General features: G+C 45.1%; 1 protein-coding gene across 1 annotated transcript; it reads left to right on the plus strand.

Annotated features, from left to right (window-relative positions):
* Positions 1 to 6,604: 6,604 nt before the first annotated feature.
* Positions 6,605 to 237,291, plus strand: CCBE1 (collagen and calcium binding EGF domains 1). Its single transcript, XM_072133333.1, has 11 exons — positions 6,605 to 7,629; positions 8,787 to 8,867; positions 199,493 to 199,545; positions 203,940 to 204,074; positions 222,064 to 222,201; positions 225,948 to 226,051; positions 232,123 to 232,243; positions 232,725 to 232,864; positions 233,611 to 233,646; positions 234,578 to 234,613; positions 235,192 to 237,291. Exons 1-11 carry the CDS (start codon positions 7,523 to 7,525, stop codon positions 235,423 to 235,425), a joined length of 1,185 nt encoding a protein of 394 aa, XP_071989434.1. The 5' UTR covers positions 6,605 to 7,522; the 3' UTR covers positions 235,426 to 237,291.
* Positions 237,292 to 288,358: the final 51,067 nt, after the last annotated feature.

Below are 288,358 nucleotides of genomic sequence, written 5' to 3' on the forward strand. Positions count from 1 at the left end.
GCCAACACTTTGCATATCTGGGCAAGTGCCGGGGCCCAGAGCTGCTGGGGGCCTAATTAGACTGTACATAATGAAACCACGGGGGTGAGGGGAGCTGTATATAATGAATCCATAGGGGGTGAGGGGATTTATCTAATGAATCCATAGGGGGTGAGGGGACTTTATATAAAACAACCATGAAAAACTAGGAAATATTTTAGGGAACAGGAGATTTTAGCTTCTGAATTTTTAATGCCAGCCTGTGAGTTCACTGCAAAGGGGCCCACTGAGGCTCTGTCGCCCAGGGGCCTCCTGAAACCTGGAGCCGACCCTGGCTAAGAGGTTTTCAGCTAGTGGTTTAGAGGTTTGATTTGCATGATTTATTGTTATCTGAAGTGATATGAATTATGAGTACACCAGTATAGTGACCCTGACCGCCACTGGTCTCTAATGGGTTAATATAAATGCCCAATACAGAAGTATGAGGTTGTACGGATTTGAGGGGCAAAGGTTATTTTACAAAGTTTATTAAAGTTCATTGCAATTTACTTATAGAGAGGAGCCGGCTAATGGCACATGTCAGTGTATTGGAATGAGCTTTTCCCAGACACTGGGCCACAAGCAGAACAGTCGGATAATCTCCACACTGGAACAGCAAAGACACGGCGTGGAGCGCTGCCATTCAGTAGATTTAACAAAAATATGTCTTGTTTCATTCCAGATGCTAAAAATGGATCCTCTGGAACGTGGAGCCCAGATCCAGCGTCTTCAATCTCCGCATGTAACTCCACCACATTGGCCGGGAATGATTGTGGACTGGAAGGGAGATGTAAATTCTGTGTTTTAAGTTGGTCCAAGTGGAGAAGTCCTGGCTATAGAGAGATGAGCCTGGATTATAGGGAATATTGGCGTAACCATTATTACCAGCAGGCGCGCGGTACTTACAGTAATCTACATGACTCATCTGCTTTGTTATTTATCTCATTGTATTAATATCTGGGAATTCTGGGAAAGCGGGAAACAAAAAACAAGTGTATCTGCCAATGTAAGACAAGGACACTAAATTTTTTGGGTCATGTCCCCCGTGCATCATATCACTTGTCCCCAACTTTCCGAATAATGGGGCACATTTACTTACCTGGTCCTGTCACGATCCCCGATTCGGATGGTCCGAGGAAGATGAAGTCCGGCGCGATTCACGTAGCTCATGTGCCCAAGTTCCTGCATCCGTCGCTTCCCCGTCGAGGTCCGCCGGAGTTCACCTTCTTCCCGGTGCTTATAAGTGCTTGTGTTGAGACACAATTCGAAATGTAAAATCCTGCGCGTAGTCCGAATCCGTTGGGTTGTTTAACGGCCACGCCCCCGATTTGTGTACTTCACATTAATGCTATATTTATGTTTAATTATATTGTGCACTTATTTTGCACTTATTAAAAAATGGAAATTTGGTGAAAATTTTAAAAAATGTTCCTATTTTTCTGATTTCTAAATGTTATACTCATCATACAGTTAGTGTTTCCGCCCTAATTTGTTGCTAACTAACATTAACCATATGTCTGCTTTATATTTATAAAGCAAATTTTTTTATATCTTAATTTATTTTATTAGGACGTTTGGCGGCTCACAGTTCAAACAGCGATTTTCCTAACCAAAGGCCCCTCGCATGAAATGTCCGCAGCAGAGCCCCCTCACATTAATTGTACACAGCAGAGCCCTCTCGCATGAAATGTCCACAGCAGAGCCCCCCTTTACATAAATGTCAACAGCGGAGCCCCCTAGCATGAAATGTCCACAGCAGAGCCCATATTACAGAAATGTTTGCAGCTGAACCCGCCAATAGGGAAATGTCCACAGCAGAGCCCTCCTTTACAGAAATGTCCACAGCGGAGCCCCCCTTTACAGAAATGTCCACAGCGGAGATGCCCCCGCATTAATAAAATGTCCACATTGTAGCCCCAATGAAAAAAACCCCTCTATGTGCACACACTATGATGTCACGCAGCTACGACTCCTCCGCGTCATAGTGTATGCACGAGGGCAGGAAGAAAAGAAGCCGGAGGTAAGTATAGCCTTTTGTTTTTTTGAATTGAAGCGGCCCGGTCACTGGCTCCTGGCTGATGGCCATCTTTATATAGGACCCTGGGTTGGGAGGGGTGTGGGCCCCTTGGATCTGGAAGGCCCCCGGCGCTGCCCATACTGCCTATATGAAGATCCGCCATTGAACAGCATACAGTTATATCTGAACAGGAATGCCAAGTATGTGCACATTAGTTTCTGAGATATTTTGTGTATATTTCTCCCTTTTATTTTATTTTTTCTGCTCTAGTTTATACATTTTTTAAAAATGTTAAGCACCCGGTTTATAGAGGTTGCAAAAATATTTGTGTGATTTTACCGAACTCACATGCAAATAAGATGAAATAAAAACTACAAAAAATGAGAAGGCATCGTAAGGGGGGAGGTAACTCGAAACATATGTGGTCATAGAAAGCAAAAATCTACTTCAAAGGCTTCAGTGTGTTTATAGGACGACCCATGTCCACGTGCCCGGATCAAAAAGATGGAGGCCCAGGTGGTTGGCCATTATTTTATGCTGTGGCTTCAGAGCTCTGTTCGCATGTGCAGTTTTTACATCTTGGTTTTATTTTTATTATTTTTTAATGTATTTAATTGTAGCAACGCTTCTCTGTAATTTTCCCAAAAATTTTTAAAAATTAAGCGCAATTAAAAAAAAATTTTTTTTGCATTTCCATTTTTATTTAACTCCTTCCACAAATCGAATCTTTTTCAGTTTTCTGTTTACAAAGCTATATGAGGCTTTGTTATATATGCAATACAAGTTGCACTTTCAGGGAGAAATCCGAAAAGGAATCCAGCATCCAGGCAAAAAATGAAAGCATAAAATCCGTCGTTTTATTGAAAAAAGGTTAAAAAGATAGGGGCTCATTTACTAAGGGCCTGAAAATTACCGGTTTGCGGCGAATTGCCCCAGGTTTTTGCACAGGTGATCAGATTGTGTCGCATCGGCGCCTGGTTGCATGCAACGGAAATTGGTGGGTGTGGCCGTCGGAAAACCCGACAGATTTGGAAAAAACGCGGTATTGAAAAAAAAAAAAGTGTCGCTTGACAAGCACTTACATGCACCAGGAACTCCGGCGGACCTCGGCGCAGCAGCGACACCTGCTGGATATCGGGCGCACGACCTTAGTGAATCCTGGCAGAACCACGAATCCTCGTCGGAGAACGCACCTCGGGATTGAGACAGGACCGGGTAAGTAAATGAGCTCCATAATACTCAGAAAACACATAAACTGACGCGTTTCGGACCTTACATGGTCCTTAGTCGTAGCCAATGCAAGTTGTACTTTGTAGTTGCTCCATTTGATATTCTGTAACATGTACTGGGAAGCTGGTAAAAAATCCCAAATGTGGTGAAATTAGAAAGAAACACGCAGTTGCACCATATTCTGAAGGGCTTTGTTTTTACAACTTTCAATGTGTGGTTGAGGTGACATCTCTCCTTTATTCTTTGGCTCAGTACGATCACAGAGATAATGGGGCTTATTTACTAAGGGTCCGCGGACGCACTTTCGTTGTTTTTTCTGACGTTTTCGGAATTTGAGCCGCTGTGACAGGTATTTAACTGGGGATTGTGTCGCACGCGACAACTCTATGAGCTTTTGATCACTTTTTATTCAATTTTTTTATTGAATGCAAAATGGCGAAAAAAATTTAGATTTTGATAGATGGGACATTTTGGGATGCAGCGATACCTAACATGTTTGAATTATCTGATTTTTTTAAATTTCTTTTATTTTTTATATACTTTTTTTAAACTGCAGTATTATTTCAGGCCCCCTAGGGTACTAAAACCAACATACTGGTACCCATACTCAGCACTGTTAGGTGCTATGGTTGGGTTTGACAGCAGCACCTAACAGGTTAACTTCGGTGATTGGTGCTAGCGCCTGCCGACCATAAAGCCCTCTCCGTACTCCGTTTCACGACCAGCTGATGTATATTTACTGTGGCAGGTCCTGAAAGGGTTAAGATTTTTTTTTTCCCTGCAACCTACTAAAGCATTGTAAATTTTTTGATATCATTACATTTGATCTTCTCTTTCTCATTATTTTGGCATTTGCCAAATAGAAATCATTTTGGTTCCCAATTTTCCTAAAATGAGAAAGACATGTAACATATAAATATATAATATAATTACCGGTATATACATTATTATTTGTGTGTCTTTTTATTTTTTTTAGTATTTATATTATTATTAGTTTTTTATATAGTATACAGAAGGACAGTAAAGTTGCAGATGATCTCTACTTCTATGGCTTTTGGTAAAAAAATGTAACAAAAAGGGAGTGCGGTTTGTGGATTTGAGCATCCTGTAGAATTTTGGGGGCATTTTGGGACTAGGTCTGATCTGATGATTTAGGATTTAAATGTTGATGCGTAAAGAGTTAAGTTGAACACTCAAGCACTAGTGGATTATAATCCGGCCCTGATTATAATATAGGTGGCTTGGGCAGTAGCCCGGAAACCCAAACCTTCTAGACGGCCCATGGCCACCCAAACCACCCACCAAATTATATACTGAGAAGGACCTTCACCCATGAATCCTTGTACATCTGTTCTTGCTCTCAATACACAAGAGCCATTTCAGGACCTTTCAAGGTCTTCCAAAGGTGCTGAAACCGCAGATTGAAAGCGGCAGAAGGGACACATCCTCCATTCCCCAAGAAGCTGATTCTATACCAGATGTAGGAAGTGATTCCAGACTTGCAGGGTCCATAATATTCATACAGCCCAGGGCCCATGGTGGTCCTAATCCTCCTCTGCACTCAAGTAGTTACCACATTGTTACTAGACACGGGCAGTGTATGCAAAACGCCTCTTACTGATTGGCTGGGAGGAACCACCTGACAAGTTTTGCTGCTTGTGTCTAATAAAATAATTTTGTGCTGACAACGTGGGAGGGCAGGGGTGCCGATTTGCGTTGCATAAAAGTCATTGCGATTGCGCCAAAATCCAATCACGTGCGTCAAAAAAACCCCAGTTAATTGCAGCGCAAAACGGAAAACGTTGGGAAACCCGACGAAAATGCGGTCCGCAGACCTTTAGTAAATGAGCCCCATTGTGTTGCACTCCCTATGTTAAAGGTGCACCACTAAAAAGATGGTGGACTCCGTGGGAACTGAGAGGGGAAGCAACACATTCATGATTTCTGGTGCACCTTCTTAGTGAATCGGTCGCACGCAGGATAATAGACGGACAATGCACTTTTATTGAAGTTTCCGACATTGTAAGTAAATGTGTAATAATAACTCACTATGGACCAGGAAACATTTTAGAGTTGCGTTCACATTGCACCTTGCCAATGGCACTTGTATTCCTGGTGTTCTGCACTTCCGCATATTGCTTTTGTTAGTACAGTCACATAACCATAAACTGATCACTGCAATCAGATGTGATCCATGAAGAAAGTGCTTTTAATTTACCTGCTTCACCACCACAGGGGGAATAAAGTATTACATTGTTCTTATTTTAAGGAATCATCTGGATATGTAATGCAGAAGTATTTCAGATTCTATGGAAAGAGACTTGGTAAACGCTCATTATTCTAGGTAATAGATGGAGGGAATCCAACTATAGTCTCCCTTAAAGGGTATATGACAATAACAACCCCTTTACTATATTGAGAGAGAGATAGATATGAAATAGATAGATATGAGATAGATAGATATGAGATAGATAGATAGATAGATAGATATGAGATAGATAGATAGATAGATAGATAGATAGATAGATATATAGATAGATATGAGATAGATAGATAGATAAATAGATATGAGATAGATAGATATATATATATGAGATAGATAGATATGAGATAGATATGAGATAGATAGATAGATAGATAGATAGATATGAGATAGATAGATAGATAAATAGATATGAGATAGATAGATAGATATATATGAGATAGATAGATAGGAGATAGATATGAGATAGATAGATAGATAGATAGATAGATATGATAGATATGATAGATAGATAGATAGATAGATAGATAGATAGATAGATACTTTGCCATGATATCTCTGAGTCTTAAATCTGTTTGTGGGAAAGATGGGAGACAATTTACTTACCAGAGCACGGAGAGAGTAGTCACCCAGCTTTCCCTGAGTCCAGAATGGTAAAGCTATTCCAGGCACGAGTATGGGTAATGTACTTCTTCCTAGACTAATCTGATGTTCAGGACTATTGGAAAGCTGGGAGTTAGCTCCATGTGGATTGTGAATTTCTTTAGAGGGAATGTGCTTAGATACATTGTTGCCTGGAATATATAAAGTACTGGCAGCGATATATCAGACATGTTTTCTATGTACATATATTCTCTATTCTATACTTATTATATTGCTTGGGTTGTGCAGTAGATCTGGGGTAAGATGAAAGTTTTACAAACGCTTTGTGTTATAGGAGCTAGCGACAGATAATGATTAGTATATTACTGTCCAGATGCAGGAGCCATGCACCCCCCTGTGAGGAGGTTAGTAGATGACATACCAAGCTCAGCCCCCTCCCTCTCTGATCACTCAACCTCTGTGCACAAAAAAAAGAGGAAAGAAAAACATCCCACAAGGTCTACAATCCAAACCTGTCACATGAAAGCATGAAATCAATCCCACCTTGAGGAGCACCATAGGGGAAAGGAGAAGCAGCATGTCAGGGGGACACATATAGGAGTAACAAGGAGTCAGGGAAGCAAAAACCACTACATGGGGTCTACAGCAGACCTGGGACATCAGAGCAGAGAAGATCCTTACAACTCACAGCAGAAGCTCCAGAGATACATCCAGTAGACTTCAAGACCCAGGAGATCTACAAGAAGAAGACATCAAGCTGCTCCAAAGGAATCTGCAAGGGGGAGAGAGCAAGCTCCAAACTGGATCTGTAAGGAGAAGAGGGAAAGCTCCAAAGGCGATCAATAAGTAGAAGACATAACGTTTCAGAGAACTGTATGTAGAAAAAGGTCAAATAAACCTAAACATAAGAGGTTGAACCTGCAACAAAAAAAGAGATCGTGATCTGGTACAAGAAGAGATCTGAAAACTTGCTATAAAAAAGAACCCATCTGCGTCAAGAGAGTTTGCAAGTAGAGAGCGGACTAGAAAGAGAACAGCTCTCCTGCAGTCCCAACAAGATCTGCAGCGCTGGGGCTGTGTGTGAGACTTCCAGTGTCCTTCACTTGTCTTCCAGTGGTCTGGGATCTGCATTTAGGGCTCCACCTCCAATATTATACAGCAGGCAGAGCAGCTTCAGCTATAGTCTGACTTGTGCTCCCTCTTCGCTGAACCTCACCAGTTCTTCTGCAGGTTCCACTCTCACAGTCTCCTGAGCGCCCCCTGCAGCCTTTCTCTGGTTGAATCCTGGTCGTTCAGCTCATGTTAGCAGATCAGAAAGCCTGAAGATCTGAAGAAGTTTTTTGGGGGGTGAGAGAGCAGAAGACTTTACCCAGCAGGGCAAGGAGGGGGCAATGTGTGAGAGAGGTGCCAGGAGGATCTGCCTGTGCCTGGGCTGCCTCTTGTTGCTTGTTTCCTTAGGACTGGCTTGGACCTACAGGGAGGAGGTGGAAGGAGACAGGTGGGTGACTTCAGGTTACTGATATATTCTTATTAACCCTTGTGAGACCTTGATGGATTAAGTTTCCTCCAGGTGAGAGTCCCCTGTGGGCATTGCATGTCCTACTGAAGTAGGTGTTACCTGGGGTTATCAGGTTATTGCATCAGTTTATGGGATTTTACAAAAATTTGGGTTTAATTACCAAATAATAATAATAATAATTATTATTATTATTATATATTAATTCTAATTTTTAAGTGGTTCTAAATGTTTCCTAATCAAAATTTTTTTTAAAAAAATAGCAGTTTACTGGAAAATTTTAAAAAAAATTCTTAAGTTGATAACTATATGGTATGTTGCTAGAGCAGCATATAGTTTTTATATTATCTAAAAATAATAATTATTATGACTTTTATTTATTATTATTATGATTATTGTTATTATATATATATATAAAATTTTTTATGAACACTTGTACTCAATAAACTAGTCAGCTGATGGCTGGCAGCTCCCACATGACCTCAATTGTTGGTCAATCTCCGGATCGTTGCGTTTTACTTCCGATCGAAACCATGTGACGTGCATGGAGGTAGCCCCAAAAATTTCACTTTGCTGGTTTTGTGGAGCCCCCCCCCTGTATGCCTGCATTACAATCAGATATTCAAGGTGCTGCAGGGATTCATGGGTTATTGCCTTTGTATTCATTGATGAGACTGTATCATTGTAGTAAATATTCACTTGTATTGTCAATATTTATTGTACTAACAATCAAATAATTGAAAAAATGTAGCAAATTACTGTAACATCATTTTTTTAAAAACGTATATCGCTGGGAGCAGTGCTGTACGATCAGTATGCAGTGTTTTTTTGTTTGTGTAGTACATACACTAATCTCTATATGGAAACCGTTATACACATATATATATATATATATATATATATATATGTAGTTCTGGTACTGCAGCTAATCCCCCAAAGAATAATACAGGAAACTACATAAAATGTAATGAACTCATCGCTACCAAGTCCTAGTGTCCCAGTACATTACATATGAGTGCAATTGCTCACAGTGCAATTCCCTAATCGACCAATCTTTACATAAATGATGCCAATAGGCTGCCTGAAAGCAATGCAAAATCCTGACTGTACCCCTGACATTCACTCCTTTTCATCTTTAGGGAAGTCTGTTCAGAAAACAAAGTCACCACCACCAAGTACCCCTGTCTGAAATCTACGGGAGAGCTGACGACCTGCTTCAGGTAAGTTCTCCGGTTCATGTACAGTCAATGCTTGTGGATATTCCCATGTGTTTGATGATATGATGTTGGAGATAAGCGGCGTGTCCTGACAACAGGGGCTGTCAGCGCCGCACATCTGTGGGATTAACCCTTCGGCTGCCCTGTGGTGTGGACTTCTGCAGCCGTCTCATGGATTTTGATGTTTTTACTGTGCAAAGAGCTAAATTATTATTATGTGATGGGTTAAAGAGTCTTTTTGTTGCCAGAGTTTGACTTTTTTTTTATGTGCGGGTGCAGTAAAAGTTTCGGTGCAGTCCTACAGTCCATGGGGGGCCGGCGGCTATAGGGGGCTATAGGGGGGCATGTACTGTACCAGGTGAAGAATGCAAAAAATTATGTCTGTTTTCTATTGTTTCTTTAGCGGGCACCTAATTTATGACTGATTTGTGCAATATCTGGCCGGAGCCTCATCATTTCAATCCTCCGTGTAGTTTATTCCCTGCACCATTATTACATGGATTTATCACCTGCACCTTTTTAATATACTGAGAAAATGTTTAGCAAAGAGGGTGTAAAAAAAAACCTAAAACATGTGAAAGGCGACTTTTTGTATGAATGTGTCATTCCCCATGCACCTATTTTATAAATAACACAAGACAAAGATCTGAGCAAGAAAAAAGGAAGAAAGACATCTAAATGATACATGTCCTGTGCTGTATAATGCGAAACCGATCAGTCCTGTACAAGGGAAATGAAACCAGTATTGCACCCTCCTTGTGTAAAAAGTTCAAATAAATTTGGATATCAGATAGATATGAGAGGCAGATACATAGATAGATAATAGAAACATATTAAAGGAAATCTAGTACAAAAAGAAAAAAAAAAACGCTACGCTACTCACCGGTCCTCCTCTTGATGTTGATCCTGGCGCTTGTCTTCTCTAAGCTTGACGCACCGTGATCACCTAGAGAAAAAACTTATATAAAGCAGCCTGGAGCGCGGGGATGCAATGTCTGGTGCTCCGGGCCGCTAATTATTCACGCCCTTCCATGCTGGGAGAGGGCGGTGCTGTGAGAGAAGACAAGTGTCGGGATCAACATTAAGAAGAGCGCAGGTGAGTAGATGTAGATGCTTTAGTGTTAGATTTCCTTTAAATAGATATTAGATAGATATGAAATAGATAGATATGAGATACAAATGGAGAGTCCAGAGCAGCACAGCTGACAATGAGTGCAGTAGTCGATGATTCCTTGGCACGAATCCCAATTATAGAAAGTGAAGAGGCAGCACTCCAAGGTGTGTTGAAAGGGGTGAACCTTTATTCCATCAACCGCGACTTGACAAAGTTGTAGATCTACACCAAAACGTCGCGGTTTATGGAATAAAGGTTCACCCCTTTCAACACACCTTGGAGTGCTGCCTCTTCACTTTTTAGATATAAGATAGATATGAGATAGATAGGAGATAGATAAATAGATAGATATGAGATAGATAGATAGATAGATAGATAGGAGACAGATAAATAGATAGGAGATAGATAGATATGAGATAGATAGATATGAGATAGATAGATAGATAAATAGGAGATAGATAGATATGAGATAGATAAATAGGAGATAGATAGATATGATATAGATAGATAGATAGATTGGAGATAGATGGATATTAGATGGATGGATAGAGATGGATAGATAATAGATACATATTAGATATAGATAGATATGAGATAGATAAATAGGAGATAGATATGATATAGATAGATATGAGATAGATAGATAGATAGATTGGAGATAGATGGATATTAGATGGATAGAGATGGATAGATAATAGATACATATTAGATATAGATAGATATGAGATAGATAGATAGATAGATAGATGGATATTAGATGGATGGATAGAGATGGATAGATAATAGATACATATTAGATATAGATAGATATGAGATAGATAGATAGATATTTTGGATATATACGTGCGGACCATTGCCAGGCGACCTACGGCTCCTGCACCCATATTGACCTGTGCTGCTTTGGACTTTACCTTTTGTAGATAGATATATATGAGATAGATAGATATGTATGAGATAGATATGAGATAGATAGATAGATAGATAGATATGAGATAGATAGATAGATAGATAGATAGATATGAGATAGATAGATATGAGATAGATAGATAGATAGATATGAGATAGATAGATAGATAGATAGATAGATAGATAGATAGATAGATAGGAGATAGATAGATAGATATGAGATAGATAGATAGATAGATATGAGATAGATAGATATGAGATAGATAGATATGAGATAGATAGATAGATAGGACATAGATAGATAGATAGATAGATAGATAGATAGATAGGACATAGATAGATAGATAGATAGATATGAGATAGATAGATAGATAGGACATAGATAGATAGATAGATAGATAGATAGGACATAGATAGATAGATAGATAGATATGAGATAGATAGATAGATAGATAGATAGATGGATAGATAGATAGATGGATAGATAGATAGATAGATAGATAGATAGATAGATAATAGATACATATTAGATAGATACTACACAGAACTATGGGTCTCTATGGTAACAGGCTACAAACAAACTCAGTGTAGTCTGACCCTCCCGCTATTTCTTCATCTTTCAATCTGTTCCTTATTCTATTGTCTCTACATGAAGCTGAGAAGGAGAGGAGTGACACATGGGTGCAGGGTGCGCCTTTAGCTTCTTATAGTCTGTTTCCATAGATTCTACATTGGAGCTTTATACCTATAATATAGCAGATGTTTTAGATATAGATACATGGAAATATCCATTGTATGTAAAGTTTCTGAGATTAAAGTTATTGCTGTTCCTCGGATTTGGTTTGTTGTGGGATTTTTCTGGCGCACTGATGTCACGTCTTGGTTGGCTGCAGACTTCCCGTGTTAGAGTTTCGTCTATTGTGCGATTATTGCGCTTGTCTGTCTGGAGGGGATTACATGAGGAGTCGTCTCTCTGCACATTGTGACTTTCACTCATTACGGGTCGGATTCTTTGTACTTTTATGGCTGCAGCAGATCATCTGTTTATTAGGGGATCACGGGTCGCCCCTGCACCTCGGCGGCACATTGAGGATGAGCCCCGCCGGCCGCTCACTTTTTATTAGGTGATATATAAGTCGGATCATGTGACACTTCTATGGAAATTGCTGCTCACTTGTGCACATTTCTGGAGTGTTTGTGTAAAATGACCAGAAAACCCAATATCAGATTACACGAAAATGTACTTTTCTGATACATGATATCCACTTACCTTACATTACATACAGCCATTCATTATCCTACTGTCAGCGATTGTACAGAGTCCATGTCCAAGGGGAAAGAAGGGAATTCTGTGGGGAATTTACCTATAAAACTCTTATACTTGTACTTTAGACAATATTGCATGACCAGCAATTACACAATATGGAGGCAGTCACTCAAAGTTAATTTGAGAGCTTCAGCTACTAAAATCCATGATCATGTGATGTCACACAGGTGCACTGCTGATTATATCCCTGGTCATGTGATGTCACGCAGGTGAATGTCTCGTTATATATCCCTGGTCATGTGATGTCACACAGGTGCGCTGCTCGTTATATCCCAGGTCATGTGATGCCACACAGGTGCACGGCTCGTTATATCCCTGGTCATGTGATGTCACACAGGTTCAGGGCTCGTTATATCCCTGGTCATGTGATGTCACACAGGTGCGCTGTTCGTTATATCCCTGATCATGTGATGTCATACAGGTGCACGACTCGTTATATAGCTGGTCATGTGATGTCACACAGGTGCCTGGCTCTTTATATCCCTGGTCATGTGATGTCACACAGCTGCCAGCTCGTTATATCCCTGGCCATGTGATGTCACACAGGTGCACAGCACGTTATATCCCTGGTCATGTGATGTCATACAGGTGCACGGATCGTTATATAGCTGGTCATGTGATGTCACACAGGTGCCTGGCTCGTTATATCCCTGGTCATGTGATGTCACACAGGTGCCTGGCTCGTTATATCCCTGGTCATGTGATGTCACACAGGTGCACGGCTCGTTATATACCTGGTCATGTGATGTCACACAGGTGCGCTGTTCGTTATATCCCTGGTCATGTGATGTCACACAGGTGCGCTGCTCGTTATATCCCTGGTCAGATCTTAGGTCAGGTCATAGGGCCATCTAAGCATCTTGATGGTGCACAGTCCCTGCTTTGTCGTCTTTGTTGTTCCTCTGTTAAGCAATGCCTGATCATTTACAGCCAGGGTCGCCATCATGGGGGGTCTAGTGGGACTGTGTTCAAGGACCCCCCCATTGTCCTATCAGAAGGGGGGCCTGAGGGGCTATCTATATACTGAGTGGGCACGTGCAGGGGCTATCTATATACAGAGTGAACACGTGCAGGGGCTATCTATATACTGAGTGGCCACGTGCAGGGGCTATCTATATACTGAGTGGCCACGTGCAGGGGCTATCTATATACAGAGTGAACACGTGCAGGGGCTATCTATATACTGAGTGGGCATGTGCAGGGGCTATCTATATACTGAGTGGCCACGTGCAGGGGCTATCTATATACAGAGTGAACACGTGCAGGGGCTATCTATATACTGAGTGGGCATGTGCAGGGGCTATCTATATACTGAGTGGCCACGTGCAGGGGCTATCTATATACTGAGTGGGCATGTGCAGGGGCTATCTATATACAGAGTGAACACGTGCAGGGGCTATCTATATACTGAGTGGCCACGTGCAGGGGCTATCTATATACTGAGTGGCCACGTGCAGGGGCTATCTATATACAGAGTGAACACGTGCAGGGGCTATCTATATACTGAGTGGGCATGTGCAGGGGCTATCTATATACTGAGTGGCCACGTGCAGGGGCTATCTATATACAGAGTGAACACGTGCAGGGGCTATCTATATACTGAGTGGGCATGTGCAGGGGCTATCTATATACTGAGTGGCCACGTGCAGGGGCTATCTATATACTGAGTGGGCATGTGCAGGGGCTATCTATATACAGAGTGGCCACGTGCAGGGGCTATCTATATACAGAGTGAACACGTGCAGGGGCTATCTATATACTGAGTGGGCACGTGCATGGGGCTATCTATATACTGAGTGGCCACGTGCAGGGGCTATCTATATACTGAGTGGGCATGTGCAGGGGCTATCTATATACTGAGTGGCCACGTGCAGGGGCTATCTATATACTGAGTGGGCATGTGCAGGGGCTATCTATATACTGAGTGGCCACGTGCAGGGGCTATCTATATACAGAGTGAACACGTGCAGGGGCTATCTATATACTGAGTGGGCATGTGCAGGGGCTATCTATATACAGAGTGGCCACGTGCAGGGGCTATCTATATACTGAGTGGGCATGTGCAGGGGCTATCTATATACTGAGTGGGCATGTGCAGGGGCTATCTATATACTGAGTGGCCACGTGCAGGGGCTATCTATATACTGAGTGGCCACGTGCAGGGGCTATCTATATACTGAGTGGGCATGTGCAGGGGCTATCTATATACTGCGGGGGCGCGTGCAGTAGAGTAGGGTCCTGTCAAGCTTGCCATAGCTCAAAAATGTTTTGGTCAAAAAAAATTGTGTATAATGTTAAGTATCAATGTGGGATGAACACAGGAGGGGGGCACAAAAATCTTCCAGTCAGAGGCCCCAAAATTCCTAGTGGCGGCCCTGTTAAAATTTATTTGTTTTCCTTCCATATACAGCAGCGCTCTGCAATACAGTGAAATTACAGATTGATCCAGTTTTGTCTCCAAACTTTATCTGTGAAATTCCAATCAATCCAAAAAACAAGCGCAGCACAGGTTTTTTTTGCAAAATATAAGTGTGGCTAAACCTTCTGAAATACCTTCTAATTTACTCAGAATCTCTCAGAACAGTTAAAGGGACATTCCTCCCAGGAAGAAAAGAATCTTACATATTCTCAGGATAAACTAGCATATTCTCTAATTTACTGTTATTAATAAAAATCCAACCTGTCTCTCTCAGTCCTGATATACACAATTTTGGTTGCACTGGGATCCGACCGTAAATCTTCTATGGTTGGGCCGGGCAGATTCTTTTAATGAATAGCTTCTCCTGTCTGCACAATGCAGTGTGATCTCTGCCCACCCCCCAAGACGAGCTCACACATAGACACTTCCTGCCCGCAAGACTTACTCTACAAGCTGCATTCAAGATCAGGTCTATATAGCAGAGTAAGGAGGCATGTAGCAGAGCTGACAGTCAGGGGTGTAACTTTAGGGGGTGCAGAGGTTGTGATCGCACCCGGGGCCCATAAGGCGTCACTTTGCCATATGAGAAGACTAGTACTATAAACCATACATTATAGTCGGGGGCCTGGCACAGACTTTGCACCAGGGCCCATCAGCTTCAAGTTACACCACTGTTGACTGTGTGTGTGTTATAGGTGAGTTATCAGAGTGTCATTGTGTGTTATATCCATCTCATGGATCTCATCATCTCTGATCTGTCTCATCTCTCCTTCTCTATGTCAGACACTAGTGAATGTTCAGAAGCTAAATAAAAGTGTAGATAAACCCTATACCCTGATACTCTAAGCACATTGTCATTACACAGCACCTCACAGCACAGAGGGATCATGAAGTGTCTGCTCAGAGAGTCCCCGCCCACACTCTAGAATCTTACACCGACCATCACTGAGTGATAGGAGCTTAAACAGCAATAAAACTGAGCAAAATTTTAAAATAGGGGGTTAAAATAATCTTTATTGTGTAAACATCACTAGGGGGTTATAAATTAAGAACTTTCTTTCATGGGCAAACCCCTTTAAATGACAGGGTTGCCTCTGCTACATCTGCTCTATAATATCCATGTGTTCTGAATACTGAGTTGCTCTTTATACTCTCTGCAGGACCCTTAATATTAGTAAGTGTCCTTCAGGCGGCTCTTGAGATGCATTCCTCACATTGCGCAGTCAGCTCTCCTGACAGTCAGCTCGCCTGACATTACTTTGTTTGAAAACCAGAAGTGGTGAAGAAATTGTATAAAGTGTCAAACCCGGAGCTGTGTGCATGACGCTGTGTTTAGGCTGATACTATCTGTATAAATATACACGTATGGCGGAGGTGACAGAGCTGGGACGCTTCCAGCACTTGTATTATCTTCCTGTGAGTAACACGTGGCCATATCCTCCCTGCACGGGGTGTACATACATGCGCTGGGGATGATGTATAAAGATGATGGGCCAGATGTAGCACTCGTTTTTCTGTTGTTTTTGCGCCTTTTTATATTGTCGCACTGTTTTTGCGACTAAACACCAAACTAGCCGCGCAGCAAAAATAACCAGGTTTTCCCTCATTTATCCGACCAATCCAGATGTTTTGCTGTGTCTAATGATATTCATCACTTGCGATTTTACATTCAGGCGCAAAAATGGGCCCAGAAACCGTCCAGCTTAAAGGTGGTGTAAACTGAGAAGCAACACTGAGCCCCTGTGCAAAGCAGCTCATCCCCACAGCATAGCTCAGCAGACACTAACGACCCTACAGACACTACACACACTACAGATACTACAGACACCACAGACACTACAGATACTACAGACACCACAGACACTACAGACACCACAGATACTACACACACTGCAGACACTACACACACTACAGATACTACACACACAACAGACACTGCAGACACTACACACACTACAGACACTGCAGATACTACAGATACTACAAACACTGCACACACTACAGATACTACAGACACTACAGACACTGCAGACACTACATACACTACATACACCACAGACACTACACACACTACAGACACTACACACACTACAGACACTCCAGACACCACATATACTACAGACACTAGGGATACTACACACACTACTAACACTACAGACACTGAAGAAACTGCAGACACTACACACACTGCAGACACTACACACACTGCAGACACTACACACACTACAGACACTACACACACTACAGACACTACACACACTGCAGACACTACACACACTACAGACACTACACACACTGCAGACACTACACACACTACAGACACTACACACACTACAGACACTACACACACTTCAGACACTACACACACTACACACACTGCAGATATTACAGACACTACAGACACTACACACACTACAGACACCACAGACACTACAGATACTACAGACACTGCAGACACCACAGACACTACAGACACTACAGACACCACAGACACTACACACACTACAGACACCACAGACACTACAGACACTACAGACACTACACACACTACAGACACTACACACACTACAGACACTACACACACTTCAGACACTACACACACTACACACACTACACACACTGCAGATATTACAGACACTACAGACACTACACACACTACAGACACCACAGACACTACAGATACTACAGACACTGCAGACACCACAGACACTACACACACTACAGACACCACAGACACTACACACACTACAGACACCACAGACACTACAGATACTACAGACACTGCAGACACCACAGACACTACAGATACTACAGACACTGCAGACACCACAGACACTACACACACTACAGACACCACAGACACTGCAGACAACACAGACACTACACACACTACAGACACCACAGACACTACAGATACTACAGACACTGCAGACACCACAGACACGACTACACACACTGCAGACACCACAGACACTACAGATACTACAGACACTGCAGACACCACAGACACTACACACACTGCAGACACCACAGACACTAAAGACACTGCAAACACCACAGACACTACACACACTGCAGACACCACAGACATTACGTGGAGCCTCTGTTTACAGTTCATGACCTTCTATTTAAGAAACAATCTACAAAAGCAGCAGCTCAAAGCAGGAGAGAATAGAAGTTTGTAGGGTTTTGCAGATAGTACAGAGAAGTGTCCTGTGTAGCAGGATGACCACACTGAGGAGGACACTGATCAGAATTACAGGGGTGCAGCAGGAGACCAGCACTGGTGGATCCCCTGCAGGAGAAGCCCCTGCTGAGGAGGTCACTGGGTGCAGGGTGTCACACACTTGGGTGCTGCTGTGGGGGTCATTCTCATGCTGGGGTGCGGGAGAGAAGCAGAGAGGAGCTTGTAGGGGGATCACATGTTAGAGCCCGAATCTAACATTGCGCCTAAACTGCGCCTAAAGTAAAGTGATTAATAAGAGGCAGGAACTCAACACATCACAGATTATTGTAATGTGTGATAATTCTGGCACAGCAACTACACTTAGTAGTTGGCCCGATGTATGTAGGGAAGTCTTAATAAATGGCGTACAAGCTGCACAACAAGACGGAATTACTGTGAAGTTCCGACCTCTTAGTAATTCCATTCTGGAATGGAAATCTAGATCAGTTCCAACCTGGTGTAAATTTCAGCTATAACCTGCGCCAGTTTATTGCGCCACATGCAAAATTGCATGTTTTAGCTTTCCAACTACAACAAATTCTAAAATGAAGGACTATGGACCCCACAGAACATTGAGGTTATATTCCCTTCACCTGTTGTTCTGTACGGGTAGATGGATCATATCTGCAGGTCCAGAAGTCAATCAAGAGATTATGGGGGTCATTTCTCTTATTTACCACTTCCCTGAGCTTTTTTTGAGCCTTTTGTGAGTCTATTTTTTTGCACCTGATTTGGCTCTTTGTCAAATAAAGATTTTTTTTGAGCCTTATTAGGTGCAAATTTTAAAAAAGGAGCAATTTTGTTGCGCAAATCACACCCTTGCCTTTCCTAAGCCTGGTCAGGACTGGTGTTTTATTGCACCCATATAGGCGCGAATCAATGTTAAATAAGGCGCAAACATCTGGAAGCAGGAGAAATACAAAGACAAATTAGGCGCAAACCAGGAAACTGCTACACGGCGAACTCCGGCGAACTGCTGGAAAAAGGCGCAAAAAATTAGGCAAATACCCCAATGTACCCAAAAAGTCACTAGAATCCAAGCAAAAAAGGCGCAACAGTCTAAGATAAATGACTGTGGTTTTCCTACAACCGTGGGCCTCCTTGTAGTCTGGTACCGTGGAGACACAAGTGGGCAAAGGAACTGCAAACACAAAGCAACAGGAAATGTACTTTTAGATTATTTGAAAAGTTGATTGATTTTTCAAAAAGAACCGTCACGTAAGGGTTACAGATGAGCACAAAGATAAAGTATGTGACTTGTTAAACTCTTAACAGAGAATTTGGAGTAATTTAATGCAGTTTGATTTCACAATATGAATTCTCTTGAAAGTTGTATTGGTGAAATAGTGATCCCTTCACCATGATCAAGATGTTCTCCAGCAAAGCGAGAGGAAATGACTGAGGAACACGTCATAGTTACTCTTACTAAGTGTTGAAATCTCTATCAGTTAGTTGGGTGAATGTACAGAGGCCTAAAGTGCTCCCTTATATATATATACACATTGGTGATTCCCTATCTCTTGGTATTATAAGATAGATAGATGATAGATATGTTTAAAGGGCACCCACCACCCCGATTCTACCTATAAAGGTAGAAGGGGTGGTAGGTGGATGAATGGGACGTTAGGATAGCCCTTTTTTGGGCTAATCCTCACGTCTCGGGTGTCTTTTAGAAAACTTTAATGCAGGCATATGTAAATTTTTTTATGCGGCTACTGGGGCGTGGAGTAGGTGGACATGAGGCTACTAGTCGCGGCTACTCCACGCCCCAGTAGCCACGTTACTCCGCCTACCATTTAATCTTCGGCGCACAGCTTTTCGTAGCTGCGCGCCCTCGTCCGAGTCCCCCAGCATCTGCGGCCTTCTGCGCATGCGCAGTAGCTCCGGCCCCGGATCTGCGGCCGCGCAGCCGAAGGCCTGCGTTCTGCGCATGCGCAGAATGCCGGACACTAGGACGAGGGTGCGCAGCTACGAGGAGCTGCGCGCCGAAGATTAAATGGTAGGCGGAGTAACGTGGCTACTGGGGCGTGGAGTAGCCGCGACTAGTAGCCTCATGTCCGCCTACTCCACGCCCCAGTAGCCGCATAAAAAAATTGACATATACCTGCAATAAAGTTTTCTAAAAGACACCCTGGACGTGAGGATTAGCCCAAAAAAGAGCTATCCTCAAGTCCTATTCATCCACCTACCACCCCTTCTACCTTTATAGGTAGAATCGGGGTGGTAGGTGCCTTTTAAAGGAAATCAACCAGTTGAAAAAACACAAAAAACACTTAGAAATACTTACCTCTGCTCCTCTTGATGATGATCCCGGTGCTCTCCTCCGCTAAGCTTGACACCTAGATAAGAAACTTAGATATCCAGAATTATTAAATGACAGACTAGGGCAGAGGCAGGAGGGATCGGTCATGACGGGTTAATGGTGTTAGGATCTCCTTAATTTTCTGTGTTGTGTTTGTGGCTTATGTTGGTGTCCAGGCCATTACACAATGATCCAGTACAGGTCCCAGTTTTAGGACCTTCCATCCTAACTCTACAAGCCGACAACATTCCCATACTCCATCTAGAAACTTCTGTTTTACGTCATTATAAAGTGCGTAGGGTTGAAGCTGCCCAGAGCGGTGTCGTGTACGTCCAGATAGCCAACAATGTGTTTACATACGGAGCATTGACTTCGGGAAGCCTCAGTGTAATCTGTGCTTCATGTTTACAAGTTCACTTGATATTCCCAGTGATGGAAGCTTCTTCTGCTTTTCCATAAACATCTGTATCTTCATCATTGTCTATATTTGGATGATTTTTACCCTGTTTCCCCCAAAATAAGACATCCCCCGAAAGTAAGACCTAGCACAATTTTGTCCAGGCTTAGAAATATAAGGCCTCCCCTGAAAATAAGACCTAGCAGCCGCCATAGCAGCAGCTCCCCCCGCGCCATACATTAGTACTAGTAAATCTTTTAGATGCTGCAGAAGGATGTGACATGGAGAAGAATTCATGGAAGTAAATCACTGGTTGTTGTGCTGCAAACGTGATACCAGCAGCTTCCAGGATAAGAAGGGTCATTTATGGAAAGTGCTTTTACTAAACATGAGAGATCGGGGTCAATGATTCTAATAGAAATGGAGTCACAAGAAATACAGCATGAAATTCAGAGTTTGGAGAGTCATAAGGATGTTAGAGAAGTTGATTTTTTGTTCAACGCTAAATGTAAATTCTTGTTCATGGAAAAATAAGAATCCCCTGAAAATAAGACCTAGTGCCTCTTTAGGATCAAAAATTAATATAAGACACTGTCTTATTTTCGGGGAAACAGGGTAGCAATGTTCATCATGTAAAGAGTTCACGTCCTATCGGACAACACAGCAGGACAGTACAGTACTAGTCAAGGAATCACACTCAACGACCCGAAATTGATGATGTTCTCCGGAGATGGCTGTTTCCATGTGTTTTAAGCTTCTTCAAGACCAGTTCCCTATACACTTACTTCCAAACCAGAGGTACAGGTCAATATATGATCATACCTTGGGTCTCATTGAAGACCCCCCTCGAGAAAATCTCAGGCTGTCTCCAAATCTTGGTGCAAGAAACAAATACGATATCTTGAGTTTTTGGTGTTGATGGACAAGCTGACTACTCAAGCTGACTAGTTATGACTTGTGTTGGTCAATCTAATTAGGTCATTGGATATATGTAGCAAGGTCAGAAGACAGGTCAGGTTAAGGAACCGGTAATCTTCTTCAAAACTGGTGGTAGAGGTCTACATATAATTCATAGGTCCTTGGGATACAGTAAAGATACTTCTTCATTACGTTTTTAGATGCTCATTTTATCTTGACTTCGGAAGCCAAAACGGTATCTTGACATTTTGTTGGTGGTGGACAAGCCGACTACTTGACCAAGTTATGACTTGAATGATCTGATTATATCATGGGAATGGGAGACCGCTCTGAAGAAATCTAAGAAGCCTGTAACTTAATACCAAACTGGAAGAACTTATCATCATTGGTCCTGACTCCTTGGGATACAGAAAAGTAGTTTCTCAATGAAATCTCAGGCGGCCAAGATACAGTGGGGCACATTTACTTACCCGGTCCAGTCGCGATCCAGCGGCGGGTTCTCCGACGCTGATTCGGGTTCTGCCGGGATTCACTAAGGTCCGTGCGTCGATATTCACCAGGTGTCGCTGCTGCGCTGAGGTCCGCCGGAGTTCACCTGCTTTTTTCTGGTGTATGTGAGTGCTTGATCTTGCGACACAAATGGCTTTTTAAATTCTGCGGTTTTTCCGAATCCTTCGGGTTGTCCGGTGGCCACGCCCCCCGATTTCTGTCGCGCGAAAGTCGGCGCGATTGTGGCAAAAATCAATCGCGTGCGCCACAATTCCATGAAATACAGCGCAGAGCGGAAATATTCGGGAAAAACCCGACAGATTCGCGGCTGCGGACCCTTAGTAAATGTGCCCCAGTATCTTGACGGTTTGTGTTGGTGGATAACTTGACCAAGTTAAGATTTGTGTTGAATGATCTAATTGGGGTGAGTAAATATTTGCAGACAGCTAATAAGCCTGTTATTTTCTTCTTAACTGGAAGGACAGGTCCAGAAATGACCATAGGTTCTTGGGTTACAATAAAGGTCTTGACTCTAGAAGTAGATATTGTATTATTAATTGTGCTGGTGATTTGAACAAGTTCTTGTTAGGGCAAAGAATATATATATATATATATATTTATAGAAAAAAGTCTGGACATACCAAAGGGGCCTTTTGTTTGCTCCCAATTTAAAGATACAGGTCCTCATCTGATTATAGGTCGTTTGGCCACAGCAAAGAAGCTCCTTGACTAAATCTAAGGTGCTAAGTAAAGCGGAACTCTAGAAGCATAAACAGTATCTTGATTTTTTTTTGTTTTGATGGTCCAGAAGACCAAGTTGACCAAGTAAGGTAATGGGGCAGATTTACTTACCCGGTCCATTCGTGATCCAGCGGCGCATTCTCTGCGGTGGATTTGGGTCCGGCTGGGATTTATTAAGACAGTTCCTCCGCCGTCCACCAGGTGGCGCTGCTGCGCTGAAGAGCATCGGAACGCACTGGAATACACCGAGCCGGGCTGAGTGAAGGTAAGTGCAATTTTTTTTTAAATGCGGCGGTTTTTCCGAATCCATCGGGTTTTCGTTCGGCCACGCCCCCCAATTTCCGTTGCGTGCATGCCGGCGCCAATGCGCCACAATCAGATCTCATGCGCCAAAAACCCGGGGCAATTCAGGGGAAATCGGAGCAAATCATAAATATTCGGGTAACACGTCGGGAAAATGTGGATCGGGCCCTTAGTAAATGACCCCCAATATGTTTGATACAAATTGATCAAGAGGACATGTGTGTAGACAGCTCTGGACAAATCTCAGGAGCCTGATAGCAAATGCATTAAGATCTCTGCTCCTCTGGACAATTAACTTTTTGGATTTTTTGTCTCTAAAGGTTTATCAAAGTTATTACTGCCTGGATATAATTTTGATTAGATCCAGATTGTCTTCTAGATTGGCCTAAAAGACCCCAAATGCCTAATATTTCCAGTAGTGTAGCACGGGTAGTTACCGGGAGTTATATAAGTACTAAGAAAGTATCTAGTAGGCTACGACTTGGTATGCAAGACATATAGTTCAGGAACTGAAAAACATGGCCCCTTTCTACCAGAAGCAGTGCCACATTTGCCTGCAGGTCGCGTGTGGTATTACAGCCCAAACTATTCACTGCAATGCTAAACATTATTCATGGATAGATGGGATACTGTTTTAGGAAAACATCTGTGATGTTTCTATTTTTCTAGACCATCTTTTAAGTGTTCAGTTGCTGAAAGTGTTACTTTAGCATGGATCCAGTGTACAGTACTTATGGTACTAAAGGAACCATCTAGTTGACTTTTATGACTCTGCTAACTCTGTCCCAGTCTATACATCAAAGCTGAAAGTGATGCAATAAGCAGTAAATATCAGCTTATTGGGGCACATTTACTAAGGGTCCGAAACGCTCTTTTTCGTCCGGTTTCCCGAAAAATTACCGGTTTGTGCCGAATTGCCCCGGGTTTTTGGTGCACGAGATCGGATTGCACGTGACGGAAGTGGGGGGCGTGGCTGTCGGAAAACCCCACAGATTCGGAAAAACACGGTATTTAAAAAAAAATTGTGTTGCTTGACACGCACTTACATGCATCAGGAATAGGTTGGTGAATTCCAGCAGACCTCGGCACAGCAGCGACACCTGGTGGACGTCGGGCACATGACCTTAGTGAATCGGCAGAAGACCCGAATCCTCACCGGAGAACGAGCCGCTGGATCGCGACAGGACCAGTAAGTGAATATGCCCCGACGGCCACGCCCCAATTTCTGTCGAATGTAACCTTGCGCCGATGCGCCACAATCCGATCACATACGCCAAAAACCCGGGGCAATTCGGCGCAAACCCGTAATTTTCGAGAAACCCGGCAAAAAAGAGTGATTCGGACCCTTAGTAAATGTGTCATCCGAAAATGTCCGGATTCAAGTTTTTAAAAATGCCCAAAATATGTTAAATGATGGAACATTCTCTTTCTATGTAACATTCTGATTTATCATGAGGTTCTCCGCTGCCTGTTCCCGTACATCTGCATCTTGTACAGTGTCGGGGGCTGTATAACGGATAGGCTTTGTAATGACCATATCTGACTGCTGATGGTAATGATGATGATGTCTCATACTGTAGACTGACAGGCGGAGTAATGAGCCCCAGTAATTGTACTCTGTGGTTTTGTAAATGGCTGACAGGACTTTGCGCTGATTTTGGGTCTCGCTTCCTCTGTCATATTATCTCAATCAGTCTGTCTGGATTAAATAACATTGTTTTAGCCTTTAACAGCTCGTATGTCTATATTACTGTCACATCATCTTTAATTTTCCCGTTTTTAGGAGGTAGACATCGTATTACGAGAACTTCTTCAGGATGCAATTCTAGACTAACCATGTTAGACCATGGGACCACCCAGGTCGGCCATACACATGTACACTGAGGTCCACCTAAGTATATACAGTCTGTCCATAAACGGACCACTAGTTAAATGGGTTTTCTGGTACCTATAATAGGACATCAATGTTTGACAAGTGTCTTCTAGCACCACTGCCAATCCAAGTTCTTGAGGTCACGACACAGCATTTCTTTTGGGTTTGGGTCTGGACCATGACTGTGACTTGATTTTCTGTTGAAGATTTGCTGATGCGCTTGGGATCATTGTCTTGACCCGGACTCAACCAAACTTTAGTTGTTGGAAAGATGGTCTCACATGTGACTCCAGAACGCAGAGTAGATCATGGTCATCTCAATGAATGCAAGGTGCCATTTGGCTGCGAAACGAGCCCAAACCAAGCGTGGCATTGTCCATCATGCCCAAACTTCTCCATTCCAGGATCCAATGGACATTGTTCCAGAAGTTCCTGTGGATTGTTCACATGTTACTAATCATGTTAATTAGTCTCCAGCCTCCAGATCTGATACAATGGAGAATTACGTACAGAGGCTGCAGAGGGGAAAACTGCTGAACACTGCAGAATACATGTTATGCAATGGGAAGAAATTGTGCTACTCTCTAATGCTGAATTTGGTGAATGGTTGGTTATGCTTGAATATATGTATGGTATATGTAGCGTTATGATATACTATATATATCTCCCTCCTCCAATGATTCATTAAACCTTCAGAAGGGAGAGGACATGAATATGTAATCTGCACCAGGTCCATTACATATAACATGAAGGGATTTATTACACCTGCTGAGTGTAATACTCTGGTATATACCTGATAATACAGCAATGTTACTAATTCCATCCATGGAAACAATGTATCATCTTTAGTGATGAAATTCTTCTTCTTACAAAAAACATGCAAGAGCAGCAACACCCCGCTGAACCCTAATTTATATTTATCTAGTTGTCTCGTCCTCCCCAATGAGAAATGAGCTGTATGCTGAGCTGTACACACAACACAGAGATAGATATATCCAGGGATGATCTCACTAAATGCTCCCATCATTACACATAGTCATAAGATAAAAAAAAAACTTTTGCACATCCTCAATTAGCCAGTAGTCATAGTGATGTCCCCATTAGCCAGTAATCCTAGTAATGCTCCTAGTATCCAGTAGACACAGTGATGCCCCTAGTAGCCAGTAAACACAGTAATGCCACCGGTAGCCAGTAGTCACAGTGAAGCCCCCAGTATCGAGTAGTCACAGTGATGCCCCTAGTGGCTAGTAGTCATAGTGATGCCCCCAGTATCAAGTAGACACAGTGATGCCTCTAGTGGCTAGTAGTCATAGTGATGCCCCCAGTATCAAGTAGACACAGTGATGCCCCTAGTGGCTAGTAGTCATAGTGATGCCCCCAGTAGCCAGCAGTCACAGTGATGCCTCTAGTGTGTAAAAAAATAAATTAAAACATACTTACAGTGTTCCTCTCAGCACTTTCTCTCTGCTCTTGCCGTCTTATACACTCCAATGATGGAACTGTGTCCCAGGCGGGACGTGATGACATCATTCGTCTATGTGAGACGGATGGAGCTGCCACACGTGGGAGGTGGGAGCCGGCACTCTGCCCTGCAGTGTCTCGTTTCCTAAGACCATCGGAAAACACAAATCTCTGATGGTCTGAGGCATCCTCCCACAGGTTGAGAACCGCTGTTATAGGACATTATAGAGAAGCACTTTTCTACTCATGTGAATAAAGCACTTTGGGTTAGATAAAACTTACTATTAGCTCCAGCAGTCTCTGTTGTTGTGTCTCCTTCATCTCACTCAGCATCAGCAGGGTCATATAGGACATTATAAAGAAGTCCTGACCTCTACTCATGTGGATAAAGCACTTGGGGTGAGATAAAACTTACTATTAGCTCCAGCAGCCTCTGTAGCTGTGTCTCCTTCATCTCACTCAGCATCAGCAGGGTCATATGGGATATTATAGAGAAGTACTGACCCGTACTGATGTGGATAAAACACTTTGAAAACTTACTATTATCTCCAGCAGCCTGTTTCTCTCGCTCAGCAGTTACTCGCTCCTCTCTCGTCTCTCTTCATAGACGTCTCTAATATGTGTGCATAGGGGTGTCCTTATATGATGCATAAGTGTACGAATATACGTTCTGGGAGCCATCCCCTATGACATGTAGAGCGCTATGGAATATGTTGGCGCTATATTATTATTTTGATGGTTGGCACCCAGCTTTCCAAGCGTCAGATGTAACTTAGAATTGGCTGAACACATTTGGTAACATTATTGCGTGTATGTTACATGATGTAACCGGCTGTGATCAGCTGTTTGGGGCTCAGTCACTACACATCTGCCTGCGGTTGGGGTGGTGGGGGGGCGGTAATATTTGGACATTCCTTTGGTTTTGGTTACAGTAAGTAATGATAATGGATGGCTGGTGTATGCCGGGAGCGTGACCCCTGTAATACGCTGCGCTAATTATTAGGTATCAGGTTCTAGACACTTGTGGACGGCCCGGGGCAGGGGGGGGGGGGGCGTCCTATGGAATCCGCTCAATTTCTCTAGGAATCCCCCGGAGCTTGTTCTTCACTCTGGAATCTTTTCATTTTCTTGTATCTTATTCATCCGTCTGTCAGATGAAGCAGAACGGACTTTGCTCATTCCCATCACACATCAAACACCTTGTACTATATGTGGGACGGGTGAAGTGTCCATGCAGCAGTGAGTTTGTTACAATGTATCAGTGCAGGTAAACCCATCATTCTAGACTGTTCATCTATTTCTTGTCTATAGTCATACAGTGGTATCTAATTAACAACTTTAGAGAATGACGAGGTCTGCGCAGGTTTTTTGCCTCTGGATGTAAAAAAAAAAAAAAAAGTTTGTTTCTATTCCATGTCAGCAAGCAGAGATCTGTAAAATGACCAAGAACTGGAAGTATTTTGGAAAGGTTGATAATCTTTTAATTCGCTGATTAATTCTGTAAGAAGTTCTGTCCATTTTAAATGAGTTGAACTGAGCTGCAGTTCCAAGCACGGCCACTATACAGTATATGGCGCTGCGCTTGGTATTGAGGGAAGAGACTGCAGAACTTTCCCAAACTCTGCCGTCTCTTTACAAAGCTGCTCCAGGGGGTGGCAGATGTGACTAACATGAGATTGATGGCCTCTCCTCCCGCAAGTAGAACATTAGTGCCCTCGTATTCACCCCATTCATCATGTGTCCTGTCTGCAGATCCGGTCCAGTTAAATAATTGGGTCTGAACAGCAATATTAAACATAGGCCCTTTACAATCTATGAGAAATGAGACTACAGCAATGATCTGAAAGATAAAGACTACAATCTACCATAATATTCCTCCCTTACTTCTAAAATCAACGGTTTAAATTATGCTAATGAGCCAGAAGGGCTCTGAGGGGCGTTACAAAAGCCCTTCCGTGCTGTAGGTTCACAGGATGTTACACTTTGAAGGAACATTCCCCCCTTTCCACTGTGTGAGATTACAACAGGCAGAGGAGGGGGGAAATGCTGAAGGAGCAGAGGGAGGCGGAGACAGTGTAACAGTCTGTGAAACCAGAGCAGGGAGGGGCTCCGGTAAAGATCCCCAGAGCACTTCTGGATCATTAGCATAATTTTAAAAGTTGTTATTAGAAGGAGGCCATGGATAACAAATATAAGAAGATACCACATTCATAGGGTCTGGATCTATGGGTAATGTCCCTGGTTTATCATGGTGGATTCTGACAGTTATAAGTTTTACCAACTCCAATCCACAGGATAAGGGTGAAGGTTGACTGCTGGGACCCCCACAATCATGAGAGCAGGACCCCCACCAATCATGAGAGCGGGACCCCCACTAATCATGAGAGCAGGACCCCCACCAATCATGAGAGCGGGACCCCCACTAATCATGAGAGCAGGACCTCCACCAGTCATGAGAGCGGGACCCCCACTAATCTTGAGAGCGGGACCTCCACCAATCATGAGAGCAGGACCTCCAGCAATATGTAGAACAGGGTCCTGTGTCACTCACTAGTGTGTGAAGTGTCAGGTTGAGTCCTTCCACCCATAAATTTCTATGGGAGCAGTTGGAGATCACAGAGCGCTGTGCTTGGCAATTTTTGACACTCCTATAGTATTGATGCGTCCTGCCGCTCCACCCCCTTATCGCTGAGGGGGTCTTATTATAGTGATAGGTGGGGGTTCTACCATCACCTCTTTATACCCAATCTTGTGGCCAGGTGAGAACTTCCTAAGTTGATAAAACCCCTTAATTTTTTTAGGAATCATCTACTGTGAACAATCATGAAAATATGTCCCTATCAAAAAGCTGAGCCCATTGTTTGGCCCCTCAATTTCCCTGCAGCACCTCCCTTGGAGACATTTGGTATTACACAATCCTGTAATACCATACATTGGGCAGGTCCTCCAGTGCGAGCTCTTAGCTGTTCTTTACTCTCCATCTATCTGATAGATGTATAAGTGATTGCGTGGGTTTCCTCCGGGTCCTCCGGTTTCCTCCCACACTCAACAACATACTGGTAGGATGATTAGATTGTGAGCCCCATTGGGGACAGGGACTGATTTGCCATGCTTTGTGCAGCGCTGCGTAATCTATCTATATAAATGAAGAATTATTATTATTAGATTATTATTAAAAGTGCCCCCCAGGGTTACTTATTGGCTATTTAAAGCCAGAAGACCCCTGAAATCACTACTTTTCCTCCTGCGTGTATTCCATGGCCTGGATTTCCCACTATCATCACAGTTTACTTTACCCTTAATCCAGAAGGACCTGTCAGATAGACGGCAGCGCTGGGAGAGGGGGGATATCAAAGCCCCCCGGCTGTCCACATAGTGATTTATGTCCAACACTTTAAAACCTTTTAAACCCCTTAATAGCCAATTGATAAGTGCTGCCCCTTTAAAGTGACAGCTCAGCAGTAATGTGGGAATCAGGGGGCGCCCATGATGGATGAGGGTCCTGCGCTCACTAATACACAGGTCCAGGCTTGTCACAGGGGCACAGACTCCATCCTGACAAAGTACTGACACCGCCGCCCTTATCTACAAGCCCGACGGCCCACAATGCACTGGGAAAATCACCTTTATCTGCTAGTTTTTTCCCCAAGAATCTTTTTCTTCTCAAGTTGGATTTTACAGTCTCTGTAGGTTCGCCGGCAAAAATGTTTTTCCAAAAATTTTTTATTTTTCATATCATCCATCTGAAATATATGGGGGACATTAATCATAGGGGGTCTCAGCTTCGCCTGTTTTTGCGCCTGGTTTGTTCTCTTTTTGGCTCCTGATCTATGATGGATCTGGTTCTGCCTTAGTAAATGCACTTTGGAATTGTCTCATGTCCCATTCATTTGCGCCTAAATTCGCACCAAATTTGTCTCAAATTGTTAGATCTCATTTGTGAGCAATAATGAAAGGAGACTGAGAAAATGTGACAGAACGTTCAGGGCTTCATCTCTGCACATAAACTATCATTGTGATGTAATGGAGACTGATAATATTCTCAGATCTGGACAATAAGACAATAATCACTCCCAGAGATGATCCTATAGACAATGATGAAGTCGTCACTGGAGAAATTTTACATTTTAAAACTGCTCCAAAGTATTTTCCATGTTGCATAGAGGGCATTCTTCATTTGGGAACCTAAAGTGATTTTTTTTTTGGAAGTGCCGCTGCTCAGAGTAGATGCATTTTTGCAGATCTATTTTATATATACATCCCCTATGCAAAGTTAACGCTCTCCATGGATACAGGATACACATTACAGACTATCCCTGTATATTCTAATGCTACAATCTTATTGAATTATATCTATCCTTTACCTAACACACATTCACTAAACTACTGTAAGGTTCATTTATTCTGTACTGATCCCGAGTTACATCCTGTATTATACTCCAGAGCTGCACTCACTATTCTGCTGCTGGTGCAGTCACTGTGTACATACATGACATTACTTATCCTGTACTGATCCTGAGTTACATCCTGTATTATACCCTAGAGCTGCACTCACTATTCTGCTGCTGGTGCAGTCACTGTGTACATGCATGACATTACTTATCCTGTACTGATCCTGAGTTACATCCTGTAAATCTTTTATTTTATATATAAAAATGAAAAACATTACAACAATAAACATAAATAAAGCCATAACTTCTGGCAAAACAAAACAATAATACAAACTAAAAGAGACTTACGAAAATCTCCTGGCCCAGCCACACACACACCACACAATCAGCATTATAAAACAAAACCTTCACCCAATCCCACCACCTAATTTTTTTTTTTTTTATACAATTTTTTTTTTTTTTTTTTCCCTTTTTTCCCCATAAATAACTAAAGAATACACAGCAAAAAAAAAAAAAAAGACAAACAGGAAATAAAAACATTAAATATAACTAAACTAAATCCCACGCCCATCACCCTCCCACCCAGACACTGGTCTAACGTCCAAAGTTCGCGCTATATAGTCCAGACCAGTGCCCAGGATCGTACAGTCCAAGTCCCGTCCACCCCCCTCCCAACCTAACACCCTAACACCAACACCCCAAAACCAACCAAGCTATATACACATTAACTATAACTACATATATACACACTGTACACAAAATACAAACACATTAAACATATCAACATAACAAACCAACCACATAAAGCCCAGGTTCGGCGCCTGCAAGCCGCTACATCACTATAACCTCAGATACAAAACAAAAATCTACAGTGTCAGCTTCAGCCCAACACCAGGAGAGGAGATGACAGACTAAGGGACACTAAAGGAGAAGCCCCTCCAAAGGAGAGAGGCCCTCCCCGTGCCCCGCCTCTCATACTCCAGAGAGCGCACCTTCACCAGGTCACCCAGAATGTTCCTAACCACCTCATCCACCGGGAGGATTTTACGCTGCGTCGATACTAAACACCGTGCGTTCCACGTGTGGTACCTGACCACTAGGCTAACTAGAAATAACGTGCAGCGGTCCCGGCCACCCAGGCCTCTGAATGCTCCATAGGCCCACTCCGCATAGGAGAGACCGGCCAACCCGGGCCAATGGATGGAAGCGCCCACCCGGTTGTACACCTCTGTGTTAAAGGGGCACTGAAGCAGGAAGTGGTCCATGCTCTCCAGCAGGCCACCGCACTCCTCCCGGGGACAACCCCTTTCCTCAGAGCTCCTACACTTCAGATTGTCCCTCACACACAGCTTTCCATGGAAGCAGCGCCAAGTCAAGTCCCAAAACTTCAGGGGGATCCTGATGGAATTCAAAAGACCTAAACCCACCCCCAGATCCCGACTTGGGCAATCCCTGAGGGCCAGAGGCTTCTGGAAATGGGTCAACAGAACCCTTTTGTCAAGGAGTTTCCTCGACATGGTCCTGATCTCCCACATTCCCAGACCCCACCGGCGAATCACCTTCAGAACCGGGGTAGCGTAAGCCGGAAGATGCCCATGTGGTGTACGGAGATCCTTCACTCGCCCTCCTGTCTCCCATTCCTGGAAGAAAGGCCGAAACCATCCCCTGCAGGAGTATACCCACGGAGGAGCCCTCTCTTTCCAGAGGTTTGCTACATTGATCTTAAGAAAGGTATTCACTAGGAACACCACAGGGTTGACCATACACAACCCTCCTTGTCTCCTCGTGCGGTAAGTAACCTCCCTCTTGATTAGGTTCAGCCTATTCCCCCATAACAGCTGGAAGAACAGACTGTAGACCCGAGTCCAGAGGGGTTCTGGCAACATGCACACACTGCCCAGATATATCAGCAATGGGAGCAGGTAAGTTTTAATCAAGTTCACCCTTTCCCTGAGGGTCAAAGACCAACCCTTCCACTGGTCCACCCTCTGAGCGGCAATCTTAAGCCTGCCATCCCAGTTTTGCATGGGGTAATCCCCCTGGCCAAATTCGATGCCGAGAACTTTGGCAGAGTCTTGGGGCCCTGGAAGAGTGTCCGGGAGATCAAAGCCTGGATCCCCCTCTCCCAGCCAGAGACTCTCACACTTATCCCGGTTGATCTTGGACCCAGAAGCCTCTGAGTAGCGGTCAACCTCTGACATCACCCATTGCGCCTCCCCTCTCGAGGACACAAAAATGGTGACATCATCAGCGTACGCTACCACCCTTAGAGTGGCTTCCGGTGCCGCCTGGTCCATCCCGACTCCCACCAACGGCCCACGATCAACCCTCCTAAGGAATGGGTCAATCGCGAACACGTATAAAAGTGGGCTCAGAGGACAACCCTGGCGAACACCAGACCCGACCTCAAAAGAGCGGCCAATCCAACCGTTCACAAGCGGGAAACTCTCTGCCCCTGCGTACAAAACCTTAAGCCAATTGACAAACTCCCCCGGCAGGCCATACCTCAGAAGGACAGACCAGAGGTACTCGTGGTCAACCCGATCAAACGCTTTTGCCTGATCCAAGGACAGCAAGTACCCCTTCCAGTTACCAGCCCTGCCCTGCTCCACTGCCTCCCGGACACAAAGCACAGCACTAAATGTACTGCGGCCTGGAACAGAGCAGTGCTGGGTCCCCGAAAGGAGCCGGGGTGCAAACTGCACCAGCCGATTAAACAGCACCTTTGCCAAAACCTTTCTGTCCGTATTGAGAAGCGCTATGGGACGCCAGTTCTCAATACGAGATCGGTCCTTACCCTTTGACAGAATGATCAGGGCAGACCTCCTCATTGACTTCGGCAGAGCGCCCGAGGAAAGACACTCATTGAATACCTCAGTCAAGAGGGGAACCAAGGCGTCCTTAAAGGTCTTATAGAACTCAGATGTTAAGCCATCCGGACCTGGCGATTTCTTGAGGGCGAGCCCTTCAATCGCCAGGCTGACTTCCTCTTCCCTGATCATCTCTGTCAAAACATCAAGAGAGGGGTCTACTCCTGGCTCAGGGACAGTTTCAGCCAGGAAAGCCGACATCACATCCCGATCTAGATCCTTCCTGCCCAAGAGGTGCGAGTAGAAGGATCTGACGACCTCCAGAATCCCTGATCTGGACCTTTTCAGGGATCCCGTACTGTCAACCAGTCCCGTGACAACTTTACCATTCACTGACATCTTGCAGTTTCTGTAAGGGTCGGGCGAGCGGTATTTCCCGTAATCCCTCTCAAAAACCAAAGATGCGTGTCTATTGTACTGACACCTCTTCAGCAAGGATTTCACTCTGGAGATGTCCTCACGACTACCTCCAGTCGAGACGAGATGCTCGAGTTTCCTCCTCAGGCCCTGATACAGGCGGTACCTGTCCAGGCTCCTGAGGCTCGAGAGCTGGCGGAAGAATCTCGCCACCCTTTTCTTGAGCATCTCCCACCACTCTGACTTACTGCTACAAAGGCCCAGCAATGGTACCTGGCTCTGAAGAAAGTCCTCAAAGGATTGTCTTATCTCTGCTTCTTCCAGGAGAGACGAATTGAGCTTCCAGTAGCCTCTTCCCATCCGGGGGGTCTCTGTAACATTCAGAGAAAACAAAATTAGACAGTGGTCGGAGAACTCCACCTCAACAACGGACACTGCTGAAGAAATGGCTTCCTCCTTTAAATAAAACCTGTCTATTCTAGACCTGCAGCTACCCCTATAATAGGTGAACCCCGCGTGGCCTGGGGTGTGCCGGATGTGGACATCCACCAGGCGAGCCTCACTAGCTATGCTATTAAGAGCGACGCTATCATAAGTCAGCTTGTCTCTGGAACCTCCCCTATCCTGGGACCTCGTGACAGCATTGAAGTCCCCTCCAAAGACCACCTGCCGACTTGTAAAAAGGTAGGGCTTGATCCTCATAAAGAGACACTTCCTGTCCCACTTGGACTGGGGACCATAGATGTTAATTAGGCGAAGTTGAGGACATCCAGGATCAGGCACCTCCCCATTTCTAACTCAATAACTCGTCGGCATTCTACCGGCGCGGTAAAAAGGACCGCCACTCCGCTATACGGCTCGGCCGCAAGAGACCAATAGGAAGGCCCGTGTCTCCATTCCCTCTTAGCTTTAAACACGGCCGCAAAATCTGGCAGCCTGGTCTCCTGCAAAAATAAAATGTCGGCTTCAACACGGTCGAGAAAATCAAAGGCCGCAAATCTAGCCGCATCAGACTTAATGCTGGCGACATTAATGGACGCCAGCGTCAACGGAGTGGGTGCCGCCATCATGAGTGATTAAGTTAGACGGCTTTTTTCTTACTATTTCCCTTCCCCCGACTCTCCTCTGAAGATGATGCCTTTTCCCTTTCCCTTCCTTAGGTACCTTAGATACGCCGCGTTTTTTCTTTTTCTGCTTGCGCTTATTTTCTAGCCAAATCCTGTTATCCTCATCCATACTCTCATAATGGGAGGACGTGGAGGACATGGCACCTTTCTCGCGCTCCATCCTCCTGACCTCCTCATCCAACTCATCATCCCTCAGGGCCTCAGTAGCATGACCAGCCTCTGAGGAAGGACCAAGGGTCACCCCAGCAACCTGAGGCTTCCCCAGTTCTCTCCCTTTTTGTCTGGCTTCAAGCCGCCTCAACTGAGAAGGTGACTTATTCTTACTTTTCTTCACAGGCCCCTCAGCTCCTCCACCTCTGCTGGTACCTTCCCCAGCAGAAGCAACCTCATGGCTCTCCTCCACTGGGGTCACAACCGCATTGGCAAAGGAGCGAGGACAACGGCTGAAAGGGTGACCGAGCTCACCACACAGGTTACACCTAATGTCCTTACAGGATGCAGCGAGATGACCTAGCCCACCACACAAAGCGCACTTCTGCACTTGGCAGCTGGCGCTAAAGTGTGTGGGGTCACCGCACCTGTGACAGACCTTCGGCTGCCCCTGGTAGAAAATCAGGATTCTGTCCCGCCCAAGAAAGGCTGAAGAGGGAATGTGGGCGACTGTGCCGCCTGAACACTTCAACTTCATCATGAAGGTCCAGGCCCCAGACCAAATGCCAAATTCATCGCGGTTTTTCTGCGGTACCTGTACAACCTCACCATAACGACTGAGCCAAGTCATGATGTCCATGCAAGAAAGTGACTCGTTACGGGTCAAAACGGTCACTTTCTTGACTGTGTTTTGGCGAGACACTGCTTGCACAGCAAAGTCTCGCCATGCGGGCTCGTTCTTTGCCAGCTCATAATTCGACCAGAAGAGCTCTAAGCCCTCCGGCCGAACAAAGCTGACATCGAACTCCGGAGTACCATAAGGATGTATCAGGGCAAAGATGTCACTAGCCCTGAAGTTCATCTTCAGAAGGAGCTCCACCACCCTTGACCTGGGTGGGCATGCGTCACTGCCCCTCCAGCGAAGACGAACCACATTCCTACGGGAAGCTCCGGGCCCGGTTGTGGGTAAAGACCATACAGTCTCTCCCCCCCTTTTCTCTTGGAAGGCTGCCAGGCCATGCCTGTCTGTCCAGAAGGACAGATCAACATCTCTCCCCTCTACATTGATTGACTTTTCCCCTCTCCTGAGAGCCTCCAGAAGACGCCTTTGCAAAACGCTGTTCCCAGAGCCAGGAGACAAGGAGTTAACCCCACTTGCCCCAGCGGTGACACTCGCATAGCTCCTTATGGGAGCGGCCACCACTGGGGGTGCAGATGGATCAGCACAAACCACATGATTAACCCCCTCAGCACCATCCACCACTCCCACACTCACCACACTATGTACATTACTGTCTCGCTTCCCTCGCTTCCTTGCATCACTCACACCAGCTGGGCCAGGAGGACCTGGGGTTGCCTCGGCGTCACTGGGCACTGGGGGTAGAGCCACCTCCATAGCTGTTTCAGCCTGAGAAGAGGCAGCTCCAACCCCGATCTTACTTGTGCCCTCTGCCTCATTGGCATTAACCCCTTGTTGTCCCGCAGTTTTTATAAGGTTGGAGCATCGCTGCTCGCTGGATGAAAGAGGCCTCCTGTCTTTATTTACTCCGGACAGTCTCTTTGTGCCATCTCCAGGGTCAGATGAGCCAATACAAAATAAAACCTTTCCTGCGCCCTTTCCCGCAGGCTGCACAGGACGCTTGGGAGGCGCCGCACCACAAGCCCCAGCAGCCCCATCACACTGCCGCTGCTCACCGGACCTAGCAGCAGCCACAGTGCTAGGGACTACAGGAGCCACCGCCACTGCCCCTGGCACCGGGCCACCCCCCCCTCCCACTAGGGGGCAGCGCACAGTACCAGGACCTGCCGGATCGCCCTCACTGTCCGGCCTTTCGGCCGATGCCTTCCCTGCACCATCCTTGCTACTACAAACAAGGCTGGTGCTCTGCGCCATGATAGAACGTGGCTTTGCAATCTCCCCGCACCCTGGCACCGAGTCCACTGCAGGATTCGTGCTGGGCTGGGTAACGGGGCCTACACGACAGGCTGGCACTGCTGCCCGCCCGGAGGGAACAGGGAGGGGACGAAACACCAGATTCACCTCCTGAGACGCCTTGGTCTTCCTGGCTCTCTTCTTTCTCTTTAGGTCGTCATCTGGCATATCATCGCCGAAGGAAAAGTTCTGGAGGTGAACTGGGGACTCGAGCTGACGGATCTGAGCCATTAGCGCCCCCCCCCCTGGCCGCTGTCATCACTTTCCTCCTCCAGGTTGGCAGAGCCGCAGCCTGATGGTAATGGCGCTTGCTCTGCAGGCAGCCTGTCGTGCGAGGCCTGCTGGTGTTGGTGCAGGCCACCAGACGGACACGGCTGATCTTCCTCATCCTCCTCATCATCGCCATCATCCGCCTGGATCTCAAGCCCCTTTTGCTTTCTTAACTGCTCCTGGCGCATTTCCTCAAACCGGGCGTCGTTTTCTAACTTTTCGCGGAACGGACCGCTGTGCTCGCGGATTAGATGTCGCTTCTCCTGCAGAGCGGTGACCTCGGCTTTTAGTCTGTCTATGGTGGTAAGAAGATCAGACTTTTTCTTCTTAGTGGCCACCCCCGCTAGGGCCAAGGTCTCCCTTATCTCCTCCTGGAGCCTCCTCAGCGCTTTTCCGGCTTCCTCGTACTCACGGAGGTGCTCAGCAATCCGGGAGCCATAGATGGTAGCAGACTCCCGGGCCTTAAGATCACCCCATGCCTTTTGCACACCTCCGTGAGCACCCAGCTTTTCAGCTGAACCACCCAGCTTTCCCGCACAGTCACTCAGCTTTCCAGGAGGAGCACTCAGGCTGATGTTACTTGCCTTGATCTTCTGTGATCTGGAGACCTTGCAGCTTCCCTGGGTCTTGGGGGTGGCAGCCGAGGTCACATCGCTGCGTCCTTGGCTCCGGGCAGATCTTCTTACCCCCTCCGCTTTGGCCAGCAACTGGCTTCTCCTGCCCCCCGCCGGCCTGGTCCGGGAGGCAGAAGCCTGGGATTTTCCTGGCTCACTCATCCCAGAAACCTACTCCCTCCCTGGGGAGGAGAGAGCAGGCCTGGGTGGATTGGTCTTCCACCAGGTGGTGCAGGAGCTCAGTCACAGACAACCACACCCGTCAGCAGTTCACAGCAGAATGATCCAGCACTCACTATTCTGCTGCTGGTGCAGTCACTGTGTACATACATGACATTACTTATCCTGTACTGATCCTGAGTTACATCCTGTATTATACCCCAGAGCTACACTCACTATTCTGCTGGTGCAGTCACTGTGCACATACATGACATTACTTATCCTGTACTGATCCTGAGTTACATCCTGTATTATACTCCAGAGCTGCACTCACTATTCTGCTGGTGCAGTCACTGTGTACATACATGACATTACTTATCCTGTACTGATCCTGAGTTACATCCTGTATTATACCCCAGAGCTGCACTCACTATTCTGCTGCTGGTGCAGTCACTGTGTACATACATGACATTACTTATCCTGAGTTACATCCTGTATTATCCCCAGAGCTGCACTCACTATTCTGCTGCTGGTGCAGTCACTGTGTACATACATGACATTACTTATCCTGTACTGATCCTGAGTTACATCCTGTATTATACCCTAGAGCTGCACTCACTATTCTGCTGCTGGTGCAGTCACTGTGTACATACATGACATTACTTATCCTGTACTGATCCTGAGTTACATCCTGTATTATACCCCAGAGCTGCACTCACTATTCTGCTGCTGGTGCAGTCACTGTGTACATACATGACATTACTTATCCTGTACTGATCCTGAGTTACATCCTGTATTATACTCCAGAGCTGCACTCACTATTCTGCTGCTGGTGCAGTCACTGTGTACATACATGACATTACTTATCCTGTACTGATCCTGAGTTACATCCTGTATTATACCCCAGAGCTACACTCACTATTCTGCTGGTGGTGCAGTCACTGTGCACATACATGACATTACTTATCCTGTACTGATCCTGAGTTACATCCTGTATTATACTCCAGAGCTGCACTCACTATTCTGCTGGTGCAGTCACTGTGTACATACATGACATTACTTATCCTGTACTGATCCTGAGTTACATCCTGTATTATACCCCAGAGCTGCACTCACTATTCTGCTGCTGGTGCAGTCACTGTGTACATACATGACATTACTTATCCTGAGTTACATCCTGTATTATCCCCAGAGCTGCACTCACTATTCTGCTGCTGGTGCAGTCACTGTGTACATACATGACATTACTTATCCTGTACTGATCCTGAGTTACATCCTGTATTATACTCCAGAGCTGCACTCACTATTCTGCTGCTGGTGCAGTCACTGTGTACAGACATGACATTACTTATCCTATACTGATCCTGAGTTACATCCTGTATTATACTCCAGAGCTGCACTCACTATTCTGCTGCTGGTGCAGTCACTGTGTACATACATGACATTACTTATCCTATACTAATCCTGAGTTACATCCTGTATTATACTCCAGAGCTGCACTCACTATTCTGCTGCTGGTGCAGTCACTGTGTACAGACATGACATTACTTATCCTATACTGATCCTGAGTTACATCCTGTATTATACCCCAGAGCTGCACTCACTATTCTGCTGGTGGAGCAGTCACTGTGTACATACATGACATTACTTATCCTATACTGATCCTGAGTTACATCCTGTATTATACTCCAGAGCTGCACTCACTATTCTGCTGCTGGTGCAGTCACTGTGTACAGACATGACATTACTTATCCTGTACTGATCCTGAGTTACATTATTCTTTAGATATCATTTCCTCACTATTCTGTTGGAAGAGTAAAATTTTGAAGTTATTCAGATTCTGCTATATCTACAGTATATAAAATTGCGTTAAATTGGTCTACAAAGTCTCCACCTATATAGGAGGCGGGGCTTGTTTTTTTATTTGTTCCACTGTAATTCACCTAATAGAATCTGGGGAGACTTGTGTGTGATGTACAATACCGGACCTAGTCTTCAGTGTCTTACAGAACATGTTGAAGGCTTAACCCATCTCTTTTAGCAAACACAGTTTCCTTTGATGCTTGGTGTCTGATGAGAGACTCTGTTTCCTTAAATAATCCACCGGCCTATAACCAGAGGTTACACGCCTGAGCGCTTTTTGCGTTATTGCAAATCCATTATAAATTGCAAAGTGGTTCTAGGGATTTACGAGGTCTCCGCTATGCGAAATCACACAGGTCCGGTTCCAGGAGCCTGCAGTTCACTCGTGTAATGTGGATACATAATCCCCTTAGCTAATCTGGATTTCAGAAACGATTGGTTTTTGGTTTCATCAGAAGTCACTTACTCATTGCCATATTTCATAACTTGCCTGTCAGATTTTGTGTACCCCAAACCAAAAGATTTTAGGGTAAGTGAAGCCCATAAAGTTGTAAGATCATGTTCTTCTCAAGTATTTGAAAGTCTTGGGTTGACCCGGAGTCCTATCAAATTTTAATCCCCTAAATATTTTCTTTACTGTTACACTGTAACGGCTCAGAGATTGAGTCATTATAAACAGTTGTGCTCCGTAGGGGAGGGGCCAAGAGACAAAATTGTGATATGATTGGTCAAATATTATTTGATTTATAATTTAAATTTATGTATAGAATTCATATTTGTACGGTATTGAGACGTCTAGATCAACCATGTGCAGAATATCGCACATAGTATTTGGATGTGTGTTCAAGAAGTTCTAGAAAAAAATTAAGCTCCGCCCCAGAGGAACTCAGGAAATGCCACATCACCTCCCAAAACAAAAATTTTAATGTACATGTGCAGAAATCAGGCAAAAATTGTTGAAACTGATCTAGTTAGGCTAGCGGAAGTATCAGTTGTCATCTAGAGTTACTTTATTCATACTGTATTTTAGGGTTACTATGTTACTACATCAAACCTGCAGTGAGACTACAAGACTATGGATACAGCTATTGTCTTCTGCTGATCAATATCCATATTGACTAATTTTGTGGATATGCCTGTAATTAGGGCACTAGTTACAGAAAAATTGACAGGAGACTGAGCCTTGATTCTAAACCCACCAATCTTGCCTTATCTACGTGCTCGAAAATCCCCCTAGATCGTGGTCAGTAATTGCTCAGCAGTCCCTCCCTGTGACAAACTGCAAAACACAGAGACACAGACAAAACAGTACAAACAGATAAAGAGTAGTCACCAGAGTTAAGTCACAACAAAAAAGGCAAATGTAGTACAAAATCACAAAAACAGTAGAATAGTCTGAGCAAGAGCCTAAGATAAAGATACCAGGAAAGCAATGAACACAGTTATAAAACAGATGTGGAGCTAATTTAGAACAAACTTTAAAAATAGCCCCCTAGAATGGGCAGAACTCTTATGTGATCTCAGAGCTTAGTCTCAATAGTGTTTGGACCAAAACTCAGAGATCCAGAGCACTCAGGGTGCTGGTGAGTAGTGTGAGAAGCTGAATCATGATGGGTTAACTAAGGATGAACCAGAGCTGATATTACAAGAAAAAGATAGGCAGTGGTGTAACTAGAAGCTGATGGGCCCCAGTGCTAAGTCTGTACCAGGCCCCCGACTATAATGTATGGTTTATAGTACTAGTCACCTTATGGGCCCCCTAAGTCTCTTGGGCCCGGTTGCGACCGCACCCTCTGCACCCCCTCAAGTTACGCCCCTGGCGATAGTTGTGGTACTAATTAATCCAATCATCATGGACATCTAAACCTGCGCTCACACAACAAGGATACAATCGGCGCCTCCTGAGCCACAGACAGAGGATGGCACTGACACATCTGTTACAATGAAATTATTCCTTTTGGCCCAAGAACCTATTTATCTATGGAGAAACTATAGAAAAATCTAGATCAGAACAAAAAAATGCAAACATCTATGTGTAATGTTGCCCTTAGGACAGTGGGTCACTTGGCGCTCCGTGTAATTTGTCAACTTTTTTAAACACCCTTTAAGTGAAACTTTGCTGGTTAATTGGTTTCTAGCGCAGAGTCTAGAATGGGGCCCACTTAGACCTGGGGCCAGATACTGGTTCTCCTGATGTGAGTCCGGCCTGAGCTTGCGGTGACCTCTCCGATGGGAAATGTGGAATGGTACAATGTATCAATCCCCTCATTCATTACCTTAGTGGCACGGATGGGTCATATGGATAATTCTAATGGAAATCGATCTCCCACTGATAAAACCAAAACATCCAGAGCTGTTTATGGCTTTGGGAGGAGGGGGATGGGGACATCTCGGGGGTAGTGGGGAATATGTGCTAACAATATCCTCTCTGTGTCTTTACTGTTGTATAAATACCTGTCAATCTTCTTTAGTGGAAATAAGTGATAATGAAACACAAGCCAGGATTTCAGTCCCTCTAACCCCCTCCTTGAAAAATTCCATCCATTTTGAGCTACAAAGAGGCACGAGTAGAGTAGGGTGGTACTACATATTATCCGTATTTAATCTCCTTTTTATTACTATGGTATTAGTACCAGATGAGTTCAGCCCTTTCCTGGTTGGGAAAACATCAATGAGCATTGAGCTTTATCACTGCCAGATGGCAGATCTGCCTTGGGTCAGTCGTTCATCGCAGGCTCATCCTTTTTGATGAATAGGCACCTCCAGGACGATGCAAACACGAAAGCCTCTTTAACGAGATATTAGTGGGAGGATCATGGTTGGCCATTCAGAAAATTACTTTCATCGGGTTGGAGACTGGAAGAAGTCTTCAAGTGTAACCTGGGTGGAGATGGGTCATCGTTTGGATTTGGGCCACACTGGTCACAGCTAAGGTCTACATCCAAAATTGTAATACGTTTTTGTATAGGACAATGGAAGACATAGTGATCTAGATCGGTGTCACCACTAACAAGGTATTAAAGGGAACCTACCACCCCGATTCTATCTCGTAGCTGCGCGCCCTCGTCCTGGTCCCCCGGCATCTGCCAAAGGCCGGTAGCTGCGCGCCGAAGATGAAATGGTAGGCGGAGTAACGTGGCTACTGGGGCGTGGAGTAGCCGCGACTAGTAGCCTCATGTCCGGCTACTCCACGCCCCAGTAGCCGCATAAAAAAATTTACATATGTCTCCAATAAAGTTTTCTAAAAGACACCCGGGATGTGAGGATTGGCCCAAAAATTGGCTATCCTCACGTTCCATTCATCCACCTACCACCCCTTCTACCTTAATAGGTAGAATCGGGGTGGTAGGTTCCCTTTAAAAGTTCTAACCTGAAGGTCCTTGGATGGTGGACCTTATCCTCGGGCCACCGCCTATGATGTCATATGCAGGGTATAACAAAAAGGTCAGGACTGTGGAATAGACGTTGGATGGAAAAACTAAAAATATATGGGGCACACTTACTTATCCGTTCGGAGCCCAAAAGTGCGTTCTCCGACCGGATTGCACTCTGCCACGATTCATTAAGATCGTGCTCCCGATATCCTGCATGTGTCGCTTCCCCGCTCAGGTCCCCGGAGTTCACCATCTTCTTCCTGGTGCATGTAAGGGCATTGTCTTGCGACACAATTTGAAAGTTAAATCTTGCGCTCAGTCCGAATCAGTCGGATCATCCGATGGCCAGCCTCCCCGATTTCTGTCGCATGAAAGCCACAATCTAAACACCTGCGACCCGAGTTAAATACCTGTCAAATCCCGAAAATGCCGAAAAATTCGTCAAAAGCGCGATCCGTGGACACCAAAAATCTATCCAATGATATCCAATGATCCCACCTGGAGGGCAACTTTAAAAACTTAAAAGGGAACCCCCATTTTTTTGCATTCCCTAGGACCAATTACATTGATTGTATCAATAATTCTAGTCTTTTTCATTGACAGATGGCGCTGTAATAGAGAATGAAAATGGATAAAAAAAATTTCCAAAATGGGGAAATCTTGAGAAATAAACATTTGATAGATATCTGGTGACTGGATCAAGCAGCTCTCTTGTGTATAGGGACAGCTCCAGAGTGGTTTGAGTTCATTCAATGGAAACATTTAAGGAATGTTAAAAAAGATTAGGTTTACTGTACCGGTCTAATATTGACCGGGGTCTTCACCTCTAGGTCCATCTCAGACCACGTCGGTACCACATATCAGACAAGGTTCCTTCCTTTTGTTACCCGTGATCTTTGACTTGAAAGTGCATCCCATGGCAGATAACCAGGTCACACCCGACCCTCATATAGGTCGCTATAAGTTTGGTTTTTGTCTTTTGTGCCCGGTGTAAGGGGTAGGGGGTAGTGTTGTCTGGTTTTCATCAGACATTTGGTTTCTTGAAGAGATACATAAGCGATACCACAGATATCTGGAAGCCATTTATCTCACTCCTCTCATTAACATAAGATTTCACCTCTCCAGTGCTCGGATGTGGAACAGATGTGGAAACGTTGGGCACATTCATATTGGGAGGCAGATTGGTGCTACAGAAACCTTCTCCCATTTAAAGGAAATCTACCACTAGGATGAAGGATTGTAAACCAAGCACACTGACATACTGGTGTCTGACCCCTCAGGCAGGATCCGCTCTTCTTTTAGCTTCTTATGCCCTTGTTTTAACAAAAAAAGGCTTTTAAATTATGTAAATGAGTCTGAGGGGCTCCGGGATCCATAGGTGTTAATGGAGTCTGGGACCCCTCGGCTCATTTGCATAATTTGTAAACCCTTTTTTTGTTAAAACAAGGGCATAAGAAGCTATAAGAAGAGCGGATCCTGTCTGAGGGGGCAGACACCAGTATGTCAGTGTGCTTGGTTTACAATCCTTCATCCTGGTGGTAGATTTCCTTCAAGCTCCTAACCATTGGGCCGTCAACAGTCCTTAATGACACCGTGCTTATGGATTAACCATTTGTTTTAGATATTCGCCAAGAAATATCTCGGAAGTAGAATTACTTCTCTCTTCGAAATAAGTATAGATGTTTTTAAATTTAGCTTTCTTTTTTAATTTTTAAAGGAAATCTCCCATCAGAATCCATCCTGATAATCCAAGGACACTTACTCATAGATCCAGGCACCGGGACTGTGGTATCTTCTTGTATTTGTTATCCGTGGCCTCTTCCCTTCTAACATCAACTTTTAAAATCACCAGAGCCCGTGCGTGCTTCAGCTTCATAAACTGTTACAAGGTGCAACACCACAACAACCCCTCTCCCAATGTGTAAGATGGGAGGGAGAAGGGGGAGACTGCCTGTGAAGCTACAACATGGAGGGGCTCTGATAACATCCCTAGAGCCCTTCTGACTCATTAGCATCATTTTAATACTTGATTTTAGAAGGAAGGAGGCCATGGATAACAAATATTAGAGGATTACCACAGTCCCGGAGTCTGGATCTATGAGTAATGTCCCTGGGTTATTATGATGGATGTTGGTGGTAGATTCCCTTTAAAGTGGTTCTGTTGGGTCCAGTATTACTGCCAAACCAAAATAGCACCATATAAAGGGCTTAAATAGTGGTAGAAACATAACTTTGTGTCCATAAACCAATGAAGCTATAAATAGACAATCATCTTTTTATGAATATGGAAATCAACCTGCAAGTGCACTGGGGGAGGGTCCATTTATCCTGATTTGCCTACAGGCAGCTGTAAGTGCTTTGGCTCTGCCATGGACTTACTACCCAAGTCTACCTCTTCAGCTGACATTTTCCACATTACCACTTACCTACATCACGCTTGTCTGTGGGCAAATCTGGAAAATCTGTCCCGCCTCCGGTGCACCGGCAGGTAGATTTGCACTTCCAGAAAAAAAACAGATTGGGGCTCATTTACTAAGGGTCCGCGGAGCGCATTTTCGTCGTGTTTCCGGATGATTTCAGTTTTGCAGCGAATTGTCCCAGGATTTCGGCGCACGCAATCAAATTTTGCATGCAACAGAAATCGGGGGCCGTCTAACAACCCGACGGATTCGGACAACGCGCGGGATTTAACATTTAGAATCGTGTCGCAAGACACGCACTTACATGCCCTGGGAAGAAGAAGGTGAACTCCGGCAGACCTCGGCGGGGAAGCGACGGATGCAGGAACTCGGGTGCACAAGCTTAGTGAATCACGCCGAATCCTCCTCGGACAACGCACTGCGGGATCGCGTCAGGACCGGGTAAGTAAATCTGCCCCAATATCTCAGCATTCCGTCATCTGTTTGGAACCACAAAAGTATATTTCTGCTCGTACTATAGTCCAGTCCATCCCACGGTTATTGGTTTTCGAGGTATTTTGGACCTAACAGACTCCCCTTAAGTGTATGTGCACGGTGGCTGAGTGGGTAGCACTTCTGCCTTGCAGCGCTGGGGTTCTAATCCCACCCAGGGCAACATCTGCAAAGAGTTTGTATGTTCTCTCCGTGTTTGCGTGGGTTTCCTCCGGGTCCTCCAGTTTCCTCCCACACTCCAAAAACATACTGGTAGATTGTGAGCCCCGTTGTGGACAGGGACCAATTTGGCGAGCTTTGTGCAGCGCTGCGTAATCTGTGTGCGCTATATACATAAAGAATTATTATTATTATTATGTGAAGGTTTTTCTGTATTTTATCATATGGCCATGAGTATTCGTCAATGTTCTCACAATAACACATGGAGCGGTTGCATGTTCACAAACAATGCGATGACCAGGAGAAAGTTATTAAATCGCTGGAAATCTCCGCTCCAAAGCTGTTTTCTATCAGCGGAGCGCGGAGCGTTGCGGCGAGCACAATAGTCTCCATGCTGTAATGTGTTTGTTCAAGCTGAGATATTTATTATTGGACATTAGGAGCTGAACCTGCCGTAATCCTCTCGCATGTCACACATTATTGATGTTGAGTTACTCGGCTTCTATTGATTAGACGTGTTGGCATCGCAGGACGCGGTTTCGAGCCTTTGTTGGATTGGAACGCGATGGTCTACCCATGAGTCAGCCCCGAGAGCTTGGCAATGCGCTTTCCAGTTTATGTTTCTTTAGGAAAGTGGAGTAGAAAATGTTTTGATGCTTTGGGCAAGTGGATATTAGCAACCAGATATCTTGGGTTCCTGCCTATGGCTTGGAGGAACACGTAGGATTCGGGTTTAGTATTGATATTGGGAATTCTTAAGGTTTTCTTCTTCCAAACTCTAAGGTGGTGGAACATATTATGGGAAAAGTTAGTTTATTAGAGTAAAAAAAATTGAAAGAAAAATTGTCCATGCTAGAAAGAGTTTGATTCATGCTAATTTAAAGGAACCTATCAAAAGCGTTTACAACACTAAACTACAAGCCTCTTCATGTAGGGTATAAAATATTCTTTCTAGCATTCCCTCTATTATACTAAAGATCAACAAAATCAACCAAAGTTATAAGTAAATGAGCAAAGATGAGTCACTTTTTGCCCGAGATGAGTCACTTTTAGAGGCTGGAAGGGAGCTTCATTTCATATCCCAAATTATTAGACTCGACAGCACTTAGAACCGTACTGGTGTCATATTAAAGATGAGAATGCAAAGTATTACTACCTGAGCAGTTCAGACACACAAAAATAGTGATTAAAAGGAATAAATGTCAATGCTAGATAGAGTTTGCTTATTGGTAACTTAAGGGAACCTGTCAAAAGCTTTTACATTATACTACAAGCAACTTCATGTAGGGTACAAAATATCTTTTCTAGCATTCCATCTGCTAAAGGATGCAAAAAAAAATAAAAAAAATCAACCAAAGTTATATTCAAGTGAGCAAAGAAGGGTCATTTTTTGCATAAGTCACTTTTAGCGGCAGAAGCGTCATTTCAGATGCCAATTTATTGGGCTCTGTAGCACCTAGCACTTTGCTGGTGCCATTTTAAAGATGAGATTCCCAGCATTAAGATTATGGTTTTCTAATGAAAAAACATAGAAAAAAAGATGTAGTCTGGGATTGCATCTTTATCTACAACTCTCAATCCCAACTATGTTGTTAGCTTGCCTGGAGATGTATAGATGTCTAAAATTGTCAATTGTAGGAAGTGAATAAAAACTTTACATTAAAATATAAAATCCTGGAGACTAAACAAAAGCTGAATTTTTCTCGGTGTCGCTTTGGTAATTCTCTCTCCTGCGTGTATGTGCCATTACACGGCTGGTTGATCTCTGCGGAAATACCAAGAGCGGATATAAAGCAACAATCATGGATGAAAGTAACTAAAATATCATATAACATGAGTAATGGAGACCGAGGGAGCGAGAAGAAACATCCAGGAGTCTACAAGATCAAGAAACATCTCAGTCCATTGACCAGTCCATAAATGATTTCCACCAAGAGTCAAATAAAAAATATTGGGTTCTTCTTATATCTTCTTATATTTGTTATCCATTGCCTCCTCCCTTCCAAAATCAACGTTTATAATTATGCTAATGAGTCTGAAGGACTCTGGTTACATTACTCAGTGCTGCAGGTTCACTGCCTGTTACACTGTACAGGAGCACTTCCGCCCCCTCCCTCTGCCTCCTGTAATCTCACACAGTGAGATGGGCAAGAGTGTCCCTGTCCAGTGTAAAGCTACAGCATGGAGGGGCTCTGGTAACACCCCCACAGCCCTTCTAGCTCAGTAGCATAATTATAAAAGTTGATTTTAGAAGGAAGGAGGCCATTGATAAGAAATATAAGAAGATTCCCACAGTCCTGGTGCCTGGATCTATGAGTAATGGATTTTAATGGGAGATTTCTAAGAGTTTATCTTGAGGAGTTTTCTGCTCATGTCTTCATAATAGGAAGAGAAGAAAAGTGCCGTATTGTACGGTTTGGCTTGAAGTTCCAGGTAATACAGGGGGGGGGGAGGGGATACAGGATGAATGGTAATACCTGGGGGACAAGGAGTTAATTCTGTAATTTTACTTTTTTGTTTTCACTGATTACCCATAATCCTAAGAGTGAGGCTTAGAACTACTAATGGTGTTTCAGGAAGATTCCCTTCATTGTAAGGTTGTGGCTTGAGGAATAACCAATTACTTAGAGGAAGGAGGAATTTTAATGGGAAGATAATTCAGTAATTATAGGGTTGTATATTTTGTATATTTAGAGCTTTCCATCAGTTACATACAGGGGGGTGATTTGCCTAATTACATGACGGTAAAAATTTGCATCTACAAAATGCATAATAAACGCAATGTTAACATGTTTCAAAACGCAAATAAAACGCAATCTAAATGCAACGTGTGACCGAACCATCATATGTCGTCATCTCCCTGGGGTGTGACTAGAGGGCTTAAAAATGCAGGACACAGACTCAAATCCGAAATTTACAGTAGTGGCCACTCCTGTATGTAACCCCCTCACGTGGTCTGTGCCCTCTCCTCACCCTTAGAAGTAACCAATACATAAAAAAAAAATGTAAATGCAAAAATTTCTGAATTTTAAAAAATCAGGTCACTGTGCAAAATTTTAAACATTTAAAGCCTGTGAAATAATTCCAATTTACATATTAAAACTGGGTCCATAAAAAAAATGTTTTCCTTTGCATCTTCCCTGGACCAGGTGCAGGTTTGCTCCTGAAAAGTCTCATAAATAAGCAAAAAAGTGATACATAAGTGAAAAGTCGCATGGAACATCTGGAAAACAAAGATACATAAGGCACAAGGTGCAGACCAAGGCGTGCTTGGAAAACAACAGCAAAAGTCGCAGTGAAAAATCGCAAAAACGACAAAAGTTGCAAAAATGAGACAATTTGACTAGCAGAAATAAAGTTACACGTCCCCCATAGAGTTATGTTCAAAGCTCTTTGGCTTTTCCAAAAAAAACCAAACAAACAATGGAGCGCACTCCTTGTTATGTAACCTCGTACATAACGTTATGACACAATTCAGAATTTCTCCAGATTTTTTCTCCTGAAGGTCATCTTTATGGGTCCTTGACAAGTCCAATTTAAAAAATCATTGGCTAAAAGATTAACTGATCATCCTAAACCGTGTTGTCTTCCTTCTCATAGTAATTTGTCCTATGGAGATAGATTTTCTTTTTGGAGAATTCTTCTAATCAGGAACTATGGGAAATATAGGTTACATTGGACAATGGCCCCAAACCTCTAGGGCAGTGGTGGCGAACCTATGGCACGGGTGCCAGAGGTGGCACTCAGAGCCCTTTCCGTGGGCACCCAGGCCTTCACCCCAACACAGAGTTTGCCAGCTGGGACTCAAGGCTTTTTCCTGTGATCCAATACAGCCCAGGACATGCCATGCTCAGAGCTATTTGGATTCTTGGACTACTGGAGAAGCAAAAAGGTGGGGATAGAGATGGATTGTCATTAAAGCTCCTGTTCTGGGTCCCCTGATCCTTCCTGTTCAGGGGACCCTGGAGGGAAGCTACAATCCAAATAGCTTCATCATCTTTATATTGTATTGGTGAACTCAGGACGCCAATACGATTAAACCTGTGATACAGCAGGGATCCATAGGTTACTGCTTAAATTGTCATGTTGGCACTTTGCGACATATAAGTGGGTTTTGGTTGTAGCTTGGGCACTCTGTCTCCAAAAGGTTCGCCATCACTGCTCTAGGGCAATGGTGGGGAATTTATGGCGCGGGTTCTGTAGGACAATCGGAGTCCTCTTTGTGGGCACCCAGCAGGCCATCACCCTAGTACCAAAGTCACCAGGGAGGACTTGAGTCCTCCTCCTGAAGCACATCTTGGGCTTCCTGGAACTACACAGGGAGTGAGAAGGTGTGGATAGAGCCAAATTATTAATGGAACTTCTTCTCTAGGCTCAGCGATTCTTCTCGTTTAGGGAACCCCGGTGGGAATCCATAATAACAATTGGAATTTTGTCTTCTTCACTCTACTGTATTGGCATCTGATTGAAAGTTGTGACAGAGTAGGGACCTGTAAGCCACAGCTTAAATTGCCATGTTGGCAATACATGTGTTTTGGTTGTAGGTTGGGCACTCGGTCTCTAGAAGGTTCGCCATCATTGCTCTAGGGGCTCCAAAGGTCTGGCGGAAAGGTCGTCTATCAGTGTAATGTATTTGAACCTTGCTTACTGAAATGCTTATCTTAAGGGCACTCTGTCATGTCGATGGTAAGAGATTCTTTTCTGCATAATAAGATGTTAATCTTTGGACCCGGTGGCCTTAAGACATGATTACATCATCTGATAGAAGAAGCGATAGCTGGTACACCATAACCAAGGTGTGAAGAAACAGGCTGCTGTTACCTTGTAGGTGTATCCTCGTGATGATAGCCCCATGTTAGATGCTTTGGCTTGAGATGATTGGTAATATTGTAACATCCCAACCTTCGGTGGTACAACGAGTGATCCATCATATGAATAACCATGACTCCCTAAGTGTGAGATGAAGTTTTCGAAGAAAGAGTGGAGACCTCCATCTTTAGCTCTGGTCTGTAGAGAAGTGAGACCTCATAAAACCTTCTCAGATTTCCCATTGCTCCTAAACCTACCATATATACCCGAGTATAAGCCTAGTTTTTCAGCACAAAAAATGTGCTGACAACCCAAACTTTGCTTATACTCGAGTAAAAAAAAAAATCAAAACTCACCTTTCTGGCTTCCCCCACTGCTGGCTATATACTGGGGCAGGGGACTGGCTATATACTAGGGCAGGGGGCTGGCTATATACTGGGGCAGGGGGCTGGCTATATACTGGGGCAGGGGGCTGTCTATATACTGGGGCAGGGGGCTGTCTATATACTGGGGCAGGGGGCTGTCTATATAGTGGGGCAGGGGGCTGTCTATATACTGGGGCAGGGGGCTGTCTATATACTGGGGCAGGGGGCTGTCTATATACTGGGGCAGGGAGCTGGCTATATACTATGGGGCAGGGTTTGGCAGGCTATATACTGGGGAGGCTGTGACCAATGCATTTCCCACCCTCGGCTTATACTCGAGTCAATAGGTTTTCCCAGGTTTTTGTGGTGAAATTAGGGGCCTCAGCTTATACTCGGGTCGGCTTATACTCAAGTATATACAGTATTTTGCCAGGGGTGTCCTCCCCCGACAGGTCCCCCGGCTTTACAGTACAAGAAGTACAAGAAAGTCAAGATCAACCAAGATCTGGGCAGCTTCAGAATAATAGTTACCAAAGCTTGGGCATAATGGAGGAGAACCACTTCTGCTTCTCATAAAAAATATACATAAACCAAAAAGAAAAAAAGGAACATGTTGTCGCTGGACTTATCTGGAATCCTATAAAAGCTAACACTGCTATCTCTGATCCTCAAGATAACCTGGAATCTTTTGTAGAACAGATTGAGGGATAAGACAACCGTCTTCCCACCTCCTGGATGTCTCCTCCGATGTTATCTGGTTACACAATCTGTGCCACGATCCTAGTGGTCAGCAATGTTTGGTCTCTGCCTATAATTGTATTATGGCCTCGTCTTTGTACTTTGATCTTCAAACAAAGTAAAGGAATGAGGCAAAATAAAGCACCGGGAAGTTTTGTCGTTGGTTCTATTGGGTGTTTTACTTTTCTGGAAGTCGCGATCACAGGGAACAAAATATATATATATATACGGCTACACCGTTCGCTCAAGTCTAGTCAATGTAACTCAGTGACTCAGTTGTGTCTTCCTGCACTCATACAATAAACAAAGGGTTAAGAGAAAGAGGTCTTCTTACCCGCTTCAGATGGAGAACATATGCATGCTCAGCCAAATTAATTGCATATGTGTACAAGATATGGAAAGATGGAGGGAAGGGGTAAGAATTGCTGTCAATGGCCAAGTTAAAGGAAATCTACCACCAGGATGAAGGATTGTAAACTAAGCACACTGGCATACTGGTGTGGGCCCCCTCTATAAGGATCTGCTCTTTGTTTAGCTTCTTAAGCCCTTGTTTTTATGAAAAAAAGTTTTTAAAATTATGCAAATGAGCCCAAAGGCTCCAGTCTCCATTGACATCTATTGGGCCTGGAGCCCCTGGGGCTCATTTGCATAATTTTCAATCCCTTTTTCCATGAAGACAAGGGCTTAAGAAGATAAAGGAAGAACAGACCCTGCCAGAGGGATTACATACCAATATGTCAGCGTGCTTGGTTTACAAACCCTAATCCTGGTGGTAGATGTCCTTTAAGCCACTAGAGGCTTTACCTAAAATTTGCCTTCAGGAGAGAGTTGGGAAACCACCAAACACTTAAGAAGGTCAGAGACCAAGAAGCATAAAATAACTTTGAGTTTAGAAAGTTACACCACTATGTTGCACTATATTCCACTATACACCGGCTTATCTTGGATATTGATGGATTTGCTTGCCGAAGTTGACTTGGTTTGGACTTTGAAGGCTCTATGGAAGGGCCACGGCTGGTAGTCGTGTATGTAAGTCCCATCCTTGAATATTGCAAGGGAAAATTGTATTTAGAAGCCCGGTAGATCTTGCTGATGTGCAATTAGATCCTACAGACCTTGTATAGAAGCTGCTGGAAGGCTACAAACACTTGCACTCCCATCATCTAGCATCAGTGCAGGATCATCTGCCTCCAGGTTTATGAGGTTGATGTTACCCCTCTATATAATCCTGTACTTTTATGGTAATAAGATGATTGCTGATCCCTATGTTAACAAAAAATTGCCTATGTTTAAAGGGTTTTCTTAGTAAAGTAAAGGTTTACATATTTCCATGATTCATGGCGATCCCATCATGGGGATCTACTTCTGGCACCATAGCAGATCCTTAGAGTAAAGAGATGGACAATTCCAGTCTTTGGGTACCTTCAGCAATCCATTTTAATAAGGGTATTCCAAGCATTTTCTTACACCGCAGGTGATTGGGAAGCGGGGTCCCAGAGGCAGGAGCCTTCACCAATATGGATGATATTGCAAATCTTAGGAATATGATCAATAAATGACTGATGAGGGTCTAACGTCTAGCACCTTCACTGACCATCTGATAACAAATGTATGAATTTTATAGCTCCATACATAGTTTAGTGGCCACTCTGGGTTACTGCAGCTGAGCTCCCATTTAATTAAATAGATTTACTTACCTGGTCCTGTCGCGATCCCGAGGTGCGTTGTCCGATGAGGATTCACATCCGGCACGATTCACTAAGCTTGTGTGCCCGAGTTCCTGCGTCCGTCGCTTCTGCCCCGAGGTCCGCCGGAGTTTACCTGCTTCTTCCCGGTGCATGTAAGTGCATTGTCTTGAGACACAATTCTAGTTAAATCCTGTAAATCCTGCGCGTTGTCCGAATCCGTCAGGTTGTCCAACCCCCCTCCCCCTTTCTGTCGCGTGCAAGCCGGTGGCAATGCACCGAAATCCGATCACGTGCGCCAAAATCCCAGGGCAATTCGGTGCAAAACGGAAATCACCGGGAAACCCGATGAAAATGCGTCCAACAGACCCTTAGTAAATGAGCCCCAGTAACTTTGCACATCTAAAGTACAGTGGATGGAGCTGTGTACTCATGGCATCAGCTGATCCATGGGGGTATTAGGTTACACACCCTAATTTGGTATTCATAATCTGTCCAATGAATATCTGAAGCAGATCCGACCATAGTAGGTTATACTGCTCTTTCATGATCTTCAATAAAAGCATAAGGTACCATGTGGAGCCGCCCTACTGGTCACTGCTAGAAAATGCACTTTGAGTTACTATCTAATTTATTGCATGTAGTTTCCCTATACTTTATAGAGCAGTAACCGCAGTACTACGTCCTCACCTCCTACCCAGTGGTATATGATTTACATCCGTCTGATGTGGTCCATATTACCTACATATTAAACGTTATGGTTATATGTGGATGTTAATTCGCCGCACAACATCTGTTTTACAGCAATCGAAATGTCGGAACATGATTGCATGTAATCGGACATAGTTGAGATGTCAGCTGCTTTTTTTTTTGCAGGTTAATTTATGCAACCATAAGAATTTAATAAAATGATCGTTGTTTCGGGTTGGATTTTTATTGCTTTTATAGTTGAGAACAGATTTTAAATTTGGCCAAATAAAATCTGTTTCTGTACCAAATAGGAAAAAGGTTGGAGGGCCAGAGACAGTAATTGTTGTATCCACTAAGTATTCACTGCTGACTCCAGATAGGGGGCAGAATGCATTGTATGACCATGTGTAGGGTATATACAGGCGGTCCTGGATGATAAGGTCTTGTACATCCAAAAAGGAAGCAGATGCCCAGTTGGATCCCTATAAAGATGAAACTTGGGTGGTCAACACTTCCACACTGTGGCCAAACTCCGGCCTAGCCATGACATCCAAGGACTGTGTGATTTTGCAGGTAAAGGTGAGTTACTTCATTGCTACTTCAGCTGTTGGGCACCACAATTGGGACCTTGACAAGATGTGGTCACTGGCCATAAACCTCTGAGATTACAGTAGACACCTATTATCTCCGATCTAATGGATGATGGTCGTCTTGTTCAAGTTAAGTTCACCAGAACACATCAGTGATATTCCCTGTAGACAAAATCCCATGACTTAGTTTTGTGAAGGCCTTTACACAAGTTCTCTGATGGCAAAAAGTTGCCCATTTTGGGACATAGTTGCCTCAAACTCTCTTCTAAAACTTTGTGTTGCAGCATGATTTTGTTTCCAGAGCAATCGGAGGGATCTGACATGGGATGATCAGTTTGGAGCCAAGGAACTCAAGTTGCTTGACCTTAACCCCATCCAACACCTTTGGGATGAATTGGAAAAATTGTTGCAAGCTAAACCTTAGGGAACAACATCAGGACCTTAACTAACAGATGTTTGATTTGGCTAAGTGGACACAAATTTCCATAGAACATGCCTAAATCTAAGCTCTTCCTAGAAGAATAGAGCCTGCTGTAGCCTCAAATAGAGGACTAGTAATTTCTGGATCACAGAAGGGGACACACGGTCAAATAATTATTGTTAGTAAGTGTCCACACAACATTAGGTATGGCACAACACTAGCTCACAACCAGTACAGGAGACAGCCAGAAGCTCTCATTTGATATAAACCCGGTCCGTGGCGCGATTATATTGGGTTAGAAGCCAAACTGGCAGCATATATATAACTGAAATACGGACGTGGGAATTCATGGATCGAGATAAAAGAGCAACACAGCTCTAATTTTATATTTAATTGCCTTAAGAGCACACTTGACAGTTCTTCCTGCTTTATCTTGTAAAGCAGAATGGAAACAAGAGGTGCCCTGCTTATATTAGGTGCAGACACACCCATTCACACCATTGGGAGTGCTCTAGGAACCCTCCTACCTTGACTCAGATCCAGGATCTTGGAGGAGTTCTAGCTTCTCAATAGAAAGTCTTGGGTCAAGGTCCTGGTCCAGATGAATCCTTGGATTACATTGAGACGAGACATGACCTATTTCCTATGCTCCTATTGAGAGTTATTTATATTTCTGCTAGAACAAATTGTGTATTTCTTGCTGTATGGATTCCAAATATGCATTTGTCCTTGGGTTGGGATGGATCATAACTCCATAACTGCCCATAAATGACAGATTGGTCATACAAGCACATGGATTTTTATTATCCTTTGTCTAAAAGTGGAGGCGACTTGGCGACTCCAGGGTTTCCTTTAAGATCCACCACTTTGTGTTAGTTCATGGCTACCCCTTACAGACCCAGTGACCCTCTTCAGTCTTCCAGAGATTTCATTAGTGATTCAAGATAAGGCTAGGGGGCAGTGAGGGATATTTGGGATGCCGTGATGAACAAAACATGTGGCATGTGACCCCCCTTGTGAATGTATATTCCTATATTTCATCACACCCATCCTTAGGAATGCAGTGTCCAAAAGCTCATCCTAGTTTGATGGCCCCACATACCTTTGTCAACATTGGGGCACATTTACTTACCCGGTCCAGTCGTGATCCCGCGGTGTGTTGTCAGACGCTGACTAAGGTCCGGGCGCCCGATATCCAGCAGGTGTCGCTGCTGTGCCGAAGTCCGCCGGAGTTCACATTCTTCGGCCCCGTGCATGTAAGTGCTGATCTTGTGACACATGCACCCGATTTCTGTCGCATGAAAGCAGGTGCCGATGCGACACAATCCAGTCGCGTGCGCCAAAATCACGGCACAAAACGGAAATATTCGGGAAACACGACGAAAGTGTGGCGTTCGGACCCTTAATAAATGAGCCCCATTGTATCCATAAGGGTGGTTGTGGATGATTAGCACTTTGCTCAGTCTAGTTATTCATAATCCAATTTGTATGAAGGTAAAGTTAGGACAAACAAAAGATGTTGAGACCTTCATAAGAACGTGATATTCCGCATGGTTTTGGTGGATGGTCCTAGGTCCAAGTTCTACGCGATCTTACCAAAAGTCCACATGTCCCTCGGTCACCACGTCATCTCAGCTATGTAGCCAACAGCAACAAAATACTTACTACATCTGGAGACAGTTGTACCACCAACACGGTGCAAAATCGTGGCCATGACAATTTCTATGCAACATTCCTTGGATTACTTCTCTTCGAAGCCAACGATAAATTGGATGAATTGAATATCCACAATGTGTGACCCAGACCTCACACTTTCCTTGCTCCGTGAATGGTGATTACTCAGAGCTCATTCTTCTGGACTGTCCGCAGAGACTCCATTAGATAGAAAGCTCAGATTTTCTTTAATTGAGTGACCGGTGAAGATTTGGAAGATCTCCAACTAACAGTGGATAGGGAATTGGGGGCCATACACTGGCTGTAGGTGTGTATCAAGATTTACTATGAATATCTGACACTCATCATATACTATAGGGATTTACTAGGAGGACATAAAGAATGGCTTATCTGGAAGGTGACGGCTCCGGGTACAAGTTACGGTCTATTGCGTCCCCTTACGACTCTCCACTGGGTTACGATAACAAACGCATGGAGTCACTTCAGCATCTGTTTCTCTTCTCTCAAATCCCCATTCCTTCATTTCAGAAAATTCCCTTTGAAAAATGGCTCTTACATAACACTCCGACAAAGCCAGGTTTTCTGCCAGGAAAAAAAAATAAAAAAAATTGCTAATTATTTTTTAACTGATTATGGGTCAGTTTGATGAATGACCCAGAAACGTAGAACGTGAGTCCAAAATAAACAGAGACGTGCGGTAACTGCTTTGGGGGAAAACAGACGTCCTTTCTCTATGAGGTTTGGTAGAGGGAGATGTAGGGCTGATTTAATTGGTTTGTGCATTTTTTACTGGTGGGGACTTAGATATAGAAAATTTCCTCTGCAAATCCCCCCCAAATTTCCGAACACTCTTCTAAAGCACACATTTTAATTTACCTAAAAAACGGTGGCAATTAATATGGGCGTCATTGTGGCTCTTACTATATTCCTACAACGGTATGATTTAGGACCATATTGTTACTGGTTTGTACAACCAATTAGAACTTAGGAGATCAGCCCCGCCCCCAGCTACTGCCTTCTAACTTCCCTGTGTCTAGATGTAAGACAACTGGCTGCAACAGGAGTTACTGCAGCTGGTTGTCTTACATCTAGACAGAGGGAAGTTAGAAGGCGGCAGCTGGAGGCGGGGCTGATCTCCTACATTCTAATTGGTTGGACAAAACTAAGCTCCACCTCTTTTTATAAACCAACAGTTTTCTTAAGAATTTTGAACAGATTAGCCACTAATTAAAGGGATAATCCAGGATCTCCTGTATGAAGAGACCCCAAACTTCAGACAAGTGCTGCTCTCTTCACCCCTTCACTATTTACCAGGCACAGCACCATACATGGTAAAGTGGCTTTGCTTAGTATTGCAGTATAACTTTGCTTTTATTTCAATGGGACGGAGCTACAGACAGATCATCGTATGAATGGATGAGACATCATGACCACCATCCAGTAGTTGGTCATGACACCTGTAGGTCTAGGTCGCCAAAATGATATAGAGCGCCTGCCGTGGGGAACAATGTTCATATCCTATTATACCCCTTTAAAGGGGTTGTACCAAATTGAATTGTTATTACAATCTGGTGGGATCCTGACTTCTGGGACCCTACTGATTTTTGTTTACAATAATGTTGGTCCAGCTCTCACTAATTGCTGGAGATACGTAAACAATGTTCTCCCCAATTTCTATCACTTCCATAGTATTGAATGGAGCAGAAGGACGTTCTGCTGCTACATCCATTACTGAGAAGACTACCCTCATGAATGGCAAGGTCTGTTCTTGTGAAGACTAGGGGTCCCAGAACTTGGACCCTCACTCATCCGATTGTTATCCCCTATTCGGCGGATTAGGAATAACAATTCATCTTGGTACAAACCCTTTAACTTATGAGTTTTCTGCTGGAAATTTTCAGGATGACACCTGAAAACATGACCAAAAGTGACCAACCAGTTTCTAGAATTTATTATTTCTAAAGTTCCTTAAAAAGGACCCGTCATCAGAAACAGGCACAATAAAACTTACTCAACTGAGTCTTTGTGCAGAATCTGCTTCTTCCCACCAGTAAAATTGTTCCCCAAACTATTTATGCCTTTGTCTATGTTGACCCCGCCCACTGCTGTGTGGCCCCACCCACCAGCACTTATTTCCATTGTGGGTTGTATGAAATGGTGAGAAGTTCTGCAGTTTCCCACACGGTGCTCACTGATAAATTTATCATGTCGTGAACAGTATTCGGGTATGGACAGGAAGTGAACAGGTAGACGACTTCCTGTCTGCTCAGGCTGATATTTGAAAAGACACTGGAGGCGTGGTTTCCTGGCAGAGAAAACATGACTCTTCCCTTCAGAAGTTGACTCATGTCTGCTCATTTGCATTTATAATTAGGGTACAGGGTCAGAGTGGCAGATAATTTTTTTACAGTGATATGGCGAGGACGTTTAACCCTTTACCAGCAGTAATTACTGGTGTGAGGGGTAAAATGCTGGTGACAGTTCCTCTTGACAGCTAAGTGAGACCCATGCATTGATTCTAAGGCCCAACATACAGAATGTAGACCACCCAAATTTTCAGGATGCAGATAGCACAAAGCCAAAGTAAAAAAAGTGGCACAGTCAACTCCTCCATTTTCCAAACTTTAATAGCAATTTTTACAAATTTTCAGCAAGCGGCAGGACTACAACACTGGGCGGTAGATGATGACGTATTCTCATTTTTTAGGAAGATAAAAGAAAACACTAAATCCCACCATAAAACACGAGACAGTTTGATCTGTGGTTTATCCCATCGTGTCCCAGCAGTCGTTTATTAAGGACACGTTATTCCAAACAAATCATAAATCTGCAGCAAATCTCCGCAAAATATCTGTGGCTTCTAAGACAAAGAGAGCCATGTATTACTTCATCTCACCTGTGGGGGCGCTGCAGGGGAATTCAACACTTTGGGGCTCATTTACTAAGGGCCTTGCGCCAGTTTTATGTCGGACTTTGCACCTTTTATTTTAGGTGCAAACTGCTCGCACAGGTATTTAGGAAGTGTCTGTGCCACATTTGTGTCGCATGTGACCATTTTGTGGTGCGGCTGCACTATTCTTCATGTGACGCGAATTAGGGGGCGTTCCGGTGCTCAGTCAGATCGTGCACCAGGTTTATCGACAGAAGTGTGTCGCACGCCCCATGTTAAAGTTGCACCAAAAAAAAGTTGGTGCACTTTGTCCGGGCAGTATAGGGGATACCAGATTCATGAAGAACCAGCACCAAAAATCCTGAATCTGGCGCCCCCTGTACACTACACAGGGCACTGCACCTAGTACACACTGCACTGTTCTTAGTAAATGTGCCCTATCTTTCCATACAGATTACAGCAATCATGGTTTGGGCAATAGGACCTTCTTCAATCAAGGGTCCCAAATAACCAAAAAGTTTTATTAACTAAAATTTTGACATTTTAGTCTTTGGCTCGTTACCAATAATGTGAGTTGAACCCGGACTTCAACACCGCAGATTGTTAACTATTTATAGTAAGACATTTAGATGCCTCTGGTGGCTTTGGCAATGAACTTTCAGGTTCTGGTTCTGTTCTGAACTTGAACAGGTCCACTCATCCCTACTCAAAATTCGATTAATCTTAGCTATGTTTTTGGGAACAACACCCTTCACCCTCACACTCACCCAAAGATCATCTGTTTTCAATAAATTTAGAGAATGGAACGTGATGCAGACAGCTCAGTTCTCTGCTTAGGTCCTATTCAGAGAGCTGACTGCAGTAACCTGGTCTGACCACTATCCTGAGATTGGAGCTGTCAGCTTCCTGTTCCATTCTCTAAATTTACAGCTGATCTTTTGGTGTAGCAGGTGGTGGACCATAACCAACCTGATATTGAGGACCTATTCTACTGATCACTTATCAATTTTCTTAACCTTGGAAATCCCCTTTAATTTTCTGCTCCTGTCATTGGTCTAAATCTTTGTTTGCAAATGCAGAAATCGTGTTCTCTGCTTCTTTTGGATTTTCTTCTTGGTCAACAAGTATTTTTCCAGGAGTAGTTTCTGAAGCTTTTCTATAAATATGTTATCAATATTTTTTTTGCCTGGAAACCCCCTTTAATTAAATTTCAGTCATTCCATTCTTTGATCATTTACTATATTTTCTGTACAGGATTATGGGGGCTGCCATCTTCCTTGCTCTGCTGTTAACATCATTTAGAGATTTGCTTTAGAGCAGCTTCATGAACCATAAGAACATGTAGTATGTAGCCCATTCAAGAGAACTGGTGTAGCTCTTTAGGAGAATTCTTGAAGATGCAATTGTGAGGTTAAGAAATTAAGATATTGGAGCTTATTTACTAAGGGTCCTGTTGCTGCATTTTCGTTGAATTTCCCAACTATTCGGGGATTGCGCCGGGGATTGTGTCGCACACAATCGGCTTGTGTCGCAATCACGCCGGCTTTCACGGGACACAAATCGGAAGGCGGTGCCGTCGGACGATCTGATAGATTCGGACAATGTGCGGGATTTAACATTTAAAATTGTGTCGCAAGCCAAGCACTTACATGCACCAGGAAGAAGAAGGTGAACTCTGGGGACCTGAGCGGGGAAGCGACACATGCAGGATATGGCGCACGATCTTAGTGACTCCCCGCACAGCGCATTATACATGGACAATGCACTTACATGCACCAGGAAGAAGAAGGTGAACTCCTGGGGACCTGAGCGGGGAAGTGACACATGCAGGATATCGGGCGCACGATCTTAGTGACTCCCCGCACAGCGCATTATACACGGACAATGCACTTACATGCACCAGGAAGAAGAAGGTGAACTCCTGGGGACCTGAGCGGGGAAGTGACACATGCAGGATATCGGGCGCACGATCTTAGTGACTCCCCGCACAGCGCATTATACACGGACAATGCACTTACATGCACCAGGAAGAAGAAGGTGAACTCTGGGGACCTGAGCGGGGAAGCGACACATGCAGGATATGGCGCACGATCTTAGTGACTCCCCGCACAGCGCATTATACATGGACAATGCACTTACATGCACCAGGAAGAAGAAGGTGAACTCCTGGGGACCTGAGCGGGGAAGCGACACATGCAGGATATCGGGCGCACGATCTTAGTGAATCGCGGCATAGTTCATCCTCATCAGACAGTCCGGATCGGGGATCATGCACGAACCGGGTAAGTAAATGTGCCTTATTATATAAATGCAAACAACATAAAAATTTGCAAAATATTTTGGCAAACATTTTCTATTAGAATAATAGGTCATTTTCTGTCCAGAATTATAAAATAAATAAACAAAATTCTTAATTTTATCAAATTAAATCACACATTCTCATTGCTGCAGTCTGTCTTGCACCGTTCATCTTTGTCCATTGTGGGAATCGCACTGCGTTGTCAGGGAACATTGTAGCCATGTTGATTGTGTAAACTCAGTTTAGAAGAAGACAAGAACCTCCTGTTACATTCCAAACGCCATCGGCGCTGGCCATGAGACAATCCCCAGCAGTAGCAGGATGACCCGGGAGTCACCGTGTCACATCGGGGCAAAGGCTAAATTACAATCAAAATAATAATAATAATTAAGAATAACACATGGAAATAACAAAAACGATGAATAATTCATGTCTTTCTGTGATGGTGCAGACATTAAAGCACAAACTTTTAAAGTAAAATTTTTGCATTTAAGTTCACCAACTTATTCCATAATAATAAATATTAAATTTTTTTTTTATTTCCGTTTGTTTATCAAAACAGTAATAAAAATAATATAATTTCATAATCGGTTATTATTGTAATGTTATTCAAAAAAATAGAGTGCAAATTATTTCTAATATCCCAGATAATCGGATAATCCTTTTCTTGTTTCCAGAAAACAGCTGCAAAATGAGGCCACATTTCTTAAAGTGTTTGCGCTAGAAAGGACGTGCAAACTGCTTGTACATGTATTTATAGAGTCTTGCGATCTCTCCACTGGCTGTTTGCGAAATGCCCAATCTCCAATGACGCACTCAGGTTTTTTGGACATGTGCGATGTTGCCAGAAGTGGGGCATTGCGATACTGGTAGTGGGGACGAAAAGCATGCACCATGATTGGCGTCTAGTCTTGTTATCACACATAAAAGCTCTGCACCCCAGGTTGTGTTTCAAGCCCCCTGAGGAAGCGAATGGTGCAAAATGCACGTTGGGGTGTCCAACTGCATCACTATGGGTAAGATTTTATAATCATTGTTGTGCGTGATTTATGCGGGACATGGAGGCTATCCAATGCACTTTATTGGGACTGAATTTTGACTTCAATGTTTTGATTATGACTATTGATGTGTATACAGACCAGATGTCATGTTATCCAGTCAGACTTGGTATTATCCAGTATCATACAGATGAGTGTTGTGTATTTTATTAAAAGAAACTTTTTGGGGGTTTATTATGTTTTTATAAAGTGTCTGCGCCAGTTTTGTGTCGCGGCTGCTCTGTGTCTGACAAGAAAGAAAAAATGTCACCTAAAGGGGCTGTTACTGCTAGGTCGGAGTTTGCGCCACATTTATTACTGATGTTCGCCACAATTCTGCAGCATGAACAGAGGTCACATATATCAGGACTAGAGCAGTCTCTACTATGTGCAGTTGCCTGTGGGGTGTGCACGGGGCCCCAGATTCGTTAAAACTGGTCCCCGATCTTCATGAATTCAGAGCCCCCTGCGCCGTTTGGAGAGTGGGCACCAATTTTTTTGGTGCACTTTGTTCATGCTGCAGAATTGTGTCAAACAAAAGAACTAAAATGCTCCTTTAGGTGACTCCTTGTCACACACAGAGCAAATGAGATGAAAGTCCCAGTGGTCAACAGTGAACAGACAACCTCAATTCTGTGGATAAGTGGAAAAATGTTTTTAAAGGGAATGTTCTCTATATATTTACTAACTAAATGTAACTATGGACACATTTATTGTTAGCGAGGCAGTGTCTACTCTGTGCAGTTTTCCTCACTATCGTGCAGATTGCGCCCGTTTCATGAAGACCGGAGCACAGTCCTGAATCTGGCGCACACTGCGGGTGCCCGAAGTGCATGAAATGAGTGCACTCATCTTTTTTTCTGGTGCACTCAGTTTAACGGACGCAGATCACAATAATGTTGCACTTCCGACATAAATGTGGTGCACGTTGCAAATAGGCGCCAGAACGCAACTTTATGTGCACAATACTGGCGGAAAGACCTAAAGGATTATAAGGGTGCTGGCAGGGATTGTGGGCGTTAGGGGTGCGTTTGATTTTCATCACTAAGCTATTTGCTATGGTTGTTATGGCTGGTAAAATCTCTCGGGTTATGGCAGTGATGGTGAACCCTTTAGAGCCCGAGTGCCCAAACTACCATCAAAACCCACTTATTTATTGTGAAGTGCCAACATGGCATTTTAAGCAGTAACTTATTGCTACCTGTTCTTCCACATCTTTCAATTGTATCGGTCCCCTAAATCCACCAATACAGTTGAAAGAAAGAGGGTCTCTCTTTGAGGAAGAATGGTGGGTCCAGTAGGACGACCTCCAAAGATAATGCAGTGCTGTCAACACCTTCTTACTTTTCCTGCAGTTCCAAACAGCCAAATTGCGCTGAGAGCTGCCTGGGACTACAGGAAGGTTTGGTGGATTTGGTCTTGTTTGGTGAACTCTGTCCTGGGGTTGATGGCCTGGGTGGCCACAGAAAGGGCTCTCAGTGCCACCTCTGGCACCCATTGGGTTATGGGGAAAATATGTTTGTTTAATTCCTAAAGGTTGGACTTTTTTCAACCTTTTATTATTTTATATTATTAATATTATTATCATATTATTCAACCAATGATGTTATGAAGTATAAGTATCCAGCTGGTTCCTGTGTGGCGTCGTGGGGCCCCATTGGTGTGCGCCATAGATAACAGCACCTTCTCTCTGGACCTCATGTCACTGTACCCCAGAAATTGGGGGCATTGATCACCCTCTTCATATTGTTGGTCCCGGGATCCACTAGAGACAGATACATAGATATATTTCCTGTAAGACATTCCTCCAGTATAGACGGCAGAACATGCCCCGCAGTGTTTAGGATCATTCGCACCTCGGGGGCCATCACATCACTGTCTGCACATTGTCAGGATCAAGTGCTTCTCTCCGCTCGCTGCCACTTCCTACCTAAGGAGGAGATAATCTCCTTCACACAAACATCTTCATTGAGAGGTCCTCAGCACATCAGAGGGGGGATTATACTGTCACATCTACAGCTTGTCAAACACCTCCATGTACTCTCCGCCTCGGGGGCTTCACTGCTCGTTCCGCAGTATTTCCATACCAAATTATTTGTATAAAACCCTACCCCAAAAGTAGCCAAATAATTGCATTATGCTCTCGCCTCGCTCCATTACTAATGCCCCTGCAACATTGTATGTATTGTAACAATGTATCTCCATGCTCTCTGGTAACTCCCTAGTCCAGGTGGACCCCGATTTAAGAACACTCGACTTACAGACGACCCCTAGTTACAGAGGGACGTCTCCGGTCAATGTGACCTCTGGTGAACTCTTACAAAATATATCCGTTTTGATTTGCATACAAATTCAACTTAAGAACAAACCAACAGAACCGATCTGGTATGTAACCCAGAGACCACCAAATAGTCTTTTCTCCTTCTAGTCCGGTGCTCGCTGTCCTGTGGGTTTCTTATTGTTTTACTTCCTGAACTGTAGTGTAACATCCGCTTATAGCAGCTGATCGGAGGGAACGCCAAGTATGGAACATCTGATACGACTATCTGAAATCTAAAGGAAATCTACTATCAGAATCCATCCTGATAAACCCGGAACACTTACTCATAGATCCAGGCACCAGGACTGTGGTATCTGCTTATATTCGTTATCCATGGCCTCCTTTCTTCTTAAATCAGCGTTAAGAATTTCGCAAATGAGCTACCAGAGACCCTCCATGCTGTAACTTTACGGGCTGTTACACTGTCTCCCACACCCCCTGCTCCTTCGGCACTTCCCCCCTCCCTCTCCCTGCTGTATTCTCCCACATTCAGAGGACGAAGTGCTACTGCACAGTGTAACAACGTGTGAAGCTACAGCACGGAGGGGCTCTGGTAACACCCTTGGAAGCATTTCTGGCTCATTAGCACTATTTTAAAAGTTGATTTTAGAAAGAAAAATTGACAAATATAAGAAGATTATCATGATGGATTTTGATGGTAGATTTAATTTAATCACCAACGTGATCCATATGCAAAAATTTGGGATACTTGTTTAAAGAAAATTTGTTAAGAAACCCAAATCTCCCAAATTGTATCCATTGCATTATCCATTTGTATCTATTGAACTTTATATGTTGCTTTTTCTCTTTTATGTTTTCTCATGTTCCATTGACTCCTACGTGGAGCTGTTTGTTTATGGACGTCCATCACTTCCATTACACGGTATCCCGCTGCCTGACGGCTCTGCTAGTATAAGGAAATCCTTTAATCCCAGCCCTTAAGGACGGAGGCAGAGATCCTCCACTGTGTTACTTGTAGCTGAGGGAAGAGGTGTAATCCTTCTCGGGGTTGTTATACAAAGTGTTGCATATTCTATTATTACCACATCGCTCACTGGATTTATATGCCCGGCGGACGCCCTACATATGTCATCATTATACAAATCCTACATGTAGGGTAATCATCACCTTCCTTATGTATGATCTGTACCGGCATGTGGTCGTCAGTGGATGGAATAACTCGGGGAGAGGCAGAACACAAATGTTACATATTGTTACTGTTCTGTAGGCCGATTTAAGTAACAAAAAGTATCGACCCCTTTGGTGCTTGAAATGGCGACCAAATTACTTGTCCGACAACTTTTCCAGAACTTATATAAGTTGGTACAAAATTATTTGTCATGTGTAATACAAGTTTTTAACCGGCAGGGGTTTTGTTAATTTTGGTAACTTACCGAACTTACCCTAAGCTGCAATGACTAAGGAAGGCCATTATACAGAGAATAGCGCTGTCTGCTTCCTGTTCCAATCTCTGTTTATTGGCTGTTAAGAACAGCAATGGATGGTGGCCTCTCACCTGATTTAATGTTGGTGACCTCAGGATACATTATAAAAACCCCTTTAACAGTTCAAAGTCCATACCAGAAGCATGAAGACCTTGTCTTTGCAATCTTTGCCTCTCCTTCCTTGACCCATATATTAATTTCCTGTACCACTCTGGGGTAAATTTTTTAGAGCCGTTAGACAGGAGTTCTTAAACTAAAATTAAGGTTGTAACCAAGTTGATTGGGTTCTCTCTCTCCAAGGGCACGTAATCTTCCTTTGCGGGGTCCATGGCCAGATCTTACTGGGACCGGAGTCTAAGTGGCACCCGGTTTTCACCAGAGCCCGCCGCAAAGCAGGTTGGATTTGCTGCGGCGTAGTACCACCAGGTCGTTCCACAGGTGCGACTTTGCCCGCGGTGGCAGCCAAGGCATGGTACAGAAACGTAAGGCAAACTTCTGGTTGTGGACAGGCAGGAGGTCGAGACAGGCAGCACAGGATCAATGTCAGGAACAAAGCAGGAGGTCAGGGCAGGTGGAACATGATCAGAGTCAAATACAGAACCGAGGTCACAAAGGGAATTTGGAAACACCACAGAACGCATAGAAAGCTTTCTCAAATGCTCTAGGTACTAAGATCAGGCAGGGAATGCTCCGAGAGTCCCTCTTTTATGCACTTCCAGGGGACATCCAGCACCAATCAGCAGTGCGCTGGCCCTTTATATCTTTGAGTGCCAGCGCGTCCGTGTCCCCACCTCCTAGGGATGCAGGAGCCCGAACCGGAGCGAGGACGGGTAAATGGCGCAAGCGTGGTGCCGGCAGGCAGCAAGGGGCACAGGTGAGCCATGAGACATTCTCCTTATAATCACCAAAGGGGTTGTGCTATCTATCCAACCAACCCACTGTGCTATCTAACCAATTTGGCTTTAGGGACCTTTTCACTCTTTCACCTCAATACAGGGATCTGGACTTGGCTGCAAAGGGATTACAAGGCCACTACTTCCGATATGGATAGCAGCTGTCCTAGCACAGAGACACTGCTGAGTGTAGGGGTGGCCGGACCCCCTGACACTGCGGGCCCCTTAGCAGCTGCTATCGCTGCTGCCACTGCAGTTAAGCCCCTGAGTTTGCAGTCAGGGCAGTAGGCAAGTAAAGAACTCAATAATATACAGAGAGTTGTTGCAGAGGTTCGGGAATAAGTTTGGGTCGAACGCAGAGATTAACAGATCAGGATTGTGGTCAGAGAGTCAGGGTCAAACACTTGAAATCTACAGACCCATTACCAATCACACCTTCACTAGGAGCCCATAGGAACATTGATGCTCAGGCTACTTAAATTGGGGAAGATGCCTATTTTATCTTTAGGTGTACATGAGAGGTTTGGCATTGAATATAGTGGCAGAAGACACCCACGCCCTATAATCTAAGGGAGTGGCCCACAGACAGGCAGAATTTGCATAGTAAAACAGGGGGCATGGCGACCACCACAAAATATCTCCATTACACACTAGCACCTTGACCCAAATCCAAACCAGTCATATGACTATCACAGGGATTACGCTAAAATTTCATGAGATTTCCAAGGTGGCTCCAGTCAGATGTTGTTCCATGATGTTAAGACCATTCGAGAAGACTTGTTGGATGATGAGGTCTCAATCATGCCCCAAGCCTTGTTCTAAATGTTCCTATGATCTTTACAAAGAGTAGATGTCTTTCTGTGATGGCTTATTAGGAAGACTCTAGAAATAGAGAGCTTGAAGGTAGATTGTTGGGGATGATGGTCCATTCAATGGATTGTAATAACCTGTTGTGCACTGATTCTTCTTGTAGGCTCTCTGATATCTCTCAGGTCTTGTTCTAATCGATCCAACACTCGTATACGGTGGTTGTACGTCTGTAATGCTCTAGAAGGATCCCATGGAAGGATCACTTTTCTCTATGTGGACTTGTTATAGGAAAAAGAATGATCCAACTAGGATGAAGTATCTTCATGTTCCTCGCCTTAATCTTATTCTGCTACATTGTAAGCACGGGTTGTAAGATGATGATGACCCCAGGGAGTTCTCAGGCTGTCATCACAATGTCTGACGATCATCACTACTATAACCAGGAGCAGGATGGAGGGTTATCTCAGGAGTCACAGGCCGGGGCTATCAGCAAACCACGGGGCATTGCACTCCTGCACTTTGGAGAGGATCTTCCTGTTCTGTTCATGTGTCAGGACTTGCATACCACTAACAACTGGAATTCCACCTACTGTAAACATCTGTGCCGAGCAGAACTCCTGTGTGACCACTGGAAATGCTTCAGTGGAAATTATTGTGAAATTATGAAGATGTATGTGTTGTATGTACAGCCTTCTGGCTAAGTATAGAAGAACCTTCACAATGGATGTTCTTCTCGCTTAATTCTTGATGGATCCCAGAGGATTGAGACGTAGGACCGTGAAGCAGGTCAAGATAACAAGAACTTAGATGAAGAAACTTTATTCAGTTATTGGGGGTCATTTACTAAGGGCCCTAATCGCGTTTTCCCGACGTGTTACCCGAATATTTCCGATTTGCGCCGATGTTCCCTGTATTGCCCCGGGATTTTGGCGCACGCGATCGGATTTTGGCACATCGGCGGTGGCATGCACGCGACGGAAATCAGGGGGCGTGGCCGAATGAAAACCCGTCGGATTTGGAAAAACCGCCGCATTTAAAAAACAAAAAGTGTCACGGAACTTGCACTTACCTTCAGCAGGAATAGGCCGGTGAACTTGAGTGCATTTCAGCGGACTTCAGCGCAGCAGCGCCACCTGGTGGACGTTGGAGGAACTGCCTTAATAAATCCCAGCCGGACCCGAATCCAGCGCAGAGAATGCGCCGCTGGATCGCGAATGGACCGGGTAAGTAAATCTGCCCCATTGTCTTTACTCATCATTTGTAGCCAACCTGCGGTTATAAAAACGGATACATTTGGAAAATATGTGTGAAATAAGTAAAAGGTTGACTTATTTTACATGGACAATCGATTTTAGACGGCGGGAGCTCTTACAGTCAGCTGATCCATGGGGTCACCACAGAACAGCCTCCCCCGTTGACCAGATATAGCACCCTACTTTTAGTAGTGGCTGTGACTAGTATTGCAGCTTGTTAGATATTAGTTCCATATACATTAATGGGGCTATTGCATAGTACTACTAGGAACAGCCACTATCAAAAGTGCAGCGCTGTGGAGCTGATTGGCCAAGGAACCGAGAGTCCGTCCATATCTATTCTCATGTTGAATGTGTATCGTTACGTTTTTGAAATTTTTGATGACAGCATTAAATTAAAGGGTTTGAAATATTGATGATCCATGTTTAGGATAGATCAATAATATTAGATTGATGGGCACCAACACCCAGACCCACAGCAATCATCTTCTGAAAGGAGGAGCAGATCTATGGTTTTTCTGCTCCTGCTTCCTTAGTCACATGACCTGGATGCAGTTTAGTCACATTTATGTAAATGAGTCCGAGCTACAATACCAGTAACAGCCACTATACAATATGTGGCACTGTCCCAGTTAAGACTAGGGATGAGTGGACCCTGAGAAGGGTTCAAAATCAGACCCGACCCATAGCCCCAGTAAGACCCGTGATAGGTCGCTGCCACCGATCAATGATGTTAACTGTTTAAATGCTGGCGGCATTAAGGAGTAACTGTCATTTCAGATGATTTTTGGTATAGTGTACAGGGGAGTGAATATTTTTCTAATAAACTTCATTAAGAAATTCTCCTTAGTTTGTAGAAACAGACTGCAATGTGCCCCTTAGTTACAATGTTACTTCTCTGTTGTTATGGTAAATCTGTCCACCAGATCTCTCTTCTCTCCTGTTTGTTACGCTGCTGTGAGCAGTGATTGTTAACCATTTCTCCTCTCTCTCTGGCTGTAGTATGCTATGGGCATTATTTTCAAAGATCAAGTGAAAGTTCTGAAAGCTCCCTTCTCAGAGCTGTGTAACCAAACACAGGGAGATTAGATGTAAGCTCGTGCAGCCTCCATAGACACACACTGTGCAGGCTGGAATACACATCTCTATGGGAGGGAGGAGCTTGTTAATTTACAAACTAAGCAGAATTTGTTAATGAAGTATATTAGAAAAATGTTCACCACATCCCTCCACACTTCATATAAAAATTATCTCAAATGATGACTACACTTTAAATCTATGGGGCACATGCTGTTTGGCACTAACACTCTGGATCAATTTAAATGCCAGCGACAGCTAATGCCCACGATGGGTGCCAGCACCGATTGAGCCTTTTATCAAAGGTGCACTAGACTGAATCCGGACCTGAACATCTGATGAAGTTAAGCGTTGGGTTGGGACCGGGGGAACTTTGTGATTTGGGTCCATTAAATACTAGATAAGGGTATGGTGCTTGTCTGAATGTAGTAGTCTCTTCAGTAAGGGAACCGCATGTTGGACCCCCCACATTTCCTATACAGATTGATTAAATGTAAATGATGAGCGATCAATAACCCGGAATACTCCTTTAAATTCAGATGCCGACTTACCATCTAAAATATAGACTTCATGTCCGAGACTGTAATATGTACCTGTGGTTAATATGGTTTCTACTTTCCTCACCAACCCATTACCCGGACCCCCGCAGCACCAGCCGGCTCCAGGCTCACTGCATTGCCTTGTATAAGATAAGCCCCTCTTGAATTGCTTTATACAGAAGACAGACATGAAGGTTTCCCTATTGTTTGAAATCCCATCTAAACAAATGTGAATGCATTAGCCAGACCCCTTGATAATGTGGAGACAAACCCTACTGGATATGGACACTGCCCTCTCTATGTAATGGGGGGGTAGATCACAATAAATCAACATTTCGCTCCCTTGTAATAAAATAATCACGAGCCGGTGGCACGAGCCAAGAAGACGCGGCTACTCCTAGCAGCTGACCGCCCTCCCGCGTGTCCTGCCCGTAACTCTTATAGAAGGATGGGTTACTCCCCATGAATCTCCTCCTTCTGTGATTTTCTTGGCCTGTAATTCATTGAGTCATGTGAGGTTACAATTAAAAAACTGCAAATGTGTGAGCCTTGGGGAAAAATTCATGGGACAGACAAAAGATATAAACATAATGGGGGTTCATTTACTAAGGTTCCGCGACCGCGATTCCGTCGGGTTTCCCGCATATTTCCATTTTGCACCGAATTGCTCCAGGTTTTTGGCGCACGTGATCGGATTCTGGAGCATCGGCGCCGGCTTGCACGTGACAGAAATCAGGGGGCGTGGCCATTGGACAACCCGACGGATTCCGACAATCCGCGGAATTTAAAAAACGGATTTGTGTCGCAAGATCAAGCACTCACATGCACCGGGAAGAAGAAGGTGAACTCAGGCGGATCTCAGCGTGGAAGCGACACATACTGGAAATTGGACGCACAATTCGCGGCAGACCCGAATCCTCGTCAGACAATGCACCGCGGGATCGCAACAGGACCCGGTAAGTAAATCTGCCCCATTGAGACGCTAGCCTCAATATTAGAACCAGAGGATGGAACAGGAAGGAGGCAGCACTGTTCACTGTGTAGTGGTCAGACCGGGTTACTGCAGATCAGCTTCCATAAGCTTTGATGCAACCTGCACAGCCAAAGAGATGCATCAGAGCGTGATCCTGCGGATACTCCGGAGTGAGATGGAGAATTATGGAGCGGATCCTCCTCTACTCTCTGTGTGCAGTGTAAGGGAGACATCATAGCAGCTGGTCTCCAGCCACCGGCTCTGAGACAACTGAGAATTACAGATAGAGGCTGCTAAATAATATTGGATACATGTCATATAATGGTCAACACTAGTGTTACCCTTCATGTACACATCCAGCATCTTAATACTGTATGAAGCCTCGGATGAAGGTGAGGCTGCCGGTGCCGAGAAGCAGCCATGTCCTCCCGGTCCCCTGTAATAGCGGCCCCTCCGCAGCATCCCGTGTGATCCTCCTCGTGTTTGGATTATGAAGGACTATCCTCTTACACAGAATATAAATAAGTCCTGCGGTTTCAAGTTCAGTCACAATTATAAATAAATGGAGGATACGGGAATTGGACGGCGCTGAAAATTTATTCTGTGTAAATGTCAATGTCCAGTGGAGCCGTCTAAGTGTCACGAAACGTAATAACATAATGAGATAATTGAGCTGCGGCAATAATGTAAGCCAGACACAATGTGGGGGGGGAAACATCTTGAGAAAGTCAAGCCGCAAACATAGATCAGCGCCTGCTGCAAGACTACAACTCCCAGCATCCACTGACAACCACAGTCAACAAACGCAGTAGAACTTCAGTCTGAATGATTCCCTAAAATTAACTATGGGAGCCTGTTCCACACAGGCTATTCTTGAGGGTAAGGAGAAGGCATCATAGTTACTGCTGATGAATAGACAGGCTCCTTTAACACAGTTATAATGAAGAAGATGCAGAGCAGCCTCCCTGACTGTTTACTTATGCTACTTTAATTTCTTTAGACAAATATAATGAGATGGATAATATACACTGTCATCCGAGCAGGCAAAGTATCAGTGTTATCCACACCCAGGGCTTCTCTACTGGAGAAGTCAGTCAGCTACAAGGGCGGCATCCAGGAACAGTCTTAACAACCATTGCTCACTTCACTCAGGGCTGGTTAAACTTTCTCCTCTGATTTATAGTGCCTATATCTATTTGTGTTTTACCGGACCTGTACCCATTCCTGAGACTGATCCAGATCCCCAAACCTGTACCTGAGCCTGAATACAGCCTGATCTGAAACCATGAACTTCTGCCTGATTTGCAATCCTGAGCTCCAGCCAGATATAGAGCCCTGAAACCCAGCCTGTTCTGTAGCTCTGAACCTCAGGCTGATCTGGAACCCTGAATCTCATCCTGATCTAGAACCCTGAACCACAGCCTGATTTGCAACCCTGAACCCCAAACAGATCCAAACCCTGAACCTGTATTTCCGCCTGAATCCTGCCTGATCCAGAACTATGAATACTCAACCTGAGCTGCAATCCAGAACCCATAACTGACCTGAACCCCCATCATTAGCCTGACCCTGAAGCTGTACCCTGATCCTATTCCCTAATTCTGTATACTTGTCTGTATCACTTGCCATTTGTTTCTGTACCTCGCTGCCCTCTTGGTGCTTTTTGGGTTACACTTTCCTCGCTTGTGTCTGTCTATTTATCTGTCTGTCTCTCCGTTCTCTTGCCATTTGTTTCTTGCTCGTACTTTGCAGCCTTCTTGGTTCTGTTCTGTTTATTCTTTGCTTACCTTTGTCTACTTACCTGACTCTCCATTCATTTTACAGAGTCTAGATAGTCTTCAGGTTGACCGTTATTTTAAGCGAGGCAATTAGGAAGGGAATTGGGGTCTGAGTGAGCTCTGGGCCGGCTCCTCTTTCTATCACTTGATACAAGGATTGCATTATTCGAGGTGTCTGTGATGTTGTGCTGAGGCATCATGAGATTAATAATAGCACGGAGATAGAGTAACTGTGAAGGCGGTGTCTGATCAGATTAGACAAGGGGCTACACTCCAAGGGATGAGATTTTTTTTGCTGGAGATAGTATGTTAAGGGTTAATACTTCCACAGCATCCTGACACCCTGTGATATTGTCCTGATCATGGAAAGGCGGGGGGGGGGGGGGGGGGTTGAAGTCTAATTCTAGCATTACAGATTCAGTTTAGGGGGATAAGGTCCAATTCCTGCATAATTATCTGCTATATCAAAGGCTGCGGCAAATTGTATCCGACCAGCGTTCCGCACAATTGCTTAACTGTTTGTATAACGATTCCAGGTATGAAACGTATTGAAAGTGACTGAGAAAATTGGATTTCTTTCCATAATTGTGGATCTGGATACATTTTCCAGGATTTTGTACGGTGTGAGCGGGGACTGGGAATATTATGGGATTATTGTCATTTTTTTTTATGGTGCTGAAATATTACTCATCCAGGGAATTGACATATTCTCGCCAGAGAAGCTTCCAATCTAATTTCCTAAATGTATGAAAAGATGAAAGGAAAATATATAAAGCCCCAAAAATTTCAGATTTATAAGGATTTAGGATTTTGTCCTGTGCTATGTGAACAAATCCTTATTGCCCTATTAGGGTGAATTGACATGTGGTCCAATCATTGCAGACGATTATGGGATGGATCTGGTTTTTAAGTTGATGAAATCTCTGCTATGTGTGAATAGACCCCTTGGGGGATTTTGTACACCATCTGTGTATAAACCTGACCACGGAGAGTCATCAAAGGTGTCAACCAGGAATTGGTATAGATCAGTGGTGGCGAACCTATGGCACTGGTGCCAGAGGGGGCACTCAGAGCCCTTTCTGTGGGCACCCGGGCCATCACCCCAGCACACCAGACAGAACTCAAAGAATCTTCCTGCAGTTCCAAGCAACTTAAAAGATGCTGCTTTCCGTCATATTTTGATACTTACTTTGCTGCTTGGGACTGTAGGAAGAGGGAAAATGAATATACAGGGCCGAATTATCTTTGGAGGACCTCCTGCTGGCTCCTACAGGACTACAGAGGGACACTGGAAAGAAGCTAAAATCATGCAAATTTTCCATCTTTCTACTGTGTTGCTGTCCTCAGGAGGCCAATATGATTGAAAGTTGTTGCAGAACAGGGTGCAATAAGTTAATGCTTTCATTTTTGGTTGGCACCTCGCAATAAATAAGGGGGGTTTTGGGTTGCATTTTGGCACTTGGCTGCTAAAAGCTTCGCCATCACTAGTATAGATCATAATGAGCCAACACCTAAGAAGTTGGCCCCATGTCGTGATCTTTATCTGTATCGCTATCTGTAGACCTCAGTTTTGCCCCAGACTCAGTGTTTGCCCCAGCAAACAATAGTCATTCTTGACCAGCCCCTTTAAAGAAAACCTACCACCATGGATCTACCTATTAAAGTAGATCGGGTGGTAGGTGCCTCTATTGTACGTGAGGAGAGCCCATTTAAGGGCTAATCCTTACGCCCCCTGTATCTTTTTAAAACTTTATTTGTGGTAATATGCTAATTTTCAAAAGAGGCTACTGGGGCGTGGAGTAGCCGGAGCTGAGGCTACACGGAGCAGCTACTCTATGCCCCAGTAGCCTCTTGCGGTTTTCCTACCCTGACATCTTCCGCGCGCAGCTCCTTGTAGGTTCCGTGGTGGTAGGTTTCCTTTAAATGTAACTATCCTATGAGGAAATTTTATATGGTGTGAGGGTGGATGTGGTGAACATTTTTCTAATATATTTTATTAAAAAATTCAGTTTAGGTTGTAAAAAAATTAAGCTCCTCCCACCCAAAGAGAGTATTCCTGCCTGTAGAGTGTTTATCTATGGAGGCTGCATGAGCTCACATCTAATCTCCCTGTGAGAAGATTCTGAGTTGGGATGATTAACTTCTTCACTTTCAGCTTGATCTTTCAAAATAATACAGTCAGGGAGAGAGGAGAAATGATGAACAGTCACTGCTCACAGCTGTGTAACAAACAGAGAGATCTGTTTTCAATCTGGTAGACCGATTTACTATAGCAACAGAGAAGTAATATTGTAACTAAGGGGAACATTGTAGTCCGTTTCTTTACAAACTGAGCAGAGTTTCTTAATGAAGTTTATTAGAAAAATGTTCACAACATTCTCCCCACCACACACACACACACAGAATATCAAAATCATCTGAATTAATGGTTACTCTTTAAGCACAATATAATGGGGATCTACTGGCTTTATTGACTGCTGGTCACCACTCACTGTTGGTCGAAGAAGCAATGTCAGTAGCTATTCATCAGTGGTTACTTCCAGCCTATGTGGACATCCTATTTAAAGGATTTTTCCATAGTAAAAAAAAAATCAAAAGGGAACTAGACAGTATTACATTGTTTTACCGACTGCTCCCAAAGCTCCTGATACTGACTTTAACCGAGCTTCCAGGGTGTCTACCAAAACCACAGGAAATGCTAATAGCTCAGCCAATCAGACGTTAGAGGGAGGACCTGTGTTAGTGGATGATCACTGATTGGCTGAGCAGCCCAATTAGCATTCCAATTGGCACAGGGACACACCCAGGAAGCTCAGGGTATCTGGGACAACCATTGAACATGGATGTACCAGAGCATGGGGAAAGCAGAAATGTAAAGCCCATTTTTCTGTAATTATTTTACCACTTGAAACCTCCTTTAACAATGTCACATTCATAGGTGACCCCTCCTTCAAACTTCTATAGTATTGTGTATTTCTATGGGATATTCCCACCTTAGGCAATTATGTGTACACATGACACGGTTGATCTATTGGAAAAACGGGGTCCTTTGCCCTGATTTCACTTTTTGCTAAGTCAGCAGAATTGAACTTAGCAAAAGGTTTAATCACCGGAGGCGACAGGGCTTTTTTACTATGAGAATTGTCAATCTGTGGAATAGCCTGCCTCAGGTGCTGGTCACAGCAGGGACAGCAGAGAGCTTGGAGAAGGGTCTAGATGCCTTTTTACACCTAAATAACATTGATGGTTATGTTATATAGAATTGTTTCCCCTAAATCCCTTCCTCATCCAATCCCTTCCCTTCCTTGGTTGAACTTGATGGACATGTGTCTTTTTTCAGCCATATAAACTATGAACTTGGAGGGCAACCATGGTCATTTCTCAATTGATTGTAGTGGTCCAGACATGATAATGGGGAGGCAGTCATGTGAAGCTTTTACATGTATATACAGTACAGATCTGTTACTCTTATCATTAATTATACTCATCGCTTGTGCGTGTTCTACATCTGCAAATTCCTTCAGCAGACGTGATATCTATTGTGTCGTAATGGATTGCTGTTAATGTTGAATCCTCCATACCACACACAGACCTACTTAGCCTTCCCTGACCTCTACATTAGCAAATTCTTAAAAGCACCATTACTAAATTACTTCTCCTTTCCTGCGGCATCCTGACACTGTGTAGAGGTCATAGCATCTTATCTTCTCCAACTACTTTTACACTATCCAAATTCAAAGTCCTTAAATGGGTGGGGAACGCCCAAATTCTTCATGTCCTAAATCAACCAACTTGCTGGAGACCAAACCAAGCTTGATACATCTGTTTCCAACCGTTTCTCCTCCATCTTCGAAATTTTAAATACTAACTCTGATTTACTAAGACCTTGAGATGCCGACAAGTCATCCATCAGTGGAGCCTACTCCCTTGAACGCCTTTTTTTGCTCTCTGGTCGTAACCTGTTCCTCTCCCCCTCTTGTAGAACCTTCTCTTACTCCATCAACAATATGTCTGGAATTCCTAATCATGCCAGAGCCGAATGTGGAAGCACAGCTTGTAGGGAGCAAGATCTTGTAGGACACGTTGTTATAGCTAGAGCCTCCTGAACATTGACATGGAAGAATGGAGAGAATTGCTGGTACTTCTAGTTCAACCATGGAACTATTGCTAGTTGGGATGTAGCTATGGTGTCCTAGAGCCCGTTCCCAATAGATCTGACAATGTAATTTCCCTATATTATACAAATACACAACTTCATAGGACTGGGGGGGTAACTGGAGACCACTTGATAGGAATTCATTGATGATTCAATATATGAGGTCCACAAGACTTCTTAAAGCCCTTGAGGGTTTGCAGCAGACCCTTTAGCTTTACAGCCAACCCTCAAGCTCACGGGCTCGCACAGACTGCAGCTGCCCCTCCCCCCCCCCTCTTCTGGGACTCGGCACATTCTTCTGGCAGGGAGCCAGGTAATGTGAATTAACTTATATAAAGTACTGAAATGATTCAGAATGCCCATAAAGATATTTTTAAAATCAGTGTAGCATTGGCTATTGGGAACTAAAAATGACATTCCTTTTATACATTTTAATTCCCCCAATATACAAATTTTCTAAGGAAGCTACTGGGGCATGGAGTAGTCGGAGCTGAGGCTATGCGGCGCGCCTACTCCACGTCTCAGAAAACTCTTGCGTTCTGCCTACCAATGCATCTTCAGCGTGCAGCTTCTGGACACACTCGTCTGCGAAGCCGGTTTCTGCTCAGGTGCAGAGAGCAGGCCGCCAGCTGCACGGTCTCGGCTCTGAAGAAGTAGCTACTGCTCATGCGCAGAACCCGGATTCGCTGATGAGTGCGCGCAGCTCCTCGTAGTTGTGGGTTCAAGATGCATTGGTAGGCGGAACACAAGAGTTTACTGGGGCATGGAGTAGCCACACTGTGTAGCCTCAGATCCGGCTACTCCACGCCCCAGTAGCCTTGCTTAGAGTGCCCATTTCTAAGAAAAAGGTCATTACACCTCCATCTGTATGTTTAATGGAAAGAATGACCATGGTGGAGTAACGAAGACTAAGAACCTCATTGTGTGTCCGAATTTCTGCCTCATTGGTTGTCACCCAAACTTTCTAGAAGCAGATGTAACTAAATGAATCCTGGATGGAATTCCTAAGAACCCAACACAAAAGAACGACTCCAGACCTGATTTTACGTTGGAATTCATTTTATTTTAGAGGGAAATCTTCTTTTATAGGCCAACTATAGAGGAGTGTATGGTATGTGCCGGCAGCGCTCTACGGCTCTGTGTTTCTAATATTGGGAGTGTTCTTCCGTGCTAATGTCCAGGTGAGTAATAGACATTTAAGTGAAATAATATGGCAGAAGGCTTAAAGTTAATAATCCACACAATCCGGCCAATGAATTGTCAGTAATATACAGAGGAAGAAAGATCAGACAAGGGGTCTGGAACTCATCACGATGGGTGTAAATTGTATAGAGCGCAGCCATATTATGATTGAATCTTTGCAGGAACTCAACAGAAGACATCTGGAAAGCATCTCCGTCCCACTGGTATTCATGTGCATTATCTTTATAGGATCCTGATCCCAAATGTGATCTGTGTTACTATAAAGGGATCTCAGGTCTTTGGGATGAATAGAAGCCACCGGCAGAGTCCTGAGTAAGGACATGTATCAGGTTCCACGTGTCTAGAATGTTGGGTTGTCCATGCTCCCGTGGCACAGACGGTGGCATATGACTAGGGTAGAGGTAAGACCAGTGTAGGGAAGGCCACAACTCCCAAAAAATCCAGAAATAAAGACAAGTTATGACCATAGGACTGTAAATGTGTTGGCTAAATACTATGTCTGATTGTCCTATCCAACCCAGTAAGAGTGGTACCACTATGGGGTGTCTTCGAGAAGTTGGAAAGCGATGGCTGTAGCGGAGCTGTAAAGGAGATACTACATAATGGAATGGCTGTGTCTGTGGGGGATCACAAGTATCATATGGATCAAGTCTTCGTTACGAATATCATTGTACATTGTTTACTTCAGGTTTCCCTCCACCCAGTCCAATCTCTCTATCTCAGCATGATGCTGCCACCACCATGCTTCATAATGGAAACGATGGGGCACATTTACTAAGGATCCGCACACCGCATTTCCGTCAGGTTACCCGACTATTTCCGATTTGCGCTGCATTTAACAGAGGTTTTTGGCGCACGTGATCGAGATTTTGGCGCGTGATTGGAGATTTCATGCGACACAAATCGGGGGCCGTGGCCGACGGACAACCCGACTGATTCGGACTGAGCGTGGGATTTAAAATTCAAATTGTGTCGCAAGACAATGCACTTACATGCACCGGGAAGAAGAAGGTGAACTCCGGGGACCTGAGCGGGGAAGCGACACATGCAGGATATCGGGCGCACAATTTTAGTGAATCGCGCTGGACTTCATCCTCGTCGGACAACGCACCTCGGGGATCGCGACAGAACCAGGTAAGTAAATCTGCCCCACTGTCTGATGGTTGACCTGAAAGTTTCCCCCGTCTGCACACAGGATCTTTGGAACTAGAATCAGCATTGGGTTTTGGGCACTATTTATAACTTCTACCACGATGACTTAGTTTGATAGAGATTGGGGCACCTCCAGGAAGAGCTAGCAGTTTTTCCATACCACTTCCATTTAAGAATTATGTCCGAACGCCGCACTTTTGTCGGGTTTCCCCAATATTTCCATTTTGCGCCGAATTACCCCGGGTTATTGGCGCACGCAATCGGATTGTGGCGCATCGGCTTGCACGCCACAGAAATCGGGGGCGTGGCCGTCGGACAACCCGACGGATTCGGAAAGCCTGCAGAATTTACAAAATTCACAAGATCAAGCACACACATGCACCAGGAAGAAAATGGTGAACTCTGGCGGACCTTGGCACAGCAGCGACACATACAGGAATCTTAGTGAATCACGCCAGACCCGAATCCTCATCGGACAACGCACCTATAAGCAGTCATCTCCTCCTCATATCACTGAACAGGCAGTTCTTTCCTCCATATATCTCTGAGCTCCAAAGGCAGTTCTCTCCTCCACATAACTCTGAGCTCTGCAGGCAGTTCTCTCCTCCATATATCTCTGAGCTCTGCAGGCAGTTCTCTCCTCCACATAACTCTGAGCTCTGCAGGCAGTTCTCTCCTCCACATAACTCTGAGCTCTACAGGCAGTTCTCTCCTCCATATATCTCTGAGCTCTACAAGCAGTTCTCTCCTCCGTGTATCTCTCAGCTCTACAAGCAGTTCTCTTCTCATGTTTCTGAACTCTACAGGCAGCTCTCTCCTCCTCATGACTTGGTTTTCCCACTGACATACATTGTCATTAGACAGGGATTTGTCTTCTCAAATCATGTGCCGTCTACTGAATTTCCACAGCTATAGTCCAACCTAGGAGTGGGAACATCTCAAAGATAATGAAGATACATAAGTAGAATGGATAGGAACTTGATGTTTTGTATTTTAGCTTAAAGCCTCAACATAACAAAATATGATAAACGTGAAAGTCTGAAGACTCTAAATACATAAGATTAGTCATTACCTAAATTGTGTTTGTTACTTTTTGTTTTTAATCTACTTCAGATATGACCCCAAAAGTGTCCTCGTACCTCTATAAACCTCTCAGAGGGATAAAAAATAAAAATAAAATCCTTTTTCCACTTATGTCCTGGCGGTCCGGACTGTTTTGGTTAATTTTTTTCATCAACATTTACCCAAAACTAACTCCCCCCTCCCCTCTCCTACCATCTCCTCTGAACCTGCCCTGTAGCACTTGGCTAATGAAGAATATTTTCATTCTGTTCTTCATGCGGCGGCCAAAGAGCCGTCACTTTATCTGGGATTTAGCGCAGCTTTCGCTAAATAGACGTGAGGATGAAATCATCCGGAGACCCTTGACCTGCGCCGTTTGCAGAGTTTGCATCCAATTAGTATTTATGACAGCACTTTGGGTTCTGTGACTCCATTTACATAACTAGTCCTCATACCGGAGTCTCCTGCAGTTTACTAGGACAAAAGTGCATCTCGGAGCAACACATTCCAGCTTAATAGGTCGGAGAGCTGTAAATCAGAATGGAAATGTATGCACAGCTTATACCTGGCAGAAATCTAAAATTAGACATATACACGGCGGCTCCCTAGTTTAAAGGACCCAGCAGAACACACAGGGGCTTATTTACTAAGGGTCCGTGGATCGCACTTTCGTCGGATTTTCGTAATTTTTGGGATTTGCGCCGCTGTGACAGGTATTCAACAGGGGTTTGTGTCACACGCGAACGTATTGTGCCACAGCTGCGCTGGCTTTCATGCGACAGAAATTAAGGGCCGTGCCATCGGATGATCCAAGTGATTTAATATTCAAGTTGTGTCACAAGACAATGCACTTACATGCACCAGGAAGAAGAAGGTGAACTCCGGCGGACCTGAGCGGGGAAGCGACACATGTAGGATATCGGGCGCACGATCTTAGACAATGCACTTTCTGTGAACTCCGCGGACCGGGTAAGGTAATGTGCCCGATAATCTCCAGGAATGGAGTAGATTTTATTGATTTGCATTAAAAAAGTATTCGTTGGCCAATGGATCAGGTGATTGTCACAGGTTGAACTTCAAAAATTGAGCGGCCTCTACAGGGAATATGGAGTATTACATGGTGATCATCCAACCTGCCAATACATGGTTGGTTTGAGTCTACAGAGCAAGATGGCAACACGGTTGCCATGACCTGTCAAGCCCCCAGTTGCATCCAACACCCAGCAGACAGAGTTCACTGAGCACATCCAGGTAGCAGAGGGTGCAGCTGGGAAGGCCTTACTGCATGAGGGTCCTCTCCTGCCCTCTGTTCCTGTGTCCTAACTCCTGATACTGGTTGTAGGGGTTAGGACCCCCAGCTAAGTGGCACCTGGTACGGGAGAGGACCCAGGAGTGGTAAGTACTTGTCAGCTATACTGTACTGCTCCCAGTCCTCTCCTGCTCCTGGTCCAGTTGTGCTCTGGGTCCTGATGCCGGTATATACAACCATTTTTATGTCTTCTCTTGGGGTCACCGGTATTTGTCTGCTCTAGGTGTCTCCAGTATTATTAGTTGTCTGTTCTAGGGTCTCCAGTAATATGTGTCTGCTCTGGGGACTCCAGTATTATTAGTCTGCTCTGGGGTCTCCTTTAGATGGTGATGTCGTTTAAAGGGACGTGTCATGAGACAGTAGAATCTTCTGGTTCACATCTTAACAATATTGATATTATATTTCTATTGTCACAATGGCCGCTAGAGCAAGCACATTACATTAATGCTATAAGATCTCATAAGATCCGTGGTCAGCTTATGTATAGACTGGGACAGAGTCTGCAGAGTCATCTCATTATCATCAGGAAGTTCATTAAAATTTTCTAAAACATAAAATGCAGCCTTTAATCTTTTTCGGATATCTCTTGGTTTCCTGCACAGTTAGCCGATAACTACTAACAACTAAGGCTATCCGACTCTGTAAAGTCATAGGAAGTTATGTGTTTGTTTCCTACTTTTCCGTATATATCAGTCTACACTGTCACTTTGGAATTCTGTTCGTGAGCTGCAGATATCAGGATGCGACAGATCACTTTAAGCAGATATTAATCTGTAGAATGATCTTTAATAAATATGATATTCCGTTCCCGGGTAACCTGGAGATCTCCGCCCTAATATGAATCGGTAAAGTTTCACAGAGCGTGGTGTGCAGCCGCAGGAGAGGAGCGGTAGTGGGAAGGAGTCAGTGTCCATCACTCTTATCATGAGCCATGTCCTCCAGCTGTCAGTACAGACAGGGTGTCTGCTGCCAACTGGACCGCACATTCTTTGGCACCATCTCTCCAGGAGAAGAAAGTCCTGAGCAGAATGATTTATGTGCAAGTGAGTTCTGTATCCAGATAGGCAGATCGCCTGCTCGTGGAAGTGTAACCCGCCTGAAGCATAGCAAATCAGTGACAGCTGTGCTGAGGCTACGGAAAAACCTGCGCTGTCGGTAGCAAATCGGAATGTGAGGTAGTCATAGACATCCTATAATACCAATGATATATCAAATAATACCGCCATATAGGTTTCACATGTGATAACTAGATCGATAGGTAAACAGCCTGTCAAACATACCGACATGTAGTACACTGGCTGTGCCGCCATATAATTACATGAAATACTGTACCGCTCTATAAGTACATGCAGTGCGCTGGCTATACTGTCATATAAGTACATGTAGTGCACTGGCTATACTGTCATATAAGTACATGTAGTGCACTGGCTATACCGCCATATAAGTACATGTAGTGCACTGGCTATACCGCCATATAAGTACATGTAGTGCACTGGCTATACCGCCATATAAGTACATGTAGTGCACTGGCTATACCGCCATATAAGTACATGTAGTGCACTGGCTATACCGCCATATAAGTACATGTAGTGCACTGGCTATACTGTCATATAAGTACATGTAGTGCACTGGCTATACCGCTATATAAGTACATGTAGTGCACTGGCTATACTGTCATATAAGTACATGTAGTGCACTGGCTATACCGCTATATAAGTACATGTAGTGCACTGGCTATACTGTCATATAAGTACATGTAGTGCACTGGCTATACCGCTATATAAGTACATGTAGTGCACTGGCTATACCGCCATATAAGTACATGTAGTGCACTGGCTATACCGCCATATAAGTACATGTAGTGCACTGGCTATACCGCCATATAACTACATGTAGTGCACTGGCTATACCGTCATATAAGTACATGTAGTGCACTGGCTATACCGCCATATAAGTACATGTAGTGCACTGGCTATACCGCCATATAAGTACATGTAGTGCACTGGCTATACCGCCATATAAGTACATGTAGTGCACTGGCTATACTGTCATATAAGTACATGTAGTGCACTGGCTATACCGCCATATAAGTACATGTAGTGCACTGGCTATACTGTCATATAAGTACATGTAGTGCACTGGCTATACCGCCATATAAGTACATGTAGTGCACTGGCTATACTGTCATATAAGTACATGTAGTGCACTGGCTATACCGCCATATAAGTACATGTAGTGCACTGGCTATACCGCTATATAAGTACATGTAGTGCACTGGCTATACCGCCATATAAGTACATGTAGTGCACTGGCTATACCGCCATATAAGTACATGCAGTGCGCTGGCTATACCGCCATATAAGTACATGTAGTGCACTGGCTATACCGCTATATAAGTACATATAGTGCGCTGGCTATACTGTCATATAAATACATGTAGTGCACTGGCTATACCGCCATATAAGTACATGTAGTGCACTGGCTATACCGCTATATAAGTACATGTAGTGCACTGGCTATACCGCTATATAAGTACATGTAGTGCACTGGCTATACCGTCATATAAGTACATGTAGTGCACTGGCTATACCGTCATATAAGTACATGTAGTGCACTGGCTATACCGCCATATAAGTACATGTAGTGCACTGGCTATACTGTCATATAAATACATGTAGTGCACTGGCTATACCGCTATATAAGTACATGTAGTGCACTGGCTATACCGCTATATAAGTACATGTAGTGCACTGGCTATACCGTCATATAAGTACATGTAGTGCACTGGCTATACCGCTCTATAAGTACATGCAGTGCGCTGGCTATACTGTCATATAAATACATGTAGTGCACTGGCTATACCGCCATATAACTACATGTAGTGCACTGGCTATACTGTCATATAAGTACATGTAGTGCACTGGCTATACCGCCAAATATAAGTACATGTAGTGCACTGGCTATACCGCTATATAAGTACATGTAGTGCACTGGCTATACCGCTATATAAGTACATGTAGTGCACTGGCTATACCGCTATATAAGTACATGTAGTGCACTGGCTATACTGTCATATAAGTACATGTAGTGCACTGGCTATACCGCTATATAAGTACATGTAGTGCACTGGCTATACCGCCATATAAGTACATGTAGTGCACTGGCTATACCGCTATATAAGTACATGTAGTGCACTGGCTATACCGCTATATAAGTACATGTAGTGCACTGGCTATACCGTCATATAAGTACATGTAGTGCACTGGCTATACCGCCATATAAGTACATGCAGTGCGCTGGCTATACCGCCATATAAGTACATGTAGTGCACTGGCTATACCGCTATATAAGTACATATAGTGCGCTGGCTATACTGTCATATAAATACATGTAGTGCACTGGCTATACCGCCATATAAGTACATGTAGTGCACTGGCTATACCGCTATATAAGTACATGTAGTGCACTGGCTATACCGCTATATAAGTACATGTAGTGCACTGGCTATACCGTCATATAAGTACATGTAGTGCACTGGCTATACCGTCATATAAGTACATGTAGTGCACTGGCTATACCGCCATATAAGTACATGTAGTGCACTGGCTATACTGTCATATAAATACATGTAGTGCACTGGCTATACCGCTATATAAGTACATGTAGTGCACTGGCTATACCGCTATATAAGTACATGTAGTGCACTGGCTATACCGTCATATAAGTACATGTAGTGCACTGGCTATACCGCTCTATAAGTACATGCAGTGCGCTGGCTATACTGTCATATAAATACATGTAGTGCACTGGCTATACCGCCATATAACTACATGTAGTGCACTGGCTATACTGTCATATAAGTACATGTAGTGCACTGGCTATACCGCCAAATATAAGTACATGTAGTGCACTGGCTATACCGCTATATAAGTACATGTAGTGCACTGGCTATACCGCTATATAAGTACATGTAGTGCACTGGCTATACTGTCATATAAGTACATGTAGTGCACTGGCTATACCGCCATATAAGTACATGCAGTGCGCTGGCTATACCGCTATATAAGTACATGTAGTGCACTGGCTATACCGCCATATAAGTACATGTAGTGCACTGGCTATACCGCTATATAAGTACATGTAGTGCACTGGCTATACCGCTATATAAGTACATGTAGTGCACTGGCTATACTGTCATATAAGTACATGTAGTGCACTGGCTATACCGCTATATAAGTACATGCAGTGCGCTGGCTATACTGTCATATAAGTACATGTAGTGCACTGGCTATACTGTCATATAAGTACATGCAGTGCGCTGGCTATACTGTCATATAAGTACATGTAGTGCACTGGCTATACCGCTATATAAGTACATGTAGTGCGCTGGCTATACCGCCATATAAGTACATGTAGTGCACTGGCTATACCGTCATATAAGTACATGTAGTGCACTGGCTATACCGCCATATAAGTACATGTAGTGCACTGGCTATACCGCCATATAAGTACATGCAGTGCGCTGGCTATACTGTCATATAAGTACATGTAGTGCACTGGCTATACTGTCATATAAGTACATGTAGTGCACTGGCTATACTGTCATATAAGTACATGTAGTGCACTGGCTATACCGCTATATAAGTACATGTAGTGCACTGGCTATACCGCTATATAAGTACATGTAGTGCACTGGCTATACTGTCATATAAGTACATGTAGTGCACTGGCTATACCGCCATATAAGTACATGCAGTGCGCTGGCTATACTGTCATATAAGTACATGCAGTGCGCTGGCTATACTGTCATATAAGTACATGCAGTGCGCTGGCTATACTGTCATATAAGTACATGCAGTGCGCTGGCTATACTGTCATATAAGTACATGTAGTGCACTGGCTATACCGCTATATAAGTACATGTAGTGCACTGGCTATACTGTCATATAAGTACATGTAGTGCACTGGCTATACTGTCATATAAGTACATGTAGTGCACTGGCTATACCGCTATATAAGTACATGTAGTGCACTGGCTATACCGCCATATAAGTACATGTAGTGCACTGGCTATACCGTCATATAAGTACATGTAGTGCACTGGCTATACTGTCATATAAGTACATGCAGTGCGCTGGCTATACTGTCATATAAGTACATGTAGTGCACTGGCTATACCGCTATATAAGTACATGTAGTGCACTGGCTATACTGTCATATAAGTACATGTAGTGCACTGGCTATACTGTCATATAAGTACATGTAGTGCACTGGCTATACCGCTATATAAGTACATGTAGTGCACTGGCTATACCGCCATATAAGTACATGTAGTGCACTGGCTATACCGTCATATAAGTACATATAGTGCACTGGCTATACTGCCATATAAGTACATGTAGTGCACTGGCTATACCGCTATATAAGTACATGTAGTGCACTGGCTATACCGCTATATAACTACATGTAGTGCACTGGCTATACCGCTATATAAGTACATGTAGTGCACTGGCTATACCGCTATATAAGTACATGTAGTGCACTGGCTATACTGTCATATAAGTACACGTAGTGCACTGGCTATACCGCTATATAAGTACATGTAGTGCACTGGCTATACCGCCATATAAGTACATGTAGTGCACTGGCTATACCGCCATATAACTACATGTAGTGCACTGGCTATACCGCTATATAAGTACATGCAGTGTGCTGGTTATACCGCTATATAACTACATGCAGTGCGCTGGCCGTACCGGCATATAATTACATGCAGTGCACTGGCTATACCGCCATATAACTACATGTAGTGCACTGGCTATACCGCTATATAACTACATGCAGTGCGCTGGCCGTACCGGCATATAATTACATGCAGTGCACTGGCTATACCGCCATATAACTACATGTAGTGCACTGGCTATACCACCATATAAGTGCTATGATATAAGTGCATGTGGTGGTATTTTTTAGGCATAGTGGGGTGGATTTACTTGTGCACTATATGGTACTTTTATGTAAAAACCAAATAAACCAGAAAATAAGGAGTGTTTATAAGCACACTGTACGGTTGTATTATTTAGCCATAGTGAGGTGCTATTCCTTACGCACTACATGGCAGTTTTATTTTAAAACTCTTTGGCTGTACTGTGTAGACAATACATAGTAATGTTATGGTTGCACTATATGGTAGTATTATTTAGGCATTGTGAGGTGGTATTACATGGAAACAAATATTTTATTTAGAAACTAAATGATTGTATTGTTTGGGCAATGGGTGAACATTATTGTAGCATTAATAAAGCATCTGGCGGTGGTATTTTTTGGATATTGTGTGGCAGCATTGTGTGGGAAAGACATGATACTGTTCTGAGTGCAGTATTGTGTAGGCATCATGAATATTATAGCATTATGTGGAAATGGTATGGTACTTTTATTTGCGAACAGAATGGCAGTGTTATGTGGACAATACACAGTAATATAATGGGCGTACTGAATGGCAGTATTATTTAGGTTTCACAAAGTGGTATTACTTGGACATGGTATTTTTGTTTGGGAACGGAATGGCAGTATTGTGTGGGCCATACATGATACTGTTTTGAGGGCACTATATGGCAGTATTATGTAGGTGGTATTACTTAGACACTCTATGGAACTTTTATTTCAGAACTGAATGGCAGTATTGTGTGGGCCATACATGATACTGCTGTGAGGGCACTATATGGCAATATTATTTAGTGTTCATATTGTAGTACTACGTAGACACTGTATAGAACTTTTATTTTATTACTGAATGGCAGTGCTGTGTGGACAATCCATGGTAAGGTAATATGTGCACTGAATGGGAGTAATATTTAGGTTTCATGGGGTGGTATTATTTAGGCACTGTATGGTACTTTTATATAAGACAGTCATAATACAGTGGGTAATACATGATAATGTCATTAGTGCACAGTATGGCAGTATTTTTTAAGCATTATGATATGACTTGGACATTGTTTGGTTCTTTTGTTGAGTGACGGATTATTTGAGTAATTCAAGGTGATGTTTTTGGTCATATTATTCACTTACTATATGGCGGTATTATTTAGGTTACCTAAGGTGATATGATTTAGACACTGTATGAATGTACAATATGGTAGTATTTCTTCAGTATAGTGAAGGGGTTTGATTCGGACATTGATTGTTCTTTAGTTTGAGAATGAGAATTATTGTTTGGGCAATGTAAGGTGTTATTATTTGCCTACTATATGGCGGTATTATTTATCCACTGACTGTATTATGCAATCTTCAAAATTTCACGAAACATTTCTAAAAATGGTTTAACAAGACCGTGAAAGTCTCCTGTTCTAGATCTCGCTTCATGCTCGTCCTAGGCCACATTTTCGGTGTTTTCACCTTGTAAATGTCTTCCTTTTTACGACACGAGGTGCTAAGTGGTGCGAGATGGCGGCATTTACTTCCATTAACACTTCCCAGCCAGACACCAAAGCCATGAAAATTCAGAAGCCGGGAACCCGATGGCCACAAATGCGATGGATTTCATCAGGGAGCCGGCCGGGGTGACAGGTCAGACACCTCCAGGGGTTACGGTCACAGCCTAAAGTAAATGTTAGTTGTTTGGTCTTTAAACACTTCCAGATACTTAGGATCCTTCACCTCATAGAAATTCCAGGGTCTGAAGTGAAGGTGAACCTTGAACTGCTGTCATTTCCTCACTGATTTATACTCTGATCACAGGAATGTGGTCATTATCTATCCAATAATCAATAACAGTCATATCTGCGTCTAGGAAAGCTGAGTGACACCCAATATGGCCGCCTTCAAAGTTCTCGTGTCGGTCCTGGAACACTGAATGACTACTCTCCCTATCACGGAAGAGAAATACTTGGTAAAGAGTCTTAAAATTTTAAAATCTGGGTATACAGCTCCTGTGTAGGCCTAAGTGTCTGTCTCCATGGTTACAGACGAAAGATAAACAAAGATGTGACTGTCTAACTATGGCCGCTTCTACTATCCGTAGTATCTCTAGAACAGGGGGTGGAAAGTGTGGAATACAGTATAGAGGTGGGATCAGACCACAGGTAGGTAGGTTTGTAGTCTGTTACCATGGAGACACATAGAAGATATACTCAGCAGTAGGAGTTGTCTCATTTGCGGCCTAGTGCTTTGGAATGTACTCGGCTCCTGTGTTAATAAATCGTCCTAATCTCCCGTAATCCACAGAATGTCCTGATGTCTTATACTGAGGAGGAGGCTCCAGATAGATGGGAAGTGAGGAGAGAAGACGTCCTCAGCCCCGCTCAGGGGGATTTTCCTAAAAGGATTTTCATGTAAACAGAATTTACCATTTTCTATTGAAAAATCAGTGAAGTCAATCTTCTGATTCAACCAAATTCCATAAATTCGGATTCCCTGGCTGAGTTCTCACACTTTACTTAATGTATTTATTACTTTAGGATGGGATGAGACAATATTAATGAGGATACGGGGCAGAAATTGCCAAAGTGAAATATGGAACAGGACCCCCAGGTATCACGTATCATTTGTTATATTGTTTTACTCACATCTATCTATCTATCTATCTATCTATCTATCTATCTATCTATCTATCTATCTATCTATCTATCTATCTTATATCTATCTATCTATCTATCTCCTATCTATCTTATATCTATCTATCAATCTATCTATCTCATATGTATCTATTTATCTCCTATCTATCTATCTATCTATCTATCTCATATCTATCTATCTCATATCTATCTATCTCATATCTATCTATCTCATATCTATCTATCTATCTATCTATCTCATATCTATCTATCTATCTCATATCTATCTTATATCTATCTATCTATCTATCTATCTATCTATCTCATATGTATCTATTTATCTCCTATCTATCTATCTATCTATCTATCTATCTCATATCTATCTATCTCATATCTATCTATCTCATATCTATCTATCTCATATCTATCTATCTATCTATCTATCTATCTCATATCTATCTATCTCATATCTATCTATCTATCTATTTATCTATCTATCTCATATCCATCTATCTCATATCTATCTATCTATCTATTTATCTATCTATCTCATATCTATCTATCTATCTATCTATCTATCTATCTATCTAATATCTATCTATCTCATATCTATCTCATATCTATCTATCTATCTATCTATCTTATATCTATCTATCTCATATCTATCTATCTATCTATCTATCTATCTATCTATCTATCTATCAACAAAAAGTAGAGTTCAAGTCCGCACAACTTTATGGAACCCCTAAGGAGGCCCGAAATTGTAGACCTGCGAGCAGGTGATGAGCAGAGGATTATGGGGGATCGCTGCTCCAGGAGCCTGATGGAGGGGATAGAGGAGTCAGTGGAGCGGCGGTTCTGTGCTGCTTATGAGGTCACTACATACACTTCATATACAGAGAGATGGAGATAGCGCTGACACCTCTGCTCTATGTATCTGCATTACTGAGCCCTGATCCTGCCAACAACTAAGCAGTTACATTCACTGCAGATTCATCAATATTTCACCTTATGAACATGTGTTTAAGGTGAATTCAGAAAATGCATAAAGTAAAACTCTATGATTAATTTTGTAGTGACGTATAGGGCTTCTATAGGCTCCAAAATCTGCTAAGCTCCCCCTCCTCTATAACATGCTGCCCGCAGATAGGACACTATGTACAATCTGCTCAGCTCCTCCTGCTCTATAACATGCTGCCTGCAGATAGGACACTATGTACAATCTGCTCAGCTCCTCCTGCTCTATAACATGCTGCCCGCAGATAGGACACTATGTACAATCTGCTCAGCTCCTCCTGCTCTATAACATGCTGCCTGCAGATAGGACACTATGTACAATCTGCTCAGCTCCTTCTGCTCTATAACATGCTGCCTGCAGATAGGACACTATGTACAATCTGCTCAGCTCCTCCTGCTCTATAACATGCTGCCTGCAGATAGGACACTATGTACAATGTGCTCAGCTCCTCCTGCTCTATACCATGCTGCCTGCAGATAGGACACTATGTACAATCTGCTCAGCTCCTTCTGCTCTATAGCATGCTGCCTGTAGATAGGACACTATGTACAATCTGCTCAGCTCCTTCTGCTCTATAACATGCTGCCTGCAGATAAGACACTATGGGGCACATTTACTAAGGGTCCGAACACCGTATTTCTGTTGGGTTTCCTGACTATTTCCGATTTGTGCCGCATTTAACAGGGGTTTTTGGCGCATGCATCGGGGGGCGTGGCCATCGGACGACCCAACTGATTCAGACTAAGTGCAGTATTTAAAATTCAAATTGTGTTGCAAGACAATGCACTCACATGCACCGGGAAGAAGATGGTGAACTCCGGGGACCTAAGCAGGGAAGCGACTCATGCAGGATATTGGGCGCACAATCTTGGTGAATTGCGCCGGACTTCATACTCGTCAGACAACGCACCTCGGGGATTGCGACAGGACCAGGTAAGTAAATGTGCCCCTATGTACAATCTGCTCAGTGCCTTATGCTCTTTAACATGCTGTCTATAGATAGGACACTTTGGGGCACATTTACTTATCTTGCTTGTGTCGCTCAGGTCCGCCGGAGTTCACCTTCTTCTTCCTGGTGCATGGAAGTGCATTGTCTCGCAACACAATTTGAATCTTAAATCCCGCGCTCAGTCCGAATCAGTCGGATCGTACAACCCACCCCCGATTTGTGTCGCATGGTATCAAGCGCAGCTGCGCCAAAATCTGGTTACGTCCGACACAATCCCAGTGCAGACACCTGTTAAATACCTGTCAAAGCTGCGCAAATCCCCAAAACAGCAAAAAGTCAGACGAAAGTGAAAGTCTGTGATCCTTAGTAAATAAGCCCCTATGTATGATCTGCAAACCTCCTCCTGCTCTATAACATGCTGCTTGCAGATAGGACATTGTATACAATCTGCTAAACTCCACATATCCCTTACTGTCCATCATCTTGTGGAAATCCCTGTTTTTGTGACCTGCTTCTCTAGCCAATGATGATCACAGATGCCATTGTGAGATGATGAGATTTATATCCTGGGGATTCCCTCGTGTGTCTTTCCCGTGTCCATCCATGCTTCCATACTTTGATGCTAATCATATGTGCTCCATAGACGAGACGAGATGATGTCACACTGGAAACTGTATCAATTGCAACTTAACTTTGATTTGTATAGATGAGTAAGTGTGCAATGATCTGCAGCTGTTAACCCTTGCAGTTTCTTAGAAAATTACAAACAATAAGAGATGTCACCCCCAAAGGGCTCATTCTCACATGACATCACTAGATGCAATCTGTTCTAACGTCTCTCTGTACGTGTCCATTATTGTAACTGCAGTTCTTCCATTCCATTAGAAACAAGAGCTTATCCTATGCAGAAGCTTTTTCAAGGACCCGTTGTCCAATAGAAGTCATTGGGGCACATTTTCTAAGATTGTCGGAAACTGCCCGTGTATAATCCTGGGTGTGACCGATTCATTAAGAACGAGTGCCAGAAATCATGAATGTGTTGTTTCCCCGCACTGGTCCGACAGAGTTCACCAACTATTTTATGGTGCACCTTTAAATAGTGTCCAGAAAATTGGATTGCTTTTACAACAATCATATTTTGCTGGAAGCAGGATAAAAGGAGATCACTATATAAGAAAACGCACGCGACATTATTTACAGGCAGTCCCCGGGTTACATACAAGATAGGGTCTGTAGGTTGGTTCTTAAGTTGAATTTGTATGTAAGTCGGAACTGTATATTTTATCATTGTAATCACAGCCAGATCTTTTTTGGTCTCTGTGACAATTGGATTTTAAAAATGTTGGGTTGTCATTAGAACCAGGATTAACAATAAAGCTTCATTACAGACGCCTGTGATAACTGTTACAGCTGATTATTGTAGCCTAGGACTAAAGTACAATAAATTACCAACATCCAGAGGTCCGTTTGTAACTAGGGGTCGTATGTAAGTCAAGTGTTCTTAAGTAGGGGACCGCCTGTATATAACATGGAAATATCATAGAAGCTGGTAGTTATTTATTATTTTTTGACCACTTCATGACCCCTATGTCTTATCCTTTGGCCATTGTTATTTTTCTATACTCAACCCATTCATGGTAACATATCTTTTTGTGAAGACATGTTATAACTGGTATTGCCTTCACAATTCTAGGCCATAGTCATTCGCCAGTTACACATTCACGCTGAGGTAGCTTTAGTATAGACCCATTTTTTAGCCTGTTATTGTGGTGTTAGCTCTTTGATGGTCTCTCCTTATGATATGTCTTTGAAATTTTTGTATTTATATATCCTCTGTATTATTATTATGATCTAATAAAATATTGATTGTTTTTATGGATCATGTACTCGTTGTACTCTCGCCTGTTTTTTGGTACATTGTCATGGCCTTGTGGTCAAGCGAGTGGATGCACCCAGTGGATGCGCAGTTTTGAGGTTGCTCTTTTTGGTTGGATAATATTAGAGAAATGCGTTTTTTCCAAGTATCCAGAAAAAATGATGAAACTCTCTCGTGGGTTCAAGAAGAGGACCCGGCGCGGTACGTTCTCAGAAGGTTTATTAAATCCACAAAATCATTTAAAACAAAACGCGTTTCGGACCCGGAACGGATCCTTCATCAGTTGTATTGTGGTTATACAATTGATGAAGGATCCGTTCTGGGTCCGAAGCGCGTTTTGTTTTACATGATTTTATGGATTTAATAAACCTTCTGAGAACGTACCGCGCCGGGTCCTCTTGAACCCACGGGTACTGGATACTTGGAAAAAATTGCATTTCTCTAGGATTTTTGGTGGGTATTCACACCAAAGAAAAAAATCTCCCGTTACACATCTTTAAACGTATATATGAGTTGTGCCATCAACACAACTCAACAAGGTGAGCGTAATAATTTACACGTCTGCCACTCAACGAGTAGTGAAAGATAACCTGCACATTGAGCGCCCCTTGGCTCTCTCTCGTTTGTTTTCTCTTTCTATATACTGGTTGGATAATATACTACTTGAGCAGACCCAAACCAGCAATGTTCAACTCCCCACCAGAACCTCTATTGTGGATGAGCTTTCGGGTCCAGCATTTGGGCACCCGGGTCCTAACGAACTTTCAAGATCAGGTCAAACCTGAGGGTCCAATCATTCCTAAACACGGGGGAACATTTTATGACGCCTGTGTCTTTCAGCGATGTTCTGCTGACCTAAAAGTGATGGAGTGTTCTGCTTTCAGTGCGTTCACTTTTCAAAATCCAACACAATGGCTGTGTGTGAACACTGCCTGAGACACAAGTTGTGTAGTTGGATTCAGAAGGCAATAAAATTTCCAGATTTTGGTAATTTCTCCCCACATACTGACTGATTTCACTACATACTGACAAGAAGGAACAGATTACTGGGGCCGAGCTGTAAAAATCTTCATGCGTCCAATGAGATTTCCCCCGCAGGAGAAGTTTCGTTTCTATCGCACCAAGTGGTGAAAGGGGAGATATCACCTGGAAGGCAAATTATTTCACAAGCAATTTATTCTGTGTGGTCTAATGTTACACCGTTCGCTTCGTAATAACATGTCGGCTCCATTTAGCTTCTGGACATTGCGATTCAAACAAGGAAACTTACATTATTCATAGGCCAAACAGCTGATACACAACCAGAACTTATTTTCCATAATTGTATGAACCTAAAAATGTCCCACATTTTCAGAAACAATCCTGGCACCTTTACCTAGTCCTGTCCTAAAGAAAAACTATCTCCAAATTTGTCCATTATATTGTTTAGTAAGAAAATCTTTGCTTTCCATTGCACCCAATCAGAGCACTGCTTTCATTTTTCCTAAGCAGCTTGGGAGATGAAAGCTGAGCTGTGATTGGTTGCTGTGAGAAACAAAGATAGTGTTGGGAAATGAGATCCATTTTTTAGGCCCAAAGGCTATAAAATACATATTTTTTGTTCAGATCACATCTTTCAAGTGTAAAATACATAATGTAAGGTACTCTGGTACTGGTTGCAAGCAGGAACAAACACAGTTTCCTAAAATTACCCAGATTTCTGCTTGTTGCCAAAGACTGGAACAGTTATTTGTCCCCATTAAAGGGATATTCCAATTATAGTAAGTTACCTCCTATCTATAGGCTAGAGGTTAACTTGTTGACCACTTGGACTCCCACCAATTAAAGGGAACCTTATAAATGGGGAGGCTGCTTATATATGATGAGCAACCACTCAACTGTTTCTGATACTCTCATATAGACTGAATGAGCCTTGCGTAACTGAGCACTCCATTTATTTTGGGTTACAAAAGACTCCTCATTATCAGACCCCCCACCACCACCACCACCAATCAACTTATATGGTAAACTTGATATCACTGTACCATCCCTTTAAAGGACCACCAGGATGGAGGACTGTAAGCCAAGTACACTGACATACTGGTGTGTACCACATCTGGCAGGATCTGCTCATCTTTTAGCTTCTTATACCCTGTTTATTAAGAAAAAAAAGGCTTTAAAAATTATGCAAATGAGCCTGAGGGGCTCCAGGCTCCATTAACACCTATAGAGCCCAGAGTCTGTCATTTGCATAATTTTAGAAGTCTTTTTAACAAAAAACAAGGAAATAAGAAGCTAAAAGAAGAGCAGATCCCACCAGAGGGGGCACACACCAGTATGTCAGTGTACTTGGTTTACAACCCTTTATCCTGGTGGTAGATTTCCTTTAAGAAACTAAAGACCACAAACTATTATTGCATCTTCTAATTAAAGTGCCCATTTATTAGGATAAAAATCTCCTATTTTAGATAGAACAATAGAAAAGAATGACATTTACCAGCTGACTCATTGTAACAAACCCCCAGCTGTGAGCAAAGTTAAGTTTGGACTGAATTTTTTATATAAAAACCTAAAATTCTTGGCAATGACATATTTAATCTGGTGGGTAATGGAATATCCTGTATTGGAATCAGGGGATATTTGTGTATTGGGGCTGCATCCTGTAGTAGTCAGCTGTTTCCAATGGTTTAATATATAGTCCGGCTATGTGTCCCCTTGTTTATCGCTGTAGTTTTGTTGACTTTGGCCCCTGTGACCTCTATAAAAACCACAATTGTGGTTTCCTGATTTTTGCCAAACGCACGTATCGCTTGGCAGACGTGGAATCACAGCGGAGCGGCCTCTGGTCAGGACGCGGAGAAACTCATCCTGCCAGGACCCATTACATCACCTCAATTTACCTAATGAATCATGGGACCTGGCGGACCCATCGCACTATATCACTGGTGCAATTTATCACGCCGCAAATCTAAACAAACATTTTCACTATGAAATATGGAAGAATGCAGTTTTTTGGCTCGGGGTCAGGAGAATTTCTGTCCTTTCCACCCCAGTACAAACCTCCTTTTGCGAGATGGAGAAAAAGTAGGAAATTGTTGAGGTCCAACCATTGGGACCATATATATAGGGGTCCTTTGCACCCACGTCTGAAAAAACACTGGTCTCAGGTCCATTAGTTTAAAGATAGGTGTTAGAAATAGGCGGTCACTGTATTGGTCGGGTATTTCGGGTCGGGTATTTCAGATGGTCACCATGTTGTCCATGACCTTGTCGCGGAGTAAATATAATTCCATCTGAAGACATGTTTTTATAGTTGAAGGTACATCCAAAAACACCACCTATTCTAGGAGCACCTTTCCAGCATTAGACCTGGGTGGCCTCCGTCATCTGCCTTAATGACCTTACAAGATGTCAGTGTTGTGAGCCTGTATAATATCCGCGTTCTCGGGGTATAATGAAGCTGTAAATCTGTGGTTAAGCCTTTAATTAGATTATGGAGGGTTGGCGGGCACCCCAGGTCCACTCCTAGCTCTCTGGTGTCTTTATCTGGCTGGCACCTCTCTGCTCAGTCCTCCTGTATTATATGCATATAATATTGCGCAGTCACTGTCATTAGGGGCTGCTGCTGCGATCCAGGACTCGCCTTCCGGGATGAATTAGCTAATTGTTATAAATCCCACATCCCATGTTCCGCCGCAGGTGGTCTTCACGTGGTTTGTTGCTTTGCAGCTGTATAAACTGTTGTGTTTTTGTGGTTTGAACCTTTGACTTGTAGCCTGCGGATAAGAAAACTACAACTCCCAGCATGCTTAAAAATCACTGCTGCAAAGTTTGCAGGAACATCAGTGAGGTCTATTAAAAGTGCAACTAATTTTTTAGCAAAAAGGTCCATAAGTGAGTAATTTGCGGCGTGAGTCCAATTGATAATAGTAGTAAAGTCATAAATTCTGGTGTCCTTCTTTTTCCACTGCCCTTCTTCCATTTTTTTTGTAATTTGTCCTGGGTAGTAGGCGCACCCATGTCCCTCTCGGCTGCCCCGGACCCCCGTTCACTCGAACCAGGGCTGACTCCGGCGGTACGGAGCACACGTTCCCGCATATTAGGGCGCACGCGCCGGCTTCCTGCGATTTACAGGGCCAGGGTATCAATGATTGACGCTGGCCGGCCGCACCTTTAAATTCTGGTCCCTTCCTGTGTCCCCTGCCGGATCTTTGTGCCTCACAGCCCTAGAGAAAGCTTGTCTATACCCTTTGCTTGTATTCCGAATTCCCATTGTGACCCCGATTCCGCTATTGACTCTGATCCCGTGCTGCCCGTCCTGACCTACCACTAAGTTCCCGGCTCTGATACTGTGCTGCCTGTCTCGACCTCCTGCCTGTCCCAGACCACGAGTTTGCCACACATTCTGTACTTCGCCTTGGCGACCACAACAAGTGCAACCTGCTTTGTGGCAGGCTCTGCTGAAAACTGGGTCCCAGGTGTCGGGTTACGTCATTGGTGGTCCAGAGGATCCACTACCCCTCATCCTGACACTGATCAGCACTCTGTATCCAAAGACAACTGAATAACAAAGGAACCTGATACAGTGTCTTATATGTTAACTCTTTACACACTGTCCCATGATAGTCTAATCCCTTAAGAGAGATGAATCATCAAGGGCAATAATAGGTATGGAAATACCTAATCTTCAGCCTGTTTTCCTTATCTCTATACAGTTAATGGGACTTCAGATAAACTGCTCACTACAGGAGAAAAAAAGGAGCAAAAAAGACAAACCTGTTTTACTCAGTGACGTATATTAGAATATGTAACTAATATCATCTGTTCTATTAATTTCTACATGAAAAGTTACTATTCACTTACTTACCTTTAAGTGACTGACAGTTCTCTGTATGCACAAACATGCAGTCTGTAGGCAGTTAGCTCCTGCAGAGACCACCCTGACCTGAAAAAATTGCTTCTCTTAAGCAAATAATGCTGGAGGTTCTTGCAAGATTTTTTGGGCATTCCAGAATTCCTGCATGTGGCTCCAGCCCTGGGTACAGATTAACTCTGTATTTGCCAAATTGAACTGAAAGTAAATTTGTTTGCTTCCCCTGCACGGTTATAAAAAGCAGCATAGAGAGTCAATTAACCTTTTTGGCAAGACTATAAAGTGCCGATAGTCCCTATCCAATTCCTCCCCTCCCCCCTACATCCATGTTTATAGGTCGTAAAGTTTGCAAGATTTAACTACACGTTTGGACTGTGTCCGAGGGGAGAAAAAAAAAATCTGATGACTCTTAATTAGGAAAAGCTTGTAAAACAGATTTGTATCAATCTCCAACCTCTACAAATTGTAAACAAATGTTCACATATGGTTGGGATTTGCATCGCGGCAGAACTTTCCATCCCGCTCTTGTTCTATAAATATCCGGACTTCTATACATAAAAATAGTCTTTAATCCCCAATACTTAACATCTCCATAAACTCGCCCGGTAGTGGATATTGCGTTTATTCAACCTTCATAGCGGAGGTCAAATTTATCCATATCATTTATCATCCGTTCTCTCAGGAACAAGGAAATGTGTTCACATGTAATGTCCGTGTTATTAAAGTGTTTGCGTCGGTTTTCTGTATGAGTTTGCAATGAAAGGAACGTGCAAACTGCTTGCACATGTGTTTATAAAGTGTCCCCCACTTCTATAAAGCTGCCCCATTTATTTTGCCCCACTTCCAGTAGATCTCCCTCTTATTGTGTTCCTTCTCTTATTGTGCCCCAAGCAGCTCCCCTTCTTGTTGTGCCAACCCGGCAGCTCCCCTTCTTATTGTGCCACCCCGGCAGCTTCCCTCTTGTTGTTCTGCCTTGGAGTTCCCCCTCCTTTTGTGCACACTGCAGTTCCCTGTCTTATTGTGCCCCTTAGCAGCTCCCTGTCGTATTATGTCCCCTAGTAGCTCCTACTCTTATTGTGCCCCCTAGCAGCTTCCCTCTTGTTGTGCCCCCCTGGAACTCCCCCTCTTATTATGTCCCCCCTGCAGTTCCTCCTCTTATTATGTCCCCCCCAGCAGTTCCTCCTCTTATTGTGCCCCAACAGTAAAACAATAAACAGATACTCACCTTTCCCTATTCCCCTGCAGCAGCTCCTATCTCCTCTCCTTCTGCTGTATGTAGCGCCAGCAGCAGGGAAGCCAGCAGCAGGGAAGATGGCGCCTGTCGGCTCTGCAACACACAGCAGAAGCAGAGGCACAGTGATAGTGCAGGGAGATGCCGGCTCTGTACTAGCACTGTAATCAACTCTGCCAGTGTCCGGAGGATGCCGACAGAGCTGAAGTTCCGGGACATACCTCGCACCATGCAGGACAGCCGGACTGAACACGAAAACTGGATGGGCACGGTTGGGAGGTATGTCTAAGTATTGCAGCTGTTACAGATCCTGATTTTCTCTGTCTTAAGTGGCATTCAGATACACTGCTCACTACAGGAGAAAGTAGCAGAAAATGGCACAGAGAAGTTGCCTTCAATAATAAAGTTTATTACAAAGTTTACTATAATCGCCAAAACCATTTATTTCTGGAATAGTAAAAAACATTAGCTTAGCTACATTTTATTATGTGATCTTCCCACCTGTTGTTATGTATTGTGACCAGATTTCCTTCTTAAGGGGAGTCTCCCAGCTCCCAAATCACCCCACCAAACCAACATCATGTAGGACAATGTATTAGTTTCCCACCATGCCATTTCTATTTCCTAACGAAATATAAAAAAATGTCATCTTTATCTTTACACAGATTAGGTTCTATGTGCACTGGAGGCGGAGCCGTGCCTACTTCTGCACCATCATATTCTTTTTGTGCTGCCTATTACTACTGAATGCCACCACTTTACACAGTGATGGATGGTTTCAAATAAATAGCTTGTAAGAAGAAGAAAACAGGTGCACTACCAGGTTCAGTCCCGCCCCCAGTGCACCTGGAACATCATTTTCATAAAGGTAAAAAAGAAGATTTTCTCTACAGCAATACAGTGTTAAAAAACAGGAAAGATATGTTTAGAAAGCTTCCAAAATTCGCATACGATGCTGGTTTTACTTGTGGAGCGATTTGGGAGCTGGTAGAATCCCTTTAAGTTAAAGGTGAGAAAATCTCAGAGAAATGAAGTGAAGCAGGTCTGTTGTTGGCAGGTAGAACCGTAAGGGGATTATTAGCCGGATCTGTGGATGTCTGTAACTCGGACATAAATTGGTGGCGCCATTGGGGGCTTAAAGGTCATCGATGTAATGTAACGGCGGATGATTAGACTCCTCTATTTCAAAGTCAGAACTTCTGCTCCGTGACTTCATGATGTCTCCCCCGATACGTCCCTTTAACCAGCCCCTCATTCGATGGGATCCACATTCTCTGCTCCCTCCGGCTGCCAGACTAAGTACATGTCCATTTCCTTCAAGCAGACGGCCAAATCGCCGTCGAGTTCAATGAAATTTTTCTGCCTGTGATTTATAATTTTTGGTAATCGGAGTAAGCACGAGCTTTCCAATGTGTATCTTTGGAAATTCTTTCAGCATGAATGATTAAAAAAAAAAACATTTTGTACATTGCCAATTCATTCTGGATAGGAATAGTCTATGTGTATATAGAGATAGGATACTTACATCTGTATTATTGATACCTGGATATACGTACTGGGGACCCTATTATAGTGTGGGGGGGGACTGGCCCACCGGAGTCCCAGATCCTACAGTGGGCCCAGGCTCTAATGCAATAATATGCCCCGGTACTTCAGCCATGGAGGGGATGAGGCAGTCTAATTTTTTTATGTATTTATTGTAATTATTTCTTTACCTTTTTGTATATTTTTTGAGCTGTAGTATTATGTGTATACTATATGGCGCTATTATTATATTTTGAAACAGCCGTAACGGTTCCGTTGTGGGGTATTATTTTTATGCAGCGAGTTACTATTACTGTATATACTTGGGCGATGATAAGGCAGTATTATTTTATTATTTTTCTTTTGTAATTATCACTTTAGTTGTTATTTGTGCATTGGACTGTAGTATTATTTGTGGACCATATGGCCGTTTAATTTTAGTTCAGAATAGCTTTGTGGGCTCTGTCCAGCGGTAACTTTTTAAAAAATCGCATTATAACTTATCAGAGGGCGATAATGCGGTATTATTTTTCTCCTCTATTGTTATTGCTTTATGATTTTTTTTGGTTATGGAGTGACAGTATTAGCGGTATACTATATGGCACTATTATAAAAGTACTTTCTAGTTTCATTGTGTGCACTCTGTATGGTGGTATAATTTCTGTAACTTTTCTTCTGTATTGCATTGTTAGAATTGCGTTGTTGCACTGTATTGTTTTTAGGACTTTATTGTTTTGTAGCCTCTGTATAGTGAAATAATGTTAGTACAGTATGCTACTTATTCGTCTAAGGTGATAATTAGGCATGATATTCTCCAAGGGCTATAAGCTAGTATTATTTGTGCATTGAACAGTAATATTTTTTTGCACTATTATTTTAGCTTCTAAAAGCAATAATACAGATAATACAGGTAATATTATTATTACCATATATACTCGAGTATAAGCCTAGTTTTTCAGCACAAAAAAATGTGCTGAAAACCCAAACTCGGCTTATACTCGAGTATAAAAATATAGGTTTTACCGGGTTTTTGTGGTAAAATCAGGGGCCTCGGCTTATACTTGGGTCGGCTTATACTCGAGTATATACAGGTATATTATTATAGTATAATGTTATAATGTTGCAGTGATCTGAGCATTTATTTGTGCACCGTATGGCAGGCAGCACATGGTGCTATAGGATTGTATACTGTGGGAGCTGTAAGACAGTATTATTTTTCCACTGTAGTGTCCTATAATAGCTTTGTATGGCATTGCTATTTGTGCACTCAATGGCAGTATTATTTGTGCATTGCACTGTTGGTACGTCATAGCCTTTTGCTGGATCGGTAAAGTATGATATTACTATGATGTAGTATATTTTAATTTTGCATTGTATGGCAGTATACAGCGGGGTAGTATTACTTCTCTACTGTTTTCTAATATTATTTATATTTGTGCATTATATAGCAATAGCAATATTCTTCTCCTTATTATTAATTCTGCATTCTATTATATATTGCATTTATTTAGATATTATATTTATACATATACATTATAATAATATGTATATTATTATATATTTATCGTATATAATATGCATAGCATATATACATGTATAATATATAATATTGTAATATACATTATATATATACACTCAGCGGCCACTTTATTAGGTACACCATGCTAGTAACGGGTTGGACCCCCTTTTGCCTTCAGAACTGCCTCAATTCTTCGTGGCATAGATACAACAAGGTGCTGGAAGCTCCTCAGAGATTTTGGTCCATATGACATGATGGCATCACACAGTTGCCGCAGATTTGTCGGCTGCACATCCATGATGCGAATCTCCCGTTCCACCACATCCCAAAGATGCTCTATTGGATTGAGATCTGGTGACTGTGGAGGCCATTTGAGTCCAGTGACCTCATTGTCATGTTCAAGAAACCAGTCTGAGATGATTCCAGCTTTATGACATGGCGCATTATCCTGCTGAAAGTAGCCATCAGATGTTACAGGGTACATTGTGCTCATAAAGGGATGGACATGGTCAGCAACAATACTCAGGTAGGCTGTGGCGTTGTACCAAGGGGCCCAAAGACACCATGACACCACCACCACCAGCCTGACCCGCTGATACAAGGCAGAATGGATCCATGACACCACCACCACCAGCCTGAGCCGCTGATACAAGGCAGGATGGATCCATGACACCACCACCACCAGCCTGAGCCGCTGATACAAGGCAGGATGGACCCATGACACCACCACCACCAGCCTGAGCCACTGATACAAGGCAGGATGGATCCATGACACCACCACCACCAGCCTGACCACTGATACAAGGCAGGATGGATCCATGCTTTCATGTTGTTGAAGCCAAAGTCTGACCCTACCATCCGAATGTCGCAGCAGAAATCGAGACTCATCGGACCAGGCAACGTTTTACCAATCTTCTACTGTCCAATTTCGATGAGCTTGTGCAAATTGTAGCCTCAGTTTCCTGTTCTTAGCTGAAAGGAGTGGCACCCGGTGTGGTCTTCTGCTGCTGTAGCCCATCTGCCTCAAAGTTGGACGTACTGTGCGTTCAGAGATGCTCTTCTGCCTACCTTGGTTGTAACGGGTGGCGATTTGAGTCACTGTTGCCTTTCTATCAGCTCGAACCAGTCTGCCCATTCTCCTCTGACCTCTGGCATCAACAAGGCATTTCCGCCCACAGAACTGCCGCTCACTGGATGTTTTTTCTTTTTCGGACCATTCTCTGTAAACCCTAGAGATGGTTGTGCGTGAAAATCCCAGTAGATCAGCAGTTTCTGAAATGCTCAGACCAGCCCTTCTGGCACCAACAACCATGCCACGTTCAAAGGCATCAAATCACCTTTCTTCCCCATACTGATGCTCGGGAGAACTGCAGGAGATTGTCTTGACCATGTCTACATGCCTAAATGCACTGAGTTGCCGCCATGTGATTGGCTGATTAGAAATTAAGTGTTAACGAGCAGTTGGACAGGTGTACCTAATAAAGTGGCCGGTGAGTGTATAATATACATTATATATATATATATATATGTTGTATGTGCAATATTCCTATATTCTACCATTTTGGAGGAACTACAGGGTGGTGTTTTTACTGTATTGCGCTGTGCTTTGTTATTTTACTATGACATTGTATGACAGTATTATTTGTGCATTGCTTTAGGCCTGTATTGTGATGCTTTTCGTTAGTATTTTTTCCCCCACTGTATGGCATTGCATAATTTGCGCTTTGTATAACACTATTTATTTGGGAACTCTATGGCGGTATTATCCATGTTATTCTTTTTATTTTTAGTGTTAGATTTTTTTCTTTCCACTTGGCTTTCCTATGAATCGTCATAATTCATGTACATGTTTTTGGGGGTTGTTATTGGGAGTTGGCCCCTAAGTATTGCGCTAAATCTCTCTAGGCCCCCGGTGAAGATATTTATAATGTCGCTTTTCAAGGTTTTTTTTTTTTTTTTTTGTGGTTTTTAAACATTTCTCTCCTCTGTGTTTTCTGTACTGTGCGGTAATATAAGCAGAGGCTTGGAAGGAGATGTCCCAATGACAGACAAAATCAAGAACGCAAAAGGCGTGTTCATACATCCAACGCACGGAGAAGAGGGAGAGTGTGGGGCAGATAGAAGAAATCTCTGTGTATAGTCCAAATATCCCGAGGCAAATAGCCCCCAGGGAGACCCTGTCCACAAGTCCTGCTCAGCTTCCATTAACACCTTCACGTTCACCTCTACAGTGAGGACTGAGCCGCCCCCTTCATCACAGACCAAACTCCCCATAATCACTTTAATTGAACTCATTACTTTATGGATTAAGAAAGTTTCTTACAGAAGCTTTACAGTAGTGCAGCCTGGGGCACACAAGGGATTTGTGGGTGCTGTGTCTTTAAGATGTCCATGATCTATCTTCACTTTGTATTGACATTGGTTTAGAGGTAATTCTCAAAAAAATTCAAAAACAAAGTATCTTGTTATTATCAGGCCGACCATACAAGGGTGACCATATAAGGACAATCAGGATGCCCATGTAAGGGCCACAGAGTCGGGGTCCTTTCCATCATGTCATATTTCCATTGATTAAAACATCCCTGATTGTCTGCAGAATTAAAGGGGTTAAAAATAACTCAGGGCATGGAAGAGGTTGAAAGAGTTATCCATCTTCAAAGAAATCTAAAGAAAAACACCCAAAAATGAGATAAAAAAGAGAAATGGTTTGTGGCCATTGCAGACTATAGTGCAGTGATGGCAAAACTTTTAGACGCCGAGTGCCCAAACTACAACCAAAACCCACGTATTTTTCGCAAAGTGACAATGGGTCAATTTAAGCAGTATAACTCCCAGCTCTTTCACGGGTTTAAATTGTATAGGCACCTGAGGACAACAATACAGTAGAAAGAAGGAGAAGAAGTTTGGATTATCATTGTCGCTTCCTTCTAGGGTCCTGGGCTGCCTGGGACTGCAAGAGGTCTTGAGTCCTGTCTGGTGAACCCTGCTCCGGGGTGATGGCATGGGTGCCCATATAGAGGGCTCTGAGTGCCACCCGTGCCATAGGTTCGCCACCACTGCTATAGTGGATTATGTAAGGATTATCCCTTTTATAACAAATTGGTCAATAATAATGTCTCGGGTGGTCTAGTGCAGTAAAGGGGTCAATAATGATATGTATATATAACAAGGGTAATAATAATAAAACCCAGCACGCTGACATACTGGTGTGCACCCCCTCTGGCAGGATCTGCTCTTCTTTAAGATTCCTATGCCCTTGTTTTTAATAAATAAAGGCTTTAAAATTATGCAAATGAACCTGAGGGACTACCAGGACTAGGACACAAGAAGCTAAAAGAAGAGCAGATCCAGCACACACCAGTATGTTAGTGTGCTTGGTTTACAGTCCTTCATCCTGGTGATAGATGTCCTTTACGGCAGTGGCCCCTAACCTTTTTTTGCCTAGGGACCGGGTGTAAACATAAATTTTCTCCAGGGACTGGATGGGTGTCGGGATTTGGTCTAGTGTCATAGTTTCATAGCCAAAAATGTATGTTTGCATGCCCCACCATAACTCCCTTTGTGCCTAGATTATATTGTCCCATTTCCTGAAGAAGCATCCCCACACTTATATTGCCCCCTTTCCTGCAGCATGCTCCCCTCCCATGTCCCCTTTCCTTTAGCTGCCCCTACCCGCTCCTTCGAATGTCCCTTTTCCCTGCCGAACTCTGTCAAGAAAAAAAAATCCAATACTCGCCTCCCTGTTCCCCTGCAGCAGTCTTCTCTTCCTTCACTTCTCTTCCGCATTAGTACATGAAGATTGCTGCAGGGGAACGGGGAAGATGAGTTTTTTGTTTTTACAGAGAACGGCCGGCGGTTGGGGAACTCTGCTTTACGGGATAAAGTGACATTGAAGGGTCGGCCATCGGGGATCTATAGTGCCCCATAGACCCCACCCACTCACAGTATAATGGGGTCTTTTCCTTTAATGAGAAGCATAGTATGGACACAACAGAGATTACAAATGTATATTCTAACGGCAGCGCGATCATAATCTTATTTGACACCTTGGTTGGAACATCTTGTATCTTGTGGCTACTTGAGGAGGCTGAGAAACACTGGGGAAGGGTCTAATGATAACATTTCTGATAGGCAAAGGAAGCAAAGGATATAAAAATGAATGATAATAAAACAAAGGAGTAATAAATAAAGAATAACAATATCCTTGGTGGGATAAGATATAATATCAATAAGAATAATCATAATAATAGTAATACTATCATCGTATAGTTGGTAGTTGAGGGAAGTTAAAGGGAACCTGTCACCAGGAGACCCATTTTTAGCACTCCCCCAGTCCCCACAGAGCATAGTACATACACTGCCAAAGTGTTTTTGTACTAAAAATTGGTTTTACAGAAAAAAAGATATGTTATATTGTACCTTTCATTAGCATCTGCTGTGTGACTAGGCAGTTGCCTACTGGGAGTGACTGAAAAGGATCAGTCCCCCCGCCCTTGGGATTCAGCTACTCCATGTGACCTTTTCAAATATATGAAAACACCCATCACTGGGCTTAGCGACGCCCCCTGCTCCTCTACAGCCAATCCCGAGTGTGGGGAGGTATTCATATATTTGAAAAGGTCACATGTTTCCCAAGGGTGGGGGGGGGGGGCTGCTCCTTTCCAGCCCCTCCCAGAACGCAACTGCTAGTCACACAGCAGATGCTAATGATAGGTACAATATAACATGTCTTTTTTTCTGTAAAAACCTATTTTTTATACAAAAACACTTTGGCAGTGTATGTACTATGCTCTGTGGGGACTGGGAAAGTGCTAAAAATGGGTCTCCTGGTGACAGGTTCCCTTTAAGGACATAATATTAATATGATAACAATGATAATTATTATTAATATCTATGTTGCAATATCGATTGTAATTCCCTTGGTGAGCTAGGGAGGGATATAATAATAGTATTCTCAATGGGTTGGGGAAGTAAAGGACAGGGTAATAATCTGTTGGTCGAGAGCAGCGAAAGGGGTTAATGTTCCTGGTGGTCAAGGGAAGCCAAGAGGCTAATAATGATAGTAAGAATAGCCCTTGTGGGTTAGGGCAGTAAAGGGAATAATAATATTCTTGCTGGACTAGGGCAGCCCTGGTGATCTAGGGCAGTGATTGGACTGAACAGGTCTCTGATTGGTGGATCATAGAAACTTGGTGTAACATCGGGGCCCATTTGGGCGTCAGCATCATCCTCTATCTGTACAGCAGAATTTATCCAAACCTGTGTAAATCCCATTATTACTGATCTGTAATATAGATGGAGCTCTAAGGTCAGGCTGACAATTGTGATGTGGAAAAGGATCTTATCTTATCTGAGGGATTTGTTACAATACAGAGAGGCATAAACAATTCTGGAGGAAGTGGATGAGGATGGTTTGAGGGTTTGTATTTTGGCTTTTTTTTCCCTTTAATGGGTTAGGGACGGGTGAGTGGTTCTGGGTAAAATAGGGGGGGGGGGGATTACAAAAGTATTGGGTAAAAAAAATTTGGTCCAAGACTACATACAGGTCTTCTATAGGAGGAGAAGGAGAGGGAGGGGCAAAAAGAATAGAAAAAAAATTCTCTGATATATATTTGTAAGTTTTTAACTGAATATCCTTTGTATTTATTATGTGGATACATTTATATTGTTGTGATTTGGTGTGTATATTTTGTCCTAATAAAAAAAAGTAAAAAAGTACAGCAGAATATGCACTTTTGCACTCTGTCCTGCACTAGTCTGAACTCTGCCTAATTTCACTCCTGGCTTTCTTAATTGGAATCCACCACACCCTTCTGTATTTCTTGACCTCTGCTTTCCTCTGACCTTCATTTGGCCTCTAGCTCTATACTTAATCTTTCTATAACTAGTTTTTGTCTCTGTGCTTTTCTTTGCACAGGAAGGGAATGTCGACCAGTGGTCACCTACTTTCTGGGTAGGATTGGGAATTAGGTAGATAAATGCTGTATCCATATGGTAAATGAGAGATCGGTGGTGAATTTGTGCAGTGGGCAAGAGAAACAAGAGCAACTTGGCTGTATAAGTGGGGTACAGGCCCGCTGAATTATTTTAGGGTAGCCCTTTGGATATAGGTTTGCAATCCATTCATTGGATTAAAGGAGATTCCAGCAAACAGGCTCCCTTCATTTTACCAATCATAGATCCAGACTTCCAGAATATTTTGACAATTGGATTCTAGAGTGCAGGAATTTTACATCATGGATGACACTTTGTTCCTAGTTTTTTCTTCGTATAGTCAGTCATGCTGAACCCTCGGTGCACACTTGATGTTGCTGACACAATGTTCTTGGTGAAATACTTTCCTTGTCAGTGATGGATGTGGATGTGCACTGATTCCACCGCTGCAGTAAACAGTATTGTACATGGACCTGGAATGTGCCTTGTGCAATAATCATAGACAAAGCAATGAGTAAGACAACTGTGTCCGCAGCAGAATATCTGGCGTCCCGGCTGCTGAGGAATGTTCAGATTCTAGTGTACGAGCCAACCTTATCTTACAATGTTATAGCCATGTACAAACCACTGTCCTTGATCACACACGGCTGTCACTGTCATCTGTGTCTCATCACTGTCATCTGTTACTGTGACTGGTGCCTGTCGCCACTCCTGTCACTGTCATCGGTGTCTCATCACTGTCATCTGTTACTGTGACTGGTGCCTGTCACCACTCCTGTCACTGTCATCGGTGTCTCATCACTGTCATCTGTTACTGTGACTGGTGCCTGTCACCACGCCTGTCACTGTCATCTGTGTCTCTTCACTGTCATCTGTTACTGTGACTGGTGCCTGTCACCACGCCTGTCACTGTCATCGGTGTCTCATCACTGCCATCTGTTACTGTGACTGGTGCCTGTCACCACGCCTGTCACTGTCATCGGTGTCTCATCACTGTCATCTGTTATTGTGACTGGTGCCTGTCACCACGCCTGTCACTGTCATCGGTGTCTCATCACTGTCATCTGTTATTGTGACTGGTGCCTGTCACCACGCCTGTCACTGTCATCGGTGTCTCATCACTGTCATCTGTTATTGTGACTGTTGCCTGTCACCACTCCTGTCACTGTCATCGGTGTCTCATCACTGTCATCTGCTATTGTGACTGTTGCCTGTCACCACTCCTGTCACTGTCATCTGTGTCTCATCACTGTCATCTGCTATTGTGACTGTTGCCTGTCACCACTCCTGTCACTGTCATCGGTGTCTCATCACTGTCATCTGTTACTGTGACTGGTGCCTGTCATCTGTGTCTCATCACTGTCATCTGCTATTGTGACTGGTGCCTGTCACCACTCCTGTCACTGTCATCTGTGTCTCATCACTGTCATCTGTTACTGTCACTGGTGCCTGTCACCACTCCTGTCACTGCCATCTGTGTCTCATCACTGTCATCTGTTACTGTGACTGGTGCCTGTCGCCACTCCTGTCACTGTCATCGGTGTCTCATCACTGTCATCTGTTACTGTGACTGGTGCCTGTCGCCACTCCTGTCACTGTCATCGGTGTCTCATCACTGTCATCTGTTACTGTGACTGGTGCCTGTCACCACGCCTGTCACTGTCATCGGTGTCTCATCACTGTCATCTGTTACTGTGACTGGTGCCTGTCACCACGCCTGTCACTGTCATCGGTGTCTCATCACTGTCATCTGTTATTGTGACTGGTGCTTGTCACCACGCCTGTCACTGTTATCGGTGTCTCATCACTGTCATCTGTTATCATGCCTGTCACTGCCATCTGTGTCAACGTTGTCTTGTCAGAATAATTTCCATCATATCCCACTACAGTCTCTCTGGGCCATACATATCACCATGTAGCATCTGCTGCTCCATGATTCCCAGCACTCTACAAGACACATACAGACAACTCAATGTAATATCAAACACATAAACTGACCTTACAATGATACAAATATTCCGGTTTTTGGCAGCTTGTCATACATCTCAGCAATGCTAATATGTCTGAGGATTGCAATGTACAGACAAACATCTGCTGGGCATTTCGAGGGCAGTAGATTGGGCGTGCAACCATCTGGAGGAAACATATCCGATTCTAAAGTGCTGACAAATAGTAACACAAAAGAATAACTAAAAGAAAGTAATTGAATCATTTCATGTTTAGCAATAATAGAAAAATAGATGGAGGGAAAAGCCACAAAGTGCTCGTCTCAGAACCTTTTTTTTGTTGTTTTCTTCTTAGTTTCTTTGTTGTGTTTAGTTACTCTCTGTACTGGAATAGATTTACATTATGTCTATCCAGGACATGCTGGAAATCACTTACTTTCGAGATCTTTCCAGAAGCTACTACTACTACTTTCTCACGGCAACTAAGCTCCTATTCATACTAATGGGAGCTGATCTGCAGTAACCTGGTCTGACCACTACACAGAGAATGTCGCTGTCTACTGTTCTGTTTATTAGCTGCTGATCTGTGGGGGTGCTGGGTGTTGGACCCCCACTAATCTAATACTGTGGACCAGAGATGAGCGGATCCGAATTTTGGGTTCTGCCTCCTGGAATATTGCTGGATTGAAGGTGGAACAGCCAATACGACAAATTGACGCCCCTAGAAATTGGCCATGGCTATGTTTGGCCAATTGGACAAACCCTGGCCAATAATAACCATGGCTAATTGCTAGAGGCGTCAATTTTCCAGTTTGGGCACCAATCAATGTGTCCGGGTCCTTGTCGGGAAGCGTGCCTGCTTATTTTGCAGTCCTGTTCCATTGGTTCCTCCATAGAAGACCCTAGGTTCATGCCTTGAGATTTGCAACTTGGATCCATGGGAATTACTTTAGAGTGTGTGCACTTGAAATGAAAATTTGGGTTGTAGACAAATAAGGACATTTTTCAGGGTCTTCAAACACAAAATCATGTGCCTTAAGTCAGATTTGGAATCTACCACAGTTTTAAGGAACCCCCACAAACTAAAGTCTTTAAAGTTTATTACTTTTCGATACTTGTGTGTATCCCATGTGTCCTCTGCTGTTGTAATGGTCTCTTAAAGACCTCTGGTCCAACCCATGGTTATTAAGGAGACTCGATGGAAAACTAGAAGAACACTAGAAGTTTCCTAGCTGTTCATATGGTTGACTGGTATTATGGTTCTCCTAAAGTAGGGTTCCAATATGAGTATAAGACGGGGGGAGGTCTTCTTAATACGGTGGAAATTTGGAGAGCTTTTACTATTAAGAGCTTCTTGAAAACTCATCTGGAGTTTGCGTCTTGAAACATGCTCAAAGACCTCCATCCTCCGATGTCTATGACAGACTCCATTAACAACAGGTGGGGAATCAATGACTAAGTATTGGTTCACATGTGATGTAGACTTGGGTAGTGGGCCGTTCAGACAGACTGCAGAACCCATCAGAGCTTCTTAGACGACTTCTCCGTATGTGGCCCAATTCAGATTTACGACCTGCCCACTACCTGGAACATTGGGTGAAGCAGATGTTGGTCTTTCCTGTATATAGGATGTCCACCACCATGGCTGCTGGTTGTGTTCTTGTTTGAGATCTATTTTTATGCCTTCCAATGAGTAGCCGCCATATAAACCTCCGGGAATGTGTAGGCATTAAAGAATAAGCCTGAAGGAAAACAAGTTACTTTGAAGTTAAAATGTGTAAATGTAAGTACAGATTTCCTATAGTCAAGGCCCGGGAGTGAGTCAGTGACCACATCTGCGCCTGCCTGATACTTCCTTCACTCCTTCCTCTGCATCATCCCCTCATCATCTTCTTTTGTAGAAACGTGGTCCTTATGCTAGTAAAAATATATAATCAGAAAGAACCTAATCTAAACCTGCTTTATATTACAGAATATATATTGTAGTATCAACATGAAAAAATTTGGAATAATTACAGTAGACTGTGCTGGATAGAGTGGTGTAGAATGAACAGAGTCATCTCAATATGGATGGATCAGTTGATGTTTAGAAAGTCCTCCTGATCTACCACTATATCACCCACCCACCTCCATGTTACGACCTGTTTCTTTCAATGCTGCCTGTATCTTTCGTCATCTCTATCTGTAATGTGCCCCCATCTAATCTCTGCACACCCCTTGTGATAAAAGGCAGCTTCTCCCACCAGTTGGGTGGTGCCCGACTTTTACAGTTCCTAGCTTTGTAGTCCTTTGCAAAGGCGTTTCTTCTGTTGTCCACTTCCAAAATTGTAGACCTTGGCTCTGCTGTATGATTCAGTTGTCAGATTGACCTGACCCTGATCCGTATCTGCCTGTCCTGTACCGTGTACTCTCTCTGACAGTCCATAGCTGCCCCAACCTTAGACTCTCTCTAAAAAGTCCCTGTCTGACTCCTGGCATCCTCTCATCTCCAGTACCAGGACCTTATGATCCTGTCACATCAAAGCCCAGATCCCAGTACGGGGTAACAGGGTAAATATAAACAGGGTCTCTAGGATAACAGCCATCGGATCAGTTGCTAGTCACACAGTGACTGGTGACACAGTGATTTCTAATACCAGTGTGTATTATGCATATTTGGTATATTTACTTGATTTGCTTGTTTTATGTATATATTGGGGCACATTTACTTACCCGGTTCGGGGAGTTCACAGAAAGTGCATTGTCCGGGTATAATGCCCTGTGCCGCGATTCACTAAGATCGTGCGCCGATATCCTGCATGTGTCACTTCCTCGCTCAGATTCCCGGAGTTCACCTTCTTCTTCCTGGTGCATGTAAGTGCATTGTCCGTGTATAATGCGCTGTGCGGGGAGTCACTAAGATCGCGCACCCCAGTTCCTGCATGTGTCGCTTCCCCACTCAGGTCCCCGGAGTTCACCTTCTTCTTCCTGGTGCATGTAAGTGCTTGATCTTGAGACACAATTTGAATTTTAAATCCTGCGCTCAGTCCAAATCGGATCGTCCAACGACACGCCCTTAATTTGTGTCACATGGAAGCCACCGCAGCTGCACCAAAAAAAACTATCACTTGCGCCAATATCCTAGAGCAAATACCTGTCCAAGCCACACAATCCCCGAAAATGGTGCAAAGTACGACGATAGTGCAGCTCGCGACCCTTAGTAAATGAGCCCCATTGTGGTAGAAGTGGTAGATCAGGAGGACTTTCTACAAACCAACTGACCCACCTTTTAATGATAATGAGATGACTCCCTATTCTATCCCACTCTATCAGGCAACATCTACTCAATAGACAGGTTTTTTTAAGTTGATATAAGTGCAATATAAAAAGGGGCAAATGCAATGAAATGCACTTTTTTTTAGCCCAATGTAACAATGGCACCTGTAGTAACCACAATTTGTCCTGCAGAAACCAAGCCCTCATTATCCTGCGTTTGCACTGCATTGTTATGAAGAGTTGAAAAAATTTTAAAAATGTATGTGGTCCTAATAGACAAAAATACTTGCTCTTTTCGGAGTCCTTGAGGGAATTACAGGAATTGCAAAATCTGACACAATATATAATATAAAAACAAAATTCTGCCCCGTCCAGTATATCCACACCCACTTAGCATGAGATTTGGCAGTACGCCCGCCCTGTAACATTGCTGACAAGAAGAATGAGGGTCCTGTCGTTGCGGATCTGCTATTTGTACAATGGGGAGACAGGACGTGATAGATGCCCTTTTAATGGGCAGCGCCGGGTTCTGTGTGACAGGCCCATACACACGGCTGCTAATGAATGTTCCCCCGGCCACTTTCTCTCCATTAGGAAATGTCAGCGGTAAATTAAGGAGAACAGGCAGCGCTACTGGACGAGGCAGACCTCCGATAAACCTGCTATACGGTTACAGCAATGAAAGCCACAGCGGGGCGTGTGTGTGTACAGCGGACGCTCAGCGTCGACCTAATGTGTCCCCAGAGCCCCGACAGCTGCCGGCTACAATTTAACTTCTCTGCTAAGAACTCGCCATAAGTAAAACAGAATTATAAAGTAATTGATGGAAGTCCCTGTAAACAGCTCCATTTATCATGAGGATTTTGGGGAGGGGGTACATGCACCCGTCTGCTCCACTTTTAGCCTGTTTTAAGGATCCAAGGGTATCAACATATCCCAGTCCCGAGACAGGATTCAGCTGTGTCCTTACACGATACAAGTGTTTAAACAGAAACACTTAAAACCGCAATCGTTTTCCGTCTTTTTCTTGGAAAAGAGCATCGAGAGCCGGAAAATCAATGTTATGACTGTTTACTTGTGACAAAAAAGAACAAATATACTTCAATCTAACTGGTTACAGAGTCAGCCAAGGATTCTGGATGTTAATCCTAAATTTGGATTGGACGGGGGTTGTAGATTTTTTTGCAGCAAATATTGGCTACTTCACTGGCACTAAAATTAAGGGGTCCCTTCTGGTAACTTTAAATGATTAATTCACATAAATTAATTTACTGACTCCACCAAAGGCTCTTGAGGAAGAGGGGGGGGGGGGGGATGGGGAGATTGTAACCCGGACCAGGAGTCGTAGGGGTCTCCTGCCCATATATAGAAATCAATACTATAAAGAACACTTCACATTTGGGGATCTGGTATAGATTTAATATTGGGGAGCAGAAGTGTTCAGTCTCTATGTAGAGTGTATAGCAGTTCAGGTCCAAACCACTGGGGGTAATATGACGATTGTGGTTATATTCAATAATACAAAAGGGAGAGGCTGTCAGAGGAACAGCTGTCACCTACTTTGGTTTAGCTGATTAGAGAAGATCACAGAAATCACTGCAAAAAGCCCCTACGCATCACCGACGGGCTGTTATTCTGTGATATAAAACATTGGTCCACATTCTGTAACGTTCTAGTCTTTTAAGAGGTACGTTACCACGACAGCCTATACTGTCAGTCTCCTTCCCCTCCTGAAAGCTAACAACATATGCATCAGCATATAATTGGCAAAAGCAAGGTATCTAAGCCTAAATATATTACTGGCCCCAACACTATTGGACACCCCATTCCAGTGCCCCCCACAATGTATTATTCCCCCATTTTAGTAGCCCCTTCCTTCTGATCCCCCCTTTTCACCAGCTCCCCCCTTTATAATGTCTGCTAGTTGTAGGCCCTGATTGATGCCCCCTTTTCCTGTAGCACCTCCATTTATAACCCCCTAAATTTTAAATTTCCACATTTTTGTAGCCTCCATTTCTCAATTTTCAGATACTTACCTTTCATGTTTCCCTTGTATAAATCGTCTTCCCTTTCCTGCCTCTGTTGCAGGTGGCTCTGCAGCCAGGAGGCACAACGACACCATCACATCGCACTGACCTCTGGCCACGGAGCAGTGGAGAGGTTTAACGGTGGACTGGGGGGCCATTGGATTTAACTCTAGATAGAATTGAAGCCTGGGATGCCAGAACAGACCCAAAAAATCAGGACAGTCCAGCTCCATCCGGTAAAGTTGGTAGCTATGCTACAGAAGCTTAGCTCCTACCTGGGCAGGAATCCCCCATCTTTACAATGCCCCTTTATCAGATATTTATCTTTCCCGGTTCCCCTGTAGAAGTTATCCTCCCTTTCCTACCTCTGCTATCTGTGGCTCTACAACCAGGAGGCACATGGACACCATCACATCCTACCTGTGGCCAAGGCTTACCGGTAGAGGGGGGAGCCCATAGCTCCCTCTTTATCATTGTATTTAAGTCTACATACAATTAAAGCCTTGGATGCCAGAACAGAACCAAAAATCCAGGACTGTAAAGTCGGGCTATGCTACTACCCTGACAGGTAGCCCCCATCTTTATAATGCTCCTTTTTCACATACTCACCTCTCCAGGTTCCCCTCAGAAGTCGTCTTTCCTTTCCTGCCACTGCTGTGCATGGCTCTGAAGTCAGGAGACACTGGGGTAGCATCACATCCCTCCTGCTGACATATCCACAAGGGGCAGTGGCCGAGGCTTAATGGTGGAGCGGGGAGACGATGGCTCCCTCTTTTCCATTTTATTTAACTCTATATAGAATTGAAGCCTGGGATGCCGTAACAGACCCAAAAATCCAGAACTGTCCTGTTCCATTTGGGAAGGTTGGGTACTATGCTACAGAGGCACTGCCCCTACTCGGACTAAAATCACCAATTTTTATGGGGTTTTTGCAGTACCATACCATACAGAGACTTGGAGATGAAAAATTGGGGATGGCACAAACAGCAGGGGGCTCAATGAATACTTTAAATACTGTTTGGGTCATAATTTTACACAATCCCCACTTTTTCAGATTCACAGGCCACCCCATTCTGCTCTATGTATGTACTTAAAAGGGGAGCCAGAGGGCACAATCTACATCAAAATGAGACACAAAGTCAGCGCTAATCATTATGAATGAGCAATCCATGTAATATTGAAAGACGGGACTAGTTGACGTCCTGCTTGACACATCGCTCTCGCCAGCAACGCGTATCGTTTTTCAGTCTTACGTGTGGGTCACAAGTTTACCGCTATAATTACCCGTCTCTTGTTATCCTGTTACTTTGTTATTGTTGAATATGAATAAAATCCTCCAAGATCGTTGACAGTCGTAGCCAATAGCAGCTGACACTCCCGGCTGAAGCTTTGTCACAGCCGAGGACTCTATGTAACAGATGGCTGCCCCTCTGGACCTAGAATGTCCTTAATCTCACCCCCCCTCACAGTTACATTTAACATTGGCCTTCGAATCTTGCAGGAAATGAGTGTAAATTCATAGCTGTCATGTTTGTAGTATATAGAAGTCATTATAGCAGCTCATGTTCTGTAATCAGGTGTCGGGCACTGGTCTTTGTCACAGCCGACATACGGTACGGGGTAACGTTAGAGTTTATTGGAAAGGCATCTGATACTTGTTTATGCAACTCATTTGTTTATGGAACCACCAAACGACCAACAAACCGTTTTCAGGGATAGGAACGTCGACTTCAGAAGGATATTTAGTTGTAATTATCATCTTGTTGTTAAATAAAGCCCATTCAATCAGCCTAAAAGGGTTGTCATGATCTTCCGGGACCTATAAATAGATCTTTAACAAAAACATATTTTGATTTATCATGGGGACCTCAGTTGTGACCAGTAGACCAAGAAGCATTGGAAAGACGGATGTTCTTCTGTTACTTTCTTGCAGTCTTTGCAGTATTTTTGAGTCCTGAAAAGATGTCTATTAAAGTTTCAATGGAAACCAAGGGTGTCTTCTAAAGTTTCATTGGAAACCAAGATTGTCTTCTAAAGTTTCATTGGAAACCAAGGGTGTCTTCTAAAGTTTCATTGGAAACCAATGGTGTCTTCTAAAGTTTCATTGGAAACCAAGGGTGTCTTCTAAAGTTTCTATGAAAAACACTGGAAGACAACTTCGCGAGCTGCAACCAACTTTAAGAATGAACAGCCCATGGTGCTGATTCATGTCTCCTCCTTTAATCTCTTATGAGCCAAGAAACTTAGGTCCACCAATGGAAATTGTTCTAAGCACCAATGATTTTGTTACATATTATTTGGTCTTAGATCTGTTTATTTGGTTTCAAGACATTGCCAGCATTGTGAGAATGGATTTCTTTATGATATGTACCGTATATACTCGAGTATAAGCCGACCCGAGTATAAGCCGAGACCCCTAATTTTACCACCAAAAACTGGAAAAACCTATTGACTCGAGTATAAGCCGAGGGTGTAGTATACAGCCTGCCCTGCCCCAAGTAGTATACAGCCTGCGCTGCCCCAAGTAGTATACAGCCTGCACTGCCCCAAGTAGTATAAAGCCTGCACTGCCCCAAGTAGTATACAGCCTGCACTGCCCCAAGTAGTATACAGCCTGCACTGCCCCAAGTAGTATAAAGCCTGCCCTGCCCCAAGTAGTATACGGCCTGCCCTGCCCCGAGTGGTATACAGCCTGCCCTGCCCCGAGTGGTATACAACATGCCCTTCCCCGAGTGGTATACAACCTGCCTTGCCCCAAGTGGTATATAGCGTGCCCCCAGTATGCCAAGCTAATAAAAAAAGTAAACTTAATACTCACCCTCCGACGATACTCACCTTTAATACTCGGCACGGCTCCCGGTCCTCGGCGGCGGCTTCCGGATCCTGGGCGGCGGCTTCTCTCTGCATTCTTCACTAGCAGAATCTGTTCACAGGTTGTCTGTGGTTTTATAGCTCAACCAAATTTACATGGTTAAACTATCAGACGTATGTCACCCTCACATGGCCATTTATTCTGTATGTATACTGGCCACAGTCTCTTGTAGGGGCTCATGTATAGCCCATACCGAATAACTCAGAGCAGGTCCTATTTCTATCCAAGTTTTTAATTATTCAGTCTTTTATTTTTTTATATATTATTGTCCACGGTGCTTGAGCCGTGCCCACACAATGAAGACTATTGGGATTGTTGTTTGTGGAGTAAGACCTCCACCAAGACCTCGTGTGACGGTAGCCATAGCAGGTGGACAGGAGGCAAACAAATAGTTTAAATAAATTTCATATAAACCCAATACAAAAAAACTATAGTAATGCAGGAAATCAAAAGAAATCAACCAGTGTAAAAAATTTAAAAAACACTACAGATACTCACCTCTGACGCGCTCCGGTTTGAGGCGCGGAGCATGCATAGTGTCACAGTATGGTGCTGACTCAGTTCCTGCTCCTAACTCACCTCTCCACGCTCCTGCTCCCATCTGACCTGGCACACGTGTGTGTCCCCGCTCCCTAGGGCGCGCACACGCCGGCACTTGGAGATTTAAAGGCCCAGCGCATTGCTGATTGGTGCTAGCACTTCCAGGTTTCCATAAAGGCCGGCTGTTCCCAGGATTCCCTGTCGGATCTTTGAGCTATTCTGCGATAAGAGAAAACTTCCCTACGTGTTCCTGTTCCCTGCGTTTGTTCCTGTCCCGTTCTGCCTTGATCTTCCGTTGCTAACCCTGGACCTGGACTCTGACCTCTGCATCTCTGCCGCCTGCCTTGACAACCTACCTGTACCTGACCACGAGCCTGGACGCCGATTACTTACCACCACCTTGGCTTGGTCACACTTGTGGAACGACCTGGTGGTACCCCGCCGCAGCAAAACCAGCCCGCTTTGCGGCGGGCTCTGGTGACGACCAGGTGCCACTTAGACTCCGGTCCCAGGTGTCGGCTAGTACCATCTCCCGTGGTGGTCCAGAGGATCCACTGACCCTGAACCATGACACATACATAGCAGCCCGGAGCACCGGATGTATTGACCACCCCTCTTCCCCTGTTCTTCGGGCTACTAAATGTAAGTTCGTCTTCTAGGTGATCCTCGTGTGTCAGGACTAGCGAAGGACAGCGCCGGGATCAAGATGAAGAGGAGTGGAGGTGAGTATCTGTGGTGTTATTTTACTTTTTTACACTGGTTGATTTCCTATAAATGACTGTGGCTCTCATCATCCTCCGGTCCATGGAATTGGATATTTTGGCTTACACATTATCAATGTGCATTACATTGGTATATCACTCATAGGAACCATATAGATGTCCAGACTTGATGCGCCAACACTTCATTATCCCAGGCCCAGAAACCATTCGCATTCGTCTTTTCCTTAAAATCAGGACGGAGGTTACGGAGAGATGTGTCCTGAGTCACAGAATGTTCCATATAAATATTTCATTGAATAACTTGTAACCTACCGATGTCTTCGGATCAGAACCGGCGCGGGCTCTGACGGCGCTCGTTGTAAGTAATCCCTACTCCAGGAAATGGAGGGAGCTTTGTCAATCCCCTCTAGTAGTCATCCCTCACACATAATATACATACATATTATTTCATTTCCAAAAAGCTTTTAAGGTTCTCTGTATACACTCCTACCCCTCGCGTCCGTCCGTTCAGTGCCAGGGAGCCAGGAATTTTGGCTTTGGCTTTATGGAGCGTAACAAAGGTCAGGCCTGGACAGGAATGTAATTGTAATCTCCGCTAAGTAACGTAAGATTTTTTAATGCCTTTTAATGTCAAGGAAAGGAAAAATATGACTATGGGGGAAGAAAGGAAAGTTCCATAAAGATTCTTTGTCATCACCAAACTCATTGACAAGTATCTGAAGATTCTGCAGCTGCATTGTGAATGTGCTGCAGCAGCCGACACAGACCCTATCACATGGGAGTCTCCTGGATCCTTAAAGGGGTTATACCAAGGGACCATGGGTCCTGTCGCTCCATTCACTGTAAATAGGAGCCCTGGAGCATCTTGATATAGGAGGAAATTGAGAATTTTAGGGAAAAAAAATCCAGGTTTTTAATGAAGTAAAATCTTCTGTAACTCCCATACAGCAGGTTCTGGGTTTGGGACTCAGCAAAGACGTAATAAGAAAAGTAAGATAAAAGTGCCTCGTGGTCAGGACGACCATTCGATGCTATGAAATTGGAAATTGCCAAACACAGCCGTCGGGCTCTTTCATTTAAGGTCTTCGAGACGCAGGACACATGATTGACCCCCAACCCCATCACCCCTGTTCTCATGACCCTGGGAATCATAGTAATTGGACCACCACTAATCATAGTGTTATCCCCTTTATAGACTAAAGAGTAAGGAAATGTAATGGAATCTTAGCAGGGCTTGGTTTTTGTTTCTTCTCTCCAATTTCTATGAGCTGTTAGCCTCCCCATTGTATGGCAGTAGTTTAATCTTAGGGAGAGAGGGAAGTCTTGCTTATTCTAGGTAGCAAACGGGATGGGACCACCCAGAGTACATCCCTATAACAAAAAGTTCCATAGGCAAGTCAGTGGCAGGTCCTGGGTTTAAGACCAAGGAAAGGCGGAATGGTAAAGGGAGCAGGATAAAAGTGCCCTCCCACAGATTCCCTCCCACATGTTGCCCCCATTCAATGCTATGAAATGGGAAATTACAAAACACAACCCTTGGGCACCATCAGAGAATAAAGAATTAGGGCACATTTTTGACCTACCACTCATCACCCTCGTTCTCATGGCCCTGGAGTCTTGGTTCTCGGACCAATAATCATATTGTTGTCCCCTATGTAGACTAAACCCAGCCATGGGGACAACACGATTCTCTATAGCAGACCAGTGATCAAATACTTATGGCAGAGGAATGTGATGGATCTCCACAGGGCTTGTGTTTTGTTTCTTCACCCCCAATTTCTATAAGCTGTGGCCAGTTCATCTCCCTGTTGCATGACAGTAATTTAAGAAGAGGAAAGCCCTACATATTCTAGGTAGCAAACAGTTAGGTACCACCGGAAGCCAGGCCCCTAAAGGCTCAATAGGCAGGTCCTGGATTAGAAACCCAACAAAGATGTAATAAATAATTCTTAATAATAATAATTCCTTTATTTATATAGTGCACACAGATTCCGCAGTGCTGCACAGAACTTGTCATATCAGTCCCTGTCCCCAACGGGGCTCACAGTCTAATCAACCTACCAGTATGTTTTGGAGTGTGGGAGGAAACCGGAGGACCCAGTGGAACACCACACAAACACAGAGAGAACATACAAACTCTCTGCAGTTGTTGACCTGGATGGGATTTGAACCCAGGTCCCCAGCGCTGCAAGGCAGAAGTGCTACTCACTCAGCCTCTACCAGATTAAAGCAGCAGGATGCACGTTTGACTTACCTCTCCATCACAGCCGTTATCATGAGTCTCAGTGATCGGACCACCACTAATCATAGCGTTTTCCACCTTTATAGACTAATCAAGCCATAGGTACAACACCATTCCCTAGAGCAGAGCTGTGAACAACTGCTTGATGGCAAAGCAAGGTAATGGAATCTAATCAGGGCTTGGTTTTTGTTTCTTCCCTCCAATTTCTATAAGCTGTTGCATGGCAGTAGTTTAATATAAGGTTGGAGGTAATTCCTGCATATTCTAGGTAGCAAACAAGACCCTCCCAAAACCAGGCCCCTATAACAAAAGGCTCCATAGGCACCTGCTTGGTTTGTCTTTTTGCCCTAGATAATAATTCTGAATTCCACTGCCCAACATTTCACATTTTAGGATATTGTTCAATTATGTATAGATGTAAAAAAAAATATAGAATTCTTGAAAGATTTAATCACTTAAGTTAGTTATACACTGCGACAGCCAAAGCCAATAGAAGAATGAAGGATCTCCGTACTAAAAGTTCCGTTTTAACAAGAACAGCGCAGCCCCAGACCTCGCCGTTCCAAGTCCTCCGCGGCTTCTCACACTGTCACCAGATCAGGTTTTCCCTTTTATGAACGTCTCCTTAAAATAAAGAGCTTTATCTGAATGTATTTACTTCTCCAATAATCCTGACTCTGCACATTATTGAAAACAGAAATGTTCCGGGTTTTATAGATCTTAAAGGGCACCTACCGTCTAATTCCAATGCGGCCAATTAGTGGGATATTCAGTGACTGCTGAGTTGTAGATTTGGGGATATTGGGTTGGATGATCACCTATAACATATTGTTTTTCTATGTTTAAAATACATTTTGCATAAGTAATACAATTTTTCATATATTTTTTGATAAAAACTACCGTTTTGTGCTTACAGCTCCTATGCTGACCTATGTGTTGCCATGATTAAAAAAAAAATCAATTTTCAAAATCCATCATGATAAACCATCCAGGCAGGGTGACTGTGGTAATCTTCTTATATTTTGTATCCATGATCTACTTTCTTCTAATATCAGCTTTTTAAATAACGTTAATGAGCTTTAAGGACTTTGGGGTTTTTTACCAGAGCCCCTCCTACCTGCAGATTCACAGGCTGTTACACTGTGCCGGAGCACAGTAAAAGGTTAGTGAGTCCTACTTTGCACCTCCTATTAGTTGGTCTAGTTTGCTGTGCCACAATATTGAATTTTGTGGCGCAGCCATCCCCCTCGCATTGTGTAAGATTAAAGCAGGTAGAGGGAGGGGGAAGTGATGAGGGAGCAGGGGGAGAGGTAGACAATGTGCCAGGGAGGCATTGTCAATCACTATGCTGATCCGATAAATCCACTAAAGAACACTGTGTATGTGCAGTCAAATACGTGTAATTATTTTTTCCTGGGATTATTTTTTTTACAGTGTGATATTTTCCTTACTTTGGAACACAAAGTACTTTGAACTATGAAATCTGTACTGAATTCCTTCTTGCTAGCAATAGGACAGAAACACAGGGAGATGTTTGGCTTCATAGAAGTCTATGCAGAGGGGAGGGGGAAGTCCAAGGGGAGGGGGGGCCATGAGTAACATTGTTTCTAGCCTTTATGTTCAGCTTTCTGATGAGTGCCTATCTAGCTGCTGTGACTCTCTCTTCCCCCTCCCCTCTGCATAGACTTCTATGTAATCAGACATCTCCCTGTGTTTCTGTCCTATTGCTAGCAAGAAGGAATTCAGTAGAGATTGTGCAAATCACATTAGGAAGGGTTATGAGATGATAAATAGGTGGAGAAGGAAGAGCTTTCCGCTGATGAGATGCGCAGGTTCTACTGGTCACTTCTACTGTTCCTTTATGCAAATTCTGTTGAAAAGTTATTGATTATTTACATTTTTATGAAAATTACATAAAATTTTGCAAAACTGCTTTATGCAAACTGAAGATCTGTAGAATGTGGAGCTACACGTGAGGCTCCAGGTGCTGCGGCCTGGGATTATTATGATTGTATTAGGGATAATATAAGGAACACCCCGGGGTCATGTGATATAAATAACTGGATGTACAGCTGTAATAACATTCCACACGTGACGAACGGGACGGATCACATCTACAGACATTGGCTCTGATGATTGTTGCTGATGATCTACCTGCAGGTGACCACTTTCTATCTAGTCTCTACTAGGCAGTGGCTATGGAACAACTACAAGTCCCAGCATCCCTCCTGGATGCTAAGACCTAAACTAAGAGAGCTGCTGTTACTTGGAGTTGATCATTAGCTTGTACTATAATAACTAGAACAGCGCTGTATGATGGCGGCGATCACTGGTGCAGGAGGCCGGGCAGCGAGTAAGACGAGTCCATCACCGGCTCCGGCTTCGGTCTGTATGCGCCGGTGTCAGGACCCCTAGAAAGGTCTTGATGAGTCTGGCAGCCTTTGTGAATACGCCCCAGAACGCCCCTTTAGGTGAACAGTATTGTATCTATACTGGTGGAGACGCTATATAAATACAAGCCGTTTACACACAAATTTATGTTCAATGGACGTCAGATACTGGAGCGGACGGGTAAGAACATGTGGGCCATTGGGGGCACATTTACTTAGGCATTGTGCCGCTTTGCGCCACACTTTTGCCCTATCTTCAATGGTAAAATGGCTTTCACGGGTATTTAAGTAGTGAGTGCGTTGCAATTGTGTTGCACGCAACCCTTTTTTTCGGGGGCAGCTGCGACTGAGATCGGGGGGGGGGGGGCGTGCCACCGGACGATCCGACTGATTCGGACTGAGCGCAGGATTTAACTTTCAAATTGTGTCGCAATGCAATGCACTTACATGCACCAGGAAGAAGAAGGTGAACTCCGGGGACCTGAGCGGGGAAGCGACACATGCAGGATATCGGGCGCAGGATCTTAGCGACTCCCCGCACAGCGCATTATACACGGACAATGCACTTACATGCACCAGGAAGAAGAAGGTGAACTCCGGGGACCTGAGCGGGGAAGCGACACATGCAGGATATCGGGCGCAGGATCTTAGCGACTCCCCGCACAGCGCATTATACACGGACAATGCACTTACATGCACCAGGAAGAAGAAGGTGAACTCCGGGGACCTGAGCGGGGAAGCAACACATGCAGGATATCGGACGCACGATCTTAGTGACTCCCCGCACAGCGCATTATACACGGACAATGCACTTTTGGTGAACTCCGCGGACCAGTAAATAAATGTGCCCCAATGTATATTTTGTATCCCACCCAGGTCAACATCGTATGTATGTTCTCTCCGTGTTTGCTTGGGTTTCCTCCGGGTCCTCCGGTTTCCTCCAAAACATACTGGTAGGTTGATTAGATAGTGAGCCCCATTAGGGACAGGGACCAATTTTGCAAAGTTCTGTTCAGCGCTGCGTAATCTTTGTGCGCTATATAAATAAATAATGGAATTATTATTATCCGGATCTGGATATTATTGTCTGATCTGGAGGTCTCCAGTATTATAGGTCTCCCCTGGGAGGTCTCCAGAACAATGGGGCTTATCTACTAAGGGTCCCGCGGCCGCATTTCCGTTGGGTTTTTCGAAGTTTTCGGGGATCACGCCACTGGGACAGGCATGAAGAAGGGGATTGTGTCGCACATGATCGGATTTTGGCGCAGCGGCTTTCATGGGACAGAAATCGGGGGGTGGTGCCATCGGACAATCCGACGGATTCGGACTGAGCCCAGGATTTAACTTTCAAATTGTGTCGCAAGATGAAGCACTTACATGCACCAGAAGGTGAACTCCGGCGGACCTGAGCGGGGAAGCGACACATGCAGGATTTCGGGCGCACCATCTTAGTGAATCGTGGCGGAGTGTATTTGGAGCCTGCTCTTGGGTCTGTATTAGTATTTGGTTTCTGGGGCATTTGTGTGTGCTGTGGCTTTTGGCTTGTTTAGGGGGCTGGTAATTAGTGCAGCCCCTTGAAGATGACCGCTATGACAATAAGGCCTTTTGGTTGTGCACCCCTGGTCTTGAATGTTCCTCTAAATAAAGTCCCTTCCATGACTAATCCCTTTAACAGCATTTTCCTAATGACCTTAAATAGCACCGGACTCCTCATATAAAATTGTGACACTGAGTTTATAGCTCCTGTTATAGGTTCAGGAGGGGTAAAGGATTTTTCGGAAGCTCTTACTTGTTTCTGTGGTTTCGCCGCTATTTTACAGCTCTGCACGTGACAAGTAAGATCTCTATTAATGTCTTTGTAAAAATAAACTTAAAAAGGTTCAAGAATTCCCCTCCCCACCCCAATTTCTATGGGGAGGGTTTACAAGCCGCGCAGCTACATTACCACAATGTCATTGCTCCGTTTATAATAAACATCTCCACAAAATGATATTATTGTATCAACAAAAGCGGAAAGGGCAAGATAAACCAGGGACATTACAAAACTAGAATTTTGCTAATGGGCCATAAGGGCTCTTGGGGTGTTAGCAGAGCCCCTTGATGCTGCACCTTCACAGGCTGTTACACTGTGCAGGAGCACTTCCTCTTTCCACTGTGTGATATTACATCAGGTGTCGGGGGTGCTCCTGCAACCCATATCGCAGGTCACGGGGACACACGTGCCCCCTCGCTGCCCCCGGCGCCACGCCCACGCCACTTACCTGTCCTCGTTCTGGCTCCGGCTCCAGCATCCCATATAAAGTCACACCTGTGGAGCGACCTGATGGTACCATACCGCAACAAGTCCATCTCGCTTTGCGGCGGGCTCTGGTGAAAATTGGGTGCCACTAAGATTCCCATCCCAGGTGTCAGCTTACGTCATCGTCTGCGGTGGTCCAGTGGTTCCTTTACCCCTGGAGCCTGACATCAGGCAAAGGAATGGGGAAGTGCTTAGGGAGCAGAAGCAGGGTGAGACAGTGTAACAGCCTGTGAAGCTACAACACAAAGGGGCTATGGGCCATGTAACTATTATATATAGAGCTGAAATGCTGTATCTAAGCTGCCAATATATAGGCATCCACCATTCCTAGAGCTAAGCTGCTTTGTTCACGTTTGTGCCCACGGGATAACACTGAACGACTACTACTCACGACCCTCTCAATGCACTGTAACCTTTGCCCAGGTCACAGAGCACGCCCACTATATTCTCAGATAGATAATTCATATACCGGCACATGGGTCAGTGTATGATCTGAACTCTGCCACTCGGCACCAGCTGGACCCATCAGGGGTTGCACCGCCATTGGATCTGGTCCGGCACTGAATTGTGCTATTGGCTGCAGTAGGAAGTGGGCGTGGCAGGGCCGGCCCACCAAGCTGCCAGACACGCCCCCTCCACGCCAGTGAAATTCCTGACCACACGCCAGTAATTGCACCTATTTCAGGGCAGAAAACTGGCGCACGAGCCCTGATAACCCCCCACCCCAATACGTCTTCTCAGACTGAATTTCTTCTAAAGCAAATCTCCAAGGTCCACAGTTCAGATTAGTAAATCCAACACGGCGGCCTGACCCACCATCGAGTAGAGAAAATCTAAGGAAAAAAAAAATACAGATTATCCAAATTTTTTAAGTAAATATTTGTAATTAGTCAAAAACAAATAAAAGTGACTCATTTCCTTTACTCATAACCTGAAACCCCCCCCAATACCCTGCACTCAGTAAAATCCACACCCGTGATTGATGGAGGCCATTAATCCGAGAAACGATTTTTTTTTCTGTGTTTTTTTGAGTTATTGCTACTTAATGGCCTTTCCTCGGCTTCTATGAAACGTGTTCTGTGAGATTAGACGTTGGATGTGATGACAGTAATAGTCGTTACAAGGTGTCAGCAAACAAGACGAGCCTTGTATACCTGCTGTAGGGGAGGCCAAGACTTTGTCACATTTTTTAACGATTTAACGATATGGGGGGCGGGGGGGGGGGCAGTAAGATGCATCGAGTAGATGGAAGGAGCCAAATATTTGGTTGTGGGGGTGGGATGGTGTAAGCATTTCTCGGAGATTGTGAATTTTGCAAGCCCGGAGGCGTATAGCCGTTGGGCTAATGACTGCACAAAGGGGTTTTTTAGTTAGCGGGGTTCTATGTACAGGAATAGGCCCTTCTTTAACTAAGGTGGTTTTTCCCTTTCCTTTCTGTCTCCCTGCGTATTCCAGGGAGGTGGGGGCTACGTGACTAGGGGCGGGCTTGTGTCGTGGGTGGTACAGGAAGTGAGCATGGCTTAAATAGGGGCTGCAGACGTCACTCACCCTCTTTCTGGATTGCGTTTTCTCCTGGCACCATGTCTGATGACGCTGTCCGGCAGAGAATTCGGGCCGAAGGGTCCTCCTGGCTACAGGCCCTCCTGGAGGAGGCTTCTTCTGGGTCTTCTGAGATGCCTGCTCCCTCGCAGCAGCGTCGGTCCGGTAGGCTGTCGCGGCCGCCCAGCCGGCTTTCCCCCTCGGCGTCGGTGGCCACGCGTCCCCGCTCTGCTCCCTCTGTCCCCCGCTCTGCGTTGGGCGCCGCCGCGGCTCCGGCCGTGGTGGCAGTTGTACAAGTGGCCGGTCGGGGGCCCTCCCCCGTGCTGCGGCCGGAGCTGTCGGCGGGCGGGGAGTCGCGGCGCCGGTCAGGCCGGTCGCGCTCCACCGCGTCCCGGGCATCGGCGGGATCGCGGGCTTCGTCGGCCTCTCGGCGTCTCCCTCCCCCTCCACCCCCGCCGCGCGCTGAGCCGGGTCTCTCGGCAGCGCGTGCTGCTGCTCGGCGCCCCCCTCCTACTCCCCCTCCCCCCGCTGTACCTGTGTTGCCTGCAGCAGCGCGCGCTCCCCGTGCGCGCGCTGCCGCTCGCTCCTCTTCCCCCAGCGGTCGGAGCAGGGGTTCGGCTGCAGCTGACGTCATCCTCCAGCCCCCTGCTCCGTTCTCCGCTCCGTCTCGCTCCAGAATGTCGGCGCCGGGCGGGAGTGTGGCTGCAGTACATCATGGCCCCCAGCCTCCCGTCCCGGTGCCTCAGGCCCCTCCCCCTCACACAGTGCCACTGGGCAGGGGTCAGGCTGCTGCTACCTTTGGCCCCCAGCCCCCTGCCCAGCTGGCTAGTGGCGGTGCCTGCGGCACCGCCGAACATGATGCCTCCCCTCCATTGTCCTCCCCCTCGGATTTTGACAGCGGGCCCGATGAGGCACCGCTGGGGGCGGAGCCAGAGCCGCTGTCTTCAGGACAGTTGGTGGTTCCCGCCCCCTTGGTAGGGCCCATGCTCTCCGGGGACTTGGGCCCCGGGTACCTTGTCCCTGATGATGCGTCCCGGGCCTCATCGGTTTTCTCTGGGGCTAGCTCTCGGCGCAGCGGCAGTTCAGGCGTCTCCAGGCGACGCACTGCCTCCCGTTCCCCATCCGTACGGCGCAAGCGGCGTCGCTCCAGGGACAGGCATGGCTCTCTTTCCTCCTTCTATTCTAGGTCCTCTGGCGCTTCGGCTTCCTCCATGGCATCGGTTGAGCCTCGCCGACACAGCAGTCGCCCGGTGCACCGCCATCGCCGCAGCCAGCGCAGTCGCCGCTCTCATCACGGCTCTACGGTTTCGTCTCGGGCGGTTGCTGTGTCGGCGCCTCCTGCCGCTTCTACTCCCCTGGTGACTCCGGTTCCTGCTGTTCCGGTGGCTCCGCCGTCGTCTGCTGCTCCGCCTGGTGAGTCCGCCTGCCTGCAGGCTTGGGGTGGGACGGTGTCCGATTCCGCTTTACTTGCTTCTGTGCGTTCTCTCTTGGGGGCGGCGCCCTCAGCTTCGGCTGGGGTGTTGCCTCCTCCAACAGGGAAGTCAGTGGCCGAGGCCTCCACTTCGACGTTTACTCCCTCTATTCCAGCTTTTAGGGATACCTATTTCTGTGGGGTCTCTCTTCTCGGCACTCGCCTGTCCGAGGATACCAGGGATAAGATTTTGCGGAATGATTATATTGATATTTGGTCCCTGGTGTCCACGGATTCGGTGACTGTGGACAAGGAACGCCGTTTTGAACGGGGGGTGGAGAGGAAACCCAGGGTGGCGAAGACCTTTAACAATTGGGTACAGGCTTTCGCCGTGCTGGGTTGTGTGCTGTCACAGAAGTTCCCTGATAGGTCTCCGCAGTTGTTTGTGTATTTAGACACGATTTTTAGTGCTTTCCGCACTCACGGGGGATCTGCATGGTGGAAGTATGATGAGGAGTTCAGGAGGAGGTTGGCCCAGCGTCCTGATGTTGGTTGGGACACTAAGGCGACCGATGTTTGGCTTAGGCTCATGACAACGCCGAGGCCCTTTCTCGGGGCCGCCTCCTCCTCCTCCTCTTCATCCGCTCCAGGGGCTTCCCTCGGGGCGGGGGCGGCTCGCAGGTCCGGGACATGCTGGATGTTTAACGAGGGCCACTGCCGCTTCTACGGCGCATGTAAATTCCGGCATGAGTGCTCCAATTGTGGGGGTACCCATTCCGCGATCCGCTGTTCCCGTCCGGCGGCAGTCCCGTCGCGATCTCAGGGTGGTAGTCGCGCAGAGGACTCCGGTGCGCGTGCTAGAGATGCTGCCGTGGCTAGACCTGTATCCCAGGAAGGCGGAAGCCGCCCTTCTTAGAACAGGTTTTTCTTTTGGTTTTTTCATCCCCTTCACGCCTCGGGATTTTCCGTCATTTTCCAGGAACCTGAAGTCTGTTCGGGAATTTCCAGATGTGGCTAGGGACAAAGTTAGGAAGGAGGTGGAGCTGGGCCGCATGGCGGGCCCCTTTCACGTCCTCCCTTTTCCCAATTTGCGGGTTTCCCCTTTGGGAGTGGTTCCCAAGAAGGAGGCTGGTAAATTTAGATTGATCCATCATCTGTCTTATCCCGCAGGGTCTTCGGTTAATGACGGAATCTCCAAGGATTTGATATCGGTGTCTTACGTGTCCTTTGACAGAGCTGTTGAGTTGGTTCGCAAGGCCGGCTCTGGGGCCCTTATGGCTAAGTCCGATATTGAATCCGCTTTTCGCTTGCTGCCGGTGCACGCTGATTGCTTCCACTTATTGGGTTGCCAGTTGGATGACGCCTTTTATTACGACATGTGCCTTCCGATGGGGTGCTCTATCTCATGTTATTATTTTGAGGTTTTTAGCACCTTTTTGGAATGGGTTCTTCGTCGTGAAACGTCCTCCTCATTGGTTACCCATTACTTGGACGATTTCTTATTTGTTGGTCCGGGTGGCTCCTCCCAGTGCGATTTTCTGCTTAGCTCTTTTAAGTTTTTGGCGCAGCGCTTTGGGGTTCCCCTCTCGGCAGAAAAGACGGTGGGACCCTGTACGGTTTTGTCCTTTTTGGGTATAGAAATCGATTCGGTGGCTATGGAGTTCCGTCTCCCTGAGGATAAATTACAGAAGCTGCGTAATGCTATTGCGGATTGCCTGGGTGCCAAAAAATTGCGGCTGCGTCAGGTGCAATCATTGTTAGGCCTGTTAGTTTTTGCCTGTCGTATTATGCCCATGGGTCGAGTTTTTTCGAGGAGATTGTCGCTGGCGATGGTGGGGGCCAATTCCCCCCATCGCAGGGTCCGCATCACCAGGCAGATTAAGGACGATATGCGTGTGTGGGAGTTATTCCTTGCTGACTACAACGGGCACACTTGCTGGCGGTCAACTCCGGAATCCAGCTCGGATCTCCAGCTGTTTACGGACGCCTCCGGGGGGCTGGGTTTCGGTGCTATTTTTGGTTCGGCCTGGTGCGCTGACGCGTGGCCTCCTTCCTGGCGCGATCGGGGCTGGTGCGGAAATCTCACCCTTCTCGAACTCTTCCCTATCGCAGTGGCAGTCGAATTGTGGGGGGCTTCCATGTCTGCTAAATCTATCGTGTTCTGGACTGATAATTTGAGTGTTGTGCATGCGATTAACAATCTTTCTTCTTCCTCCCTGCCAGTTTTGGTGCTGCTGCGTAGATTGGTGCTCCGCTGCCTTCAGCACAATATTTCTTTTAGGGCCCGCCATGTCCCCGGGGTTGAGAATACAGCGGCTGATGCTTTATCTCGTTTTCGTTGGCAGGTTTTTCGGGAGTTGTGTCCGTCAGCAGAATTGCAGGGGACCCCTTGTCCGGGTTCTCTTTGGACCGTGATGGAGGCCAGCTGGTCCCGCTCGTAAGGTCGTCGGTGGCCCCTTCTACGTGGACGGCGTATGGTAAAGCATGGCGGGATTGGTGTGGGTTTGCGGGGGAACGGGTGTGTGGCGGTGATCCCGGCCAGATATTGACGGTGACGCTGCAGTATCTGGATAGCTTGCGCTTGCAAGGGGCTTCGGGGTTGGTAGCGCAGCGTCGGCTTACGGGTTTGGCTTTCTTTTTTAAGTTGTTTGGGTGGCAGGACGTGACTAAGTGTTTTTTCGTCCGGCAGGTTTTGAAAGGTTGGAAGAAAGGTTCCAAGCGGTGCGATTCTCGTCGCCCGGTTTCTTTTTCTATTTTGCTTCGCTTGTTAGCCTCCCTTCCCTCGGTGTGTTTGGATGATTTTGAAGTGTTGTTGTTTCGGGCAGCGTTTATACTTGCGTTTTTTGGTGCCTTGCGTGTATCGGAGTTGGTGGCGCCGAGCGCTACGCGTCCTGGTGGTTTGCTTATGGAGGATGTGGTTCTGTCGAATACTGGTTTGCGCTTTAGGCTTCGTCGCTCTAAAACGGATATATGGGGGCGGGGTTGTTGGGTATCATTGCGTCCCTTTGACGGCGAGGCCTGCCCTGTGTCCGCTGTATCTGCGTATCTAGCTAGACGTGTTGGGGGTGAACAGTTCCTGGTTCACAGGGATTCTTCTCCTTTGACTCGGTTTCAATTTGCTTCGGTGTTTAAGAAAGCCCTGGAGGCGGTGGGGCTTCCCTCAGTTGAGTATGGGACCCATTCCTTTCGTATTGGGGCGGCGACCACGGCTAGTGAGTTGGGTTTGTCCGACGGGGATGTGCAGCGCATTGGGAGATGGCGTTCCAACTGTTTTGCGGGATATGTTCGTCCTGATTTGCTTTTGTGTTAACGTTTTCTCTCTTCCAGGTCCTCGTCCGGCAGTGTGGCTGATCGGCCATTCATACGTGTTTTGGGCTGAGCATCGGGCCCAGGTTCGCCCGGGTGGAAGAGCGTTGGGTTTCTATGACGTCGACGTCTTCTGGCGTGGTCTCCGCGGCCTGCGCTGGTTGCAGGCTCTCCCAGAGGTCGTGGAGATCAGCCGTCGTCCTCCGGTCCCGACGGTTTTGGTCATTCACCTCGGGGGCAACGATCTCGGCCACGTCCGTTTGAGTGAGCTGATAGCCCTCATCCAATCTGACCTGGAGCGGTTTGCTTCGTATTTTGGGCAGCTGGTGCTGGTATGGTCGGAAATTATTCCGAGGGCTGTGTGGGAAGGTGCCCGGGATGTGGCGGCTATTGAAAGAGGGCGGAGGTTGCTGAATACCCGGGTGTCCAGGTTTGTTCGGGCCAGAGGTGGCGTTGTTATTCGCCACAGGCAATTGGAGGGGGATAACAGCTGTTTGCTGTTGGCCGACGGGGTCCATCTTACGGACATCGGCCTGGATATATTTTTGTCCGGGTTGCAGGATGGAATTGAGAGGGCTCTGTTTTGGTTGGCTGGGGGTCGGAGGGTCGTGTAGGTGGTACACGACCTCCTTCTTGGCGGTTAGTTGGGTTATTTGGCCTACATGCCCATTGGCTGGCAGGCATACAGGTGGGAGGGGTTTGGTTGCTCTTTGTTTGTTTAAATTTGTTACCTGTTAAGTTATGTTTTAAATAATACAAAAATAATATAAAAAAAATACAAGATGTTTATTATAATAATAATATATAAAGCTGTGGCCGACCCTCACGTCAACCCACATATGTTTAACGTTAATACAAGTCTCTGTGTGTTTATTTATCGGCGAATATTGGTTTAAGGTTAAAGGGGCCTGAGCTCCCGGTGGTTCATAGTTTTATTTTATTTGGGCAGTCTTGCAAGCCCGGAGGCGTATAGCCGTTGGGCTAATGACTGCACAAAGGGGTTTTTTAGTTAGCGGGGTTCTATGTACAGGAATAGGCCCTTCTTTAACTAAGGTGGTTTTTCCCTTTCCTTTCTGTCTCCCTGCGTATTCCAGGGAGGTGGGGGCTACGTGACTAGGGGCGGGCTTGTGTCGTGGGTGGTACAGGAAGTGAGCATGGCTTAAATAGGGGCTGCAGACGTCACTCACCCTCTTTCTGGATTGCGTTTCCCACCCACCCTCCCCTTTGTTTACGGTATTTTCGGCGTTGCTTTTGTCACAGCTGGCGGTTAGTTGGGTTATTTGGCCTACATGCCCATTGGCTGGCAGGCATACAGGTGGGAGGGGTTTGGTTGCTCTTTGTTTGTTTAAATTTGTTACCTGTTAAGTTATGTTTTAAATAATACAAAAATAATATAAAAAAAATACAAGATGTTTATTATAATAATAATATATAAAGCTGTGGCCGACCCTCACGTCAACCCACATATGTTTAACGTTAATACAAGTCTCTGTGTGTTTATTTATCGGCGAATATTGGTTTAAGGTTAAAGGGGCCTGAGCTCCCGGTGGTTCATAGTTTTATTTTATTTGGGCAGTCACGGTTACTAGGAGACGATAGTTAACACGATTTTAAATAGAAACATTGTAGCACTCCCCTGACTATGTGTAATAATAGCGCTGTTTGGATAGCCGCGCTCTCCCGCTTTGTCTTATTTATGTCACTCCCACGTGGGACGCTACGAGGCTCTTTGTGTTCATTCGAGGCATTTCTGTCTTTCTGCACTTTTATTTTTTGTAAAAAAGTTGGGAAATTTTGCTATTTTACAACTTTGGAAGGGATCCACCATGTAGCTGGACGGGAGGGGGGTCTTGGGTTGTACCACTAGTAAGACGTCTTAGGTAGGAGGTTTAGTATTTGCTCTTATGTTCTTAGGTTAGGTATGAAATGTATACAGCGAGATGGGGAATGATCCTGAGGTCACTTTGGCATATTGTACACGGATCTTTTTGGAAGCCGAGTCTGGGGTCATACAATGAGCTGATGGAGATTTTATGAGCGGAGATTTCGGGTTTGAGATGAGCCAGTGTTCCCACTCGCTGGATTGTTTGTGGAATTTGCTAATCTGGCAGAATATGAAATCCCTGCAAGAAAACAAAAATAGAATGTGCTCTTTTTTTTCTGCTTCTCTTGTGTTTTGCAAGTTAGACTTGGATACGCTTTTAGATATGAGAGACATGAGATAGATCAGTGTTCCCCAACCACCGGTCCACAGCCCAAGACCGGGCTGTGGAAAACCTGGTACCGGGCCGTGTCCGACTTTTATAAAAAAACAAAAAAAAACTCACCTAATGATGTACTGCTCTATTGATGGCGACGGCTATAATGTCATCACATCGGGGCACATTTACTAACCCGTCCGCAGAGTTCACCGAAAGTGCATTGTCCAACGATCATTGGGATTCACTAGGATTGTGCGCCCGATATCCTGCATGTGTCGCTTCCCCGCTCAGGTCCCCGGAGTTCACCTTCTTCTTCCTGGTGCATGGAAGTGCTTGGGCTTGCACCACAATTTGAATCTTAAATCGGATCGTCCAACAGCCACGCCCCCCGATTTCTTTAGCACGGAAGCGGCGCAGCTGCGCCACAATCCGATTGTGTGCGACACAATCCTAGCGCAGACACCTGTAAAATACCTGTCCAAGCCGTGTAATCCCTGAAAAAGGCGAACAGTCCGACGAAAGTGCCGCACGCGACCCTTAGTACATAAGACCCATCGTGTCTAACGACAATGGAACCATGAATTACCGCAGAGGAGAAGTGAAGGAAGAGAAGTCTGCTGCAGGGGAATGAGGGAGGTGAGTATTTTTTTCGGCTGTGAAAGGGAACATGGGAGGGGGCAGCTTAAGGATAGGGGACATGGGAGGGGGCATGCAGAAAAGGGGACAATGTAATGTGGGCACGCAAATATACATTTTTTGCTATGAAACTATGACACCAGATCAAATCCCACCACCTATCCGATCCCTGGAGAAAATTTATGTTTACAGCCAGTCCCTGGGGAAAAAAAGGTGGGGGACCACAGAGATAGCTAGGTGGAGAGTAAATACTGCAGATAGATATGAAACAGATAAATATATATGATATAAATGTAATTTTCGGAGAGCTGCTTTTTTTTTTCTTGTTATAGATTAGGCGGGTGTGCAGTGGCCTGTTGTGGGGCGCTCCAGCCCGGCGCCTGCTCCCTGCCTATAGCCTGAGCCTGTTGAGGCGTAGGCTATGGCGCAATTCTATGCCAGGTCAGAGCGGGTGCTAGGCGTCTCAGTGCAACATTGCATTGCTGCCCACTGGCACTTATCCGGAGGGCGGAAACTCCTGATTCTTTTGATCAAAACATCTTTATTGTGGTTTTTTAACATTTTTACAGACTTTAGTATCTAAGTCCACAGAAGAAGCAGCACTCAAAAATATAGGAGCAGATAATAATAATCTTTATTTATATAGCGCTTAACAAATCATAGGGGACATATACACATAAAATACTACATTACAAAGTACAAACAGTCATTTGTTTTTATTTTTTTCCTTTTTTTGCATTTGCACAATTTGTGCAAATTTTTTTGCGACTTCTCAATCTCGTGTCGCGCTGGTTTTACTGTTTCATGCCAAATTCATCTTTAAACGGCACCTGCTGACAGATGTTGCCGCATGATTTATCACTAAAAAGTCGCAAAAACATGTGCAAAAACACTCCAGTACCAAAAATTGAGCAAAATTTCAGAAATTGCCCAAATATGTAAGCAAAAAAACAAGACAATTTAACTAAAGGATGGATGATCTTGGTAGGAAAGAATGGGCCACATATATCAGGACTTGCCTAAAATCTGGTGTACAAGCCCCGGTGTAGAAGTTCCCCACTGGTTCAGCACCGCCGCCCCATTATCCTAGACGTGTCCCTTCCATGTGTCCACAATCACACATCATATTCTGTATATAGTCAAGTTCCTTTAATCCAGAATCCAATAATTCAGAATCTTCCATCTTGGCCGCCTGCAGTGCATTATATATTCACTTCCAGTAGTCAGAATACACAGAAGTTGTATAATTACAGGCCGTGGGGCGTTATGAGGGAAACCCGACCCCACACGGGAGTAAGGCTCCACATCTGCTGCGGGGGACATGTTGGTGTAATTACCCGCCGCTTGTCGCAGACCACAAGACACGTTACTAGTCATGTAATATGGGCCGGGGTGCGCTGGTCTATAGCGTCTAATCAAATCCATTCTCCATGATGTCATAAGGGAAACCATAAGCAAGGCTGCAATCAGCGCTGAACGCGTTATGGTGTCATACGGGAAGATCCGTCACAATTATCCCCTAGTGTGACCCTTGTTACTCCACCGGAGCCATGTTGCTACCATATGGATGTCAGACGCCCCCCTCCGCGAGCTACAAGCTTCTCTCAGCTTTTTATAGAACACAAATCATTTTGTTTTGACATTTTTTGGAATATTTTTGTCAAAATGTCCGACTTCCAGATGTCTGCCCCGGTTGTGTGTCCACAAATCTTCATTGTGTCCCCCCCTTACCGATTCTTCAGAGTTATGGACATCTTATTTTACATCTATGACAAACATATGAGTAGATGTTACCAAATACATATGTATAGGGAGGTGGAGAGGGTCATTTGTTACAATGTAGCACAAGCAATGGGATATTACTACAAAGAAACTTCAGAGAGATGGGGGTGTCAGTGGCCGGACCCCAGAGATCTGATCTCCATCCATAAGATCGGGGATTCAGCAGGCTGTGGTACAGAAGACTGATAAGTCCCAATGTAGGGTTAGGGTGATGGATGGGTGATGGAGGTCCAAAGGTCCCTCAGGGGTTTGTTAGAGAACATTAATGAGCAAACAGCAGAGCAGAGAGCTCAGGGATGAAGTTGTGGCACAGTGTATTGTAGGGTTAAGGAGCTTCGTACAATCCATTATCTGTAACATGGAGTATGGCACAGCTGGTAACCTACCAAGACATGGCTGCCCACTGTCCACTGGCAGCCCAGACACGAGGCTTAGGGTCACCCTAGAGGAGCTGCTCAGGCTAAAGCTGTATCTAGTCTGGATACACTTATATCCACAGGCTGCAAATCAATATCTAGTCCTGCTCTCAGATGAGAAGTGGAGACAATTGTATCCAGTCTAGACAATGCTCTGTGAGCTAAACATCCTGGACCTGATACATTGTAACAAACCAGAATAGAGATCCGTGCAGCTGCTGCTGACGTGTTTGGCTCACAGAGCATTGTCTAGACTGGATACAATTGTCCCAATCCAGAGGCTGTGACCCCGTACATAGCTAGTCCTGCTCTAAGCAGAGAAGTGGAGACAACTGTATCCAGTCTAAACAATGCTCTGTGAGCTAAACAGCTTGGACTCCTGACCGATACATTGTAGCAAACCAGCAGAGATCTGTGTAGCTTCTGCTGATGTGTTTAGCTCACAGAGCATTGTCTAGAAGGGGTCCCACTGTCTCCACCTCTCAGCTAAGAGCAGGAATAGCTATGTACAGGGTCACTGCCTCTGGATGGAGACAATTGTATCCAGTCTAGACAATGCTCTGCGAGTTAAACATCCTGGACTCCAGATTGATACATTGTAACAAACCAGAATAGAGATCTGTGCAGCTGCTGCTGATGTGTTTAGCTCACAGAGCATTGTCTAGAAGGGATCCAACTGTCTCTACTTCTCAGCTAAGAGCAGGAATAGCTATGCCTCTGGATGGAGACACTTGTATCCTGTGTAGACAATGCTCTGTGAGCTAAACAGCCTGGACTCCAGACTGATACATTGTGACAAACTGATCTGCCCTGCTGCTGTGTTTAGCTCCCAGAGCATTGTCTAGTCTGGATACAATCCTCTCTACTTTCTGCTAAGTTCAAGACATGAAGTCTATTATTCTAGAACTTTCTGTGTATCCGTTGATTAAAGTTCCATGTGTTCCGGATCTGTAGCCCATGTAACTGATCGTGTGATTGAATTATTGTGGAGGGGGCTAGTAATGACACAGGTCTCCCCGGCCGATGCACACATGCTCCCCATTATATAATAATTAGGACTAGAGGCGGGGGGCGATGAGTCGGGGGGCGGTGAGCTGAGCCGGGTCCATATTCTCCCTATTATCTGATTATAGCACATCATAGGAATCTTCTCTGGAATTGGGAATAGGAGCTGATAGTGTCTCGGGGAGCTTCTGTGGGAGGGGATATGATTTACAATATTTAGGACCCCCCACTACGATCCGTTAGGGGGTATTGCTATGTAAGAGGAGCTGACACATTGTATTACACATTCGCCCATCATGTTGCCATGTGATATACATTTGTAGCGTTAGCAGATTGCAGAAGTCAGACCCTCATCAATCAACCAAATATTGTTGTTGTTGGATCCATTTGACTGCTCTAGGGGTCACTCTAGAGATAAGATGTCGGGTCACTATCATATGTGAATTAAAGGGGTATTCTCGTCTGAGCATTGATACCTAATAGAATTCATCTGCCATAGAGATACGCTTCTTCAATTGGATGTTCTTAAAAACGTGTGTGCCATGTTGTCTCTAAGAAAGAAATTGTTGTCCTTGGATACGACCACCGCAGCTGGAGGGATTGCAGAAGAAGCAAATAGTTTTTCCATATGAAATGTCCGGGAGTTACTGCAGCCGCCTTGTAGTAATGAACGCTGAATCCTGGAGGTCAGGCAGGGCTCAACAGCGCATGTCTGGCCACAACTGGCAGGATAAGGGGGTGGTCGTATCCAAGGACAGCTATCTTGTTTCTAAAGGACAACGTGGCTACATTTATGGGACATTAATAACATCCACTTGAAGAAATGTACATACATGACAGATGATTAGATTAAATGAGAATGCCCCAGATGGGAACAACCATTTAACAAGAGACCAAAGAGTCCAAAGAGTTAAAAGTGCTTTCCTCCGCTTCTACGTTCCTCAGAGTTTTCAGCAGAGTATCGCACATAAAACAAACGAAAAAGAACAGTACCTGTAGGTCTCCGATCTCCGACTGGAGTAGCAGTGCTCCATTCACTATATAGTGGTTGAGAAAAGTACTGCAAGACTAGTCCTGGTATTGAGCTTGCAGTACCATTCCCAGCCACTAAACACTGTATGGAGCTGTGCAACTTCCAATACACTGCAGATGCAGCAGAACCTTACAGATCTTACAGCCCCTTAAAGGCGGTGATTAATAATGTAACAAGTCTTGTTCTTTTCACTGGTCACTCTCCATAGAGAAGTTTACTAAACGTCCTGCTCATAAAATCCAGTAAAGATCTCAGCGCTGACATTTGTGTCAAAACAACCCAGGAAGAAGAATTTAAGGGCTTAGCCTTAGAGTTTGGGTCTCAGGGGAGCAGTAAGAAGACTGGGCTGCTGCGAGAGCTCTGCTCCATCACTAGAGGGGAAGGAAAAATCATTAGTCAGTGGACAAGGCCCGAGCCAAACTGAGTGAATGAGGCCCCAGAACCGGAGGACGGGTTTAATGATCCAGAAGACGTGGTCCAAAGCCACGAGGATCAGAATCGCCATCTATAGGGGGCAGTATTATAGTAGTTATATTCTTGTACATAGGGGGCAGTATTATAGTAGTTATATTCTTGTACATAGGGGCAGTATTATAGTAGTTATATTCCTGTACATAGGGGGCAGTATTATAGTAGTTATATTCTTGTACATAGGGGGCAGTATTATAGTAGCTATATTCCTGTACATAGGGGGCAGTATTATAGTAGTTATATTCTTGTACATAGGGGCAGTATTATAGTAGTTATATTCTTGTACATAGGGGGCAGTATTATAGTAGTTATATTCTTGTACATAGGGGGCAGTATTATAGTAGTTATATTCTTGTACATAGGGGGCAGTATTATAGTAGTTATATTCTTGTACATAGGGGGCAGTATTATAGTAGTTATATTCTTGTACATAGGGGGCAGTATTATAGTAGTTATATTCCTGTACATAGGGGGCAGTATTATAGTAGTTATATTCTTGTACATAGGGGGCAGTATTATAGTAGTTATATTCCTGTACATAGGGTGCAGTATTATAGTAGTTATATTCCTGTACATAGGGGGCAGTATTATAGTAGTTATATTCTTGTACATAGGGGCAGTATTATAGTAGCTATATTCCTGTACATAGGGGGCAGTATTAAAGTAGTTATATTCTTGTACATAGGGGGCAGTATTATAGTAGTTATATTCCTGTACATAGGAGGCAGTATTATAGTAGTTATATCCTTGTACATAGCGAGCAGTATTATAGTAGTTATATTCCTGTACATAGGGGGCAGTATTATAGTAGTTATATTCTTGTACATAGGGGGCAGTATTATAGTAGTTATATTCCTGTACATAGGGGGCAGTATTATAGTAGTTATATTCCTGTACATAGGGAGCAGTAATATAGTAGTTATATTCTTGTACATAGGGGGCAGTATTATAGTAGTTATATTCCTGTACATATGGGGCAGTATTATAGTAGTTATATTCTTGTACATAGGGGCAGTATTATAGTAGTTATATTCTTGTACATAGGGGGCAGTATTATAGTAGTTATATTCCTGTACATAGGGTGCAGTATTATAGTAGTTATATTCCTGTACATAGGGGGCAGTATTATAGTAGTTATATTCTTGTACATAGGGGCAGTATTATAGTAGTTATATTCCTGTACATAGGGGGCAGTATTATAGTAGTTATATTCTTGTACATAGGAGGCAGTATTATAGTAGTTATATTCTTGTACATAGGGGCAGTATTATAGTAGTTATATTCCTGTACATAGGGTGCAGTATTATAGTAGTTATATTCCTGTACATAGGGTGCAGTATTATAGTAGTTATATTCCTGTACATAGGGGGCAGTATTATAGTAGTTATATTCTTGTACATAGGGGCAGTATTATAGTAGTTATATTCCTGTACATAGGGGGCAGTATTATAGTAGTTATATTCCTGTACATAGGGGGCAGTATTATAGTAGTTATATTCTTGTACATAGGGGCAGTATTATAGTAGTTATATTCCTGTACATAGGGGGCAGTATTATAGTAGTTATATTCCTGTACATAGGGGGCAGTATTATAGTAGTTATATTCTTGTACATAGGGGGCAGTATTATAGTAGTTATATTCTTGTACATAGGAGGCAGTATTATAGTAGTTATATTCTTGTACATAGGGGGCAGTATTATAGTAGTTATATTCTTGTACATAGGGGGCAGTATTATAGTAGTTATATTCCTGTACATAGGGGTCAGTATTATAGTAGTTATATTCTTGTACATAGGGGGCAGTATTATAGTAGTTATATTCCTGTACATAGGGTGCAGTATTATAGTAGTTATATTCCTGTACATAGGGGGCAGTATTATAGTAGTTATATTCTTGTACATAGGGGGCAGTATTAAAGTAGTTATATTCTTGTACATAGGGGGCAGTATTTTAGTAGTTATATTCTTGTACATAGGGGCAGTATTATAGTAGTTATATTCCTGTACATAGGGGGCAGTATTATAGTAGTTATATTCTTGTACATAGGGGGCAGTATTATAGTAGCTATATATTCTTGTACATAGGGGACAGTATTATAGTAGTTATATTCTTGTACATAGGGGCAGTATTATAGTAGTTATATTCCTTTACATAGGGGGCAGTATTATAGTAGTTATATTCTTGTACATAGGGGGCAGTATTATTGTAGTTATATTCTTGTACATAGGGGGCAGTATTATAGTAGTTATATTCTTGTACATAGGGGGCAGTATTATAGTAGTTATATTCTTGTACATAGGAGGCAGTATTATAGTAGTTATATTCCTGTACATAGGGGGCAGTATTATAGTAGTTATATTCCTGTACATAGGAGGCAGTATTATAGTAGTTATATTCTTGTACATAGGGGCAGTATTATAGTAGTTATATTCTTGTACATAGGGGGCAGTATTATAGTAGTTATATTCTTGTACATAGGGGGCAGTATTATAGTATTATATTCCTGTACATAGGGGCAGTATTATAGTAGTTATATTCTTGTACATAGGGGGCAGTATTATAGTAGTTATATTCTTGTACATAGGGGGCAGTATTATAGTAGTTATATTCCTGTACATAGGGGCAGTATTATAGTAGTTATATTCTTGTACATAGGGGGCAGTATTATAGTAGTTATATTCTTGTACATATGCGGCAGTATTATAGTAGTTATATTCTTGTGCATAGGGGGCAGTATTATAGTAGTTATATTCTTGTACATAGGGGGCAGTATTATAGTAGTTATATACTTGTACATAGGGGGCAGTATTATAGTAGTTATATTCTTGTACATAGGGAGCAGTATTATAGTAGTTATATTCTTGTACATAGAGAGCAGTATTATAGTAGTTATATTCCTGTACATAGGGGCAGTATTATAGTAGTTATATTCTTGTGCATAGGGGGCAGTATTATAGTAGTTATATTCTTGTACATAGGGGGCAGTATTATAGTAGTTATATACTTGTACATAGGGGGCAGTATTATAGTAGTTATATTCCTGTACATAGGGGGCAGTATTATAGTAGTTATATTCTTGTACATAGGGGGCAGTATTATAGTAGTTATATTCTTGTACATAGGGGGCAGTATTATAGTAGTTATATTCTTGTACATAGGGGGCAGTATTATAGTAGTTATATTCCTGTACATAGGGAGCAGTATTATAGTAGTTGTATTCTTGTACATAGGGGGCAGTATTATAGTAGTTATATTCTTGTACATAGGGGCAGTATTATAGTAGTTATATTCTTGTACATAGGGGGCAGTATTATAGTAGTTATATTCTTGTACATAGGGGGCAGTATTATAGTAGTTATATTCTTGTATAGTGTCAAAAGTAGAGAGACGGAAAATCACTGTTGTTATTGTGAAATACAATCCTTTCCTTGTATACAGTCAGTGTAACATTGTAGAAGTCCTGGTGGGTGAGTGTACAAGTATTTCTTGATTTGTTGAATGGCCAAGAATTCCTGATTAGCCAATAACAAGGAAAGTGACTCGACATCTTATTGAAAGCAGACCTGCTCTGTCATGTAAGTTTTCTCCGGCCGAGTCACTGTCATTCCCTTACGGAAAGTATGTGCGTCCGCGCCAAACATCTGAGACTTTCCAGCTAAATTAACATTACTCTAATTGACATCAAAGAACTAAAGAACAATTATCACGGGCTGGTGTTACATGTGACGGAAACTTCTTCCAGCCACCTGAAATGTTACCCGCTAGTAAATTATCCGGCAGGAGAGACGTTTGGCCACAAGTGCCGAGTCGTTAAATATGTTAATCCTTAAACATCTGCTCGCACTTTACACGGGATAATTATTCCTTAAGTAAAACTGAATTGATGGGAAAATTAAAAAAAAAATCACTAATCCTAAAATTATCCCTCATTTCTGGCCACGTGTGGATTTTTTTTTTCCCCATCTGTATTCGTGCAAATTGTTTGGCAGGTTCAAAAAATTTTTTGGGAAATATGACAAAATGTGTCAGCGGAGCTGGAGAGAGGAGGATTGTGTGTAGGCTCAGGCTGGGAAAGGAACGATCAAGGGGTTTAAGACTCGGAGCTCGGAGCTTCCAAGTTTCTGAGTCAGCCGACATTCCACCAAAATAAAAAATTCCAGGCATTTTACAAATAGATTGTTTCAGTGTTTTTGGACAATTTTTACGTCTTTTGTAGGATAAATGAGGAAAATCGAAGGCGCAGAACACGACAAATATGTGTAGCACGAATGAAGAGCAATTGTAATGGATTGGATTGTTCCTAACATTGGGTCATGGGTTTTTCTGTCCTACCTGGATAACATTTTTTGGTAAATTTTATTCAAATTTTATAATTATGGCAGTTTAGGTGCTTACTGGGGATCCAAGGCTCCAAGAGGGTTGGAACCTCCAGCCATGAACTCCTGATACATATGTACAGCCTCATAGTTTTATAAGAGCCCTTCCAGGACCTTTGAAGGTCCTCCAAAGGTCCTCAAACTGCAGAAGTGAAAGGATCATTTACAAAGATGCTTTGTTTTTGTCCTAGGCAGTAAATGACAAACATTAGACTAGATGGGGGGGTCGCAATTTTCATATAGCCAAAGGTCCATGGCCTCATAATCCACTATTGGCTTGATTAACTTTTTATACTTTTTTGGAATTTAAGAGGCTGACTATTGTTATTTGTTTGGTTTTTCATTCACCACACTACTTGCTGGAGTGGAGGTTAGCATGATGGGAAGGAGGCAGGATTCTGGACCTGTCAGTGTTCATAGATTGGGGTGTGTTGGATACTGTGTGCAGTGTCGGACTGTCCCACCAGAGCATCAGAGAATCCTCCGGTGGGCCCCAGGTTCTAACACTTTATAATGGGCCCCAAAGATCTTCATTAAGAAGTGAATGGAATAATCACTGGTCGATTCTCATATTATAGATTATTAGATCTTTTTGATGAAACATCCTACATGATTTGATTTTTTATGGTATTTTATGGTTGAAGGATGAGCCCCCGAGATCACCACCTCTGGTAGACCCAACACATGCCAGTCCAACACTGACTATGTGAGACATAAAGGTGAAACTAGGGACTGGCAGTGGTAGTGATGCACGTTCCAGCTCGGCTCTCCCGTCAAACCAGCAATCAGAGAACCTTTGTGCCCTTCTCTTTTTTTGTTGCAAACTTTGTAGGTTCTTGTATGTTGATTGGGTTGTGTCATTGTGTCATAGAAGTTGACAGGAGTTAGTCATTGGTTCATGAGCAACCTGGTGGGAGCAAACATGATGGCCAAATTATGCTGGAGGTTATGTGTTGGACTGGTCTCTGGGGTTCCTGCTGGAGTTTCCTGTAATCGGTGACATCGGTAAGTGTCTTGGTGCCTCGTAGTTGGGGTGAAAACCTGGAACTGGAGAATGCTCCGAGAAGTTCTTCAAGAACCTCTACTGTGAGTATTAGTACATTGGGGCACATTAGTCCGAGTCGCGATCCCCGATGTGTGTTCCCAGACGATCCTGCACTGTGCACGTAGATCCTCTGCCCGATATCCTGCATGTGCCGCTTTCCCGCTCAGGTCTCCAGAGTTCACCTTCTTCTTCCTGGTGCATGTAAGTGTTTGGCTTGTGACACAAATTTGAATGTTAAATCCCGTGCTTAGTCTGAATCCGTCGGATAGTCCGGCGGCCTGCCCCCCCGATTTGTATCGCTTGAAATCCGGCGCCAATGCGCCAAAATCCGATCGCATGCGCCAAAAAACCCCTTCTAAATGCGTTGCACATCGGAAATCGTTGGATATTCCGATGATATTGCAGTCTGCGGACCCTTAGTAAATGAGCCCCATTGTCTGTATGCTAAGGCCATTAAACCCAACTCTTGAGGTTGAGAAGTTTGTGAAGATCTGGTGCTGCTCGAAACGTAGCTTGACCCCAAGCCATGTAAATGTAGTATAGATTTTACATATGTAACAGTAATACCATGAACATCTTTCTCCAATTTTTACACATTTTTGTAAAGTGTTGAGGAACAAAAAGTATTCACTTCCATGACTCTACTGTATTATCTCAAAAGGGTCACGTGCATGTTCTAAAGTTTTTGTCACAGAGTAGAGTGACCCCTAGTGTGGTTACCTTGGAATACCAGGGCTTATGGAGTGCAAATTTAAAGGGATATGGCCATTTTGAAATGTTACATACATTTATGTGGTGTTATTTCTGACTTCTGGGGCCGACATGGATCATGAGAATGAGGCCCCTTTAGTTTATCTTCTGCACATGGACACCTACAGCACCCCTCTTACGTCTCTTCAGTAATGAGTGCAGCTCTTCATCATTCATGGTAGGAATGGTACCTTACCCTGCATGCCCGGTGCTTGAGATGATGTGCATGATGGTCAAAGGAGAAGCCGTCAACCGTTCAATTTAGTGATGAAAGCAAGTAGTAGTACAGTAGTATTGCACTATATGATAGGAATGATCAGACCATCTAGGGTTAAAGTACCCTGGAGCAGTGGTGGTGAACCTATGGCACGGGTGCCATAGGTGTCACTCGGAGCCCTTTCTGCAGGCACTCAGGCCATTGATCCCAAGACGGAGCGCACCAAACAGGACCAAATTCCACAGAATTTCCCTGCAGTCCCAGGCACCTTTAGAGATGCTGTTTTAAAGTGACACTTTATTGGCTTTTTTGAACTGCGGGAAAAGTGAGAAGGTGTTGACGGAAGTGCATCATCTTTGGGCGTCCTCCTTCTGTATCAGCCCCTTCGCCTGTACAGAGAGACCCTGGAAAGAAGCTACAATGAGACTCAGAATTTGCCCTCCTTTCCACTGTATTGGTGGCCTCAGGGTTCCATACAATTGAATATTGTGGAAGAACAGGCAGCAATAAGTTACTGCTTAAAATGCCACGCTGGCACTTCACAGTAAATACGTGGATTTTGGTCGTGGTTTGGGCACTCAGTCTGTATAAGGTTCGCCATCACTGCCCTAGAGGGTCTAAGAAATAATGTACAAAAAAAATGTAAAAAAGTTTAAAAAATGGAAAGAAATTAATAAAATATTCAAATTTTAAATCACCCCCTTTCCCCAAAATTGGTGTAAAACAAAATAAACAGTAAAAATCACAAACGCCCGATCTATCAAAATATAAAAAAGGAAAATAACGGAAAATAGCGCCCAAATGTCAGAAACTCGATTAATTTTTGAAAATGTATTAAAACACAATAAAACCTTATAAATTTGGTCTCATCGTGATTGTACCGAGCATCAGTTTGTAATCTGTAACCGTGGAAACCCATTGCTTTACATAGGAGCTGTATACACTAAACAACATGGGGGTCATTTACTAAGGCCCCGAATCACGTTTTTACAGCGATTTACCCAAATTTTTCCATTTTGCGAGGATTTTCCCTGAATTGCCCTGGGTTTTTGCCGCACGCGATCGGATTGTGGCGCATCGGCGCCGGCATGCAGGCGACGGAAATCGGGGGCGTAGCCGTACGAAAACCTGAAGGATTCGGAGAAACCGCCGCATTTTTAAAAAAAAAGTGTCGCTTTACACGCGCTTACCTGCACCTGGACCGGCTTGGTGAACTTCAGTGAACTCAGCGCAGCAGCAACACCTGGTGGACGTCGGAGGAACTGCCTAAGTGAATCCTCCACAGAGAACGCGCCGCTGGATCGCAAATGGACCGGGTAAGTAAATCTGCCCCCATATCTTTAATCCAGACATTATACAAAGTCTCTGGATTTCTATATTTTAGATACACTAAAAATGGACAATGGAGAACCCAATCTGTTCCGGCAGTAATCTCTGGAGGTGTCTGCTCATCGGACGCTCTCATGCACCTTGTATACCGCACTGTCTGGACATGTATCTCCCGTAAATCTTTCACTACACAATGTTTCATGATTTCCTTTACTTCTGATGAATAGAAGCGCCAGGATCGGGCCGGGGAATTACCTTGACATTTACAATAGTTGATTTGATTCTTACAAGATGAGAACCAGATTTCAGACGGAGGGAGAACAATGGAGCAGAACATGTGACGCTTCTTCCTGCCACGTGTTGCCAGTCCGACTCCAGTGCAAGATATTTCTTATTTCTTAAGGGTTTATTATCTAAGTAGAGGGGTCTGAGGGGTCTTACTGACAATACTGGGCCAGGGGCTTATTAAAGGTGACCAAGCACCAAGTTATGGGACTACCTAGGGTTCACAAGGGGAATCATTCCACAATCTTGACCATTTGGTACTACAGCCAGTGTCAGGTATTGTCCCTGGAGAGATGTGATCAGACATTTGTGTATGTTGTTAGTAGCAGCAGAACCGTGAAATATGGATTTGTATTCCAGGATTGTAGATTCCCTGTGGGGGAGGGGGTGTCCAAGTGTACTCACACTGCTGCTCTCTGTTCCCTCTGCAGCTATTGTTAAGTATTGTCCCGGGAGAGATGTGTAATAAGAGATGTGTAAATTGTTAGTAACAGCAGGACTGTGAAAAATGGATTTATGTTCCGGGAGTGTAGCTTCTCCAAGTGCATTGGGGAGGGGGGGTGACAGAAATCGGGGGGCGGCCGTCGGACGATCCGGTTGATTCGGACTGAGCGCAGAATTTAAGATTCAAATTGTGTCGCAAGACAATGCACTTACATGCACCAGGAAGAAGAAGATGAACTCTGGGGACCTGAGCGGGGAAGCGACACATGCAGGATATTGGGTGCATAATCTTAGTAAACAGTGCATTCCGCTCAGACAATACACTTTCAGGAACTCCTTGGACGGGGTAAGTAAATGTGCCCCATAGTTGTAAATTTAAGCTGCAGATGAAGACGCAGTGTCCATATCTATCTATATATATATCCATATTCTCTGCTCATTTGCATATGACTTTGGGAGAGATTATTTATAGGAAAACGGGAGAGATTTCACATAAAAGAGAGAATTCTAGAAAGGACATGTCATCCCCTGCCTGAGTGGTCTAGTAGTTTAATGGGGTAAAATCTGCTGACAGGTTCCCTTTAAGGGTCATGTGACATAGCACAGAATATATATACAGTATTCCGTCTCACTTAAGCCATTTACTTATTTGATCTTGCTGTGGAATCCAAGTGATTTGACCCCGCGGAGAGGGTCACTCGACATTAGGAGTCATAATTAATCAAATCTGAGCTTAAAGTATTAGTATGGATTAATTGGGCGAAATATTACTTACTGGAGGGATCGGGTTTCCCATGCGCTTCATTCCCTACCATAAGAGAAATGGAAGTGCAGATAAGCCCCGGCGCTGATGCCAAGAGATACAATCTTGTCCGTTCTAACCATAACATATGGGACGGCGCGGTCCAGCATGGCGCTATGTGTATCATATTTTCGATAATTGTAGCTTAACTGCCCTAAATCACCGGGCGAGCGTCATGTACCCCAGATTTAGTGGATTTTCCCGTCGAGTGATTAAGTAGATCCATTGAGATAAGTGTAAACGATTTATGTCTGTGGCAGCGGAATGATCACTCATTTTAATAAAAACCACATGAAAAGAGCGAAAAAACGCTGACATCTGCTCGCGATTGCAGGTTCAGGAATTTCACTGATGCAGATCTGTTCTGATGTAAACCACATTACAGTCATTAGGCTAATAGTAGAGAGAGAATACATGATAATTGAGATATAGCGAAGAAGGGGATGATCCCATAATCCATTCTGATCAGGAAGAGTGTCATACATACACCCATACGTCTACAAATAACAGGACATTGGACGCTATCTACAGTCTGCTCAGCTCCTCCTGCTCGATAACATGCTGCCTGCAGATAGGACGCTGTGTACAATCTTCTCAGCTCCTCCTGCTCTATAACATGCGGCTTGCAGATAGGACACTATGTACAATCTGCTCAGCTCCTCCTGCTCTATAACATACTGCCTGCAGATAGGACACTATGTACCATCTTCTCAGCTCCTCCTGCTCTATAACATACTACCTGCAGATAGGACATTATGTACAATCTGCTCAGCTCCTCCTGCTCTATAACATGCTGTCTGCAGATAGGACACTGTGTACAATCTTCTCAGCTCCTCCTGCTCTATAACATGCGACTTGCAGAAAGGACACTATGTACAATCTGCTCAGCTCCTCCTGCTCTATAACATGCTACCTGCAGATAGGACACTATGTACAATCTGCTCAGCTCCTCCTGCTCTATAACATGCTGCCTGCAGATAGGACACTATGTACAATCTGCTCAGCTCCTCCTGATCTATAACATGCTGCCTGCAGATAGGACACTATGTACAATCTGCTCAGCTCCTCCTGCTCTATAACATGCTGCCTGCAGATTGGACACTATGTACAATCTGCTCAGCTCCTCCTGCTCTATAACATGCTGCCTGCAGATTGGACACTATGTACAATCTGCTCAGCTCCTCCTGCTCTATAACATGCTGCCTGCAGATAGGACACTATGTACAATCTCCTCAGCTCCTCCTGCTCTATAACATGCTGTCTGCAGATAAGACACTGGGGGTCATTTTCTAAGGGCCCGATTCACGTTTTCCCGACGTGTTATCCGAATATTTCCGATTTGCGGCGATTGTACCTGAATTGCCCCGGGATTGTGGCGCACGCGATCGGATTGTGGCACATTGGCGCCGGCATGCGCGCGACGGAAATCGGGGGGCGTGGCCGAATGAAAACCCGACGTATTCGGAAAAACCGCCACATTTAGGAACGGAAAATGTGTTGCTCAGGACGCGCTTACCTGCACTTGGTCCGGCCCGGTGAACTCGAGTGCATTCAGATGCTTTTCAGCGCAGCAGCGCCACCTGCTGGACGGCGGAGGAACTACCTTATTAAATCCTGGCCGGACCCGAATCCAGCGCAGAGAACGCGCCGCTGGATCACGAATGGACCGGGTAAGTAAACCTGCCCCACTATGTACAATCTTCTCAGCTTCTCCTGCTCTATAACATGCTGCCTGCAGATAGGACACTATGTACAATCTGCTCAGCTCCTCCTACTCTATAACATGCTGCCTGCAGATAGGGCACTATGTACAATCTGCTCAGCTCCTCCTGCTCTATAACATGCTGCCTGCAGATAGGACACTATGTACAATCTGCTCAGCTCCTCCTACTCTATAACATGCTGCCTGCAGATAGGGCACTATGTACAATCTGCTCAGCTCCTCCTGCTCTATAACATGCTGCCTGCAGATAGGACACTATGTACAATCTGCTCAGCTCCTCCTACTCTATAACATGCTGCCTGCAGATAGGGCACTATGTACAATCTGCTCAGCTCCTCCTGCTCTATAACATGCAACTTGCAGATAGGACACTATATATAATCTTCCCATGTCATCCTCCTGCTCTATAACATGCTGTCTGCGGATAGGACACTATGTACAATCTGCTCAGCTCCTCCTGCTCTATAATATGCTGCCTGCAGATAGGACACTATGTACAATCTGCTCAGCTCCTCCTGCTCTATAACATGCTGCCTGCAGATAGGGCACTATGTACAATCTGCTCAGCTCCTCCTGCTCTATAACATGCTGCCTGCAGATAGGACACTTTGTACAATCTGCTCAGCTCCTCCTACTCTATAACATGCTGCCTGCAGATAGGACACCATGTACAACCTGCTCAGCTCCTCCTCCTCTATAACATGCTGCCTGCAGATAGGACACTATGTACAATCTGCTCAGCTCCTCCTGCTCTATAATATGCTGCCTGCAGATAGGACACTGTACAATCTGTTCAGCTCATCCTGCTCTTTAACATGCTGCCTGCAGATGGGACACTATGCATAATCTTCTCATGTCATCCTCCTGCTCTATAACATGCTGCCTGCAGATAGGACACTGTACAATTGTAGGTAACTACACATTACTGTACTTTGCTTAGATGCCACATAGATAAAGGAGTGTGTATAAGTGTATAAGGCTGCCTCAAACACTTGATTAGAGGGGTGCTGGGCGCTGTACCCCACATTTCTGTACCCCACACCATCCATTACCTTAGAATACTCCTTTAACACCCTTGAATCCAGACACAAAGTCACAATCCTAAACATCTCTCCCTTCCTCCTTTCATCAACTCAGTTTTCTTGGGGAATACTCCGGCAGAACTTTTCTGGACCTGGAGAAGCTTTTGGGAGCCGCCAGACCCCTAATTGCTGCAGTTTAGGTAAAAGAGTTCTAATAAAGGAGAAACCCAGTATGGCTGCAGATCTTGTACGATGCTCAGAACGGCTGTAAATGCTTCAGCACCACTAATGGTCCGATCCAGAGGAGGTGACATTATATACACAAGTGTCCATATCTTGGACCAGAACCTTGCATTGTGCAGTGATTTTCCATAGTGAAGCGTTAGACCTGTGGTAGACTTCTGCCTGGACTGACTCATCCTCTGGCTGTGTGTTGCTTGGCTCGGTCCTTCTTAGTAGCCTCCACAATGTATACTCGAGGAGTTGTATTACGAGGTGGTGTTTGCAGTTTTGTTTAGTAAGTTCTGCTTTATGAGCGGTTACATCCATGGTCAGCCAGGTTTTACCGGAAAGACGGAGAATAACAGAATATATGGTCTGTTACTCATGACATCTTCAGGGTGAAGGCCAACTATGAACATTGGCTCTTCGACAACTTAGGAATTAGCAGGATCTGCTCTGTGGAGATGTGGATATCAGATTCCTGGAGGCTTTGGATGGAAGTAAAGGTAGTGGAGATAATGTAGACATTGTTACATGTAGCATGATGTATCCTGTGACCTAATGTAATCCTGGACAGGTCACTATGTATCTTCTGCTTTGGTGAAGGTCTTCTAAGCTAACGTTGGTCTATGGTTCTAGTGGACAAAGTTGGTCCTCAAGATCTACTCAACTTTAAGTTTTCTTTCCAGGTGGTCATATATATGAGATACAGTCTATCTTATCTACCTTTGTGTAGTGAGTGAAGGCCAACTATGAACATTGGATCCACAACAACTTAGGAATTATCCGGATCTGCTCTGTAGAGATGTGGATATCAGATTCCTGGAGGCTTTGGATGGAAGGAAAGGCAGTGGAGATAATGTAGACATTGCCTCCTGTAGCATGATGTATCCTGTGACCCAATGTAATCCTGGACAGGTCACTATGTATCTTCTGCTTTGATGAAGGTCTTCTAAGCTAACGTTGGTCTATGGTTCTGGTGGATAAACTTGGTCCTCAAGATCTACTCAACCTTAAGTTTTCTTTCCAGGTGGTCATATATATTAGATACAGTCTATCTTATCTACCTGTGTATTGGGGTGTCGCGACTCTTGTCGAGTATAAGATATAGTGAGCGTCTTGTGTTTTTATGTGTCATATTCTTTGCTTCCACGTGTGATAAGATCAGAAGGACCTGATGGGAACCCAAAGTGGTTTAGCAGTTCTATTCATCTCACATGCATGCTTGTAGTATATTTTATTAGTAAGTGGGTTCTCCATGCAGGGCAGTTACCCTATGTAGTGTGCAGGGGGCGCCAGATTCAGGATTTCTGGTGCACGTTCTTCATGAATCTGGCGCCCCCTGCACTGCTCCGACAGTGTGCACCAACGTTTTTTTGGAGCACCTTTAACATGGGGCATGCGAAGCAATCCAGGGAGGTGTTACCAGAGGCCCTCCATGCTATAGCTTCACAGGCTGTTACAATGTCTCCCCATACTTTCTGTTTCCTCAGCAGTTCCCCCTTCCTTTGCCTACTGTAATATCACACAGTGGAAGGGGGAAGTGCTCCTGCACAGTGTAACAGCTCATGAAGCTACAGCACTGAGAGGCTCTGTAAACAATCGCCAGAATGTTTTAGAATAATTATAAGAGTTGAATTTGGAAGGCGGCCATGGATAACACGTATAAGGAGATTACCACAGTCCAGTGCCTGGGTCTATGTGTAATGTCCCTGGGTAGTGGTCGATTTTGATGGTCGATTTCTTCTCATTCCTATCTCTAATATCCCCCAGTAACGCTATTGGGGTTATTATGGGATTATCCGAGGCTTCGGAGTGCTTGTTTCCAGGATATAGCACTTCATCCCTTCCAAGCCCGGAATGTAGTGACGTCCTCGGAGCTTGCAGTGTCTGCGGAGAGGTATGCCTGGCATCCACGAGCACTCGCCTTCATATTGTAGCGTTTGTTGTGACCTTCACCCTTGTTATTTTACCTTTATAAATTGCGCTGGTTGCCAACCTTTCCATTGCATTCTGATGAGTTATTTTTAACCCCTTTGTAGTTCCTTCCAATTTGGCTTTTGAGCTTTGACGAAACTACAACTCTGAACGTGCTTTGTGCTTTGAAAGCCGCATGCTGGGGGTTGTTGTCTACATTGTTGTCACACTGATACGTGGCGAATGACAGACCCAAACCTGCTACTTCTACAGCACATTAAAGGGAACCTGTCAGCAGGAATGTCATTTTAGCTGGTGATAGGTTCCTATAGCCTATGATATGCTGATTTAAAAAATTGTCAGTATTCGGAATCATTGCAGTACTCTTTATAAAAAAAAAAATGTTTATGTTACCTGGCTCCCTGCCAGCGGCGTGTGTTGAGTCCCGGGCACTGGGCAGCTGCAGTCTGTGTGTGCCTGTGTCACTTACCTATCTTGCACTATCATCCAGCTCCCTCCCTACTTCCTGTTATGTGTATTGAGCAGGCAGGGGAAGGGGATGGTGCGGAGTTTAGGAAGGATGCATAAGGAGACTGAGACACAGGCACACACAGGTTGCAGCTGTTCCTCCCTAGGACTCACCACATGCTGCTAGAAGGGAGCCAGGTAATGTGAAATAAACTTTTAGAAAGTACTGAAATTATTCAGAATGCTGACAAAGGCATTTTTAAAATCAGCATAGCGTAAGCCTGTTGGAACCTGTGACCAGCTACAAATGACATCCGTGGTGACAGGTTCGCTTGAACCTTTTCATATCACGGCACCATAAACGGCAGGTGCACATTCTGCACATAGCTCCACAGCGCCCCCAACACTACGTCCATCAACCACCCTTTCTCTATGGTCCACAATGGCCATAGTTCATCTGACTACGTTGAAATGAAGTGATAACTGTGGACATGGATCTGTAGGAGAACCCTGGATGATCCATGGAGCAGACAGTGAGCGGGATGGACTCCGCGCCGTTGTGTTTGCAGCAGCCGATTCCCTGAAGAGAACATAAAAATATTAAGATCTCAGGATAAATTCCGCTACTCAATTTAGTTTATTAACTTTCCTAATCAGATTCATCTTGGAATATTCCCTGCAGTCTTGTTGTATAACATCTGGATTCCCGTCCGGCACATCCCTGATATTCCCTCTGCACACGATGTATAGATGTGTCCATCCATCTTCTCTCCGTCTCCTGGTTACACGTATGTTCTCTTACATGTGCACAATATGTAAGTCATTTATGGACTGATGGAGAGAGCAGGAGTCAGGGGACACATATATGGATTTATTAATGATGTCTTAGGAGGTAAATTCTGGAATTTATATCAAATTGAACCCCCGGCAGTCATTTATGATGAGCACATCCTGGAAAACTTCTTTAACCTTATCATAGCTGGTGGAATCACTAGTGATCAGTGATGATCGCCCGGATGATGGAGCTTCTGCTGCCCATACAGTTTCCCTGCAGCGGCCACTACAGGAGGAACGTGGTATTACAGGCCGGCTCATTCAGCTGCTCCAGAATAGACGTCCTTTGATTGGATTGTGTTGCAGTTCATACTGTTTTAATCATCGGGCGCTGGAAACATTTAGCAATCCGATCCTTCATTCCATATACACAAAACTTATTTATAGAGGAAAATCCAGGAGTCGATGACACGACCTCAACTGGGTTTATTTGATTTTTTTGAGGAATTTGTAACTTTGTTTCGGTGCACATTCTACAGTAAGTGTTAAAAGAACAATTAGTTATTAATGGACGTCCAGCTGTGGCCTATAAATAGTACTATATGCTATCCTGCCTGCTAGCCCATTAGCCCACTGTCTGATCAGTGACTACAGTCTGTATGCAATGTCTGAATCCACCATCTATCTCATCTACATTATTTCTCCCCCATACTTTGTACTGTGTTTGACCATTGTCTACAAATTCCACAAGATCATGGGATAAAGCAGAAAAACTTTGTATCAACAATGGCCTCTTTCCTTCTAAAATCAACATTTGTAATTCTGCTAATGATCTAGAAGCCTCTTGGGGGGTGTTACCAGAGACCCTCCGTGCTTTGGCTTCACAGGCTGTTACATGTGTGTGAGCGTACATCAGGCAGAGGGAAGGGGGAAGTACTGAGGGAGCAGGAGGATAGTTGTGAAACTACATCATGGAGGGGCTCTGTTAACACCCCCTAGAGCCCTTCAGGCTCATTAGCATGTTTATCAAAGTTAGATTTGTTATCCACAGCCTCCTACCTTCTAAATCCATGTAGAATACCACGTTTATCAAGATGGATTCTGATTTTCTTCAAATGTAGCCTCCAGTATTGCCCACCCTACAGGTGGGTCCAACCATATGAGTGGGCCAAGTGATCACCATAATTAAGTTGATAACCTGAATATATGGACTCTATAGTTGGAGACTTATTGATCAGATAACGGTGACCTAGGGACATGATATAATTATTTTTTTAAATCTCACATAGTGGGTGGGAGGCAGTGCTCCTGCACAGTGTAACAGTCTGTGAAGCTACAGCATGGAAGGGTTCTTGTACCGCCTTCCACCCAGAGTGTTTATAGCTCATTAGCATAATTATAAACGTTGATTTTAGAAGGAAGGAGACCATGGATAACACGTGGATCTATGAGTAATGTCCCTGATTTATCAGGATGGGTTTTGGAAGTAGATTTTGGGAAAGCTGGGTGGCAATTAATATAGTATTAAAAAAATATATATCGAAAATCCAGGATGAAAGCTATATATTTAGGAATGGTTTCCCTATGTATTATCCAACCTAGAACATGTCTGTAATTCCGCCTACGACTTCTAACAATACAACTTTACAACCCCAGAAGTTTCCTTCCCCATAAATATCCATCTGTTTCTCCGGTTGTTACTATGTACTGGATTATTTCTCCTGTAACGCTGACGGTTTATGCCGGATAAAATATGGAATTGATTATATAACCCGATCCATATTTCTCTTTTATGTAGGAATGAGGTCAATTAGATTTATGTCTCGTATATATCAAATATTAACACTGACAAGTCCGGGAGCGACACTGGACCGGCGCCAGCTCCCTGTATCCCAGCTATGAAGTGCTGACATCAGGGGGTGAAGCAGATGCCCGGGGAGGTCGGCATCACATGGGCAGGATAAACCTAAGGTCTTGTCTGCACCTACTGAGATATCCCTTTAATTTATGAAGCCGAACCTAATGTCCTGCACCAGGCGATGCTAATAGATAAATCACTACTAGAACATGTGTCCTGTATCCACTGATGAATGGGATTCATGGAGCCGAAATCCCCGGAGATGACCTTGTAGAGTATGAGATTCCTGGCCCAGGTCCAACAGAGCGACTAAATATAATGACCCTCAAAGCATCATGAGAGATTGAAACTTTTACTCAAGTCAAGTGAAAGTTTTCGGAAACTTTTCCGCATAAAATATAAACAACTGTAAGTTCTGTATTCTCTATACATTGTTACCATTGGCAATGTTGGCTTAGACCAGTGATGGTGAACGTTTTATAATAATTCTTTATTTATATAGTGCACACAGATTACGCAGCGCTGCACAGAGTTTGCCAAATTTGTCCCTGTCCCCATGGGGCTCACAATCTAAACAACCCACCAGTATGTTCTGGAGTGTGGGTGGAAACCGGAGGATCCGGAGGAAACCCACGCAAACACGGAGAGAACATAGAAATTCTTTGCAGATCTTGACCCTGGGACTTGAACCAAGGACCCCAGTGCTGCAAGGCAGAAGTGCTACCCACTCAGCCACCGTGCCGCCCCACACAGAAAAGGGCATTTATTAATTTTGGCACAAGGTGAAGCTAGAAAGTTCTATAGTTTTCAGTGGGATATAAGTTTGTGGCTGCGAGGGATTAATGAACCGGCGCACGGACTAAAAGGTTTAGAACTCCCTAGACTTGTGGATCTATTTTTGTGCCACAAAATGCGCCAAAAATATGTAGGAAAAATAGGAGCACCAGAAAACTAATGGGTTCACAAGAATCGAGAGTGACGGAAAACACCAATAAAATGGCACCGACGCTTCAAGTCAGACACAAGAGGTGGAGAGAGAGGAAAAAAAACGCAAGTTTTCTGTTTAAAAGGCCGTAATAAATGACCCCCAAAGTGACCAAACAAACAACTAAAACTCACATATTTTTTGCAATCTAGTAATTTATTGCATCTAGCTCTGTCACAGCTTTCAATCGTATTGGCATCCTGAGGACACCAATACAGTAGAAAGAACGAGGAGAAATTCGGATGATTAATGTATCGTTGTGACGGCCCGGGTGCTATTCTCAGAGATTATCTAACATCATTCTAAAAACAAAAATTCAGTCAACTGGAAAAGCCCCTCTTAATACCAGATATAATTGTAACTAATGTTTCAACTCTTGATATTAAGATCCCACGTAAGATAAAACTTATTAAGGAATATTCCTGGTGGTCTAGAATTTAAAAACCTGAGAACCAAATGCATAATGGGGCACATTTACTAAGAACAGTGCAGTGTGTACTGTGTGCAATTACCTGTGTAGTGTGCAGGGGGCGCCAGATTCAGGATTTCTGGTGCACGTTCTTCATGAATCTGGCGCCCCCCTGCACTGCTCCGACAGACCGCACCAACTTTTTTCGGTGCACCTTTAACATGGGTTTTACGACACAATTCTGTCTGACTTTCCATGTTAAATCCAGCAGAAAACTGGCACAAATCCCTTAGTATATGTGGGCCAGTATCCCTGGTGGTCCAGTGCTTGCTTTATAATAACACTTGGGATCTAGAGCTTAATAAGTAGCATCAATGTTGTTCTAGGTTAAGACAAAGCTTACTGGTGGGCCTGAGCTTCATGACTAATATCCCTGGTGGTCTAGAGCTTAATACGCAGTATTCCACGTGGTCAGAGTTTACTATGGAATGTCTGGAGATTAATACATGTTATTGCTGGCTGTCCAGAGATTAATATGTAATTTTTCTGGTGATCTTTTGGTTTACTGAGCAATATCCCTAGTGGTCTACAGCATAATAAAAAAGCTTATTGTTGGTTCTATGTTTCATTAGTACTATCCCTGGTGGTATAGAGCTTTATACACAATATTCCTGGTGGTCAGAGCTTAATATGTAACATCCCTGGTGATCTGGAGATTAATACATGCTATCATTGATGGCTTAGAGATTCACATGTACTATACTTAGTGGTCTAGAGCAGTGATGGCGAACCTTTTAGAGACCGAGTGCCTAAACTGCAACCAAAAACCTTATTACTTATCGCAAAGTGCCAGTACGGCTATTTAACCAGAAAACTGACGGTTTAGTTTAGAATCAATTTACACAGGTTACAGCAGTCCTATACACACTGAAACGCCACTTTTACACCATTTTACATCACATAAAAGAGTAATAAAAAGTTATCAAAAGGTCACGCAGTCCTCAAAATGGTAGCAATGAAAACAACGGCTCATTAAGCAAAAAAACCCAAATCTCCCCAGCTCCGTGCACTAAAGTTATTAGCGTCACAAGATGGCGAAACTATTTTCTTTTTCGTACACTGTTTTGATGATAGAAAAAGCATTAAAACACAATAAAACCTACAAATCTGGTATCACTGCGATAGGACCGAACCAAAGAATAAAGGACACAAATGATTTGGAGCGCACAGCGAAAGTATTAAAATCCAGCTTCCCAGTACACGACATGGAATAATAAATGAGAAGTAAAATATGTTATGCAAAAAATAAGCCCTCACACAGGTATATATAAATGCACATATAAATTTATAATATAATATGCATATACATAAATACATAAATAAAAATACATATGCTACTTACTCTTGCTCAGGTGTCTGTTGTTCCAGGGGGGGGGGGGGGGTCGGGGTGCAGCATCTGGAGTTCGTTTCAGTGTGGTTATGAGGCATGAGTTTCAGGGGAGGGGGTGATGGGGGGCAGTGACCGGAGTTGAGCGGGGGGAAGGGGGGGGGAGTGAGAGCGGCCGGAGTCCTTGCGGGGGGGGGGGGGGGGCGGCGGGTTGCGGTAGCGGGCATAACAGGCTGGGGTTCGGGCGCGCCGGGGGGGGCTTGTTGTAGCGGGCGCAGTTTGGGCCGTGAGTTTCGGCCCGGTTGCGGGCGGAGTTTTATGGGAGGTGCGGGAGCGGGCAGGATGGATGCGCCGAATTAAAAAAATAAATACACTCACCTCAGACTCGTTCCTCCGGCTGATCACTGCAGCGCACACGGAGTAAGGTGCCCAGCGCTGGCAGCGTAATGACATCATTTCGCTGCCAGCGCGGGGATGCTTACCGTCCTGTGCGCTGCAGTGATCAGAGTGACAGCAGGCAGTGTCAGCGCCCTGCTCTGTCATGGCTGTTAGCATTATCGGAGCGCAGCTCCGATACTGCTAACAGCCATGACAACCAGGTGTGGACAGTGGTTGTCCGCACCTGGCAGTGGTTGGGAGGATGGGGCGCGTGCCAGCAGTGAGGGCTCTGCGTGCCCTCTCTGGCACGCGTGCCATAGGTTCGCCATCGCTGGTCTAGAGTTTACTAAGTAACATCCCTGATGGTCTAGAGCTTAATGTGTTAAATACCTGGTGGTCTAGACTGGAGCTTAATATCCAATATACCTGATGGTCTAGAGCAGTGGTGGCGAACCTATGGCACTGGTGCCAGAGGTGGCACTCAGAGCCCTCTATATAGGCACTCTTGTCATCACCCCAGGGCGGGGTTCGCCAGACAGGACTCAAGGCCGCTTGCAGTCCCAGGACCCTGGAAGGAAGCTACAATGATAATCCAAACTTCTTCTCCTTCTTTCTACTGTATTGGTGTCCTCGGGGGCCTATACAATTTAAATCTTTGACAGAGCAGGGAGTAACAAGTTACTGCTTAAATTGTCGCATTGGCACATAGCGAAAAATATGTGGGTTTTGGTTGTAGTTTGGGCACTCGGTGTCTAAAAGGTTTGCCATCACTGCTCTAGAGCTTAATAGACAATATTCCTGGTGATCTAGAGAACAATACATGTTGTCCATAATGGCCTAGAGATTAATATGTAATTTCCCGGTGGTCTGGAGTAAACTAAATAATATCCCTGAAGGTCTAGAGCTTAATACATATTATATAACTGGTGGTTTACAGGTTAATAGAAAGCTTAATGTTGGGTCTGAATTTCATTATTGATATCCCTGGTGGTCTAGAGCTTAATACACAATATTCCTGGTGGTTTAGAGCTTAATGCACAATATTCCTGGTGGTTTAAAGCTTAATACACAATATTCCTGATGGTCTAGAGTTCATTTAGTAACATCCCTGGAGGTCTAGAGCTTAATGTGTTATATACCTGGTATTCTGGAGCTTACTATGTAATATAACTGGTGGTCTAGAGCTTAATACACAATATTCCTGGTGGTCTAGAGCTTAATACACAATATTCCTGGTGGTCTAGAGTTCATTAAGTAACATCCCTGGAGGTCTAGAGCTTAATGTGTTATATACCTCATGGTCTAGAACTTACTATGTAATATAACTGGCGGTCTAGAGCTTACTATGTAATATAACTGGCGGTCTAGAGCTTACTATGTAATATAACTGGCGGTCTAGAGCTTAATACACAATATTTGTGGTGATCTAGAGACTAATACATGTTTTCTTTGATGGCATAGAGATTAATATGACATTTCCTGGTGGTCTAGAGTTTACTAAGTCGTACTCCTGGTGGTCTAGAGTTTAATAGAAAGCTTATTGATGGGCTTGAGTTTCTTTCTACTCTTGGTCGCTAGATTATATCACCCAGTGGTCTTTTACCCCTCAGGGATTTTGCTACATTGTTGCCACATGCAATGGCCACTTGTAGGCTCTTATCTGCAGGGTTGTTGTATAAGATGTGGCCAGGACGAAACGACTCGCCGATCTGCGAATGTCTCGTGCCTAGAAAGACGCCAAAAACATCTCGTCTTTTATAACGTCGTAGATCACAAAACTCGGGGTTTTTTTTAATTTGCTGGAGACCATCGATGGAAATATCACTGTCACATCTTAGTTTCTCACTTTTACTAATATTTCACTCCACAAATGTCAGGTTTTCATCAGACCCTCAAACTTCATCCACAAAGTAAAAATAAACTTCGCCTTCAGTTTCCACAACTTTTTTTCTCCTAAGCAAAAACATTTGGGGAAAAAAAAAGTGGAAAAAGATCTCCCGGTGTTTACTTATTTGTAAATCCGAGGGTTCGCGGCCAGATTCAATACGTTGGAATATCAAATAATGTCAAACACCCCAGGGCTGCAAAGGATTGTGGGGGCTTATCAGTCCAAATAAACACATGTCACGTCTCTATTGTTGTGTGGCTGCGGGATAAGTGAACCCTAATCTGCTGCCGATTTTTTCAGGAGGAACATCTGGAACGCTGTTTTGGAGTGGTACATGAAACCCAAGCTGACCTTGGGCAGATCTCACCCACTTGCCGGCGCTGTGACCCCACAACACTCTATCAGCCAACTAATAAAAGCGCATTCCTCACTTTCCTCGCTTTAAACAACAGAAATGAAGTGAACGTCTTTGTGCCTCATCGAAGGGGAAAAAAAATATTTTTTTTGTTTCCATAGGAAATTCAAACCAGTTAAGGAATTTGCTCTTTATGACAATTTTGTCATATTTTAACATTCCGTTGCGGAGATATTGGAATTTTTTTTATGTTGGCCTCCAGGAATAAATCCATATACTGAAGGCGATAGCCTATATCACCCCCAAAAATGATCCCCCCGTGGATTGACTTGATAAGGGTGTAACCATTCCGAGAACCAGGATAAACTGCTATAGGAAACCTTATACATATTAGTAGCTTCTGATCAGTAGTGGATTATAATATAGGTGGTTTGGGGCGGTAGCCTGGGGGCCAAGGCTTTTAGAGGGCCCAAGGCCACCCAAACCACCACCAAGTTTTATACTGAGAAGGACCTTCATCCATGAAATCCTTGTAAATCCTTGAAATCCTCATAGTAGCTTCTGATCAGTAGTGGATTATAACATAGACAGTTTGGGGTGGTAGCCCAGGGCCCAAGTCTTCTAGGGGGCCCATGGTCACCCAAACCACCACCAAGTTTTATACTGAGAAGGACCTTCCCACATGAAATCCTTCAAATCCTCGTACATATGTTCCTGCTCTCAATACACTAGAGCCATTTTAGGACCTTTGAAGGTCCTACAAAGGTCCTGAAATCACAGATTGAAAGCAACAGAAGGAACACATCCTCCATTCCCCAAGAAGCTGATTCTATACCAGATGTAGGAAGGGTTTCTAGACTTGTAGGGGCTATAATATTCATACAGCCAAGGGTCCATGGGGGTCTTATTCCACCCCTGCTTTTGAGTTATCATGGTACAGTCCGTGAGAAGAGGAGCTGAACACTGAAGTCAAGCTCTCCATGCCTCAGCATGTCCCTTCCGGTATGACGACCCATATTCTGACCCATTATTTCTCGCTGCAACAGGACCGGATCTCCCACACCTGGAGACCCTAGGGAGAAGGGAGATGTGGTGTTGTAGCACATTGCACAGAAGAGGAGAGCCTCGGCTGTCACATCATCATCGGTTCTAAAGGGGTTAATCAGAGCTGCTGATCAGAACCAGTACAGCTCAGATCAGCACCAGCCCTCACAGGGCTTATAGATCCCCCAGTTGCAGGGGAAAACTTGTAGTAGAAAAAAAATGAAAATGCACCCCAGGGCTCTGACTCTGGGCAGAGGGAGGGGTGAAATCCTGAAGGGGGAGAGGGTGGAGACAGTGTAACAGCCTGTGAAGCTGTAGCACCGAGGGCTCTGGTAACAACCCCAGTCCTTTCTTGCTCATTAGCATAATTATATATATTGATATTAGAAGGAAGGAGGCCATGGATAACAAATATAAGAATGATCTAGGACTAACCTCTGCATCCCACAGCCGGTCCAAACCAAATCTTCCCCGTCATGGGGGTCTATCCCTTAGGTTCCTGTTCATATCTCCTAGTCTAGAGGTGACTAAGTCTTTGCCACTGACCGAAACTTTTGTAATTTACTACAATAAACTAGAAAATTGTATTCTCACAGTTGGAAAATTGGAGTAAAAGAAGAATCTTTGGTACAAACCTCATCATACGTGTAAAACTTATTAGCAGCCGATGGTGGATTAATGTAATGAGCACAATTAAGTTTTATGGGCGCTGCAGTCATTGGCGCTGGTCCTACCACACACATCGGGGGGACACACCCAAGCGCCTCCATCTATTACATGGAATTATACGTTCCGTTCTTCCTGTGGAATATTTACAGCCAAGTATCTCACGTTCAGAGAAGGTTTTATTTCTTCTGTAATTGCGACTTTGTCCTGATATTTGCTATAAATCACTGACTTCTTGATGAGTGGCCGTTATACGCGCGTCCGCCATGGCGCTTGGGAGTTGTCAAGACAAAGGTTTCTAAGGCCGACGTCACACGAATAGTGAAAAACACAACACAAATCATAGTCGGGTTACACAAAATAATGGAAATGCCCAAAAACATCTTGTAAATCCATAGACCCCCAAATAGAATCCTTGGGTCCCCATAACACAGTCTAATAGGCCCCAAATAACCGCAATCTCCACGTTACTTCTGACTGCTGGGACAGCGAGTGATTAGGGATGAGTGGAACCATTAACGTTCAGTTCAGGTTTTGTACCAGAACCCGAAAGCTGGCTGGGTGGCAGAGACGGCGGATGGCCGGGTGGCTGAGTCAGCGGACAGCCGGCTGGGTGGTTGAGTCGGTGGCCGGCCGGCCAGGTGGCAGAGTCCGTGGACGGCCGGCTGGGTGGCTGAGTCGGCGGCCGGGTGGCTAAGTCAGTGTCCTGCTGGGTGGCTGAGCAGTCCGTGCTGCACGATGCCGCCCCCTAGTCCAGAAGGAGGCGGGCCTCATGGCAGGTGCGCCCCTGGCTACACAATCTGTATAACGCCCCCAAATGTAACCCCCCCGGCACTGACGCCATTTTCTATTTTTATGATTCTATTTTTTCCTGTTACGGGGATAACTGCAGGGAATAATTTTTGGGATGCAGAGGTGATTCCAGACTTGTAGGGGATATAATATTCCTACAGTTCGGGGTCCATGGTGGTCTTAATCCTCCCATATCAATTTCTCATGGTACAGTCCATAAGGAGAGAAGCTGAATACTGAAGTCAAGCTCTCCATGCCTCAGCATGTCCCTTCCGCTATGACGACCCATATTACAGTGGTGTTAGGTTCTGCTTCTTGAGAAATCTTGGGTCAGGATCTAGTTTACACAGCGCATTCTCATTTGATGTGGCTTTTTAGACATACAGCGCATGCATCATAGTACTCGCGTGGTTGTGGTCGTCTTGCGACTCATCGGCTCGGTGGACACCAATAATTGTAGATAAAGCACAAAGCCTACTCAGTATTCCTGTTGCTTATCCGCCCCCTCCCCATTGCCACCCCACTGCCACCACAGTTTCAGGAGCATCCAATCCACTGCAGATTTCACTTCAATGATTTTGATCTCTACTTCCTGGGACACCACCCAGCAGGAGCCCTCAAGAGCAAATCAGAATAACACATGTTTTTCCCCCAAATCAAGTCCACCAATTCCAAGGACCTACCACCCCAAGACACCCACCAGCTACTATGACATTCACCCAGCACTCCCTCCTGACTCCCCAACATAAGGACGGTGGGACTCCTCTCGGTTCTCTGCCCAATGGTCCCTCTTCTTTTCCCTACCTCGCCTTGCCAACTCCGGCTCTCCCTGCCCTAAACCCCCTAACGACGGTCCCTCTTCTCCAGACTGTGTCTTGTCAGCCTCCCTCTTATTGCATCTGGGTCCAGCCTTTCTGTCTTAGTGTTAACGCATTGCTTATGGTACTGGCCTTCTCATATGGGGAAAAGGCAGGTCCCCAAAGCCTCCGATGCCGCAGCCTCTGGAGACCCTCATAATACCCCCTTATAGACCTGCGCTCCTGTGTCTTTTAAGGGATTGCAAGCTCCCATATTCCTATAGAAGTCAACGGAGCGATGGATGAGAATGGACCATTCATGTAGAGGGCCTAGAGAGACAACCAGAGCACTAAAGGCTTCTATTGGTGAGACCCCAGTGATCCTGTGATTCGGGATATGGTTGGATAATCCCCGCATCCCCCTGACCTAAGGTGCCATCAGCATCCGATGTGCGGAGTGAAGCGTCTGTGTTGCATCGGAATCACAGATATTTTATGAGCCCATCACTCGGCTCCGCTCAGGGAAAAAAAAAGGTTTTAAAATGTTCATTCCGTCAGGAAAAGATAAAAATAAAAAGTTTATAAGTGTTGAAAGTGAACGGTTTATAACCCAGTGGGAGTAAGAAAAAAAAATGGAAACAAGCAAAATGAATGAACATCTGCACCAAGGATATTTTAATGATTACTCCCCAAGCCACAGCTCAGCAGATCTTGGAAAAGTGTTACAGCTCAGGATAAATTGAATCAAGATCCCAGATTGGCTACGTGTCTGCGAGTATCTATATATCATGGGGTTTGCCCAGCGTTCAGCCGTCCAAGTAGTGAGAATGCGCCACGAGGAGAGGCCAATACATCGCAGCCCGTGCGGGATACATCGAGGGAGCCAACTGTGGAGATTGCAGGATTATAGACAAACGGCTAAGGGTGTTAAGTAAATTACACCTTGGTATTCACCCTTAACCCCCCCACCCCACCCCACAAGTATCTGAAGTTCACAGCTAGGCACCACCAGGTCAGCTCCCATAGGGCTCATCCACATGGCTGTATTGGGTGCCATCTGGTCATACGGTGCATCATCGCCCTGTGACCAGCCACTCCAGAAGGGGGAGGGGTAAAGAGGGCACACTCCTCCCACCTCCTCCTCCTGGCCCCACCTCCTCCTCCCGAACCAGCACACGACTGTGGGAATGAGGCCTTAAGGTAAGTCTCAATTTGATATTGAGTAGCTGTGTGGCAAAGAAAGAAATTCGTCTGAATATAAGTTGTGATCAGGGAGGATATATTTCAATCCGTCACCAGAATTTTACTTCTCACACAGTAATACTTGATAAAGGCTTAAAAGTCCTCCATATGTCACCTGAAATGATCTTCCATCTCAAGGCACTATATCTTAAATAAAGCCATTTTTCTAATATGCAAATGAGTAGACATGAGTCAACTTCTGAAGAGAAGAGTCAAGTTTTCGCCCCGTCTGCCAGTAAACCACGCCTCTCTCTTTTGATTGACAGCTCTGTTTCATTTCACATCTCGGCCTGAAAAGACAGGAAGTCCTCTTTCTGTCCACTTCCTGTCCTTACCAGAATGCTGTCCCTCACACTGAATGGTGTATTTAGCCGAAGTGGGTGGGGACAAGCGGCAGTGGGCGGAGAAAATATAGAAAAAGGGAGAAACCTTCGGGAAATGTTTTTACTAGATGGGATGAGGAAGATTGACGCTGGGACGTCACCGCTGTACTTTTTAACAAAGGCACAGTGGGTATGAGACAGGTTTATTGTGCCCGTTCTTGATGACAGGTTCTCTTTAAACTGTAATTCAGACAAAGGACAGAACAGAAAGAACAAGTGCTAAATGATAACTCAGACAGAAGCCAAGAAAAATGAGAACTTATATGGACACCTTTACACTGAATCCTTACCATGGAGGAGGTGCCTTAACCAACTGTGGGTGAACAGAGATTGGGGTCAATTGAAGCAGGACATGCTCATCAACCTCGTAAGAAACATGCCCTGTCAAACATACAGCATCAGGACCCGCCCATCTTAAAGGGGTTGGCTGTCCGTGCCTTCTCACTCAATGGAGGGAAACATGATCTAGCCCCATCGTAGACGCTGCTGTGTAGCTGCCCATCTGGTGAATAAGATGGCCCCGCTGATCCCACCAAGTCAGCGATACTGCTCCATCCTTATCAAGGGACCTAGGACCGAGACAAGAGGACAGATGAGTATGTTTTATCACCCGCAACTGGGAAAGGGCATTTACCCGCTACTTTCGTAACAACAGGGACATAGGAGGACGTTTTTACAGTAGCCAACCCCTATAACGGATTCCTGGAAAGCCCCTTATAGGCCAAGACAGGGGGGGGGGGGTCACAAAAAAAGAGAAGCATCACAGTGTTCTTGCAATCTTCAGTATTAATGGCTTGTCCAGTATTGCTTCGGGTTATGGGAACCACTTCGGCCAATCAGTGGCCTTCTCAGACACAAGTGATATATACCATAGTCTAAGGAGGCACCTAAGGAGCCACCTTGCCAAAGCGGTCCGGTAAGACTTCTAGTTTTAAAAAACCAGGAGCAAGGGAAGGACACATTTTTTTTAAATTGTCACACGTGTCCCTGGCCTCAGGGGTTTCCAGGATTCCCCAATAAATTATGACAACCTATAAAGTGAATTCTAATTGTAATCTTGGTTACAGAACAAGAAAAAAAAGTATTGTTCAATAAATAGACAAATTGAAGAATTTAATGTTTTTCTACTTCTCAAAAATATCTGATAAACTGCAAATTTTTTCCATAAAATGGAACCACGATAATAATAAACCCAAAAGGACTGCAAAATAGTATAGACTTAAAAGGTTCCAGGTCCTTTTTCGTTGTCACCAGCTGCTTGGCAGGACTTCAAGAAGGATCTGAGATGACTTCACTCTGGATCGGTTTCTTGAAAAGTTTCTAGAACAATTGTTTTCTATGATTGTCCAAAATTATATCTGTATATCACACAATTATAGATCTATGTGACACGACCACAGAGCACAATCTTCCCTGATGGCTGAGAGGAGACCCCACTCTTGGTGAATCCAGAGTCAGTGCATGAAAGAAAAGTGATGGCTAATGGACATCTGCGGATATCATCAAACCCATAAAACTTTTTTGGGTGGACGGGGGTTTGATACATTTTATAAGGTCCCTGTACACACTGATTTGAGAAGGATTGTCTCAACCCCCCTTGGTAGATGTTTTTCAACATGTTGGATCCCTTGTTGTCACTAGAGGTAACCAGAGGTTTGGTACAGGTCATTGGTTTATTCCTGTCTTCTCATTGTGGACACATCTTTACTTGGCAAAGGCTTTACATATAATAGATACTGTAGAAAAAATGGGGAAGATGTAATTATTATGTCATCCTATGATGCCGTGGTCCACCAGAGCAACAGAGCGCCACGGACTGTGCCATAGGCTGTGCCGCTTTGTTCATTAATTGCATCTATGTCTTAAAGATAAAGGGACGATTGATTTTTCATTTGTGCGATATGGGAGGCAAAGGCCACTCGAATTGCACACATAAAGCCCCCATATTTTCCCACCTTCCCCAGGGCTCGGGCATCTGCCGCCTGAGGCGAGATTCTCATCACGCCTCATGGCCGGTGCAACTCTGGGTAAGCACAATGATGATCCATTCTGGTATCTTTATTAATCCCTTGCCACAAACCGCTGTCATGGTACATTGATGGACATCAAGGAGAATATGGAGAGGGCTCAGCGGCTGAGCTCTCTATGTAAATGGAACAGGTGGAGTAATCAGGTAATGAAGTTAATGATTCTGAATACTATGCAACTTATTAGGGGGAAACTTCAGTAAAAAGTTAACACATGCCTTATTGAGGTCTTGTCTTGAAGGGACTGTTCATAACCTCTGAAGAGAGAATCCTTATGTCACACTCCTCCCACGGCCACAGTTTGGCTATATTATTGGGGTACATGCCTTGCACCTTAATTATTGGCCCACATTTATTGAAGCCCCTGCACCAGTTTTTTTGCACGTCCTTTTCAGTGCAAACTGTCGCGGCTGCACTATACCCGACGCAACACAAAATTTTGCACATAAAGGGGCGTTCCGGTGCACAGTCGGACCGTGCGCCACATTTATCATGCAGTGTACAACAGAAATGTGTTGCACGCCCTGTGTTAAAGGTGCACCAAAAAAAAGTTGGTACACTCTATTGGGGCAGTACAGGAGGCCCAAGATTCTTGAAAACCGTGCACCAGAAATCCTGAATCTGGCGCCCCCTACACAATTTTTCTGTCGGAGGTTATTTCAGACTATGGGGTTGCGGATGCAGCAGTACTGCATCTATCCCCTGGCCTCCACTGAGTGTACACCCATTGATGTCACTTCCCATATAAGGACAGTGACATCACTTAGGAGACAACCTGAAGAACTACAACAGCCAATCACTGGGTGCTGCCGATGTTCACTCCCCAGCATATAAAGGAAGCACTGGGCGACTTATCCCATTGTATAAGCATATGTTGGGATACGACTGTGCCATACATTGTACGGGGATGTCGAGAATCCTCCCGACGTGTCCTCGTATGGAATAACCGTGATGTGAACGCCACCTTAACAAAACTATGACGCATTTCTTGGGAAAATATTGACATTTTATCATCATATTCACTAATAAAAATACATTTTAAATATTTTTCGATTTTTCAGCCTAATTTATGTCTATAGGAGAGGATCAGTAAATCTGCCCCTGTGTATTAGTTCCTATAAAAGACATCTACCACCAGGATAAAAGACTGTATGCAAATTAGCCTTAGGGGCTCCAGGCTCTATTGACACCTAAGAAGCCTTGAGCCCCTTAGGCTCATTTGCATTGGTAGATGTCCTTTAAGAAAAGATGTCAACCCCAGAACCTTGGAATGACCTCGGATGGGCCTACCAAGACTGATAGTTCTTCGAAATATTCAGAGCTACGCGTTACTTGTGTTTTTTCTAGACTATAGATTGAGGAATTTAGAGATAACTCGGACAAGATCCTCTCTGTGGAGCAGATGTTCTGGCAGCAGGGGGCTCCCTGTTTATGACCTTCAGAGTTTTAATGGAGCCGTACGTGTTAAATACATGTTCAGCATTCGGTAATCGAGAAAGGTTGTACAAATAACACATGTTTTCATGCGGACTTTCATCATTGTGTTGTACTGGATTTGGCAGATGTATAAAGACAAATTACCCAGTCATGCAATGCAATTCATTACAGCCGGGCTATGTGTGGAGAGGACTTGGGTATATCCTAAATCTGCGATGAATAAGTTCTGGATCGTGCGTGCCAGATGGGCAGCAGGAGACAACAAATGTATTTTATTGGCCATTTTATGAGGTCTGTGTGATTAAATATTATGTAATCCTTGTTGTATGGTTCTTCTAGGAGATGTAGCTCGAAGCTTCCCCGTCTAGGTGCTAATGTCATGCTTAGGACCACCGGGACCGACCACAATGGCTTGGTCTTCTGCATATCATCACATTTTATAGTATCTGTACTGTGTACATTACGCACATGCCACAGCGGTTGTGTCATCTTCAGTTGTCCAATCAGTATCTACGCCATAGCTGCCCACCAGAGTAGCCACAGCAAAGACGTCACTATGATGCATAAAATGCTCTTATATCTCAAACCTTGACGAGGCTTCACAAATACCAACCAGGTTACCTATTTTTGGACTAGAGATCCTTGGGCCCACCTGAGTTTTATTCTGGGGACCTTCCTCCCTATCAACACCATAAGCCTAAAATTGGCTTCTGGTAGACCTTTGAATTCCAGTAATGAAAAGAGCATGGGCCCATCAAAGACTCCTTTGATACTCTGGTGGTCCAGTCCAACTCTGAGGCTGCTGTGGAGATGTTGCCTCAATATCTAAGGTCCCAGTTCCATACTTGACCTAGCGAAAAACTGGCTTTGTTTCTAACTTTTACAGCTGCTAACCTTCTAGCGTTAATACTGGTTGGGCTACTGGAATTACATCTAACTTTCATCGTTAGACTGTTGACTTGGTCATCTCACTGCAGATCTGGTTTTGTTCCTTGACATGACCTTCCTTGATTACTGTCGAGAATCTTGATATCTTCTGACCAAGTCGAGTGTCCATGATTTTCACTGGAAACTACTTTGAATAAATTAACCAGAAAAAATCCTTAATGGGGTTTGCCCATGAAAGAAAGTTCTCAAATTTTTATCCCCTGGTCCTGTTTACTCAACTAGGATCATTTTTGATCTTTGCTTACTTTGTAATTTTACTCTTTTCAAGTTTTATTGTTGTTTTTTGTCCTATCACTCAGTGATGGTCGGTGTAAGATTCCAGAGTGTGAGCGGGGACTCTCTAAGCAGACATTTTATGATCCCTCTGTGATATGAGATGCTGTGTGCTGACAATGTGCTTAGATTATCAGGGTATAGGTTTATATCCTGGTACCATCTTTCGGCTACATATTTATTTTCGGCCTCCTGATAGTTATACCTACATTGCTGATTCTAGAGATCAACCATGTTTAGTTTCCAAAACTTCCACAAATCAGAAGCTACTCTGAAGGACCATGTTCATGAAATGTCCCAACACTGGACCCCAACTTTCGAAGACATATATGCTACTTTATTCAATCATACATTTTGATGATCAACAATTTTCTATCTAACTATCTCCCCGTTACTCCACAAACAGTTTTGGCTTCATTCTTGGTCCCTGGCTTGTCATCTCCCTTGGTTTGTTATTTTGGGTTGGTTTGTTCCCATAGTTTGACTTCTGGCTCCATCTCCTGACTGCACATCTGGTTTTGTCCTTGGCATGACTCCCTTTGATTCCTGGATAAACTTTTGTAGATCGCCTTCCCAAATTTGCACTGATCACAAGCTACTCTGAGGACCATGACATTTGGTGAAGACCCGGCTCTTAATGGGGTCAACAGTGAAGATTATTAGATATTCTAATGTCCAACATCAAACCATAGGAGAAATTACTATCATTTCTTCTTCTGACTTGCCATCTAGAGAGATCTTTTGGTTCCTCTCATATCCCGTATTTGTTCTTGGCCTCCCGCACTCCTGCCAGCAAAAAGCTGAAACTATTTAACTTCTCTGTAATCAGAAACAAATCCCGGTGCCTCATTTTATACAACAGGAAGGCAGAAACTCACTAAGAAACGGGAAGCTCGGACCAATCATCCCAATTTATCTCCCTATTCTTTTTCCAGCTGTAAGTCTATTGCAATTGGCAGAAGATGCAAAGTTTAGTAGTTCATTGAAAGGATTCATGTAACATCCACCTAATGATAAAAGGCCTCAATGATTTTAGGCGGTTAAACGTGCGATCGGCATTTCTGGAGCTGTACCTTAGAAACTACTATCAAAATAGTAACAGCAAATAGAACCACATGTGTAAATGTGGCTGCGGAGAGAGGTATAAAAAACACATGGGAAGTTTTTGTTACTCCATTTGGTTCCAGTACAACGTTGTAAATAGATGAGAGTGAGAGAGGCACGGGGCATTGTTGTGATTCCTTATGGATAATCCCATCCAAAAATCTCATTATTGTTTGGGATTGGCCGCGATATCGGGGTGTATCTGGCCAAGGCGTGCATTCCACGGGCATGTGTGAAAGTCTGGCTCATGTCCTATCCATCTGCAGATATAGCCTTGACATGCACAACCATTGGTGCATCTACGACGAGCCAGGGCTTCAGAACCACTGTAATTAAGATTAGACACTTAATTAGAGAATCACATGGAGACAAGCTGCAGTAGATGATGAGTTCCAGACCCTAAGGTTCCTATTAGAGTCCATGGTAGGATGAAGGAGATCACGAAGAAGGTGATTTTAGAAAGTAACCTGAACCAATGATATGACCACCATATAAGTCCCAACGGTGCACCCAGACTTGGGCTGGCCCACAGGTGAATCAAGTGGGCCCCAGATCTTGGTGGGCAACCCGGCCCTTTCATTGGGCACAGAACTAAGAGGGCCTAAGTTAAAAGCACAAGCCAGGTTACTGACAGGTTTCCTAGTACCATTACAGTCCCATGCAATGACTGAAAAGCAAGCTCGGGGTCAATTTTAGGAATTTGCACATGGATATCAGGTAATATTTGCATGTAGGTTTACAGTGGTGAGCCCCGTCTGAAGATTTTACTAGTGGACTCTAGGTAGATATGTTTATCTGGATAGGTAGGAACTTTGGTGTAGAGGTAAATTGTTTACATAAATTGTATCTATCTATCCAGATAAACGTGTCAACCGACAGTTGAATCATATTGGAATTGGGAATATGACCACTTCCCGTAAAGAGTAGATCGAGGATCTCCACAGTTTAGTTCAAGGCTAAGATCACAGACACACCCGTGCCCCTTTCTGTGGCGGCAGCCCTCCCCGACCACGCTTACCTCTCCACGCTCCTTCTCCCATCCCAGCCTCCCAGCGCGCGGGTCCCCGTTCCCTAGGGCGCACGCGCCGACACTCGCAAATTTAAAGGGCCAGCGAACCGCTGATTGGCGCTGTCCACTTCCGGGATTGTTTAAAAGCCGTCTTCTCCCAGCACCCCCCTTTGCGCTCTATGCCTCAGAGAAAGCTCTTACCTGTGACCTGTTTCCCTGTATTGACCTCCTGTTGTAACCCTGGACCTGTTCCCTATTCCGCTCCTCTGCTGCCTGCCCTGACCTCCTGCTTTGTTTCTGACCAGAAATCTTTGCCACCTGCCTTGACCTCCTGCCTGTCCCCGACCACGAGCTTGCCTCCTGACTTTGTACCTCGTCTTGTCCGCCACTGCAGACAAGTCGCACCAATGGAACGACCTGGTGGTACCATGCCACAGCAAGACCAACCCGCTTTGCGGCGGGCTCTAGTGAAGACCGGGTGTCACTTAGATTCCGGTCCCAGGTGTCGGCTTGTGTCATTGTCTGCTGTGGTCCAAGGGGTTCACTACCCCAGAAGCCTGGCAGCTTGTTTTCCGTTAGTGTATTTCACTAGTTTAGGGTCCATAAACATGTTTAGAATTTTACAGCGATTTCTACAAATTCCATCCCAAAATCCGTACCAAGTCTCCAGCTGCTCATTTTTATTTGTAATGGAGGACCTGTTAGATGCCCACAATCCTGTGCTCTACTAACAAGCATGAGACTTCCAGCTCAGTTCACAGGACAACTCAATGGCGGAATACAAGGAAGCTAAATGAGACTTGGCTCCCCTATTCTGCTGATCGATAATATCCGGGTTGGCTCCAAATTTCAGTAGGCCCCTTGGCAACAGAGTCTTAGTGGGCTCCTTCGTAGTGAACACACATAGCGGCATTAAAAATTCATAAACTAAAACAGTCTCCTGTTCCCTAAAATATTCTCAAGTTTATCATCCCAAACAGCCCCTCGTGGTTATTTTATAGAAGCCCCCATCACACCCTATGGATTCATTACATACAGCCCCCTCACCACTATGGATTCCTTATGTACAGCCTTATGTGCCCCCCCCCAGCAAATCTGGGCCCCGGCACTTGCCCGGGTAAGCCCAGTGCTAGCGCCGACCCTGGATGATAGCTCCGACAATCGAACGCCCCATGATCAGACATTTATCATCTATCCCGTTATCGGGAGTCCAGATATTACTGTACTGTACAGATATTACTGTACTGTAAATTCCTGTTCTACTTGTTACTGACAACATCGGGTGATTCCTGGTTCCCACTCTCCTTCTATACAGAAGATGGGACAACTATATAAACCTTCTAAAACCTAAACTTCCTTGTTTTCCTATAACAACCAATCACAGTGTAGCTTTCAATTCAAATCCTGCCCTTGATAAATGTAAGCTGTCCTGTGATTGGTTGCCATCACGACAGTGTTAATTCTTCTAGAAAATGGCTGAACTCTTGGCGTGTATATACATTATATACCTCCCCAAGGGCTCAGGGACTGGGAGAATTTCTAATAACATGAATCCTCAGGTCTCATCCTGTTTCAGTCATAAAGCTCTTTCCTTGTACATTCCACGTGTAACACGATCTTGTGGGTTTTACCGGTGACTTATCTGGGATTTCTTTAACATCATTTAATAAAGTTTTCTGACAACTTTTTAAGCCGGGGACCGGTTATAAAACCCAAATGCTTCATGTCCCGGGAACTAGGAGACGTAACGTTTCTTCTGCTGAGTTTTATTTAGCCACACCTACTTCAAAGTCACATGTGTTGTGAAATAAATCACAGAAAAGTCGTATTCCGGGAATATGAACGTCTGATACAAAAACCCATAGTGCTATAAATAAATGAATATAACAAAACTCAATGTCATTAGTCACAAAATGGAGCGTAAATAGTTTGATTTTATGATTCATAAAATGTTATGGGTTTTCTAAAGTGGGCAGAGTTATCGTCAAGATGCCCGCCACTGGAAACTACAAGTCCCATGATCCTTTCAGTAACAGCTCCTCCTGTTCTGCTGCCAGTAATAATGTAACAGACTGAATATGTTACCATAGTAATGATGTGTAACTGCCATCACTGCACATTACATCACTGATATGGGTCTTACCACAACACCGGCCATACTAGATGCTCTGCAACCAATCAACTACAGCCAGACGCAGTGGTGATCACATGACCTGCCCAGGCAGATGCAGGACATGTGATGTGGACATGTGACTGGCGGCATCTTCTGTCCTGTGTCTGCTCCGCACTGGGAAAATCAATGGACTGATTAAAGGGTCGGTAGCATTTTAATTTTTCGTTACATAGTATGTCCGCAGCATTTTACTGATAAGGGGAGCAAAATATTAAATAATAACTAATTACGTATTAGATTATATTTTAAGGACCCATTTGTATATGAATTATTTTTATTTCTGGAATACCCCTTTAAATCCATGTTTTCTCCTCAGTATGGCCGATAGCCCTTCAGAGTACTTTTGCTGTGGAGCCCCTAGTGGTGGCTGGATGAACTGCATTATTTAGTGCAGCCCAGGGGTCTATAGACCATCATTGGACCATCATTGGTCTATAGCACTAAATTCCAAATCTTTTTTTCTGTTAACTCTTCACGTGACATGTTACATCTCAGCTTATCTCAGCCTTCCTTAAAGGGGCTGGTGCTCGTTTTGTTGTTATCCCCACTTCATCCATTAGCATTAGAGATGAGCGAGCACTAAAATGCTCGGGTACTCGTTATTCGAGACGAACTTTTCCCGATGCTCGAGTGCTCGTTTCGAGTAACGAGCCCCATTGAAGTCAATGGGAGACTCGAGCATTTTTCAAGGGGACCAAGGCTCTGCACAGGGAAGCTTGGCCAAACACCTGGGAACCTCAGAAAAGGATGGAAACACCACGGAAATGGACAGGAAACAGCAGGGGCAGCATTCATGGATGCCTCTGAGGCTGCTTAATCGCACCATTATGCCAAAATTATGGGCAACAGCATGACCATGACAGAGTGACAGAATGAAGCTAGATAGCATCTAAAACATCCAATAATTGACCCTGACACTATAGGGGACGGCATGCAGAGGCAGCAGCAGCAGCGGCAGGCTAGAGAGTGGCATGGCGACATACCCTAAATGGACTCAGGCTTCAAACCAATGGGTGGCAGAGAGGAACCAAAGGAGGTGAGCAAGAAGCGCTCAAATAATATCGGTACATGATAAAAGTTTGCCAGTATATTTTGTGGATTACACAGCAGGGTGGCGACAAAGTTAACATGGAAGCCATGAAAACAACCCAAAATTCTGCCTGACACAGCTCGTTTGATAAGGGGACCATGTATGGAGGCAGTGAACTAGTAGTAGATTAAAGGTGCTGCAGTTAAAACTATGTTAGTTGGATCTTGGCATGGAGCTGGCGCTCCGCTGCCAGGCGAGCTTTCGCCAATCCAAGCCCCTGTCTCTAGGCTACTCCCCAAACAGCACTTCTAAGAACCTTTTGTATAAGATCAAGTGTAGTAGCGTTCTTATAAGTTTAGGATATGGCGGGTGAGGGGAATGTAAACAGATGCGCAAGAAGCGCTGAAATAATATCCGTAAATGGTAAAAGTTTGCCAGTATATTTTGTGGAAAACACAGCAGGGTGGCGACAAAGTTAACAACTTTGATGTGGAATCCATGAAAACAACCCAAATTTCGGCCTGACACACCTCGTTTGATAAAGGGACGATGTATGGAGGCAGCTATATGGACGACTTTTGGAGGTAGCAATGGAGACAACGTGTGGAGGCTGCTATGGAGACAATTCAATTTGGATAGTGCCTGTATGTGGCAGTCCAAAAAAGTTTTCAAACCAGAGGAGCAGGTAGGTGGCCCTCCATAAAAATGGAATAGATTGAGTGCCTGTATGTGGCAGTCCAAAAAAGTTTTCAAACCAGAGGAGCAGGTAGGTGGCCCTCCAGAAAAATGGAATAGATTGAGTGCCTGTATGTGGCAGTCCAAAAAAGTTTTCAAACCAGAGGAGCAGGTAGGTGGCCCTCCAGAAAAATGGAATAGATTGAGTGCCTGTATGTGGCACTCCCAAAAATTGTTTAAAACAGAGGACCGGGTCGGTGGCCCTCCAGAAAAATTAAATGCATAAAGTACTATAGCTAGAGCCAGTGGGCCCTGTCAAAAAATAGCCAGTTTCCTCTGCTTTACTGTACAAAGAGGAGGAGAAGGAGGAAAATGAGGAGGAGGAGGAGTGGATAAATTATTCAGGTTGAGCTTCCTTCACCTGGTGGAGATTGGAAATTAGGAGAAATCCAGGCTTTATTCATCTTGATAAGCGTCAGCCTGTCAGCGCTGTCAGTCGAGAGGCGTGTACGCTTATCGGTGATGATGCCACCAGCTGCACTGAAAACCCGCTCGGACAAGACGCTAGCGGCAGGGCAGGCAAGAACCTCCAAGGCGTACAGCGCCAGTTCGTGCCACATGTCCAGCTTTGAAACCCAGTAGTTGTAGGGAGCTGTGTGATCATTTAGGACGATGGTATGGTCAGCTACGTACTCCCTCACCATCTTTCTGTAAAGATCAGCCCTACTCTGCCGAGACTGGGGACAGGTGACAGTGTCTTGCTGGGGTGACATAAAGCTGGCAAAAGCCTTGTAAAGCGTACCCTTGCCAGTGCTGGACAAGCTGCCTGCTCGCCTACTCTCCCTCGCTACTTGTCCCGCAGAACTACGCACTCTGCCGCTAGCGCTGTCAGAAGGGAAATACTGTTTCAGCTTGTGCACCAGGGCCTGCTGGTATTCATGCATTCTCACACTCCTTTCCTCTCCAGGGATGAGAGTGGAAAGATTTTGCTTGTACCGTGGGTCCAGGAGAGTGAACACCCAGTAATCGGTGCTGGAATAAATTCTTTGAACGCTAGGGTCACGGGATAGGCAGCCTAGCATGAAATCTGCCATATGCGCCAGAGTACCAACGCGTAAGAATTCACTCCCCTCACTGGCCTGACTGTCCATTTCCTCCTCCTCCAACTCCTCCAACTCCTCTTCTTCTGCCCATACACGCTCAACAGTGAAGGACTCAACAATGGTCCCCTCTTGTGTCTCGCCAACATTCTCCTCCTCTTCCTCCTCATCCTCCTCCACCTCCTCCGATATGCGCTGAGAAACAGACCTGAGGGTGCTTTGGCTATCAACAAGGGAATCTTCTTCCCCCGTCTCTTGTGAGGAGCGCAAAGCTTCCGACTTCATGCTGACCAGAGAGTTTTTCAACAGGCCAAGCAGCGGGATGGTGAGGCTGATGATGGCGGCATCGCCACTGACCATCTGTGTTGACTCCTCAAAGTTACTCAGCACCTGACAGATATCAGACATCCACGTCCACTCCTCATTGTAGACTTGAGGAAGCTGACTGACCTGACTACCAGTTCTGGTGGAAGTTGACATCTGGCAGTCTACAATCGCTCGGCGCTGCTGGTAAACTCTGGATAACATGGTCAGTGTTGAATTCCACCTCGTGGGCACGTCGCACAACAGTCGGTGAGCGGGCAGTTGGAGGCGGCGCTGCGCTGCCCTGAGAGTGGCAGCATCTGTGCTGGACTTCCTGAAATGCGCACAGATGCGGCGCACCTTCGTGAGCAAATCAGACAGATTGGGGTATGTCTTGAGGAAACGCTGAACTATCAGATTTAACACATGGGCCAGGCATGGCACATGTGTCAGTCTGCCGAGTTGCAGAGCCGCCACCAGGTTACGGCCGTTGTCACACACAACCATGCCTGGCTTCAGGTTCAGCGGTGCCAGCCACAGATCAGTCTGCGCCGTGATGCCCTGTAATAGTTCTTGGGCGGTGTGCCTTTTATCGCCTAGGCTCAGCAGTTTGAGCACCGCCTGCTGTCGCTTAGCGACGGCACTGCTGCTGTGCCTAGAGCTACCGACTGATGGCGCCATGCCCACGGATGGTCGTTCGGAGGAGGAGGTGGAGGAGGGGTGGGAGGAGGAGGAGGCATAGTAGGCCTGAAACACCTGGACCGAGGTAGGCCCCGCAATCCTCGGCGTCGGCAGTATATGACCAGCCGCAGGGTCAGACTCGGTCCCAGCCTCCACCAAGTTAACCCAATGTGCCGTCAGCGATATATAGTGGCCCTGCCCGGCAGCACTCGTCCACGTGTCCGTGGTCAGGTGGACCTTGTCAGAAACGGCGTTGGTCAGGGCACGGATTATGTTGTCTGACACGTGCTGGTGCAGGGCTGGGACGGCACATCGGGAAAAGTAGTGGCGGCTGGGGACCGAATACCGAGGGGCGGCGGCCGCCATGAGGCTGCGAAAGGCCTCGGTCTCTACTAGCCTATAGGGCAGCATCTCCAGGCTAAGCAATCTGGAGATGTGCACATTAAGGGCTTGGGCGTGCGGGTGGGTTGCACTATATTTGCGTTTCCGCTCCAGCGTCTGGGGTATGGAGAGCTGAACGCTGGTGGATGCTGTGGAGGATCGTGGAGGCGACGATGGGGTTTTTGTGGCAGGGTCCTGGGCAGGGGGCTGACTATCAGCTGACACAGGGGAAGGAGCAGTGGTGTGCACGGCCGGAGGTGAACGCGCCTGTTGCCACTGAGTGGGGTGTTTAGCATTCATATGCCTGCGCATACTGGTGGTAGTTAAGCTATTAGTGGTGGAACCCCTGCTGATCCTGGTTTGGCAAATGTGGCACACCACAGTCCGTCGGTCATCCGGTGTTTCCTTAAAGAACCTCCAGACTTCTGAAGATCTAGCCCTCGCCGCAGGAGCCCTCGCAACGGGAGCTTCACTAGTTGACACATTTGGCGCTGATGCACCAGCTCTGGCCCTGCCTCTCCGTCTGGCCCCACCACTGCCTCTTCCAACCTGTTCTGGTCGAGGACTCTCCTCCGTCTCAGAAGCACTGTGTTCACCCGGCCTCTCAACCCAGCTTGGGTCTGTCACCTCATCATCCTCCGATCCCTCAGTCTGCTCCCCCCTCGGACTTCCTGCCCTGACAACAACTTCCCCACTGTCTGACAACCGTGTCTCCTCATCGTCGGACACCTCTTTACACACTTCTTCCAGTACGTCAACAAGGTCATCATCACCCACAGACTGCGACTGGTGGAAAACCTGGGCATCAGAAAATTGCTCATCAGCAACCGGACAAGTGGTTTGTGACTGTGGGAAGGGTCCAGAAAACAGTTCCTCAGAGTATGCCGGTTCAAATGGCAAATTTTGCTGGGAGGGGGCAGACTGGGGGGGAGGAGGCTGAGGTGCAGGAGCTGGAGGAGTGCCGATTTCGGTGACATGGGTGGACTGCGTGGAAGACTGACTGGTGGACAAATTGCTCGAAGCATTGTCCGCAATCCACGACATCACCTGTTCGCACTGTTCTGGCCTCAACAGTGCTCTACCACGAGTCCCAGTAACTTCAGACATAAACCTAGGGAGTGTAGCTCTGCGGCGTTCCCCTGCTCCCTCATCAGCAGGTGGTGTCTCACCCCGCCCAGGACCACGGCCTCTGACCCCTGCAGTAGTTGGACGCCCACGTCCCCGCCCTCGTCCTCTACCCCTAGCCCTAGGGTTAAACATTTTGAAAATGAGAGTTATAACTTTATTTTTTTTTTTAACTTTTTTTGTGTTTTTTTTTTTTGTGTGTTTTTTAGTTTTTAAAACCAAACGATGCTATCCTATTGCTATGGCTATTTTCTAGCCAAGTATTACAGCACACTACTATGCCAGATGAGATGACGCTGAGTTATTAAAAAAATAAACGTAAAATAAAAAGAAACTGGCAGACTGTGCCTAATTGAAATCCAACCCCTAATACATTTTCCTACTTTGGTGTTTGAGGGGGATATGTGCGTCACTAAGAGCTAAACACAACGGTAGCAAGTCCCCCTGCAAATTCCTCACAATATGGTACTAGCTGCACTACTAATGCCAGCAAGCCCAGCCACAAGCAAATAAAAAAAAAAAGTATAACGTTATTGTAGCCCTAAGAAGGGCTGTTGGGTTCTTGTAGAATCACTCCTGCCTAACAGTAAGCTAATAGAACACCCTAACGCTTTCCCTGACCAGCAGCAGCTCTCTCCCTAGCGGCATCCAGACAGAGAATGATCCGAGCAGCGCGGGCAGCGGCTAGTCTATCCCAGGGTCACCTGATCTGGCCAGCCAACCACTGCTATCTACGTGTAAGGGTACCACGTCATGCTGGGTGGAGTGCAGAGTCTCCTGGCTTGTGATTGGCTCTGCTTCTGGCCGCCAAAAAGCAAAACGGCGGGAGCTGCCATTTTCTCGAGCGGGCGAAATACTCGTCCGAGCAACGAGCAGTTACGAGTACTCTAATGCTCGATCGAGCATCAAGCTCGGACGAGTATGTTCGCTCATCTCTAATTAGCATAAATGTTACCTCTGTTATTGTGATTGGTCCAGATTGCAGCAGTCGGACCCTCATCTCCTGTTCTGTGAATAGTGGATATCAATTAAACTTGGGCCACACCCTTGAAAGGGAACCTGTCATCAGTTTTCACCCTACTAAACTAATAGTGACCTCAGTGACCGTAGTAAAATTCACTCTTTTATGTGAAATCTCACCTGTTAACTTATAAAAATCTCAGACAAATATGACTCTTCTCATCCCAAGTTTAGTGGTTGCAGGTGTCACTTCAGACACCCCTATCTTCTGTTCTATAGCACCTAGAAACAAGCTGCTGGTGTCATATCGCAGATAAGAATCTCATTTTTTAGATCCCATTTTTTAGAACTGGACTGGAGCTTGCTTTTACATTTATGTCTTTAGTTACCTGATGTGATCTGAATGATGAGATCCTTATCTTTGATATGACACCAGCAGCATGTTTCTAGGTGCTATAGAAAGGAATATAGGGGCTTCTGGCGTGACACAACCCCTGCACTAAACCACTAAACTTGACTCATCTTATGTGAAAATGAGAAGAAAAGAGTCATATTTTTGTACTTTTGCTGTGAAGTCTGCACCTGAACCTGGACATGTGTCATCATTACTGGAGGGGATCCCAGACTGCAAGATGTGTGGGAGGTCCTGCATGACAGGGACCATGGCGTCCACAGACGGATTGATGGTGGAAGAGTAGAGCCAAGCAAAGCCATCACCTCGCTCGCCCTCGGGCTCCTTATTCTACACCTGCCACTAGGGGGAGCTCATTGTAATAGAATTTTAACATTTCTCATTGAACTCAGTAAATGTTCATATAAAAGCTGTTGTCCCCTAGTGGTGAATGGATGAACTGCATTATTTAGCAGTTTTTTTCTTTAGGTGCAGTACCAGGCGCCCCCTATAGTGCACCCCAGGGGCTTCACCAAAAAATAAGTCTCCTTTATTCAACCTCTCATATACATTGGCCTATAGCAGTGAATTCCTGATTAATTTTTTTTATTAACTATTTTAACTCTTCACTTCCCGTTGTGTCTTTTATCCGGATCTTATGCCAAGATTGTGTTTGTCTCCTTGCCATTTCTATTTTTAGACTCCTGGTTATGTATGTATAACCCCCGAAATTCTGCTGATTTCCTCGGAATTTCTGTATTTCATTAATGTTACATTTTTCCTGTAACATGTGGCAAAAGTGAAGTCATAAAAATTGTTGGCAACCGAAGTTCCCTGGGACCCGGGCCATGAACACTGGTGGCTCTCCTGGTTGTGAGGGTCACACTATGATTCCTGCCACAGACCCCATTGCCAGAAGAGATGAAAACATTGGGTTATGTCATCTCCACGTGACAAGATGTAATGCGCAGAAGAGGGACGAATGTTTGGGAAACTTCTGCCAACGTATGTATGTGTATAGTATGTGCCAGGAAAACCAGGATCAAAGGGAAGGAGCCGGCACCAAAGATGTGTCATAGAAAGATCTGTATGAGAAAAATAGTTATAATCTATCTATTGTTCTTTCTTGTATCTCTATATCTCTCACTTATCAATCGTGTATGTATTATTTCTATTTATTATGTATCTATCTAGTTTCTATCTAATATCTATCTAATATCTATCTATCTATCTATCTAATATCTATCTAATATCTGTCTATCTATCTATCTATCTCATATCTATCTATCTAATATCTATCTATCTATCTATCTCATATCTACCCTGTTTCCCCTAAAATAGGACATCCCCCGAAAATAAGACCTAGTACAATTTTGTTCAATCTTAGAAATATAAGGCCTCCCCTGAAAATAAGACCTAGCGGCCGCCATTGCAGCAGACCCCCATGTCATACATTAGTATTAGTAGATTTTTTAGATGCTGCAAGAGGTTGTGACGTGGGGAAGAATTACAGAATAAAATCACTGACTGTTGCAGGACAAATACGCTACAAGCTGCTACATGGACATGAAGTGCTCATTAAAGGAAAGTTCTATTGCTAAACATGAGAGATTGGGGCCAAAAATTCCAATAGTTCAGAGTTTGGAGAGTAATAAGGATGTTTTAGAAGTTTATTTTTTTTTTCACCAATAAATGTAAATTCTTGTACATGGAAAAATAAGACATCCCCTGAAAATAAGACCTAGTGCCTCTTAAGGAGCAACAATTAATATAAGACACTGTCTTATTTTCGGGGAAACAGGGTATCTATCTAATATCTATCTATCTATCTATCTATCTCCTATCTATCTATCTATCTATCTATCTAATATCTATCTAATATCTATCTATCTATCTATCTATCTATCTATCTATCTATCTATCTATCTCATATCTATCTATCTATCTAATAACTATCTATCTATCTATCTATCTAATATCTATCTATCTATCTATCTATCTAATATCTATCTATCTATCTATCTATCTAATATCTATCTAATATCTATCTATCTATCTATCTATCTATCTAATATCTATCTAATATCTATCTATCTATCTATCTATCTATCTATCTATCTCATATCTATCTATCTATCTAATAACTATCTATCTATCTATCTATCTAATATCTATCTATCTATCTATCTATCTATCTAATATCTATCTATCTATCTATCTATCTAATATCTATCTAATATCTATCTATCTATCTATCTATCTATCTATCTATCTATCTATCTATCTAATATCTATCTAATATCTATCTATCTATCTCCTATCTATCTATCTATCTATCTATCTCATATCTATCTATCTATCTCATATCTATCTAACTATCTCCTATCTATCTATCTATCTATCTATCTCCTATCTATCTATCTCATATCTACCTATCTATCTATCTATCTATCTATCTCATATCTATCTATCTATCTCCTATCTATCTATCTATCTATCTATCTCCTATCTATCTATCTCATATCTACCTATCTATCTATCTATCTATCTCATATCTATCTATCTATCTCCTATCTATCTATCTATCTATCTATCTATCTATCTCCTATCTATCTATCTCATATCTACCTATCTATCTATCTATCTATCTATCTATCTATCTCCTATCTATCTATCTATCTATCTATCTATCTATCTATCTAATATCTATCTATCTATCTATCTAATATCTATCTAATATCTATCTATCTATCTATCTATCTATCTATCTAATATCTATCTAATATCTATCTATCTATCTCCTATCTATCTATCTATCTATCTATCTCATATCTATCTATCTATCTCATATCTATCTATCTATCTCCTATCTATCTATCTATCTATCTATCTATCTATCTATCTATCTATCTCCTATCTATCTATCTCATATCTACCTATCTATCTATCTATCTCATATCTATCTATCTATCTCATATCTATCTATCTATCTCCTATCTATCTATCTATCTATCTATCTATCTATCTCCTATCTATCTATCTATCTCATATCTACCTATCTATCTATCTATCTATCTCATATCTATCTATCTATCTCCTATCTATCTATCTATCTATCTATCTATCTATCTATCTCCTATCTATCTATCTCATATCTACCTATCTATCTATCTATCTCATATCTATCTATCTATCTATCTATCTATCTATCTATCTATCTATCTATCTATCTATCTCCTATCTATCTATCTATCTATCTATCTATCTATCTATCTCCTATCTTCTATCTATCTATCTATCTATCTATCTATCTCATGTCTATCTATCTCATGTCTATCTATCTCATATCTATCTCATTCTATTCAAAGAAACTTTTTTGGCAGGACCAAATACAAACTAGTATTGCCAAAGCATTCAGGGAATAGGGGATTGTGGTAAATTGGGTGACAGAGTGATGGGGGACATGAGGTGCAGGGATGTGGGGGGTTATAGCAGCCCATGGTAAATCACGTCTCCCAGTCTATGACAAGCTCTGGCATATTAGGGCAGATGTTTTTTTAGCTATTCTGCTCTTTGATTTATTTTTGTGTAATTTTCTTTAGTTAAATTGTGCTCTTTCGTGCACACATTTTTCCATGCAATTTCTGAAATTTTAGCAATTTTTGGTGCAAGCTATACAAAACTGTTTCCTATGCCTGGTGGGGACTGGAGTATTTTTGTGAATTTTTTGCAACTTTTTAGGCGCAAATCAGTGAAACATCATGGACCACATTTATCTCGGCTTGAACGTACAGGCAGCCCCCTACTTAAGGAAACTCGACTTGGATGACCCCTAGTTACAGACGGACCCCTCTGCCCCCTGTGACCTCTGGTGAAGCTCTCTGGATGTTACTATAGTCCCAGACTGCAATGATCAGCTGTAAGGTGTCTGTAATGAAGCTTTATCAATAATCATTGGTCCAATTACAGCAAAACAATTTTAAACTCCGATTGTCACTGGGGCAAAAAAATGTTTTGTCTGGATCTACAATTCCAAAATATACAGTTTCGACTTACATACAAATTCGACTTAATGACAAACCGATTGACCCTATCCTGTAGGTGACCCGGGGACTCCTGTACTAGCCATAATTTAGTGGCAATTCTTTGTGCAATTCCTGGCTTTATTGCCCAATTTGCCAGTTGGGGCAGGGAAGGGAGGTGCTGCCTTGCACCTGCGCACAATCTATAGCCTGCACCTGTTCAGGCACCGGCTACGGTGCAATTCTACACCAGGTCAAACCTGCCGTAGAAGAGCATTGTTGTGCCGCAGTAATTTATCAGCAGGTCAGCGCCTCTTGGCCGGGGCAGCATCATACAATAAAAGTGCCCCATTTGCCAACATCTGCCACCAGTCGCAGACCAAAGATGAAAAGGATGAAAAAGATGCATAGAAGGAAAACCAGTGCGAGCGACGAGCCTCAGAGAACACAGGAAAAAGTAACCAAAAAAGTGCCAAAAAAAGGATACATTTGCCCTATGGTGCTACACTGACACCTCATCTTGGTTTACTCCCATAATCATGCGCCCCTCTCAGTGATAGATGACAGACGTCACATAGATTGGATCAGCTTTAGGTTTGAGGTCACATGTCCTGGTGTAGACGCAGGGCTGTGATATCCGGGTTGCAGTCAGACTTCCCCATACAGTGATACCTGCCAGGACAGATCCTGCGGAGGCCTCATTATCCGCCCCGCGCTATGTTCTACAGCCAGATATTATAGATCGGCCCCAGAAAGCTCTCGTTTTATCATCAAAGACGAATCACCTGCCCGAGGGTGGCTTTATTTCACTTTATTGAGCCTTAATGTGATCCAGATGCTACTAATGGGTCCATAGCTCCAAGTACATGTCACCCGGTAATACACAGAGTATGTGCAGGAGAAGGAATTCACAGAAACTCCACGTAATCCGCTACTAATGCAGAAGGAATCAGGGTCCTGGACGCAGAGCGTTAGGAAATTTACTGACAGTGTCTATAGGATTAGCTCAACCCTGACACCAGGAACCACCTGCGCAGCGCTACAGACACAAATCACCAGAATAGAAGATACCCCGGCCAAGAATTGCACCTAGTTCCCCTCTTACACAACTTGCCCCGCTGCCACAGCTCCCCACCCAGGGGCGTAACAACATGGGTAGAAGCCTTAGCAGCCACTATGAGCCCCACAGTGTCCGGGGGCATTTGGTTTGTATCTGCTGCATGGCTGTATATAGTATTGTATGTATGAGTATATTTGTCCTATGTGTGTGAATATGTGATGTGTTTATGCTCCATGGGTCTATATCAGTGGTGGTGAACCTATGGCACAGGTACCAGAGGTGGCACTCAGAGCCCTTTCTGTGGGCACCCAGTACAGAATTTGCCAGACAGGACTCAAGGCTTCCACCTGCAGTCCAAGACAGCCCAGGGTGTGGGCAGAGATGGATAATCATTGGAGCTCCTGCTTTGGGTCCCCAGATTCTTCCTCTTCAGGAGACCCTGGAGGGAGGCTACGATCCAAAATTCTCAGGACACCAATACGATTAAAACTTGTGATACAGCTGGGATCGCTAGGTTACTGCTTAAATTGTCATGGTGGCTCTTTGCAACATCAAAGTGTGTTTCGGGCACTCTGTGCCCTAATAGGTTCACTTCACTGGTCTATATGGTACTGTATGTATGTGTGTATATGCTGTATGTATATGTGGAGTGTGTATACTGTATATATGTTTATGCTGTATGTCTGTATATGCTGTATGTATGTATATGTGGTGTGTGTATACTGTATATATGTTTATGCTGTATGTGTGTATATGCTGTATGTATGTATATACGGTGTGTGTATACTGTGTATATGTTTATGCTGTATGTGTGTATATGCTGTATGTATGTATATGTGGAGTGTGTATACTGTATATATGTTTATGCTGTATGTCTGTATATGCTGTATGTATTAATATGTGGTGTGTATACTGTATATATGTTTATGCTGTATGTCTGTATATGCTGTATGTATTAATATGTGGTGTGTATACTGTATATATGTTTATGCTGTATGTCTGTATATGCTGTATGTATTAATATGTGGTGTGTATACTGTATATATGTTTATGCTGTATGTCTGTATATGCTGTATGTATGTATGTATGTATATGTGGAGTGTGTATACTGTATATATGTTTATGCTGTATGTCTGTATATGCTGTATGTATGTATGTATATGTGGTGTGTGTATATTGTATATATGTTTATGCTGTATGTGTGTATATGCTGTATGTATGTATATGTGGAGTGTGTATACTGTATATATGTTTATGCTGTATGTCTGTATATGCTGTATGTATATGCGGTGTGTGTATACTGTATATATGTTTATGCTGTATGTCTGTATATGCTGTATGTATATACGGTGTGTGTATACTGTATATATGTTTATGCTGTATGTCTGTATATGCTGTATGTATGTATATGTGGAGTGTGTATACTGTATATATGTTTATGCTGTATGTGTGTATATGCTGTATGTATGTATGTATATGTGGAGTGTGTATACTGTATATATGTTTATGCTATATGTGTGTATATGCTGTATGTATGTATATGTGGAGTGTGTATACTGTATATATGTTTATGCTGTATGTGTGTATATGCTGTATATATGGAGTGTGTATACTGTATATATGTTTATGCTGTATGTCTGTATATGCTGTATGTATGTATATGTGGAGTGTGTATACTGTATATATGTTTATGCTGTATGTCTGTATATGTTGTATGTATGTATGTATATGTGGAGTGTGTATACTGTATATATGTTTATGCTGTATGTGTGTATATGATGTATGTATGTATATGTGGTGTGTGTATACTGTATATATGTTTATGCTGTATGCGTGTATATGCTGTATGTATGTGTATGTGGAGTGTGTATACTGGGAGTGTGTATACTGTATATATGTTTAAGCTGTATATGTGTATATGGTGTATGTATATAAGAATATAAATCTGTGCATATATGAGTGTATAAATGTGTGTGATCAGAACTCACATGTGTAGCTATACTGTACAAATATATATTATTTTGAATGGGGAAGGTGGCCCCTTTTCAGAAGCCTGCTATGAGGCCCTAGTTACGCCATTATTATATCTTTATATTATATCATTATGAACGGCCCAATCTGCACCACAACACAGAAAAGTGAGATAAAAGCTTCAGCAGAGACCCGGTATCTGGGAGACGTGGCTTGCACTTGTGCAGATGGTGTAATGCATTTTTTTGATACTTAAAAAAGTATCTGGCGCCAAATATTTATTCCTACAGTTTTGTTTCCACGCACCAGGCAGAATAATAACATAGTTCAAGTCTACAGACGGCGCTGACTTATCTGATGCCATGGAAGTTTCCATAAAGGATGACAGAGAGTTGATGTTGATCTAATTAGATCCATACAGAACTTTTAGGAGCCATATTTCAGCTGTCCAATGGACATTGATCAGTTGGTTAGTTTGTCCTAATGAGACCATCCCTATACTAGGTTTACAGTATGTGCCTACCCCCTTGTTGTATACCTTCTAACCACATCAACTCTATACTGTCCATCCTGACCAAAATTTACCAAAATTTCTAAATCCCAAAAAGTTGATAATGCAGAACTTGAAATGTATTTTTGGATGCATATGGCTAAGCCCCCACCACCATGGAAGATCTTGGAGGGTCTAATAGTGGATCGACACTAGGAGCAATTCTTCTAAATTGTGGAAATTTTTGGACAACATTTTGGAAACTAGATTTAAAAAACAAGGAACATTGTACTAGTTTTTGGAGAAAAATTTAATATGACAAAATCTGGCTGAACAGGTGCACATATAGAGGTCTGTGATGTCATCGGGAGCCCAGACAAGTTATTTATCTCCATGATTTGGACTTGGCTGTAAGCTTTGGAGCATTTCAAGTATTCGGAGTGTGAAATCTTCCAGCTCAGGTCTTCAGGTTTCTTGGCATGGACTCAAAAAATGAAATATGAAAGTTTTACAGGTTACTTTATAAATGTGAGCTAAGTAAGGTCTTAGGTTTGAAGGCATGACGGGGGAAGGGTGAGGACCTTCCATCTACACAGATGTCTTCTGAACGTGTTCTGGCCGATAGTGTGGCTTTTTGGCTTGGCTTCACCATGTGGGTTCCACCTGCAGGAGATGTTTATGTAGGAAGTGATTTGTAGATGGTTTAGGGTCCAATGAAAGGCTCTCTGGACTTAGTAAGCAATGGAAATCAGATCAGACTGTGAGTGAGAGGTTCAGATATGAGAAAGAAACCTCAGAGATGGCTCTTCTTATCTCATAAATGGTGGAATTTAGCAATGCACTGCGAGGGATCCTGAAGACCATGACCATGATAAGACCATGGAGACTAGAACATTGATTAACATAGTCATTCTGTTGACCAAAAGCACCAAAATCACAGGGGTTGTCCACTAGGGAAATGATCATGAGGTGTATGGTAATCTGAAATTATAGTCTTTGGTAACCCCTTTAATTTTTGTGTGGATGGTAGGACATAAGACCCCCAAAGAAGAGGTGAGACCCCCAAAGAATTCATTAAATTGCAGGCTTGGCCCACCAGAGTAGCAGAAGATCTTCTGGTGAGCCTAGACTCGAACCAAATCATGGGACCAAAAGGTCAAGCAGAAGACAACTCAATCCGCTGACTATTAGGGTCTATTTTCTAGTGGAGAGATGGTCCTCCAGATTCATGTTATCTGGTGCATCCAATGAACCCCAGTCTTGGACCTGTTTTGGTCTTAGATCATCATAATCTTAATCTTACCAGGATAGACAAGGTCAAAGCTAGATGGCTCCTCATTTGCCACCATTGCAGATCTTCTCAGGGTTGACTTCATTTTTCTAGTGGAGAGGTGGTCCTCCAGATTCATGTTATCTGGTGCATCCAATGAACCCCAGTCTTGGACCTGTTTTGGTCTTAGATCATCTTAATCTTAATTTACTAGGATAGACAACGTTAAAGCTAGATGGCTCCTCATTTGCCACCATTGCAGATCTTCTCCAGACCAGGGTTGACTTTATTTTACATATTTTACATTTATTAGCTATATCACTCTCCCCTTGGAGATACCACCACCTCAGAGCCCATGGTGCTCTTTGCTAGGACCTAAAGTTCCATCCTACCTTATCACATACTCCGACTATTACGGCAGAACTTCTCCCGTGCTGCACCCATTCTGTAGATCTCACTAACTTCCATGGACCATTAGATGTGCTCCAACATCTCCAATTTTTTATTATTCCTTTAAAATAACTACACAGCTTTATCTGGTCACAGATATCTCCTCTCCACCCCACCCAACCCTCTAAGTTAGAGTGTTAGGACACGGTTCTGTATGATGTTGAAACATCAGCCTGGATTTCTAAAGAACGTTGCGAGACTGATGTAGACATTACATTAGACAGTTTATATAATAAACGTGTGAAGGATCTGTTTCAGGCTCCGGAGGGGCCAACGCTGGGATCTTTGATCATATGGAATATTGAAGGGGGGGGGGGGGGGTTGTAAAAATAACCGAAAGCTGTTTCCCTTTAATGTGGCTCTGTCACATTAAGCCCTAAACATGCCGTCTCCTACACAAGTGTTTCATTTACCCCGATGATAAGAGAATTGGACTCTCCTCCCGTTACCTTAGCTCAGCGTTCTACATTCCAATGTGTTTCTATGTTTGGCCCGGGGCTCTGTAGCTCCTCATAGTGTCCTGAGACCAGATGGACCTTCTCATGTATGAGACTACCACCCAACAATCCAGAAGATGAGATCTCTATAGAGTCAACAACATTTCCAAGCAACCTGCCGGGACAAACAGTTCCTGATGAATATTCATAGTCATGTAGCTGGAAGAGGAGGATGTATGTTCAGTATCAAAAAGTTACCCAAGCAAGGAAACAAAAATGCGCAGAACTATAATTCCTGTCCATTGTCTTCCAATGTTCATATATTAAGGATTAGAGAAACTTGACTGATTTCTTCTCAAAATAGCGCCACACCTGCATACAGGTTGTGTCTGGTATTGCAGTTTAGCCATGTTTATTTTAATGCAATACCAGTGGACAAGTCTAATGGTCATAGGGTGAAAAATGCTATAATTTTCTAATTATGGACAACCCCTTTAATTATTGTATTTTTTTTTCTTTTATTATTGTGGGTTTTATTCCAGGTTCATAAATGTAACTATATTTTTGGGAAATGATCTGATGAAGTTCACTGTTCTTTGGTCCAATCTTGTTTTTGTGAAAAAGAGGCCAATTGCTATTGCATGTAGTAGAGAATTTAAAAGGGGTTTTCCAGTGAGATCTGCAGGGGTTTGATACCCAGGACCCCCCATTGATTATCTGTATGAAGCAGTTATAGCAGTATAGTTTCTGCATCATGTACATCAGTCACATGGGATGTAAATGGGACTGAGCTGCAATACCAAAAACAGCCAGTATACCATGGGAGGCGCTGTGCTTGTCGGTCCTGGAATAAGGTGCTGCCTATGAGACTGTGGTCACATGACACAGATGTTTCAGAAGCTCTGACCACCGGATCCACCAGCGCATTAGTCCCAATGGAGTTCAATACAGGCGGTCCCCTACTTAAGGACACCCGACTTACAGACGACCCCTAGTTAAAGACGGACCCCTCTGCCCCCTGTGACCTCTGGTGACCTCTCTGGATGTTACTATAGTCCCAGGCTGCAATGATCAGCTGCAATGTGTCTGTAATGAAGCTTTATTGATAATCCTTGGTCCAATTACAGCAAAAAAATTTTGAAACTCCAATTGTCACTGGGACAAAAAAAAAATTTTTTGTCTGCATCTACAATTCTAAAATAAACAGTTTCGACTTACATACAAATTCAACTTAAGAACAAACCTCCGGACCCTATCTTGTATGTAACCCGGGGACTGCCTGTACTGACTTTATAATTAGAGATGAGCGAGCACTAAAATGCTCGAGTGCTCGTTATTCGAGACGAACTTTTCCCGATGCTCGAGTGCTCGTCTCGAATAACGAGCCCCATTGAAGTCAATGGGAGACTCGAGCATTTTTCAAAGGGACCATGGTTCGGGAATAAAATGTGTTAATTAATTGAAAAAGAATGTCTTCTGATAAGTTAGCAGATGTATGCAAACATCTGCAATCTATTCTTCACTGTTCCGCGCGTATATTATCTCCCGACAAGTTAGCAGATGTGAAGAACAGTGAAGAATAGAATAAAAACAGTGAACACAGGATGATTTAAGTGAAAAACGCAGTGAAGAATAGATTACAGATGTTCTGCACATCTGCTTACTTGTCGGGGTGATACGCTGTCCCGGGATCCGCTCCTCTTCTTCCACTGAAGTCTCCCCGATGTCTCCGTGCCGCTGCCCCATGTCTCCGTGCCGATGCCCCATGTCTCCGTGCCGATGCCCCATGTCTCCGTGCCGATGCCCCATGTCTCCATGCTGCCGCTGCCCCATGTCTCCGTGCCGATGCCCCATGTCTCCGTGCCGATGCCCCATGTCTCCATGCTGCCGCTGCCCCATGTCTCCGTGCCGATGCCCCATGTCTCCATGCTGTCGCTGCCCCATGTCTCCGTGCCGATGCCCCATGTCTCCATGCTGCCGCTGCCCCATGTCTCCGTGCCGATGCCCCATGTCTCCGTGCCGATGCCCCATGTCTCCATGCTGCCGCTGCCCCATGTCTCCGTGCCGATGCCCATTGTATCCATGCTGCCGCTGCCCCATGTCTCCGTGCCGATGCCCCATGTATCCATGCTGCCGCTGCCCCATGTCTCCGTGCCGCTGCCCCATGTCTCCGTGCCGATGCCCCATGTCTCCATGCTGCCGCTGCCCCATGTCTCCGTGCCGATGCCCCATGTCTCCATGCTGCCGCTGCCCCATGTCTCCGTGCCGCTGCCCCATGTCTCCGTGCCGATGCCCCATGTCTCCGTGCCGATGCCCCATGTCTCCATGCTGCCGCTGCCCCATGTCTCCGTGCCGCTGCCCCATGTCTCCATGCTGCCGCTGCCCCATGTCTCCGTGCCGCTGCTCCATGTCTCCGTGCTGCCACTGCCCCATGTCTCCGTGCCGCTGCCCCATGTCTCCGTGCCGCTGCCCCATGTCTCCGTGCCGATGCCCCATGTCTCCGTGCCGATGCCCCATGTCTCCATGCTGCCGCTGCCCCATGTCTCCATGCTGCCGCTGCCCCATGTCTCCGTGCCGCTGCTCCATGTCTCCATGCTGCCGCTGCCCCATGTCTCCGTGCCGATGCCCCATGTCTCCATGCTGCCGCTGCCCCAAGTCTCCGTGCCGCTGCCCCATGTCTCCGTGCCGATGCCCCATGTCTCCGTGCTGCCCCTGCCCCATGTCTCTGTGCTGCTGCCGCTGCCCCATGTCTCTGTGCTGCTGCCCCTGCCCCATGTCTCCGTGCTGCTGCCGATGCCCCATGTCTCTGTGCTGCTGCCGCTGCCCCATGTCTCCGTGCCGCCTCTGCCCCCGTGTCTCTGTGCTGCTCCCCGGTGTCTCTGTGCTGCTCCCCGGTGTCTCTGTGCTGCTCCCCGGTGTCTCTGTCCTGCTCACCGTGTTCTGCAATGTCTTCTTCACACATATATATTGTTCTTCACATACTATTTTGTTCTCACCGTTCCGCGCGTATCTTCCGACAGGTAAGCAGATGTGCCGAACATCTGTAATCTATTCTTCACTGTGTTTTTCACTGTGTTTTTCACTTAAATGATCCTGTGTTCACTGTGTTCACTGTTTTTATTCTATTCTTCACTGTTCTTCACTGTGTTTTTTTAATTAAATGCTCGATCTCGAGCAGGGGAAATACTCGTCCGAGCAATGAGCCGTTTCGAGTACCTTAATACTCGAACGAGCATCAAGCTCGGACGAGTATACTCGCTCATCTCTATTTATAATGTAATATCAAAAGTTAGCAAAATGTTGATTATTCCATTTTAATAGTGTTTCCGTGTGTAAGGAATCCGGTTCAAATTCTTTTCTTTTTTGGTGTTTTTTCAGGAAAAAATGCTGCAAAGGATTTAAGTTCATCCTTGGACAATGTATTCCGGAGGGTAAGTCGCAACGTGCAATGTATAACTTGTATCATCTCCATTGTACTCGGGGTACATGGACGTCATAGAGGGGGCGCTGTGCAGCGTAGAGGACTACCTGCTAAAAACAAGACCCCCCCCCCATAAATTTCCCTTTTGATTCATTACTAATTACCCACTACTATCACTAATCAAAGCTGTGGATCCTAATGATGACAATAAACTACAGCTCCCCTGCAAAAAGTAAGCCCCCCTAGATCTATAGAAATACAATGGAATGAGTAGATGTCCAAAAAGTAGTAATAACGGCATGGGGGTCATTTATCTTTATTCTGGGACCTGTCTAATTTGTTTTTTTTTGGGGGGGGGGATTTTGGGGCTAATTGATCTTAGAGGTGATATTATGGCATCTGAGTTTGTGGGGTTTTGTGACTTTAAAAAACAAAAGACTCTTGAGCTTCCCCTCGCCATTCTACTGCTCAGGACTGTTTATTTGCACAAAAATTGTGAATTTTTACCGCAATTGTACAAAAATGTGCGACTTTTCCAGACGTCTTTATCTTGATTTTAAATATATTTGTTGCAACACTGAAAAAAAAACAGTTAAGAAAGATGAAAAAGTAGCAAATTTTTGTGCAAATATTCATAAGTGCCAAAAAAAGTTGCAAAAATAATCAAAAAAAAAAAAAAGAAAGAAAAGTCTTAGATCAATGACCCCCCCCTCTCATACAGCCCCAAATAATAATGGGAAATGGAAAGTGTGGGGTAGGATGGAAAAGCTATGTATCAATACCATTTAGCTTTGCCAAGTGCACTGGGGGTGTGTCCTCACATTGCTGTGCTCTTATCTCTCTGCAGCCAGTGTTAGGTATTAGAGAAACTAGGAGAGATGTGTAATCATGCCAATGTGTATGTTGTTAGTAGCAGCTGGACTGTGATATATGGATTTATTTTCCAGGATTGTAGCTTCTCATACTTTTGTGCTCTTAGCTCTCTACACAGTGGGGGTCATTTACTAAGGGCCCGATTCGCGTTTTCCCGACGTCTTACCCAAATTTTTCCGTTTTGCACCGATTATCCCTGTTTTGCCCCGGGATTTTGGCGCACCCGATCGGATTGTGTTGCATCGGCGCCGGAACGGGGGGGCGTGGCTGTACGGAAACCCGACGGATTCGGGAAAAACGCAGCATTTTTTAAAAAAAAAAAGTGTCACTGGACACGCGCTTACCTTCACTCGACCCGGTTTGGTGAACATCAGTCCATTCAGAGCAGCAGCGACACCCGGTGGACGTCGGAGGAACTGCCTTAGTGAATCGCCGGAAGACCCGAATCCACCGGAGAGAAAGCGCCGCTGGATCGCGAATGGACCGGATAAGTAAATCTGCCCCAATGTCTCCTCACACTGCTGTGCTCCTAACTCTCTGAAAAATGTGTCTTTGCAATTATTTTCCCAATCTCAATTTTCTAAAATCTCAAAGCCGTGACAAAAATCTGTAGCAGACTTCTGGTTGAATAGTACAGCAGTTACTCAGAGGGGAGGGGCTGCAAAGAGCTACAGGAAGAGCACAGCAGTGTGATGAAACACTCCCAATGCACTTCTAGAAACTGCAATTCTGTAATATATTGTAATATAAATCCATATATCACAGTCCTGCTGTTACTAACAACATACACAACGGTCTGATTACACATCTCTCCAGGGACAGTACATAACACAGGCTGCAGAGAATAATAATAATATTAATCTTTACTTATGTAGCGCCATCAAATTCCGTAGTGCTTTACAAATCATAAACACAGTGCACAGCAGTGTGAGGACAGTGCACTTATAGAAGCTACTATCCCGGAATATAAATGAATATATCACAGTCCTGCTGCTACTAACAAAATACACTAAGGTATGGTTACACAGCTCTCCTGGACAGTACCTAACACTGGCTGCAGAGAGCACAGGATACAGCAGTGTGAGGACAATCCCCCAATAAAATCCTAGAATAGAAATTTATATTTCATCCTCCTGCTGCTACTAACAGCACACACAAAGGTGTGATTACACATTTTGCCAGGGACAATACCTAACACTGGCTGCATTCTGCATGGTGACACCTGCTGACAGGTTCCCTGTAGGTGGAGTTATGTTGCTGTACCACACCCAGCCTATACACAGGAGTGGCGCTGTTTCTGGGATGAATCTCATCCATCTCCTTTCCTGCTCCTTCCATAGGACATGGGAAGAAGCTGAGCTATTAAGCAGTAATGTGTCAGTGCGTTCCTCCCGGAGGTCGTCCGTATTTTCTGCCCTAGGTCACTCCTGGCAGCGGCGTCTAGTGATGACCCCCTATAGATTTCTTAATGTCCATCTGGCAGCCGGCGGTTTTGTTCCATGGTCTCAGGCTAAAGGCTTTGCGTTCTAAGTGGTCTCCGAGGTCGCCGGGGGCTTAGCAGCGAGATGAAGGTGTTAAAATCTTCCCGGTTTGTCGTAGCGCGGATTAGCGGATCTTTGGCATCTCGTCCCCAGCTGAGTCATAACTAACATATTAAAATCCATTGGCAGCTTCCATTACACTTCCCGAGCGCTGGAGCGGATGAAACACCACGGCGAGAACCGATTCACTTGGCATCGGAGGGAATCGTACTCCCCGCGATGACAGCCCCATCACCGCGCGCTCCCCCTGCCCGCATCCCGCGCTCCCCTCCGGCAGGTTACCGGCTCTCACAGACTTAGGGAAAGTACATTGAAAACTTATCATTTGGTTTCTCTGAGATTCTTTATTTAAGAGTGAAAATATCTTTCCAGCAAAGAAAAAAAAAATTAGATGAAAAATTTCAATGTTTCAAGTTCACATGAAAAGTTGATGTTCCCGGTAGGGAGCTAGGGGTGAACCTAAACTCCCTGCTGCCTGAGGCGAGCTCTAGAATGGCGCCCCCTCCGCCCCACCCAGGAGTAATGTATCAGGTGATTTTTTTTAGTAACTGGGTTCTCCATGCAGTGTCTCACACCCAGGCTGACATCATGGAGCTCATTTACTTAGCCGTCCGGAGGAGTTCACCAAAAGTGCATTGTCCATCTATAATGCCCTGTGCCGCCATTCAGTAAGGTCGTGCGCCCGATATCCTGCATGTGACGCTTCCCCGCTCAGGTCCGCCGGAGTTCACCTTCTTCTTCCTGGTGCATGTAAGTGCATTGTCTTGCGACACAATTTGAAAGTTAAATCCCGCGCTCAGTCCGAATCAGTCGGATCGTCCAACGGCACCGCCCCCCGATTTGTATCACATGGAAGTCAGTGCAGCTGTGCCAAAAATCAGATCGCGTGCGACACAATCGCCAGTTAAATACCTGTCACGGCCGCACAAAACCCAAAAAACGTTGGATAGTCCGACAAAAGTGCGGTCCGTTGAACCTTAGTAAATAAGCCCCTGTGTGTGAAGAGACTATTTTATTACAGATAATTTTAAGTGTCAGGTCCTGTTTTGAAGCAGGTCCTGATGCTGTCCCTCAAATTGCTGCAAGTGGTGCTGTCTGAGGCAAGTGGCTCAACTCACCTCATGGCTGGTGCACCCCTGGGGATGTAGGCAGCTAATTTTATCTAAATAGGTGAAAACTTTTGTGCTGATGACTTCCTTAATATTTTGAGATTGAGGGGGCACAAGGGGGGCACAGAAAATAGGGCAGAACTTTGGTGGAGTAGCTACCAAAATGGAGGCGTAAGTTAGGAGACTATAGAAAGTGGGGGCATTTTAAGTGGGGGAACAAGAGAGAGGGCCCGTATACATAGGGGGCTACTGATATTGGAGGGCATTATAAGTGATAGCCAAAGGGCACCAAATACATTTTACTAAAGGGGAAACTGTATGTTGTAAAGCTATTAATCTAATAACTGCTCTAGTCCACCAGGGATGTTACTATGAACCCTTGATTAGCATAATTGTAAAAGTTGATTTTAGAAGGAAGGAGGCCATGGATAACAAATATAAGAAGATTCCCACAGTCCCGGCTCCTGGATCTATGAGTAATGTCCCTGGTTTATCAGGATGGATTCTGATGGTAGATTTCCTTTAATTTCCTGATAATTTGCCCTCCCCTCTGCTCTTAGTGACTGCTGTGGTATTTAGCCAAAGGCCTGCTCCAGCTTTTACTCAGAGCACAGGGTCTGTAGAACAATTCAGTTCCCAAATCTGTTTCTGCATGTTGCCCTTGGCTCCCTCACTGTAGTAAATAAATACTCTATGAACTAAGTATCACTTTGTAGCCATAAGGGGAGATTTATCTCCAAAAATGGCGAAATTACAGATATGTAACCTTTGGCGCAATAACGCTACTATTGTACCCGCCTGAGTTCTGATCATTCTCCCCCCAGTTTGTAGGTGACATGATTTCTCTGCTCTGATTTCTGTGTTTTTGATCTTTTCCGCAGATTATGATGTTTGCTCCGAAGCCCCGTGTGAACAGCAGTGTACAGATAACTTTGGTCGGGTCCTGTGTACGTGTTACCCCGGCTACCAGTACGACCGGGAGAGACACCGGAACAGGGAGAAGCCATACTGCTTAGGTATGTATCATGTATACTAGATTTTTCAATCAGTTGATCAGCTACTCTGCATGTGAATAGCCCCATAGAAAACAATGCGGTGAAATGTCTCATTGTCATTGTCTCACAAATGTCTCACAAATGTCTCAAAATGTCTCAACCGCCGCTCTGCAAAAACACAAATTGCAACTTTCTGCAACATTTTTCAAGCTGCTGCTTTTTTCCCTTTAGACTATGTACCCCAGATTTATCACTTGTATCCAGATGTGGTGGCCAAATTTGTAAAGTTTGTCTTTTCAAAAAGTAGCCAAAATTTTACCTCCAATTTATTTCAATCCCTTCCTAGTGTAGGAAACTAATAGGCATTAGTAGCACATACATTTGGGACTTTTAAACAAAAGGCCATCAAAATCCATAATGATCAACCATGATCCAGACACCCTGACTGTGGTAGTCTTCTAATATTTTCTATTCATCGCCTCCTTTCTTCTAAAGTCAACTTTTAAAATTATGTTAATGAGCCTAAAGGGCTCTGGTGGTGTTCCCAGAGCCACTCCATGCTGTAGCTTTACAAGCTGTTACACTTTGCAGGATCACTTCCCCCTCTCACTGTGTGAGATTACAGCAGGCAGAGGCAGGGGGAGTACTGGGGAAGAGGGGAGACAATGTAACAGCCTGTGAAGCTGCAACATGAAGGGGCTCTGGTAACATCCCCCAGAAGCCCTTCTGGCTCATTAGCGTATTGTTAAAAATTTTAGAAGGAAGGAGGCCATGATCCCGGTCCCTGGATCTATGAGTAATGTCCCTGGTTTATCAGGATGGATTTTGATGGTAAGTTTCCTATAACTTCTCATGAGCCACATTTATCAAGAAGTTTAATTCCATTTACCGTAGATGCTTCTTTTTTTGTTGTTGTTTTTGCTTTTTGGCTCCTTGGGCACATTTATCATCGGTAACGCTAAGTGCGCCGCTAAGTATGATGTCCCCCCCCCTCCAAGGGATCTATCAGGAGGCGATGCGCTGGGCACCAGGCACTTCTATGTTAGGTCTGACCTGGTGTAGAATTGTGCTAAAGCCTGCGCAGTGCGAGGCAGGGATACCCCACAATGGCCAACTGCACGGCCCATCACCTCCCCCTCCAACTGGTGTACAGGGTCGGAGATGTAGTGATTCCCAGCTGTGCTCTAGGAATTCTGACTAAATCGCGGCGTGTACCCCTGACCCAGTGAGGTTTTTTTGCACAATTATTGCGACTTTTTCACTCACAACCACTTTGTGGCGGTAAACTTGTTTGGCGCCTTATTTATCTTTGTATTTCGCCTGCTTCTAATTTCCTCCTAAAAAGTTGCAAAAAAATTGCACAAACAAACACAACACAGATACGAAACAGATTCCTATGGGTTGCACTAAAATTTGTGACTTTAAAAGAAAGAAACGGATCAACGGACGCCATAAGGACATGAAAAGAGACGGACATGGATACAAAACGGACACTGTTATTGGCGTGTGCGCATGCGCGCTGTATCCATATAGGGTAGAGTAATAGAACAATACATGGACCGTACTCTACAAAGCCCAAATTTTTAGCACAAGGTGGATACACAGGGGCAGATTTACTTACCTGGTCCATTCGCGATCCAGCGGCGCGTTCTCTGCGCTGGATTTGGGTCCGGCCGGGATTCATTAAGGTAGTTCCTCCGCCGTCCACCAGGTGGCGCTGCTCCGCTAAAAAAAGCATCGGAAAGCGCTGGAGTTCACCGGCTCGGGCTGAGTGAAGGTAAGTGCAAGCTCCGCGACAGATTTTTTGTTTCAAATGCGGCAGTTTTTCCGAATCCGTCTGGTTTTTGTTCGGCCACGCCCCCCGATTTCCGTCAAGTGCATGCCAACGCCGATGTGCCACAATCCGATCGCGTGCACCAAAATCCTGGGGCAATTCCGAAATCGGCGCAAATCGGAGATATATTCGGGTAACGCGTCGGGAAAACGCGAATCGAGACCCCCACAGTCTCGCTATTTTTGGTTTCGTGGAGCCATGACCTTCCTGGTTTATGGGGACGCAGGATTAGTAGTGACGCCTTGTTTTCTAAATTCCTCCACAAAACTTTTTTCTCGCCTTCCATCGTCTCCCTTGAAAGTTGATATTTAATGAAATTAAGAGGAAAGACGACGCCCCCAGAGGATATTCTGCATTCTCCGGCCGTTGTTCACTATCTGGAACACAACGGAAATTAGAAACTAATCTGTAAATGGTGCGATATATTCAGCTGCAAGTGGAGGGGGGAGGACGATCCCCGCAGCAGGAACGCCATTATTTATTGTGCAGATAAAACACGTGTGAACCCAGTGTTACAGGAGACGCCCCACAACTAGATATGTTTCCACTGAATCTCATGATATCACAGGTTTTCAAACGGAATATTCCTGTTTCTAGATTTTGTTCTTTTTGTTGTTGCTTTTTAATGAGACCCCTTTAGATGTGTAACGGTAACACCCATTACCCCATGAATATTAAAGCCCCTACATTTCACTTCCTACATATGATACTAGATTCAAGCTTCTCGGGGAATAGAGGACGTGTCTCTTCTGCCTGCTTTCAATCTGTGGTTTCAGGACCTTTGGAGGACCTTCAAAGGTTCTAAAAGGCTCTTGTGTGGACAGGGCTGGATTATCATTTTAGTACCTACTGCAGGCCCCTCGATTCTTCGCGTCAACAGGGACCCTGGACGGATGCTACATTGATACATTGAGGATGTGTCCCTTCCGCTGCATTCAAACTGCAGTTTCAGGACCTTTAGAGGACCTTCAAAGGTCCTGAAATGACTCTCGTGTACTGAGAGCGGGAATAGATGTACGAGGATTTCATTGGTGAAGGTCCTTCTCAGTATAAAATTTGGTGGGTGATTTGAGTGGTAATGGGCCCCTTAGAAGGCTTGGACCCCGGGCTATCACCCAAACTGCCTATACACCTATATTATAATCCACTACTTATATACTATATACAGTTATCACAGGTGTCTGCAATTAAGATTTATTGATAATCCTGGTTCTTATGAGAATCCAACATTTTTAAAATCCAATTGTCACAAAGACCAAAAAATTCTGGTTGGGGCTGCAATGATAAAATATACAGTTCCGACTTACATACAAATTCAACTTAAGAACAAACCTACAGAATCTTGTATGTAACCCGGGGACTGCCTGTATGTATAATATATAATAAATATCAACCACAAACCGTGGAAAAAAAGGTGCTATGACTTCCCTGTAGTGGTTACGCGGCACGCACGTTGATGTATCAGCGCAGCATAACATCAATATGATAACCTTTTTAAGGGTCGTATAAGGACCACATGTTTAACCCCTTATGCCCTACCTGTCCTAGACTCTCTCATAGTCCTGTAACCCCGCCGGCCTCTTCATACGCCAAAGTGCGCACACACAAGGCTCCACTCACATCTGGCCATTAGCGGCCGCTCAGATTCACCTTGGTTCCTCCAGAGATGGGAGATGCAGATATATCACTTCCTCCCGATGAGACGCGTCATTTATTAAACAGAACAGACATATTTTGTAACCAAAGTGTTAGTAATGAAGGACATAAAACCCGTGTACATGAATTATACGCTCGGAACGCGGCCATGCAATGTAACGCGCTCCACAGGAGGGGAGGCTGGTGCTGCAATAGGAAACATGTGGAAATAAGGGAAGAGATTAAGAACGGGAACGGTTCCCTGTAACATACTGTATGTGTAATGGAACATATGTATCAGGAGAGGACAATGTATATACCGGAGATTACCGGATCACAAAACATTCTGTACCGCTCACTCATTAGACGGATCAAGGTTATGTTCTTATTAAAGAGTTTTATTCTGTATTTTAACTCGAGTTGTTGCTCAGATACTGAGATCTACTTTACAGCAGCCGCCTGACATTGACTTCCTATGGAAGAGTGTTGGGGGCATGCTCTGTGACCTGTGCAGAGGTCATTGTACACTGAAAGTAGAACTGTGACTGTGTCCTATTGTGAATATTGGATCCTTTGTTATCTCTATAATGGTGTTAATCTGCCTCATCTTATATACTTCTGAGAAGTGATCTCCACAGAACAGGAAGTGTAAGGAGGATCAGAGTTTGCTTAGCACACAGAGTTAAGAGGTGAGCAGTGACCAGTAATTGGTAGGTCCTGTGTTATCTGTATATAGTGGTGTTAACAATCATTATAATGATTCTAGTGATATTAATGAGACCACTAGAGAGAAGTGATCTCTGCAGAATAGGAAGTATAAGGAGGATCAGAGTTTGCTTAGCACACAGAGTTAGGAGGTGAACAGTGACCAGTAATTGGTGGATCCTCTGTTATCTGTATATATAGATTTAATCATTATAAACATTCTAGTGACATTAATGAGACCACTAGAGAGAAGTGATCTCCACAGAACAGGAAGTGTAAGGAGGATCGGAGTTTGCTTAACACACAGAGTTAAGAGGTGAGCAGGGATTGGTGGGTCCTGTGTTATCTGTGTATAGTGGTGTTAACAATCATTATAATGATTCTAGTGATATTAATGAGACCACTAGAGAGAAGTGATCTCTGCAGAACAGGAAGTGTAAGGAGGATCGGAGTTTGCTTAACACACAGAGTTAAGAGGTGAGCAGGGATTGGTGGGTCCTGTGTTATCTGTGTATAGTGGTGTTAACAATCATTATAATGATTCTAGTGACATTAATGAGACCACTAGAGAGAAGTGATCTCCACAGAACAGGAAGTGTAAGGAGGATCGGAGTTTGCTTAACACACAGAGTTAAGAGGTGAGCAGGGATTGGTGGGTCCTGTGTTATCTGTGTATAGTGGTGTTAACAATCATTATAATGATTCTAGTGATATTGATGAGACCACTAGAGAGAAGTGATCTCTGCAGAATAGGAAGTGTTGACTAATATGAAATTCAGAGGTCACTGTGCAAGGATGAGCTGAGCAGTGACCTCACCTATTGTAAAGTGTAGTTTCTATCTATATTAAGCTGTTACCATTCATTGTAATCACCTTCCTTATGATGATTATGAGATGACTGGTGAGAAGTGATCTCTACGGAACAGTAAGTGTTAGTTTAGTATGAAATTCAGGGGTCACTGTGCAGGGAGCAGTTGAGCACTGACCATCATTTGTTTGAAACTGTATTTTTTGTGTCATATCTATATGGGTGTTACTATTAATTGTACTCACCTTCTTGTGATGATTATGAGACCACTGGTGAGAAGTGATCTCTACAGAACAGCAAGTGTTGCACTATTAAGAAATTCAGGGGTCACTGTGCACATAGTAGGTGAGAAATGACCATCACCTGTTCTGAACTGTAGTTAATGTGTCATCTACAAATAGGTGTTACCATACATTGTAATCATCCTTCCTGTGATGTGTTTGAGACAAATGAGAAATAATCTCTACGGAACAGGAAGTGTTAGTCTAGTGTGAGATGTAGAGATCACTGTGCAAGCAGGAGGAGGAGCTAAGCAGTGAAACCTATTGTGGACTGTGGATTGTGTGTTATCTATGCATAGGTGTGTCCATTCATTGCAATCATCCTTCTTGTGATGATAATGAGACGATTTGGGGGGCGTGGCCGAACGAAAACCCGACGGATTCGGAAAAACCTCCGCATTTAAAAAAAAAAAAAGTGTTGCGAAACTTGCACTTACCTTCACTAGGAATAGGCCGGTGTACTTGAGTGCATTTCGGGGAACTTCAGCGCAGCAGCGCCACCTGGTGGACGTTGGAGGAACTGCCTTAATGAATCCCGGCCGGACCCGAATCCACCGCAGAGAACACGCCGCTGGATCGCGAATGGGCCGGGTAAGTAAATCTGCCCCAAAACTCTGCCCCAAAACTCCAAAACTCCAAATCACCTGAAGAAATATAAATTCATGCCATGACATTACTTGAGCCTCCACTAGGTGGAGCTATGGAGTCTAATGTATGCTGTATCATCAATGAGTTCTATGTATAAACAGTATACACTAAGTCTTGAGCTCCCTCTACTGGTGGCAGAATGTAATCTTCCAACCTTTTCTCTGTGCAGAAGTTATAGAGCTACGGATCAGCTCCCAGTGTTATAATAACATATTGGGAAATTGCAGAATTTTTAAACATATTCATATAAAAAAGAACAAATCACCAAATTGTTCTAAAGGGGGAAAGTTTAATAATGAGCCCCTCTAATAGGTCACATCTGCAGTTCACACAACCCCATCTTCTAACATGAGAGGATTTAATGTTTGATATTGTTCCATAAAGACCGCTGTAAATATAAGTCATGTGATACAAGTGGCAATTATAAACGGATAAAACTTTGGAATTTGGAAAACTTTGGAATTATAAAAGGATGACATCACTAGTGTCCAAAAATATAATACAGTTTACTGCGTTGATGTATTGCTTGTAAAATGTGATAGTTTTCTTAGCATTTAGCGGCGGCGTCTCTTCTCACTTCATCGGAGGATTCGGTTCTGAAGATATTGGCAAAACAAAGTTATGGAAGTTATGGAATGTGGAGATGCTGCCACCTAGAGGACGGAGGGTGGGATGCAGGTTTTTGCTCACTAAGCCACTTTTAAATGTTTATTTTATCAGGCATCAACCGATCATTTCTACTGACCCGAAGGTGCCCACCCACCCACTACTGGGTGCTGCTGATAGGGTGCCTACTCACCCACTAGTGGGTGCTGCTGATAGGGTGCCTACTCACCCACTACTGGGTGCTGCTGATAGGGTGCCCACTGACCCACTACTGGGTGCTGCTGATAGGGTGCCCACTGACCCACTACTGGGTGCTGATGATAGGGTGCGCACCCACCCACTACTGGGCGCTGCTGATAGGGTGCCCACCCACCCACTACTGGGTGCTGATGATAGGGTGTGCACCCACCCACTACTGGGCGCTGCTGATAGGGTGCCTACCCACCCACTACTGGGTGCTGATGATAGGGTGCCTACCCATCCACTACTGGGTGCTGCTGATAGGGTGCCCACTGACCCACTACTAGGTGCTGCTGGTAGGGTGCCCACCCTCTCACTACCGGGTGCTGCTCATAGATATAGATCAAAAATTGTCTTTTCAATGCAGAATTGGCCAATAAAGAGTCACAAACAATTAATTATACTGTACGTAACAGGTGTAGAGGGGTCAATAACTACTGACCTCTAAATGAATAGCTGCATAGGATCAGTAGTGAATTATAATATGGGTGGATTGGGCAGAGACCCAAATCTTCTAGGGGGCCCATGGCCACCCAAACCTCCCACCAAATTTTATACTGAGAAGCACCTTCACCCATGAAATCATTGTACATCTTCTCCTGCTCTCAATACACATGTACACAAGAGACATTTCAGGACCTTTGAAGGTCCTCTAAAAGGTCCCGAAAGCACAGATTGAAGCAGGCAGAAGGGATACATCCTCCATTCTCAAAGAAGCTGATTCCATATGTAGGAAGTGATTCTGGACTTGTAGGGTCTATGGCGGTCTTAAGCATAGGATGCAGGGGTAGGGTTGACTAAATAAATGCAGTCAATAAAATAGTAAAGAATACTGGCCCTTTAAATACAAAATAACCCAGAACTAGGGCATTACCCACCGGCCCATAAACTAATCCCCCATCAAACCCCATTCCATAAATAAATGCAGGTCCTACAACAGTAATGTAGATCCTTTTATACACCGAGTACCCAAACAACAATCGAATCCGATCAAATGTATCGTAAAGGGCCAACATGGCAAGTTAAGCAGTAACTTAGTTTTAACTGCTCTGCCTCAGCTTTAATCGTATAAGCGCCCTGAGACACCAATACGATGAAAGAAGGAGGAGTGATTTATTTTATCATTCAGGGTCCCTGTTGACATGAAGAATCGAGGGGCCTGCAGTAGGCGCCCCAATAATAATCCAGTCCTGTCCTCACCCCTCGCTCCTCCTGCAGAATATTTTGTCTTAATATAGTGTTGTCTGGTAAACTCTGTGCCGGGCCTGGGTGCCCACAGAGAGGGCTCTGAGTGCTGCCTCTGGCATCTGTGCCCAGGAATGAATCTAAACCCTCTGCAGCCTGAGGCTATAGAAAGGCGCCCCTCACCCACATCCAGAAGTAAAATATCAGGTTATTTTTTAGTAAATTGGCTGTGAAGAGACACTATTTTTAGGTGACAAGTCCTGCTTTATAGCAGGTGACGCTGATGCTGCCCCCATCTTGTTGCAGGTGGTGCTGCCTGGGACAATAGGCTCATCTCTTCCTGGGTGGCGCACCCCTGGCAATGCTATAGGTTTGCCATTACTGCCCTAGACTATGGACCATGTTTTTGCTACCAATGTCACGCAGGTGGAGACGATCCCTTTTTTGGGTTGGTCTCTCGTAAGCAAAAATCTATGTAACAAAACATAGAAATTCTCCCCCTTCCACTATAAGTCCTGTCTACCTAAGCACTGTAGTTCTTGTCATTTTATTGCCATTCTAGGTAATTGAACTTAGAAGTAGTACCAGGCATAGCCACTACAAAAGGTATGGCGCTGTACCGGGAGTGCTACAACTGGTTTATCCAGGCAGTCGGCATACATTTGTAGGCAATACATTTTGCATAGCTGGAAAATCCCTTTCGGTTGCAGACAAGGGTATCCATTCAGGCGAAGTCACCAGAGTGGGGCATTGGTCACAGAGAGACTGCTGTATGCTAGGAGTTGAGTCAGAGGGGGGGCATCGTGTATCGTAGTTATAGATGTTCGGCATTTGGGTTCAGCCACTTGATGTGGACATATTGGCGGAAGGTGGCCGAAAATCCATTACGGCAAATTGACTCCTCTTGCAACTAGCTATGGGTATGATTGGCGAAGAAGTGTCCGAACGCCAATCCGGCAAGATGTTTGAGTCAAGCTGCCAAACCTGAATGCCGAACCCAACCATTGGGTCCACTCATCTCTAATCATAGGCTTTTTGGAGTAGAAAAAGGCACAAATCACTGCGTCGAGTCAACTTTTGCACCAAATTCTGTGCCAGGGTAAGGGAGTAAGCAGGAGGTTGGAGTTGGATAGAAGCAAGGTAACTCAGGACAAGTATGGCCACCTCTCATTCCACCCCAAGTTCTGAGGACACATAAGAAACAGGACTCCAAAAGTTTCAACACAACAGGAAAGAATTCTATTATCGTAACCAGCCATAACACTCATTAGTAAAAACTACCACCACCCAGCCATTAGTCGGAGCAGCCGATTCCCACGTGGACTCTATTTGCCTGTTTAGCTTGGTAACGGCCCCGGCCAAAGACAACAATAACAGCGTTACATTGTATTTCTCCTCATTTATCCTTCCTCTGCGATCTTCTGCGAAACTTCCAAAAATCAGATCCTTCATCCGTGAGCTCCTGCAGCCAAGTGGGCCAAATAACAATCGATGGGAATGTTCTCAGCGCAGGACTAATAATAGGAAGGGATGGGTTAAGTACTACACTCTCCTGGTGAAAACTGCTCTCTGGTGAAAAGTAAGAGCCTGTTATTGATGTCTTATATAAAAATGGATGTACGATGTGCTGTGTTTGGCAACCGCCGAGAGTCAATCACCACTGCAGAACGTCTCGTAAAACACCAAGATCCCATCTAGAAGGAAAGGCTGAAACGTGATATCTCCTCAAGATTAAAAAGCACTCTCAAGGCCGGAGCAAGCTCGGTGGAGAGCGCACTCCTATTCTTCATGCCCCGTATCATCCAGTGACTACATTGCGGTCTGATAGATGATCCAATTATTCAGTTCAGGCGAGGACTGCTTGGAGATCTCGGAGGAGACATTTTCATCAGGATCACACGTAGGTAAGACGTAAAGATGTAGCGGCCTCATCAGTTCTCGAGGAAGACCAGACGGAAATATCACAACGTGGTCCAACATTCGGGAGGAATCTTTTCTTCTGTCCCTATGAATGTGACCTTGGACGCCCAACAAGCGATCGTCTGAGGGTTGAGGAAACATCAAGATATAAAAATGTTCCTCCTTAGATGTTGCCAAGGGTTCCCGTAAAAGTTATGTTTCTCAGATGTATCGGGGGGACGTTGCGGTTGGGTGGACCATGATTTAGGTATTTGCTAACGTTTGGAGGCTTCCGCCGGTTCTCTTTGGCTGTTATGCTTTTGGAAAAGCTGGGTGACCATAAATATGACCATCAGTGGTAGTATTTGGTGTTTTTAGCATTTTGAAGAACAGATCCAACAAATTTGTGTGGGGGTGATTTGTCTTTTAGGAGTCACAGTGGTGCCAAATAGTTTTTTACCCAACTTTTTTAGATATTTTTAACTACTTGGGTTGTATATAAGTGGAGACCCCACAAACAACACCCTTCTCCACGTGCATCACCGGTGTGTCTGGCTTCCTCAGGGGTCCATGGTAGGACCACAGAGCTATTGTTCCTTGTTTTGTTGGTGATGTGCATGTATTGTAGGATGACTTTACACTAGAGATGAGCGAACATACTCGCCCGCTCGAGAAAATGGCAGCTCCCGCCGTTTTGCTTTTTGGCGGCCAGAAACAGAGCCAATCACAAGCCAGGAGACTCTGCACTCCACCCAGCATGACGTGGTACCCTTACACGTAGATAGCAGTGGTTGGCTGGCCAGATCAGGTGACCCTGGGATAGACTAGCCGCTGCCCGCGCTGCTCGGATCATTCTCTGTCTGGATGCCGCTAGGGAGAGAGCTGCTGCTGGTCAGGGAAAGCGTTAGGGTGTTCTATTAGCTTACTGTTAGGCAGGAGTGATTCTACAAGAACCCAACAACCCTTCTTAGGGCTACAATAACGTTATACTTTTTTTTTTTATTTGCTTGTGGCTGGGCTTGCTGGCACTAGTAGTGCAGCTAGTACCATATTGTGAGGAATTAACAGGGGGACTTGCTACCGTTGTGTTTAGCTCTTAGTGACACACATATCCACCTCAAACACCAAAGTGGGACAATTTATTAGGGGTTTGATTTCAATTAGGCACAGTCTGCCAGTTTCTTTTTATTTTACGTTTATTTTTTTAATAACTCAGCGTCATCTCATCTGGCATAGTAGTGTGCTTTCATACTTGGCTAGAAAATAGCCATAGGAGAATCCAAACGTCTTACTTACGCCTACAGTAGCGTTCTATATATTTGATTTCTGGTTGATCTGCTGGTGGCTGTACTTGCTGCAGTGCATCTACTAGGAAATTGTGAGCAATTTGTAGTGAGACTTGCGACCACTGTGTTTTGCGCTTAGTGACGCACATATCCATCGCAAAGACCGAAGTGGGAAAATTTATTAGGGCCCGGGGTTGTATTTCAATTAGGCACAGTCTGCCATTTCCTTTTTTATTTTACGTTTATTTTTTTCATAACTCAGCGTCATCTCATCTGGCATAGTAGTGTGCTGTAATACTTGGCTAGAAAATAGCCATAGCAATAGGATAGCATCGTTTGGTTTTAAAAACTAAAAAACACACACAAAAAAAAAAAAAAAAGTTATAACTCTCATTTTCAAAATGTTTAACCCGAGGGCTAGGGGTAGAGGACGAGGGCGGGGACGTGGGCGTCCAACTACTGCAGGGGTCAGAGGCCGTGGTCCTGGGCGGGGTGAGACACCACCTGCTGATGAGGGAGCAGGGGAACGCCGCAGAGCTACACTCCCTAGGTTCATGTCTGAAGTTACTGCGACTCGTGGTAGAGCACTGTTGAGGCCAGAACAGTGCGAACAGGTGATGTCGTGGATTGCTGACAATGCTTCGAGCAATTTGTCCACCAGTCAGTCTTCCACGCAGTCCACCCATGTCACCGAAATCGGCACTCCTCCAGCTCCTGCACCTCAGCCTCCTCCCCCCCAGTCTGCCCCCTCCCAGCAAAATTTGCCATTTGAACCGGCATACTCTGAGGAACTGTTTTCTGAACCCTTCCCACAGTCACAAACCACTTGTCCGGTTGCTGATGAGCAATTTTCCGATGCCCAGGTTTTCCACCAGTCGCAGTCTGTGGGTGATGATGACCTTGTTGACGTACTGGAAGAAGTGTGTAAAGAGGTGTCCGACGATGAGGAGACACGGTTGTCAGACAGTGGGGAAGTTGTTGTCAGGGCAGGAAGTCCGAGGGGGGAGCAGACTGAGGGATCGGAGGATGATGAGGTGACAGACCCAAGCTGGGTTGAGAGGCCGGGTGAACACAGTGCTTCTGAGACGGAGGAGAGTCCTCGACCAGAACAGGTTGGAAGAGGCAGTGGTGGGGCCAGACGGAGAGGCAGGGCCAGAGCTGGTGCATCAGCGCCAAATGTGTCAACTAGTGAAGCTCCCGTGGCGAGGGCTCCTGCGGCGAGGGCTAGATTTTCAGAAGTCTGGAGGTTCTTTAAGGAAACACCGGATGACCGACGGACTGTGGTGTGCCACATTTGCCAAACCAGGATCAGCAGGGGTTCCACCACTACTAGCTTAACTACCACCAGTATGCGCAGGCATATGAATGCTAAACACCCCACTCAGTGGCAACAAGCGCGTTCACCTCCGGCCGCGCACACCACTGCTCCTTCCCCTGTGTCAGCTGATAGTCAGCCCCCTGCCCAGGACCCTGCCACAAAAACCCCATCGTCGCCTCCACGATCCTCCACAGCATCCACCAGCGTTCAGCTCTCCATACCCCAGACGCTGGAGCGGAAACGCAAATATAGTGCAACCCACCCGCACGCCCAAGCCCTTAATGTGCACATCTCCAGATTGCTAAGCCTGGAGATGCTGCCCTATAGGCTAGTAGAGACCGAGGCCTTTCGCAGCCTCATGGCGGCGGCCGCCCCTCGGTATTCGGTCCCCAGCCGCCACTACTTTTCCCGATGTGCCGTCCCAGCCCTGCCCCAGCACATGTCAGACAACATAATCCGTGCCCTGACCAACGCCGTTTCTGACAAGGTCCACCTGACCACGGACACGTGGACGAGTGCTGCCGGGCAGGGCCACTATATATCGCTGGCGGCACATTGGGTTAACTTGGTGGAGGCTGGGACCGAGTCTGACCCTGCGGCTGGTCATATACTGCCGACGCCGAGGATTGCGGGGCCTACCTCGGTCCAGGTGTTTCAGGCCTACTATGCCTCCTCCTCCTCCCACCCCTCCTCCACCTCCTCCTCCGAACGACCATCCGTGGGCATGGCGCCATCAGTTGGTAGCTCTAGGCACAGCAGCAGTGCCGTCGCTAAGCGACAGCAGGCGGTGCTCAAACTGCTGAGCCTAGGCGATAAAAGGCACACCGCCCAAGAACTATTACAGGGCATCACGGCGCAGACTGATCTGTGGCTGGCACCGCTGAACCTGAAGCCAGGCATGGTTGTGTGTGACAACGGCCGTAACCTGGTGGCGGCTCTGCAACTCGGCAGACTGACACATGTGCCATGCCTGCCCCATGTGTTAAATCTCATAGTTCAGCGTTTCCTCAAGACATACCCCAATCTGTCTGATTTGCTCACGAAGGTGCGCCGCATCTGTGCGCATTTCAGGAAGTCCAGCCCAGATGCTACCACTCTCAGGGCAGCGCAGCGCCGCCTCCAACTGCCCGCTCACCGACTGTTGTGCGACGTGCCCACGAGGTGGAATTCAACACTGACCATGTTATCCAGAGTTTACCAGCAGCGCCGAGCGATTGTAGACTGCCAGATGTCAACTTCCACCAGAACTGGTAGTCAGGTCAGTCAGCTTCCTCAAGTCTACAATGAGGAGTGGACGTGGATGTCTGATATCTGTCAGGTGCTGAGTAACTTTGAGGAGTCAACACAGATGGTCAGTGGCGATGCCGCCATCATCAGCCTCACCATCCCGCTGCTTGGCCTGTTGAAAAACTCTCTGATCAGCATGAAGTCGGAAGCTTTGCGCTCCTCACAAGAGATGGGGAAAGAAGATTCCCTTGTTGATAGCCAAAGCACCCTCAGGTCTGTTTCTCAGCGCATATCGGAGGAGGTGGAGGTGGAGGAGGATGAGGAGGAAGAGGAGGAGAATGTTGGTGAGACACAAGAGGGGACCATTGTTGAGTCCTTCACTGTTCAGCGTGTATGGGCAGAAGAAGAGGAGTTGGAGGAGTTGGAGGAGGAGGAAATGGACAGTCAGGCCAGTGAGGGGAGTGAATTCTTAAGCGTTGGTACTCTGGCGCATATGGCAGATTTCATGCTAGGCTGCCTATCCCGTGACCCTCGCGTTCAAAGAATTTATTCCAGCACCGATTACTGGGTGTTCACTCTCCTGGACCCACGGTACAAGCAAAATCTTTCCACTCTCATCCCTGGAGAGGAAAGGAGTGTGAGAATGCATGAATACCAGCAGGCCCTGGTGCACAAGCTGAAACAGTATTTCCCTTCTGACAGCGCTAGCGGCAGAGGGCGTAGTTCTGCGGGACAAGTAGCGAGGGAGAGTAGGCGAGCAGGCAGCTTGTCCAGCACTGGCAGGGGTACGCTTTACAAGGCTTTTGCCAGCTTTATGTCACCCCAGCAAGACACTGTCACCTGTCCCCAGTCTCGGCAGAGTAGGGCTGATCTTTACAGAAAGATGTTGAGGGAGTACGTAGCTGACCATACCATCGTCCTAAATGATCACACAGCTCCCTACAACTACTGGGTTTCAAAGCTGGACATGTGGCACGAACTGGCGCTGTACGCCTTGGAGGTTCTTGCCTGCCCTGCCGCTAGCGTCTTGTCCGAGCGGGTTTTCAGTGCAGCTGGTGGCATCATCACCGATAAGCGTACACGCCTGTCGACTGACAGCGCTGACAGGCTGACGCTTATCAAGATGAATAAAGCCTGGATTTCTCCTAATTTCCAATCTCCACCAGGTGAAGGAAGCTCAACCTGAATAATTTATCCACTCCTCCTCCTCCTCATTTTCCTCCTTCTCCTCCTCTTTGTACAGTAAAGCAGAGGAAACTGGCTATTTTTTGACAGGGCCCACTGGCTCTAGCTATAGTACTCTATGCATTTAATTTTTATGGAGGGCCACCGACCCGGTCCTCTGTTTTAAACAATTTTTGGGAGTGCCACATACAGGCACTCAATCTATTCCATTTTTCTGGAGGGCCACCTACCTGCTCCTCTGGTTTGAAAACTTTTTTGGGAGTGCCACATACAGGCACTCAATCTATTCCATTTTTATGGAGGGCCACCTACCTGCTCCTCTGGTTTGAAAACTTTTTTGGACTGCCACATACAGGCACTCAATCTATTCCATTTTTATGGAGGGCCACCTACCTGCTCCTCTGGTTTGAAAACTTTTTTGGACTGCCACATACAGGCACTCAATCTATTCCATTTTTATGGAGGGCCACCTACCTGCTCCTCTGGTTTGAAAACTTTTTTGGACTGCCACATACAGGCACTCAATCTATTCCATTTTTATGGAGGGCCACCTACCTGCTCCTCTGGTTTGAAAACTTTTTTGGACTGCCACATACAGGCACTCAATCTATTCCATTTTTATGGAGGGCCACCTACCTGCTCCTCTGGTTTGAAAACTTTTTTGGACTGCCACATACAGGCACTATCCAAATTGAATTGTCTCCATAGCAGCCTCCACACATTGTCTCCATTGCTACCTCCAAAAGTCGTCCATATAGCTGCCTCCATACATGGTCCCCTTATCAAACGAGCTGTGTCAGGCCGAAATTTGGGTTGTTTTCATGGATTCCACATCAAAGTTGTTAACTTTGTCGCCACCCTGCTGTGTTATCCACAAAATACACTGGCAAACTTTTACCATTTATGGATATTATTAAGGCGCTTCTTGCGCATCTGTTTACATTCCCCTCACCCGCCATATCCTGAACTTATAAGAACGCTACTACACTTGATCTTATACAAAAGGTTCTTAGAAGTGCTGTTTGGGGAGTAGCCTAGAGACAGGGGCTTGGATTGGCGAAAGCTCGCCTGGCAGCGGAGCGCCAGCTCCATGCCAAGATCCAACTAACATAGTTTTAACTGCAGCACCTTTAATCTACTACTAGTTCACTGCCTCCATACATGGTCCCCTTATCAAACGAGCTGTGTCAGGCAGAATTTTGGATTGTTTTCATGGCTTCCATGTTAACTTTGTCGCCACCCTGCTGTGTAATCCACAAAATATACTGGCAAACTTTTACCATTTACGGATATTATTTCAGCGCTTCTTGCGCATCTGTTTACATTCCCCTCACCCGCCATATTCCAAACTTATAAGAACGCTACTACACTTAACTTGGTGCAGGCTGGGACCGAGTCTGACCCTGGGGCTGGTCATATACTGCCGACGCAGAGGATTGCGGGGCCTACCTCGGTCCAGGTGTTTCAGGCCTACTATGCCTCCTCCTCCTCCCACCCCTCCTCCACCTCCTCCTCCTCCGAAATACCATCCGTGGGCATGGCGCCATCAGTCGGTAGCTCTAGGCACAGCAGCAGTGCCGTCGCTAAGCGACAGCAGGCGGTGCTCAAACTGCTGAGCCTAGGTGATAAAAGGCACACCGCCCAAGAGCTATTGCAGGGCATTCCACATCAAACTTGTTAACTTTGTCGCCACCGTGCTGTGTAATCCACAAAATATACTGGCAAACTTTTTTCATTTAGGGATATTATTTCAGCGCTTCTTGCGCATCTGTTTACATTCCCCTCACCCGCCATATCCTAAACTTATAAGAACGCTACTACACTTGATCTTATACAAAAGGTTCTTAGAAGTGCTGTTTGGGGAGTAGCCTAGAGACACGGGCTTGGATTGGCGAAAGCTCGCCTGGCAGCGGAGCGCCAGCTCCATGCCAAGATCCAACTAACATAGTTTTAACTGCAGCACCTTTAATCTACTACTAGTTCACTGCCTCCATACATGGCCGCCTTATCAAACGAGCTGTGTCAGGCAGAATTTTGGGTTGTTTTCATGGCTTCCACATCAAACTTGTTAACTTTGTCGCCACCCTGCTGTGTAATCCACAAAATATACTGGCAAACTTTTATCATGTACCGATATTATTTGAGCGCTTCTTGCTCACCTCCTTTGGTTCCTCTCTGCTACCCATTGGTTTGAAGCCTGAGTCCATTTAGGGTATGTTGCCATGCCTGCCGCTGCTGCCGCTGCCTCTGCATGCCGTCCCCTATAGTGTCAGGGTCAATTATTGGATGTTTTAGATGCTATCTAGCTTCATTCTGTCACTCTGTCATGGCCATGCTGTTGCCCATAATTTTGGCATAATGGTGCGATTATGCAGCCTCAGAGGCATCCATGCATGCTGTCCCTGCTGTTTCCTGTCCATTTCCGTGGTGTTTCCATCCTTTTCTGAGGTTCCCAGGTGTTTGGCCAAGCTTCCCTGTGCAGAGCCTTGGTCCCCTTGAAAAATGCTCGAGTCTCCCATTGACTTCAATGGGGCTCGTTATTCGAGACGAGCACTCGAGCATCGGGAAAAGTTCGTCTCGAATAACGAGTACCCAAGCATTTTAGTGCTCGCTCATCTCTACTTTACACCCCTACTGTGTGCTCCCTTTCTAAGGTGGAAGACATTGGGGGCCATTTACTAAGGGCCCGATTCGCGTTTTCCCGTAGTGTTACCCGAATATTTCTGATTTGCGCCGATTTTCGCTGTATTGCCCCGGGATTTTGGCGCATGCGATCGGATTGTGGTGCATCGGCGCTGGCATGCACGTGACGGAAATCGGGGGCGTGGCCGAACTAAAACCCGACGGATTCGGAAAAACCGCCGCATTTAAAAAAAAAAAAGTGTCGCGGAGCTTGCACTTACCTTCACTAGGAATAGGCCGGTGAACTTGTGTGCGTTCCGATGCTCTTCAGCGCAGCAGCGCCACCCGGTGGACGTTGGAGGAACTGCCTTAATGAATCCCGGCCGGACCCGAATCCACCGCAGAGAACGCGCCGCTGGATCGCGAATGGACCGGGTAAGTAAATCTGCCCCATTGAGAATGCCGAGTCCTTCATCCTTCCTGGTCCCGGTAAAGCTTCTTTCCATTAATGATAGGCTTTGTGTTTTGCAGATATTGATGAGTGTGCTCTAAAGAATCAAACCGTCTGTTCTCAGATCTGCATCAACACTCAGGGAAGCTACAAGTGTGAGTGTCATGAAGGTTACTTCTTAGAAGAAGATGGTAAAACCTGCACCAAGGGAAATCAAGGTAAGTCTTTAGAGAAGAAAAAAAATGTAAAAAAAAAATTAAAAACACATAGAGAGTGCAGAAACAAACAGATTACATAAATCATAGACGTATTTTCAGTACATTACGACTGGTGGGAGTCTAGGACCTCTAGTACAGAGTTGAAGCCCCCCCAACACCCATCTTTTCACATCACATAACATCAGAATTGTCAAAATCTTTAGGACTTGGTGTCACCACTAGGGGGAGCTGTGTACAAATGTATAGGAATTTATGTTCATATTTTCCTTATTGGTGATGACATTTTCTCACTGTGAGCATAGAGGATAAGGGTCAAGTTTCTGATTGATGGGATCCCCAATTATCCTATGAATTGAGGGGCACAAGCCCAGTAAATGTAAATAAAGCAGTGGTATGCACCGGAATGACATTCATATAGGGAACTTCAGCCGCCATTCTCTGGATTGTTTGGAACCCACAGTGAAAACAAACTTTTACCCTTTTAATTGATCCCCTAATACAAACTTCAGCTTCCGCCCCTCAATCATTAGTCATATTATCCAGCAAGGTGCGTTCTCCTGGCGGTAGAAGAGTCCAACTTTTTATTTTTTATTTTAATGATATGAAAAAAAATCAAGCAGGGGTCACCTATCTGCGGGGTCACCATTCTCCGAGTGGGGGTCACCTATCTCTGGGTCACCTATCTCGGGGTCACCATTCTCTGATCGGGGATCACCTATCTGCGGGGTCACCATTCTCCGAGTGGGGGTCACCTATCTCGGGGTCACCGTTATCCAAGCAAAGGTCACCTATCTCGGGGTCACCATTCTCTGATCGAGGATCACCTATCTGCGGGGTCACCATTCTCCGAGTGGGGGTAATCTATCTGCGGGGGTCACCTATCTCCGGGGTCACCTTTCTCCGAGCGGGGGTCACCTATCTGCGGGGTCACCATTCTCCAAGCAGGGGTCACCTATCTGCAGGGTCACCATTCTCCGAGCGGGGGTCACCTATCTGCGGGGTCACCATTCTCCGAGCGGGGGTCACCTATCTGCGGGGTCACCATTCTGTGAGCGGGGGTCATCTATCTGCGGGGATCACCATTCTCCGAGCGGGGGTCACCTATCTGCGGGGTCACCATTCTCCGAGCGGGGGTCACCTATCTACGGGGTCACCATTCTCTGATCGGGGATCATCTATCTGCGGGGTCACCATTCTCTGATCGGGGATCATCTATCTACGGGGTCACCATTCTCTGATCGGGGATCATCTATCTGCGGGGTCACCATTCTCCGAGCGGGAGTAATCTATCTGCGGGGGTCACCTATCTCCGGAGTCACCTTTCTCCGAGCGGGGGTCACCTATCTGCAGGGTCACCATTCTCCAAGCAGGGGTCATCTATCTGCAGGGTCACCATTCTCCAAGCGGGGGTCACCTATCTGCGGGGTCACCATTCTCCAAGCGGGGGTCACCTATCTGCGGGGTCACCATTCTCCGAGCGGGGGTCACCTATCTGCGGGGTCACCATTCTCCGAGCGGGGGTCATCTATCTGCAGGGGTCGCCATTCTCCGAGCAGGGGTCACCTATCTGCGGGGTCACCATTCTCCGAGCAGGGGTCACCTATCTGCGGGGTCACCATTCTCCGAGCGGGGGTCACCTATCTGCGGGGGTCACCATTCTCCGAGCGGGGGTCACCTATCTGCGGCACCCTCCCCAGGTCAGATCTGGAACATTTCGAGTTTCACGTATCTCCAGTAAGAGCCGCGTTAATCTCATTGACTCTGTCTGTAAGATGAATATCTGCCCGAGTATTTCATGGCTCGTGTTCTTCGAGCGCAGATCAAACGCGGCTCCTCCCTCTCTCCACTCGAGAAAATGTTTTATGCTTTTCATATTCCTTTAATTTATTACCTGCAATACATCGCAGTGGGTTAAACCAATAATCATTATTGTTACAAATCTAAATTGCAAACACATTGGCGCAGCGCGGCCAGCGAGAGCCGCATGACCGCATCCATCATATAAATCGCTTCAATACTCGGACGGAGAATTCCAGGCGAATATTTGTTATATTGGAAATATCTGGGGATCACGGGGGCAACATTTGCACTTTCACACATGAAAGGTGCGAGCGAGGCGCATGGCGATGTGAGGAGCGCCACCGAATGGTGAGCGGGGGTACTGTAGATGGTTAACATTTTGTATACAGGCAGTCCCTGGGTTACGTACAAGATAGGTTCCATAGGTTTGTTCTTAAGTTGAATTTGTATGTAAGTCGAAACTGTATATTTTATAATTGTAGATCCAGACATAATATTTTTTGCCCCAGTGACAATTGGAGTTTATACATTTTTAGCTGTAATTGGATCAAGGATTATCAATAAAGCTTCATTACAGACTCCTTACAGCTGATCATTGCAGCCTGGGACTATAGTAACATCCAGAGAGGTCACCAGAGGTCACAGGGGGCAGAGGGGTCTGTCTGTAACTAGGGGTCGTCTGTAAGTCGGGTGTCCTTAAGTAGGGGACCGCCTGTTTAATTTATACCGCATGTGTTTATTTATCGTATATTTTGATCTTTTTGGTAATGTATCATTCAGATTGCAGACAGAACTAAGGCTTTGGCTTTATTTTCCTGCCAGGGCAAAGACCACGAAAGTAAAGGAAAAGAAAAGTATAAAAATAGCAAGTGAAGCTCTCTGGAAGCTTTACTTTAGTCCCAGGCTGCAATGATCAGCTGTAAGGTGTCTGTAATGAAGCTTTATTGATAATCCTTGGTCCCATTACAGCAAAAAATTTTGAAACTCCAATTGTCACCGGGACAAAAAAAATTCTCTGGAGCCACAATTATAAAATATTCAGTTTCGACTTACATACAAATTCAACTTACCTATGGAACCTATCTTGTATGTAACCCGGGGACTGTCTGTATACAAAATGTTAACCATCTAAAGTAGTTTAAAATGATAAAATATACCTGTTCCGACTTACATACAAATTCAACTTAAGAACAAACCTTAAGAACCCATCTTATACGTAACCCAGGGACTGCCTGTACAGTGATTTTTTTTTTGCAGGATATGGGAGAAAAATAAAACACAAATAAAATCAATATTTTATTTGTTATTTGTTCAGACTGTGACATTCCTACATCATCAATACACTAGACCACTCCTCCTCCAGAGCAAATCAAGGGAATAGGGGGCGTATCCTCACACTGCTGCGCTCTTAGTTCTCTGCATCTTCAAAAGAGATGAATGAGCGCAGCAGTGTGAGAACACATCCCTACAGCTTCTATAGAAATATACTCCTGGAATACTAACAACATACACAGAGAGCTGATTACACATCTCTCCAGGACAGATACCTAATACTGGCTGCAGAGAGCTAAGAGCGCAGCAGTGTGAGAACACATCCCCAGTGCACTTGGAGAAATACAATCCTTGAATATAAATCTATGTATCACAGTTCTGCTGCGACTTACAATTTACACAAAGGTCTGATTACACATCTCTCCAGGGACAATAACTAACACTGTCTGTAGAGAGCACAGAGCACAGCAGTGTAAGGAAAAGCCTTCTGGAATATGAAGCCATATCTCACAGTCCTGCAGCCACTAACAACATACACAAACTTATGATTACACATCTCTCCAGGGACAATACCTAACAATGGCTGAAGTACTCTATATTCACACCAGCTGACAGGTTCCCTTTCAATGCAAGGGATGTTTATTCAAGTCTAACAAAGTTCACTTTACTTACAGGAGAATATGAACAATTCAACAACGTGCTGAAACCTGGAAGCTGCTCAGATACTTGTAAGGAATTTCACCAAATCAAACAGACCGTCTTACAGCTAAAACAGAAGGTACATGATCCCCCAATACCCACTCACACAGCTGAGACCCCAATACTGTACAGATATATAGGTATGTTCTTATACATAGGGGGCAGTATTATAGTAGTTATATTCCTGTACATAGGGGGCAGTATTATAGTAGTTATATTCTTGTACATAGGGGGCAGTATTATAGTAGTTATATCCCTGTACATGGGGGGCAGGATTATAGTAGTTATATTCTTGTACATAGGGGGCAGTATTATAGTAGTTATATTCTTGTACATAGGGGGCAGTATTATAGTAGTTATATCCTTGTACATAGGGAGCAGTATTATAGTAGTTATATTCTTGTACATAGGGGGCAGTATTATAGTAGTTATATTCTTGTACATAGGGAGCAGTATTATAGTAGTTATATTCTTGTACATAGGGGGCAGTATTATAGTAGTTATATTCTTGTACATAGGGGGCAGTATTATAGTAGTTATATTCTTGTACATAGGGGGCAGTATTATAGTAGTTATATTCTTGTACATAGGGGCAGTATTATAGTAGTTATATTCTTGTACGTAGGAGGCAGTATTATAGTAGTTATATTCCTGTACATAGGGGGCAGTATTATAGTAGTTATATTCCTGTACATAGGGAGCAGTATTATAGTAGTTATATTCTTGTACATAGGGGGCAGTATTATAGTAGTTATATTCTTGTACATAGGAGGCAGTATTTTAGTAGTTTTATTCTTGTACATAGGAGCCAGTATTATAGTAGGTATATTCTTGTACATAGGAGCCAGTATTATAGTAGTTATATTCTTGTACATAGAGGGCAGTTTTATAGTAGTTATATTCTTGTACATAGGGGGCAGTATTATAGTAGTTATATCCTTGTACATAGGGGGCAGTATTATAGTAGTTATATCCTTGTACATAGGGGGTAGTATTATAGTAGTTATATTCTTGTACATAGAGGGCAGTATTATAGTAGTTATATTCTTGTACATAGGGGGCAGTATTACAGTAGTTATATTCTTGTACATAGGGGGCAGTATTATAGTAGTTATATTTTTGTACATAGGGGCAGTATTATAGAAGTTATATCCTTGTACATAGGGGGTAGTATTATAGTAGTTATATTCCTGTACATAGGGGGCAGTATTATAGTAGTTATATTCCTGTACATAGGGGGCAGTATTATAGTAGTTATATTCCTGTACATAGGAGGCAGTATTATAGTAGTTATATTCTTGTACATAGGGGCAGTATTATAGTAGGTATATTCTTGTACATAGGAGCCAGTATTATAGTAGTTATATTCTTGTACATAGGGGGCAGTAGTAAAGTAGTTATATTCTTGTACATAGGGGCAGTATTATAGTAGTTATATTCTTGTACATAGGGGGCAGTATTATAGTAGTTATATTCTTGTACATAGGGGGCAGTATTATAGTAGTTATATCCTTGTACATAGGGGGTAGTATTATAGTAGTTATATTCCTGTACATAGGGGGCAGTATTATAGTAGTTATATTCTTGTACATAGGGGGCAGTATTATAGTAGTTAGATTCTTGTACATAGGGGGCAGTATTATAGTAGTTATATTCTTGTATATAGGGAGCAGTATTATAGTAGTTATATTCTTGTACATAGGGAGCAGTATTATAGTAGTTATATTCTTGTACATAGGGAGCAGTATTATAGTAGTTATATTCTTGTACATAGGGGGCAGTATTATAGTAGTTATATCCCTGTACATAGGGGGCAGTATTATAGTAGTAATATTCTTGTACATAGGGAGCAGTATTATAGTAGTTATATTCTTGTACATAGGGGGCAGTATTATAGTAGTTATATTCTTGTACATAGGGGCAGTATTATAGTAGGTATATTCTTGTACATAGGAGCAAGTATTATAGTAGTTATATTCTTGTACATAGGGGGCCGTATTTAAGTAGTTATATTCTTGTACATAGGGGCAGTATTATAGTAATAATATTCTTGTACATAGGAGGCAGTATTATAGTAGTTATATTCTTGTACATAGGGGGCAGTATTATAGTAGTTATATTCTTGTACATAGGGGGCAGTATTATAGTAGTTATATTCTTGTACATAGGGGGCAGTATTATAGTAGTAATATTCTTGTACATAGGAGGCAGTATTATAGTAGTTATATTCTTGTACATAGGCGGCAGTATTATAGTAGTTATATTCTTGTACATAGGGAGCAGTATTATAGTAGTTATATTCCTATACACAGGGGGCAGTATTATAGTAGTTATATTCTTGTACATAGGGGTAGTATTATAGTAGTTATATTCCTGTACATAGGGGGCAGTATTATAGTAGGTATATTCCTGTACATAGGGTGTAGTATTATAGTAGTTATATTCTTGTACATATGGGGAGTATTATAGTAGTTATATTCCTGTACATAGGAGGCAGTATTATAGTAGTTATATTCTTGTACATAGGGGGCAGTATTATAGTAGTTATATTCCTGTACATAGGGGGCAGTATTATAGTAGTTATATTCCTGTACATAGGGGGCAGTATTATAGTAGTTATATTCTTGTACATAGGGAGCAGTATTATAGTAGTTATATTCTTGTACATAGGGAGCAGTATTATAGTAGTTATAGTCTTGTACATAGCGGGCAGTATTATAGTAGTTATATTCTTGTACATAGGGGGCAGTATTATAGTAGTTATAGTCTTGTACATAGGGGGCAGTATTATAGTAGTTATATTCTTGTACATAGGGGCAGTATTATAGTAGTTATATTCTTGTACATAGCGGGCAGTATTATAGTAGTTATATTCTTGTACATAGGGAGCAGTATTATATTAGTTATATTCTTGTACATAGGGAGCAGTATTATAGTAGTTATATTCTTGTACATAGGGGGCAGTATTATAGTAGTTATATTCTTGTACATACGGGGCAGTATTATAGTAGTTATATTCTTGTACATAGGGGGCAGTATTATAGTAGTTATATTCTTGTACATAGCGGGCAGTATTATAGTAGTTATATTCTTGTACATAGGGAGCAGTATTATATTAGTTATATTCTTGTACATAGGGAGCAGTATTATAGTAGTTATATTCTTGTACATAGGGGGCAGTATTATAGTAGTTATATTCTTGTACATACGGGGCAGTATTATAGTAGTTATATTCTTGTACATAGGGGGCAGTATTATAGTAGTTATATTCTTGTATATAGGGGGCAGTATTATAGTAGTTATATTCTTGTACATAGGGGCAGTATTATAGTAGTTATATTCCTGTACATAGGGGGCAGTATTATAGTAGTTATATTCTTGTACATAGGGGGCAGTATTATAGTAGTTATATTCCTGTACATAGGGGCAGTATTATAGTAGTTATATTCCTGTACATAGGGGGCAGTATTATAGTAGTTATATTCTTGTACATAGAGAGCAGTATTATAGTAGTTATATTCCTGTACATAGGGGGCAGTATTATAGTAGTTATATTCTTGTATATAGGGGGCAGTATTATAGTAGTTATATTCTTGTATATAGGGGGCAGTATTATAGTAGTTATATTCTTGTACATAGGGGCAGTATTATAGTAGTTATATTCCTGTACATAGGGGGCAGTATTATAGTAGTTATATTCTTGTACATAGGGGGCAGTATTATAGTAGTTATATTCCTGTACATAGGGGCAGTATTATAGTAGTTATATTCTTGTACATAGGGGGGAGTATTATAGTAGTTATATTCCTGTACATAGGGGGCAGTATTATAGTAGTTATATTCTTGTACATAGGGGGCAGTATTATAGTTGAACATACGTGTACAGTATCATTGTAGAATAGAATAGTTTTAGCATACCTTTAGCTGGAGCATGAAACTTCTTGAGGAAATAAAGACATATGTTGTACCTGAAACCTTCTTACTACTTAGTAGATGATGCAGAGCTGTAATAGTAGTTAGTATAGAATTTACCAGAACTAAATCAGACTCTACATAAGAAAGCCATAAGATCATGCTAATAGCCACGGCAGCCATTAATACAAGCAAATTCTTAAGAAAAATTGCTAGTTTTGCCTAATACAAAAAAATACCTTTGTCCCTAAAGATTTAATATATAGCAAAGAGCTCGGAGTGACTTTGATGACTACTTAGGGGCATTTTTGTGCAGGCAGTCATTACATAGTCCGCATGTCTAGTCTACATCAAAGAGTTAATTAAATCTATGTTAAAATACCAAATTCCGGGGAGCCCCTCAAGGCTTTGTCCATTAACGTAGCACATGTGGCACAGGAATGATAGGATGTTAGCTGTAACACACTGTATAGCGGTATATAGTATATAGAGTCATATGATTGGTCACTGCCATGTAACTCCCCGGTGGACAGAGGAGGGAGCATATACATTACACAAGGCAGCCACTGGGGGGCGATCACAGGTTGTACCGGTTGGGGTTCATGTAGTAGAACCTTTGTTTAAGGGTCGGACAAATTTGACAAATCCAAACCTGAATGGGTCACTTATCAGCATTGGCACTTTCTGAGTTTTCTGAGGCTAAAAAGTTAATTTATAGATTTTTTATTACCTCGGCATATGCAAATTTACCTGAACTAGTCATGGGGGCGGGGAGTCATGCAGTTATCTGGCCCAATCATGCCCTCAAAGGTGCTTGACTTGTCCTGATGTCACCCTGATGACCCCCTGGTCTGCCAGACAAATCCTACGGGATGTAGCACAATGACTGCAGGAAGCCCCTCCCCCCCCCCTCCCCCGATCCTATAACGAGTTAAGGTAAATTTGCATATTCCAGTCTATGATTTTAAAGGCTTGTAGCTTGTAAATTTTAGGGTGCAAACATAGGGGTAAAAAATGGCAAAAAACGGCCACACGTTCCAGGAGATCACACTTCTCTCTCCAACTTATCCATTGTGTCATGGGACCACAGGATGTCCCGTCCTCTGATGTAACAGGTGACATCTCGTGGTCCGGGGAGGCCACAGAATTGGCTGAAGTGGATGGGAAGTAATGGTGCATTGTGGGAAGTGAATTCCTGTAAAACTCTCTGTAGCCTGGATAATGATGTCTAGAAAATCTTAAAATGATGTGATCTGATTGGGCGGCCAATTTGTAGACACGCACTTCCTTCCTGTCTAGCAGGGATTATGTGCTTTATGGCAGCTGCAATGAATGACACAGACCCCGCCCCCTAGAAAATAGACAAAGGAGTTTTTTATATCAAGATTATTTGTAACTTATAATATCCTAAGTGGAAGGCACAAAAGTTGTATCTGCCAGATTGACTGTTATGGTAACATAGGCAGAGGTCATAGGTTACAAGGGTCATAGGACATAGATTATATAGGTCATAGGTACATAGGTCGTAGGACATAGGTTACATAGGTTACATAGGTCAGAGGACATGGGTACATAGGTCACAGGACATAGGGTACATAGGTTACATAGGTTATAGGACATAGGTTACATAGGTCATAGCACATAGATTACATAGGACATAGGGTACATAGGTCATAGGACATAGGTTACATAGGTGGCATAGTACATAGGGTACATAGGTTATAGGACATAGATTACATAGGTCATAGCACATAGATTACATAGGGCATAGGGTACATAGGTTACATAGGTCATAGCACATAGGCTACATAGGACATAGTACATAGGGTACATAGGACATAGTACATAGGGTACATAGGACATAGTACATAGGGTACATAGGACATAGGCTACATAGGTCATAGGACATAGGCTACATAGGTGTCATAGTACATAGGGTACATAGATTACATAGGTCATAGCACATAGGCTGCATAGGACATAGTACATAGGGTACATAGGACATAGGCTACATAGGTTATAGGACATAGGTCATAGAAAATAGGTTACGGAGGTCATAGGACATAGGTTATTGAGATCATAGGCTACAGAGCTGAGGTAGTCCACGTACACAGTATGTGATTTGGCTATGTTTATATAATAAACACTAGTTCGGGTGTGATGAGGGTGCATGTAGGAGATGTAACATGATGGACTTGGATGACAACCCCCGTCATTGCTCTGCTTCCTCCCCTCCAGCTCGCATTGTTGCCAAATAGTGTTTCAGAATCCAGCAAACACATCGCAGCCGATAAAGTATTGGCCTCCACTATGTACGTCCAAGGACCACCTGGGCTACCGGGAGCACAAGGACCACCAGGTAAGACCAGAACCGCACTGAACTTTATGGAGGAGATCTATCTGTCTGCACCAGAAAACTGGGTCATATGCACCTGAAGAGCTGCATTTACTGAAGGTTTTAGACCAAATTTCTGCTGACGTCCAACTCGTAGGAAAAAGTAGGAAAAAGTGATCCATGCATCGCTATAATATACAGGAAATGAAATATAACTGGGGGGCAGGAGACATGGAGGAGCCCAAATGTATAAGTATAGATCTTTATGGCATTTAAAGATTCCTCTAGCTGAGCACATGAAAGCCCCCAGCAATCAGCTGTGATCAGTGCAAGGCCCTCACTTTCCCCACACTGCCCCCGCAGGGGAAATAAGTTATTACACATAGAACTGAATATTTAATTCCTCCCAAATCTTTGAATTTGTGAATTGTTATAGAATTCTCTTAAATTAATTGGCTGGATTTCAACAAATAAATTATTTTATGTTGTAATTATTGATCCAAAGGATTACCTGGTCCGAAAGGAGGGTCTGGTCAGCCTGGTCTACCTGGACCACCAGGTCCCCCAGGACCACGAGGATTCATGGGACCAATGGGACCTTCTCCAGAACTATCTCATATTAAACAAGGGAGGAGAGGACCTGTGGTTAGTGCTATGTATAGTATCTATCTCCTATATATCTATTATGTATCTATCTATCTATCTCATATCTATCTATTTCCTATCTATCTCATATCTATCTATCTATCTATCTCATATCTATCTATCTATCTATCTATCTATCTATCTATCTATCTATCTATCTCATATCTATCTCATATCTATCTCATATCTATCTATCTATCTATCTATCTCATATCTATCTATCTATCTATCTATCTATCTATCTATCTATCTCATATCTATCTATCTATCTATCTATCTATCTATCTATCTATCTCATATCTATCTATCTATCTATCTATCTCATATCTATCTCATATCTATCTCATATCTATCTCATATCTATCTCATATCTATCTATCTATCCATCTATCTCATATCTATCTATCTATCTATCTATCTATCTCATATCTATCTATCTATCTATCTATCTATCTATCTATCTATCTATCTATCTCCTATCTATCTATCTATCTATCTCATATCTATCTATCTCATATCTATCTATCTATCTATCTATCTATCTATCTCATATCTATCTCCTATCTATCTATCTATCTATCTATCTATCTATCTATCTATCTATCTCATATCTATCTCATATCTATCTATCTCATATCTATCTATCTCCTATCTATCTATCTATCTATCTATCTATCTATCTATCTATCTCTCTCATTCTCATATCTATGTAAATTATGATTCTATAATAATCTTGTTATTTTCAGGGTCCTCCTGGGGCACCAGGGAAGGATGGATTAAAGGTCAGTAGAATAAAATTATTTTATCATAGGAGTCCACATTTGCTTATAGAAGCAGGGAGATGGGTTTAAGCGGTTGCCCCATGTATAATTTTATGTCCTATCTTGTCAATCTAATTTGTGGGGGTCCAACTGCTTAGACCACCATTAGAGATGAGCAGACCCGAATCCGTCGGGTTTTCGGTTTTTCTAATTCTGAGAGTTCACCCTGCTCAGGACACCTGCTCAACATTCTGCTCCAGCAATAAGGGGTATGGGGTAGAGACCCCCATTGTACTCATTGATAGGGGTCCCAGCAGTTTCACCCCCAATTGATTGCATTGTTATCCCTACCTTATAAAATTATATTATATATACCGTATTATATAGTAACCAGCTCCAGATCAGCTGTCATGAAATAACTAACCGGACTGAAGGACATTTGTGCCTTTAGTACAAACCAAGTTCTATTCCATTATCGCTCTTACGGGGGCTGTCACCTATCATAGGTCTGGAATACTGACTAACACGTAGATACATCCCTTGTTCACATATCGAGTCAGTCTAAAAAAGTCGATTTTACCCCGTAAGGGCGGGGTGGGCAATTAATTTTTCCATGGGGCCACGTGAGAAAGTGGAATGGATTTAGAGGGCAGACTAATATACTAAGTTCTACCCAATACCTAATGCCCCCACTCATTATATCATTCTCATTATGCCCCAATGATAATGTCCCCTCCATTATTCCCCTAAATATAGTGCCCCCATTTTGACCTTCCAAGATAAAGTTTATATTATTATCACCCACATACAGATCTGACCACATGTACAATAATTACAACAGATGCCGATTCAAATGAGGTGAATTCGATTTAGTATCAAATTTAGTGGTAATTTTTACAAATTTTAGTTTTTTTTATACTTGGGTCTTGAAACCATGTTTTACTTTTTTTAGGGTGATCGAGGAGCTCCAGGACCAAGAGGACTTCCAGTAAGTATAAAAATATTTTATATCAGAATCCAAAAAGAGAATCCAGGCAAAAGGGAACCTGTCACTTAAACTACTTACTAAACATATATCCCTATATTGTTCCGCCCCATGCCTGAAAAGCTCCACAGTTGTATAGTTAACTCAGTATCCATGCAAATGACCCCATGTGAGTCCGATTTTCTCTGAGTTGTATTTGGCATATACATGTCCTTGCCTCCAGTTCCCCCTCGAAGAAGAGAATTCTTGAGTTAGGAGTGAACTGATTCCTCATTAGCCAATTGCAGACAGCCAGAGTCTCTCTCAAACCCCTCATTCACTCCTCCCTTAGGAGGCAGTCACATCCTCATTGGGTCTTAAACCCTTTTGCCCCTGTGGTCTGCGTATAGCTTTCCAATATTCAAATAAGTTTTTAATTGAGCTGCTGTACCAGACGCAGCCTATGAGTGGCGCTGTTACTGGAAAAAGTAGTAGACGCTTGCTCTAATTTGACACAAACTAATCTTCTGTTCTCCAGTAGACAATGTAAACCTATTCAGACCTATATGTATATAATAATCTATATTAAATTAACTCCTTAGGGCCCACCAGGTTCCTTCGACTTCCTGTTACTAATGATGGCCGACATCCGGAACGACATCGCAGAACTACAGGACAAAGTTTTTGGCCGCCGGACACATTCCTCCGCCGAAGAGTTTCCGATACCGCAAGAGTTTTCCAACCATCACGACTCAGTGGACTTTGGTTCTGGAGAAGACTATAAACAGAGAACTGTCTCAAAGAACCGAAGAACAGACAAAACGAACCATCATTAACCTGCGACGGACCAGGGGGTTGGGGCTGGGGAATAATTTTATATGTTTTTTCAATTGTATAAAACAATGCACTGATAATGGAGAGTATCTATTTTTGTTTTTTTTTGTTTTTGAATTTATTGTTATTAATATTATTATTTGTATAAATATTTTGCTTCTCGTTTGTACAGTCGCTTAGAGAGTCGGATTACATGGAGGTCAACTGGAGGTCTGGAGGTTATGCGTATTCAGAGGAAGTAAATTCACAGCTTTTAGACGTTAGGATATTTTTTTTTGAAAATTTTCCAAAGGCCCATAGACACCAATTTAATGGTTGCTTTGCTCTAAATTAAAAAAAAAAAACTAGCAACCAAAAAAAAAGTTTTCTGTAAAAAAATTTTGCGGATGTTCTATTGCAAATCCAACCTGACTGTCCCCTAAAAATTGTTTCCCTCACATCCCCATAAAATCAACTTTGTTATCTTACCTGGCATACAGTCAGATCCTCAGCAAGTCATTCAGCACTTTATGTCATGTGACAAGGGTTGATGTCATCTAAGGTCCTTTACCCAACAGTTGCAAAATCTACCCCATGTATGTATCTGATCACATGAAATCACAGCAGCCTCCATGGAGGATGAGGAGAAGGAGAAGTAGATACATAGATGTGGTAGATTTTGTAAATGTTAGTGGGTAAAGGACCTTACATGACATCACTCTGATTACAGAGAACATTACATGCCTGGCAGAATGGTGAAGAGGCATGGGTAGGAGCCACTGGACTCAGTCGAGCAGGACACGCCCCCTCCGACTCCTGCTAGATCTGGATGTAGATCTGGAAAGATAATAAAGTTGATTTAATGGGGATGTGAGGAAAACAATTTTTAGCTAAAAAAGGGTGACATTTAGTTAGGCCTCTATGTAAACTGGTCACTAGATATATTTGTGACAAATGTGGCGGGGTGTGAGCCGAACCCAAACTTCAGGTTTGCTCATAACTACTCATTATTGAACTATCCTATGGATAGTTTTTGGTCATTAAGGGGATAAATTACTGATCAGTGGGGGTCCAAGCAAGGGGTCCTCCAAGGATCAAGATAACAAGGGTCCATTTGTACCCCAAATAAATGGAGTGGCAGGTAAAGCATGTGCGTTCCCTCTTCATTCACCATCCATGGCACCGCAGTGGAAGTGGCGGAGTACTGCACTACCATAGAGATGAATTGAGAAGATGCTGCTCTATTCATTTGGGGGTACAACTTACCCCTGTTCTTGTGATCCATGGGGGTCCCACCACCGGAACCTAATCCAATCAGTAAGTTATCCTCTATCCACTTGATGTGACCGGACAACCCCTTTAATGGTTAGATCAACTAACAGTCAACTGCAAAAAAAAATAGCGGCCATTGTAACAGATGACAAATAAAATTTAGGACAGCCCACAGGATACATTACCATATTAATCATTATACTCATATTGGCCAAAAAATATAGAATAAATGATCATTTCTCTATAAATTAAACAGAAAAGCCCAAATTAATCCAATAAATAAGGAGATAAATGGTGAATTTGTAGGATTTTGGGATAGAAAAAAAGACAATACAGAATTATCATAGAAGGGCAATAAGATAATTGGGGTCAGAGGGTCGGTGTTACATTTGTTTCTGTAAAAAATTTTTGTACCTAAACCCATCGTGTACGAAAAGCAACAGGTACTTTTTACAAGAAATTGCACAATATTTTTCATAATTTAGGTACTTTTTTCTATATACTACTGATTGTGTATTCTGTGGTATATTATTATCCTTCCATTCTGATGTTCCTGTGTCTTATATTATACTTTATGGGCAAATAAAGGTCATTTCAGTGACTTCCAAAATAAAGAAGGCCGTTTGTAAAAAAATATTTATTTTTTTCTTTTTGGAACGTGACTAGCACTAGGACCCACCTGCTTCTAAATCTGCCTGTAATGACTCCCATCTGATTACCTTATTGAGTCTTTTTGAGGCTATTTCGCTTGCCATGACCTCGCCCATGACAAGAAACTAAACTGGTGCAAATATGCAAAAAAGGAACAAAAAGCGATCCTGGAAACTACAGACCTGTGAGTCTAACTTCTGTTGTGGGAAAAATATTTGAGGGGTTTGTTGGAGATGCTATCCTGGAGTATCTCACTGTATATAACCTTATGACCCAACATTAGCATCAGGTGATCGATCCTGTCAGACTAATCTGATTGGCTTCTATGAGGAGGGAAGTTCTAGTCTGGACCTGGGGGAGGCTATGGATGTTGTGTATCTGGACTTTTCCAAGGCATTTTATAAAGCACTGCTTAAACGGTTGGTAAATAAAATGAGACTGTTGGCACTAGGGGAAAATCTGTGTATTTGGATTAGCAAATAGCTTAGTGATAGAAAGCAAAGGGTCATAATTAATGGCACATTTTCAGATTTGGTTGATGTTACCAGTGGAGGCCACAGGGGTCAGTATTGGGACCACTTCTTTTCAATATTTTATTAATGACCTTATAGAGGATTTACGCAGTAGAGTTTCAATATTTGCAGATGATACTAAGCTCTGTAAAGTAATTAATACCGAGGCAGAAATGTATAACATTACAGAGGGATTTGTGGAAGCTTGAAGAGTGGGCAGAGAAATGGTTTAATGTAGATAAATGTAAAGTTATGCATTTGGGCCATGGAAACAAAAAGTATAATTATGTTCTAAACAATCAATTACTGTACTTAGTAAAACTGCAGCTGAAAAGGACTTGGGGGTTTTGGTGGATGGTAAACTTAATTTTAGTGACCAGAGCCAGGCGGCTGCTGCTAAAGCAAATAAAATAATGGGATGTATCAAGAGAGGAATAGATTCTCGTGATAAGGACATAGTTTTGCCTTTATACAAATCACAGGTCAGACCACACATGAAATATTGTGGACAGTTTTGGGCACCAGTGTATGAAAAGTAGAACTGGAACGGGTGCAGAGGAGAGCAACCAAGATTATTAGGGGAATGGGACTAGACTACAAGGACAGATTACATGATTATTATGCTTATAAAAAAGACAGCGAGACAGAGATGGGAGACCTCATTAAAATGTACAAGGATCTCTCCAAAGATCTTTTTTATACCTAGGCCTCTGACCAGGAAACGGGGCATCCTCTACGCCTAAAGGAAAGGTGGCTCTACCGTCGCCATAGACTGGGGGCATCCTCTACACCTAGAGGAGAGGAGGTTCTACCATCACCATAGACAGGGGCATCCTCTACACCTAGAGGAGAGGAGGTTCTATCATCACCATAGACAGGGGGCATCTGCTACACCTAGAGGAGAGGAGGTTCTACCATCACCATAGACAGGAGGCATCCTGTACACATAGAGGAGAGGCAGTTCTACCATCACCATAGACTGGGGGCATCCTGTACACCTAGAGGAGAGGAGGTTCTACCATCACCATAGACAGGGGGCATCCTCTACAACTAGAGGTGAGGAGGATCTACCATCACCATAGACAGGGGGCATCCTCTACACGTAGAGAAGAGGCGATTCTACCATCACCATAGACAGGGGGCATCCTCTACGCCTAGAGGAGAGGAACTTCTACCATCACTATAGACAAAGGGCATCCTCTACGCCAAAAGCAGAGGCGGTTCTACCATCACCGTAGACAGGGGCCATCCTCATCACCTAGAGGAGAGGAGGTTCTACCATCACCATAGACAGGGGGCATCCTCTACACCTAGAGGAGAGGAGGTTCTATCATCACCATAGACATGGGACATTCTCTACACCTAGAGGAGAGGAGGTTCTATCATCACCATAGAAAGGGGGCATCCTCTACACCTAGAGGAGAGGAGGTTCTACCATCACCATAGACAGGGGGCATCCTCTACACCTAGAGGAGAGGCGGTTCTATCATCACCATAGACAGAGGACATCCTCTACACCTAGAGGAGAGGCAGTTCTATCATCACCATAGACAGAGGACATCCTCTACACCTAGAGGAGAGGCAGTTCTATCATCACCATAGACAGAGGACATCCTCTACACCTAGAGGAGAGGCAGTTCTACCATCACCATAGACAGGGGACATCCTCTACACCTAGAGTAGAGGAGGTTCTACCATCACCATAGACAGGGGGCATCCTCTACACCTAGAGGAGAGGAGGTTCTACCAGAGCAGAGGCGGTTGTACCATCACCGTAGACAGGGGAAATCCTCTACACCTAGAGGAGAGGCAGTTCTACCATCACCATAGACAGGGGCCATCCTCTACACCTAGAGGAGTGGCAGTTCTACCATCACCATAGACAGGAGGCATCCTCTACACCTAGAGGAGAGGAGGTTCTATCATCACCATAGACAGGGGACATCCTGTACACCTAGAAGAGAAGCGTTTCTACCATCACCATAGACAGGGGGCATTCTCTACGCTTAGAGGAGAGGAATTTCTACCATCACCATAGACAGGGGGCATCCTCTACACCTAGAGGAGAGGCGGTTCTATCATCAACATAGACAGAGGACATCCTCTACACCTAGAGGAGAGGCAGTTCTACCATCACCATAGACAGGGGACATCCTCTACACCTAGAGTAGAGGAGGTTCTACCATCACCATAGACAGGGGGCATCCTCTACACCTAGAGGAGAGGAGGTTCTACCAGAGCAGAGGCGGTTGTACCATCACCGTAGACAGGGGAAATCCTCTACACCTAGAGGAGTGGCAGTTCTACCATCACCATAGACAGGAGGCATCCTCTACACCTAGAGGAGAGGAGGTTCTACCATCACCATAGACAGGGGGCATCCTCTACACCTAGAGGAGAGGAGGTTCTACCATCACCATAGACAGGGGACATCCTGTACACCTAGAAGAGAAGCGTTTCTACCATCACCATAGACAGGGGGCATCCTCTACGCTTAGAGGAGAGGAATTTCTACCATCACTTTAGACAAAGGGCATCCTCTACGCGTAGAGCAGAGGCGGTTCTACCAGAGCAGAGGCGGTTGTACCATCACCGTAGACAGGGGCCATCCTCAACACCTAGAGGAGTGGAGGTACTACCATCACCATAGACAGGGGGCATCCTCTACACCTAGAGGAGAGGAGGTTCTACCAGAGCAGAGGCGGTTGTACCATCACCGTAGACAGGGGGCATTCTCTACACCTAGAAGAGAGGCGCTTTTACCATCACCATAGACAGGGGGCAACCTCTACACCTAGGGGAGAAGAGGTTCTACCATCACCGTAGACAAGGGCCATATTCTACACCTAGAGGAGAGAAATTTCTACCATCACCATAGACACGGGGCATCCGTGATGTCTATGGTGATGGTAAAACTGCCTCTCCTCTAGATGTAGAGGATGTCCCCTGTCTATGGTGATGGTAGAACCTCCTCTCCTCTAGGTGTAGAGGATGCCCCCTGTCTATGGTGATGGTAGAACCTCCTCTCCTCCAGGTGTAGAGGATGCCCCCTGTCTATGGTGATGGTAGAACCACCTCTCCTCTATGTGTAGAGGATGCATCCTGTCAATGGTGATGGTAGAACCTCCTCTCCTATAGGTGTAGAGGATGCCCCCTGTCTATGGTGATGGTAGAACCTCCTCTCCTCTAGGTGTAGAGCAGTGATTTTCAACCTTTTTTGAGCCTCGGCACACTTTTCATACTTAGAAAATCCTGGGGCACACCACCAACCAAAATAGCACAAAATGACACTAAAACAGTCATAAAAGGCCTCCCTTTACTAATAAAAAACCCCTAGCGGCCTCCCTTTACTAATAAAAAACCCCTAGCGGCCTCCCTTTACTAATGAAAAACCCCTAGCGGCCTCCCTTTACTAATTAAGAGCCCCTAGCGGCCTCCCTTTACTAATTATGAGCCCCTAGCGGCCTCCCTTTACTAATTAAAAGACCCTAGCGGCCTCCCTTTACTAATTAAGAGCCCCTAGCGGCCTCCCTTTACTAATTAAGAGCCCCTAGCGGCCTCCCTTTACTAATTATGAGCCCCTAGCGGCCTCCCTTTACTTATTAAGAGCCCCTAGCGGCCTCCCTTTACTTATTAAGAGCCCCTAGCGGCCTCCCTTTACTAATTAAGAGCCCCTAGCGGCCTCCCTTTACTAATTAAGAGCCCCTAGCGGCTTATAACCTTATATACTTATCCTTGATGTCTTCTTCCAAGTACCTACACTCCTAATGGCGATCCGCCCACCTTCTGTAGCTCCTGCACCGCGCGCCACTGGTCACGTGACTTACGTTACCTGATGTCAGGTCGCGTCAGTCACGTGACATGGGCCTCGCGGTGCAGGAGCTACAGAATAGGGGCAGATCGCCGACGCCGGGCTTGTAGGTAAGTATGGGGGCAGAAACACGGGGGCGCGATGGCAGCGCTACACAGGGGCACCATAGTTTGGGGAACTTTCCCCGCGGCACACTCAACCATGTGTCGCGGCACACTAGTGTGCCACGGCACACAGGTTGAAAATCACTGGTGTAGAGGATGCCCCCTGTCTATGGTGATGGTGAAACCCCCTCTCCTCTAGGTGTAGAGGATGCCCCCTGTCTATGGTGATGGTAGAACCTCCTCTCCTCTAGGTGTAGAGGATGCCCCCTGTCTATGGTGATGGTAGAACCTCCTCTCCTCTAGGTGTAGAGGATGCTCCCTGTCTATGGTGATGGTAGAACCTCCTCTCCTCTAGGTGTAGAGGATGCCCCCTGTCTATGGTGATGGTAGAACCTCCTCTCCTCTAGGTGTAGAGGATGCCCCCTGTCTATGGTGATGGTAGAACCTCCTCTCCTCTAGGTGTAGAGGATGCCCCCTGTCTATGGTGATGGTAGAACCTCCTCTCCTCTAGGTGTAGAGGATGCCCCCTGTCTATGGTGATGGTAGAACCTCCTCTCCTCTAGGTGTAGAGGATGCCCCCTGTCTATGATGATGGTAGAACCTCCTCTCCTCTAGGTGTAGAGGATGCCCCCTGTCTATGGTGATTGCAGAACCTCCTCTCCTCTAGGTGTAGTGGATGCCCCCTGTCTATGGTGATGGTAAAACCTCCTCTCCTCTAGGTGTAGAGCATGCCCCCTGTCTATGGTTATGGTAGAACCTCCTCTCCTCTAGGTGTAGAGGATGCCCCCTGTCTATGGTGATGGTAGAACCTCCTCTCCTCTAGGTGTAGAGGATGCCCCCTGTCTATGGTGATGGTAGAACCTTTTCTCCTCTAGGTGTAGTGGATGCCCCCTGTCTATGGTGATGGTAGAACCTCCTCTCCTCTAGGTGTAGAGGATGTCCCCTGTCTATGGTGATGGTAGAACCTCCTCTCCTCTAGATGTAGAGGATGCCCCCTGTCTATAGTGATGGTAGAACCTCCTCTCCTCTAGGTGTAGAGGATGCCCCCTGTCTATGGTGATGGTAGAACCTCCTCTCCTCTAGGTGTAGAGGATGCCCCCTGTCTATGGTGATGGTAGAATCTCCTCTCCTCTAGGTGTAGAGGATGGCCCCTGTCTACGGTGATGGTAGAACCACCTCTCCTCTAGGTGTAGAGGATGCCCTCTGTCTATGGTGATGGTAGAACCTCCTCTCCTCTAGGTGTAGAGGATGCCTCCTGTCTATGGTGATGGTAGAACCTCCTCTCCTCTAGGTGTAGAGGATGCCCCCTGTCTATGGTGATGGTAGATCCGCCTCTCCTCTAGGTGTAGAGGATGCCCCCTGTCTATGGTGATGGTAGATCCGCCTCTCCTCTAGGTGTAGAGGATGCCCCCTGTCTATGGTGATGGTAGTCTTAAAATGCCACTGCCAAGTGTTGGGTCAAAGGACTCACTTTCTTCTGGTTTGTGGTAAAGGAACCTTTGATAGAGAAGGTAAGGAGTCACAATGTAGACATCTAAGCTGTTGGATTCCATTTCTTCTCTTCTCCATTGGTTTTGCAAGCCAACAACTGATGGTTCCTCGGAGATTTCATTCCTTACTTGGGTGTTGTGGTGCCCCCGGCCTCCACCCCATAGCCGGCTTCCTACAAAGCAAAGAATGTTCTTCCAGATATCTGTGAAGCAGGGAGAAATATTCCTCGGATGCACACGGGCTACGCGGAACGTTCCCAGATAATGTCCTTTCCTGGCTTACGCTGTGGGGCAATGTGGTTTTGGACCCTGCATCTGTTTATCTCTTCCTGTGTTCGTCATGTAACACAATAACACATCCGTTTTGCATGAAATTCAACAATAATATTTTATTATTAACTCTTTCTATAAATTGTTTTAATGTAAATAAAGCTTCTAGGACCAGTCTTGTAACAGTTTTATTTGTTTTATTAAGAACCTGTCCCCTCAATATATAAAATATGGACTGTAACACAAAGTGGGGGGGGGGGGGTGCATATACTCTCATATCTGATGATCACACAAGTCACAGTTATAAGTCAAGTCAAGGCAGTGTCTGATCGGAGCAGTACAGGTTAATGAGCCCCTGACACACTCTACTTATAGGGGTTGGCCAATTGTCAATAAATCTCTGCAGGTATTTGCACCTGTTCCTTTGCCTTCCTTTTACAGCTTCAACCTTTCCCTGTTACTTTATCCAGTTCAGACAATGCTCTGTGAGCTAAACAACTTGGGGCCACATGTATCACTTGTTTTTTCTGTTGTTTTTGGTCCTTTTTGTACTGGTGCACCATTTTTGCGCCATTTTTTCTCTCATCTATCTTACCAATCCAGATGTTTTGTTGCGCCAAATGATATTCATCACTTGCGACTTTTCATTTAGGTGTAACAATGGGCGCAAAAACACTCCAGCACGGAGGTAAGCACTGAAGCCCCTGTGCAGAGCAGCTCATCCCCAGCAGCAGAGCTCAGCCAGACACTGCAGACACTAGTACAGACATGACATACACTGCAGACACTAGTACAGACATTACATACACTGCACACGCAGTGTCCCCCGTGTAGCAGGATTACAGGGGTGCAGCAGGAGACCAGCACTGGGGGATCCCCTCCAGGAGAAGCCACTGCTGAGGAGATCACTGTCTATCAGACACTTCATGATCCCTCTGTGCTGTGAGATGCTGTGTGCTGACAATGTGCTTAGATTATCAGGGTACAGGGTTGAAATGAGACAGATCAGAGATGAGAGGTGATGAAATCCATGAGATGGATATAAAATACACTCTCAGCACTGCTAACTCACCTATAACACACACAGTCAGCTCTGCTATATGCCTCCCTCCCCTGACTAAAGACCTTATCTGTCTTATCTGTTTGCTTGCTGGCAGGAAGTGCCTGTTTCTGAGCTGGTCTTGTAATGCAGGGGGGAGGGGCAGGGAGCACTGCAGTGTGCAGACAAGAGAAGCTATTCATGAGAAGAATCTGAACATAGTCAAAATATTTACGGTCGTATCCAGGGACAACCAAAATTGTGTATACCAGGACAAATAGAGACAGGTTGGAATTATATCTGTGAAAGGCTGTATTTTTATTCATAAAAGTGAATTAGGGAATGTGTTATCCTTCTTATCCTTCCCTAATTCACTGTTATTTTCTTATCCTAAGTATAGCTAAGAATCTTGTCCTCGTGGGAATTCCCCTTTAACACATTGATTTACCTTCACTTACACAATCCAGGACCCTCCTTTAAGCCTTCTCCACTTACTGGGAACTTACATTGATGGAAGATTATTTTGGATGCCTGCACCCAACAGATGTTCTTTGAAGGTTACATATTTTTATAGTAAGTAATGTGGGAAAAACACAGATTCAAAAGCAGAGAGATTAGAGAAGTGGATACAATGTAACTAGTAACATGATAAAACTCAATATAACCATCACAAACCCATCATCATGGAAGCAGCTCCGAAACTCTGTCACCCTGGAAATATCTATAATCTACAAATTAGTATTTATAATCTACAAATCAGCAGACTAGGGTGTCCATGGCTGCGTGAGGGGTGACATGGTGTCATGGGGTGTAAAATGAACCACCAGAGTCCTAGTACTTAAAAAAAGTTACCTCTGCTTCATTAGAAGATATCAGCATTATAGAATACAGTAGGTGGGGGCTTATCAAAGGTTTAGCATTGGGATATACATACAGGGTGTAACAAAAAAGTCGATCCTGTATGTTCACCCCCGCGGTGAGGTGGAGGGAATATAAGTTTTTATGTGTAACCTACATTCAGCATAATGCAAGAGCAACAATATGGACATAGCAGTTTTCACCTCTCACACATCAGGGGCTGGTGTAATGTGAGTCCCCGCCTCTCACACATCGGGGGCTGGTGTAATGTGAGTCCCCGCCTCTCACACATCAGGGGCTGGTGTAATGTGAGTCCCCGCCTCTCACACATCGGGGGCTGGTGTAATGTGAGTCCCCGCCTCTCACACATCGGGGGCTGGTGTAATGTGAGTCCCCGCCTCTCACACATCAGGGGCTGGTGTAATGTGAGTCCCCGCCTCTCACACATCGGGGGCTGGTGTAATGTGAGTCCCCGCCTCTCACACATCGGGGGCTGGTGTAATGTGAGTCCCCGCCTCTCACACATCGGGGGCTGGTGTAATGTGAGTCCCCGCCTCTCACACATCGGGGGCTGGTGTAATGTGAGTCCCCGCCTCTCACACATCGAGGGCTGGTGTAATGTGAGTCCCGCCTCTCACACATCGGGGGCTGGTGTAATGTGAGTCCCGCCTCTCACACATCGGGGGCTGGTGTAATGTGAGTCTCCGCCTCTCACACATCGGGGGCTGGTGTAATGTGAGTCCCCGCCTCTCACACATCGGGGGCTGGTGTAATGTGAGTCCCCGCCTCTCACACATCGGGGGCTGGTGTAATGTGAGTCCCTGCCTCTCACACATCGGGGGCTGGTGTAATGTGAGTCCCCCCCTCTCACACATCGGGGGCTGGTGTAATGTAAGTCCCCGCCTCTCACACATCAGGGGCTGGTGTAATGTGAGTCCCCGCCTCTCACACATCGGGGGCTGGTGTAATGTGAGTCCCCGCCTCTCACACATCGGGGGCTGGTGTAATGTGAGTCCCCGCCTCTCACACATCGGGGGCTGGTGTAATGTGAGTCCCCGCCTCTCACACATCGGGGGCTGGTGTAATATGAGTCCCTGCCTCTCACACATCGGGGGCTGGTGTAATGTGAGTCCCCGCCTCTCACACATCGGGGGCTGGTGTAATGTGAGTCCCCGCCTCTCACACATCGGGGGCTGGTGTAATGTGAGTCCCTGCCTCTCACACATCGGGGGCTGGTGTAATGTGAGTCCCCTCCTCTCACACATCGGGGGCTGGTGTAATGTAAGTCCCCGCCTCTCACACATCAGGGGCTGGTGTAATGTGATTCCCCGCCTTTCACATATCAGGGGCTGGTGTAATGTGAGTCCCCGCCTCTCACACATTGGTGGCTGGTGTAATGTGAGTCCCTGCCTCTCACACATCGGGGGCTGGTGTAATGTGAGTCCCCACCTCTCACACATTGGGGGACAGTGTAATATGAGTCCCCGCCTCTCACACATCGGGGGCTGGTGTAATGTGAGTGTCCGCCTCTCACACATCGGGGGCTGGTGTAATGTGAGCCCCCGCCTCTCACACATCAGGGGCTGGTGTAATGTGAGTCCCCACCTCTCACACATCGGGGGCTGGTGTAATGTGAGTCCCCACCTCTCACACATCGGGGGCTGGTGTAATGTGAGTCCCTGCCTCTCACACATCGGGGGCTGGTGTAATGTGAGTCCCCGCCTCTCACACATCGGGGGCTGGTGTAATGTGAGTCCCCGCCTCTCACACATCGGGGGCTGGTGTAATGCGAGTCCCCGCCTCTGACACATCGGGGGCTGGTGTAATGTTAGTCCCCCCCTCTCACACATCGGGGGCTGGTGTAATGTGAGTCCCCTCCTCTCACACATCGGGGGCTGGTGTAATGTGAGTCCCCGCCTCTCACACATCAGGGTCTGGTGTAATGCGAGTCCCCGCCTCTCACACATCGGGGCTGGTGTAATGTGAGTCCCCGCCTCTCACACATCAGGGGCTGGTGTAATGTGAGTCCCCGCCTCTCACACATCGGGGGCTGGTGTAATGTGAGTCCCCGCCTCTCACACATCAGGGGCTGGTGTAATGTGAGTCCCCGCCTCTCACACATCGGGGGCTGGTGTAATGTGAGTCCCCGCCTCTCACACATCAGGGGCTGGTGTAATGTGAGTCCCCGCCTCTCACACATCGGGGGCTGGTGTAATGTGAGTCCCCACCTCTCACACATCGGGGGCTGGTGTAATGTGAGTCCACGCCTCTCACACATCGGGGGCTGGTGTAATGTGAGTCCCTGCCTCTCACACATCGGGGGCTGGTGTAATGTGAGTCCCCGCCTCTCACACATCGGGGGCTGGTGTAATGTGAGTCCCTGCCTCTCACACATCGGGGGCTGGTGTAATGTGAGTCCCCGCCTATCACACATCAATGACTCAAATTTGGTGAGATTGGAAGCGTGTAGAAATATTACACACATCATTTTTCAGATTTTGAATCTGCTGTGTATTTATCAAAAGATTCCCTATTTCAACACATTCGATTTTTGAAGAATACAGGATCATGAGTCACCAAAATAATATTTTGATTTAAGATTGTTTAGCTGTCCCTTCCCACCCGGTCCCACAGGCCGAGGTTTGGTATCATTGGATATATTATTCAAAAATATTTGACTCATATATTTTGAGTTTTTTCGTTCCAACGTGTATTACACCATCCCAACCATTTAGTTAGACCCTGTATAACTGCACACTGTTAGAATGGTTTCATTTTGCAGATAGGCACAGGGGTACATAGCTAGTCCTGCCCCCTGGGTACACTGGTATGGTCTCCAGACAATGCTCTGTGAGTTACATATTCTAGATCCCTGACTGCTACATTGTAACAAAACAGCAGAGAGACCTGTGCAGCTACAGCTGATGATTTTGGCTCTCGTGCAATGTCTATACTGTGTATCTACTTTTAGGCTACAAAGGGGTTAATTCCCTATGTTTGCTTTCCGTGGTGGTAATACAGGTAGAGGGCTGAGCAAATATTTATTTGTACTTTTCGTTCTATTTTATTAAATCAATCATTTTCCCTTTGAATAAACATGCCGACGCAGTGCGCCAAATTACCGGATCTGTTTGTTCAGTAACTGGGAACATTAGCAGAGTCCATCCGATGGGGTCAGTCAGCCAGTGGCCTCATGCAACTAAGTTTCCTCATCCCAGACATATTTTCCTGATCAAGTCATTGGCTTTAATCCCAGTTGGGTAGAATGGACGGACGGACAGACCTACCTGGGTGTACAATGCACAGTACACAATGAATAAATACTCAACCAACCTGTCACTGACTCTTCTCTGCCCGACCCCCAAGTACTTCACACTACTGTCACCAGTATTAGGGCTACTTTGAGGGGTAACAGGGAAGAAAGGGGGATTTAACCCCTTAATAACTTGTGCCTTTTCCCTAGTTTTGTTTGTTTTTTGCTCCCCACCTTTAGAAATCCATACTTTTTTTATTTCTCCATGTACAGAGCTGTGAGAGGGCTTGTTTTTTGTGTAACAAATTCTACTTTCTACTGACTGCACTTAACACCCCTTGCCATGAACTGGGAAGTGGGCAAAAGATTCCAATTGTGGTGAAAATGGGCAAAAAAACAGACTGGGGCTTATTTACTAAGGGCCTGCGGCCGCATTTTCGTCGGGTTTTCCGACGTTTTTGGGGACCGCGCCGGGGATTGGGGATCGCACGTGATCGGATTTTGACGCATCGGCGCCGGGTTTCACGTGACACAAATCGGGGGACGGGCCGTCGTACAACCCGACGGATTCGGACAATGCACGAGATTTAACATTTAAATTGTGTCGCAAGCCCAATCACTTACATGCACCAGGACAGTCGGACAGTCCGGACCAGGGATCGTGATAGGACCGGGTAAGTAAATGTGCCCCATTAGCCCAAACAAATGGAAGGGTAGGACAGCAATCCGTCTCCAGTGAGAAGCAGTTTAAAGTGGTGCCCGCGGCCGAAGTTTCTGATGCCGGAAACCAGGAGTTAATATACTTGAAGGAGGGAGCCACAGCACCAAAGATGAAATTCAAGATGATTTATTTACATGTGCAAACCAACATGTTCAGCGCGACGTTTCGATTCGCAATGAATCTTTATCAAGCAATGCTTGATAAAGATTCATTGCGAATCGAAACGTCGCGCTGAACATGTTGGTTTGCACATGTAAATAAATCATCTTGAATTTCATCTTTGGTGCTGTGGCTCCCTCCTTCAAGTATATGTGCCCCATTAGCGTCACTTTCTTGCAGGTTCTGTATTTACACCTTTCACTTTTGGTTCCAAATAACAAAAGCCATCACAAGTCCATTGAAATCGATGAATCCTTTAAAGGGGTTGTCCGAGAGTAATGAAAAAAAACTAAAGATGGCCCGAGTGGGCTGCTTAAAAAAATAAAGATCTACTTACCTTCTGGCGCCCTCCGGTGTCCCGTGCTGCTGTCGCTCCGCTCCGCAGGACACAGCTTCCGGCCGGCCGTGGCCGGCCACGCCTATCCGTCCCTATTCACAGCATTGTGTATGGGGGCCGGAAGGTTGTCGGGTCCAACACTGCTCCGGCGGCCATGCTTGTTTACATGGTGCCCGGACCGGAGAGACAGCAGCAGATCTTTATTTTTTTTAAGCAGCCCCCTCCGGCCACCTTTAGTTTTTCTTTCTTTACTCTCGCACAACCCCTTTAATGGATCGGTTAGTCTCCCACTATTATCGTTTACACAGGATTCATCAGAAGCGGATTAGAAAATAGTCAGATTTTATTTGGTGCCTAAAAAATTGTCAGATTTCTACCTCATCTACAAATAGATTTGTTCACCTCAAATCACTTGGAATTATCCACAAGCAAATGCAGTAGCTCAATATCCAGCTTCTTGTAAGATTTTAAGCTATATTTCTGTATTAAAAATGGATACTGGAAAAAACAGAATAGGCTGATAATGACATGATGTGGGATTAAAGCCAAACCAGTATATCTATTGCAGTCCGGTGACCCCCCTGCCACAGCCGGCCTGAATGGAGAGTGAGGGGCACATATGCTACCACTCTTCATTGAACCATATGTAAAAATATTGGAGACTCTCCATTCAGTGTGGCAGCAGGTAGGGGTCGAGCAGATCCCCTTTTCCAACAATAGTCTCAGGTCCCAGACCTGCATCTATTATCAACTTATGATGTAACCATAGAATATGTCATCAATAGATGTCTAGATAGAAAGACCCCTCAGTGGAGAAACCAAAGACCCCCCACTATCAAACCGTCATCCAAACCATGTTCAACAAAAAGTAGGGCACCTTCATTCTGGGAGTCAGTGGGGGTCCAGATTATTGACTTTTTACTGATGCACAATTCCTTGAAGTCGCTATGGCACATAAAACATGTTATAAAACTAAAGGATCACATATAAGCCTCCAAAAACTTGATAGACCTAAAAATTATATTTAGAAAACTTTCAGTTCCCATAAAACCAGTGATCCGCACAGAATTTAGAAACAATTTATTTTTCTCTAATTCAAATTCTAATTTACTAATACAATTATTCATACACCTGGTATTTCTAATAATTGACCAAAAAAAATCCCTACAGGTACCGGCCTTGGTGATAAAACGGATCATTGGTTCTGTTGTGCATCGTTGGCTCTACCATTGGATGTAACAGCGGCTGGATCTTGGCTCATGTCTCTTGGAGAGAATCTCTGCACATTCTGAGAAAGTTGAATAGAACATTTAGAAATCTATTAGACAATGTAATAAATTACTCCGGGATTTATATCTGGGGTTTACACGAAGCTTCAGAACACATCATTACCACAATGCATCAAATAACAGAGAACACAAAGCAATGAGTGAGGGCACAGTATGGGGTGAGTTGACAGGTAATGGAGACGAGCTGGGGGATGATTAAAGATACTGGGGGTCACTTACTAAGGGCCGAATCGTGTTTTTACTGCGGGTTACCCGAATTTTTCCGTTTTGCACCAATTTTCCCTGAATTGCCCCGGGTTTTTGCCGTGCACACGATGGAAATCGGGGGCGTGGCCATACAAAAACCCAACGGATTCGGAAAAAATGCTGCATTTAAAAAAAAAATGTGTCGACCTGGTGGACGTCGGAGGAACTACCTTAGTGAATCGCCGGAAGACCCGAATCCTCCGCAGAGAATGCGCCGCTGGATCGCGAATGGACCAGGTAAGTAAATCTGCCCCACTTTGCTTTAGGAAAATCCCTGGAAAAGAAGCTGAGACATTGGGGGGTATTTACTAAAAGTGTCGTAGTTTACTTTGTTGAGTTGTTTGACTGCTCGTATGGCGTATGGTCTGACTCTTTTATATATCTGGCCAGTCCAGTAGAGAATTATCATTTAGGCAGTTTGGGTGGTTGCTCGGGGGCCCAAGACTTCTAGGGGGCCCATGATCACCAAAACCACCAAATTTTGGACTGAGAAGGACCTTTATCCATGAAATCCTCGTACATCTGTTCCTGCTAACATGGACACAAGAGCCATTTCAGGACCTTTGAAGGTCACAGATTGAAAGCAGCACAAGGGACACGTCCTCCATTCCCTAAGTAGCTGATTCTATACCAGATGTAGGAAGCGATTCCAGACTTGTAGGGGCAATAATATTCATACAGCTGAGAGCCCATGGTGGTCTTAATCTGCTCCTGTTACCTATTCTAGGTACCAAGAGGTTCTATAGTGTCACATGCCCAAAATGTTAAGTTCTAGTGTCATGAGAGGGAGAAGCAAGACTTTCTACAATGGAAAAGCAACCACATCTCCTCTGTTCAAAGGCGAACCGGTACTATGCAGTGGGCACATCCACCAGGTCTCCATCCACCATTGCTCCATCATGTCAGTGGCTTCAGGTTGGCGTCTTGGTGAACCCCTTTGCAATCCTGACTAGTTATAAGGTTGGCGCAGGATGTCCATGCTCTCACACATAGTAATTGTCTACATGGGTTTATTAAGTAGAGCATATAGCCAAGAATCTGGAAACCTTGCTCTCCATCCACCATTGCTCCATCCATCATCTCAGTGGCTTCAGGTTGGCGTCTTGGTGAACCCCTTTGCAATCCTGACTAGTTATAAGGTTGGCGCAGGATGTCCATGCTCTCACACATAGTAATGTATGACTCAGCTCTCCTCCACATTTGTCTATATGAGTTTATTTAGTAGAACATATAGCCAAGAATTTGGAAACATCGCTCTCCATCAGCCAAGGCAAACCACTGATAACAATGTGTGAAGGAAAATGACTTTCCAAACTGTTATGACAGGCGCCCAGATGAGGATATTACCTTCAAGTGATCTATAATTCTAAACACTCCACCAAGATGTCAAACAACCACCCGTCCTGGTCAAATAATTCAACAATGATATTGATACGTTTCCAAAATTCTTCATTCCTTCAACCTCAAGTGCGCTGGTTGCCTTGAATGAATTACATATTCAAGGACTGCAATGTCTCGCAATGTTCCCCACCTACATTTTCTGTTAGAAATTATGAGAGTTAACGTCTATAACCGATTCTTAGACAATGGGGCTCATTTACTAAGGGTACCGAACGCCGCACTTTCATCGGGTTTCCCGAATATTTCCAGTTTACGCCGAATTGCCCCGGGTTTTTGGGGCACGTGATCGGATTGTGGCGCATCGGCGTCGTCTTGCACGCAACAGAAATTGGGGGGCGTGGCCGTTGGACAACCCGGATCAAGCACTCACATGCACCGGGAAGAAGCAGGTGAACTCCGGCGGACCTCGGCGCAGCAGCAACACCTGCAGGAACTCGGGCGCATGATCTTAGTGAATCCTGGCAGACCTGAATCCTCATCGGACAACGCACCGAGGGATTGCGACGGAACCGGGTAAGTAAATGTGCCCCAATGTCTCCCACAAGCCGCCCTCTTGTGAGGACACATAGCACATCAATTCCCCGGTGTTGTATGTCTCACAGCAGGATCATGTCTTTGGCCGACCATGGGGTAAGAATTCTTGGAAAACTCTTTGGGGGTCGGGCAAGGGGTGACTTACTCTCCTCCGGCTCCTGGTCCCAGTGTGGTTGTGATCTATCTGTCTTTGGCAAGTGTGGTCTGTAATGACTGGAAGGGTTTTTTGGTCACCTCCTCCTTTAAGGACAATTTAACTTATTATTAATAATTTGATCCAATTACATGTTGTGTACATGATGCTTATCAATATCCCAACACCAAGATTACTGTGACAATGACAAGAAACACAAAGAGAGACACAGGGCCATGGAGGGAGCTTAGAGGACACCTACCATCACAAATCTACCTACAAAGGTAGATCTGATGGTGGCTTTCTACTACTACAACCTACTAAACTAAACTATCTTTACCCAATCTTATATTGCTTTATTTACCTTATATGTACATTTTCCAGAGAGGCTACTCTTAGGAACCAGCCAATTGGAACAGCCTGCTTACCACCAGGTGACATGAGATTGTATACATCACTAAAACATAAAATTATGAGATAAATGTTACAATAAATACCCATGTTGGTGATTACATGGTGCTAATATGATATATATAGTCAGCTCAGACTGTAGGCTATCTAGAAAAGCTGATTTCCCTGAGTTACAGACAGCTGCAGGTTGTTCAGGCTGACAGCTTCCACTCCAGTAGGACTGTGGGACAGAAATGAGTAATGCACAGATCTACATCCTAGTCCATATATGAAGGGTGGCGTCCTTTATGAGTGACATCTAAGATGACAAATGTCTATGCCTTCAGTTTCCTCAGATTTAAAATTGAAAGAAGCTTTATTGACAGGACCAAATACAAGGTAGATTTTTACAAAAGGGTGATGTGCCACATGAGGATTTATAAACATGATTGGCCAAAAATCAGGCCCCACCTTCCAAATACCACTTTCCAGCTTACAAAAAACTATTGGGTCAAAAAAGGGTTGTTATGAGTAATTATAATTAATCTGATAGAATACAACATTATGGACACATTTTTTGTCTGATCCACAACAGGAAACTATAGAAGATCATCTAAAACACCTGAAATAGTGCAATCCCACATATTGTAGTCTGTAGGACATCCACCCCTCCCTCCACATATTATTTTTTACAATACCGGGTTATAACGACAGAATATTAACAGAATAATTCAACTATTTTATGGGAAATCAAATCTATTTCTATCATTTCCCCGAACCCTTCCCATTCCGTTATTAGGAACGCTGTTCCCTTTGTTGTGTGAAGAGTAGAAATGCTGGAGGATCGTGTCATCGTCTGACAGCATATTGGTGTATTAGTAACACGCCGAAATCATTGCCTTCTTGTCCAAACACGGCCGACAATCCGTTCCGTATGTTTTCCTTTCACTTTGTAAAGATTAAGAACACATTGTAGCGCTGAAGTCCGACCTATCCATCTGACACGACATGCGTGGGCCCCGCCGAGCGCTTGTAATGTGAGGCTCGAAAATCTGCAAAAGGAAATGTTACTCAGGTGAAATTGGTTTCAGATTGTGTGGAGAGCAGTGAGACAGCCGGGACGCATACTACAAAGATTCAGCCATTTATAACTTCCCAAAATTGAAGTCATAAAAATATAGAGATGCCCAGTATCATCTACTCAGATGGATTACCGAACAAGACTGAAATGAGCCGGAGGTATGTGGAGATTATGATAGCTGGGTCCAGGGGCGACGCTAGGTCAAATGATCTGGGGCCTGTGCCCTGCATCTTTTGGCCTGTGCCTCGATTGTACCAGATCAGCGGTACACTCGTCCCGCTGTCCGAGGGGGATTTCTCCACTCTCATTGCTATATACTTCCTCAGGATGAGTACTGTAATAGTGAACAGAACTATCAGTTCTGTTCACCACTACTATCACACAGCATCTCCTGCTTCAAGCATCTCACTACAGCTGCCGGGAGCAGGAGACATCATCACTACAGCTGCCGGGAGCAGGAGACACCATCACTACAACTGCTGGGAGCAGGAGACGCCATCACTACAACTGCCGGGAGCAGGAGACGCCATCACTACAGCTGCCAGGAGCAGGAGACGCCATCACTACAGCTGCCAGGAGCAGGAGACGCCATCACTACAGCTGCCGGGAGCAGGAGACGCCATCACTACAGCTGCCGGGAGCAGGAGACGCCATCACTACAGCTGCCAGGAGCAGGAGACGCCATCACTACAGCTGCCGGGAGCAGGAGACACCATCACTATAGCTGCCGGGAGCAGGAGACGCCATCACTACAGCTGCCATGAGCAGGAGACGCCATCACTACAGTAGCCAGTAGCAGGAGACGCCATCACTACAGCTGCCGGGAGCAGGAGACGCCATCACTACAGCTGCGGGGAGCAGGAGACACCATCACTACAGCTGCCAGGAGCAGGAGACGCCATCACTACAGCTGCCGGGAGCAGGAGACGTCATCACTACAGCTGCCGGGAGCAGAAGACGCCATCACTACAGTAGCCAGGAGCAGCAGACGCCATCACTACAGTAGCCAGGAGCAGGAGACGCCATCACTACAGCTGCTGGGAGCAGGAGACGCCATCACTACAGCTGCCGGGAGCAGGAGACACCATCACTACAGCTGCCAGGAGCAGGAGACGCCATCACTACAGCTGCCAGGAGCAGGAGACGCCATCACTACAGCTGCCAAGAGCAGGAGACGTCATCACTACAGCTGCCAGGAGCAGGAGACGCCATCACTACAGCTGCCGAGAGCAGGAGACGCCATCACTACAGCTGCCGAGAGCAGGAGACGCCATCCCTACAGCTGCCGAGAGCAGGAGACGCCATCACTACAGCTGCCGGGAGCAGGAGACGCCATCACTACAGCTGCCGGGAGCAGGAGACGCCATCACTACAGCTGCCGGGAGCAGAAGACGCCATCACTACAGCTGCGGGGAGCAGAAGACGCCATCACTACAGCTGCCGGGAGCAGGAGACGTCATCACTACAGCTGCCGGGAGCAGAAGACGCCATCACTACAGTAGCCAGGAGCAGCAGACGCCATCACTACAGCTGACGGGAGCAGGAGACGCCATCACTACAACTGCCGTGAGCAGGAGACGCCATCACTACAGCTGCCAGGAGCAGGAGACGCCATCACTACAACTGCCAGGAGCAGGAGACGCCATCACTACAGCTGCCGGGAGCAGGAGACGCCATCACTACAGCTGCCAGGAGCAGGAGACACCATCACTACAGCTCCCAGGAGCAGGAGACGCCATCACTACAACTGCCAGGAGCACGAGACGCCATCACCACAGCTGCCGGGAGCAGGAGACGCCATCACTACAGCTGCCAGGAGCAGGAGACGCCATCACTACAGCTGCCGGGAGCAGGAGACACCATCACTATAGCTGCCGGGAGCAGGAGACGCCATCACTACAGCTGCCATGAGCAGGAGACGCCATCACTACAGTAGCCAGTAGCAGGAGACGCCATCACTACAGCTGCCGGGAGCAGGAGACGCCATCACTACAGCTGCGGGGAGCAGGAGACACCATCACTACAGCTGCCAGGAGCAGGAGACGCCATCACTACAGCTGCCGGGAGCAGGAGACGTCATCACTACAGCTGCCGGGAGCAGAAGACGCCATCACTACAGTAGCCAGGAGCAGCAGACGCCATCACTACAGTAGCCAGGAGCAGGAGACGCCATCACTACAGCTGCTGGGAGCAGGAGACGCCATCACTACAGCTGCCGGGAGCAGGAGACACCATCACTACAGCTGCCAGGAGCAGGAGACGCCATCACTACAGCTGCCAGGAGCAGGAGACGCCATCACTACAGCTGCCAAGAGCAGGAGACGTCATCACTACAGCTGCCAGGAGCAGGAGACGCCATCACTACAGCTGCCGAGAGCAGGAGACGCCATCACTACAGCTGCCGAGAGCAGGAGACGCCATCCCTACAGCTGCCGAGAGCAGGAGACGCCATCACTACAGCTGCCGGGAGCAGGAGACGCCATCACTACAGCTGCCGGGAGCAGGAGACGCCATCACTACAGCTGCCGGGAGCAGAAGACGCCATCACTACAGCTGCGGGGAGCAGAAGACGCCATCACTACAGCTGCCGGGAGCAGGAGACGTCATCACTACAGCTGCCGGGAGCAGAAGACGCCATCACTACAGTAGCCAGGAGCAGCAGACGCCATCACTACAGCTGACGGGAGCAGGAGACGCCATCACTACAACTGCCGTGAGCAGGAGACGCCATCACTACAGCTGCCAGGAGCAGGAGACGCCATCACTACAACTGCCAGGAGCAGGAGACGCCATCACTACAGCTGCCGGGAGCAGGAGACGCCATCACTACAGCTGCCAGGAGCAGGAGACACCATCACTACAGCTCCCAGGAGCAGGAGACGCCATCACTACAACTGCCAGGAGCACGAGACGCCATCACCACAGCTGCCAGGAGCAGGAGACACCATCACTACAGCTGCCGAGAGCAGGAGACGCCATCACTACAGCTGCCAGGAGCAGGAGACACCATCACTACAGCTGCCAGGAGCAGGAGACGCCATCACTACAGCTGCCGAGAGCAGGAGACGCCATCACTACAGCTGCCAGGAGCAGGAGACACCATCACTACAGCTCCCAGGAGCAGGAGACGCCATCACTACAACTGCCAGGAGCAGGAGACGCCATCACTACAGCTGCCAGGAGCAGGAGACGCCATCACTACAGCTGCCAGGAGCAGGAGACACCATCACTACAGCTGCCAGGAGCAGGAGACGCCATCATACAGCTGCTGGGAGCAGGAGACGCCATCACTACAACTGCCGGGAGCAGGAGACGCCATCACTACAGCTGCCGGGAGCAGGAGACGCCATCACTACAACTGCCGGGAGCAGGAGACGCCATCACTACAGCTGCCGGGAGCAGGAAACGCCATCACTACAGCTGCCAGGAGCAGGAGACGCCATCACTACAGCTGACCGGAGCAGGAGACGCCATCACTACAGCTGCCGGGAGCAGGAGACGCCATCTTTACAACTGCCGGCACAGGAGATGCCGTCCCTACAGCTGCCAGGAGCAGGAGACGCCATCACTACAGTAGCCAGGAGCAGGAGACACCATCATTACAGCTGCCAGGAGGAGGAGACGCCATCACTACAGCTGCCAGGAGCAGGAGACGCCATCACTACAGCTGCCAGGAGCAGGAGTCGCCATCACTACAGCTGCGGGGAGCAGGAGACGCCATCACTACAGCTGCCAGGAGCAGGAGACGCCATCACTACAGCTGCCAGGAGCAGGAGACGCCATCACTACAGTAGCCAGGAGCAGGAGACACCATCATTACAGCTGCCAGGAGGAGGAGACGCCATCACTACAGCTGCCAGGAGCAGGAGACGCCATCACTACAGCTGCCAGGAGCAGGAGACGCCATCACTACAGTAGCCAGTAGCAGGAGACGCCATCACTACAGCTGCCGGGAGCAGGAGACGCCATCACTACAGCTGCGGGGAGCAGGAGACACCATCACTACAGCTGCCAGGAGCAGGAGACGCCATCACTACAGCTGCCGGGAGCAGGAGACGTCATCACTACAGCTGCCGGGAGCAGAAGACGCCATCACTACAGTAGCCAGGAGCAGCAGACGCCATCACTACAGTAGCCAGGAGCAGGAGACGCCATCACTACAGCTGCTGGGAGCAGGAGACGCCATCACTACAGCTGCCGGGAGCAGGAGACACCATCACTACAGCTGCCAGGAGCAGGAGACGCCATCACTACAGCTGCCAGGAGCAGGAGACGCCATCACTACAGCTGCCAAGAGCAGGAGACGTCATCACTACAGCTGCCAGGAGCAGGAGACGCCATCACTACAGCTGCCGAGAGCAGGAGACGCCATCACTACAGCTGCCGAGAGCAGGAGACGCCATCCCTACAGCTGCCGAGAGCAGGAGACGCCATCACTACAGCTGCCGGGAGCAGGAGACGCCATCACTACAGCTGCCGGGAGCAGGAGACGCCATCACTACAGCTGCCGGGAGCAGAAGACGCCATCACTACAGCTGCGGGGAGCAGAAGACGCCATCACTACAGCTGCCGGGAGCAGGAGACGTCATCACTACAGCTGCCGGGAGCAGAAGACGCCATCACTACAGTAGCCAGGAGCAGCAGACGCCATCACTACAGCTGACGGGAGCAGGAGACGCCATCACTACAACTGCCGTGAGCAGGAGACGCCATCACTACAGCTGCCAGGAGCAGGAGACGCCATCACTAAAACTGCCAGGAGCAGGAGACGCCATCACTACAGCTGCCGGGAGCAGGAGACGCCATCACTACAGCTGCCAGGAGCAGGAGACACCATCACTACAGCTCCCAGGAGCAGGAGACGCCATCACTACAACTGCCAGGAGCACGAGACGCCATCACCACAGCTGCCAGGAGCAGGAGACACCATCACTACAGCTGCCGAGAGCAGGAGACGCCATCACTACAGCTGCCAGGAGCAGGAGACACCATCACTACAGCTGCCAGGAGCAGGAGACGCCATCACTACAGCTGCCGAGAGCAGGAGACGCCATCACTACAGCTGCCAGGAGCAGGAGACACCATCACTACAGCTCCCAGGAGCAGGAGACGCCATCACTACAACTGCCAGGAGCAGGAGACGCCATCACTACAGCTGCCAGGAGCAGGAGACGCCATCACTACAGCTGCCAGGAGCAGGAGACACCATCACTACAGCTGCCAGGAGCAGGAGACGCCATCATACAGCTGCTGGGAGCAGGAGACGCCATCACTACAACTGCCGGGAGCAGGAGACGCCATCACTACAGCTGCCGGGAGCAGGAGACGCCATCACTACAACTGCCGGGAGCAGGAGACGCCATCACTACAGCTGCCGGGAGCAGGAAACGCCATCACTACAGCTGCCAGGAGCAGGAGACGCCATCACTACAGCTGACCGGAGCAGGAGACGCCATCACTACAGCTGCCGGGAGCAGGAGACGCCATCTTTACAACTGCCGGCACAGGAGATGCCATCACTACAGCTGCCAGGAGCAGGAGACGCCATCACTACAGTAGCCAGGAGCAGGAGACACCATCATTACAGCTGCCAGGAGGAGGAGACGCCATCACTACAGCTGCCAGGAGCAGGAGACGCCATCACTACAGCTGCCAGGAGCAGGAGACGCCATCACTACAGCTGCGGGGAGCAGGAGACGCCATCACTACAGCTGCCAGGAGCAGGAGACGCCATCACTACAGCTGCCAGGAGCAGGAGACGCCATCACTACAGTAGCCAGGAGCAGGAGACACCATCATTACAGCTGCCAGGAGGAGGAGACGCCATCACTACAGCTGCCAGGAGCAGGAGACGCCATCACTACAGCTGCCAGGAGCAGGAGACGCCATCACTACAGCTGCGGGGAGCAGGAGACGCCATCACTACAGCTGCCAGGAGCAGGAGACGCCATCACTACAGCTGCCAGGAGCAGGAGACGCCATCACTACAGCTGCGGGGAGCAGGAGACGCCATCTCTACAACTGCCGGGAGCAGGAGACGCCATCACTACAGCTGCCGGGAGCAGGAGACACCATCACTACAGCTGCTGGGAGCAGGAGACGCCATCTCTACAACTGCCGGGAGCAGGAGACGCCATCACTACAGCTGCCGGGAGCAGGAGACGCCATCACTACAGCTGCCAGGAGCAGGAGACGCCATCACTACAACTGCCAGGAGCAGGAGACGCCATCACTACAGCTGCCGGGAGCAGGAGACGCCATCACTACAGCTGCCAGGAGCAGGAGACACCATCACTACAGCTCCCAGGAGCAGGAGACGCCATCACTACAACTGCCAGGAGCACGAGACGCCATCACCACAGCTGCCAGGAGCAGGAGACGCCATCACTACAGCTGCCAGGAGCAGGACACACCATCACTACAGCTGCCAGGAGCAGGAGACGCCATCACTACAGCTGCCGAGAGCAGGAGACGCCATCACTACAGCTGCCAGGAGCAGGAGACGCCATCACTACAACTGCCAGGAGCAGGAGACGCCATCACTACAACTGCCAGGAGCAGGAGACGCCATCACTACAGCTCCCAGGAGCAGGAGACGCCATCACTACAGCTGCCGGGAGCAGGAGACGCCATCACAACAGCTGCCGGGAGCAGGAGACGCCATCCCTATAGCTGCCGGGAGCAGGAGACGCCATTACTACAGCTGCCGGGAGCAGGAGACGCCATCACTACAGCTGCAAGGAGCAGGAGACGCCATTACTACAGCTGCCGGGAGCAGGAGACGCCATCACTACAGCTGCCGGGAGCAGGAGACGCCATCACTACAGCTGCCGGGAGCAGGAGACACCATCACTACAGCTGCCAGGAGCAGAAGACGCCATCACTACAGCTGCCGGGAGCAGGAGACGCCATCACTACAGCTGCCGGAAGCAGGAGACGCCATCCCTATAGCTGCCGGGAGCAGGAGATGCCATCCCTACAACTGCCGGGAGCAGGAGACGCCATCCCTACAGCTGCCGAGAGCAGGAGACGCCATCACTACAGCTGCCGGGAGCAGGAGACGCCATCACTACAGCTGCCGGGAGCAGGAGACGCCATCACTACAGCTGCCGGGAGCAGGAGACGCCATCACTACAGCTGCGGGGAGCAGAAGACGCCATCACTACAGCTGCCGGGAGCAGGAGACGCCATCACTACAGCTGCCGGGAGCAGGAGACGCCATCACTACAGCTGCCGGGAGCAGGAGACGCCATCACTACAGCTGCCGGGAGCAGGAGACGCCATCACTACAGCTGCCGGGAGCAGGAGACGCCATCACTACAGCTGCGGGGAGCAGAAGACGCCATCACTACAGCTGCCGGGAGCAGGAGACGCCATCACTACAGCTGCCGGGAGCAGGAGACGTCATCACTACAGCTGCCGGGAGCAGGAGACGCCATCACTACAGCTGCCGGGAGCAGGAGACGCCATCACTACAGCTGCCGGGAGCAGGAGACGCCATCACTACAGCTGCCGGGAGCAGGAGACGCCATCACTACAGCAGCCAGGAGCAGGAGACGCCATCACTACAGCTGCCGGGAGCAGGAGACGCCATCACTACAGCTGCCAGGAGCAGGAGACGCCATCACTACAGCTGCCGGGAGCAGGAGATGCCATCACTACAGTAGCCAGGAGCAGGAGACGCCATCCCTACAGCTGCCGGGAGCAGGAGACGCCATCACTACAGTAGCCAGGAGCAGGAGACACCATCATTACAGCTTCCGTGAGCAGGAGACGCCATCCCTACAACTGCCGGGAGCAGGATGCGTTATCACTACAGCTACCGGGAGCAGGAGACGCCATCCCTACAAGTGCCGGAAGCAGGGGACACCATCACTACTGCTGCCGGGAGCAGGAGACGCCATCACTACAGCTGCCGGGAGCAGGAGACGCCATCACTACAGCTGCCGGGAGCAGGAGACGCCATCACTACAGCTGCCGGGAGCAGGAGACGCCATCACTACAGCTGTCGGGAGCAGGAGACGCCATCACTACAGCTGCGGGGAGCAGAAGACGCCATCACTACAGCTGCCGGGAGCAGGAGACGCCATCACTACAGCTGCCGGGAGCAGGAGACGTCATCACTACAGCTGCCGGGAGCAGGAGACGCCATCACTACAGCTGCCGGGAGCAGGAGACGCCATCACTACAGCTGCCGGGAGCAGGAGACGCCATCACTACAGCTGCCGGGAGCAGGAGACGCCATCACTACAGCAGCCAGGAGCAGGAGACGCCATCACTACAGCTGCCGGGAGCAGGAGACGCCATCACTACAGCTGCCAGGAGCAGGAGACGCCATCACTACAGCTGCCGGGAGCAGGAGATGCCATCACTACAGTAGCCAGGAGCAGGAGACGCCATCCCTACAGCTGCCGGGAGCAGGAGACGCCATCACTACAGTAGCCAGGAGCAGGAGACACCATCATTACAGCTTCCGTGAGCAGGAGACGCCATCATACAGCTGCCGGGAGCAGGAGACACCATCATATTCTTTTCTGAAAGTAATATCAAAAAATGTTACATGCCCCAAAATAAGATGGCTAAAAAGAACAACTCATCTAGAAAAAATAAGCCATTAAAGGGAACCTGTCATCAGAAACTGGCCTAATAAACTGCTACCAGTATGTTGTCTAGCAGCTTTACACCTTACAGACCAGGTTTCTTTCATGACCCAGCATGGTTCCATTGCTCAGAAAATCTTTGAATTGAGATGTAAATTGGCTGTATAAAGTCAGGGAGGCGGAGAGTTAAACAGTGAAGTCAAGCTCTCCCTGCCTCTGAACCTACCTCCTCCTGTGACTTACATTATGCGCTGGACTTCAGGAGATCTGGTTAGCGATGTCTCTGGGTGCAAGACCATCAATTACAGTGAAGGGGCTGTTCTGAGATAGGGAGAGCTTGACTTCAGTGTTAAAATCTCCACCTCCTTGACTTTAAACAACAAATTTACATTCACTTCAAAGTAGATTTTCCTGGATTCTTCCATCACCCTGGGCCATGAAAGAAACACAATCTGAAAGTTGTTGCTTGACGACATACTGGTAGTGGCTTATAAGGAATATTTCTGCTGACAGGATCCCTTTAATAAGATTTGTCCCCTTGAAAATAAAAAAGTTCTGCCTCTGAAAAGATGGTGATACTAAAATTAACAATATTTTAAAAAGCTATGGGTTCTGCCGCGATTCTCTAAGATCGTGCGCCCGAGTCCCTGCATCTGTCGCTTCCCTGCTGGGGTCCGCGGAGTTCACCTTCTTCTTCCCGGTGCATGTGAGTGCTTGATCTTGCGACACATGGAGGCAGATTTACTTACCCGGTCCGTTCGCGATCCAGCGGATCCACTGGATTCGGGTCTGTCCGGGATTCACTAAGGTAGTTCCTCCGCCGTCCACCAGGTGGCGCTGCTGCGCTGAAGTTCCCCGGAGGCGCGCTGGAATGCCCTGAAAATCACCGGCCTATACCTGGTGAAGGTAAGTGTAATTTTCGCAACACATTTTTTATTTTAAATGCGGCGGTTTTTCCAAATCCGTCGGGTTTTCGTTCGGCCACGCCCCCCCCCCAATTTCCGTCGCGTGCATGCCAGCGCCGATGCGCCACAATCCGTTCGCGTGCGCCAAAATCCCGGGGCAATTCAGGGAAAATTGGCGCAAATCGGAAATATTCGGGTAACACGTCGGGAAACCGCGAATCGGGCCCTTAGTAAATGACCCCCATTGTCTTTTTTAAATTTCCGCGGTTTGTCCGAATCCGTCGGGTTGTCCGACGTCCACGCCCCCTGTTTTCTGTCGCATGCAAGCTGGCGCCGATGCGACACAATCCGATCACGTGCGCCAAAATCCTGGGGCGATTCAGCGCAAAACGGAAATAATCGCAAAACCCGATGAACCCACGTTTGGACCCTTAGTAAATGTGCCCCATTATTTTTATGGTATGGCAAACGACCAAAAAAAAAAAAGATAAAAAATCTTTCCAACATTGGATGATTTTTCATTTTCTCCACCCATGGGAGAACCTAATCTCTCTTCTGTCTGGGGTGAGCTATAGAACAGCGCACCTGACTCCATCCAGTACTAATATACGAGGTTATTATTTTAGTACATGCGTTCTCCATGCAGTGTCTCACACCCATGTTGACATCAGTTGTAAAACTTTTTTCAAGCGTCAAGTTTGTTTTGCATCAGGTGACTGCATCCCTAATGCTGTCCCCCCATCTTGCTGCTGATTGTGATACCTGAGGCAAGAGGCTCAACTCGCCTCATGGCTGGTGATAATATTTTATCAATTAGTTATAGATGCCCCAAAATGATGAAAAGTGCATCTCATCCCACAAGAAATAAGCCCCTATATATCCAGATTTTAAAAAATATGTATAGCCTGTACAATGTGACAGTACAAATCTGCTGCGAATGGCGCAGCTTCCATTCCATGCCCGTCCGTGCGCCCATACAGCAGTTACCACCACATATGGGATAATGGCACTCAGGAGAAATTGGATATCAAAATTTGAGGAGCTTTTTGTCATTTATTCCATTGTGAATGTTTCATTTTTAAGCCAAAATTAATGTATTGTCCAGAAAAAAACCAAAAAAAAAACCAAACTAAAGGGTTAACAAACCTCTTAAAAGTGTATTTTAATAATGGCGTAATTTATGGGGTTTTACTATTATTTAGGCCTCTGACTGTCACTTGAAAGTTGAGCAGGTGCCTCTAAATACAGGTTTTAGCAATTTTTTCAAAATTGTGGAAAATCGCACCCAAATTCTAAGCCTCATTGGGGCAGATTTACTTACCCGGCCCATTCACAATCCAGCGGCGCGTTCTGTGTGGTGGATTCGGGTCTTCCGGCGATTCACTAAGGCAGTTCCTCCGACGTCCACCAGATGTCGCTGCTGCGCTTAAGTTCCCCGACGAAGTGCACCATCCTATACATGGTGAAGGTAAGTGCAAGTCCAGCGACACTTTTTTTTTTTTTAAATGCGGCGGTTTCTCCGAATCCGTCGGGTTATCGTTCGGCCACGCCCGTGCATGCTGGCGCCAATGCGCCACAATCCGATCGCGTGCGCCAAAAACCTGGGGCAATACAGGAAAAATCGGCGCAAATCGGAAATATTCGGGTAACACGTAGGGAAACCGCAAATCGGGCCCTTAGTAAATGACCCCCATAACATCCTAGAAAAATGAGTTGATGCTTAAAAAAACCATGGCAACATAAAGCAGACATTTGGGAAGTGTGCGTTGTGAATTAATTTGGGTGCTATCACTTTCTGCTTTAAAAGTAGAAAATTCAGAACTTTGAAAATGGAGGATCTTTCAAAATTTTGGGGAAATTTTTTTCATAACTAAATCGTGGCTGCACTGAGTCCGACAAGACAGAAAAAATGTGCAAAAAGGGGCGTGTTACTGCTTACTCAGAGTTTGACCCCAGTTATTATTGACGTGCGCCACAATTCTGCACCAAAAAAAATAATGGTGCCCACTCCCCGAGCAGCAGGGGGCGCCAGATTCATGAAGACGGTGCACCAGTTTTACTGAATCTGGCACCCCCTGCACACTCCACAGGAAAACTGTGCATAGTACAGACTGCACTAGTACTGATACATGTGGACGAGGAGATTCTATATATGACATATGAAAGAGGAGATTTACCTCTCTCAGAAGGAAAAAGAATTGAGATTCTAGGTGCCACAGATCCGGAGTTATAGCCCTTTGAAGAGAGGATGTATCACATATGTCCTTGACCATGCAGATGCCACTCTGTGAGAACGTACGGCAGGGAAAGGGTTAAGCGCTTTAGGCGCACTCAGGGTGCGCCAGATTCATGAAGATTGTGCTCCGGTCTTCATCAATCCAGTGCTCCCTGCACATTAGAAGAGCAGTGCCGAAGGGGCCAATGTCATAAAGGAGTCAAAACCGGCATAATCAAACTTTTTCTCAATATGCAAATTAGCCAGCAAGTGCACTGGGGGCTGGCCTGGGTGGTGGGCCAATCAGAAGATGGATAGATCAATCCCAGCTGAAAAGAGAAAGGAAGTGATTCCAGAGGAGTCCAGAGCACTCTGTAGGCAAAACAGAAAAACTGGGCCCACCCCTCGGGCACTTGAAATGCTGATTTGCATATAAGCATACTAAGTTGATTATCTTTGCATTACTTTATTACTTTGTTTTTACTCCTACCTGATGCTGTTATTGGTTTAGGAGGCTTTGTGCACCTTGGTTAAGTCCAGATCCCTATGTGAGATGTGCTCCGTGCTACCTATGGCCAGTTTCAAGATGTTTCTGTGAGTTCAGACCCCAGGGGGGTTGTGACACGAATAATTGACCCGACCCAATATTTAAATGTCTTTGATTAAAAACGAAAATTCCACTTTATCTTTTCTGTTTCCAAGTTTCCTGCAGTAATGAAGTGATTTGGGTAGAATTTATTAGACATCGGCGCCGGCTTTTGGCACAATCCTCCGTGCGCAGATCAAAGCCGAGGAGAGAACTTCCCCCGCACATCAGCCCTGATTGTTTATCTTCTCCTGGCGTCTCCGAGGAAAGTCACACATCGCACATTCTCCGGGAATAAAAACGTATTTCACACCTAAAGGCGCTGAAATCTCAGGATTGAGCCTCTCAGCACATTAGATGGAGATTAGATAGGCGGCCGCTGGCAGGAACACGTTACACCTGGTGCCGGATCCATCATGTCCTTCCATGGAATTATTTATGGGATGAAGCTAAGACCCTGCTGACATGTACTGACCTCATCCCGGATCGGTACCACCTCTCCATGCCAACCACAACCTCATGTCTTGTGCGAGGCTGGCAGTGGCACTGACCTCATGACCTTGTATTAGGTGATAGTCCTCAAGTATTTTGACTCCTTACTGACTTTTATGACTCTTCGTCTTTATCAATCTGCTCCATAATTGACTGATCTGATTAATCACTTACTACTGTACAACATCTCTGAAACTGGTGGTCTGACTACAGGCGATCCCCTACTTAAGGACACCCGACTTACAGACGACCCCTAGTTACAGACAGACCCCTCTGCCCACTGTGACCTCTGGTGACCTCTCTGGATGTTACTATAGTCCCAGGCTGCAATGATCAGCTGTAAGGTGTCTGTAATGAAGCTTCATTGATAATCCTTGGTCCCATTACAAGAAATAATTTTGAAACTCCAATTGTCACTGGGGCAAAAAAATTTTTGTCTGGAACTACAATTATAAAATATACAGTTCCGACTTACATACAAATTCAACGTAAGAACGAACCTATTTTGTTAGTAACCCGTGGACTCCCTATATATATATATATACATACCCTTTCCTGTACATTAAAAGGGAACCTCCCGCCACCTTCAGCTCATTGCTTCCTTTAACCCCTTCCCGCCAATGCCCTTTTTCGTTTCTGGGTTTCCATTTTTTACTCTCCTTCTTTAAAAATCCCAAAAAATGTATTTTCCTGTTTACAGAATTTTATTTTCTGTGTAACAAATTTTACTTTCTAGCGGCAGTATTTAATTTATCCAATGCATGTTCTGGGAAGCGGGAAGATTCCAAATGTAGTAAACTTGACGAAAAAATACTTGTGCCCCCTCAGATCCACAAATCCCGCTACCCAGGGTACGTAGTGTAGTTAACGAGCAGGGGATTCGCGCTATGACCGATGTAACTGCAGCACTCGGCCTAGCTCCTTCTAGATGGCTGCAATGCTTTCAGGTCCGCAAAATTTGTCAACACCTTGGGCCCAGCTACACTCTCTACCACCCTTACAACGTTTAAAGAATTGTGTATGACTCCTCCCCTCCCATCCACACGATCTCCTTGGTCTATGCTATGCTGGTGCGGGGAGGTGCGGGAGATGAGCTGCCGTCGTTTACTGCTTCCTGGGAGAGGGTCCTCAATAAGTCTTTCTCACTCGAGCAGTGGCAAAAACAATTACAATTACAAGAGGTGTTAGTATGTTAATTCTACCGAACCATGATACAGTTCATTTGGACCATTTTTCTAGATCCTTCTCAATAGCCTTTAACAGTTGTGTATAGTTTAAGTTAAATAAAAGATTTAGGTCTGATGATATATTTGTTCCTAGACAGCGTATGGCGGGCCTGGCCCATGTAAATGGAAAAGTGGATTCCAAGTGTACTTGTAGGGTAGGGTGATGTTAAAGGAAACCTACCACTTAGAATGGCAGGGGTAAGCTGTAAGTACCGAGCACCAGCTCGGTATCGGTATCGCGGTTTTAACACTTAAAACTTTAGAGCAGAAGAGGCTTCGGCGCTGCGTGCGCACGATCCTGCACGCGCCTACATAGGAAATAGCGGAGACGTTGCGCGCGCATGGCCGTGTGCAGCGCCGAAGCCCCTTCTGCTCTAAAGTTAAAAAGTGTTAAAACCGCGATACCGTGGTTTAAAACACTAACGAAAGTAAGTACCGGCACCAGCTCACCCTGAGCTCACCCTGAGCTGGTGCTCGGTACTTACAGCTTACCCCTGCCATTCTAAGTGGTAGGTTTCCTTTAAGCATTTCAGATTTGTGGGTGTTGACCTTAAAGTTGCTCAAAGACCCGTAGGCTCGGAATTCCTTTAGTAAAGAGGGTAGCGATGTTGTCGGGGATGTTACGTATAGAAGAAGGTCGTCTGCAAAAAGGGAAAGCTTACAATCCCGGTGTCCCATCATCAGGCCTGTAATGTCAGGGTTTGATCTTATCGTGTTTGCCAGTGGTTCCATTGCCAAAAGATACAAGAAAGGGGAAAGAGAACATCCCTGCCTTGTCCCGTTGGCGATGAGGAAGGAGTCAGAGAGAGCTGTTAACTCGCACCCACGCTGTGGGATTGTGATAAAGTGCCATGATACCCTGTAACATCTTTGGACCGAGGCCTATCCTTCAGAGGACCGCCTCTAAAAATAGCCAGCAGACCCTTTTAAAAGCCTTCTCGGCATCCACAGAAAGAAGGCAGAGGGGGTGGTTTTACGTTGGGCATTTGCTATCATGGAGCTTGTTTTGGCCGTGTTATCTCGTGCCTCCCTTCCAGGCACAAACCCCACCTGATCTCTGTGTATAAGGTTCGGGATGAGAGGTTGCAAGCGGAGTGCCAGCATTTTGGCATATAGTTTAACATCTATATTCAGTAAGGATATAAGGTCTATAATTCCCGCAAGAAGTTAAAGGTTTGTCAGGTTTGGGCAATACGGTGATGGTGGCCTGTAGTGTCTGTGCCTGGAAGGGAGTTCCCCCCGCTACTGCATTAAAAGTCTTTAGGAGCATGGGTGTTAAGTCTTCCCCGAATAGCTTAAAAAAACGTGGAGTGAGACCATCCGGCCCCGGACTTTTCCCAGACTTAAGGTCTTTGAGAACTCGGTGAACTTCATGTTCTCTTCAATTGCGTCTCTCGCCTCAAAGGGTATAGGGGGGGGGGAGCGTGCTGATCAAGGTATTCCACAATTTCACTAGGGGCAGTTCGCAGTAGTTCATTTGTAGTATCTTTTATGTTATATAGGCGCTCATAGAATAAACGAAACTCTTCTGTTATGTCGGAGGGTGAGTGTACCTTTCCCTTGAGGGGGGAATCGATAGAGAGGATGTGGTTGCGTGCCATTCTGGGGTGTAGAGCTCTGGCTAGCCAGGTTCCGCATTTGTCCCCATACTCGTAGAAGCCTCTGCGCATGCGATCACGCGCACATTGGGTTTTTTGGTCTAAGATTGACAAGATTTGTTGGCGGATAGTAGATAGATTTGCTTTAACCAAGTCGGAAGGGAAAGCTTTATTAGTGTCTTCCAGCCTACCCAACTCCGTCAAAAGGGATTTAAGTTTGAGTGTGCGTTCTTTTTTTAGGCGTGAGCCATGGTTCATCAGGATACCTTTTATATCAAATTTTAGGCCTTCCCATTTGAGTGTGGCATTAGAGGAGTCTACGGTATGTTGTAGGGGAAAGGACTGTATGGCTGCCTTTATGTCTGATATGCACAGGGCGTCGCTTAATAAGTTGTCATTTAGCCGCCAAGAATATTGTCTTGGGGGTTGAGCCACCAATTTAAATGACCCCATGACTGGAGCATTGTCGGAACATAGAAAGCCATCGATCGAGCAACGTGGTCCTAAATCTAAGAGATGGTGTGAAATGAAAAGGTGGTCTAATCTATGGTAGCTATTGTGGGCTGCAGAGTGGAATATGAAATCTTTTACCCCAGGGTGAAGGATTCTCCATAAATCCACTAGTTGCATGTCCCTCAGTGATGTCCTTAGTCTACGCAGCTGCACAGATGAGACGGAAGACTTACCGGTCGTCGTATCTTGGAGAGGATCAAAAGCAAGGTTGAAGCACAATCTGGGTACCGTCTGCAAATTCTGCCAGTTCCCAGAGCGTTCAGATGCCAAAATCGACTTGGCCCTGGTTGGGAAAGTACACATTAGCGATTGTTTAGATTCTATTTGCAAAGGAAACTTTTAAAAAGAGGAATCTGCCCTCTGGGTCTGTTTTGGAATCAAGAAGGGTGTGTTGGAAGGTTTTACGCAAGGCTATGGACACCCCCCCCTTTCTTACGCGTTGGGTTTGGGCTATGATGCCAGATTGAGTAGTATGAGTTGGGGCATTTCGGTACATTTAGGGCACTTAAGTGTGTTTCTTGGAAGAGAACAATCATTACCCTTTTACGGTGCATTCATTATAGGATTTGGCCTCTTTTATTTAGTAAGAAAGAAAAGGAAAACTGTGGCAGGTATTAATCTTCCGCACCGTTATTTCTAGTTGCTACAGGAGAGGTAAGCTAAGCGAGCCACAAGGGCTACTGTTCCCTCTCGGGGCGAAGGAAGCAAATGACCAAGAGAGCCCCCGGCAAGGCCCGCTCGTGGCAATGCGCCCTGGTGGGCGGTCGTGTATCCACAGCACAAGGTAGTTGCATAGTCCAAATGTGAAGAAATGTGGAGGCAAAGTGGGTTTCTGAGCAAGGTGTCTTGTGAAAGTCCTTCTGGTGCCTCTTGAACAAATCTCCCGTGCATAGGGAGCAATCAGGTCAAAGTTCAGCGTGGTGTAGGCTTCGGGCGTTTAGGCTCTCTTCTTGGTTTAGGCTCCACCGTTTGCCACTCAGGTCTTGGTGGTTGGACGGATAGAGAGGGTGACTTGGGCTAGTCTGGTAGAGAGATCATGGGTAGTTCCAAGATGCCCAAGAAATTCGGGAGGTTTCCCAGTGAGCGGAAAATTGCGGTCTTCCCCCCGTTGCGGGCTATAAGTTGGAAGTGGTACCCCCAGTGATACGCAATGTTCTTTTCTCGCAACACATTGAGCAGTAGTTTGAGTGCTTTACGGAGCTGTAGTGTGCGTTTAGCCAGATCAGGCAGGATGGACAAGGGGGATCCCTTAAATGACAGTGGTTCTGCGTCTCTGTCTCCTTTCAGGATGGCTTCCTTACGGCATATAATGTTGCGGGGTCTCGCAGGGTCAGCAGATTTTGGGCCTAAAGACCTGTGGATGTGGTCGTTTTCAATGGGGCGACTCCGCAACCGTTTTAGTAAGGAGGAGAAGAAATTTTGGGTCCCAAGCATCTAGGTGTGGCCATCTTGGATTCAGCTGCGGGGTCTTCGGGCAGCGTGGATAAGCCCAGGAACTGCTCCATAGAGCTCTGTTGCGGCTCCCGAGCTCCCTGCTTCTTGGTGCCGGTTCTTTTGGGTCCCATGTGAGGAGACTGGTGTGGTGAGGGAGCTCAGCAGCAGTACGTCTTACTCGGCCAGCGGCAAGCTAAGCCCCCGGCAATCTGACACTTGTAGTGTACAGACAAGATGGTTTCTCACTGTAAGTGACCCCAGAAGACCATCTTAATGTATTGGTGCAGCACTAGAGAAGACCCAGAGATGTGAATGGGAGATTTTGATAAGAAAGGGTAACACATGTAACTCATTAGTATAACAAAGAACATACCCAGATAAAGAAGCTGCGCATCTACACCAGAGACCACCTCAAGCCCATCCACCATGTAAGAACATTAGTAATTAGAGGCAGATACATCCATCAACGTCAGATCAAAGACACCAACAGCTTGACCCCCAGTTATGTCTGATACTTGATCCTTTGTCATCGCATGGCTGGAAACATTTACATGACTAGTTTCTCTAAGTCGTCCGTCCAATTAATCTGTCATCTGCCATCCCAATAAAATGCGGAAAATTCCTCACATGGAAAAGATTTGTGCTCCGAAGCTTCATTCCAGGCACATTTCTGTACATTGGGAGCCGGGATCAGATGATGCCTTGAATTCCAAGAAAATATTTGATATTGGTGTCAGATGATTACACCTGGGTGTGATCGGGAACAGAAAGTACAACAGATTTATCATGGAGTTTATAGATAACTGCTATAATATGTATAGGAATATATGCGACCATGACCGGTCCCGGAGCTGGAGGGGGCCCCCATCTGCCAGGCTGCAGATTGCAGGTCCATAAGGAGGGACAGATAATAATTTGTATGTGCGACACATGACGTATTATTACAGCGTAGTGTCGTGGGAGGGGATAAACTGCCACCTGGTTGCTAACTCATTAAATGCCGTCAAAAAAGCTTTGAGAAATGGGTGTGGAGAGGGCGGAGTCTCCTTTCTACAGGGTGGGTGTTTGCAGCAAACAAACACTTCTAATACCCAGTGTTAACCACTTAAATGCTGGTGGCCGGTGTGCCTCCATATTGGAACTGATCTGTCCTGAGATCCTAGGGAGGCAGTGTCTAAGAAACTCTTCGACCACCACAGGCTTGTCATTCAGCTTGACCTGCAACCATCTGCCGAAGATGGGGCCGAAGGTGGACACAGATCAGCACTGAAATCCCCATATACTATAATTCACTTGTGTTGCAGTATAAGCTAGGAGCCTTAGGGTTCAAGTAAAAATGGTTAAAAAAAATGTAAACATTAAAAAATAATAAACTATACAGGGTGTGACTGTGGAATAACTCACGAAATACACATAGGATCAAAAAATTTAAAATAAATGTGTCAAATATTTTTCAAGAATCTATCTAATGATACCAAATTCAGTCCTCTGACTGACTCACATTACACCAGCCCCCGATGTGTGAGAGGCGGGACTCACATTACACCCGCCCCCGATGTGTGAGAGGCGGGGACTCACATTACACCAGCCCTGATGTGTGAGAGGTGGGGACTCACATTACACCAGCCCCTGATGTGTGAGAGGTGGGGACTCACATTAAACCCGCCCCTGATGTGTGAGAGGTGGGGAGTCACATTACACCAGCCCCCGATGTGTGAGAGGTGGGGACTCACATTACACCAGCCCCCGATGTATGAGAGGCGGGGACTCACATTACACCCGCCCCCGATGTGTGAGAGGCGGGTACTCACATTACACCAGCCCACGATGTGTGAGAGGTGGGGACTCACATTACACCAGTCTCCGATGTGTGAGAGGCGGGGACTCACATTACACCAGCCCCCGATGTGTGAGAGGTGGGGACTCACATTACACAAGCCCCCGATGTGTTAGAGGCAGAGACTCACATTACACAAGCCCCTGATGTGTGAGAGGCGGGGACTCACATTACATCCGCCCCCGATGTGTGAGAGGTGGGGACTCACATTACACCAGCCCCCGATGTGTGAGAGGCGGATACTCACATTACACAAGCCCCTGATGGGTGAGAGGCGGGGACTCACATTACACCCGCCCCCAATGTGTGAGAGGTGGGGACTCACATTACACCAGCCCCCGATGTGTGAGAGGCGGGGACTCACATTACACCAGCCCTGATGTGTGAGAGGCGGGGACTCACATTACACCCGCTCCCGATGTGTGAGAGGCGGGGACTCACATTACAGCCGCCCCCGATGTGTGAGAGGCGGGGACTCAGATTACATCAGTCCCCGATGTGTAAGATGCGAGGACTCACATTACACCGACCCCCAAGGTGTAAGAGGCGGGGACACACATTACACCCGCCCCTGATGTGTGAGAGGTGAAAACTCACATTACACCAGCCCCTGATGTGTGAGAGGCGGGGACTCACATTACACCCACCCCCGATGTGTGAGAGGTGGGGACTCACATTACACCAGCCCTGATGTGTGAGAGGCGGAGACTCACATTACACCAGCCCTGATGTGTGAGAGGCGGAGACTCACATTACACCAGCCCCTGATGTGTGAGAGGCAGGGACTCACATTACACCAGCCCCCGATGTGTGAGAGGCGGGGACTCACATTACACCAGCCCTGATGTGTGAGAGGCTGGGACTCACATTACACCAGCCCCTGATGTGTGAGAGGCAGGGACTCACATTACACCCGCCCACGATGTGTGAGAGGTGGGGACTCACATTACACCCGCCCCCGATGTGTGAGAGGCGGGGACTCAGATTACACCAGCCCCCGATGTGTAAGAGGCGGGGACTCACATTACACCAGCCCCCGATGTGTGTGAGGTGGGGACTAACATTACACCAGCCCCCGATGTGTGTGAGGTGGGGACTAACATTACACCAGCCCCCGAAGTGTGAGAGGCGGGGACTGACATTTCACCAGCCCCTGATGTGTGTGAGGGGAGGACTCACATTACACCAGCCCCCGATGTGTGAGAGGCGGGGACTCACATTACACCAGCCCCTGATGTGTGAGAGGCGGGGACTCACATTACACCAGCCCCTGATGTGTGTGAGGTGGGGACTCACATTACACCAACCCCTGATGTGTGTGAGGTGGGGACACACATTACAACAGCCCCTGATGTGTGAGAGGCAGGATCTTGCATTACACCAGCCCCCGATGTTTGAGAGGCGGGGAGTCACATTACACCCGCCCCCGATGTGTGAGAGGTGGGGACTCACATTACACCAGCCCCAGATGTGTGAGAGGTGAAGACTCACATTACACCCGCCCCCGATGTGTGAGAGGCGGGGACTCACATTACACCAGCCCCTGATGTGTGAGAGGTGGGGACTCACATTACACCAGCCCCTGATGTGTGAGAGGCGGGGACTCACATTACACCCGCCCCCGATGTGTGAGAGGCGGGGACTCACATTACACCCGCCCCCCATGTGTGAGAGGTGGGGACTCAAACTACATCAGTCCCCGATGTGTAAGAGGCGAGGACTCACATTACACCGACCCCCAAGGTGTAAGAGGCGGGGACACACATTACACCCGCCCCCGATGTGTGAGAGGTGAAGACTCACATTACACCAGCCCCTGATGTGTGAGAGGCGGGGACTCACATTACACCCACCCCCGATGTGTGAGAGGCGGGGACTCACATTACACCAGCCCCCGATGTGTGAGAGGCGGGGACTCACATTACACCAGCCCCTGATGTGTGAGAGGCAGGGACTCACATTACACCAGCCCCCGATGTGTGAGAGGCAGAGACTCACATTACACCCGCCCCCGATGTGTGAGAGGTGGAGACTCACATTACACCAGCCCCTGATGTGTGAGAGGCAGGGACTCACATTACACCTGCCCCCGATGTGTGAGAGGCGGGGACTCACATTACACCAGCCCTGATGTGTGAGAGGCGGAGACTCACATTACACCAGCCCCCGATGTGTGAGAGGCGGGGACTCACATTACACCAGCCCTGATGTGTGAGAGGAGGGGACTCACATTACACCAGCCCCTGATGTGTGAGAGGCAGGGACTCACATTACACCCGCCCACGATGTGTGAGAGGTGGGGACTCACATTACACCCGCCCCCGATGTGTAAGAGGCGGGGACTCACATTACACCAGCCCCCGATGTGTGAGAGGCAGGGACTCACATTACACCAGACCCAGATGTGTGAGAGGCAGGGACTCACATTACACCAGCCCCCAATGTGTGAAAGGTGAAGACTCACATTACACCCGCCCCCGATGTGTGAGAGGCGGGGACTCACATTACACCAGCCCTGATGTGTGAGAGGTGGGGACTCACATTACACCAGCCCCTGATGTGTGAGAGGCGGGGACTCACATTACACCCGCCCCCGATGTGTGAGAGGCGGGGACTCACATTACACCCGCCCCCCATGTGTGAGAGGCGGGGACTCAGATTACATCAGTCCCCGATGTGTAAGAGGCGAGGACTCACATTACACCGACCCCCAAGGTGTAAGAGGCGGGGACACACATTACACCCGCCCCCGATGTGTGAGAGGTGAAGACTCACATTACACCAGCCCCTGATGTGTGAGAGGCAGGGACTCACATTACACCAGCCCCCGATGTGTGAGAGGCGGGGACTCACATTACACCAGCCCCCGATGTGTGAGAGGCGGGGACTCACATTACACTAGGCCCCGATGTGTGAGAGGCGGGGACTCGCATTACACCAGCCCCCAATGTGTGAGAGGCGGGGACTCACATTACACCAGCCCCTGATGTGTGAGAGGCAGGGACTCACATTACACCCGCCCACGAAGTGTGAGAGGTGGGGACTTACATTACACCAGCCCCCGATGTGTGAGAGGCGGGGACTCACATTACACCAGCCCCTGATGTGTGAGAGGCGGGGACTCACATTACACCAGCCTCCGATGTGTGAGAGGTGGGGACTCACATTACACCAGCCTCCGATGTGTGAGAGGTGGGGACTCACAATACACCAGCCCCCGATGTGTGAGAGGCGGGGACTGACATTTCACCAGCCCCCGATGTGTGAGAGGCGGAGACTCACATTACACCAGCCCCCGATGTGTGAGAGGCGGGGAGTCACATTACACCAGCCCCCGATGTGTGAGAGGCGGGGAGTCACATTACACCAGCCCCTGATGTGTGAGAGGCGAGGACTCACATTACACCATCCCCCGATGTGTGAGAGGCGGGGACTGACATTTCACCAGCCCCCGATGTGTGAGAGGCGGAGACTCACATTACACTAGCCCCCGATGTGTGAGAGGCGGGGAGTCACATTACACCAGCCCCCGATGTGTGAGAGGCGGGGAGTAACATTACACCAGCCCCCGATGTGTGAGAGGCGGGGAGTCACATTACACCAGCCCCCGATGTGTGAGAGGCGGGGAGTAACATTACACCAGCCCCTGATGTGTGAGAGGCGAGGACTCACATTACACCAGCCCCCGATGTGTGAGAGGCGGGGACTCACATTACCCCAGCCCCCGATGTGTGAGAGGCGGGGACTCACATTACCCCAGCCCCCGATGTGTGAGAGGCGGGGACTCACATTACACCCGCCCCCGATGTGTGAGAGGCAGGGACTCACATTACACCCGCCCCCGATGTGTGAGTCTGCCCATTCTCCTCTGACCTCTGGCATCAACAAGGCATTTCCGCCCACAGAACTGCCGCTCACTGGATGTTTTTTCTTTTTCGGACCATTCTCTGTAAACCCTAGAGATGGTTGTGCGTGAAAATCCCAGTAGATCAGCAGTTTCTGAAATACTCAGACCAGCCCTTCTGGCACCAACAACCATGCCACGTTCAAAGGCCACAAATCACCTTTCTTCCCCATACTGATGCTCGGTTTGAACTGCAGGAGATTGTCTTGACCATGTCTACATGCCTAAATGCACTGAGTTGCCGCCATGTGATTGGCTGATTAGAAATTAAGTGTTAACGAGCAGTTGGACAGGTGTACCTAATAAAGCGGCCGGTGAGTGTAGTTCTACCTGAGGGTGCGGTCACACGTCGCGTTTACTGCATTCGTTTAAAAACGCATTGCTACAACTGAAGGGAGATTTGTCTAATTAAACAGCTGTCAACACCTGCGTTTACAAAACGCATGCGTTAAACGCGATGTTAACGCGTGCGTTAACAATGCGTTAATAACCGCATGTGTTAACCGCGATGTTAACGCAGGCGTTAACACTTGCGTTTTGTAAACGCAAGCGTTAACAGCTGTTTAATAAGGCAAATCTCCCTTCAGCTGTAGCGATGCGTTTTTAAACGAATGCAGTAAACGTGACGTGTGACCGCACCCTTAGTAAATGCGTTTTGGAATTGTCGCATGTCCCATTCATTTGCGCCTAAATTAGCGCCAAATTTGTCTCAAATTGTTAGATCTCCTTTGTGAGCAGTAATGAAAGGAGACGGAGAAAATGTGACAGAACGTTCAGGGCGTCATCTCTGCACATAAACTATCATTGTGATGCAAATGCAGGGACTAAAAGTGACAGAGATGTAAAAAAAAAAAAATTCTTGCTGAAATGAGTCTTTTCCTTTTTTATTATAATTTACATGAAATGGAGTCTGATAATATTCTCAGATCTGTACAATAAGACAATAATCACCCCCAGAGATGATCCCATAGACAATGATGAAGTCGTTACTGGGGAAATTTTACATTATAAAACTGCTCCGAAGTATTTTCCATGTTACATAGAGGTGATTCTTCATTTGGGAACCTAAAATTTATGTTTTTAGGAACGTAAAGTGATTTTTTTTTGGAAGTAGATGCAATTTTGTCCCTATCTTGTGCCTTTTTAGGCGCAAATTTGTGATAGATCCCGTGCAAACATCTGTATAGGAGGCTCTCACTATGTCAGATAAGGCACGAAATTAACGAGAAGCGCCAGTTTTTTGCGCTAAAAATCGCTCAAAACAGTCTAACAGACTATGATTAATGTCCCCCTTAGGCTTTAGACAAAGGAGTTTCTCTGTGGTTATGCTCCAGTTTCGCCAGCAGATGGCGCCATTGCTCTCCTGATAATTATCTATTAGTTTTCCGTATAGAATAGAACTTTTCCAAATCCAAAAGCAGTTTATGGGCCCCTCCAGGCTTCCACTCTGCATGTGACTGCTGCTATTGCGCCCCCTCTAGTCTCATATCTATCTATCTATCTATCTATCTATCTATCTATCTCCTATCTATCTATCTATCTATCTCATATCTATCTATCTATCTCCTATCTATCTATCTATCTATCTCATATCTATCTATCTATCTATCTATCTATCTCATATCTATCTATCTATCTATCTATCTATCTATCTATCTATCTATCTATCTATCTATCCCCTATCTATCTATCTATCTATCTATCTCATATCTATCTATCTCATATCTATCATCTATCTCCTATCTTTCTATCTATCTATCTCATATCTATCTATCTATCTCATATCTATCTATCTATCTCATATCTATCTATCTCCTATCTATCTATCTATCTCCTATCTTTCTATCTATCTATCTCATATCTATCTATCTATCTCATATCTATCTATCTATCTATCTCATATCTATCTATCTCATATCTATCTATCTATCTCATATCTATCTCATATCTATCTCTCAGTCTCTGATTGGTCGGTCGTGCTGTGATACATTGTATCCCCCAATGTTTCTCCTTTCCGTGTGGTCGTTGGTTCTGTGATTTGGGGTCCTCCTCTCCGGCGCTTTCTATAGTCCTCCTCCTATTTAGTTGGGCTCCTCGGCCGCCTTTATGCACATTTGGTTCCCACAGGGCTTCATTATGAGGCTTTAATTGATCGGCGCTAACACAGATACTTGAATCCAAATATTTGAGGCATTCAGCGAGTATCTCCTATTCAGGGCAGTCATTATGTTAATTATCTTATGGACAATGTCAGTAAATAAAGAGCCATTTGGAATTGTGCCCGAATCAGATCACCGAGAGAGAAAGGAAGGAAATCCTGAATCATTGTATTCAGAGGAGTCACTAATTGTCTAGATACATACAATCTGGAGGCGGCCATACACATCAGATTAAATCTGCCAAATCTTCTCGGAGCGGCCGACTATCTGTGTAATGGGGACATTTATAGGGGGTTACTCCTGGGTTGGTTTCTAGACCTCTTGACCCACCTATAACTAGAATGAGCCACTCAACACAAGTCCCAGATTATCCTAATAGCAGGATGGAACATACTGAATTTTACATGCCCCATCATTTTTTATTTTAGATGAGATCAACCATCTTCAATGGTATCTGGCAGCAATTTATGATACACAGATACATGTATAGTAATGGGGGAATTGTAGTCAGCTGATCACTGTTATGACCCCCCACCCCCAGACCATTTAATCCCGCCCCTAAACCAGGCAGGAGCACACAGGGTCCCACACTTTGCATACCCCCAACCTTCTTAAATTGAGCGGGACAGCCCACATAAACATAAAGACTGCAATAATCCTCCCTTCTAAAATCAACTTTTAAAATTACGCAAATGAGCCAGAAGCACTCTGGGGGCATTACCAGAGCCCCTCTGTGCTATAGCTTTATAGGGTGTTACACTGTCTCCCCTCCCCCTCAGCATTCTCCCTTCCCTCTGTCTGATGTAATCTCACACAGTAGGAGGGGTAAGTTCTCCTGCACAGTGTAACGGCCTGTGAAGCTAAAGCATGACGGGGCTCTGGAAAAGCTCCCCAGAGCCCTTCTGACTCATTATCAAAAAGTTGATTTTAGAAGGAAGGAGACCATGGATAACAAATATAATATAAACTTCTTTAAAGGGAACCTGTCTCCATGTTTGCAGCCCATGAACCCATGCTGCTGAATTTCAAGGTCTCCAGTTTTGGAGAAGTAATTGTAGTATATCAAAAAGTCACAGCTTCATCTGTAACTGATGTGTCATTAAGGGTCTTCTCCCATAGGAATCAGGTGGACAAAGAAGTTGGCAGATCGGGCGTCACCAGTTTTGGGGCTCCTGAGCTATAAAATAATACAGACATGCTGCTGGTTTTGGGACTCAAACCTGATCTCCTTTAAAGAGGCTATTCCCATTCCTGGTAGCTAATTCTCTGATGATCAGAGCGGATCATTATTAGGAACTCTAGAGATCTACATCTATGGTGGAAATTGTTATAACATTTTCAATCCTCCAACAGAGCCCCCGCATGTGAAATGAGGAACTACACATTTCTCCCTGATAAGAATGGGCTACTTGTATATGTTCAGCCATGTTGGGTCCTCCGGATAGGAAAATACTATTTTTTTGCCTGACTAATAGATGAGGATCCGGACCGAGCCGACCGTTTTATTATTGTTCATTAACTGAGAATTAAGAACGGGGTGTAATATACTAGATCGCCCCTTTAAATGTGACCACATAGCATGGCGGCCGTGAGAAAATCCTGACTGTAGAGCATGAACGGACTATTTACCATAGGCATTTGTAACATTTTCCTTACAGAGTTTTTTTTTCCATGGAAATTCTGCAGTCAATTACCCTCTTGATTCTCTGACACGACCATTGTGAAGCTGTGAAGCGAGATTACGCGCCGCAAAGAAAGAATCTCCCATCAGATTATCAGAGTTTAGACTAATATTTGTTTCGCACAATGTAGTCACCGAGTCTGGGTGAGTAGAGAATGACCCCCACGGCACCGCAGGTCGCCCTGTATTGTACTGGGTGCTGTGTCTACTGACCTTCCCTCTGTCACCCGGACAATGGAGGATTTACTGTCTTCTTCCTTATTCCAATGGAGGAATTTTCTTTAGTCCAAATAAAGAAATAAAACAAACACATGTGTCCCTTTAAGTGAAGGGGGAATACTGGGCGCCAGACCTGCCAGCCGCGGGTCAATGTGATGTAGAGATAGAACATGGGGATGCACCTTGTCACTGTACATGTATTATTACTGGTGGATGATCCAGATTCTATAGTTCTAGAGGTTTCCAGATATTATGCAGGTAGGAATAACATTTATTCCATGCAGGGCCGCCATCAGGGGGGTTTAGTGTGACTGTGTTCAGGGGGCCCAAGGAGAAGGGGCCCCAAGTCACAAAAACTCTTCTCTCTTCCAGGGTGCAGGGAATTTACTGTGCACACATAACTGGATTATCATTCTGTGGGGAGTAGGGGCCCACAACATTTGCCCCAAATTTCCTAGTGGCGGTCCTGATTACATGTATCACCATTGTATTTGGCCAGCATGAAACAACTCATGTGGAGAGCTGAAAATTCGGACTACTTTGCCCTCTATGCCAGTTGTTCGGGGAGTGAGCGGTGCCAGGTTGTGCAGTGGGTCTGTGCCAATCAGGTGCAGGTTTGGGCGCATTTCAGGTCAGACCTGGCATAGAAGTATGGCACCGCCGGCACAGCACAATGCAGCTGTCTGCTCAGATTTATCTGGTGCCTGTCAGGGGCCACCATCAGATGGAAACTGAAAGTGCATTGTCCGACAATCAAGCACTGTGCCGTGATTCACTAAGGTCGTGCGCCCGATGTCCTGCATGTGTCGCTTCCCCGCTCAGGTCCGCCGGAGTTCACCTTCTTCCTCCAGGTACATGTAAGTGCATTGGATTGCGACACAATTTGAAAGTTAAATGCCGCGCTCAGTGCGAATCAGTCAGATCGTCCATCGGCACGCCTCCTAAATTGTGTCGCATGGAAGCCAGCGCAGCTGCGCCAAAAAAAGATCAGATGTGTAATCCCCGAAAAAGGTGCACAGTCTGACGAAAGTGAGCAATGCGATCCTTAGTAAATTACCCCATGGTATATGTCTGAAGGCTTGTACCCATCAAGTGACACAGGATTAATTAAGAAATATAGAGATAGCTAAAGCTAAGAACCCACCTACGAGACTCTCTTAAGGAAAGAGTGGCAAAGCAATTTCTTTACCTAAAACAAATAGTCTACGCACATGGGGGCTTATTAAGTAAGGGTCGCGGATCGCACAACTTTGACAGGTATTTAACAGGGTTTGCGCTAGGATTGTGTCGCACGTGATTGGATTGTGGCGCAGCTGCCCAGGCTTCCATGCAACAGAAATCGGGGGGAGGGCCGTTGGACAATCCGACTGATTCGGATTGAGCACGGGATTTAAGATTCAAATTGTGTCACAAGACGATGCACTTACATGCACCAGGAAGAAGAAGGTGAACTCCGGGGAGCTGAGTGGGGAAGCGACACATGCAGGATACCAGGTGCACGATCTTAGTGAATCGCGGCACAGGGCATTTTCGTCGGAGAATGCACTTTCGGGAACTCCGAGGGACTGGGTAAGTAAAGGTGCCCCATGATCTACCCGATCTGTCACATTACTACAAAGCTATCCAACTCAATCCATGGCGATCACTGATTGAGAGGGATGGTGGCCCTAGCCTCCTCCACTTCTGGTTCCTCGTTGGCAGCCGAGGTATCACATACCCTGTCAGCTCAGAGACATCCATTACCTTGTGCATATATGTTTCTTATGTAAGCAGTTTTCATTTAGGTCAGCCAGGTAGGATCATGTCCTCTCTCTTCAAGAAACATAAATAAAAAAACTACATTTCGGTGGTCAAAAAAGGACAATGGCTCTATACACGCGACACACCTGGGGTTAATTCAGCTTTAGATTCTGAGCTTTATAATCTAAAGGATCCATCCGCAGCCGAAGATGTCTATCAGGACGCCATTGGCTCATTTCCCTCCCTATCTCAACAAGAGGCACATTTGCTAATGACACCCATCACCACGGAGGAACTTCAAAGTAGTATGTTTTGCTTTTCCCCTAGGAAGTGCCCCGGCCCCGTTGGCTTCCCGCTACAATACTTAAAGAAATTCATTAACGTCCTACTACCTGATCTACCGACAACCTGCAATGCAGTCCTTCTTGGAGAGCCCCTTCAAAAATAGACACAAAAAGCTCACACAACTCCCATACCCATAGAGGGGAAAGGCTCGCAGGACGGTGGCAGTTGTAGGCCCATATCTTTGTTGAACTTGGATGTAAAAAAAATGGTCTAAATTGCTTGACCCCAGGTTAAAAGCCCTGATAACCAAACTAATTGACCAGGACCGGGCTTTGGGAGGGTAAAGACAACTCTATAGCTGTCCAATATGCACATAAAAAGAGAATTCCACTAGTCCTACTAGGGGATGATGCCAAAACGCATTCATTAGAGTTGACTGGACTTTATATATGTCACTCTTTTAAAACTCAACTTCCCTCCGTCAGGGAAAATTTCTCCCTGTATGGCCAACCTCTTTCCTGGCGAATATGGTAGATGATAGATTATCGAGACCCTTTGGGATCACCAAGGTGCCAGGCAGGACTTCCTTCCCTCACCGACCCTGTTCATATAAGATGCTTAGATCTTTCTTCAATATGTGAGAAGTGGGAGACACTTATATCAAAGCTACTGCATTTGTATATGGTGACGAATACTGTGACTTTTCAAATTTCAAAGTTAATGGCAACAAGTCGAAACAACTTTACATCACGTTACCGGGGGTTGCCTTCTCCCAGATGATAACTCCCCCACAAAGTTCAATCAAAATCACTGAAGCTCTTAAAGGGAACCTCTCAGCAGAAGTTGGCCATATCTTGCAGTGGACTGGTGTATTCATGAGGGGGGCATCCAGGCACTCCCTCTTTTCTGTCTCTCCGCCCCTCCCAGCGTGCACCAGGCTTGATTCTGCAGTCACTGCCCCCTCATGAATACGCCAGTCCAGTGCAAGATATAGCCGGCGATCCAACCGCTAAGTGCCACAGTGGGGCGCCGCTTATCAGTATGTTCCGCCACCTCAATGATTATGACAGTAGAACTAATAGAAGAGGACTAGGGAGACTTTTTCATTAGATGTAAAGCTAGTCCTGTTTTTTTAAGCTGACAGGTGTCCTTTAAAATTAGGTGCAATACAAGTATATACTGGGGCTCATTTACTAAGAGTCCGAATGCCGCACTTTCGTCGTGTTTCCCTAATATTTCTGTTTTGCGCTGAATTGCACCGGGACTCCGCTCACGAACGGATTTTGCCGCATCGGCGCCGGCTTGCACGCGACAGAAATGGGGGGGGGGGGCGTGGCCGTCGGACAACCCAACGAATTCGAACAAACTGCAGAATTTGAAAAAATGTTTTGTCTCGCAAGATCAAGCACTCACATGCACCGGGAAGAAGTAGGTGAACTCTGGCGGACCTCAGCGCAGCAGCGACACCTGCAGGAACTCGGACGCACGATCTTAGTGAATCGCACGGACCCGAATCCTTGTCGGACAACGCAACGCGGGATCGCGTCAGGACCGGGTAAGTAAATCTGCCCCAATGTATGGTCTATTAAAAATTTGGCTTCATTTTTAACATCATTTAATACAAATAATCTCCTATATTAAGGATACAATTAGAACATTATTCCATATTCAACTCTAATTTGCTTGTAGAATTTCTAGTATTTTCAATCTATTTATTATTATACTTTTTAAAATTCATTTATAAGATACCGGTAATTTATAAACTTTTCTGTTTTAGTTTAGCAAAAAGTTACCCAAACTCAAAATTCGAGAACATCTCTCCCCCGATCCCTGCTATCAATGTTAGACCTCCGGTGGACGCAGTTAATAGTCGGAGGAGCGGACAGATTGAGCCCTGAGCACATTTAATATCCCTAGAAGTGCTTCTTCTTGTCCTCAATTATAACTCGCTATTTGCCATCTTAATAATTTAAACCTGTCCGCCCCCCCCCTCCTCCTAAAATTCCTAATCCGCGGAGCCGCCAATGCAAATTTTTTTTCTCCCCGAGTTAAATTAAAACGAAATGCTAGATTGAGTAACTGCGTGAGTATAAAAGGCATTAATGAGGTAATTTCATTATGAAGACCCATCCAAGCCTGTGCGGAGGCAAGGGAGGGGTAAGGGGGGTAAATGGAGAGGAAAGCTGATGAGGAAATTAGGGTTCCTTCCACACTAATTAATGTTTTCAGGCATTTTGTACAGGCACCAAATTAACTGCTCCGAAGAACTTTCATTGAGAAAGAGAAAAAAAAAAATACATTGTATCCCCCCCGTGTAATTAGAAGACAGTACGAGCCGAGCACTTAATGAGCATAAAGGCGGCCATCAAGCTATCCCGCCCGCTCAATGAAAACATGGCATTCTGGAGACCCCGGTTAGAGGGATACAATATGGAATTGTTTAGGTTCTTCTGTCTTACGAGTCGTAAACAGGTAGACCATGAATGGGGTCTTTGAGACACATGGGAGGCCGGTCTTCCCAGAAAAACAATCTCCAAGGTGAATAGGAGCGGGGGGGGGACGACCCCTGACAATGGGCCATGAATACTGTCTTAAGTGATTACATGATGTTGTACTGCCCCCTCTCATTGAGTTATCTTTACACTGGTTTTGTCTGCGCTAATTGGAGCTGATGAGGTGCTAATTGGTTCCTTTTTTTTAAAGAAAACGGCGCTACTTAAGACCTGGCAAGTTGAGTGAGACAGCATGAGTGGAGATAATGAGGGTTTAGCCATTAAAAAAAAAAAAAAAAAAAAATGTCCTCCATCTCTATTTTATGTTTCTTTATGTATATTTATCTTTATTACTTTATTAGATTTCAGGTTGAATCTTTTATGTGTTTGATGTATTTGTTGTAGACTGTGTGAGTGGAGTTATTATATGGGAAGGGCTTGCTGCTCTATGTACATGGTTTATTCTTGTATTATTTCATATAACATTTAATTTTTTAGCATTTTATGTGTTTATTTTAATTTTTTTTTATTATCATAGTGGAGTTCATGAAGGTTTAGCCATAAAAAAAAAAAAAAATTCCTCCATCTCTATTCTATGTTTCTCTTGTGTATATTTATCTTTATTACTTTATTAGATTTCAAGTTGAATATTTTATGTGTTTGATGTATTTGTTTTTACACTGTATGAGTGGAGTTATTGTACGTGAGGGCTTACTGCTCTATGTACAGTATATTTTTTATCTCTTGTATTCATTTATATAACATTTAAATTTCAGCATTTTATGTGTTTTTTAAATTATTATTATTATTATTATTATTATTATTATTATTATTATCATAGATTGCATGAGCGGAGTTCATGAAGGTTAAGCCATAAAATAATTTGCCCACCATCAGTATATTGATTTTACATATATATATATATATATATATATATATATATATATATATATATATATATATATATATATATATATATATACAGGCAGTCCCCGGGTTACATACAGGATAGGGTCTGTAGGTTTGTTCTTAAGTTGAATTTGTATGTAAGTCGGAACTGTATATTTTATCATTGTAATTCCAGCCAGAACTTTTTTGGTCTCTGTGACAATTGGATTTTAAAAATGTTGGTTTGTCATAAGAATCAGGAGTAACAATAAATCTTCATTGCAGACGCCTGTGATAACTGTTACAGCTGATTATTGTAGCCTAAGGATAAAGTACAGTAAATAACCAATATCCAGAGGTCCGTTTGTAACTAGGGGTCGTATGTAAGTCGAGTGTTCTTAAGTAGGGGACCGCCTGTATAACGAAGATAAAAATGGCAGCTCACCAAGATTCCATCCAAAATTGTGTAGAAGTGGAAAGTTTTGGATGGAATCTTGGTGTGTTGCCATTTTTCTCTTTGTTGTTTATATATATATATATATTAATATACATAGAAAGGTGGTCCCCTACTTAAGAACACCTGACTTACATACGACCCCTAGTTACAAACGGACCTCTGGATGTTGGTAAT

This window comes from Engystomops pustulosus, chromosome 1 (genome assembly GCF_040894005.1).
Source record: "Engystomops pustulosus chromosome 1, aEngPut4.maternal, whole genome shotgun sequence".
NCBI classification, from domain to species: domain Eukaryota; kingdom Metazoa; phylum Chordata; class Amphibia; order Anura; family Leptodactylidae; genus Engystomops; species Engystomops pustulosus.

Coding starts and splice junctions, on each gene's coding strand:
- CCBE1 (XM_072133333.1), top strand. CDS start 7,523: ATGTGTGAGAGAGGTGCCAGGAGGATCTGCCTGTGCCTGGGCTGCCTC. Junction 222,202..225,947: donor CTGCACCAAGGGAAATCAAG/GTAAGTCTTTAG, acceptor CTTTACTTACAG/GAGAATATGAACAATTCAAC. Junction 232,244..232,724: donor GGGAGCACAAGGACCACCAG/GTAAGACCAGAA, acceptor ATTGATCCAAAG/GATTACCTGGTCCGAAAGGA.